The 263,963-nt window shown below is 42.4% G+C and overlaps 2 protein-coding genes across 8 annotated transcripts; one reads left to right on the top strand and one right to left on the bottom strand.

Annotated features, from left to right (window-relative positions):
• The first annotated feature begins 50,532 nt into the window (after positions 1 to 50,532).
• Positions 50,533 to 143,296, top strand: TMEM164 (transmembrane protein 164). Of its 7 annotated transcripts, none has more exons than XM_039488515.1 (7): positions 50,537 to 50,579; positions 58,416 to 58,956; positions 102,623 to 102,672; positions 111,434 to 111,500; positions 132,829 to 132,907; positions 136,990 to 137,090; positions 137,483 to 143,296. In XM_039488515.1, the coding sequence occupies exons 1-7, from the start codon at positions 50,539 to 50,541 to the stop codon at positions 137,684 to 137,686; spliced, it is 1,083 nt and encodes a 360-aa protein (XP_039344449.1). In that variant the 5' UTR covers positions 50,537 to 50,538; the 3' UTR covers positions 137,687 to 143,296. The 7 variants fall into 7 exon arrangements, with proteins under 7 accessions (XP_039344450.1, XP_039344449.1, XP_039344451.1 ...); XM_039488517.1 differs by lacking the exon at positions 50,537 to 50,579 and adding an exon at positions 53,703 to 53,840; XM_039488519.1 differs by lacking the exon at positions 50,537 to 50,579 and adding an exon at positions 53,741 to 53,786.
• A 5,814-nt stretch (positions 143,297 to 149,110) lies between these two features.
• Positions 149,111 to 262,920, bottom strand: AMMECR1 (AMMECR nuclear protein 1). The gene is made up of 6 exons (XM_039488655.1): positions 262,460 to 262,920; positions 221,669 to 221,779; positions 184,112 to 184,226; positions 172,498 to 172,588; positions 170,484 to 170,580; positions 149,111 to 151,350 (listed from the first exon to the last, which is right to left on the bottom strand). Exons 1-6 carry the CDS (start codon positions 262,918 to 262,920, stop codon positions 151,236 to 151,238), a joined length of 990 nt encoding a protein of 329 aa, XP_039344589.1. The 3' UTR covers positions 149,111 to 151,235.
• Between the last annotated feature and the right edge of the window lie 1,043 nt (positions 262,921 to 263,963).

The raw sequence follows: 263,963 nt of genomic DNA, 5'->3' as shown, positions 1-263,963 counted from the left end.
GCCTCAGAGCAGAAGGCAACTCATCACGTGATCTCTCCCTTCTTACAACCTGGAGGCCTGCAAGATGTAACAAAGGCCCCTGTGTTTTTTATCTGAAATATAAATAATGTGCCTCATAATCAACACTGGTGAGAGCCACTCAGATTATTCATGCAACAATCTGAGAACCAGAGCCTGCTACCCTCCCCATGATTCACCCCTAAATTTGCAGACTTTCCCACATTAAATGTGGAATTGTGGAGTCTGCAGCTTATGTGGAGAAGAGGTAGCACAAGATCAGTGTGGCACTGAGCTCTGAAGAAGGACTTGTGGTCAGTCAGACTTCCTCTTCCTTCTAACCTCCAATCCATGTGGAGGGGAAGAGAAAATGTTTTGTTCCTCTTTGAGGCTTGACCATGTGTTCCCTTCTCAAATGGAGGCATGGCCAAGTCATGAGTTTAATTTGTTTTTCACTTTTCTTATGTGAAATCTTACATGTGGGCTTTACTACTTTCACTTTGCTAGACTTTGTTGCAATCCTCTTTGCCTTGTTTATTGTCTCGTGGCCAGGATCATCACTAAAGAAAATGGCTGGCTTGCACAAGGCACCCCAGTGCACATTTTGTGAAGAATGTATCATTACCTAATCTGCCTAACATATGTTTAGGAATGGCTAGGTATGAACATAAATTTGCTATGGTATTTTAAATAAATAAAACATAGGCTACAGGAAGTATAAAACAAGTCAGAAAAGATTGCAAATTAGTACAACTTATGCCTTTCAATATTTTTTTTTAAGTGGCATATTAGCCTAAGGCTTCAAATTAGCTGATCTTGAATTTACAGGTGACATATTAGTAGACAAGGAAGCATGTCTTGTTATGCTTAATGACATAGTCAAGACTCTTTTTCATATAATTTTATTAAAAGATTATCTTTACAAAACTTGAATTATTGGGACATATTAAAGCTGACAGTTTTATGTTCATGAAGAGCAAAACACTTTTGAAAGAGTCACCACCATCAACCTGAAACTGAGTAAATTTTTAAAAAGTAGTTAAAAGTAGTTTCGGATACTAGACCTGGCCCTGAGTTCCCCTTGCTACTTTTTCTAGTTTACAACCATATTTTACTACTTTTATAACAAGGAAACAGATGATACGCAAAATTCTGTCATATGCACAAAGTTAACAAATTGGAAAAACAGATTTTTCTCCCCCCTCTTTCAGTTATAGACATCTTGTGTGTTACTTGTAATTAAAAACATTGAACTTTGATTTTTAAGTGGATTATGTCCATTTTAAGAGCTCACCCAAGACAATACACCCAGTAAACTGTTTTGAATTTTTTTTCTGCCTTCGAAGGATGAAGGGCTAAGTCGACACTGCCTGGATTAAAACTGTGATTTCAGGGAATCCTGACAGTGCTTCTCTGGTCAACACAAAATTCTAAACTGTCCCCTTCACTTTATATTAATGCTATTGATTCTTGACTTAAATGTATATAAGCCAAGAAAATCAAAGTTAAGATTCAAACTTGTTGAATCGCCTGTTCTATGAGGTTATGTAGGGAACACTACATGCTAATATAGGAAAACCATTCCAATAACTTGGCATTATATTCTCCAAGATCCAATCATACCTATTCTGGCTTTGGTTGATTAAAATGAGGCAACCCCTACAGTTATTTTTTCTGTATTTCTTCAAATAAGTTTGGAAGCGATTACTATTTATTTTCTGTAGAATGACAACAGTGCAGTATGTACTTTGAAGGCAAGTCTGAAAACAAGGACCCTGATTCTCCTACACTATAACTGCTTTAGGCCTTTCCAATAAAAGGGGGAAGAAACAGTTCTTGGGGAATACCATCAGTGTATGGAACCTCCCAGCCAGTATAATCATTCTGTGCCAGCTCCTTTCCTGGGCACTAGCATGAAGGGAATGCCAGAGGAGGGAGGGAGGGAGGAATGTTGAAGAGTGGGTGGAGCAGCCTAAGCTATACTGTATATTTATGCCTAAATCTGGGCAGCAGTGCTTAATTTGTAATGAAAGAGGTGACAGGGCTCAAGCAATTATGTGCCATGGCTCAAGCAATTTCTATACTTGCATAATTTCACATACTTTGATGTGGCAAGCCTAGAAGTGCCAGAAATTAACCACTGCTGGGCACACCCAAAATACCAGAAATTGCCAACTTTGTCTTGCTTTCTCTGTTTCTGCCCTCAACAAAGGAATTAATTAATGTTGCCCCTTTTTGACCCAAGTAGTATTTGGGATCTTGCAGGTTGATTCCCTTAGGAGCAGAAATTGATGATAGAATCAGGTATACTTTGATGCAGTCCTCTTTATTTACAAAGAATGTACAGTCCCATTTCCCTAAACACAGTGAGAATCAAACAATAGGAGACAGTTTCTTTGCTGACAGTTCCAAGCCCCTTTCCAGTTAGCACTCTTCCCAAAAACTCTCTCTTAGCTATTTCTTACGGTTACATTACAAGTGCTTCTCTGGCTGTTTCTTGTGTTTCCTTGAAGCCTTCTTTTTCTGATTCTGTCATTTTTCTAGTGCTTTTTTGACAACTATACACCTGTAACAAATGCAAAGCTCACCATCTCTGCTATGAATCTGCACCTAAATGAATTGAACTCATGTCTGTATGTATACTGATCTTTTAACCATACTTTCGCTCTTTTGTTTTTTTAATAAATTTTAATTTAGTTAATAAGAATTGGCTGTAGCATGTATTTGGGTAAGATCTGAAACATTCATTAACCTGGGAGGTAATGTGTCCGATCCTTTGGGATTGGTAGAACCTTTTCTTTTATACGATGAAATAAGATTTACCGAAATTTTCATCATATTTGATGTGGGTACCTCGATGGAGGCCTGAGTCTGGATCACTTTAAGGGAAATGTGGTGTTTGGACTTCTGAGTAACCAGTAAGGTAATAAAGAAGCTGTTTAATGCTGGCTTGGTAAATCTAAGTACTGGAATATCCACCAGCTTTATGGGGATTTGCAGTTCACCCTAATTGAGTGACCACAGCTGGCTCCCCAACTAGGACCCCGGTCACAGTGGCGTAGTCATGCTTGGATACACATTACCACAGATTAATGGGGTTTTGGGATCAGAACCACACGCTTGTCAACATTTCATTTTGATATTGCAGAGTTTAAGGGTTAAAATCAGTTACATTGAGTGACCCATGATCAAGATCCTGATAGAAAAAGCCTGGAAGACTTGTGCTTACAGAAGGGGTTGTCTTTTAAGAAAAAGGCCCCAGAGCAGGAACGGAAAAATCTGTTAATTGCCAGTGATTAGGAAGCAGACCCATGAAAATGCTTGTAGTAAGAAACCATCAGCTAGAACTTGAACAAAAGCAAAACATTGTTCATATGAAAGAAGAAGCTGCTGAAAGAGAATGCCTGTGTTATGAACATGAACAAAGAATGGCATATATTCAGTTACAGGAACTGGAGGCTAAGGCAGAAGTGGACTGACTTAAGCTCCAAGTCAAAAGAATAAAGGAACAACAGGAACTATATCATCCTGAAAAGCCAACAGAGATGAGGATAGAATCAATCCAGTTTGTAACAATGTTGGTATGTTGTTTGACTCTAAGCAGTTGTCTGTGTGTAACCAAGTTTACCCCAACACTGTCACCTTTTATGTAAATGATTTTACTGTGAGCTCAGGTGAAAGTAACCCCATAACTTGTGCAAAGAATGTAAAAGTCAATGGTAAAAGCTGTTTAGGGCAAATTACAGCTTCTAACATCACTCTTGTTAAAGCAGATCTTGTCAAAGAGGAAGCTTATTTACCAAATAAGAGTGTGTGTCATAAACAGATAGTTAAGGGTTAAGGTCTCTTTTACCTGTAAAGGGTTAACAAGCTCAGTAACCTGACGGACACCTGACCAGAGGACCAATCAAGGGACAAGATAATTTCAAATCTCTGTGGAGGGAAGCCTTTGTCTGTGTTCTTTGTTTTGGGGGTTGTTCTCTCTTTGGATTTAAGAGGGGCCAGACGTATATCCAGGCTCTCCAAGCTTCCTGAAGTATTTTCTTCTATTCAGTATAGTGAGTATTAGAAAGGCGGATTAGTCTTATAATTAATTTCTGTATTTGCAAATGTGTGTTTGCTGGAGAAATATCTTTTTCTGTTTGCTGTTACTTTTGATTATTCTGAGAAAGGGGGGGGGGGGGAGAGTCCCTCTAGGTTCATAAGCTAGACCCTGTAATATTTTCATCCTGGTGTTACAGAGATAGTGTTACTTTCTTTCTTTCTTTTTAATAAAATCTTTCCTTTTAAGGACCTGATTGATTTCTTCCCTTGTTTGGAACCTCAGGGGATGGGGGGGGCAGGGAAGGTGAATCCCTCTTTGTTTTGATTCAAGGAGTTTGAATCAAGGTGATCTCTCCCGACGGCTAAGGGAGGGGGAGCTGGGGGAATGGGCTATTTCCCTTTGTGTTAAGATCCAAGGAGTTTGGACCTTTCCCCGGGAAAGTTTTGGGGGAACAGGGAGTGTGCTAGACACTGGAATTTCTAGCTGGTGGCAGCATTACCAGATCTAAAGTAGGATTTAAGTTTAGAGGAGCCCATGCAGGTCCCCATCTTGTGGACGCTAAAGTTCCAAGTGGGGAATAAACCTATGACAGTGCAAATATTGTAATCCTCTATGCAGGGGCGGCTCTAGGCACCAGCAAAACAAGCTGGTGCCTAGGGCGGCAAAATGTAGGGGGCGTCCCCTGCAGCCGGGGAGGGCGGGAGGCTGGGCCGGCGGACCTGCCCCGCCGTTATGGCTGCGGCAGGTCGACCGGAGCCCGGGACGAGTGGACCTGCCGCAGGCATGACTGCGGAGGGGGCGCTCGTCCCGCGGCTCGGCTGGACCTCCCGCAGGCATGACTGCGGTAGGTCAACCGGAGCCGCGGGATCACGGCACCCGCCGCAGTCATGCCTGCGGCAGGTCCACTCGTCCCGGGCTCCGGTCGACCTGCCGCAGCGGGAGCTCAGCCGGAGCCGCGGGAAGAGGGGACCCGCCGCAGGACCGGGGAAGGGCGGCGCAGCGCACCGCGCTGCTTGGGGCAGCGTGATTTCTAGAGCCGCCCCTGCCTCTATGAGTTTACTGTAAGTATGCCTTTAGCCAGAATCCATCTTGAATGGAATAGTGTTAAACATGAAGTTATAGCTGGTGTAAGAAAGTTACTACCTAAAGATCTTTTTGATTTGGGATGATATTAAAGCTTTGTTCAGTCAGGTTGACATAAACCAGTAACTGGAAAGAAAAAACCCTGAACCTGTGTCTATTAGGGGCAAGGATTGGCCTATGGAGGGTTTCTCCAAATGTTTGTCTGAAGAAGATGGCTGTTTGTCTGTGCAAAGAAGCAGTGCATATGTTGAAAAAATTTCTGAGTGTCTGGTATCTCAGAAGTGAATCTGGCATTAGATAAGGCTCAGGAAGATGTTTCTCTAGAGCAAATTAAAATTGGTAATCAGGTTAAAGCCCTGACTAAGGAAGGAAGGGGCACATTCTTGGTGGGTGATAAATTGTTGTCTAGTAAAGCTTGGGAAAGTAAGCCTGACCCAGGTAAAAGTGAGGCACTTAAAGTAGCTCAGTGTAATAAGACACTATTTGTGGAAAACAGCAGTTTATCTGTTAAGGGCGGGGAAGGCAAAGAAAGTTTTAGATGAGCATTGGCAGCCTTCTCAGCTGATGGCTTTGTCTAATCAGCATTTTGGGAAGGCCAGGTTAGTGGAACATGAGTATCTTACCTGTTACAGTATGGAGAATTGTGACAGAGAAGGAAATGTTCCTGTGTCTGTTAGGGGTAATAACTTGCCTATGAAGGGAACTACCCCAGTCTCCAAGCAATTGTCCATGAACAGCCATGTGTGCTGGGACAAGGGAAATTATATCCCAAGCTGTTTGTCTGTTAAAGGGGAATGTTTCTCTGGTTCTTTTCTGTCTGTAGAGCAGAGAGAAGAAACTTGTTAGCCTATGATGGCTGAACATTTATCAGCTGACCCATAGCTGGTTCTGGATACAACTAAAGCCCAGGAAGGAAGTCTTCCTAAATTTCTGTCTGCTAGGTATGATGACATTGTAACTAGGTTGCATCCAGTTGATGTCATATATAGCTCCCAGAGACCAAGCGATTCTGGTGCTTCTATTTTGCTTATTGCTAATATGTTGCTGGGTAAAGATATGACAACCTTATCCGATCAAGGTGATATCATAGCCAGGGAACAAGGGAAGCATGAAGGGAATTTGACTATGTTACCTACTGGCAGTGTGGAAACTTGTAACAAGAAAGAGCTTCTAATCTTGTGACTATAATGTCTAGTAGTTTACCTGAAAGGGGATTTTGTGAAAATCCTCCTGATGGGGGCCAGTGGTGATTCTGGATGAATGTGAAATTCAGAAGGAGTTTGGTGATTTGTCTGTTGTGCCAAAGTTGGTTCTGAACATAAATAAAGCTCAGAAAGAACCTGTTGCAGTGCATGATATTGCAGAAGAAAGGGAATTTCTGGGTGAAGTCTTTGATGTCTGTGAAAAGGAATTGTTTCCATTGACTCTTAATGGGCCATTTTGATAGTAGACAGTTTCTCTTCTGAGGAAAGTGTGTGGGTGCCTAATGGCCAAAATCTTTCAAATGTGTATGAATCCACTGGCCTTGCTTCAGAAAGATTCAGTATGGATTGCTTTGAAAAGATTTCAGACTAAATAAAAATTGTTAGGGAGTTTAAACATCCCGATAAGCTTAGCCAGCTTGTTGAGGAGAAAATGTTGTTGGAATATGAATGTCTCGATGTTGATTCTTTAAGTAAGCAGTCTGTGACTCAGGTACTGAGGAAAGATCCGGTTACTGGTTTTTCAGAGCAGAACAGCCTTATAACTGAACTCACAAGGATTCAGGGGAGAGCAGGCAAACTCTCATCTCTAGATATTTTGGATATGACTTGTAGTCTCTTAATGGACTTGACATTTGATTCCATGTGGAAGCAGAGGTTGATAATGGAAAGACAAAAGAACCTTGAGTCTAACATGCTAGTGAAAATGGATGGTATCTCTTTAAGACAGAGTCCAGCCTTCGAATTGGTAAAGCTTGAGGATTTGAAAACTAGTAAACAAGCTTGTGCCTGTGTTGATGCAAATTATCTGATTGACTGTGGTAAGAAAGACTTGCCCATAGCCATTAGCAAAGAAGACGCACCCAGCCAGCCAATGGATTCTGTTACACAAAAGAGTTCAGATTTTGATCCTACTGGACAGGGAGGAAGGGAAGGTTTAAACCTTGCAAATAAAAGCCACAGGTTAACCCTAAAATACCAGAACCCCAAGTAAGTGGTTAAACTGAAAGCCTATGTTAAGGAAGACCCTGAAGTCAAGAAAAAGCTATGGAGTCAAAAGCATGTAGAACAAGCTGACCTAAAGAATGATTTGTCTAAACCAAAGGCTTGGCATGACAAAAATGATTGTAACTGTACACTTGTGATAAAACTGTTATTGCTAATGATTGTAACTAACTTGTTGATACCAAAAACTGTAAAAATGTACAATGTGCAGGGTTTTGTTGTTTTTTTTTTGAAAAACCCTTGAACATATTGGGAGTAATACATAAGACCTCATTATGTTGTAAACGCCTTCATGGTTATATTGTTTCACTACATGACAACACTTTATGTTAAAAGGCCTGGTGATACTAATATTTCACAGTTAAGCCTGTATCTAATCTTGAAACGGTACACAGCAGAAAAACCACTACAAGCTTGAACTGCTGTGCAAAAGAGGAAACTGAGGTACAACACTTCACAGCGTTCCTGGCTGAATGCCAGAGTAAGTGCTCTCTAACGAACATTGATGGCTATGTTAAGACCAAACCCTGGAATCACTAAAGTATTTCACAAAAAGAACAGGAGTACTTGTGGCACCTTAGAGACTAACAAATTTATTTCAGCATAAGCTTTCGTGAACTACAGCTCACTTCTTCGGATGCATAGAATGGAACACACAGACAGGAGATATTTATACATACAGAGAACATGAAAAGGTGGACGTATGCATACCAACAGGAAGAGTCTAATCAATTGAGATGAGCTATCATCAGCAGGAAAAAAAAAACTTTTGCAGTGATAATTAAGATGACTCATAGAAGGTGTGAGGAGAACTTAACATAGGGAAATAGATTCAATTAGTGTAATGACCCAACCATTCCCAGTCTCTCTTTAGGCCTGAGTTAATTGTGTCTAATTTGCATATTAAATTATTTCACAAAGTGTGGACTAAGTTTTTGGCTGGGGCCAAAGCCCTCAATAATTTGGCCTTACAAAGAATTCAGTGTAAACAAAGCTCATATCAATGTTGGAAGGTGGTACTTAAGATGTATCCAAGAGCTCTAATTTCGCACTTCCACATCAGTCTCACCTTGGGGGAGTGACGCATGGCTAGAAAGGGTTAAACATCCTGCAAAGTAATGTTTGTATATTTACACATGTATGAATAGAGTCCACAATGTAATCAATAGTCCCTGTCTATGCTGTATTCTGAGTTCATTTAAATGAATTGTAAACACGGGATATCTCGGTATTCATCTCTCTTTGAAATGTACTGTGAATGGTGGAAGAAAAAGCAAATGGCCTTATGTTAGTTCCTATAGCTAAGTTCCAGTGATGAACCTCCTTCGAAGCCATCCTAATTACCTTTTGTTCCCCAAGGAAATCCCAACTTGTAAAAAAGGACATGAAATTATATAAAAGATCCTAGGGTCCTGATTCTGTCATCTCAGATCTGCTTAAGCTTCTTCAGGGGAAGTTTGAGTCGCAAGATCGAGATCACAGTTATGCTGGTACGCCCTGAATGTGAAATTTGGATATTGGACTATAAACTATGAACTATTTCTGAAAAAACTCTTTGCAACCACAAAGCTCACCATCTCTGCTATGAATCTGCACCTAAATGAACTGAACTCATGTCTGTATGTATACTAATCTTTTAACCATACTTCCTCTTTTGTTCTTTAATAAATTTTAGTTTAGTTAATAAGAATTGGCTGTAGCGTGTATTTGGGTAAGATCTGAAACATTCATTAACCTGGGAGGTAATGTGTCCCATCCTTTGGGATTGGTAGAACCTTTTCTTTTATATGATGAAATAAGATTTACAGAAATTTTCATCATATTTGATGTGGGTACCTGGATGGAAGCCTGAGTCTGGATCACTTTAAGGGAAATGTGTTGTTTGGACTTCTGAGTAACCAGTAAGGTAATAAAGAAGCTGTTTAATGCTGGCTTGGTAAATCTAAGTATTGGAATATCCACCAGCTTTATGGGGATTGTCTGCCCCATTCTTTGCAGGTCACCCTAATTGAGTGACCACAGCTGGCTCCCCACTAGGACCCTGGTCACACCATGCCTCTACCCTCTCTTACTTTAAATCCCTCCATAAAACACACTTTAAAAATGTCATGTTTCCACCAAAGAACTGCTAACTAAACTAGTGAAGATTTTAAGTGACTAATGTGTGAAAATTGTTTACTCACGCTGCTAGCCTTGTCTAGACATTGTCTATTTAGAGTGTAAGTTTTTGGGGGCTGGGGGGGAAAGGGAGGAGGTTTGATTTCCTGATGCCTTATGTGAAGTGGCTACAATGTGGGTATAAAATGCTACCCAATCAAAATGGCAGAGGTGTAAAACACAAGTTTACTGTTATGCTGGGGGTTCAGTGAAACCCTACTAAAGCTGGTAGGCATAAATATAAGACAATATTAAGCTCCCTTAAGGAATAAAATAGATGAAGCAATAGGAGCCACTGCCCAAAACACAGTCCAGATTCTAGGCCAATCAAGAATCTGAGCTATATGGGCAAAGAGGTTTTGCATGCTAATGCAGGGGGCAGACATCCCCCCACACACACACACCTGAAGTTGATGGTGAGTATTTGCTTCAGGTTGGGGGGCTGTCTGTAAGCAAGGACTGGCGAAGCAAATACTCACCAGCAACTACACACCACACAACAAAAACACTAACCCAGGAACCAAACCCAGCAACAAACCCTGGTGCCAACTCTGTCTGCATATCTATTCAAGGGACACCATCATAGGACCTAACCACATCAGCCACACCATTAGGGGCTCATTCACCTGCACATCTACCAATGTGATATATGCCATCATGTGCCAGCAATGCCCCTCTGCCATGTACATTGGCCAAACTGGATACAAATCTGACATCTGGAATTATAACATTCAAAAACCAGTAGGAGAACACTTCAGTCTCCCTGGACACTCAATAACAGACTTTAAAAATGGCAATTCTTCAACAAAAAAAACTTCAAAAACAGACTCGAACGAGGAACTGCAGAACTGAAATTAATTTGCAAACTGGACACCATCAAATTAGGCCTGAATAAAGACTGGGAGTGGATGGGTCTCTACAAAAACTAATTTTCCCCCTGCTGATACTCAGACCTTCTTGTCAACTGTTTGAAATGGGCCACCTTGATTACTTTGAACTCATTGGCACTACAAAAGTGATTTTTCCTCCCTTGTCAACTGTTGAGACTAGCCCTCTTCCACCTTAATTTAATTGGCTCATTAGCACTGACCCCACACTTGGTAAGGCAACTCCCATCTTTTCATATGCTGTGTATTTATATCTTCCCTACTGTATTTTCCACTCCATGCATCTGATGAAGTGGATTTTAGCCCATGAAAGCTTATGCCCAAATAAATTTGTTAGGCCTTGGCTACACTTGCAAATTTGCAGTGCTGCAGCAGGGTGTGAAAACACACCCTCTCCAGCGCTGCAAATTGCGGTGCTGCAAAGTGCCAGTGTGGTCAAAGCCCCAGCGCTGGGAGCGTGGCTCCCAGCGCTGTACGTTATTCCCCACAGGGAGGTGGAGTACGGACAGCACTGGGAGAGCTCTCTCCCAGCGCTGGCGCTTTGACTACACTTAGTGCTTCAAAGTGTAGCCAAAGCCTTAGTCTCTAAGGTGCCACAAGGACTCCTCATTGTTTTTGCTGATACAAACTAACACGACTACCACTCTGAAACCTTTCAGAAATAGTTCATAGTTTATAGTCCAGTGTCCAAATATCACATTCAGGGCATACCAGCATAACGGGGAGCTCAATCTTGCGACTCAAACTTCCCTTGAAGAAGCTTAAGCAGATCTGAGATGACAGAATCAGGACCCCAGGATCTTTTATATAATTTCATGTCCTCTTTCACAAATTGGGATTTCCTTGGGGAACAAAAGGTAATTAGGATGGCTTTGAGGGAGGCTCATCACCCGTACTTAGCTATACGAATTAACATAAGGCCATTTGCTTTTTCCTTTACCATTCACAGCACATTTCAAAGAGAGATGAATACCAACATATCCTAGAATCATTGAATATCAGGGTTGGAAGGGACCTCAGGAGGTCATCTAGTCCACCCTCTGCTCAAAACAGGACCAATCCCCAACTAAATCATCCCAGCCAGAGCTTTGTCAAGCCTGACCTTAAAAACCTTTAAGGAAGGAGATTCCATCACCTCCCTAGGTAACCCATTCCAGTGCTTCACCACCCTCTTAGTGAAAAAGTTTTTCCTAATATCCAACCTAAACCTTCCTCACTGCAACTTGAGACCATTACTCCTTGTTCTGTCATCTGGTACCACTGAGAACAATCTAGATCCATCCTCTTTGGAACTCCGTTTCAGGTAGTTGAAACCAGCTATCAAATCCCCCCTCATTCTTCTCTTCTGCAGACTAAATCCCAGTTCCCTCAGCCTCTCCTCATAAGTCATGTGCTCCAGCATCCTAATCATTTTTGTTGCTGTTGCCCTCCGCTGGACTCTTTCCAATTTTTCCACATCCTTCTTGTAGTGTGGGGCCCAAAACTGGACACAGTACTCCAGATAAATGATATCAGAATACAGCATAGACAGGGACTGTTGATTACATTGTGAACCATACTCATACATATGTAAATACACAAAAACAAACATTATCTTCCCACATGTCTTTTGAGGGTTATTTATTTTGCAGGATGTTTAACCCTTTCTAGCCATGCCTCACACATGTCCTATTGAATTAGTGGAAGGGTTCCAAGAGTAGCAGCTCCTCTAAAAAATGTTTGTGTGCAAGAATTTTCCTTTCTTTTAGTAATTATTTGTTTAGCATGGTCCCAGTCTGTTCTTATGGTGGTAAGTGAAAACCATATTGGAAATCAATCCCTAACTCTTCCAGTAATGCTGGGCATGAAATAGCTGATTTAAATTATTTATAACAGGGAAGACAACTCCTTTATTACCTCCGGTCTCCATTGCCCATGGAGTTTATGCTTTTTTTTGAGGGAGGGGGCAGAGTTTCATAGATCTGCAGTACTGAGCAGCTGTACTAAATTCTGCTGTCCTGACCTACACAAATCACACTCCTCATTCTAATATGAGGCATTATGTGGCAATTTGTGCAGATATTTGCAATCACATAATATTACATAATAAAACTCATTATTAAGGCCCTATGTGGCTTGAGTTCTGTCTCATGCATACATACAGTCACACTCCTTAATTTTTACATACACACAGAAATAAGATTTGTAGTCAGTGAAAGCAGGGAAGCTTCTTTTTACCTGCTCATATCTCCAGTGAGTTTAAAGCTAGTTTTCTTCCTAAAAGGTTAGTGACCAACAGTAACCTTTTGCCTGGTGGACCCAGAAAGCCAGCAGTAGATATGATTCATTATGGCATTAATACTAAAGCATTCATTAGGCCCACATTCCATGTAAGCAGTGATTTACTGAGTGCAGCGGAGATAGCAGCTATAGTATGTTAACAAATTGTTTTAATGTATTTTCTCATCTTTCATCTAAGAAAATTCCTAGTTATTTAAAGGTAATGGATTAAATTCAATGCTGACTTACCTCTCTATGCAGTGTCATTGTAGTCAGTGTATTTAAACAGTATGTAAAGACAGTGGAGAATTTGGCCCTATTTATTATTATTTATTAGTTCTGGTCAAGCTGAAAAGCTCCAATCAGAATTAGGACTCAGTTGTATAATGTAAGGCACTGCACAAACATACAGATAGATATACAGTTCCTGGCCTGATAAGCTTACATTCTAAGAAGACAAGTGACATTTGCTACAACAGAGTTGTTACTCTGGATTTACTTTAGTGTAACTGAGGGCAGAATTTGGCCCATTGATTTTAATTGACTGTCAGAAACAGTCATGTATAGCTCATTGGCAGAGTATATATTATACTTCAATAAACTAATATTGAATTTAAAAAGTATCTACAAATGCTTTTCTTCACTGTGCATTCTTCTGCGATATTTGATGGGGGAAGAGTTCATCACAGCTGAGACTTTGACATCTCTATATAAAGGGTTTACAGTACTTCCCACCCAATGCAATATCCTGATGTTAGCCTGGAGACATTAAATAAAAAGAAAGTAAAATGCTAAATGAGAAGATTTGTCTCTTTTTTTTCTTTTTTTTTTTTTCTGTTTACAACATTTAAATTAACCAGACTGTCCAACCTTGATCAGCAGGAGTCACACAAAGGAGAGCTTACTATAAAGAGTTTAAGGTAAAGGGTTTTAGTTGGTAGGATAAGAGAGACACAGAGTTTGGTGCTATACAAATAAATACATTAATAATTAATTGGTCTATGCTCTTCAGGTTCACATTCCCTTTGGACCGGATCCCAGTGGATCAGTGGAGGTTCAGGCTGAAAGAGCAGTGCCCCATAGCCTTTTCTTAAGGATGCTCAATATGTAAAGTTTCAGAGTAGCAGCCGTGTTAGTCTGTATCAGTGATAGTGTCCCAATTCAATATAAAATCCTTTTTGGAGAGTCTTTAATCCCCACACAAAGGTTCAAATTCAGTGATGGCATTGACTTCAATGGGATTTGTGCCTATATAAGCTAGGGCTGAATTTTGTCCTGACAGTCAAGAGAATGCCTCTATAAAATGACATGTGAGCAATATAACAAACCCAGGCTCCTAAGTGAGGGTGTCTATTTCCATATTTGGGTTTTACATTTAGAACCTGCATATCTAAAATGGGTATTTCTGCACCTTAACTTGGTGCTCAAATTTGAGAGTTGGGCTCACATTTGATATAATGCAAATGGTAGCAATTAAAAAGTAAATCAAAACTTAGTTTTGTGTGTCTGTCAGCAGTCAGCCATGTAAATGAAATTTCAGAGGAATGTGCATTAGAGACGTATAAACCATACTTCCCACCCCCACCCTAGCAGCCTGTAGGAATGGGACTGTTAGAGATTGAATTTGCACACATTCCTTTGTAACTGTAAGGAGGAGTAGATAGTTATCAGGTCTATAAGACCTTAAATGTGCATGCTTCTCTTTCCCAAAGATTCACTGGGCCAAACTGACTCCGGTGAAGTTAGACCAAGCATAAATTTGATCCATTAGCTCCAGAATGTATTTTATCAAGTGAAAGAATCTATTATAACTATTTTAGTATAAGTAGGCTCCTATGCAGCTGCACAGCTATTACATACCCAGAGATTAAACAGTATTTTTCCTTTCAACAGTTTATCATTTCAGTTTTTAATGCAAAACAAGTCATCAATTTGAGGTCCTCTAGAGTAAACAAACATCAAGCTGATTTATATTTTACTGGTGTAAAACCACATTTTAAGAAAGGAATTTCTGAAAACCAACAGCACAAAAGGGGATCAGAGACATGATCCATATAATGAATTAGAACAAAACAAAGAAAATGGGTAGGGAGGAAATGAATGTGAAACACTCAGAAAATCAATTCAAACTGGTCTTTGTTTCAAGTTTCAGAGGCTCCTGTTTACAATGTGGGAGATTCTGGAGGTGCAGCACAAAACTTGCAGTGGCTTTGAGTCATCTCTGCATCTGCACAAAACTGGACTGCTCTGCTGACATTGTTTAAATTCTGGCAGCCTCCCAGGGCTTTCCTATGGGCCACAGGACTAACCAGAATCATCACAGCACTACAGCCTGCAACTTTATTCTGACATGCTATTCCTGCCTCTAGCCCTGCCCCATGTACCAGGGCTTACACAGAGGTCATGGGAAGGCAGACTTATAGTTGTGTTCTGCCTGGAGGAATTCTCCCCTGACCGGACACAGGCCTTTTAATGCCCTTTTACACCGCTCTGGCCCTAACAGTCATCATAAAGAGGCCAGATTGGGGGAGTGAATATCTCACCCAATCTTGTTAGATATGGCTGGAACTCTAGCTGCAGTTGCAACACCTCTGTAAATAGTTTTACTGGCTTAATAAATTGCCAGTTTAATTTTAGAAGCCTGGAGTCCTGTTATTACCCAGCACATGGTACATAAAACATGATGGCAGCAGTCTGTCTCGTCATGAGACCCACAGCAAGGAAGAGAGTGTGATTAACAAGCAAATAAAGTAGCACATAGAAACAGAGCAATCCGGCAGCATGGAAGGACCTTGAGCACCAAGAATGCTGACTTCCCAGACAAAAAAATCTTACACAAAACAGTGGGAGCAAGAAATTGAGTCTGTTTAAAGAGCTGGCCATCGGGATAAAAATGAGAAAATCAAAGTAAAGCCTTTTTACTACCTATTCTGATGAGAAAAATTACTACACGACCTCAGTGCCTTGTGTTACTCAGAATAGTTAGCATTTTAGTATAGCAGGGCCATATCTACAAAAAGTAGCCACTAAATATTTTAATTCACAATACAATCGAAAGAATCTTTATATCCAGCAGTAAAAAATAAAAATAAATATGCACTTAATGGGAGGGGTGAGCTTGTACTGATGAACACAACTCCCTGAAGTAGGGCTCTGTGTGGCTGAGGTAAATACAGAGGTCCTCTTCAACAGTGAGACAGACCCTGTATTTGTTTTTCAGTAAAGTCAGTGCTGAAAAATCAGCTTCCTACAAGTAGGTGGATGAAAATGGTCTGAGCGCTTTCAAAGCTGCAGATGACAGCTCTGGATATTCTTCTCTCACAGAAATTCAGAAGTTAGCAAGAGGTTGCTCAGAAAATCTCAGCCTCAATGTCTCATCACAGAAAAGGTCCATTAATGTTTCTTTCACTATAAGTGATATAACAGCACTTGCAGTCATTTCTGCATAAAATGGATTTCTAATCCATGCCTCTGTTTTCGGATCCTTTTCAGGGAAGTACTCACGAAACTGCAGTTTAAGGTTTTCCAGGTGGCTGATGATAATGGGTTGCAAGTCATGCTTTGGCAAGGCATTTTCATCCAAAGAGTCATCCAGTTAAAAAAAACAACTTCAAAACTGCCACTGGCTACATGAGCATACCACAAGGAACGTTTCTTGATCCAGCTTTTGATTTTGTCAGTGAGAGAAGAGACAGAAGCGTCTTGCCTTTGAAGTGAGGCATTTAACACGTTTAGTCGTTCAAAAATGACTGCCTGGTAAACTAGCAAGGAAAGCCACTTGGTATCTGCAAACTTTTTGGCCAGTGGGGAATCTTTGTTTGAAAGAAAAAGTCTCATTTCCTCTCTGAGTGAAAACCTTTCCCTGAGACAGCCACTGAATTTCTGTGTGGTGGAGAAACTGATGGTAGCTCAGCTCCCATCTCATCACACAAAAATCCAGACATACACTTGTTGAGCTACTCTTGATGAAGTTGACTGGGCGAACAGCTTCTCTGCTAACTTGTTTTCAAATGGGTAGAATTTTTTTTTGCATAATACGGTGAGACTCACAGGACTCATTGGTCTGATTCTCCTCTCACATCAGTCTTAATCAGGAGTAACTCATTGATAATCAGTAGAGCCACACCAATGGAAAAGTGATGGAAGTGAGAGGAGACCCAGACCCAGTGAGTATTAAACAGGCAGGATTTGACCCCATTTCTTTGTTATTAGGATCAGGGCTCCTTCCATCTTTTGTTTGTCTTGTCTATATATATTTTAACCCCTATGGGAGAGTAATTATTTCTCATTATTTCTGTGTTCAGTGCCTCACACAACAGGGGCTTCAATCTTGTTTGGGGCCGCTACTCCCTTCTGTAATACAAATAATAAATAATAGTAGGTTCAACCATACAAAAAGTTCCAAAACGTTTCTGTAGCAGTTAAGCATTGTTCATGCTGGTTTCATAAATAATAGTTACATAACACACATTTATTAGCTGGTATAAAATAACGAAATCCAAAATTGATAAATTTTTCACCCAATGCTTACTTAGACTGTGGAGCTCGTTGTCAAAGGATATTATTGACTGTCAGTACTTATGAAGATTTTCAAAATGGGACTGGACATTGATGTGGATAAAAAGAATATCCAGTGTTCTAGTTGTTGTTAATGCTAGCAACAAAATTGGAAGGGTTCAGGGTTTACACTAAGTGTTCAAGATTAGGATGAGACTTTCATGAGGGACAAAATATCTCACATCTGCACACTGCAGAGTTCCTTGCACCGTCTCTAAAGCTTCTGGTGATGGCCACTGTTGGAGACAGGTTACTTGACTAGATGGACCGCTGATACTGCACTAGTATAGCAGTTCTTATGTTCCTAGTGAAACTTTTCAGTCCAAATTGATAACATTTCCTTTGCTGTTGCGGAATGTCTTCATTGTAAATAGTTTTTTTCTGTCTAAACCAGGATTGATCTGTTTCAACACACTGCATATTTTTTGATGAATATTTCTCGTTTCACAGTTGGAACCTGCACAGAAGGTGCATACATTTAATTTTGTGCCTTCCCCTCGATTTGCTGAAAAAGGATAATTCAGTTCTTATTCTCCAATGGGAAGTAAATTTATTCTGATTCAGCACTCCCATCTCAGGTGCTTTTTCAGACTTTCACAGGAGTCCCAGATGGCCTTTAATCCATCAACAAAAGAAAGCCAACAAAGTTGTGATTGTCTTGAATTAATGTGACTGTGACATTAAACTTTCCTGTGCTTTTAAAATGAAAGGGAACTTCAAAAGCCTCATTGATGCAATCTGCCTCATGTCAATAGCTGAAATCCATGAACAAATACTGCCCTGGAGCTTGCATGTGATGATGTGGCATGAAACATTTAATTAAATTGAAACTCTGATGGAGCATTACATACATATATAGTAATGTGAATGGTTATACATTAATACATATTAGGCCTAGATATTTGGGGGGCTCTGTGTTTAATTTACTCATATGTCAAAACATGCAAAATGTTTAAAAAAAATATATTGTAATTGCAGTAGCAGTTACAGCAATAAGAGTATTGATAAAGTAAGAGTAAATGTTTCCAAGCACCCCAAACCTGGGGAGAAGTTTAGATCCAGATCTGAATCTGAACTCTGAAGTTCAGTCATTTCTCTAGTATTGAATTCCACTATATTAAAGTTAAAGCCACCTGAAAATAGACTCCATTATTTGTGGTGCTATCAGGTTCTGACCATCTGCTCAGGTATCAGTATTATATAACACCCGGAGAGTCCATGATAACTATTCATCAGTAGAGAAAGAAACTGTGTCACCGGCAGACCTTTTTTTTTTTTTTTTTTTTTTAAACTGGACAAGCAGTGGTACTTCAGATGATTCTGGATGAGTTTCAGCTGAAGCCCACGTTGAGTGTATATTAATGAAGAAGTTAATTCATCCAGCGGGAATGTCCTCAAACAGAGGAGATGGAAATATTTTTGGAAACAATCAGGAGGCACTGAAAAAAATTCTTAATGATAGTACAAGAAACATTTCGCTTCACTAAGAAAACAACTGCTTGAACCATGCCACCTCTTGCTTCTTGTATTTTTAATTAAGTATTAATCATCAATTGTTTAATCATAATAAGGTTCTTCAGGAGCAAAATCAGAGACTGATTTGTTTTATGAGCGGTGCAAATCAACACAAAGGATTGGATCTAAGCTGCACCTCTCAGGAAAGTCTTCTCGGGAAACAGGGTCGGGGCTTGACATCACCCTTCCTCCGCCTGATGTGTGCCCCCTGGAAGCAGCCCCCTATGGAGATGCTTTGCAGTAGTGCACAGCATATAACTAAATGCTGCTTCTCAGCAGCAGCGCTGGCAACTTCATGCCTGAACACAATGTGGGTATGTTCCTAATGAGTCTGTGTACATTTATAACATTTCCCTGCATACTATTTTAAGCCCTGAGTTTGCCCAGTGCCTGCCAGGAATATTCCTGGCTTTGGCTGGTGCCGCAAGTGCATTCCTCTTCTGAGCAACAATTTTACTCATCACTAGAAAGTAAATTCTACACGACGTAGACTCAGATAGGCAAGCAGAACACAACACACCGAGTTTAATTTCACTCACTATTCATTTCTCTGGTTTCTCTTCCCTCCTATAGTTTGCTTTTGTTTTACATTCATTTCATGCTCCAATAGAAACAAACAGTCACATTATCTGCTTTGAACACTTTTTCCTGTGAACCCAGGGCCCAGTCCTGCTCCCACTGAGGTCAATTACAAAACTCTCATTGCGTTAAACAGGAGCAGGATTAGGTGTGCTGTAGGGCGGCAAACATTTTTAACCAGTTCATTTTTGTCTTTTTCTTGTGCGGAGGAGAAGAGAGCCGAAGAGCAGCTACAGCATGGTTCAGTATACTAAGCGTGGGAATAGGAGCCAGGAACACTAGAATTCTGCCAGTGACTCCCAATCTGTAAAACAGACACAATAATACCTACCTACCAGGGTGTTGTGACAATTAAGTAGATAATGTTTGTAAAGCATTTTGAAGTGTTTATTAGAAGGGAGAAAGGGTAACATTTGCTATTGCAGATCCTTACTCTCCTTTTTTGTTTCAAAAGCAATTACACACTTGACCAGACAGCCTGCTTTCTCAGACATTCCTTACAGCTCAGATACAGAGGAAGCAGCTACTCAAATGCCATGGTGATCAGAGAACTATAGAAATGAGAAAGATTAGATTAAACTTGAAATGTTAAAGATTTGACTATGGAAGTGGGGTGGACTGCGGATGTATCTGAGTGCTATAGAACTGAAAGACCTGAAATTGCTGTCTCTATTTTCCATTATTAACTGGCAGATTAGCTGGGAAGTACTCAGCCTAGTTTAGGGGGGATTACAAAATTCTGGCCATTATAGTTTTATCACCCTTGCAACTGACTACATAAAATTCTCAATTTCTTTGTGGCAGGAATTTTCCATCAAGTGAATCTGAATGAAAGTCCCCTAAATTGTAATACATTAATAAGTCCAGTGATGAAGTCATACAGTAAGAGCAGGGTTCTCAAACTTCACTGCACCATGACCCCCTTCTGACAACAAAAATTATTACACAACCCCAGGAGGGGATCAAAGCCTGAGCCCACCTCAGTCCCGCCACTTCGGGTGTGGGGAGCCAAAGCCAAAGCCTGAGCCCTGCCGCCCTGGGCACCGGGGCCAAAGCCCAAGGGCTTCAGGCCCAGGTGAGGGGGCCTGGAACCGTAGCCCTGCCACCCAGGGCTGAAGCCCTCAGGCTTCGGCCCTAGGCTGTTGGGCTCGGGCTTCGGCCCCGGGCCCCAGCAAGTCTAATGCCAGCCCTGGCAACCCCATTAAAATGGGGTCATGCCCCACTTTGGGCTTCCACCCCATAGTTTGAGAATCTCTGAGTAAGAGCATAATCAAGAAGAAGGTGCAAGATATACAACATCTCAAATAATTAGCAAAAAAAACCAGGAGTACTTGTGGCACCTTTTGCGGATACAGACTAACACGGCTGCTACTCTGAAACAAATAATTAGATCTATGTTGCTGTTGCGCCACTCAAGTTTTCCCCTGTGAATGGCAAGGGGCAGCTGGTACAAATGCAAACTCCCATTTGTACAGAATGAGCTACCAAGGTGGGAGCAGCAATACTGAAACCTGAACATTCAGAGATCTGCGTCTGCACTTTGAGCCGTGATGTGATACTATCTGTCTGAAATCCCAGTTTGAGCAGTTGCCATAACATTGCATCCAAACATCCTTATTTAGGGCTGCAGTGACACCCACCTCCTTTCCCAGAAGCTGGCTGCCCACAGAAGGGAAACTTTATACACTGAACAATTGCACACGCATAAGAAGGTCAGTGTACGTGTTTACTGAAAGCATATACTACTCATTAATCAGATGAATTGCTACAGACAATAAGAATAGCATTCCCCTCTGTCTATGCACTCTGCGTGCCATGATATTCAAACTACACTACTAAGTCAAAATCTCTGGTCTAAAGGATTCATTAGGTTCCAATGGTTTAAACAACATGTATATGCAACTTAAATCTGTGCGTATCCAGGACTAACTAGGCCACTCAAAACTTCATTGGAGAAGTGGGGCTAGAGCTCAAATCCTCGTGCTCCAAAAGCAAAGTCCCCACTACCACAAGAACTGAAGGAGAATTCCTATTACCTATTAGTAATATAGGCCTATGACACAGAGATTAGCTGTTCTAGGGTATGATGTACACACACTAGCCAGTTTGTTACAATATGTGTAATAGGCTATCATAAATACCTGTTTACAAAAGAATCAATTATGTAAAATGGCCTGGCAGCCATAAACAATAGAAGGGAGAAATATCTTTGGTTATACAACACCTCTGGGATTAGAAATTCTGCTGCAAGCCAAACAGTCTGCAGACAAAAACAAAATTGTTGCCTGCAGAGCCAGCTGTACCCCTGGCAAATACGAGCCCAATAGAATTGAAGATATTAGATTCCAGTCCTACATGAGGAGAGATTCTTGGAGCTACATACATTCTTTCACAATAGCAAAGCCTCCAGGGGAGAGTGTTCTTTAAACTCTACACACCAGGGGAAGCTTTAAAAAGAAGATACTGAACCTAGTCACACAAAGTGCTGTTACACAAAGAAATCTGGCCCAGTGTAAGCAATTTACTTAGCCCGTGTTTTGTTTTTCGTTTAACCATTCTGGCTATTATTGTTTGGAAAGATGGTTCTTCCCTCACAACACAGCAGCTACTGCTTCTTGGTCATAAATTGAACTCACAGCTAGAGCTCTGCAAAACTCTTGTGGTTTTGTTTCAATGGGATTCATGTGAACTTTGTCTTTGGTTTTGATCAATGTGGATTTGCACCCATAAGTCTTGCTTAAGTTCCAGATTCACCAACATGAAAAATCAAGTGAAAGCACTGACCTTCATGTACATTTGCTTTTCCAAAAGGTGAACAACTCTCATTTAAAGTCAAATCTTGTAAGCAGCACAGATGGTTTCAGAAATAATGAACCCAAATGTTCTCCATCCCAACTGTAAAGGACTTGGGCATTATGGATTTGGGGGATTTCTTGGGACAATTCCTAGATGTAATGGGGTCATTTTATGTAAAACGTGAAGTTAGTCTTGCTACAAAATATCCTGTCTGTTGACTCTCAGAGCATGGTGCAAAGTCCATCTCTTACTCAGGCTGAGACTGGCATTTGTGGGTCAAGTAGGCTACAGTTTGATTTAATTTCTGGTTGGTTATTTTCTCTCTTTGTGGAAAGAGGACATTGCTGGCTTCGGGCTGGTCTGCACTGGCGAGGGGGAATCGATCTAAGATAAGCAACTTCAGCTACTGTATTCACGTAGCTGAAGTCGAAGTATCTTAGTTCGACTTACCTGGCTGTTCTCATGGTGGCAAGTCGAATGCCGCAGCTCCCCCGTCGACTCTGCTTACTCCTCCTGCCGAGGTGGAGTACGGGCGTCGATCCCGGATAGATTGATTACTACTTGCCGAGCCGGCGGGTAGTGTAGATGTGGCCTTTATGTCTTATGTCATCCAACTTTTAATTCTATTAAAAGCACTTAGAGACTGGGATTCTTTCTTATATTTAAATGAACAAACAACACTGTCTCTGTTTTTATGTTCTTGCTGGTTCTTGTCCTCAGACGCCCTTAACAAACGTACCTTGCTCTACTAATTCTGTTTTAAAACTCTCCACACACAAATCTGTTTTGGTTTGACGTAAAGGTGCAGGAAGCATTAAATTGCATTTGTACAGTTTTACAATTTACCACCGGATTATCAAATTAACAATTTAATTGTGCATTAATTTTTATCAGGTTAATGTGAGAGAGGAGAAGAGAACATGGTACTATAAATACTTGTGGTTTTGCTTTTCTTTTTTACCGTGCCTAGACCTGTCAGATACATACACAATAAAACAATTAACAATTAATCCCGTCTTGAAATGTTCTTTCAGGGGATTCCAATTGTGATCTGCAAGTAGAACCTAAAGCCAGTTTAGATACTACTTGAACTAAAAATCTGGCTGTTTAAGAGATACTGTTGTACTTTGTAAAGGAAACTTGACATTACAAAATAATTATTTACATAATTAAATGTTTATTAATGATATGTCACCTTGATATATTTGGTCATAATTTATTAGCAGTTGGATCAAATATTCTGACATTGCTTATTTAGGGGATGTCACAGGTTCACTCGAGCACCTCTCCCAGTACTCACCAGACAGCTGTGACAGGATCCAATCATTGAATCCCCCTGGGTGCTTTAAGCCCCCAGAGTCTGAATGGAGTCCAGGCACTGTTGCTATCTTAAGGCCGTGGGGCAAACGCTCAAGGTACAGATTGATCCAGCACTCCCTCCTGAGAGCTGCAATCATTTGATCTCCTGACCAGCCCCTGGAACATGTGTTAACCCCTCCCAGTAGCTTAAACACTCCCTTTCCCAGAACTCCACCCAAAGGTATGAGTCTTCTTGTTTACCTTCTCAAGGAGGCATGTGATAGGTTTAGATGCTTAATACACATAAAGACAGACTTTGCACAATATTCTCAACCACCATTCCTCCTTCTTTAATAGCATGAGAAAAATGCAGATCTGTGCAGAAATACTAAACCCTACATACGTTTCCCTGCCTTAAGTTCCTTGCCACTTGTGAGCATTCTCTGGGCTGAGGACAGGGTCATCTGGGGCTGTCCAGTGTCTTTCTGTTCACAGTGCCCTTCTCCCCACTGCTCGTCTCCTCTCACCTTGGCCGGTTTGTCCCCTTCCCCTCTCCTGACCAAATTTCCTGGGCGTTTACTGAGCCTTCCCCTACAAGTTATTTTATAACCTCCTGCTCTGTCGCCTCTGTCTCTTTGTCTGTGTGATGGGGAGTCTGCCCCATACTGGCCCATAAGAGGTAATAGAGCCTAGGGAGGCTGCGCAGGAGGCAGCCAATTAGAGAGGGTCTGCGAGGAGCAGCGAATCAGGGCTGGGCAGGCCCATATAAGGAAGGCTGCAGGGCAAAGCAGCTTCAGTTGCACCCTGGAGCTCAAGGAGGGAGGACTGGCTGCCTTGCAGGTGAAAGAAAGCCAGCACCCTGGACAAAGCAGTGCTGCTAGCAGGGACCAGGGGTGCTAGGGAAGAGACCCTGGCTGGTGACTGGGAGTTGCAGCCTGACACCCTAAGACAAGGGCAAAGAAGATGCTAGGGCTGCGGGGAAGTGGCCCAGAGAAATTGACTGAGAGGTTGAAAGGGATGCAGCATGTGACTGCCATCTACAGGGTCCCTGGGCCGGGACCTGGAGTAGTGGGTGGGCCCAGGTTCCCCCTCCCCTTGTCACTGAGGAAGGGGCTGGACCATTGGACTGCAGTACTGTCCCCTGGAAGGGGGGAAGCACAATGTGTGGCATAGCTAGAGGGCTGTGTCCTGAAGAGGACGCCACGGAGTGACACAGATCCAGAAGCAGAAGTGACGGCGGGTGAGACACCACCAAGAGTCAGCGTACTAACCTGTGGAGCTGATCTGCAAGATGACCAGCGGGAGGTGCTAGCGTGGTGAGTCGGACCCTGTCACAGTCCTGCTTGGGAAATATTCAGTCTCCAACCCTGACCCCAACCCCCCCCAGTCTCCTGTTGAGGGAAGCTGGAAAGAACTGTAGGGTGCAGTTACTCTTTTGTTCTCCCAGATAAGGCCAATTCAGGAGCTGATAATCCTTAGGGTAGGTCTATACTCACCGTCCGGGTCGACACGGTGAGTTCGACTTCTCGGAGTTCGAACTATCGCGTCTAATCAAGACGCGATAGTTCGAACTCCCCGCGCGCTCCGGAGTCGACCTTGGAGCCGCGGAGTTTGACCCTGCCGCGTCTGGACGGGTAAGTCAGTCGAACTAGGGTACTTTGAGTTCAGCTACGCTATTCGCGTAGCTGAACTTGCGTACCCTAGTTCGACACACCCCCCCCCTTAGTGTAGACCAGGCCTTAATGATTGGCTGTGATTTCTGGTCTGGGCAGTACATGCTTAAAAGTTTGCCACCATTGGTGGATACAGCGAGGCATTCATGATATAGCAATTTTCATAGCAACAACTGCAGAATAACGTCATAATATCAACCAGAATTTGTAAGTCATATATTAGTTCACCAAATCATCATAGAGAGGGTCTAGAGACAGATACACCTAAGCAAATGAGAATAGAAAGTCTGGAATAATTCCAAGGAAGTCAGATCAATTACTTTGGTTTAAACTAGTGTCCACAAGTTTGAAATCTGTCCCCATGTCTTCTCTTGATGTGAGCATAACGTCCACTAATAGGGTGACCAGACAGCAAATGTGAAAAATCAGGATGGGGGTGAGGGGTAATAGGAGCCTATATAAGAAAAAGACCCAAAAATTGGGACTGTCCCTATAAAATTGGTACTTCTGGTCACCCTACCCACTAATGTTCATAAGGGATATGTGTATTATTATTATTAATACAAATAAAAATCATTCGTGTACAATTAATTTGCACAGCACTTTACAAACTGTGATGATTTGGGCGCTCTGTTTGATATTGGGAAGGGAACTCTCTATGTATGATATATATGTATGAAGGGAACAATCTGTGTCAGACTGCAAACTCTATTTAGCATGTAGGGGTTGCTGTTTCTCTGTTTTCACCTCCAGGTGGGACTGAAATTCCCAGGGGAGGTGACACGGAGCTAACCATGGAGGGTCATTAAACCTTGATTTTTCTCTGCTCACATGGAAGCATCTTTAGACAAAGAGTTGTGTACCCACCTAGAAGAACCAGTCTGCCTATGTGGGCTGGTAACTAAGAATGGACTATCTGGTGAGGCTGATCAGGATCAGTGACAAATGGGACTGGAGTTTGTAAGAAAGAGTCTCTCATCAGCTGTTTTGAGGGAGAAGAGACCAGAAGCAGAAAGCTGGCTGCAGGAGTGAAAGAAGACTCCATGTTCTGGAGGGGAAGCTGTGTGCAGGAGGGCAGAGGGAGAGGAAGCCTCAGCTCAAAGAATGCTCAAGAGTGTTAGGAAGCTAAGGCAGGGAAATGCATGTAAGAGTTTTATTGTTTTGTCAGGATATATATATTTCTTGTACTATCCAAAGTAGAAGGTGTGACCCTGGAACCTCTTGATACTGATGGACAGAGGACACAGGGGGTACATAGAGATGTACAGGGATCCTTTGGGTCAGTTATAGGCATAATAATTGACTAAAGGATGGTATGCAAGGTCTTTACTGAAAACCAGTAACACACTGGTCATCATAATCACTGTGAAATATTTAATATTACAGATATTTAAAGATGTATGTACTTATATTGGAAATTATATTCCTAAAGTGTATGAGTTAAAGCAGGTCACCAGGAGCGAAAAACATGTTCCTTTCAGACAGGCAGTAGACATTTATTTGCCTAGTTATATGAAAATTTAGTATTGAGTAATTTACTATGGAAGCCTATTTGTATACTACTAAGCCACCAGCTAATCAAGATTGTGAAATCTACAGGAAGGACAGACAGCAGGAGTGAGTCCAGTTTATGGGTAAAGGTCAAGGGATTTGTTCTGACATATCTGGGGTTGCTAAAGGACAGCTTGGTGTCTTTCACCCAGAAGTGAGCTGATGGGGAGTTGCTTCATAAACAGAATTTCACAACCACACCTAGCTGTCGTATGCTGGAAGGATTTTGGCTTTTGCTCTAAATGTTATGTGTTAAGTGGAGCTGTGCTCTGCCGTGTAGCTGGGAACAGGGCCGGCTTTAGGCCGATTCCCCTGCACTTACTAAAGCTGGTCCTGGCTGGTTAGCTGTGGTATACTGTTCCTTTGGGAACAGAGCCTCTGGGAATTCTGTGATTGGATCAGGGCTGGGAATGCCAGGGAGATGCTTAAAGGACTCTGGGTTTGGAAGATGCCTAGTGTGTTAACCTGTGAAGAGAAAACGGGGCCTGCAGAGGCCTGGAAGGCCGTGCTTGTGTTGCCAGAGGCTGGTGGTGTTGGGGAACTACCCACAGCAGGCACACTTCAACTTCACTAAGGGCAGGTGGTAGCAAGGTGCCTCAGACCCCTGGGTATCCTGGAAGTGTCACAGTGAGTGTTTCAGAATCCATTTTGCAAAATCTGTATGTTATGTGCATCAACAATTACGTGTCCCTGGAGAGGTGAACTGTAACCAGAGTGCCTCCCATGGCTGGAGCTCTGGGAAAGGGTGTGGAATGTCTGGAATGTTTGGGGGGGGGGGTCTGTACGAGTCCTGGGGGCCTAGGTCAGTGGACTATGAGGTTAGGGTTGCCAACTTTCTATTGGCACAAAACCGAATACCCTAGCCCTTCCCTGTCCCGCCTCTTCCCGAGGCCCTCTCCACGCTCACTACATCCCCCTCCCTCAGTGGCTCACTCTCCCTCACCCCCACTCACTTTCACTGGGCTGGAGTAGGGGGTTGGGGTGCAGAAGGGGATGAGGGCTCTAAATGGGGGTGTGGGCTCCAGGGTGGGGCCAGAAATGAGGGTTTCAGGATGTAGGAGGGGGCTCCGGGTTGGGGCAGGGAATTGGGCTGTGGGAGGAGTGAGTGCTCTGACCTGGGGGTGCTGGCTCTGGGGTGCGGCCAGGGATGAGGGGTTTGGGATGTTGAAGGGTGCTCTGGGCTGGGGGGTGGGGATGAGTGATTCGGAGTGCAGGAGGGGGTGAGGGCTCTGGGGTGGGGCTGAGGATGAGGGGTTCAAGGTGTGGGAGGGGATTCTGGGCTGGGGCAGGGGGTTGAGTTGCAGGGGGGATGAGGGCTCTGGGCTAGGAGTGTGGGCTCTGGAGTGCAGGAGGGGGCTCTGGGTTTGGGGGGCTCAGGGCTGGGATTGGGGTGCAGGAGAGGGTACAGGATCTGGGCTGGGGGTGCAGGCTCTTTGCTGGGGATGAGAGGTTTGGGGTGCAGGAAGGGGCTGGGGGGCTCAGGGCGGGGGCAGCGGGTTGGGGCTTGGGGTTGGGGTGCAGGCTTACCTCGGGTGGCTCCTGGTCAGTGGCGTGGCAGGGCTAAGGCAGGCTGCTTGCCTGTCTGGGGACTACACTACGCCCCGGAAGCAGCCAGCAGGTCTAGCTCCTTGGCGGGGCAGGCAGGAGGCTCCGTGGTGCACACTTCTCTCGCCCACATGCATTGCCCCCCCAGGTCCCATTGGCCAGTTTCCAGCCAATGGGCGTGCGGACCTGGTGCTTGGGGCGGGAGCAGCACATGGAACCCCGTGGCCCCCCTGCCTAGGAACCGGACCTGCTGGACACTTCTGGGGCACAGCACAGTGCCCCAGGTCACGTAGGTTCTAGTCTGCCTTGCTCCGCAGCACTGCCGACCGGACCTTTAACAGCCCTGTCAGCAGTGATGACAGAGCTGCCAGGTTCCCTTTTCGACTGGGTGTTCTGGTCAAAAACCGGACACCTGGTCATCCTATGTGAGGTCCCTTTTCTGTGAAGGGGTAATAGACAGACTCTGTGCCCAGCAACTGTGCCAGAGAAGCCAAAGAAAAAGAATGCTGGAGCTTACCCAAACTTTGAAAGCTTAAAAACACACAGGCCTAGTGCTTGGGGCCCAAACAGAGCAGCCTGGTGAGTGTGCAGAAGGGGAGCTTTACCAGGGCTGTGATACAAACCAAGAGTAAGATATAGCCATGTCCCAAAAGCAAGGCATGGGACCACATTTCATCTATGGGAAGGTGTGGAGAGATCATTGTGAAAGAGAATGTGGTAGGAAGAATTCCTGTCAGAGTGGGGGGACCACAGAGGGGTGCTTAGCAGGCAGGATGTCGGAGGCTGTTCCAAGAATAGAGTGTATGAAGGAAGCCTCAGAACAAATGGATATAAACTGGACCCTAGGAAGTTTAGACTTGAAATTAGACCAGGGGTCGGCAACCTTTCAGTAGTGGTGTGCCGAGTCTTCATTTATTCACTCTAATTTAAGGTTTCGCGTGCCAGTAATACATTTTAACGTTTTTAGAAGGTCTCTTTCTATAAGTCTATAATATATAACTAAACTATTGTTGTATGTAAAGTAAATAAGGCTTTTAAAATGTTTAAGAAGCTTAATTTAAAATTAAATTAAAACGCAGAGCCCCCCGGACTGGTGGCCAGGACTTGGGCAGTGTGAGTGCCACTGAAAATCAGCTCGCGTGCTGCCTTTGGCACCCGTGCCATAGGTTGCCTACCCCTGAATTAGACGAAGGTTTCTAACCATTAGAGGAGTGAAGTTCTGGAACAGCCTTCCAAGGGGAGTAGTGGGGGCAAAAGACATATCTGGCTTCAAGTCTAAGTTTGATAAGTTTATGGAGGAGATGGCATGATGGGATAAATTAATTGCCAAAATTAGGCTATCTTTGATTATTAGCAGGTAAATATGCCCAGTGGTCTGTGATGGAATGTTAGATGGGGTGGGATCTGAGTTACTACAGAGAATTCTTTCCTTGGTGCTGGCTGGTGCGTTTTGCCCACATGCTCAGGGTTTAACTGATCGCCATATTTGGGGTCGGGAAGGAATTTTCCTCCAGGGCAGATTGGAAGAGGCCCTGGAGGTTTTTCGCCTTCCTCTGCAGCGTGGGGCATGGGTCACTTGAGGATTCTCTGCACCTTGAAGTCTTTAAACCACGATTTGAGGACTTCAGTAACTCAGACATATGTTAGGGGTTTGTTACAGGAGTGGGTGGGTGAGATTCTGTGCCCTGCATTGTGCAGGAGGTCAGACTAGATGATCATAATGGTCCCTTCTGACCTTAAAGTCTGTGAGTCTTGATGGTGAGAAGAAAGCAAGCAAATTTTAATAAGAAACAGGAAGCCAAGGAAGAGGTTGCTGTGGTTGTCGCAGCAGGCCAGGAAGTGGTGTTTTGAAGAGACTGTGATGGGAGACAGCCAGGAGAAGGTTGCAGTAACCTACCAAAGCACAGACAAGGGTTTAAGCCAGGGATGGGCAAACTACGTCCACGGGCCGCTTCCAGCTCATCAGGCCTTTTAATCCAGCTTCAAGCTCCTGCTGCGGAGTGAGGTCGGGGAATTTCTGTGTGGCTCCCGGAAGCAGTGGCACGTCTCCCCTCTGGCTCCAGCTCCTACACATAGGGGTAGCTGGGGAGGGGGCAGTCTGCCCTGCCCCAAGCCCTGCTCCCACAGCTCCCCTTGGTTGGCAAGTGTGGCCAATGGGAGCTGCAGGGGTGGCACCTGCAGACGGGGCAGTGTGCAAAGCTGCCTGGCCGCGCCTCCGCGTAGGAGCTGGAGGAGGGACATGCCGCTGTTTCTGGGAGCTGCTTGAGGTAAGCACCGCCTTGAGCCTGCACTGCTGACCACATCCCATGTCCCAGCCCCGTGCCCAACCCTGATCCCCCCTCTTGCCCTCCGAACCCCTCGATCCCATCCTGGAGCACCTTCCTACACCCGAAGCCCCTCATTCCCAGCCCCACCCCAGAGCCTGCACCTTCAGCCAGAGCCCTCCCCCCCCCCCCGGTACAAGCACAGAGCCCTCTCCCACACCCTGAACGCCTTATTTCTGCCCCCAACCCAGAGCCTGCACCTCTCGTCAGAGCCCTCACCCCCTCCCACACTCTAACCCCCAATTTCATGAGCATTTATGGCCCGCCATGCAATTTCTATACACAGATGTGGCCCTCAGGCCAAAAAGTTTGCCCACCCCTGGTTTAAGCAGTGGGGACAATGAGGATGGGGAATGGAATCTGGTGGTATTAAAGAGGGAGACGGGGGGTGAGTAGGAGGGATGGTCAGAAATTAGTTAGGAACTTGGCATGAAATGAGAAGGAGAGTCAGAGATGATACAAGTTGTGAATCTGGAATACTGGGCAGACGAAGTGGTCAGTGACGACAGAGAAGGAAATATATCCCTTAAGCAAGAGTAACCTGACTCCACCATTTCCACTATCTACCCTGAGTGTAGCATTATTACTTCCAGCTTATCTATTGTGAGGCTTTAACTCCTAGCGAAGTGTAAAATACTGACTATTAGTCCTTTGACCAAAAACAAGTGAAGAAGCATATTTTCCAGACAGCACTCTGGATGAATTTAAATTGGCAGCAGTTGTGTTTGTATGTTACTATAATTAATTTTGGTTGAAAGACTGGAAAAAAAACAAAAACCAAAAAGACAGGAATGGGGACCATTATTTCAAAATGGCTAGAAAAACAGGGGATGAGAGTGTTTCTTGCTTCAAAACAGCTGGTAATACACTTAGCAGTCAGGTTTTAGTTTCTCCCTATTTTGTTTTATTGCATTCAGTGTTTGTTATTTGACTTATAACACTGCCCACTTACGGTGCTAACATTAAGGACTATTCAAAATTTCCATTATATATCATTGTTGCTGCGCAACTGTGTGTATGGGTATCTATACCTGTCCGTCTGACCTGAAAATTGGAATTACAAAGGCATTTGTTTGAAAAAAACTAATTGGATTTAGTTGTTTTTAAACTTCTAAAAGTGTTTTAAAAGTGAGATGTGGTGTTGTCTGGTTAGTTATTACATAGTGTGCTGCAGCCTTGGCATACAATTTTTTAAAAAGCCAGTGGCTTTCCATGACTTATGGGGCCTGACTCAACTCCCATGCAAGTTAACTTCCATGGGAGTTAGATCAGGCCCCTCATGGGCCAAATACTCTCACCTTACTCCTGTGAGTAGCCCCAAATGTCCAGGGTAGGAGTTTCAAGAGAACAGTGAATGTAGCAGCAGGTTCCTTTTAGAGGTGCAAAGTTATTTACCAAAATAAGTCTGAAAAGTAAACAGCTCTATTTCTTCCCTTTCCTCGACTGCTCTCATCTCTTCACCATCTGACACCTTTTTGTGTTTTTCTACGACTCTTCCTTTTTTAACAATACTTTTTTTCTTTCTCTCTTTTTATTTTCTATTTTCTCCCTCAACACCACCTGGCCACTTTTCTCCTCCTAGGGAGGGGCGGGCTCAAAAACAAATTATCCCTCAATATACAATGGGCCAAGTCAATGGAAACTGCAAGTATTCAGCACCTCTTCGGATTTAACCCAATAAAAACTATATATAAAAGAAAAAGCAAGCAAACAAATTCAGAGGAAGGTGACATATGAAACAAAGAGAGAATGATCTACCGTGTCCCAGAAACCAGTGCTTATTAGATGCTTGATCCTTTTCCCACTGAAGACAATGACAGAACTCCTTTGCTTTCAGCAGTGCACGATCATACCCTAATTTCAGGATTATCAATAAAGATGAATTAATATATGAGGCCAAATTCATCCCAGCATGATTCCACTGATTTCTCCACTAGAGATTAATCTGGCCCATATGCTATAGAAGGTCTTGGCACCAGTGCAAGGGAACGTGTGATAAACAGAAGACTTACACAGTTTTAAATTGATTAGCCAGGTTTTCACTTCAGACTAATTATCGTTCCACAATGTAACTTACTGGCAATTCCTCTTAATACTGGATTAAAAAGTTGAATACAAGCAAGCCCTGTTCAGCACCATAGGAAGTCTAAAGTAATGCTAATTAAACCCGATAATCTCGTAAATCTATAGTTGTAAATAGTGCTCTTGGCTGTTAAGTGATACTTTAGCCACATACTGTAATTTCTGTAATGCAAGCTGTTTGGTTTAAAAAAAAAATGAATATTGAGGTTTATTGGGACAAGAATAAAGTGTCTGCCATTCCCAGGAAATAACAATAAAATAATTACACTTAGTACTGTACAACTTCAAAGTGCTGTACAAACATTAACTAATCTCACTGTATCTCCCAGTGCTATAAAAAAAACCCACTTCCACAAGGGGGTTAGCTGCAAGCGCTGGTGCACTGTCTACACTGCCACTGAAACTTGCAGCGCTCAAGGGTGTGTTTTTTCACACCCCTGAGCAAGAAAGTTGAAATGCTGTAAAGTGGCAGTGTAGACAAGGTCTTATTGAGAAAAAGCAAGAAAGGAGGAGCAGCAGGATGAGAACAGATGAAAGGGGAACCAGGAGGAGAGAGAAAAAAAACAGGGCCTGAAAGAAGGAAGAAGAATGTAACTGAAGTGCTTAACTACATGCTGCTACTTGGCCACGTTTCCTTGCACAGCCTGCCCTCAGCTTGTGCTTACATATGCAACACTGCACTTCTGTGTCAAATGTGGCCCAAATTGTTTCCTAGACGCGTTGTGAGCATTCTCCCTGTTTCCCTTCCCAGCCCACCCCAAGAAAAGAAATACTGGCATCTATGGCAGTGGCATGTTAACCATCAGCAATGGGGTGCTTCAGGCATTCTTTGCCAACCAGCCAAAAAGACACTTGTTTCAAAGAAAGCAAGGAGGACAGTTTTCTGATGGCATTAATTACACTACAGGGATTGAGAAAGAGTGTCATGTCCCACTTCCCTCTACACAGTCAAAACGGCAGAGTGGGCTGAAATTAAACAGCATCTGTGCTGCCACCTGCTGCAGGATTTTACATGTATTCGCTACAGCAGTTCTTGGCTTCCATTTTCAAAAAGCATGTTGGAGGAAAGAGGACAAAGGGGCATATTACAGAGAAGGTGGAGCTGGGTGCATAGTATAAATTTCCTTACAGAAAACCTTTTAAATTGGAGTTAAAGGTGAAATATCTATCAATCACTTAGGGGGAAAAAGAATCTTTAAGAGAGCAATATATCCCAAAAGCTCCGTTGTGTGTGTGCATATACAGAATCACAGTGATTTTGCTTGAAATCAACCAGGGAGAAGCCTCGGTGGTAAATTTGCCTGCATAGCTCCGGGGACTGCATTTATAATCATACTAACTGTGCATTTACAAGCCTGTAGATATGGGTTTGTGGTTTTCTCCACAAAATAAAAAAAAGTAGCCGGAAAAGTCCAAGTAACAGTGACATTTACATTTTAGGGAGTATGGACATGCCCAGTTAAAATGACTGAAACAGCCTTTGACTGCATAGATTCTGGTAGGATTTGGCTAGATATCAGTACTGCTAAACTGTACTCCACTCGCCTTAGGTAAATAAATATTATAGGCAGGTGACTGAGCTGTCCATAATCCCCGTGGCAAGAATGGGAGAGTAGATTTGATACTTTGGGTAGGAAGATTTCCTACAGTTTTGCAAGGCTGCCTAGTAGGTTTTCTTTAAGGTTGTCATGTAGTCCCACTATGAGAAAATTACTGTCTATATAGAATTTTCTAAGGTGCCTGCCACCAAGGTACAAAAGCATCTAGGGGCTAGAACAGAATATTGTGAGTCAGGAATGTTTGCAATGCTTTTTGAGACCAGCTGATGACAAGCCCTATATAGGTGCAACGTATTAATATTAATAGTATCCTGTCTCAGAGGTGGAGACAAACTGAAATAGCTACCTGCAGATAAGGCTTGATGCATGCTAGCAAGCCTGGGGCAGGCTCACCCTGCCTTTGGCCATGCTGATCCTTTTACATGGATAGAAGACTTGCTCTCAAGGGCCATCACCAGCATCACATTCACTACAAAAAGACTGTGGATATGTCTACTCTACCCACCGGATTGGTGGGCCTCGATCGATCCAGCGAGGATCGATTTATCGTATCTAGTCTAGACGCGATAAATCGACCCCCGAGTGCTCTCCCATCGACTCCTGTACTCCAGTGCCATGAAAAGCGCAGGCAGAGTCGACGGGGGAGCGGCAGCAGTCGACTCACCATGGTGAAGACACCACGGTAAGTTGATCTAAGTATGTTGACTTCAGTTATGTTATTTACGTAGCTGAAGTTGTGTAACTTAGATCGATTTCCCCCGCCCCCATTGTAGACCAGGAGTGTGAATTCTGTTGGGGGAGAAGGCTGGTAACACTGAAATAAATTTATACAAGCCCTAAATAATATACACAATGGACGTAAGGATTGTAGGAACTTTTGGACTGTTTCATAAGCACAAATTACCTGATTCTATTTACAAAGGACAGGGAATGCCCTAAGCCGTATTTAATATAAAGTGGAACAGCTTCACCAGGAGACATTAAGAGACCTGTCCAAAAATACCTTACAGCCTGGTGTCTAGAGCATTCACCAAAGAGATGAGAAACCTGGATTTAAGTCCCACCTCTGAAACAGGCAGAGTGAGGATTTTTAACCCAGGTCTCCCACTTTCTGGGTGAGTGCTCTAACCATTGTGATATAGGATGTAACAGTGTCACCGCTCCGTCGGACTCTGTTTTGTTCTGGGCCTGATTCAATAGGTGTGCTCAGAGACTGCCTTCCAGATTGTGCCCTACAAGAGAGATTGTTTGTGGATCCCACTGGGGCTTAGGCGAGAGTTGTTAGGTGCCATGCTGCTCGGAGGTGTCAGCCCTTAGGGGGCTTTCTCCATGCCTGCTGGCAGAAATATAGGTTTCATGGGGACTTTACTGGTGGAAACTTTGGTACCATGGGAATTCAGGCACTACAGGGTTAGGTGAAAGCTGAACAGGGGGTTTGAGGAACTAAATTTTAGACTTTGGCACCTAAAGTTGCAGTTAAGAACCTAAATCCTTTTGTGGAAATAGCCCTAAGTTTTGCAATATAAGAATTCTGAAAATTCTCGTTGGAAAAACAAAGCTCATGCAATATGCATCACCAGGCCTCTTTCATTCTTATAGAACAGAACAAGTTGACAGGAAAAATTGAAATGAAAGATGATCAGATTATACCAATGAAGTAAATGAGGGCTGGCATCTCTATCCATTTGAACAGCAGCAGCCTGAGATGATGATGTTGCAAATTTTTGGGGGTTTGGAGGAGGTGGATGAAAAAAAGTAGGAACTTTTGGGATACAGTAAAAAATTTCAGGAGAATGGACTGTTATTGAAAACATTCTGTCCAATTTACTAACATGAAATTAAACTGATACAGAGTATGAAGGGCAACCCCTTGTTTCAGATATCTCAGCCCAACACCAGTGCCCAGTTCCCAGGGAGAAAGAACTGACTCTAGTCAGAGACCAAACTCTTCTGCTGCTCACACAGCTCCCTGTTTAGGGACCACTGCCTGTGCACAGAACCTTGCATTACAAAATCTTGGACCAAAACAACGTCTCTTCCCAAGACTGTACATTTGCTCACATGCCAAGAAAAAGAACTTGCACGACTATATCTAACAGCCACACCTTGCGACACTTGCCATAATATCAAGTATAGACATACCATGCAGTCAGGTAGTAATTTCTTGTACAAAGCATTCACTCTGCTCTCACCTAAATAATTTCACCTTGGACTTCAATGGGAGCAGAGCCAAGGTCCCAATCATGCAAACCTTTACACCAAAGAGTAGCCCTTCCAGGAGTAGTTCCATGGATGTTGGGGAAGATGTGTGTGACTAAAGCTCTGCAGAGACCAAGCCCAAAGCCCTTAACTAGGTGCATGCATGTGTATGAAGTATACAATAGGCAAGAGTATTAGCTGGTGTGGGGCAGCTCCAATGAACTCAATGGAACTACAGCAATTTACACTAGTTAAGAATCTGACCCAGTGTTTTTAATGTTACCACCCAAGACTCAGGAGCAAAAGGTGGCATTTCATTTGACTACAGTTGCCTTTTACAGGCAATAATGCAGGGCTAGGCTGTATCCAGAAGAAAATAGTTATCCAGTTTCAATGATTCATGTCCAGTAATAGCAGAACTACTCTCAGTTGCAGGGACTGATCCCACTGACTTCAGTGAGACTACTTGTGTAAGCAAGCGCCACTCCAGTAAGTAAAGACTGCAAGATCAGGCCTCTAATTATAACCAATGATAATGCAACTTCTTGTAGTTGATGATAACCTAACTTGCATCCGACGAAGTGGGTATTCACCCACGAAAGCTCATGCTCCAATACGTTTGTTAGTCTATAAGGTGCAACAGAACTCTTTGCTAACCTAAAAGAATGGCTTAAAACTGAGATACTATGGTGGGTTGCATGCTAAAATACCTAATGCTAATATCTCATAGTTCAGTTGTGCTAGGGATTTCACATTAAGGTTATGCTGTGGATGATTTTATTTATTTATCAAAAATTAACAGTCAAAAGACAGAATACAATATACGGTACACTCTTAACAAGGCAGTGCTCTTGGAGTGGACCAGAAGAGGGGACAGAGGCTGCTAGCCCTGAACTGTGACATACCTCCTAAATCAAACCAGTGCAGGTTTCTTATTGAGACAACACTTTAATGTTTAGAAACCTCTGGGATAGTCATTTCCCAGGCACATTAGCCTGACTAACTGAAATCAAAGACAGGTAAGCCATCAAGAAATCACTGTACACTTTAAAAAAAAATCCTTTCACTTGCCACTGTATAAATTAAAACTATCAGCAAGCTCTTCCTGTGAAAGCATGAACAAGCAGAGGAGGCACTGACTGCAGGATTCATCCCAATTCTGAGATAGGGGAAACAGCCCCAGTCACTAAACATGCATGAGGGGATAGTCCCCTGTTTGTTTCAGACACTTCAAACTATACAGGTGTGCCTGAGTCAGACCCTTAGATTTGCGCCCCAACTTCCTCCAGCCACTGTCCCCTTCCCCCTACCAACCCCCCCAAAATCCTTTTGAGAAACTTAGACCCAAATCTAAACTTTGTCACTCAGATCTAATCCAGGGGCAGTTGCAGTCCAAAACTGGCTTTTCCCTGCTCCATCCCACCCCAGTAAACTACCACCAAACCTGCTTCCTTCTGCCAGCCCAGGAAAACAGGTAATTTCCTGTGCCCTCTTCCTTCCCACGCTTCTGATCTCTGCCTCCTTCACTTCTTTATTCCTTCTGCTACTCTAGTCTAGGCCCCTTCATGCGTGGCTTTGCTTCAGGGATTCAATCCAGCCACTCACTCCTACCATCCCCTATAGCCTGGGAGTAACTAGGGAAGTTACGTTAATGAGTCCAGTCTGGGCCTTCCCTTCCCAGCATGGCCAGTCATAGGCAGATCATTACAGTGCTCAGATGTGAAATGGGGCTTCTCCCTGGCTCCTGCTCTGAAGGGTCTTGAGAGAATTAGCTACTCACCTGCCTACGAAATACTCTGCCTGGGCTCTTGTCCTGCCATCAAACATTCCTGGCAGGGTCTGGGAGGGTTGGAGCAGTCAGTGTCAACTCAACCAGCTGCTCCAGCTTGGACCTGGGGAGAACGGACAGTAGACTCAAATTTAAAAAACAGAACAAAAGACTCTTTCCAGCTCTATCCACAGTATAAATAAAATCCTCTAATGGCTACCTGCACTGCTCTAAACCGACCCAAACAGTTTATTGATTCGCTGCCTTTTCATGGATGGCTGGATGTTAAAGCATGATCTGAAATGGCAAAGGCCATTGACTACCCCACTGAGTCATCACCAGGCTGATTTTCAGGAGACTCGCTCTCTCTTTTAGTTAGTAAAAACCGAACCACTGAGCTAAGCACCCTCCACTCCCACTGACTTCACTTTGTAGGATCAGGCCCACTTCTGGGGTTCACAGTGAAAAACTGTGGGAATCTGCATCTCCCCGCCCGCCAGCACTCACCACCATTAACTAAAAAGATAATTTCTGAGAAATGATAACATCTCCCAGAGTTAAAGGAGCAAGAATTGTATTGCTAATTAAAAAGAAAAAAAAGATTAATTTTTCTAGTGTAGTAGTGAGTCAAGAACAAGACATACATATTTTAAAAGGTGAATAACCACTAGGGGGCACCTTACTCCATAGAGTCCTTTTAATGAACTGGTTGAAGTAAGAATAGATAGCATTGTTTGAATGGAGAAACTGAACATGCACTCTATCCTGACTGTAATATTGATGTTGAGCCCCCAAGTATTTTACCACATGCCAAGACTTACGCGACAAGCTAGTGAATGTCCCTATTTTCCTCAATAATTGTCCTGTCAAAAACCCTAAAGCGATGACTGTTCTGTGTAATAATATAGACTCAAAGTGGATATTGCTGTGCCTTATCTTTGACGAATCAGCATAGAAAAACAAGAGCAACGCTGAAGGAAAGCTCACTGCCCAGAGGCATCACACAACACTAATGAGAAAGAGGGATTGATCAAGAGGAGTTTCATGGCCATTATTCTTAGCAGGTATATGATGTAGAGGAAGAGTCATTCTGTATTATACAGCACCTGGTCTCCTCACCATTAAATGAATACAAAAATATCTTTATGCAATTCTGTGGGAATTTTTGATGCTTGACTCTGTTTCCTCTACATTCAGCTAACTGACGTTAGGATCAGATACAGTATTAGGTATTTTATCTCTGTAAAAAGACTCTTGTTCAGTCTCTGTTATGTCAATAAATGGTAAGGGTAAGAGTTGTTACTTGCTTGAGCAAGGGTTGTGGGATTGGGGCTAATCCTGCAAACTGCTGAGTTCCCTCAACTGTAAAAGAAGTTGAAAGTACTAACTTGGCAAGATTGGGCCCAAAGTTAGTGCTTTGGTGCTTTGGCATTGAACTCTAGCTTTTCACTCTCCGATGCTATAGTTTTTTAAAAATAATAGGAAATGCTAGAAAGAAAGGAGTCTGTAAAATCCCTTTGGTTCTGAAAACTAAAAAACTCCAGTGCCTTGACAGTTTGCTGAAGTAAGCAACAGGAGAAACTGCACTTACCATAATCAGCTCAATTTCATAATTAGATGGAACTAATGTACTATGACAGGTATTAGGTAGCTGGGAAACTATTCTGCATGGTCTCCAAACAAAAAAACCTCATAAAACAAAACATCTACAAGTGTTACTTGAATGTTGCGTCTAGCACACACACACACATCACTACTCATCACCCAGCAAAAACAGCTACATTCATGTCTAAATGCAAACAACTACAAAAAGGGAGGAAATGTGGAAGTGAAAGTACAGTGCACAAATTAAACCCTGCCTCTTTCCACATGTGCATTACAGTATTACCAACCCCAAGCATTCAAAAATCATGGGTCAGGCCCACAAATCATGAGACTGGCTGACAAATCAAGAGATTTTAAAACATAATAAATATGAGGCTCTTTTTATTTGCCTTCTAAGTTGTGAGCCTGTAGGCTTAGCGTTTTCAAACTTTTCTTTGCAAACACTGAGGTAGAAACTTACTTTTTATGTTTTTATTTTATTTTTATCAATGAAAGCTGAGTTTCTGGTGTTTTCACATAACTCCAGGAGTTGGGGCTTTAAGAAAAATACTAAATATTACAAGACACATGATAAAATCAGAGAACACTGCACTCTGATTCAGTAATTATGTGACCACGTACTGCTTTTCAAATAATATAAAATAATAGAATTTTTCTACAACTGTAGTTAACCAGAGATCGAATTGTTAAATACTTTCTCTCTCCTACCTTTTGTCTTGTCTGTTTAGATTGTAAACTCTCTGGGGCAGGGACTGTCTCTTACTATGTACAGTGCCTTGCACAATGAGCCCCTGATTTCGACTGCTGCTTCTAGATGCTATTGCAATGTAAATAATAAAGACAATATTAGGTTCGTGTTATACACTAAGTACAATTTGCTTGCCATCAGTTTTACCTTGCTCATTTCAAACACAGAGCTCGATCCTGATCAGTGTAAGCAGTCACGACTCAACACTGAAGCTAATGGGAGTTGCAGGTGCTCGGCAACTCTCAGGATCAGGGCCTCAAAATTTACCTGTAATCTTTCAATTTTTAAATTTTTCCCAATGAACTCAGTCTTGAGGTTCAGATTTAAGAATCTTGGGCCAGATCTTCAGCTGGTGTAAATCAGTGTAGCTCTAGTGACTTCAGTGACACTATACACCAATTCATGCCAGCTGAAGATCCGAGTGTCCCCCTTCTCTCACACTGCTTTCCTCCTGGGCTAGCAGTTGTCCCCATCCTCGCAAATGAATTTCAAACTCATTATTTCCCATAATTTCCTGTTAGTCTCTGATTGTTCAAGTAACATCCATCCTCATCCTTCATTGTCATCTGCCCCAGGTAGGGTGACCAGATGTCCCATTTTTAAAGGGATAGTCCTGGTTTTTGGGACTTTTTCTTATATAAGCTCCTATCACTCCCCACCCCTTGTCCCATTTTTTCACAGTTGCAATCTGGTAACCCTAGTCCCAGGATACCTGTGTATTGCTACATTTCTCGCCTACTCACAGGTTTATTACTCAGCCACTTACCACCCACCACTTCTCATCCATAGCAATTTGAATTACCACTGAAATGACAAAACCAATACAAACACTCATTATGTGATTTAATTTGATAATGTGTGTTCACCTAACACATTATCTTTCCTAGTCATATTGAAAAGGCAGGTACTTGGCCTTACAATTTTTGTAACACATCCTCCTTATGCAATAAATACATCAAGTTTAGGGCCAACTTCCTGTATAACCTTGATTAATTTACACGGTCCAACTCAGTGCATTAAGAATACTGACGCACAAACCATAATTCCAGAACCTTTCATAAAATATTATCCAACCTGAAAGCAGCCATGAAGTCAAACTGAAAAAAATAAGAATGTTGATCCAAACTGAGGGACCCATCCTATCTGATCTGCCTAGCAAATTCCAAGCAAAGGTCAGAAATAGACAAAAGAAACACAATTCCGTCTAAACTTATTTTCCACTGGTGTTTATAAAATGTCTTTATTGTAACCTTTCTCGGGCAGGGACTGTGTTTTTGTTCTGTGCTCGTACACTGCTTAGGACAATGGGGTCTGGTCCATGACTACGGCTCCTAGATGCTAGTGCAATAGAAATAATAATAATTAATAGTAAACATTTATTTGTGAAACATACTCAGTAAAGAGTAATATGGGATTGATACAATATTGACACACGTGGAGCTGAATTCTCTGCTGGTGTAAATGAATGGAACTTCATTGAAGCCAGTAGAACTGTGCCCATTTATAGCAGCATAGAGCTTAGCTCCTAATGTAGTCTATTGAGTCCAACCAAGCTATCTGGTGATTCTAGCATTTATGCACCCTTGCTTTTGTTTCTATGATTTATTTGGCCAAATAATCCCTGGTGTGAATTCACTGATTTCAGTGGCATTGCATTGGGGATAACTGTGGCTCTGTCTTTAACACAACTTTAAATAACAACACAGAACTAGTGGGTTTTCTTTAAAGTTTTCCAGGTCAAAGTAGACCTAGTTGAAGTATTGCCAACTCTCTGGAGAGACACAGGATTTTGACTCGGGCTGGAGACTGGAGCCCAGTCTGGCAATGATGTGACAAGCTCCAGCCCTGCCTAGCAAATTTGAACCCTTGGATTGGCTGTCTGCCCCATTTGCCCATCTCAGGGCCTGGGGCAGAATACCAGTCAGATCTGCTGCAGGCAGAGCTCCCTCCCCGTAGAAACCTGAAGCCATTCTCAGAGGAGGGGGGAGCTGAAGAGCCCAGCAGCTCAAGGAGGTGCCTCCCCTCCTGTGAGCAAAGTGGAGAGGACAGTTCCTCCCCCTGCAGTGCCTGGCCTTGGAGGGGGTTGAAGACATCCTGGAGCTGCCCCCGCCCAGTCTGGAAGTGAGGAGGGGACCCTGCTCCAGCCCCCTCCACCAAGGCATAGGAGGGGGAAAGACCTGCAGGAGGAGCAGAGGTGAGGGTGGTGGTTGTGGCTGGTGGGCAGACCTGATGCAAGGCAGAACTGACTGGGTGGGGCAGAATTAATTGCTGGGGAGGGGATGGGCAGATGTGAGGGTGAGAGCTCCTTCAGTTAGGGTGAGAATCACCTTACCCAATACATTTTGGAGTATAGCCTACACTCATTTTCTCTCTTTTTCTCATACCCCTTTTTTGTAGAAACAATTTCAATATCTTCGTCCCTGCTCTATTTGAAATGTGTTCAAGTATCCTGAACTCTTTGTGATAAAGAGCCCAATGCTGTTCCCATTGAAGTCAATGAAGTCTTACCATTGATTTCAATGGAAGCAGGATCTGTCTCGAAGCCACAACAGGACTGATGACAGGGAGCACTTATCCTGATCTCTTGCAAGAATAAATGTTTCCAAGAGTCTTGTTATTGACATTCCAGAGGTTATAAGAGCACTTCCTACAGCTTGAACCCAGGAGACCCCTCAAATGTCTGTGTTTGATACAATCTGTAACAGCCCTTGGGCTGAAGAGCCTTGAACTAAGCCAGCCCTGATTACAAGATGAAACCCACCTGAGGGGAAGCAGGTGCTCTAATATAAAAGACAGCAGGAAGCTGGGGATGGGTAGCTTCAAGAGGAGCAGATGAGCGTAGCTCTGGATGCAGTGGAGGAACTAGAATGAAGTGGAATATGATTTTGGATTTTATGTTGAGGACTCATTGAGGATTGTTTGGATTACTTTGTGATGAAGGACTCTGATGTCTGTGTGGAACTTCATTTGATGTTAAACCAGACCCAGAAAGGGGTGCTGTGAGCCACAGCAGAAGCTAAAGGGCTACCCAGATGAAGCTACTGAGGGTAGGGTGCCTGTAAAGCAACCCCTGGTCAGATGCTCAGGAAGTGGCTACACCTCTATATAGTCAAATATCTCCTTGCTCTTTATTGCTGCTACCTGTCTTTTGGGCTGTAAGCTGTTCAAGGCAGGGTTTGGGTTTTCCTATATATCTGTATAGTGCCTGGTGTGCTTTGGTTCCAATGTCCTACAATTATGGTAATTGGCTTATCTATATCTGGAGTAAAATAAGCACTTTTACAAAACAGTTGCTAATTAGCCCCCATGAGCAGGAAAACTTGTGTGACCAGTTCAGACTAGCTTCATAGAACTCTCCCAGCAGTGTCAGCAAAATCCACTTAATGAAACACAAGATAGCTAATTGTCAGAATAAATTCTCATTGAGCAGCAGTCTCCAGGGTCACTTTTGCTTAGTAACTTGGAAGAGAGAATTTTATGCTCATCATGTGAAGCACAGTCCATTGTATGCCTACTGTATAAATCCCAAGTAGTTACTAACAAAAGAATGCCCTGTTTGATCAAATCACTTATGATCAAAATTTTGGGGGATGGTTTTTAAAGCCACTTTGGGATGCATAAGTGATACTAAGTAACCTTAAATGGCTGGAGAAGATGAAGCTGTCTCTGCTGGCAGAAAGCTCCTAGACCAGCCCAGGGTAAGGGCAGGGGGTGCCATTCGGGAGATGATGTGCCTCAGAACTCTGCCCAATTCTCATTTAGCCTAAGTTACAGCTGCTCCTGTGCAGGGCTAGTCAGAGCCAGTTTACAGCTTCTCTCATTCTTCAGTCATTAGCTTCCTATAGCGTCCCCCACTGCGCTGGAGCAATGGTTAAAGCTAGGGCAGGATGGCAAATCTTCCCCTAATGCTCATTCCTCTTTAATAGTGGGATGGGCATATTTGGAGCACAGTTAACTGGTTCCTTTTGTGGATTGCTCACAAAGATGCATCACTAGCTGTATCTTGTATTTGTGTCCCTTCAATAAGCAAATTAGTCAGGTGCAGTTATAAAGTAATTCTTTAGTAGACTATACAACTAAATAGGATAGGCCAATTTACAGGAGTTCCATCTCCTCTCAATTTACTCAGAGGCTCTTTGTCCAGCATGTTTCTCTTCTTCCTCAATAAAAGCTGGAAAAAACATTGTGAAATACTCCTCCATGTTATCTTAATCTAGGAAGGAAAAAGACACTTGCCCGTTACAAGAACTAGCAGTGATTTGCATTGCTGTAAACATTGGAAAGAATGGGATCATGGCAAAATGGTCCCCATCTAAACTACTTGCAAAGGCATTTAAGTGAGCAAGGAATTTCCTAGGGACTCCTTGAACCAGGAGTAGAGAGTTGCACAAATGTATTATCGACGTACAAAGGCAAAACAAAAAGACTTTATGGTAGACAAGATACATGCCAATAAAGTTGCACTGGTTTCCATTAGTAACCATCAGCTTTCTATTTGCTTTTGCAAGCAATTCAAAGTGTTGACTTTGATCTCTAAAGTCTTGTATGGTTTGGACCCTTGCTTCTTTACAGATCATGTCTCTCTGTGTAGCATAATAATAATAGTTGAGATCAGCTGGTATGGTCCCTAGGTATTAATGTCTGGGGTTTGTGACAGAGTGTTCAGAGAGGGAAACCCACTATGCCATAGAAATCAATTCACCCTGTTTGTTGACTCTCAGGACACAGTCTAAAGTTTTGCTGTGCATGTGCTGGCAGGCCCAAAGATGGGTGAATTTTATAAAGCTATAAATAAATAAACCCAGGAAAATCATTCAAGTTTGACCTTTATTCTGAATGAATCTACCATCCATGTCTTTAAAGTTTCATTTCTCTATTGTTTGCTATTCATGTAGTAATTCTTATAATCTGAGAGAGGAGAAAAAATACCTCTTCCATTTAATTCTCTGTTAATATACTGTTATGGAAAACTCAGTCTTTTGTATAAATGTCATATTAGATTTTTTTTATCCTTAAAATCCATCTATAATTTTCCTTTAACATTTAGCTTTTTGCTTTAGCATTTAATGACAAACCCCTGAAGCCACAGCTAAATGTCACAACAACAAAAAATTGGTGGTTGAGTTCTTCAAAAAAAGGAAATGAAGGAGAAAAACCCTTCCTTATGCTAATCACTGATATTATTCATTCTCCTCCTCTGATAGGCAAGTTTCATTGTTTTTAAACAGAGTGGCAATGATCTTCAATAAGGTCTCACTGAAAACAGTGAGCCCAGTAAGCAAGTAATAAAACAGAGCAAGAATTTCAAACGAAGTCAGATGCTGTTGTCTTCCCCCCCACCACCCGCCATGTAGTCATTGCATCACATACTAGGGGAAATAGGAGATGAATTTGATCTGTTGTGACCTATGTATAGCTGTTTCCAAAAGACTGCCTCTCACTGTGCACCATGCAGTAACAGCTCTGTTCAGAGCAGACATAGCAACAAACGGAGGAGCTTAAGTATGGATTCCAGAGGTGATTGTTCTCAGGGAAGGCGTTTTGGCTTAAAATGCACTGTTTCTGGAGTGAGGCTTGTCCCCCCTATGGAAAGATACAAAACTTGCCTTTTTAAAAAGGACAAAGACACATAGCAATTCCTACAGTGGATCAGAACCTAGTCAATCTAGTTCAGTATCTTGTCTCTGACAATGGCTAGTATCAGATGTTCCAAAGGAACAAACCTCCCAATAGCCAAGACTCTGATCCTGCAATACACACATGCTGAAGTGTATGAGTAGTCCAACTGAGGTCAATGGAACTACTCAAGCTAAGAGTTAAGCATGTTTGCAGGATTGAGGCTCAACTACAATAAATGGTTCTAATCCTAGTATGTGAGAGGAGCATAGAATCTTTATCATGTTTTTTGAGGTACTTAAATTCATGTAATGGGAGCTACATACTGTTGTGATGAGCACTTTAAAAATGTGTAATTTTTAAAGGAAGCGTAATTGTTCTCTTTTAACAGATTCAGTTCTCCATACTCATTTGAACTATAGTATTTTCCTGATATGCTCAAAGGATATTTAGTACAACTCTGAATCCTTTATCACATGGACCTACAAAGAAATGTCTTCAGAGGTGTCCTGGGAGTTGCATCAGTGTCATCGAGAAAACAATTTTGCCTGTTTGCTCTAATATGGGCAGAATGGCTAGGCTCCAGAGGAAATATTAACTAAGTTTTTCTGTGTCTCTTGTACATAAGATGTTTGTTTTTCCTTTCTCTTTTGCAGCTAATGTTTTTTGTTCCTATCAATGCTATTGTGTTTTTGTAGGGAGGAAAACTAAGGTAACCTCTGGAAACAAATGACATAAATGTTCCACTGAAAGCTGGTTCATACATTGTGATCTAAACAGATTCACTTGCTGCTTTATAACTAAACCTTGAGTCACCGATTTAAAAACATGAAGCTTTGACATGCCTTTTTTAAGCATCTATTTTGGATGCTTTGTGTTGACATTTAATTATTTTGATACTCCCTGGCATGTGTTCTTGCTACATTATCTGACAGAAATATAGATAAATGGAGCATCCTACTCACTTTTATCTTCCTAGAAGATGCATGCTAATGAGTCCACACTAGAGGAAATCAGCAAGTATGCTACTTTCTGGGCTTTTCAGTTGAGTAAACAAGCCTTTCTTTCAAATCATTAAACAAATGTACTTTGTCAATGACTTAATGTGCATAACATCAGAATGATTAATGAGAGAATCACTATGGAACTGGATTTATGATGGCCTGGGGAAGGTTGGACTGGGCTCACCCATTATGGCTTAGCCAGAAGGAATAGGAGATGACCTATAGGTTGTTCTGGTTGCAAAGGTAACCTTCCAAATGGGAACCAGACTTACAACAATGCAGCAATATTTGCCTGACTCTGTGGAAAGCTTGACATAATTGATAGGTGTAAGTAGTCCAAGTTTCTCAGCTAAGTGTTTACACTGGAGACTGTCGCAGTTCCAGGATTAACTGGACCTCTCTGGTCTCCCTAAGGGCACCCCCATGGGTCTCAGGCTGTCATCTCTCTGTGCATGAGCCTGCACTCCTCTCCCTCCAGACTGGAGTTCTAGGCTTGTAGTACCCCTTACCATTCACTGTGCTTATCCTAGCAGATCTGACCTTAATCTAGTGCCTGTAGTTCCCCTGTCTTCTAGAGGCTAGGACAGTTTTTACCAGTGACCAGCCAACCTTCACAAAGCCATGTACATCTGTTTGGGACAAAAGCAATAAAGAAGAAAACTTATTAAACAGTCTTCACTCATGCTAAGCTTACCATATGTTTTCCATCTTCCACATGCAGACCCTGGTAAGTTCCCAAATTCCTTCAAAACCTTCCAGCAGTGTGTTGTGCTCTTGATTAAAGTTGAAGATCCTTACTTGGATCAATGAGGGTGGTCAGATCAGACTGATACAGGTTTGGGTCCTTTGTTTCAGTAGGCCTCCTCAAACAGGTAAAACTAGTCAAGGACTGTGACCCTAGAGGCTGAAGCTTCAAAGGGTGGGTGTCTGCATAACTGGTATTGGGACTTTGCATTAATCACTCCCCAGTGATTCCAGCTTCCACAGGAAACCCACCCAGCAAACCAGGACCACAAAGACATAATACTCATTGATAGAAATATCTGACTATTCCATGTGCTCATAGAATCTGGCACATCTCAATATAATATTCTTTAAAGTTTTCCATGCTTCCAAGTTTTCCATGCTTTCATATCTGTCACATTAACACCAGTATGAACGCTAATGCTATTGACTATTTCATTGCTGATAATAGCATGCAAGAATGAAGAGGCATATTAAGATCTTTACAATCTGCTGGGAGTAGCATATCATTTTGGTACCACGAGTGGGTGGTACTTGTATGGGCAAAGCTAGGGAACGAACCACCACTAATTTTTTCCCCAATATGAGTCTGGCCCTGATAAGAAGATGGCTACCTAGGGACTAGAAGACTGAAGAAATTTAGCCTTAGATATGCACTTTAAGCCCAATATTTTGTTTGTGTCAAGAGAAAACACTGTAAAAATTAACATTGATAGGAATGTTCTCAGTTATTTAATCTTTTTTAAATGAAAACAGTTTTGAAGCTTAAACTTAAGTCTATTTACCAGCCTCACTGAAGTAACATGATAGTTTCACTTTAGGGTTCTCATGCACTGACTAGTCTATTTGCCTTACCCTCAATAAGTAAAATGCAAAGAGTAAACAATCAGTATAAATCATGGGTGCACAGTCTGCAGGCTGCCTGCAACCCATATGGCATTGTCTGCAGCCCCATTGCATTTGGATAGAGTCTCATGCCTTTGGCTGGAGACTCGGGCAGTTGGTGGGCAGGAGAAAGAGCAAAGAATTTACCAAGACTGGTTACATCTTTTGGTAGATCTTCAACTGGGGTACTACCTGGTCACCCCACAATAAAGCAACACAGAGAGTGCAGGGCTTGGCAAGTTGCAGTGAAGACAGTTCTCAAGCCTCATCTTTGATCAAATCAATTTAGAGCAGGGCCTCAATTTTCCTAATTTTGAAATGTACATTTTATCTGATGTCATTCCTATGCCCCCTAAATGGCAACCAAAAGTCTAGGCATGGAGTGAAAAGAGGTAGGGTGTCAGTAGAGAGGAAAGGCTCAAGGGTTTTGGTTTCCTATTCTACTCAGATACAAATCCCAGGATTTTCCAGATAATATAGGTGCTATTGCTTTTAGGAAGGACTACCAGTTTTCTATAGATGCACACAAGTTGAATACATTCATGTTCTGTAATGGCAGCATTGTAGCCAAAATCTCAGCATTGTAACTGTTTACAGGCACACTGCAGCCTGTGACACTATGCTAAGTACCACCCTTCAGAATAGAAACAATGAGCTAAAGGGATGCCTCAACCTAGCTTCCATTGGTGCAAGTTTTGTACATGTGGTCACTTGTACGTACAAGTGACATATTTTACATGTGCTACATTGGCTTGTGTGTTTAACAGAGGTTCTCACGTGTTAATACTATCATTTGATAGTGCATGTAATTTTTGTGCTTTTAGGACTTGATACAAAGGCTACTGAAGTCAGTGGGAGTCTATCTAGATCAGGGGTGGGCAAACTTTTTTGCCTGAGGGCCACATTGGGGTAGCAAAACTGTATGGAGGACCGGGTAGGGAAAGCTGTGCCTCCCCAAAGAGCCTGACCCCGCCCCCATCCACCTCTCCCACTTCCCGCCCCCTGACTGCCTCCCTCAGAATCCCCAACCCATCCAACGCCCCCCTGCTCCTTGTCCCCTGACCGCTCCCTCCTGGGACCCCCTGCCCCTAACCACCCCCAGGACCCCACCCCCATCCAACGCTCTCTGTCTCCTGACTGCCCTGACCCCATCCACACCCTTGCCCCTTGACAGGCCCCCTGGGACTCCCACGCCTATCCAACCCCCCCCTGCTCCCTGACTGCCCTGACCCCTATCCACACCTCTGTCCCCTGACTTCCCCCCAGGATCCCCCGCCTCTTATCCAACCCCCTGGCTCCGGCCCCCTTACCATGCAGCTCAGAGCAGCATGTCTGGCAGTTACACCACCCCGGCCGGAGGCTAGCCTCCCTGGTTGGGAGATCAAGGGCCAGACAGGACGGGCCCATGGGCCGTAGTTTGCCTGCCTCTGATCTAGATCATGCCTTTAGCACACATTCTCCCCATTCCTGCTGTTCTTCTCAGTCCAGCTCTTCCCCTAGCTAGCCACCAATTTCCCTCCTCCACCTGGCCACATCAGTGAGAGGCCCACTCCCCCCTGTTGTTAGTTGAGGCATACAAGAAACAAGGTACTACTTGTAGTTTTGAAGGCTGTCCCTTTAAGAGCTGAATTTTCCAGACAGAATCTGGGCAGGGCACTGAGAAACTCTTTGTGGTTATGCTCAGCTTATTGGAACCAGATGGTGAATACTGCAAATCTCCTGCAAGCTCCTTCAGGCCTCAGTGATCACTAAACACTACTCCAGCTAGCCACTTGAGGGAGAACTTTGTCTCATGCATGGCCAACCTTCAAGGCCTGCATCCTTCAAGAGATGTGGAATGGAGGTGGGAGAAGAATGGAGAGAAAGAGACAGGGAAGAGGAGAGGAAAACAAAAGGTAGGAACACTATGGAGAAGGATGGTCTGTTGTTAAGGAACTGGGCTGAATTCAGCTCCTGGCTCTGCTATAGACTTTGTGTGACCTTGGGCAAGTCAATAAATCTATCTGTACCTCAACTCACTTCTGTAAAATGGGGATAACCACACTTCCTTTCCCCTCCCAACTTTGGGGGATGGCTCAGTTTCAATATGGTGGGGTAGGACTATCTCCAATTATTTTTTAAATTGACAGTGCCCCTGTAACTAAATGGCTTAGAAAGCTTTACATTCAGAATCCATAACAGAATAGACTTTTATTTATTTTTAAAAAGCTATTTTTTATATATGGCATGAGGCATTAAAATTATTATGTATTTTGGCTTTCCCTCAGCTAAGGGATTCTACTAAACTGTTAATCACTAAACTTTATTTTATTGCTTTGTGTATAAACTTGTATACAATAGCCCAGGAGGTAGAAATACTCGGTTGCTTTGTGTCAAGGCAGGATAGCATTATAGATATCTATCTATCTATCTATAAAAAAACTCCTGGTGTAATTCCACTGTCAATAGTTACCCATTGGGCCAAATTCATCCATGGTGTACGTTTCATTCAGTTTCCCAAGAAACTGAACTTTTCGATAATTTACTGCTTAAAAATATTGCTAAAATTTTTTGGAAAAAATTTATACAAGACATAGGTAAAGCTTATCGTGAATGAAAGTGAAATGGAGTATCCATTGGGTTTAGCTAGATATGGAGGGATAGATTAGTGATCTTAAAGGACAAAGTAAAATTATGCCTCATCTAGGCCCTGACTGTGCAAAGCATTTAAGAATGATTAACTTCAGTGAGACTTAAGCAGATGCATAAAGTTAATCGTCCTTAAATACTTTGCTGAATATGCATGGACTTAGGCATGTGCTCAAATGCTTTGCTGAATTGGGATGCTAAAGAAGAGTTCCCTCAGTTTCCTGGTTTTTGTGTTTGAAGATCCCTGGTCAAATCCTGACAGTTGTTTGTTGTATTTATTGTGTGGCAATGTGTTCCAGATGTCAGACTTTGCCTCTGTTCCCACAGAGTCAATGGGAGACTTACAACTGACTTATTAGGAGCAGATAGGAACCTTTTTTATTTTTGGGAGGGAAGACATTGATATAAATTATCCTTTTAAATTCCTATATTTTGCATTTCCTCACAGATTAAGTTTAGATCTCCTTAAGGTAGGTGTCTAAGAAATACAATAAACTGAGCCACAGACAGGCAAGCAATCCTATGCCAGATATAGGAAGCACAAGCCTCAGTCACTGGGCAAACATCCCAGACAGCAATTTAGTGCCTTTAGGTGATCAATTCAACTATTGACATATGAGAGGTCTGTTTACAGTGGCTCTCAGGAAAGTGATAAGCTACCCAGTGAAAGGCAGAGAAGAAACAGCAAACAGGAAAGGCTTATCATTTTGCCAGTAAGAGGATTGTATTTGCATTAGACTGCAAACTCCACAGGGAAGGAACCATGTGTTCTGATTTATTAGAGCATCATGCACATCAGCAGTAGTATGGGCCTGATTCAAATTCCACTGAAGTCAGTGAGAGTTCGATAAAATGAGCCTGCTCTTTAGGAGCAGTGTTCTTGTTTTAAAATGTTCTTGTGCTTTCCAAGGTAGGTCATGTTTTATTAATCAATGGCCCTACTGCATTACAGGAGTACTTAGCAGTGAGAGCTCCCAGCTTATCTAACTGTAGGATTCATCTGAAGTCTGACTGGTCACTATGTATTCAGGTATAAGTAGTTTGCAGATGTGAGGATACAGTGGCAAACTCTTCTTGGAGCAGTACGTTCCATCTTGAAAAATAACAATTTTTAAGAAGTCTGTAATCCATTTCTTCTTAATAATGTGTAAAATGAGCCCTTAATAAATCCTGAGATTTATTCACATAACTAATTTCATCTGTTACAAAGATCCTCTTTGTTCATACTAATAAAAGTCAGGGCTTTGTCCGCTGCTACTGATTCCACTTGTTCAATTTAAATAGGGGGTTGTTATGGTCATCTTCATGATACATCTGTTAGCAGCCTTGCTTTCTCATTCTAATGGGCTTCTAATTAATTCAATACTAAGATTAAGATCTAAGCTATTCTATAAGAACTTTCCCTGAGACTTATGCCCAGCTATAATACTGACCTTACCTAAAAGGACAGGCTAATCAATCTGAAAAAGCAAGATTTAAGTGGATCAGTTTCAAACATCTGTGTTTCCCCTCTGGTTATGTACTGTAATTCTCACTGCTTTCACTTCCTCATCTTGTGCCTTTGGCTACAAATTGAATTCTTCATATCTCTCTCCAAAGAAGGTTCCCTATAACACAAGATTCTATTTTTAAAAATAAACCAAAACTCCTCACATAAGAAGCTCAATGCCAAGACCACTAGGCTGGCAGTTTTCTTCTCTACCCACTTTTCTCAAAGCAATAAGACCATAGTTTATGAACACTAGCACAGAGTATTCTGTCTCCTCAGGACTGCCTATAGAATGTTTCTTTGTTTATTTTGTTTTTTTTCCCCTGCCTGAACAATTCGAAACACATCCATCCTCTTCCACTGCCTTAGCCACATTCAATAAAACCCATCACTGTTGCTACAAACACCCAGATCTGCTTTATAGCAGAGACAGCAGCCCAATTCCCTGTTAGTATGTTTCTTCCAATCTTCTCATCTTTTGTAGTGTCTATACTCCATCTCAGGGACTTCTTTCCAAAATTCTTCTTTTGTGAAGAGAAACTGACCTACTAAGCTTATTAATACACTATTTTAAACTCACCTGTGTAGCATTTATCTTACAATACATATAAATGTGGAGCTGGAAGGGACCTTAAGAGGTCACCAAGTCTATCCCCCTGTGCTGGGGTGAGACCAAGGTGTTTGTCCAACCTGTTCTTAAAAGCCTCTAATAATGGGGATTCCACAACTTATCTTAGAAGCTGTAGTCTTATTGGAGAACCTGGGAGGTTGGCATGGGTTAAAAGCAGCCCTGGAGAGGGCTGTGGCTGGGAAAAGCAGTGAGGGCAGCTGAGTGAGTAGCTGACCACAGGTGTGGCAAACTCAATCAGGGCCCAGCTGGCCCTGATAAGAGGACTGTGGAGCAGGAGTTGTGAGGAAGTCTCACTCTAGTCCTGGAGTAAGGTACCTGAAGCAGAGCCATGCTGGGGAAGGGCAAAGGGAGCTGGTGAGCTCCAGCCTGGTAAACTCTCAGGCTGCAGGCCTTGTTTAAGGCCAAAAGGTACTGGGGTGCAGAGGGGTAGCCTGGGGATAGGCAAAGGCAGCAGGTTCAACCCCCTTGCTAGTGATGAGTGGCCATTACAGACTGCAGTTTGCCCCAGGGAAAGGGGGCTAAATGATGACTGGCAGTAGCCACTGAGGCAAGGTGGGCTTAAGGGGCTGGGGGTTCCCCTGGGTGGGGAGACCCAGAGTGTGGGAGTACTGCTGGGGCAGAACCCTGAGGTAAAGGGGCACCACTTTTTAAGCATTGTAAGGCTAAATTAAAGCATCCCTTTGGCTTCAAAAACAGATACAGAAATGTTCATCTTAGTATTTCAAGGAACAGGAGATGGATGGCATACTATCCCCCCACCCTTTTTATGCTGCTAAATTATGCAGTGCACCCAGTATTTCCAAAAGTATTCCATAAGTGGTAAGGTAAGGAAACCAAGAAAATAAATAGCACTAAAACCTTCCCTCTCCTCAAAGAATACTCATGGCAATAAAAACATATTTGCCTTTTGTTAAAGATAGAATTTGTTTTAATGGAAAATCAACTGCAACATTGTTTAAAACAAATCGTCAAACTTTCATACATTATAGTATAATTGTAATAATTTCACACTATACTGCTGCTTCACAATTCAATAACTTTCATTAACTGTACAAAGAAGGTCCATATTTTCCAGCCCTTATATTATAACTAAGAATAAATACTGCCCCAGAAATTAAGTGTTTACTTCTGTAATATGTTCTAATATTAATCTGTAAAAATCTTAATAGCACAGAGGTCAAGTTTCTATAACTTTGTAACACAGGGGATGACAAAACATCCTGATTTTGAAGAATAATTCTCTATCTGAGGACTGGTACGATACTCTACCACAATGTTTAAATTTGTAAAAAGACAGTTCCTTGACATGTCCTTAAATACTAAAATTTAAACTAATTTTTTTAGAATTATTATTTTACAAAAGTAAGTTTGAAATACCAGATTGTTACAAACAGATAGTAACAATACTTACATATTTTTCTAAATGCTAGGTGTGCCAAGTCTCTAGATCAGTGGTGGGAAGGGCAAACTGCAGCCACTGGGAGCTGTGGGCAGCTGTGCAAATATGAATAAACCTTCTGGCAGCCTGCCAGCGGATTACTCTGATGGGCCATGTGTGGCCCGCAGGTTGCTCACACTACTCTAGTTTTTAAACACAATTTTCCTGTTCTGCAACACAAGTTAAGAATATGAAAGACAGGATACTAAGGGGATATATAGAAAACACCCACATCATTAATAAACTTTACTCTTCCTCCTACCGCTTCCTTATGTAGAAGTCTGTCAATTACTAGATGCAAAATACCAACTAAATTCCTCTCTTTTTTTTGACCTTGCCTCAGCTCAAATCCATATTAATGTCTCAGTGCTTAATAATACTCAGCACCTTATAAGTTCAGGCCCTCTGGTACTGTCATCTTGTATGAATTTACTTAAGTCCCATGCCAGCCAGACTACTCTATAATTATAGGATGCAGGCTTTTTCTGCCCAACTGACTTCCTATCCATCTCGAAATTCAATTCAAATTGAAATGAAAACCTCCTGGTTTTCAAATTTACAGATTTACACAATTCTGTCTATATAACAATTCAGCATTTCTATACCACTTAACCAGTTCATCACCCACACCCCCATACAGATAACATCTTTATTTACTGATGAGAAAGTTCAGATAGAGGTGCTGGGGTAGGAGTTTCTGCCTCCCACTCCCATGCTGAGATCACTGGACAAAACTGGTCCGGTAATGTTAATATCCACCTATTTCCTCACCTTCTCATTCCACAACTCCAACCCTAAGAGAGTGGTTTTTGGGAAGTCTTGGTGGAAGGGAGTGGGTAAGGAAGAGCAGAAAGTATGTTCCATTCACTACTGTTATCTCATCCTATCTAGAGCTCTACAGCCATACGTTGTGCTGGTGGCTTCCTGGCTCCATGTGTCCTTCCCACCACTACATCTACATCATGTTTTCCTTTTTCACTCACACCTTCTTGAATACAAGTCTGGTGCTGCTGCTATGTCACACAGTGTGCGGGTTTATTTATAGAGCAACAGGAAAAAGTGTGTTGTTAAACAGAAAAAAACAACCATATACTTTTTTTTTTTAGGTCTGATGTGTGGCATCCATATCTTTAAATTCTCTTGCAATTTGCACTGTTCCATAGCCCTCACCTGCAAAGGCCAACTTTTTGAGGAATCTTTTTGACAAACAGAAATACAATAGTTGCTAAATAACATAAGAGAACCCTTGTACAAAATTCTTATCTTTATTGTCTCTCATTTTTTGTTCACAGTTGACTTAAATAATAAGCACATATTGTGTGGTTTTTCAACCAATAGTTGTCGCGTGGTTTAGGCAAATAACTTCCTCCCTATTTTAATGGAGGGAGGGGGGAGACTGAGGCAGAGAGAGAGTAAATAACTTGCCCAGGGTAGCATGGAGTCCATGGCAGAGCTGATGGGAGGTCCTAGCATAACTACAATGAAAGTGGTCTTATTTACAAGTCCTTATCGGTACTAGTTTGCCTTTGCAGTTATTTTGAAAATGGAATGTACCTGATGCTGACAATTAAAAAGATGATGAGGGGCCTTAACTGTTACACTAGAATACAGAACTGGCGCACACATGCTATAATGAGACAGACAGTACACGTTTGTTTGCAGTACAATATGCCTTAAGTAGTGACAGTGTTGTTATTTTTAAGTTGAGGTTGGCAGCAAGAATTGGTTCAGATCACCATACACCCTGGGTGGAACCTCTGAGAAAAGTTCTATCAGATGAGACAGTTGTCTAGATATGTTCACTTAAAGTCCTACCAAGTTTGACAGCATACCCTTAATCCCACAATTCTACTTTAGTACTTATCTTTCCTATGGCAGCAAAATTATATATACACATTTTAGAAGTACACTACACAGCTACGAGCCAGACATAGTTGGCTCTTGCCAGTTCTTAGGACCAAATTTGCAAAATGAGGGTTCAATTTGTGTGCATATAATTTTGCATCCACAGTGATTTGCAGTGCTAATGCACACACAAAATTCACTCTGTGTATATTGAGTATAAGTGGAGACCGAGTCAACTTCTGTTTGAGAACACAGCAATAAGTAAACAAAAGTTGCCCTTAATGGTTGTGAGCACTTTTAATATATGCAAATGAGGGTGGGGTGTGGTTGGAGCCCCTTTTGAAAATTTGGCCTTTAATGGTGCAGCAGGTGAAGTAGCAGGCTGCTACATCTACTATGACCTTTTGCTTTGGAGGCACTTGCAATAGGAGCTGATCCTTCTCATGGTAGTTGTGCTGTTTTTGTTGAATTGATTCACCAAGAACTACAATTATGGGCATGATGAAAACAACCTCATCCATGCCAGCATTTAATACAGGAAACAGCTCTATTAACTCCATTGCAGAAGCCCTGTGTGTTTGGTGGTTTTGTTTTTTTGGGTGGTTTGAAAACAGCAAGAGGGAATCCATCCATCTACCTTTTTTCACCCTCTCCCTGCTCCTGTGCCTCGGATTAAAACAAAACACGGGGGCATTTTAAAGATGTCTGAGTTAGTTGGGACATAAAGGTGGTGGTGGCAGAAGCAAGAAGTAGCAGGTTGGGCCAGTGGCATTGGAACAGTTTTTATAGTGGGGGTGCTGAAAACCATTGAACCAAACTGTAAAGCCTGTCTATGAGGAAACCACTTCAAGCCAGGGGGGTGTGAGCAAAAGAGGCAAGAAGTGGGGAGGAGAGTGAGGGCACAAAGAGGTGAGTGGTGAAGGACAGGGAGGAGGAAACTGGCAAAGGAGGGTGCAGGAGGTGAGTGAAGGAAGGTGAAGAGTTGAAGGTGGGTGGTGGTGAGTGCAGGAGGAGGAAGGGAGGTGCGGGGGGGGTGAGGGCTGAAGGAGGCAGCACGGTTGAAGGGGGGTGAGGGGAGGGAGGAGGAGGAAGGAGGGCACGGGGGGGGTGAGGGGAGAAGGAGGCAGCAGCGCTGAACGGGGGTGGGGGAGGAGAAGGAGGGCACGGGGGGGTGAGGGGAGAAGGAGGCAGCAGGGCTGAACGGGGGTGAGGGGGAGGAAGGCGGGCACGGGGGCGTGAGGGGAGAAGGAGGCAGCAGCGCTGAACGGGGCTGAGGGGAAGAGGAGGAAGGCGGGCGAAGGGGGAGGAGGCAACAGCAGGAGGGAGGAGAGAGCAGCCAGAGCGGGGGGGCGGGGCGGAGCGGGCGGCCCGGCGCAGCCAATCGGGCCCGGCTTACCCATGTCTCGGTGTGAGTCAGGCACGTCGGTGGGGTGATGTTGCTGCGCCGGGCAGGGGCCGGGAGAGCCGCCCGCGCCACAAGCGGGACGCGGCAGGGGCGGGCGCCCCCTGCTGCCTGCACCCGGCGCTGGCCCCGGGCCTGCCCGCTCCCGGCCCGCTGAGGTATCGGACCCGCCCCCGCCTGCGGGGCCCGGGCGGCGGCAGGGGGCGCGGGAGTGGACACCGACGGGAGGAAGGGGGCTGGGCCCGGGGGCGGGGCTGCCGGGTCCCCTCCCGCGCTGAGTGGTTCCCTCTCTCCGCAGACTCGCCGGGGGAGCTGGGCTCGGGGCTGCCCGGCTGGGTGCGGCTAGCTCCTGCCGGGGGTCCCCGCTTTTCATGCTCCGCCAGCCCGCCAGCATCCTGGCTTGGGTCCCGCCCTGGTCCGACCGGCTCCGGGGCAGCGAGGGCGAGCAGGAGAGGCAGCACCGCGCCATGGCCCGCTACAGCCTCGGCAACCTCCTGGACTGGCTCTACGGCGGGGTGGACCCCAGCTTTGCGGGCAACGGGGGGCCCGAGTGCGCCGCCTTCCTTACCCCGCAGCAGCGCCTGCTGGAGAGCCTGGTCTTCCTCGCCGTGGGCGTCCTGGAGATCCTGGTGTCCCTGCGGAAAATCAGGCGGCAGCTGCACTCCAGGGAGGAGGGAAACCATCTGGCTCAGCAACCCCAAGCCAAGCAGGAGAGCCTGGGCAAGAACCTGCTGCTGGTGGCCCTCTGTCTCACCTTTGGCCTGGAGGTGGGGTTCAAGTTTGCCACCAGGACGGTCATCTATCTGCTGAACCCCTGCCACGTGGTCACTATGTTGCAGGTAAGAGTTGTGTGTCACCTCTGTCCAGGCTGGGAAGTTGGAGTCAGCCCCCTTCTCAGCTCACTCACTTTATGCTTGAAGGAAGAGAAGCCAGCAAGAGGTGCCTTGACAAAACCCACCTGTTAGGATGTTTAAAAATCTCTCACTATTTCCTTAAAAACATCTTGAATAGATTAGGTATTAATTGAAAGTTTGAAATACTCTGATCGACTTTTTGCTCTTATATTGTCTTTGGCCCCGATGGAGCAAAGATTTAACCTGCCCACTTAACAGTATATACACTCAGAGCAGTTGTGTTGACTTCAATGGGGTTTGTTATACCCATACTTAACTTTATATATTGCAAGTTATTGTAGGAGCAGAGCCCTTGTTTTCATCTTGTATTTGTTCCTGCTGAGAAAATGAAAAGAAACTAGTCAGTTTCATTTCCTGTTTCTGGTACACTGGTCCAGGGCTGTAGTTAGGGTTGCAAACACAGTGTGTGAGAGAACTATTTTCACTGGATTTTTTTCAGTATCATGCAGATACTTCCTTTGGTTTTAGGCTTTATATATGTTCATCAATTTTTTTCATCACCACAAGATAAAATGATACAAATATCAGGAATTCAAGATCTCTAATGTTTAATAAGCAGTTATATCAGGGGAGGGCAAACTACGGTCCGCAGGCCTGATCCAGCCCATCAGGGCTTTCAGTCCAGCCTGCAGGATTGCCAGCCCCATGGCGCAGTGGGGCTAATGCAGGCTCCCTGCCTGCCCTGGCCCTGTGCCGTTCCCAGAACTGGCCAGCACCATGTCCCTGTGGCCCCTGGGGAGCGGGGCAGAGGGCTCTGTGTGCCACCGACGCCTGCAGTTCCCATTCGCTGGGGAATGGGGAACCGCGGCCAATGGGAGCTTTGTGGATGGCACCCGCAGGCAAGGGCAGCGTGTGGCAGAGTTACCCACCCTGCCTCACCCCAAGGAGCCATTGCTGGACATGCTGGCCACTTCTGGGAGCGGCACAGAGCCAGGGCAGACAGGGACCCTGCTGCATGCCGCTGCGACCCCAGAGCTGCTCAAGGTAAGCTGCGCTGGAGCCTGTACCCTGCATCCCTCCTGTACCCCGCTCTCCTGCCCTGAGCCCCCTCCTGCACCCCAACCCCTTGCCCTGAGCCCCTTCCTGCATACCACACTCTCTCCTGCACCTGAACCCCCTGCCCCAGATGTGCAGGTTAACAAATCCAGGCTTTGACAGACTAAGCAAATTCCAGGTAACACCAAGGGGACTCAAGCATCTGTTATTACAGTAATTGCTAGGAGGGAGAGTCAGTCTTTTAAGGGGTGGGACTGAACTGTTTCCAGGTTTGTAGACTAATACCAATACCTTGAATTCTGCCCGAAAACTAATTGGTAGCCCATGAAGATTCCATAACATTGATGTAACATGTGAGCTGTGTGTCACACCATTTAAAAACTTCTGCACTGGCTTTCTATAAGATGGTAATGATTCTTGGTGGAAGAGAGCAATATAGTTGCTTAATCCATCAGTCAACAGTGTTAATGTAATGAAAAGTGGAAATTCTGCAAGGGCTTCATAAATATTTAAGCAATGAAATACTATTGCTACACTTCTCAGAGCATTGAGTATGTTGCAAAGTAAAATCTTTTACTGGAGGAAAGCTTTCTCCTAGAAGCTGTGGAGAGACTATCTAATATCATTATGTCTTGAAGTATCTATTTAATGCCCTTGGGGGGAATGGCATTTTGCAATAATACAGTATTTCTTTATGTATTTAGAAAAGCTTGGCACCTAACAGCTCGTTAATTTAGCCAATGCCTTTTTTAGTAATGGTCTTTTTTTTCTTAATGAAAACAAAACATCCAACAGCTTTTTTACTCAGTCAGGTGCAAGTTCTTTTTAAAGCAATTTCCCCCCAAAACCTTGGGTTTCTGACCAATTATCAGGCCTTTTGTAAGTGATGAATAAGATCATGCTGGGTCACCCACAGTTGGAGTTCAAGTGGGACTCCTGTAATTTCAGCCTTTCACATTTTAAGGGCACAGGATTCCCATCTCAATATATGAAAACTCATAGAAGGAAAAAATCAGGTATAATATTTATATGGTGCCAAAAGTGCTTGAGGTACTTCACAGAATGTACGAATGATTTAGGTCTCTGCCCTTTAATTTGTGTGTGCTTTTGAAGTAGATGCTCTGTATTTAGAGGGTGCTATTATTTAGATCAAAACCTTTCTGGGTCCATGTTTTTGTAATCTTGTATGCTCTTAGAGAGAGATCTAATATTTTTTTTAATAATTAAAATTAGATCTAATGGATCCTTATAGAGAACAGTAAGTATTACTGCATCCCTGAGATATTTTTAGTCCAGGCCTCCGAGATGGCTGACAGAATGAAAACAATGAGCTTGGAACAAAAATTGGCTGGTGTATTTTATTTTCAACTGGTCATTTTCCTCTTTGTTTCCCAGCTTGCTTAACCTTTCCTTCCCTTATATTCCTTTCTAGTCTCTCTTGGTCTCTGCTTTCTTGTTCCTTTTCCCAAGTTTCTGGCTCTGTAATTGGTATGATCACTTTTCCAGGTGAAGTCAGGAAATGAAGATTTTTCTATTGTCTAATTCTACAGTGAAAGCAAAAGGAAGTCTTCCTGGTTCCTCATAACTCCCATTTGCTGGAGTCTTCTCCTCACTTGCTGGCTCAAGTCTTTCGGGGGTTAGCTCAGCCACAGCTTCAATCCCTCCAAGATGGCTATGTTGCACTACAACAGATCTTGCATTATATCCACGGCTAATGAACTGGTTAATGCAGAGATTGTTTCTACATAATCTCAATTGGTTCCCAATACCTTCCCTACTATTTCCACACCCCCCCCAACTCCACGTGGGGTTAAGAAGGAAAATCTAGACTCTTTTTTTTTTTTTAATTTTTTTTTTATTGCCTTCATACAGGTAAACCAGACTGCTTTTTTATGAGTTCCACTTAACTGAAACTCCAGGCTAGCCAAGAGGTTATGATGTTCCTGGGGGAGCTACAGTAACTGAAGTCCCCTAAGAGCTTACCTTCACTCCTGTTGATCTTTTAACTGTCACAGTACAGAAGCTGACCTGCAGAACTCCTTTGCAGACACCCGTCTTTGAGATTGACTCTCTGTGGAGTACTAACCCTTTGAATTTTCCTAAGATTTCTGATGATCTTTTGCAGAGCTTCATAAAACTAGGGTTAAATTAAAACTGATTAAATTAATCTTGTTAACAATCATGGGCAAGAGGTCAATATATTTTGGCTGACTGGAGGATTACATACTTTCAAAGGTCACTGAAGTATCTGAGAGAGACAAGGTGGGTGTGGTAATATCTTTTACTGCACTAGCTTCTGTTGGTGAGAGAAAGACTAACAGAAGTTGGTCCAATAAAAGATACTACTTCACCCACTTTGTGTCTCTAATATCCTGGGACCAACATGGCTACAATAACGCTGCATACAACAATTGAAGGACTCGGGCCTTTCTTTTGTAATAACCCTGGATTCATTTTCTTGCCTGCTCCATTCCAAATATTGTTAACTGTCTCTTATGTGGTGGTGTTTTTTTTTCCCCTGAAATTATATTTAAATTGTCTGGTCTCTGCCCTTCAGAGCTCTGGATTAATGCTGTAGTATTCTTACCGCCTGCACTCTCTTCCCACTTGCCTCTGACAAAGGCCAATCCAGTTGGCTTTATTTCTACAGTTTCCCCATTAAAATCATTGCTTCATGTTATTGACTCAGTAGTAACTAGGTGATAGTGCATCTTAAGCAGCAAGCACTCTGTTGTTCTCTAAACACTTGAAGGGTGCAGGTTCAGCTTTTAAGAAATATGTGATCTGTTTTAAAATGCCCTGAAATGTTTGGACAAAGAAGGAAGCATTTCATAATGAGAGATTATTTCAGGAGCTCTCAGTGAGGCTCATTTCATTTCTCTATGACTGTTGCCTTTTTTTGTGAGGATGGTTTTCTTTTAAGGCTATGCCAATCATGTTTCAGCTTCTATTTCACTGTTGCTGTTTTGCCTTTTAAAATGGTTAGAGGAGAGAGTGAATCTCTGCCTTGCAGACCCTTTTTTCCCATTTCCATCACAAAGAGACAGTTATTAGAACTGTGACAGAATTTATGCCCAGGGTATCCACTAACTTTCCATATCAGTCAGGAAATTATACTGCTGGATTTCAGTCCTGATTCTGCCTCAAGAAAGTGAGAGAGAAACTGGTGCTGTCTAGGTTTCAGAAGATTACTTCCATTTAAATACTGAATGTTGAGACTAGCATGAGACTACGTAGCCTTTCATTGCCTGTCAGATGAGGGCATGCTGGACACATCTGAGCTGTGGCACGAGCAGACGTTACTCCCTGTTGTATGGTTAGCCGTAGGATGTCAGGATGTCCCTGTCCACCACAGGCAGAGTGGCATAAGGGACATAGAGACAGACTTTTCTGACACCCAGATCAGTTCCCCCAATTAATGTAAATCCCAGGGTCAAATCCTGACTCCAATTAAGTCACTGGGAATGTTGCCATTGACTTCAATGGGCCAGGATTTTACCTCAGGAATTTATTTAGTCTGAGTAGTTAACATCTAAAGGTATCCAAGCAGGTGGGCCCCCTCCCTACCTGTATTCCCAACAGGTTTTACGTCCCAGGCTCATTTTCAGTCCAGTAGAGATCACTTCCCCCTCCTGAGGGAGAAAAGCCAACCTGCTTCCCTTTCTGATATGCTTTGCCAAACAAAGAGGGACAGCCAAAGCTTCCGTTTCCCACTGTGTTAGCCAAATGGCTTAGTCAGGTTTGCATAGCTTACTTCTGTCAGTGTACTGTAGCCAGAGTTTGCATTGTATCATGCATGAAGTTCATCCTTCAAGTAAGAGTAGAAAACTTTCCAGAGCCTGCTTTCTTGCCTTTTTTCCCTCCCTGGAGCCTACTCTCACCGCTCATCTGTCAGAGCTTCAGTGTTGCAGACCTAACAAAGCCAAAAATGGGGAGGACAAGTTTAGCTTGTTAAGCATTGATTTGATTCCCCCGGTCATAAACAGATAGTTAAGGGTTAATGTCCCTTTTACCTGTAAAGGGTTAAGAAGCTCAGTAAACCTGGCTGACACCTGACCAGAGGACCAATAAGGGGACAAGATACTTTCAAATCTTGGTGGAGGGAAGTCTTTTGTTTGTGCTCTTTGTTTTGGGGGTTGTTCGCTCTTGGGACTAGGAGGGACCAGACATCAATCCAGGCTCTCCAAATCTTTCTGAATCAGTCTCTCATGTTTCAAACTTGTAAGTAACAGCCAGGCAAGGCGTGTTAGTCTTATTTTTGTTTTCTCAACTTGTAAATGTTCCTTTTTGCTGAGAGGATTTTACCTCTGTTTGCTGTAAGTTTGAACCTAAGGCTAGAGGGGGTTCCTCTGGGCTACATGAATCTGATTACTCTAAAGTATTTTCCATCCTGATTTTACAGAGATAATTTTTACCTTTCTTTAATTAAAAGCTTTCTTTTTAAGAATCTGATTTTTTCCTTGTGTTAAGATCCAAGGGGTTGGATCAGTGTTCACCAGGAACTTGGTGAAAAAGCCTCTCAAGGCTGCCCAGGGAGGGGAAAGTTTTGGGGGGACAGAAAGTGATCCAGACACTGAAATTTCTGGATGGTGGCAGTGTTACCAGATCTAAGCTAGTAATTAAGCTTAGAAGTGTCCATGCAGGTCCCCACATCTGTACCCTAAAGTTCAGAGTGGGGGAGGAACCTTGACACCCCCCCCCCCCCAAACACTTCCTTAATCCCCAGTGGTAGCTCGCCATGTTCCACTCCCATTGCTGATAATAGGCATTTGTCTTGTGTACAGCAAAGTTGAACTTCGCCTAGTGTGTCTCACTTGCTTGTTGCTAGGTAGATTAGGTCATGTTTCTCTGGAGATCTCCCACTTCCCTTTCTTTTAGATTGAGGGTAAAATTTTCAAAATAATGTAGTCATCTAGGTGCTATTTTCAAAGTTACTTAGGTTCCTATACCCCTGTGACGTTCAGTAAACAAAAATCAGATGGGACTTAAGTGCTTTTTAAATTTTACCCCTAGCTGTTACTAGGGTTGCTGATTCAAGCTGTGATCTGTTTATAACGATAAACCCATATCAGTCTTCCTGGGAGCTTCTCTGTGCCTGCTACCTTCTTACTCCCTCACCAAAGGTTCTTAAGCAAAGTAAGCTGTCATGGGATAAGAGAGAAGGTCCTCTCATGGATTGATAACTGGTTAAAAGATAGGAAACAAAGGGTAGGAATAAATGGTCAGTTTTCAGAATGGAGAGAGTTAAATAGTAGTGTCCCCCAGGGTCTGTCCTGGGAGCAGTCCTATTCAACATACTCATAAATGCTCTGGAGAAAGGGGTAAACAGTGAGGTGGCAAAATTTGCAGATGATACAGAACTATTCAAGATAGTTAAGCTACAAAACTGGGTGACTGGGCGTCGAAATGGCAGATGAAATTCAATGTTGATAAATGCAAAGTAATGCACATCGGAAAACCTAATCCCAACCATACATAAAAATTATGGGGTCTAAATTATCTGTTACCGCTCAAGAAAGAGATCTTGGAGTCGTGTATAGTTCTCTGAAAACATCCACTCAATGTGCAGCGGCAGTCAAAAAAGCAAACAGAATGTTGGGAATAATTAAGAACAGGATAGAAAATAAGACCGAAAATATCATATTGCCTCTATATAAATCCATGGTAGGCCCACATCTTGAATACTGTGTGCAGATGTGGTCACCTCATCTCAAAAAAGATATATTGGAATTGGAAAAGGTTCAGAAAAGGGTAACAAAAATTAGTAGGGGTATGGAACGGCTTCCGAATGAGGAGATATTAATAAGACTGGAAATTTTCAGCTTGCAAAAGAGACGATTGTGGGATATAAGGTGGGTAGAAAGCTGGCTAGATTGTCGGGCTCAAGGGGTAGTGATCAATGGCTCCATGTCTAGTTGGCAGCCGGTATCAAGCAGAGTACCCCAAGGGTCCATCCTGGGGCCAGTTTGTTCAATATCTTCATTAATGATCTGGAGGATGGCGTGGACTGCACCCTCAGCAAGTTTGCAGATGACACTAAAATGGGAGGAGTGGTAGATATGTGGAGGGTACGGATACGATACAGAGGGACCTAGACAAATTAGAGGATTGGACCAAAAGAAATCTGATGATGTCCTGCACTTAGGATGGAAGAATCCCATGCACTGCTACAGACTAGGGACTGAATGACTAGGCAGCAGTTCTGCAGAAAAGGACCTAGGGGTTACAGTGGACAAGAAGCTGGATATGAGTCAACAGTGTGCCCTTGTTACCAAGAAGGCTAACGGCATTTTGGGCTGTATAAGTAGAAGCATTGCCAGCAGATCAAGGGATGTGATCATTCCCCTCTATTCGACATTGGTGAGGCCTCATCTGGAGTACTGTGTCCAGTTTTGGGCCTCACACTACAAAAAGACGTGGAAAAATTAGAAAGAGTCCAGCGGAGGGCAACAAAAATGATTAGGGGGCTGGAGCACATGACTTATGAGGAGAGGCTGAGGGAACTGGGATTGTTTAGTCTGCAGAAGAGAAGAATGAGGGGGGATTTGATAGCTGCTTTCAGCTACCTGAAAGGGGGTTCCAAAGAGGATGGATCTAGACTGTTCTCAGTGGTAACAGATGACAGAACAAGGAGTAATGGTCTCAAGTTGCAGTGAGGGAAGTTTAGGTTGGATATTAGGAAAAACTTTTTCACTAGGAGGGTGGCAAAGCACTGGAATGGGTTACCTAGGGAGGTGGTGGAATCTCCTCCCTTAGAGATTTTAAGGTCAGGCTTGACAAAGCCCTGGCTGGGATGATTTAGTTGGGGATTGGTTCTGCTTTGAGCAGGGGTTTGGACTAGATGACCTCCTGAGGTCCCTTCCAACCCTGATATTCTATGATATGATAGAGGTCTGTAAAATCATGACTGGTGTGGAGAAGGTAAATAAGGAAGGACTCTTTACTCCTTATCATAACACAAGAACTAGGGGTCACAAATTAAATTAACAATCAGCAGGTTTAAAACAAACAAAAGGAAGTATTTTTTCACACAATGCGGAACTCCTTGCCAGAGGATGTTGTGAAGCCAAGACTGTACCAGGTTCAGAAAAGAACTAGCCAGGATAGGCAGGGATGCAGGGCTTTGGAGCTGTGCTCCGGCTCCACTCCAGCTCAAGGCAAAAACCTGCAGCTCCACTGCTCCGGAGCTGGTCCGTGCTCCAGCTCCGGTCTCTACTCCAAAGCCCTGCAGGGATGGTGTCCCTAGCCTTTGTTTGCCAGAAGCTGGGAAAGGGTGACGTCGGATGGATCACTTGATGATTACCTGTTCTGTTCATTCCCTCTGGGGCACCTGGCATTTACCACTGTCGGAAGACAGGATACTGGGCTAGATGGACCTTTGGTCTGGCCCATTAGGGCCATTCTTATGTTCTAATGACTGTTTTCTCACTAGGTTCCATTTGACTTTTCCACATAGCATATTCTCCTGGCAGTGTTTGGTCTTTGGGAATGATCCATGTTGTGCTGGCAGGGAGTGGTAATAGAGGAACAGATTTATATTGCTCAAAAAGTAGGAAGCACCCTACTTCACTCATGGCAGCGCAGAGGAACTGCCAAAGGGAAGTTGCCCATTGCAATGGTTCCTCCTGTTTTTTTAGGAAACAGCAAGCGGGAGAGACTTTGTTAGAGTCTGTGGCTTCATTAAAGAAACTGGTGTATATCTGTGACTACGAAATCAACTAGCCCAGGGGTTGGCAACCTTTCAAAGAAGAGCCATTTTTTTGTTTTTGTCTTTGACCAAAATATTTTGAGAACCGCATCACACGCAAAGGTACTTGTAGAGTTAGAATTTATCAACTAATAATAATTGAACATATTAAAGTTATTACTACTCACCAATACTTTTAATGCAACTAGAATCTTAAGTGCTTCAGCGAGGATTGTACCAGACCACCCACAGCCTGGTTATGTAGCCGTGGTGTTAAACCATGCTGGGTCCATGCCGCTGCATCTTCACCGATATCTTTAGCCAGGGTAGCTAGATTAAAGCTAGCAGAGCTGCAGTCACGCTTCTGATTGCAATGTAGGCACAACCTCTACAACCTAGCACAATGGAGACCTGATCTCAGTTGGGGGGCCTACTGATGTTACTGACATACAAATAAATTTGGACCCATCTCTCCTGCAAATATTTGCATTCAGATTTGGGTTTGTTAAAATGCATTTGCTTCAGGGCCTGCAGTGACATGACAGTCCCTCAAGTGAGGCTCTGAATAAGGCCAGTATCCTGGCAGGGGGTCACAGTAATGCGATGTCACTGAACAATATGTGTGGTCCCTGGTGGCTGAGTGGTCTCTGCCCTTCTGAATCACAAGGTGCCAGGAGCATTGCATACCCGAGACGACACAATAACTACATCTGTGCTGCAGTTGATTATGTACTTATGAGAACTTCACCCTGGCTTTGTATCAGTTTCCGAATCCCTTGCATGCAAACCTCCCACCTCTTCTGTTGGGTGTGCGGGGTCTGTGAGAGAGTTTGGGTACAGGAGAGGGTTCTGACCTGGGGTTGGAGTGCGGGGTGTGTGTGTGTGCGAGGTGCAGGCTCTGGCCGGGAGGTGCTTACCGTGGGCGGCTCCCGTCTGGTGGCGCAGCAGGACTCAGCAGGCTGCCTGCCTGCTCTGGCCCCACGCCGCTCCCAGAAGCAGCTGTCTGTCTGTATGTCTCGGCCAATGGGAGCTGTGGGGGTGGTGCTTGCGGGCAGGGGCAGCGCACAGAGACCTGCTGTGTCCCCCTCTCCCCAAGGGGCGTGCGGAGATGTGCCAACAGCCAGCCCTTCCAGGAGCGGTGTGGGGCCAGGGCAGGCAGGCAGCCTGCTGCACCACCAGCTGGGAACCGCCTGTGGTAAGTGCCTCCTGGCCAGAGCCTCCACCTTGCACCCTGTCAAAAATCAGCTGCTTGCAGGGGGGCAGCCAAAGAGCCACCTGTGGCTCTGGAGCTGCAGGTTGCTGACCCCTGACCTAGCTAGAACAACTGACTGATCAGCTAGTATTGGGGATCCATGGCCAGAAATCTGTGTAGCAGACTTTTAAAATGATCTGTCAATTAATTCTCCTCAGAAATGGTGTTACAGGCCTGCTGTATATTTAGGTTTTCTGTTTTTTGGGATTTATGAATTTAATATTTCATGCTTATTTTTAAATAAATCTTGTTTTATGTAGATATCCAAAATTAGTTTTCTGTGGGTTTTTTTGGGAGGGGAGCTTTTTCTTTGTATCCACTATATGTATATTACCTACATTACTCATTACAGTAGTATATGTTGTAATTAGCCATCTTTTTGTATGGTCCCTAGTGTGCTTTAATAAAGTTTCATACAGAACTATGTTAAAATAAAATAGGGAACTTTTAGCGTGCACCAGCATGGTCTACATGGACCAATTAATGCACAACACATTAATGCAATTCAGAAATCACACCTGCATAGTCCTCATTACTGCTCCATATAGACAAGCCCTTAGATACAAGTAACCATTTTTGGTGTTTTTCCAGTGTCTAATGGATAAACACAGATTCCATTTTTTTAATGAGGATGTTTTATTGGTGTTTCAGGTAAAACTTAGACTCAGAAGCCCTACATATGTTCCACACAGCTCAAAAGGGTCTGGTGCTCCTGTGATCATGCTCAACAAGCATCCTCACAATATACAGAAGTCATGGCTGTTTATCTTCAACCAGCCAGAGATAGGAACAGGAAAGGGGATGGGCCCTGTGTAGTATGCAGAAATGGCTACAAAGCAACAGTCACCGAGACAAACAGGTGGAATCCCAATACTGCCAGTGTCGTTCCGTGGCAGAAAAATAACATTCATTAGTTTGAAATCTCCTCTGGTAGCTCTCTTCCTGTGCTGAGGGCAACAGGTGTTGGCAAGATGTATGTAAATGTTACGTTAGCCCTTTTCTCTGTTCTTATAATAGATTGCATGTAATCTTACTGCTGGGCCTAAATATTAGGAGACAAGATAAAGTAAAAAAAAAAAAAAAATCTGCTGCAACAGTTTAGATCACTCCAAGGGAAAATCAGCAATAGCTGTTTATAAAGGTCTCTTCCTCATGCAAATATATATATATTTTTTCCAATGAGAGTATTTCACTTCAGAACAGCAAAGGCCTTGGGCTGTGAGCCAAAAATACTTTCTGGAGGTGAAGTTTCTCTTCAAATTGTCTTTGCATAAGAACACAGATACTGTGTTTTTTGAAAAGACAGTGAAACTCCTTAATCACAATTGTAATAATGCTGTCTGATAACGAAGTCTCATACCTTACTGGATGCTGAATGCTGCAAATTAAAGTTTCTTTTGATCAGAAGTGCTGATGTCTGCATCTCTTTAAACTAAGTTGTGTTCAGATCAAAACCACATTGGCTTTTCGTACTGATGAGTTTCACAGAAAAGGCAATGTGGTGGTGAAGTTGAGGGGTGTTAAGTTACAGTTGACCTGATAGCAAATATGAACCATGGGAACTTTTATTAGAGATTCAGAGAAGTTAGTCATCCTGGATAGTTGAGTGACGTAGCAGTGGTGTCTTGGATGCCAGATCTGTGCCTAGATCCTGGTCGCTTCTTTTCTAGCCTGGCAGCCTGATTAGTTCTTGGAAGAGGAAGGGGGAGCCTCACATTACTCAACTGTGACTCCTCTGACAAAATGGCAGCCGTGTTTGTATCAGTAGTCCAATTCATTCTTTCCTTAGCCAGAATGGCAATTGTTGTGTGGGCTCTCCAGTCTTAGCCACCTATCACCATAGTATGAAGTGCTGAGACAAGGAGTCTGTCTGCGCAGCTGAGGAATTAAATGGGAGTGGGGAGGAGGCAGAGGAAGGCTGTTTCCATGGAAAGGGAGGATGTTGTTCATAGTTGAATCTGATTTTTGAATTTTCCTTTACATAAAAAAATGGGTTTACTCCAGCTGTTTCAAACCCCTCCTAGGACTGTACCTCTCAACAAGAAGACAGCCTTCTCCTGGTGATGACATTAAAATATCAGCATATAACTGCCTATAGGCTGTAAAACATGGAATGAACCAGTTCACTATGGAGGAACCACTGTAATGGCTCTACAGCTAGTATGTGTTGTAATTCTTTTTACCCTTGCCTGGTTGGAAAGGCTATTTTTAGCCATGGCATGTTTAGGGGAGAACAAATGCTATATTTTTAAACGTTTATGAATATATTAGCACCTACAAATTTGATGAAAAGATGTGAAGAAAAGCAGCTGACAAAAGCAGATTCCTCAGAGAAAGAGACAGACGGAGGGGTGGTAGTGTCAACAAACGCGGACAAGAGTGATCCAGTGGGTATCATGTATTTGGACTTTCAGAAAGCCTTTGAGAATGTTCCTTAGTAAAGGCTCTTAAGCAAAGTAAGCAGCCATGGGTTAAGAGGGAAGGTTATCTTGTGGATCAGTAACTGGTTAAAAGATGTGAAACAAAGGCCTGGTCTACACTGGGGGCGGGGGGGGCCCGATCTAAGTTACTCAGCTTCAGCTACATTATTCACGTAGCTGAAGTCGATGTACTTAGATCGACTTCAAGAGGATCGGGATATTCTCCAGGGAGATTTAGATGACCTTGCATAATCACTGCGCCTCTTGCGGCGGTGGAGTACAGGAGTCAATAAGAGAGCAATCAGGGATTGATTTATCGAGTCAGGTAGTGTAGACTTACCCAAATGGTCAGACTAAATGGCCAGTTTTCAGAATGGAGAGAGGCAAATAGCAGGGTCACCTGTGGATCTGTGTTTGGACCAGGGCTGTTCAACATATTCATAAATGATCTGAGGGGGAAAAAAAGGGGTGAACAGTGAGGTGGCAAAGTTTGCAGATGATACAAAATCGCTCAAGATAGTTAAGTCCAAAAGTAGACTGCAAAGAGTTACAAAGGGATCTCACAAAACTGAGTGACTGGGCAACAAAATTTTGGATCAAATTCAGTATTGATAAATGCGAAGTAATGCACAGTGGAGAACCTAATCCCAACTATACATACAAAATGATGGGGTCTAAATTAGCTGTTACCACTCAAGAAAGAGATTGCGGATAGTTCTCTGAAAACATCCGATAAATGTGCAGTAGCAGTCAAAAAAGCGAAGAGAATGTTAGTAACCATTAGGGAACGGATAGAAAATAAGACGGTACATGGCATAACACCACTATATAAATCCACAGTACACCCACACCTTCAATACTGCACGCTGTTCTGGTTGTTCCATCTCAAAAAAAAATATTAGAATTGGAAAAGGTACTGAGAAGGGCAACAGAAATGATATGGGGTATAGAACATCTTTCATATGAGGAGAGATTAAAAAGACGGGGACTTTTCAGCTTAGAGAAAAGACGACTAAAGGGATATAATAGAGGTCTATAAAATCATGAATGGTATGGAGAAGGTGAATAACAAAGTGCTCTTTACCCCTTCATGTAACACAAGAACTTGGGGTCTGTCACGGGTACCCCCTGGGGTGCCTCCTGTAACTGGGGTACAGCTAAGCCCTCTGTTTTACCAATCTGGGTTTCCACTCACATTGTGATGTTGTTGTAACAAGCTGCAAAACCCTCCAAGCTTGCACTCACACCAACATCCACAGGCAGGGACCACACCCAGCTGTGTTCATGAATGCTCTGACCAGCCACTCATGAACTAACAATAGAGAGACTACAGCCAAAATACCCCCGAACTCCCCAGCATAGGACCCTGGAGTTGTACCGTCCTGCCCTGGTTAAAAGCCTGACCAGAAAACATTATTACAATTACCTAGGCCACCCCTGCTCGGTGTGGAGAGGAATATGCACAAAACCTTTGTTAACTGAGCTGAGATTTTTCCCCAAACACTTCACTCAAACTGCACTATTTTTAGGTAAAAATGTATATAAAACAGTTTTACTAACTATAGAAAGATTTTAAGTGATAGCAAACAGATCAAAGAAGATTACTTAAGAAATAAACAAAAACGCAATCTGTCTTATACACTACACGGGATTTGAATCAAACAGTGTCTCATCCTGTTAGATAGTACAAGCAGTTTGTAGATGATTTATACACAGGCAGGTATCCTCTATTCCAGTCAGGAACCAGCACTTCCCCAGTTTAAAGTCTTTGTTCTTCCAGAGGTATTTCCATGTGTTGAGTTGTGGGGAAAGTGAGGTCCCTTGGTGATATCACTTATCCCTTGTATAGCTTATTCCATATGGTGGGACCCCTTTGTTCCAAGCCAAGTTCCTAGCCCAGTTTGTGGAAAAATACAGCTACCAAAATGGAGTTCAGTATCATGTGATTTAGTCACAAGACTTTGCATGCTCCGATGAGTCATGGCAGCCATTATCCATAGGCTGACTGAAGCATCCACAGGTGAGGACAAGCTCTTACATGGACCATTGTTTTTGTTGATAGGCCATTCAACTTGAATTGGCCATTCATAATGTGCTGTCTAGACTACATGTAAAGCTTTGTGGGTGTTACCTAAAGCAAGCATGTTTGAAATACAGCTGCATGCCAGCCCAGCGCAGCGCCCGCGCGGCATTTGCGGGTTTTGGCGGGGCGGCGGCGCGGCAGGGCGGCCGCCAGTCATGCCGCGGGCCTGCCTGAGCGGAGAGATGGAGCATGAGATGCGGGAGCTGGTCCTGCGGCTGGGGTGGACCTCCCGGGCATGCCATGCCCCTGAGGGGCGCCTGTCCTGGTGCTGGCGTGGGACTCCGCGCCCCTGCGGCCTGCGGAGGTGTCGGGTGCCAGCGGAGCAGCGGACCCGCATGCATGTCTGTCTGGTCCCCCCCCCCCGGGACCGCCGACCGGCCACGCGCCCGCCCCATGCATGCCGTGCTTGGGGCGGCCAAATTCCTAGAGCCGCCCCTGGCTGTATAGTCAACATTCATAACGCCAGATACAAAAATGATACATGCATACAAATAGAATAATCATATTCTGCAAATCATAACTTTTCCATTGATACCTTACATGACACATTTTGTACAAGGTGTATCATAATTATGTCATAATCATACCACTAGAGTGAATATAGGGTGCAGAGTGTCACAGGGTCATCTAATGAAATTAATAGATTGCAGGTTTAAAACAAACAAAACGAAGTACTTCACACAACACGTGGAACTTGTTGCAACGGGATGTTGTGAGGGCCAAAACTATAACTGGGTTAAAAAAAGAGCTAGATAAGTTCATGGAGGATAGTTCCATCACTGACTATTAGCCAAGAGGATTGGGATGCAACCCCATGCTCTGGGTTCCTTAAGTCTCTGACTGTCAGATGCTGGGACTGGACAACAGGGAATGGATCACTCGATAATTGCCCTGTTTTGTTCATTCCCTCTGAAGCATCTAGCATTGGCCACTGTTGGGAGACAAGATACTGGGCAAGATGGACCATTGGTCTGACCCAGTATGGCCATTCTTATGTTCTTAGATGCTGCTTCACCCAGTAACTAATACTCCAGAACTGAGTGAAGTGAAGGGAAAACAGCAATTTCAACACCTTAGAAAGTGAAAGCTAGTTTATTTAGCCTTGTTTGTCCTTTCCCTATGGTTTAGACTGTACATTTTTAGCATAATGACCTAAATAAACATTTATATCCATATTGAAATTCTTCAATCCAAGTTTAAAGGGACAGTTTGTAGACGAAATCCTCACACTGTTCGTAATGGCAATTTGTAATCTCTATACCAGTGGGTCTCAAAGTTTTTTACTGGCAACCCTTTTCACATCGCAAGCCTCTGAGTGCGACCCCCCTTATACATTAAAAACACTTCTTTATATATTTAACACCATTATAAATGCTGGAGGCAAGCGGGGTTTGGGGTGGAGGTTGACAGCTTGCGACCTCCCCCCCCCCACCCCATGTAATGACCTCGCAACCCCCTGAGGGGTCCCGACCCCCAGTTTGAGAACCCCTGCTCCATACACACCTTTCTTCGTAAAGCTGTATTCTGAATCACTGTATTCTGAATCACTGCAGCTAACCTCGAACCCCCAAGTATGTAAATCTTTAGCTCCTCTGGACAAGAAGTTACTGACACACTCCTCTGCTGGGAAGTCTACAAAAAACTTGACACAGATTAGGCTGACCAATATTGTCTCATTGTTTCCTTGTGCTCCTCCATTGGTCTGTCAGTATCCATCTTGTTTTAGAATGTAAGCTCTTTGGAGGCTGGGACTGTCTTGTGGTTTTGTGTTTGTACAACACTAAGAACAATGGGGTTCTGGTCCATCACTGGGACTTTGAGCGATGATAATACAAATAATAAATCCTAAGAAAATTAGATTTGTAGTACACAAATGCAACAATACGCAGGAGGAAAAGTAATCGGAAGGAGAAATTGAAAAGCAGGAATATGAGAGAGACCAGGGCATAATAGTGGAAAGTAAATTGGATGAGAGTTTGCAATGAAAGATGAAGGAATGAAGTGTGGGGAGACAGCAGGGAGCTAGTGTAAACTTTGGGCACAGAAGATTTATCACTTGGATTCTGGAGCTGACTGTCCCTTTCAGTTATGTAGATACAATTTGAGGACGTAGAGAAATATGATAGCTTTGAGATCTTGTTAAAAGGAAAGTGGCGGGAGCTGCATTGCACAAGACCTTTAAAAATAGATGGCACTGGGTACAGTGGGGCAGTTCCTTGGTTGGTGTAAATCGTCACAGCTCCCTTTACTTCACTTTATCTAGGCAGTCAAGTTGCATTCTTCTTACCTCTGAGTTCTAATACTAGGCTTTAGCATAACACTGGCTCTCTGACCACAGGGCTATGTACATGAGTGTTTCCTACGTGATACTTGCCTAGGGTCAGCAGATACAAATTGTCAAAGCTCTTTGATGGATCTGCCCCTAGAAAGTATCCCATGGGAAACACTCATGCATGGGCAAATGATTCCACTTCTAACTTCTATAATTCTAAAAGAGAACTGCAGGAGAGGGGTCTGCCCGAGTCCTTCATTTAAAAACAAACAAACCAGTCCTGTGATTTGGGAAAATCTGTCTCTTCATATAGTCTAATATTAGAGTTAATCTCTGAGATGAGTGATTTGATTGTATATCTAGATTGCTGCTAACTGCAACTGATGTGCCTTAGTGGTGTTGGTCACTGTGGAATATTCTGTTCCAATTAAGAATCTTGGTAAGATAGTGGAGTCCCTAGAAATGTCTCTGAGGGTTAATTGAAATCCTGATTGTCTTGTGAAGTTTTCCTCTGAGGCTTTTAACATTGTAGAGTCATTTTCTGCAAGTCATTTTGTTCTTCCTAGTTATTTCTGATCATAACAGTTTATTTTTGAGTAACAGGACTTTGCTATTGAGTTTAAAGGGACATCCTCAACTAGAAGATCACTTTTCTGTCTGAAAATATTAACCTCTTATAGTTATGAGTAAAACAGTTACTGAGTGGAAAGAAATTTATTTTCTTGGTACATTTATATATACGGTACATTTATATATACAGTACATTTATATATACAATCTTGCTAGTCAGTGTCACTGTTTTGCCTATTTTTATCAGATTCTCCTCTGCTGAAAAAACCCGATAAACAGAAGCAGGAGAGTGGAGAAATGTTTATTTTTTTTTTTAATTTCAGGATTACTGTTTCAACAGTGTTCTAATAGAAATCAAATTTAAATTTTTGTTTAAGTACATCAGAAGTAGGAAGCCTGCTAAACAACCAGTGGGACCCCTGGATGATTGAGATACAAAAGGAGCACTTAGACGATAAAGTCATTGCGGAGAAACTAAATGAATTCTTTGCTTCAGTCTTCATGGCTGAGGATGTTAGGGAGATTCCCAAACCTGAGCCATCCTTCGTAGGTGACAGATCTGAGGAATTGTCACAGATTGAAGTGTCACTAGAGGAGGTTTTGGGATTAATCGATAAACAAGTAAGCAGGACCAGATGGCATTCACTCAAGAGTTCTGAAAGAACTCAGATATGAAATTGAGGAACTATTAACTATGGTTTGTCCTTTAAATTGGCTTCTGTATCCAATGACTGGAAGATAGCTAATGTAACACCAATATTTAAAAAGGGCTCTAGAGGTGATCCCAGTAATTACAGACCAGTAAGTCTAATGTCAATACTGGGCAAATTAGTTGAAACAATAGTAAAGAATAAGATTGTCAGGCACATAGAAGAACATAACTTGTTGGGCAAAAGTCAACATGGTTTCTGTATAGGGAAATCTTGTCTTATTAATCTATTAGAGGTCTTTGAAGGGGTCAACAAACATGTGGACAAGGGGGATCTGGTGGACATAGTATACTTAGATTTCCAGAAAGCCTTTGACAAGGTCCCTCACCAAAGGCTCTTGCGTAAATTAAGTTGTCATGGGATAAGAGGGAAGATCCTTTCATGGATTGAGAACTGGTTAAAAGACAGGGAACAAAAGGTAGGAATAAATGGTAAATTTTCAGAATGGAGAGGGGTAACTAGTGGTGTTCCCAAAGGGTCAGTCCTAGGACCAGTCCTATTCAACTTATTCATAAATGATCTGGAGAAAGGGGTAAACAGTGAGGTGGCAAAGTTTGGAGAGGATACTAAACTACTCAAGATAGTTAAGACCAAAGAAGACTGTGAAGAACTTCAAAAAGATCTCACAAAACTAAGTGATTGGGCAACAAAATGACAAATGAAATTTAATGTGGATAAATGTAAAGTAATGCACATTGGAAAAAATAACCCCAGCTATACATACAATATGATGGGGGCTAATTTAGCTACAGCTAATCAGGAAAGAGATCTTGGCATCATCGTGAATAGTTCTCTGAAGACGTCCACGCAGTGTGCAGCGGCGTAAACATGATGTTAGGAATCATTAAACAAGGGATAGAGAATAAGATGGAGAATATCTTATTGCCCTTATATAAATCCATGGTATGCCCACATCTTGAATACTGTGTACAGATGTGGTGATCTCATCTCAAAAAAGATATACTGACATTAGAAAAAGTTCAGAAAAGGGCAACTAAAATGATTAGGGATTTGGAACGGGTCCCATATGAGGGAAGATTAAAGAAGCTAGGACTTTTCAGCTTGGAAAAGAGGAAACTAAAGGGGGATATGATAGAGAGGTATAAAATCATGAGTGATGTGGAGAAAGTGAATAAGGAAAAGTTATTGTTCCTATAATACAAGAACTAGGGGCCACCAAATGAAATTAATGGGCAGCAGGTTTAAAACAAATAAAAGGAAGTTCTTCTTCACACAGCACACAGTCAACCTGTGGAACTCCTTACCTGAGGAGGTTGTGAAGGCTAGGAGTATAACAGGGTTTAAAAGAGAACTAGATAAATTCATGGAGGTTAAGTCCATTAATGGCTATTAGCCAGGATGGGTAAGGAATGGTGTCCCTAGCCTCTGTTTGTCAGAGGGTGGAGATGGATGGCAGGAGAGAGATCACTTGATCATTGCCTGTTAGGTTCACTCCCTCTGGGGCACCTGGCATTGGTCACTGTCGGTAGACAGGATACTGGGCTGGATGGACCTTTGGTCTGACCCAGTATGGCTGTTCTTATGTTTAAAAGCAAGTAGTTGAGTGTCCCTTTAAAGCTGTGAATTGTAGAGTGAATGTAGTTTTTATATCTTCTGAGAGACTTCCGCTCAAGCCACATAACTTCAAAGACTTGTCTCAGCAGATTTGCGTGAGGCTGAAAATGTGCCTGTAGCATAGTTCAGCCAAGAGATTTTGGATCCCAGACTTTTCATGGGTAGCATGACATGCCACCATATGAGGAATTTGGGCTTGAAACTCTAACTTGGCCTTTCATTTCTCTGCTCTTAGGGCTTAGGAATGACTGACTACAGCAGGGGTGGGCAAACTTTTTGGCCTGAGGGCTGCATCTGGGTATGGAAATTGTATGGTGGGCTATGAATGCCCGGTGGGGGTGGGGTGTCGGACTCTATGGGATGTAGCATGGAGGGGGCTCTACAAGGGATGTTACTAAGGTGGGGAGAGGGGGGACTCCTAGGGTGTGCCACGGGGTTGGGGGCTCTATAGGGGCGGTACCGATGACTCCAACGGGCCCTGCAGGCAGTGACACCAAAGCAGCTGTACCAGGTACCGCCACGGGCGGAGGCACCCTAGCTGGTATGGGTGCAGCCCCTGGGGGGTTTCGAGGCTCTCAAGGGTGGGGCCATAGGCGATCAGGAGGGGATTGGGCGTTCAGCTGTGGGGGGGGAGGGAAGGGGTAGGAGGTACTGCTGTGGAGGGGTGGGGTTCTGATTCTGGAAACAGCATGGTGAAGTCGCACCTGCTCAGTGTGGCTCTGCGTGTCGGAAGATGGTGTTTATCAAAAGAATTGTGAGTCGGGGTCTGGGGAGTGCGGGTGGGTGATTTAGTTGAATAATTTAAGTGACTGGAAAAAATGTCGAAATCGTAGACATGTAGGCCTTGAAGAGACCTTGATAGGTGATATAGTCCAGTCCCCTGCACTGAGGCAGGACTATTATTTAGATCGGTGGTGTCCAATCTTATTACGCAGGAGGGCCATATAAACCTAAACACAACCTTCTTTTAACATATTTTAATAAGATGTAAAGTCACCTGTATTGATTTATATTTTAAGTTGTTTGTTTTCTATGTATTTAGATGTTGTTTCTATGTACCGTATTGTCTATTTAAAAACAAATAAAGAAATCGGTGCATAAAAAGTATATCAGAATTACAGAAAATAGGGGAAAAAACCAGTAAAGAACACACTACCCAGGGGTGATGGGGAATTGGTGAGGAGGCAGTGGGGGCCAGGGTGTTTTTCCCTAAGGCCGGCCCTGGAATTGGCCCTTGATTTTCCTCTTGCTTTTAATATATTTGTAAAATATTTTGTTACCCTTAATCTTGTTTTATGCCTTGGCCTTTCTAATTTTGTCCCTACAGTTTTATTTTAGTTTTGTTTTTTAATGTTCATCTTTTGTAATTTAACCTTGTTTCCACTTTTTATCTGACTTTTTTGAGTTTCAGGTTGTTGAAGATCTCGAGGTTAAACCAGGGTGGTCTCCTACCATACTTCCTGTCTTCCCTATGCACTGGAATAGTTTGCTCTTGTGCCCTTACTAATGTCTCCTTAAAAATCTGCCAGCTTTTCTGAACTCTCTTTTCCCTTAGTCTTGCTTCCCACAGCATCTTACCTACCAATTCTCTTAGTTTGCTGAAGTCCATTGTCTTTGGAATCATGAACGTGATCACTTTCACCCAAGCTGCTTTCCATCTTTAAATTCTCAACCAGTTCCTCCCTATTTGTCAGAATCAAATTTAGACCAGCCTCTCCCCTAGTTGCTTTCTCCACCTTCTGCAATAAAAATGAAATTGAATGAATTGTTCAAATAATATTTGACCAAATTTATTTAAATAAATAAATGGAGGCCTGAGACTTAGTTGAGAATCCTGAACAAAAAAAACAGAGCTTAAGCTCCACTCAACGTAAACTAAAGAATGCACTTCTAAAGGTGCTGCATGCTGTATTTGCATATTTTTGCCAGTGTTTATTAAGAAGGCTGGAGATTCCCACTAGAGTCCAAATCCACAAAGGTATTTAAATTCCTAACTCTCACTGAAGTCAGTGGTAGTTACGTGCCTAAATAATTCTGAGATTCTGGGCGTGGACACTATAGTGGTTTAGGCCAGGAAAGAGATGATAAAATTTAAGAGAACCAGACCTAGAAATAAAAGGCAATGGTATTGAAAGCAAAAGTCCAAGCCACGAATACATTCTGAAATACATTTTTCCCCTTCTGAGGATGGATTAAATAAATAGATCATGTCAGTGTAGTGTTAGTAGTCACCAGTGACGGCGAGAGAAATAAGTAAGGGCTAGATCCTCAGATGGCGTTAATTGGTGTAATTCCATTGACATCAGGGAAGCTATGCCAGTGTACACCAGCTGAGGCTCTGGCTTGGGTCTCTTTCCTCTCTAACTGCTGTAACCATAAGCCCATGTTTTATGACTGGAGCAACAGTTAGATTAGTATCTGTTCTGTCATGATGTTGCTACGAGAGAGGAAGAAACTAAAAACGTTGCATTATAAATGGGGCCGGTAGCACAACCATTTAAAGTTGCCCAACACATCCTGTTAAAGATCCTGTTTTCAATTGCTTCTAACTTTGCCAAACCATTTGAGCTGAAATCTTCCATGCCAGGTATATACTTCAGGTTGAATTTTGGAAAATTTCAGCCAAAAAAATTCAGATGTTTTTGAAAATGAGGCTAGGGAAAAATGTTGTTTTGCCAATGTTTTAAAAAAAAATCTGGTGACCTTTTCTGTGAAAACCTGTAGTGCCCCCATGCTTTGGAGCAGGAAGTTGAAATTTATTACATGTAATACATTTCATGTGCGTAGAGTGAACTAGAGTAAGAAGAAGCTAAGACACATTTTCTACTCCGTTTGAATTGCAGTAAGTGATTGTGTTTGAGATACAGGGTTCTGTTCTAAGCTGTTCTGTAGACTCATGCCATACAGACAACTTCTCTGAGATGGGCACTGGAGGCCTGCATACTGCTGTCTATGAAGCATGCAATACATAACTAGGTTGGGGAGGCCAAACACTCACCAGAAAATAAAGAGCAATTGTTTTCACTTCTGCTGCTGAATTGAGCTACTGTAAATCTTAAGAGCAATGTTAGACATCTAAAGAGAGATGGGTTAGGAGCAGTTGTAATAGAAAAGTGCTATTGAAATTGGCACAAGGACCACTGAGAATAAAGAACTGGGAAGCCAACACATTGAATGAAGACTTGGGTAAGAACAGCAGCAAATACTATGCAGACCCTTAATTTCACATTGCTGGGCTTTATCTGGGCTATTCAGACTCTGAAAGTCTCACATTATTTATTCAGTGATATTAGGTTACTATATATTAGTTCAACTCTTAAAAATCCATACTCGTGGATATCTCCATTGATGCCTGTAGCTCCCATTAACATTAATAGGACCTGGACACTCATTCAGGGTGGTATAAAATCATTCAGCTGTCTGCTAGTCTGTTTTTTAGTTTTCCGCCAACTGCAATAGTTTTGCCTCCCTTCTCTAAGTGCAAGATAGTCACTAAAGCATCTTCATTCTTGGCTGTGTCATAGTTTAAATACACCGCTACCCCGATATAACACTGTCCTCAGGAGCCAAAAAAATCTTACTGCGTTATAGGTGAAACCAAGTTATATCGCACTTGATTTGATCCACCGGAGCGTGCAGCCCGGCCCCCCAGAGCGCTGCTTTACCACGTTATATCTGAATTTGTCTTATATTGGGTGGCGTTATAATGGGGTAGAGGTGTATCTTGTTTGTTTAGAAAAGAGAGATTTCAGAAAACCCAGAACTATGCTCCTTCAGGATGCCAACCTCTCTGAATAATTTTCTTATTCCAATGTACTGAAAGGCAATGGGACTTCAGGTAAAATTTTCAAAAGTGTCTGAGTTCATACATAGGCACCTACATAAGTGGTGTGCTTGTTTGTTTTCAGAAATTAAATGACTGCTGAACACTACTATTTTATTTATTTATTTTTGAACATAAGGCACTTCTGTAAATATCTAACTGGGGGTTTAGGGTAACATTTTCGAAAGTGCCTAGGTCCCACACTGACTTTCAGTGAGACCTAGGTTCCGAAGTCATGTAAGCACTTTTGAAAAAATGATCTTTAGGGTCTTAATTTTAAACACACACTTCCGTAAAACTTGGCCTTGTCTTTATGTTCTGTTGGATACTAGACATAAGGCCTAAACGCAAATGCTACATCCAAACATTCTCAAACTGTGGCCAGTTCTGTTCTCTCACAGTGCCTACTTTATCACTAGAGACTTTTTTTTTTGAGGTTATACTGAGATTGACCCTAACTCAAATAGTCCATTAGTCACAGGAGAGAATAACCTGATTGATTTTAGCTGTAGTAAATTAATAGGTGATATGTTTCATGAATGTGGTGTGGATTATTTACATTATCCACCATTGTTTGCAGATGATGCAGTTTAGTCCATGAGTAAGGCTAAAGCCTTTGTCATGGGTATTTTTAGTAATAATCAGAGAGAGATCAAGAGCAATGAACAAAAATTCACAGAAATCTGCGACCTGTCCCTGACTTTTACTAAAAATACCCTTGGGGGGACAAACAGAATGCATCCTTGGCTTGCGGCTGCTCCAGCCCCAGGGAACTGACCCAACCCCAGCCGCTGTGGCCCCGGGGCTGGGCACCAGTCAACTGCTCTGACGGCCCTGGGGCTGGCTCCAGCCCTGCCCCAGAAGTCACAGAGGTCCCAAAAAGTCATGGATTCCGTGACCTCTGTGACAGAATCGTAGCCTTATTCATGATCAAGTAAACGTTACTCTCCTATGGGACAGCTCACATACCATTAATCGGCCACATGCAACATGATGGATCTACCACTCCCCCATATGGGTACTATGAGTATTAGTTAGTTAATGATGTAATGGGATGTACAAGTGGCAGTATATTTTAATAAATTAAAAAACAAAATAATGCTTAATGTATCTCTGGCTCGACTCATTTAGAGTAACTAAAATGCATGCTGGTTTTGCAGAGAAGAAAAACAGAAGAGTTGAACACATGCAAGTGTTTCCCCAAATGTAGCTTGGAGGTTAAGTTTAGTGGAGAAATGAACTCTTGTGCCTGTGGATCAATTTGCTCTCCTTGCAGCTCAAGCTCCATAAGGAGGTAGAGTAGCTTGATATGGCTTGGGTAATCTTTATTTTATAAGGGCTCCTTTTATAAGAGGCAAACAAGTTGCTTTTTAAACTATTGGAGAAAGTCGCCCGGCACTTTTTCAGTGGATAGTTATTCCTCCATAATCTCTTGCATTATTAACATTTGTTTAGTCAATGATTGATCTAGCACTGGAGAACTACATGTCTTTTATTAATACCATATAGTATGTTAACTTCAACTCCATTAAGCATTTGTTTCAGTACCAGCAGTATGCTTGCACTTTTTATGGCATGAATAAAGACACCATCTCTTGCTCCAGAGAGCTTGCATTCTGAAACAAAACCTGACAAGAAAGCATTGGGAAACCCCTAAATTGGGGAGAGGGTTGGATGATATTGATAGGAGTGAGTTAGTGGATCTTGCAGATGAAATGTTTGCAAGAGGGGTCCAAACAAAGACAGAGTGGGGCACTCATGTACTGGCAAAGGGTGTTGTAGGAGGGCAACCTGTGAGAAGCAAAGTAAAGGAGCATTGATGCTGATGTCATTACAGAGAGAAAGGGCTGCTGGTGGCTGGGATATGAGGAACTACAGAATTCCTCTTTCTCTGTCATTGTTCTTCCTTCCATTTCCTCTTCCCCAAAGTGGTCCATTGGCCTATTTTTTCTAAACGTTAATGTAAGCAACCTACAGTACTGTCAAACTGATGACTGTCAAATACAACCTGTATTCTTTTAAACTGGCTGATCTAGTCTGTTAAATAATACAAGTCCTATAAACTCTGAATTGCTACCTGTCTACATGTCAAGCTGTTTAGCTGACAATGTTGTTTGTCTCAAAATATGAACTAAAAAAAAAAACAAATTGAAAGGTAAAGGGGACATTGCTGAATCTGAACATGAATTTTAGCCTCCCTCCTAGGCTCTCTCTCTTCTAGCTGTTAGGAGAGTGGGGATTCCTTTCCCTCTTTGTGGCTCATGCAGGGGATATATGAGTAGATCTGTGCCCCATTGCCGCCTCCTTTTAATTATATCAGAGTTAAAAGTACATACTAGTTACTTAAATGGTTTGGTTTGTTAGTGCAATTCTAGAAGCGTGAAAATAGTCTTATCAATTTTTGTTCTACATTTGACAAACCCGTGTTTCTAGTGAAGCTGAATTTAAAAAGCATTTATCTTTTTATACATTTGTCAGTGATAATAGAATGTTAACTGCTGTAAATATGGAATAGAGGCCTCAGTAACTTATATTTTTATGGGTCATACTGAAATAATGTTTTTAAAAAAACCTCTAAGCATTTTGTGTGTGTTTTTAATTAAAACTTCATTGGAAAATACAAGTATTTCTGTTTGGGTGCAGACTTAAATTTTTGATCTTCATCTGTCATCTTTTTTGAGTTTTCTGTTTGATCTTTATTTAAACTATTCCTTTGTTGAATAAATTAGAATTGGCATTGGAGGTTAAATAGTAAGAAAAATTAATGACCACTTTAATTATTGAATGAATGTAATACCTAACTATAAAATCCTTCCAAACCAAGCTAAGTTTTTAAATTATTTTTCTCCTAGTGTGGTTATAAGTCAGTTTTATTAAACAGAAGTGTCATGTTGATAAAAGTACTCCATGGAATATTCTTGTTGACTCATGCTCTAGGTTATGGGATATTCTTTGCAAAAATCTCCCACCTCCCAGAATGCCCATGGCTGAGAGTCCTTCAGGTGTGGATGAATCTTGTGGAAAATGAGTACGAGCAGGTTGAGTTGGATTTGAAGTGAGATTTCTATTACTTGAGGGGAGTGGACTAAATGGCCAAAGAGTTCCTTTCTGTGTCTTACACATAAAATAAATTCCATAGCCGATTTATTCAGTAACTGTCAAAACCTGGAACGATTCAATGATGTGTCAAGAGGGTCCAGTTTTTCTTGTTTCAGGCAAGGCTGCTTTTTAGATCTGATTATGCACCCAACAAACATGATGAGTTTTGAGAATGACTTTGTACTGTATTATATTGTATTGTAACCTCAATAAAAGATCAGGGTCCTGTTGGGCTGGGTGTCATATGGACAGGTAGCCAAGAAGACAGGGTTGGGAGACATGGAAAGAGGAGGTAGCAAAACAAACTATTTAATGGAAAAATAGGCATGTGTCTAGTGGAGACCACTAACCAGTGCCAGATGAGAGTGACTTGCAGGCATTGTAGATGAGGTTGGTTTTAAGGGGGGATTTAATTGAGGATAAGGTGGCATCAATTTGGGGTTCAAATTTGAATGAACTGCCCCTAGAATGGGAGTACTTGTGGTATCTTAGAGACTAACAAATTTATTTGAGCAAAAGCTTTCGTGGGCTACAGCCCACTTCATCGGATGCATAGAATGGAACATATAGTGAGGAGATATGTATACATACAGAGAACATGAAAAGGTGGGAGTTCCCCTACCAACTCTGAGGCTAATTAAGATGAGCTATTGTCAGCAGGAGGAAAAAAAACTTTTGTAGTGATAATCAAGATAGCCCATTTAAGACAGTTTGACAAGAAGGTATGAGGATACTTAACATGGGGAAATAGATTCAATGTATGTAATGGCTCTCACATTGACGGCTGTGACTCTGAAACCTGCCCCTAGAATGGTTCTCTCTCCCTCTGCTATCATGGTGTGTGTAGAACATGCATTATCAAGCCAGTCTCTCTCTCTCAAAATCATTCCACTCGTAACATGGGTAAAAAAAGAAAAGCAACAATCCTCAACATTTTCTTTTCATACCATTCCACCAAGATTGTAACTTGCCTTATGTGACTGCAGCGGCGTATGGAGGTATCAGATGCCTTCCCCTGTTTCCCTGCACGGCTTACCTGGACTGCTGCTCTGTGTGCAGGTTTTGGAGAGGGAGAGCAGGCTCCCAGGACCATTTTCAACTGCTGCTGTACACATGTATTTGGAGAGGAGAAGTGGGCAGTTTTTGTCCCACCTTCCCCAACACATTAGTCAGCAAAGCTTACCTAACACTGGGGAAGAAGTAATCTATTAGTGGTGGAGAGTTTGTGCAGATTATTTTCACCTTGGAGCAAGGGAATGTAATGTGACTCTTAAATGACAATCCTTCCCTGGACTGTTCCTGAGGTGCCAGAGCTACATGCTGCCCTGACACAGGAGGAGACTTGTAGATCTTTATGATTAATGTCATTACAGGAATGATCAAGGAAATGAGTCTCTCCCTTAGGGCTAAGTGAGGGAGAGATGGTAAAACAGATTACTCTAGTAAAAGCCAGTACAAGACAAGCTGACACTGGAATGTCCCCAAAGCATGTTTTTATTCTCAACACCTTTGGTTTTCCTGCACAATTAGAGGATAGACGTTGTCAGCCTTGCCACAGTTCTCCCTATCCCTAGAGTCTGCAAATCTGTGGATATCCACGTTATAGCTGCGAATGCGAATATCCACAGACCATTTTTGCAAATCACGGATCGGATACTGATACAAATTTTATATCCACGCAGGGCTCTCCCTATCCCCAAGTACAAGCTTGATGAGTTATGTCACTCTTTCCAACCTCACTCTTGCAAAGTCTACATTTATGTATCACAAGAACTACTTTTTTTGTTGAAATGCTTTATTAAGGCAAAATGGTAACATGCTACATCATATGTTACTTATTCAGGGTCAGATTTAAAGATTCTGGCTTGCTGGCTGGGCAGCCCTCCTCCTCTGAGTACATTATATCCTCTTTTTGGTGCTTTTCTTGTGTACTTGGTGTGAAAGCTTTTCATTACGAGGATAGTTCATATTTTACTATACCACAATTCCCTAAGGGGGCGGGGGTCACATATTTCCAGTTATATACAATACAAAGTCTGGCTGCTAACAATAACAGAAATTAATGTGCTGTTTTTTAAAATGTAGATCCTCTACGGGAGCATTAGTAAGCAAGTCTGGGGATCTTCAATCTTACGATAAAATGCTGGCTTCCTAATCTCTTTAATTTCTTTCATAAACCATCTAATTCCTGGACACAACTACCACATGTGCAAGTATGTCTCCGTTTTGCTGGAACCCTTCCATCAGAGCACTTCCTTAGTAGCAAATATATGGATCTAAACTGGAGTCAAATAACGTGTATAAATTGCTGTATAAATGGCTTCTTTGAGCTACACAAACTGAAGACGTAGATCTCCTTTCCCATATAAAGACCTATTCATATAAGTCACTTTTTGTCTAAATCAGTGGCCCCTCTTCAAAATTTGGTCGCTACCCAATTACTGTTTTCGTAAAGTGACTGATGTCCTATGATATTTGCAAACTAGTGAGTGTCCTTAAAGGTGTGTAAGCATCAGACTGACATTTCTAATATGAGAAGGCAATGGCAGATGGCCATTAAAGCAAACAAACCAAAAAAACTCCTCCAAAGGCCTGTTGAACTGACTGTTCTTTATTCTGTTCCAGAGGGTACTTAGATATGGCTCATTTGGGCTAATTGAAATATAATTATATTTTATATTATTCTGTTACATGGTATATCTGTCACATTAATAGCATATTAATAAGTGTGAAAAGCCTGATAAGTTTAAATCTATGCTGTATGTGTTGAAGCTTGAAAGTTTGTCCCTTTCACCAATAGAAGTTGGTCCATTACAAGTTGAGAGAGGTAATCTCTTTTGTGTGTAAGTAAATATACCATAATTTAGTAAATTTTATCCTCATTGGGAAACTTTTACTTTCTGATGTTTTTCTTGCTATGTGACCTTGGCCTAAGCTCCTTTATAGTATATAAAACACTTTGAGGCCTCAAAAGAGGCAAATTATTAGTCAAGTCGCTTTGCTTTATATTCATTCTCTTATGACTCCTGGGTTTTCATACCCTCATCTGCACTCACAATATTAAAACAAAATTTTAAACTCAAAGTCTCAGCAGATGTTTAACAATTAAAACACTCTGTTTAAAATTCCATCACATACTTCATAATCGTCTTGATTTATAGCCTGGTCATGTACATGTGCATACAGATGGCTTACATACAGGCTGCTATCCCATTTAGGGTCATTTAAACTTTCTTTTCTGTAGTTTACCTGTGTGAAATGTAACAACTTGCCTATAGTTTGCTCAGCAAACTCTTCTGCCGGCGGCACCTTGTGTTTCAGTGCTATAAATATTCCCATCTATGTTCTGTGCCAGTTGTTAGACATTAAATTCTGAATGTGGCTAAAGCTGTGTGGATTACCCCTCTCTTCCATTCTTTTTTTGCCTTTTTGTATATTTTTTTAACTTGTTTTCTTTACCTTTCTTTTTTTGTTTGTTTTTGATCACACAGTGTCTCCTATTTGTATTATGCATGTTATCTTGGTTATCACTGTGATGTTTGACTCCATATTCTTTATGAAAATATGCTTATGATAAGAATATGACATAACTGATTTATGCAAGATGGGTCTTGTAAGATATCATTAGAAAGGTTATGATTTACTGAATGTGATTATCCAATTTGTATGGCTGTATAATTTCTGTATCTGAAGTTAGGAATATTGACTGTCTGTATTTCAGTTATGCTACTTTGGGTGATGCCCACTGCTAAAACTTCAGGTACAACAATAGAAAATCCAGACAGGGCTGATGACCCATCAGTGAGGACAATGGACTGTGAAAAGACTTGGCCTTCCTGTGGACTCCTCATACTGCCACTGACTCATGTATGCTGTGACACTACTGCAGGGGTAGGCAACGGGTGCCGAAGGTGGCACGCGAGCTGATTTTCAGTGGCACTCTCACTGCCCGGGTCCTGGCCACCAGTCCGGGGGGCTCTGCATTTTAATTTAATTTTAAATGAAGCTTCTTAAACATTTTAAAAATCTTATTTACTTTACATACAACAATAGTTTAGTTACATATTATAGACTTATAGAAAGAGACCTTCTAAAAACATTAAAATATATTATTGGCATGCGAAACCTTACATTAGAGTGAATAAATGAAGACTCGGCACATCACTTCCGAAAGGTTGCTGACCCCTGCACTACAGAGTCAGGTGGTCTTGTCACTTGATACTAAACATTACTTGGGACTTCTTGTAACCTTCTGCTGGAGTCCAGTGTGAAAAGGCATACAACTGGAACTCTGAACTACAGAAACTTTGCAGCCTGCCTAAAATAACATTTATGGTGAGAATTTACATTTTGTAATCTGTTTCTTAAGTAAATTGAGCTTAGCTTGCGTATTTTGCTTTATTTGGTCAGTAATCTGCTTTGTTCTGTCTGTTATTTCTTATAGTCACTTAAAATTTTCCTTTTGTAATTAATAAACTTATTTCTTGTTTATAATTTAACCTAGTTTATGTAATTTCTAATGGGGGGGGGCACAAAGTTGTGCATATCTCCCTCCACATTGAGGGAGGGGTCGAATTTCATAAAACCTTTTGGGTTTGTACCTCTTAAAGGGCGTGGGCACCAGGGTGTTGGGGCGAGCCCCTAAGGGTGAATCTTCCCAGAGCGGATCTGTCTCTCTGTGCAGCTGGGTGTGACCCTGCCTGTGTGCTTGACTGGAAGAGGCTTGTGAGCCTAACCCAGCAAGGCCAGGTAAAGGGGACCCAGGCTGGCAGAATAGGCTGATTCAGTGGCACCCCAGAACATCAGGTGGCACCCCAAAGGGCCCAAACACATCACAATCACCCCCTCAGCCGTTGAGAAAGGAAAGTGTTGCATAAATCTGAAGCCTGCCTCTCTGCTGATAGATCGGAAAGGGAGTGTAATCTAGTACTGTAGTTAAGAGTAGAGGAGTGAGAGTCAGGGCTTCTGGGCTGTACTCTTATTCTGCCATTCACTCACTGTGACTTCACCATGTCACTTAATCTCTCTCACTGAATTTAACCACCTGTAAAATGGAGATAATAAGAAACTTCATCTTAGGAGAGCTGTGAAGCTCTTTCTGGTTCTTGGAAGAAAAATATCCTGAAAACTAAATTAAGCGCCAAAATGTGAAACTACTTATAACTGGCAGTTCAGCCAAATAATAATAATAATAAAAAAAAAAATCACTGGATTTCCCCCATCTAGTATAGATACTCTCTAATAGATGTGGTAACATTGTTAATAGACAGAATCCAGGTCTAAATGTCTGAAAAAAGGCAACTGGCAAAAATTACCTTTAATTTAGATATAGTAATACTGTTGTACTCTTTGGTGTGTGTATATATATTTTTCAGAAGAAGCATTGCATCCCTTTGGAGAATAGCAACAGGGAGCTTCAGAACTACGAGTTGCTGGAGGATTTTTGAAATGCAGAACAGTCAGGATGTGGTTGAATAGAGATCTGAGCAGAAAAAATATAGATCTATCAAATCTCAGAGGAACTAGGAAAACCCAGTCAAGAACTCTTAAGTCTTGTATAATGAGCTCTTGTATTTAAGTGGAAGCCAATGGAGAAACTTTCTGAGCTGCTGTTTTTAGAAATTCTCTTGCACCAACACTATCTGTCACCAGAGTAGGGCTGTCAAGCAATTAAAAAAAATTGTTATTAATGGCGTGATTAATTGCACTGTTAAATGATAATAAATACCATATATTTAAATATTTTTAGATGTTTTCTACATTTTCAAATATATTGATTTCAATTACAACACAGAATACAAAGTGTACTTTATATTTTTTATTAAGAATATTTGCACTGTAAAAAACAAAAGAAATAGTATATTTCAATTCACCTAATACAAATACTGTAGTGTATCCTCTTTATAATGAAAGTTGAACTTACAAATGTGGAATGGTCTTAGCAGTTGGCTGAAGAAGAAGTAGGACCAAGTGGACTTGTAGGTTCTAAAGTTTTACATTGTTTTGTTTTTGTGTGCAGTTATGTAACAAAAATAACCTACATCCAAAATATTTAATAAATTTCAATTGGAATACTATTGTTTAATAGTGCAACTATTTTTTTAATCACAGTTAATTTTTTTGAGTTAATCACGTGAGTTAACTGCAATTAATGGACAGCCCCACACCAGAATTTTTTATGACCTGTAACATATATAGAAGGACTAGTCCGCTAGACCAGAGTTGTCTTAGTCCAGGCTCCAGCACATTCCCCAGCCTCTTGCTATCTACATTCAACAGCATAGTTTTAAATCTAGCAACACTCCTAAAATAGACAATTGGAAAACTTAAGTAATAGCCTGGTAATAAGTTGGAGACAAGTTTCCAAATGCAATGCCTCATGCAGTTGCTCCTCTAAATTCCCCATATGTGGAGGTTATAATACTGCCACTTTAGTAAAAAGGCCAGTTTACATAGTAAACTTGGCCTCCTCCCCAACGAAAAATACCTGTAAAATGTGAAAACAAAATGCATTAAAGAGGCACTGTTAGGTTTTCCTACTACCTTAAATGTGACATTAAATGTTAGATTTCAATTTTTTTTCCATTTTAATTGACTGTTCAGTCCTCTGTTTACTTTTTCCATCTCTCAGCCTGGTTAATGAGAGTAGATTAGTCAATTTCACTTCTGTTTAAAAGTCTCTAGTCAACTTCATTTTTAAGATTTTGTGCCACTGGCCCATTGCTGCAATGCTTTATTTGCAAACACTGCAGGAGACACTTATTTAAATAACTGTTTCTGTTTGGACTGGAGAAACAAATAATGAAAACATTTCTGTTTTGCTAAATTTGACCTGACAATCAAAGCACAAAGTGCTGTAAAGAGCAAACAGTGAGAAAATGGTGTAAAGGGGCTTGAATCTCAGAAAGACAAGGAAATCAGAGCAAATACTAAAATGCTGGGCTGTTAGCCGAAGAGGTGGATGAATACTGCAATCATTTCCTATTATATATTATTTCAAAACAATGAATAAATTTACTTTTACTACATTTGCTTTTAATAAAATTTGTGGGAAAATATGAAGAAACAATATTCAAAAATAAATAACAAAGAATAAATAAAAATATAAATAATAAACAATTCAAACATTGAAACCAAAAAATAATATGTATGTAATTTTTAAATTTTATGAACCAAATTCAAATTTTGCAACAACATATGACGCATTTGATGATTTTAGATTTGACTAACAAAATGAAACAAACCAAGACTTATTTGAATATTTTTGAAAAACTTTTTGAATTTTGAAAAGAACATGTTTGGCTTTTTGAATATTCTGAAAGAAAATTCTGAGAAGAAATTTTTGAGTGAGTAAGAAATTGATGATTCAAAAGCTCTTTTTCTTTTCTTTTCTTTATTCATGGTTTAAATTTATGATCTGCCATTTTTTATCTTTTCTTTTTCTTAAATTTTTTAGAGGTTTTTTTACAGAAGAGAGTATTATTATACTGCATTTTCTTGCTTTTCTTTTTTTTTTTTTGGTTTTTTGGTTTTGTTTAACTCCTTTTTTTGTTTTTGATGACCTTTTTTTTTCCTTGTTTTGTTGTTGCTTCCTACCTCCACTCTCTCCTTGTCTTTTTCTCTCTTCTTTTCCCTATTGTTTTCCTTTTTTTCTCTTCTTTCTGTGCTGGTTTTGCCTCCCAGTTTTTGCTAGCTTGTTTCCTGCATCATCTTTAGCTTGTACTGCTATGCTTGCTGCTCTGACACCCTGAAATATGCTTGCTTTCCCTATACACCTAGGCTACCTCTGCACTTAAAAGTCTGTTATTAAGCTGTTATTTTTTTTAGCTATAAACATTTTTACAAAGTTTAAAGCTTTTCTTTAAGTTTTCTTTTCTTCTCCTTCTTTCCTTTCTCCTTTTTTTTCATTTTTTTTTTTTTAATCTTTTTCCTTCCTATTATCAAAATCTTTTTTTTCCATCCCTAATCCATCTCCTTATTCCTCCTAATTTCCAATATTAGCTTAATTTATATTTTTTTTTAAATAATTTTTTTGTTCTTTGATTTTTTTTAAAAGGAATTTTTTTTTAAACACATTATTTTAAATGCAACATTTTTTAAACATTCTCTTCTACCCCTACCCCATCTCCCTACCCAGGTAAGTCACTAAGGCCAAAAAATAGTTTTTAAAAAATGGTATGTTAACATTTTGACCAATGGTTTTTTTAACATTGTCATTTTTGCCTTTTATGTGATGGATGCCAATCCCCCTTGGTTGAAATGCCTCAGCAAGCCTTCCTCCTTTGCCTGCTTCCTCCATATCTCTCTGGAATTGCTGCCCTTACTTGGCTGCTGAATGGAGGCTGATTAAACTGAAATGAGCTGAATATGAATGTGTAATGTTACTAATAATCAAAGCCTTAAATGAAAAATCCAATTTCTTTTCCTGTCCTGTCTTCACTGACTAGGATCCAATGGGTCTCTGTCTTGAATTGTGCATCTCCTTTCAAATGGATCTTGGGAAATCTGATGGGAAGATGCATAGGAGACAGGGACACTGCACACCAGGGATGCTGGCAAGCTGGACAACTGTAAGTTAGCTGCACCAGCACACTAAGTTTAGTGGTTTGTTGTTTGAGGGTGTGTTGGTGGTGGTAGTGGTGTGTTAAGGAAAGCTTGTTTAAGTATGTTGGTGATGTGTGTGTGATGCTAATTGATATTTTATGTGCATTGTATGCAGTAACAATGTGGGATACATAGCTATATTTGCTTAAAGGGAATTAGATATTAGGGGTGGCATTAGTGCATTGTTTGAAAATATGTTTGGAGTAATTGCATTGAATTGATTGTTTAATGTGTAATCATTGATTAAAGTATGTGGGTCTGGGATGAGCCTAAACGATAATTTACACAGATTATGATGTGTTACCTTGTCTAATTTTGTCTGCACCAGGCATGCTACTGAGCTGCTAGCTGTCACACTAGCACCCCCTATCTTGACAGGCTTCTAGTGGTTACTGACAGAATGTTTGATTGGATGTGTTGTTTCCACTGTTTGGTGTCATTCTACTGTGCAAGTCATTTAAGTCATGATTCTCAGTAGTCAGTTGTGTTATGTGTCATACTGCTGAGCTATGTGCTGGAAGGCTGTTGCCTGCTGTACTGCTAATATGAGTGGTATGTAGGACTAACTAGGTGCTGGTGGTATGAGGTATGCTATGCTAGATTATAGTTTATATAGTGAATATTTAGTATAAGATATAGAGGATAGTGGATAGATATCAGTTAACAGAAGTAACAGCGGATAAAGTTAGGAGGCAAAATTACGATAACTTACTTCCTACTTGTTACAATTGACATACCTTTCTTTGATACCTATGTGCTTATACACTGTGGTGTCTCACTACTTACTCTCTACTCTGTTAGGTTTTGTGAACTCTATAAGTATAAGATTTTGGTGTAAGATTCTTGTATAGTATCAGTTTCAGTTCAAAAAAACAACTAGTCTGTGTACTTGTTAAAAAACAAAAGTGGCACCTAAAGATTATGAAATAAATTGTGCTGTGAGCTTGCTTTCTTGAGAGCTCACTTCTTAAGCTCATAACAAGTGCTACAACAACTGTTAGTCAACAGCTTGTTCTCCTTTTATTATATATATATTATATATAAAATAATATATATAATATAATGTTATAAATGATAAATGTTTTAATTTGTATGTATTTTTTTTTTATAATAATTTCCCCAATCCCTCCCCCCCCCCCCCAAAATTCCCAATGCAAAATACATATACAAAGTCAAAAAAGTCAAAAACAAAAAAAAACTAAAAAAAAAATAAAAGAAAAATAAATAATAAAGCCCTGCAGCCTCTGTCTCCTGAAGAGCCTGAAAAAAAACTACTGAAACAGAGATTCAATTCTCTCTTTCTCTCTTTCAAATCTCTCTTCTCTACTCTCTTACTTACTTTTATTTTATGTATTTTGTAGATCTATCTATCCCAGGCTGATGGGAGATCAATCTTGCTAGAAGATTTGTTAGAAGAATTGTAGATTTGCCATTCTTTGTTCTTCTCTCTTGGAGTTTGGCATCCTACAGAGAGCTAGTCCTACACGTTTCTTATTACTTTTTTTAAAGTAATTGGATCTTTAGTGTGTGTGTGCCACAGTAGGAAATAGCTGGTCCAGTTTGGTGGCCTGTTTTCTTTTTTTTTTTGTTTTAGACAACACAAGTGCAACCACTTATATATTATATATTATTATATTTTATTGTTTGTTTTTTGTTTGTTTTTTTTTTTTTAAAGAAAAAAAAAAACAAGAGACAAAATGGAAGTTCAAAAGAGAAAGTCAAAAATAAATTCATGGAGGTCCATTCATGTAGGTCCATCAATGATGGAGGGATGGGATCCCATGAATCTCCTAGCCAGAAGCCTCTGGAAGGAAGGGGAGGGGGTGGGATGGGATGGGATTGATGATGATGTTCTGTTCTGTTCCTTTCCTGCACCTGGCACTGGCCTGGCTCAGAAGACAGGATACTGAGACTGGGCTAGATGGATTGTTGCCAATAGGGCCATTCTTATTATCTTATGTCTGTTGTCTGTGCTTGTTGCTAAAATGGCTCTTCAAAAGACACAAACTACACATGTGTACCTCTGATACATCCCTCTTAAGTAAACAGTGATTACTAGCTCAGTGATTATATAGTGTGCTGCTGCAAGACACTACTACTCACAAACTTGCAACAAACGTAATTCTATTGGCTTTGCTTGTGCTTTCAGGGTCAGGGGTCTTGTCTATATGGTATAGTATTTGGTTTATTTATGCTTTAAATTAAAATTAAAATACAATAACTAACTAATCAAAAAAAAATTAGCAATTGAAGTGTGACCATTTTTTGACCTCACATAGATAACATGCATATAAAAGAAGTTTAATATTTGTACATATTCCTATCTAAATTTTGCTGTCCTTCCCCTTTCTCTGATGTTTTCTCTAACCTTTCATGAATGATTGGGCTTCTACTGTTTTAACCAACCATATTAAACTGTTAATGTGTGAACTGTATGGCTGTGACAACACTAATCAGCACAGAATACTGAGTGCTTCTTTAAAATAACAAAATAAGAAATACTCTCTGCAAGCTTTGGAATATCTTGTGGGTGACGGTTAAACTCACAAGGCTGTACCATCCGATCGGTCAGAGAATCTGTCCTTGGCTAGTAGTTGTTGACAAAATGTTCTTTAGAGCAGTGTTTCCCAATGTGGTGCCCGCGGGTGCCGTGACGCCCGCCGGGGCATTTATGTGCGCCTGCCTAGTGCCCAGCAGGGGAGAGAAGCTGCAGCCCAGCACTTGACGGGGACAGAGAACTCAGGCTGCGGGCACGGTGTTCTCCGTTCCTGGCAGGCACGGGGCCCGCCTAGTGCCCAGCAGGGGAGACAAGCCGCTGCCTCATGCCTGCCGGGGACAGAGAACTCCGGGGCTGCAGGCTGTGGGCGCCGGTGTTCTCTGTCCTTGCAGCTTCTCTCCGTCTTCTCTCTTCTCTCTGGATTCATATATTATGTTATATTAAATATGATGTTTTTTGTATTATTTAATGTACAAATACAAAATAAGCCTTGAAAATTGTTGTTGCCTGCCACACTCTTCTGAAAACATGAATGTGCTACTGGCCACAGACAGGTTGGGGACCACTGCTTTAGAGGATTGTTAGCTTCTGTCATTTGGGAAGTTATCCCAGGGGTCAAAACATCAATTCACTATCCCCATTAGGTGAGACCTGCATGTAAATTAAACGTGTCTTTTATTTAACAGGCTTCTTATGAGGCTGGAGAAAGACCATTCGCTATAAGGTGATGAGTACCCTCAAGTCTCACTGAAGTCAGCAATATTGCCAACCCCAAACATTAAAAAAATCATATTAACATTTCACCAGTGAGTTGATACCTTTGAAGAAATGTCACTTTTTAAACACGTATGAGTTAGTGTGAGAACAAGCAAAATATACATCCTATAATATTGGAAATAACTGCTATCTGCATACCAAACACAGTGTGTAATTTAATACTAGTAGTTTGATTAACTGGAACCTTGGCAAGTGAAGGAAAAAATACCCACACTGGTAAAAATGTAAAGATCATCCATCCATTCATACTAGGATATAAGGATCATGCATAGAATATTCAAGTATGTCCTTTGGGTATCTTTGCATTATACCTTGCATAACTGATCCTTGCATCATCCCTGCTTGATTCTGGCATATTGATAATATGGATGGGATAGAACTACCTTATTTCAGTGGCTGCTCCCACTCTGTCACCCTGGCCCTGGAGCTTTTTGGAGATTTGTTTGATGTAGGTCAGATTTGCTCTCAGTTCTTTGTGGTGGTGATAGTGGCGGTGTCTGTCTTTCTCACCTGCAGAAGGGGAAGACACTAATTGGGTGCTGAGGTAACTGGCTTGGCACAAACTCAATATTTTTTCAAGTTGACAGATTTTCAGACTAGAGCCTTTTATTTCTCTGAGGCATTTTCTTGGTTTTGTTAGGGGCACATTCTTACAAGGTGCAAAGTGGTTAGCTGCTCAAGAGGGATTGAGGTTAAATCCATCCTCCAATCCCCCTACCACAAATCCAATTCCTTGGCAGGTGCTCAGGCTCTAACCTAGTGCCTTTGCCATGTTCCACCATATTGATTTTAATATGCTCGAGAGATATGTTAGAAAATGTCTGCTGCATAATTTAATAGCTTATTTTTGTGTTCTAACAAGTTTGAACTAAATGGAAGAACCTTAACTGTGTATTTATTTCAATGCTGGGGAAAAGTCCTGGGGCAGGTCTAGATACTGTACCGATGCAGAGAAAACACCATTTGTGGAGTGGTCACGGCAAGCTTCTCTTCTCCACTGCCTCATCAAAGTCTCACTGCTAGGGTTCAGGTAACATAGTCTAGTTTCTATTGCCAATTCATTTTGTGGCCTCTGCTGAACTACTGAAGTCTCATTCCTGGCTGAGAGTGCCAACAAAGCTGTTATAGTGCCTAGATATTCTTTGAAAACAGTGCATGATAGAGCCCACTTACATTAAATGAATTTCTTTGTTTAAAAAGAGAAAAGTTTGTTACATATAAGCTTAAATGTTACATTAAAAGACGGCTCCTATTGCAGTATGATAAAATCAAGCCTTTCCCCCAAAGCCTTTGGGTCCAGGGCTTTTGGTTTTACGCTCTTCTCTAATCATACTCAAAGTGCAAGATTCAGATTTGGATCCAGACTTTAAACACCCCAAAGTTTCTGTGTACTGCACTGTTTTTGTATGTGTATAATGTTGCTCCCTACTGTGTGGTCAACAGAGAGACAGGATAAAAGACCTACAACTGCTGTCTGCTGAGAGAGTGCTCCTTTAGCTCAAGTGATAGAGATCTTTGCTTTTGGTGTTGAAACCCCAGAGTTTCAGCCTCCGCTGATCCCAGATATAATATGCCAGGATTGTCACTCTGTCAGTGTCACTTTGAAACCTAGAATGTCTGAGTCGGTGTGAAGCAATGGAAATAGCAGCAAGCATGGCTGAGAGCTCTTTTTGTTTAGAGTATCACCAGGCTCAGTCATCACATTTGAGGTGTGCCACCTGGGCAGAATGATTGACCAAGTTACCACACTTGTGCAACAGCATGGCTTTTAGCTACTACAGTAAAAGCTGTGTTATCCGGCACTTTACAATTCAGAAAGCTCTATAAACTGGCATTTCTGATCTTCATTGAAAGTCTGATTTATAGCCTGGTTGGTGCGGGGCCGGAAGGCTCCCTACCTGACTACGCGTGGCTCCCCAGAAGCAGTGACATGTCCTGGCTGCTCCTAGGCGGAGGCATGGCAGCTCTGCGCACTGCCCCTCCCCCGCTCTGTGCGCTGGCTCTTTAAGGTTTTGGGTTTTTTTAAATGTCTTGGGATAAATTTTAAAATGTGTCTAACTGCTGTGCTCAAGAACTCTCTTCTGTCTGTGTCACTTTGTATAACATGTCAAGATTGCTGGGGTAAAATACGATAAAAGGCAACGGAGCTAGTTTTTAGTATTTTAATGTTTCCCTTGTGCAATGTGAGTATCTTTGCAGTACAGACAATAGGTTAATGCAGCCACTAAACCCATTTTGAAAAGCTTAATTCAAAGCAGAATCTGCCTAATCCTTCATGGGTATTTGTGTGAGAGTGTGTGTCCTACAGGGGCTATATGCTATGCAACTGATATGCGGGAATATATCTAAGAAGTATGCTCCTTTTTTCGCCTCTGCACACAAAGCATCAGTTATTGGACTATTCCTATGCAGGCGTTGGATTAACTTGCTCATTAAGCTAATGGAGTGAAATGATTTGCTTTTTGAATGCAAGAAATCCTGATTTGGTTTTGAGGTCTCTTGGTAAGTAAATGTCTTGAGGCCCTTTCAGTTAAATTTAATTGATACCTTTTTTGTACTTTGAAACCACAAACATTCTGTCTGCTGACTAGGATGAGATTTTTAATGCTTCAAACAGTAACTGGGACAGTTTCACTTGATCGAATGAATGAAGCAAATAACTTGGGTGAGTGAATAATCCAATGTATGTTACCCTGTTAAAAACCTGCATTGGAATCCAAATATTCACTGTATCAATAGCTGTCTGGTTAAACTTTCAGACTCTAATGCTACAGTTCACAGTATTGTGTTACTTAACCTTCCCACTGTTGCTGTTGCTTGGACATGGTCTGGTAGTAATTAAATTGAACATCTGCCAAGTGCATATACCAGGCATGTCCTGCAGCACTGGAGAGAGGTATGTTTGCTGAATATACCTGATATTTCACTTTGAGTTCTTGCATAGAGTAATTTGATATTTGGAGTACTAGCCTGGCAACGGAATAATTCATTGAAACCTCCTTTTAACCAAATATAAGATATTTTATACTGATGCTCTCTATTCACAAGGGCAAAGTAATGAAGCTGAATTGTTTTTCAGTCCAAATTATATCTAGAACTTTCTTGACTAGTTTGGTGATTGTGTGTGTTGCACCAGAAGGCAATAGGCGATAAAATACGATTCTTCTTTCCACTAGTGGTATTAATCACTTTGTATCCTGGTTAAGATTTGCTGATGCAAAATATTTGATTAATTGGATTTGAATTCCAGCACCAAGGGATGACGACTTTAGAACTAGTAGATGTCATCCTCTCATACCTAGTTTTTATTCATAGATTGGAACAGAGAGAAAACAATCTTTCCTGCTTTTTTCAACTCCCAATTGTTTTTTATTAATAGACTGAACTGAATTAATTCTCAGAATAAACTGAGATGAAAATATTGTTACTACACCTGCAGAATAGGCTACTTCTGTCAAAAGCTGGTTTAGAGCCTCAGATCCTAGGTGACTTGTCACTGACTTCTGTTGTCAGATGTCACCGGTGTGGTGCTCTGCTCTGTTCAATGTTGATAAGTTGGCTGTGTGCGTGTGTATGTTCTCCCTGTGTGCTGTCCCAACTCTGTGCAGATAGCTGGCACAGCAGATCTCGAGCAAACCGCCCAATGACCACAGACTCCGATAAGGTACGAAGGCACCCGGCCAGCTTTATTGCCAAATGAAACAGTCTCTAGCTCCCCAGATCGGATGTCTACAGTTCTGCTAGTACGTATGTGCTCCCTGACAATGGACCAGCTCAGTCAGTGGCGGGATTCTCCACTGCCCCCTAGGCCAGACAAAGGCATCCACTCAGGGATCCATTCTTATACATGGGTACAAACAAGTTTCACGTCACTCCTGACGTATCGAGGTACAACCCCTCTGCGTATTGGGGTGCTGCCTCTCTCCTACTACATGTTGGTTCGAACAAACAAGTCTATCCATCGTATTATCCTTCTGACCCTGTCTTTTAGGATGGGTCAGCCTGTTCCTCATTATTTCTGTGGAATGTGTTTGTCCCGGACAGTTCTTGTGCCATCCTGGTCCATGTTTATCCTGTTAGTGCTTGATACCCTTTAGATATGTGTATACATCTAATTAGCAACCTTCTTCTTGCCAACTTTTGGCAGCAGGACCTGCCTCTGGCTCACAGCTTAACTTTGCTTTATGTTAACGAAGTCTTGACCATTCCTTTGGTTCAGGTCTCATACCAGGCCTCTGATAACAAGGGTTTATGTTTCAGGGCCTCATCTTACTACAACTTCCACCAGTTGAGTAATTTGACTTTCTTTAAAACTTGGCAGAAAATACGTTCTACTTAATGTCACATTTTTATTTAATTTAAATCATATTAATATATTATAAGAAGGCTAGGCCTTAACATAGGTTTTCAATTTAAAATTTAATTTTAAATTACATTAATTTGATTTTCTTTATTAAAAAAAACCTATTGTTAATTTAAACTAAAAAATCCAATTTTTTTTTTGCTTTTAAAAATAATCATTTTTTCCCCACCTTGCCCGCTGTTCCATTATCATTGCATTATCCCTGGTCTCAGGAAATGTATATCCATTTACTGCTGCAGTTCATACCAGTGCTTTGGAAAGACAGTGGTCACTTTTAGACATGTCCGTGCCTTAGGTAACTAACTTCAGTATTTGCCACCGCTTCCCTCAGTTCCCATTGGCCGGGAATGGTGAACTGCGGCCACTGGGTGCTGTGAGCGGCCAGACCTTCGGACGCTCAGGTAAACAAAGCGTCTTGCGGCCCGCCAGGGGGTTACCCTGAACGAGCCACGAACCAGGTTTGGGAACCCCTGACTTAGCACAACAGGGCCTTGCTGCTGATTGGAGCCCTGGCAGCTTTCACAGTAGAAATATAGTTTGCTCTTGTACAGCAACAGTATTTGAGGAGCTCTTGTAATGGGGAGCACTAGAGATGGACTGGACATCAGACTTGAGCACTTTGCATTTGGGGAAATGAAGTTTTAGATGTCACTCTTGCTGCTCAGATCTGTCTGCAGGTGGCGTGGAATCTTTAGCTTGCTAATGCTTTTAAACCCTTTCCCGGTACAAAGGCCTGCTGTAGCTGGAACAGTCCATCCAGTCGGAAGCTATATGTGACATGTGGGAGAAGGAGAGAAATGTTGAGGAAGTTAATTTTAAAAAAATCATACCAATAACCAGCTTTTTTTTGTTTAATGTTTCAGATTTTTCTCCTCGCCTGTCCCCCATGTCGTGGTGCAATGGTTCTGTTCAGGTAACATCTGTTCTCTCTCTTACTGCTTTCCTATCTATTTGCATAATGTATTTAGGTTGTAATGCTTTATGACCTCAGCCATGTTTTAAAATTATATATCTGGGTTGTGTGTGTGATGTACTGTAGCCTGGAGCTGGCTGGAATGAAAAGTAGAAGACTGTCTGTCTGAAAGTGTACATGACTTAAATCAGGGCTTGTTGCCATGCTTAAACTTGTTTCCATATTTTGAGGGTGTTTGATCTCTCTAACAGTAGGCAATGGCTCAGCAAACTCAATGATGGATGCAGGTGTTCTTGCACTGATTAGATTCTGGACTTGTGTAATCTATATCGCATCACTTATGCCCTTTGATTATCTCCCCCTACCATTTTTTAAAATATGTTAATTCCTCTACGTCATTCTGCTGGCTCTATAGGATTAACACATCATTCTAAATGCCATAAAGATAGAGTTAAACATTAAATAGCTGCACCAAAATTCTTACCAGTTGCTCAAACAGATTGACAAATATTTAAAGCTTTATTTCTTTTTTTTTTAAATATTTAAAGCTTTATTTTTTTCTAAAAAAACCCATGACTTACTGGTGCTAATTTGAAAAGTGATAATAGTACCTGAGGCAGTTTTTGCCGTTGCACTCAGTTTCCAATAAGGAACTCAGTGTGACCCAGTGGATGTAGAGCTCTGGACTGGGCTTTGAGAGACCTATGTTCTAGTCCCAGCTTTGCCTCTGGTTTGATGAGTAACGTGGGAATGTCACTTCAGTTCAGTTCACTGTGCCTAAGTTTCCCTATCTGTAAAGTAATGTAAATTACCTCCATTTGTGAAGTGCTTTGAGATCTGTGGATCAAAAGCACCGTATGTGAGCTATGGATTGTTGTTGTTGTTGTTACTTAAGATGGAAGCAGTAAGTTACCGAAATGCAAGACAATGACATTCTCGCGATGATTAACATCACCAAATTTAAATCCCAATAAGTATTGATCTCAAAGTCCAGGTGTGCAGAGTCCTGCCCCTATAAAATTCCTTCTTTTTTTTCAGAGGGGGGCCCTTTGTAATTTTTTATGTATTAAAGGAGTTCACCGTTCATTGGAACTCACCCTGCAGGGCAAGAGGAATTTGAAAGGGCTGGGATTCTGTGGGTGTGTCTACACTGCAATTAAAAACCGGTGACTGGTCCATGTCAGCTGACTCAGGCTTGTGGGGCTATTTAAATACACAGTGTAGACATCCACGTTTGGGCTGGAGCCTGGCCTCTAAGACCCTGCGAGATGGGAGGATCCCAGAGCTTGGACTGCAGCTTGAGTCTGAACATCTACACTGCAATTAAACAGTCCTGCATCCTGAGCCTCATGAACCTGAGTCAGCTGCTACAGGCCAGCCACAGGTATCTAATTGCAGTGTAGACATAACTTATAGCAGTTGAAAGGCAATGAACCCGATTCGTTGTTGCTCCATGCAGCCAGCCTAATGAAGCCACAAAGATACTGTAAGGTATCCCTGGGAATTTCACAGGGGAGTCTACAGCAGGCATAGAGTTGCTGTGGGATTTCACACCTCCTTCTGAGGGAGGGAGCATGTTCAGAGCTGTATCTTACTGAGGCAGCGGCCCATCTGTTCTGTGGGCAGCTGGGTGCAAATTAGAGAAGCCGACAGGCTATGCTATCCTGTGCTAGGGGCCACATCAACATCTGGCAGCTCCAGCATAGGAAAAGTGAAAAGTCACTTTTGCTCCTCTCCTTCTCCGCCATTAGGGCCAAGCTCAGCTAGGACTGTGGGATTAATTTGGCTTCATGTTTTCTCTAGCATTGTATTTTTCAAAGTACAGATGGAGAGTGATGTAATGCCCATATGTCATAAACAGATAGTTAAGGGTTAAGGTCTCTTTTACCTGTAAAGGGTTAACAAGCTCAGTAACCTGACGGACACCTGACCCAGAGGACCAATCAAGGGAGAAGATAATTTCAAATCTGTGTGGAGGGAAGTCTTTGTCTGTGTTGTTTGTTGGGTCTTTGTTCTCTCTTTGGATCTAAGAGGGGTCAGACGTATATCCAGGCTCTCCAAGTTTCCTGAAGTATTCTCTTCTATTCAGTATAGTGAGTATTAGAAAGGCGGATTAGTCTTCTAATTAATTTCTGTATTTGCAAATGTGTGTTTGCTGGAACCCTATTTTATTTTATTTTTTGGTTGCTGTATTTGTCCTGATGCTAGCTCTCTAGTTTCATAAGTTATACCCTGTAACCTTTCCATCCTGGTGTTACAGAGATAGTGTACTTTCTTTCTTTCTTTCTTTTAATAAAATCCTTTTCTTTTTAGAACCTGATTGATTTCTTCCCTTGTTTGGATTTTCAGGGGAAGGGGAGGGGAGAAAAGTGAATCCCTCTTTGTTTTGATTCAAGGAGTTTGAATCAAGGTGATCTCTCCCAATGACTAGGGGAGGGTGGAGGAGGTGGGGGAATGGTTTATTTCCCTTTGTGTTAAGATCCAAGGAAGTTGGGATCTATGTTCCCCAGGGAAAGTTTGGGGGAACAGGGAGTGTGCTAGATACTGGAATTTCTAGCTGGTGGCAGCTTTACCAGATCTAAACTAGGATTTAAGTTTAGAGGAGCCTATGCAGGTCCCCATCTTGTGAACGCTAAAGTTCAAAGTGGGGAATAAACCTATGACACCATACTCTCAACTAACTGTTTTTATTGGGGGAAGGCAGAGGAGGGGAGGAGAGTAATGGGAGGAATTATTTTTGCCTATTTTCTTCACTCAGTGGAATAATTTAACTCTTTGAAGGAAATCAGCGCCACTGCCATAGATAATGTCTCTTCAGAGGCTTTCTGATTTGTGCTGATTTTCTATTGCTACATGAAGAGAAAAATAAAACTTTCTCTTACCAGTGTCCGTAAAACGGTTACAAGCCTATTTTGAGTCTAATCTGGTGTGAGGCTACGTTATAAACTCATGGAGCACGGCTTGGATATACATAAGGAGCTTTTAAGTATTTCTGTTGGTTAACAATAATACTTAGCATTAGTGGTGTACAGTGCCTCCCACTGGAGGATCTCAAAGGACTACCAGCATTCATCTGAGCCAGGCTTGGCAAATATTCTCAAAGCTCTTTACAGAGCTGGGTAAATAACTTTCTCTTCATTTCACAGATGGGGAGACTGTGGCACAAGAGAGGCTAAGTGACTTACCGACGGTGGCATGGAGAGTTGGTGGTGGAACCAAGCTTTCAAAATGAAGTGGTAGTTCTTAGTCATCCTCCTTACATGGGACGTTCCAGCACAATAGTGGGATAGTGGAAAGAGTTAATAAAGTGATTTTTCTGCCCCAACTAGTAATCTTTTCTGTTTCTCAGCACCCAGTACTTTAGTATTGCTAATTATTGTGCAAGTGCCTGCACAAAAAATGCTCACCGTGAGAGTCATTGGACACTGTACTTTCAATAAATGGGAATAGGCTTTCTAAATGCCATATTGACTCTAAGGGAATCTTGTATGTGGATAACTTGCAGCAAATTCAAAAACAAAATGCAGTCAAGAGAAGGAGGTGAACGCTGTATGGATTCTATTGTGTGGTCTTGGGTGTACTATATTAGGCAAAAGCTACAGCCTCTTGTTTCAGATATGCGAAATACATGTCCTCTGCCAACAATCAGCTCTATAACTGACGCCTGAGATTCTGTTTCCTCTTGCAATCTCCATCTTGATGTGTCCTGACCGCAGTAAAACCCTGCCTCCTGAGAGAGAGGAAAAATTAGAATTTTAATTTCACAGGTTGTGTGTCAGTTTGGAAGAAGTGGGGACTCTGAAAATTAAGTGGTACGAGCAGAAGGAATTTTTAAAAGAGGAATGTGGGTGGTCTACTCTTTGGAGGGCTGTCTGTGCTCTAATGTCCAGATGTCAGGCTGCTTTATTGAATTTAGGATTATCTTTTAATATTATAATAGAATCTGCTTACACTTGTGCATGGACTGTCTCTTTTCCTTTTGGCATATGAACATGTAGACTTTCTTAAGGGGACACTGGCTTTGGCTCTTGGATTGCTGAATACAGTGCAAAGTCTCATTTAAAAAAACCTTTTGATTTCCTCCAGTTTCAATCAAAACTGTTTTTTCTTTTTTAAAAATGAAAACCACCCTTTTTCCTGGGTCTGGTAATAGCTGTTCCTGCACCCTGATGTGCCTGGTATGGTGTGGTTTTTGAAATCACAGTAACTGATTTATGGAGCGCTTTGCAAAGACATTTTTATTTTAATTGAACATTGTCCCTACGGAGTCCAAAGGGAAAGAATATGTGCAATTAGATTATCCCTTACAATATGTCACTCGAGAGAACCTATAGTGATAAATTACAGTTTCTATGTTCTTTAGTCAAGGTTATTAGAACTGTTAGCATGAATCCTTGTGAAATTTCCATATTCGTTTGATTGATAAAATAGCATGTCTTTGAACCCTTGCTATATAAGCCTAAATACTGCAGTTTGTACTCCTTGACTTCAACAGGAGTTCTGCCTGAGTAAGGATGGCAGGATATTGCCTGCAGAGATAAAAGGTAAAGTGTTTATAATAAAGCGACTGGATATGTTAAAAGTGGACAGACCAAATAGCCCAGATAGGATTTTAAATGAGTTTGTCCAGGGGACTGTGTGACTTGAGATTTGTAAGGGGATACAAATCCTTGTACTCCATGGTCATTGTTTCTGCTCCAGCTCAGTTTGGGTAGGGACTGTAAAACCTCACTTTCTGACGGCTGTGCTGGCCTGTGTGAAATGAAGTCTAAGTTTTCTTAGTCCAGTTGAAGTATTTTGAAATGTAAGAACAAGAAGTTATTGCATTTCCATGTGGCTCATTAGTGCATTAATTGACTACAGCCTCAATCTCCGCAGTACCTATATAAAACAATTGGCTGAGAACTCTTAGATGCTTTTAGCCAATGTGATAATGAGCAGAAACTCCAGCCTGTGCGTGGCAGCCCACCTTAGAGTAAAAATATAGTACCGCTTCCAGATGGCTGAAATTTTGTTTTGGTTTCCAATGATACATACGTTCCTGCTATTGAAGCCACAGATGTGAGCTCAAAAATGATCCTACCTTTTGGTCATTCACCACCATGTCAGCTCTAGCTTGTATGGATGTCCTTATTTGAGAATCCAGGATTCTTCTTGTAATGAGATTTTAGCATTAGCATTTTCAGCAATGAGGCTTGCGGGCTTATCTCCTCTGCCCCTTCTTGCTCACAGGTCGAGATAAGCTTGTTGGTGTGAATGTTTGTCCTGTTCCTGAAATTTAATTATGTATGTTACAGTAGCATTAGAGTTGCTAACCATAACTGGGCCCACACTGCGGTAGACATATAGTGTAAACACAGTAAAGGACGGCCACTGTCCCCAAAAGCTTACTATCTAAATAGCCAGGGCATGAGGGGTGATTGTGGTGAAGTGACCTGGCTCTGCCAATGGTGCCTCAAGAGTATAATCAGGTCTCGTGAGTCCCATTCCAATGCCCTGTGCATCCAAAGAACTTTCTCATAAATTTTAGGTCAATATATCTTTCTATTTAGTAACTTAACTGTTTGCTCAGAGGGAGAATGGCAAGAAATGGGCCAGGCAAGTAATGGCTTAGGAAAGAACGCTAACAGATAAAGTTTGACTAAAACATCAACCGAGGAGCAAACCACAGAAATTAGATTCTCTTTCATGTGCTGGTTATAGCATCAGACTTATTCCATCTTGTGTCTTGTCTGTTGTACTCTAAAGCAGTGGCTCTCAAACTTTTGTACTGGTGACCCCTTTCACGTACCAAGCCTCTGAGTGCGACCCCCCGCCCTTATAAATGAAAAACACTTTTAAATATATTTAACACCGTTATAAATGCTGGAGGCAAAGCGGAGTTTGGGGTGGAGGCTGGCAGTGCGCGACCCCCCCCTCCATGTAATAACCTTGCGACCCCCTCAGGGGTCCTGACCCCCAGTTTGAGAACTTCTTCTCTAAAGTATGTTTTCAATTTTTTGAAGCAGTCAGTGTCTTTTCTGGGGCAGTGTGTTTTAATATACAAGTGTTAGAGCCTGAAATCCCTTCCGCAAGTATCTAGAATGATACAAACAGGTGTTCCAGATATTGTACCAATTACTCCTTGTAGGTTAAAAGGACTGAAATTTAGGCTCTTTCTACCCTATTAGTGGCTGGCTTGCTATCATAGGTACTTAAATGACCCCTTATCATGATATCGGACAGTTTTTAATGCATTTATCCTCACAACAATCCTGTGAGGAACTTTTATTTATTTCCAATTTACAGAGGGGACCTGAGGCACAGAGAGACTAAGTGACTTGCCCAGAAAATCCATGGACGGAGCAGGGAATTGAACCCAGGATTCACGATTCCCAGGCTAACACCCTAACTACTAGTTCGTCTTTCCCTGCGTAGCTCATAACGGACACTGTGTTTTAAAGTGCTTAAACTTTCTTCTGTATTTGCTGGACAGGGATTATGTCTCATTTTTGTTGTGTTTTAATACATGCTAAATAAGATAACTGTAAATTTTAGTGTAGATGCTAGAAGCCAGTGGTTAAACATGACAAGGAACAGACACATACCCTGGCACAAAGTTTGTGTAGTGTCTACTCTAGAATTTAGTCATGTTAATTAACAAGTGTTAAAACACAACTAAAAATTAAAGTGTAGATATATCATGTATGTCTGCGCTGCATTTTAAAACCCGTGGCAGCGAGTCTGGGTCTACAGACTCAGGCTTGCAGGACTCATGCTATGGCACAAAAAACAGCAGTGTAAACACTGCAGCTCAGGCTCTGAAGACCAGGGATGGGGGTGGGCTCATGCACAGGGGTGAACTAATCTCTAAATGTGGAATCAGGGAGGAATTTTCCCCCGTGGTTCATTGACAGGATCTCTCTTGTAGTTGAACAAGGACCCTTTGCCTGGATTAGGTGGGCTTCTCTTACTTGGTGATCACTTCTGCAGTTTCCCACAACAGGCACTGGTGGACCTTCTATCCTTCCCATTTCTCTTTGTTAGCCAAGTTGCAGGGTTCCTAGTCTCATTTCTCCTGCTTCCTGTTCCTTCTCACCAAGTGCACCATTGCCCAAGAGTCCTGGAATCCAGCCTGGGCAGCTACAGTGCTCTGCTTCACTTCAGACCTGTGGTTCCTATTGTTGTCTTTGAAGAAGTTTTGGGTGAGGAGAAAATAAACACAGACTCTGCATTCATTCTAGAGGTGGTTTGTCAGGTGGGCTTGAATTCAGTTGTAATTAAAACAGTCTAAAGATGTAGTGAATTTGTAAGCAAACATAAGTGACTTTCCAAAGATTTATTGGTGCCTGGTTTTAACTTTATATTTCTGCAGGACAGTCATCCCTTGATACTTAACTTTTGTTTCCATGCATAGGAATGTCAGATTGCCTCTTTTTAAATTTTGGATTGAGCTGGCATCCTGCATGACCGAGGAGAGCACACTGTGCTTTCAGTCAGCATTCATATTCTCTTGAGTTTTAGTTGGATATACAAGAGGACTGTTGAGGACTAACCCTGGATGAACTGAGATTTTTGAGAGAACAGAACTATGTACTCCTTTTGTGAGTGAAATGCATACTAAGCTCAAGGATCTGCTCATTTCTGTGTCACAATACAATTTTACAGCAATGCATGCTTAGATTCAGAGGAATGCGTTGGCTGTGTTAGCCTTTTTGCCACTAGCTTGTCCATTTCAGCATGTTAATATCATGATTACCAGGTAGGAATGAGTTGTTAGGCTTGACTCCCCTTGCAGCTCACATCCTGCAGGGTTCAGGATGCACAAACAGTTGAACTGCTGGTGTAGCTCCTTGGTTTTTGTCTTGGGATTGGAGAACAGGGAAAAATAACTTGCAAATAAAATGTTCCCCAAATGATGGGGAAAATGTATTTCACAAATACCATTCAACCCTTTGTAGAGTGGAACAGCAGAGATTACTCCTGTGAATAATTATTTTGGGAAGGGGAGAATGCAATCATTCGTAACTAGTGTTACTCTGAACAGATTCTTTGGCCAGCTCTGCTCATCATATGGAGCTTTATATGCACTGTATCTCTTCTGTAATGCAGACTTAAACAGGACTGATTGCACTTATTATGTGAGATGAGATGGTAGTTTAAGGTGAGATCAGTTATAGGAAATACAGCATGTTAATTGCAATAGTGTTTTCCCTATATGTCCCCTTCTCAAGATTTGCCTTGTTGGCTTGAATGCAGAATGCATGAATCTTTCTTATATTTTAAACGTAGACACCACTCATAAAAACAGTGCTGCTGCTTAACTTTTTGAAGCCTTAATTTGACATCATGCATTTTTTATTGTTGAGTAGGAATAAAGGCATTAAGTGAAATACCTATTTTAAGCCCCCAAATAAAAACCCTCCAGCAGCCCCTGGCATGACCATATTACAGACCAGCAGTCCAAACCACTTAGGAATCCAAAGCTCATTATAGAAAGCATTCTTACTATAGGAAATTATTTAAATGTTTATTTATTAAGGAGGTTTTATCCGGTTTACGACAGTTAACAGTGGGTTTTAGCCCACGAAAGCTTATGCCTAGATAAATTTAGTCTCTGAGGTGCCACAAGGACTCCTAATGGCTTTATGCAAATTCAAGCCAGCAGAGCTTTTGCTACGTTATGGAAAATCATTCTACAGTACATAAAATATTTTGAAAGTACACATTTGATACTTAATTTTCAGGCCGTGAAAATAACATTGCCCCTCTTTCTTCTAAGGTTACAGATGCATATGTTAAATGGGGCCCTCTTGGCATTGCTGTTTCCTGTGGTTAATACACGCCTGGTGAGTAAACCATGCCTTGTTTTCTCCTCTGACTTTTTATTCTGTAGTCCTGGAGTTTACTTTTATGTCTTTTTTCTAAAATGCTGTTTCCCTGGGAAGAGGTTTGACCTTTGCAACAAGGTCAAAGCAATATGGAGATTTCTTGAGCATCTCTTAAGCAGTTACCAAACTATGCAGATATGGCAGAGCACCCAACCTCCCAAATGCAATGGAAAGTTTGACCTTTTATAGTTCCTCACTGCTTGTAAATTGATGATCACAGAAAGCTCCTTTAATCCCATAGCTTTGTTTGAACAAGGATTTCCTCCCTGCAAAGCCAGTTGTGTGCACACCATTTGCATAATGAATTTGTGTGTACTACAGTTGTATTCATAGCTTTGTATTTTGCCAAGTTATCTGAGATGTTGAGAAAGTGCCGGCCTGAGAGAGTCTCTCACAGAATGGATGGAAATTGGTCCTGTTCCTGAGAGATCTTGCTGAAACACACAAATAGCATGTTTAAGTGGTTTGTTTTTCAAAGAATTGGAACGCAGAACTTGCCATATTCACTCAGATAATGGGTCTATCAAGTTGGATGTCCTGTCTTAAGCAGTGGCTAATGTCTTACTGCACTTGGAACCTTGTGGCAAAGCTGCCTGTTGTAAATAGGGATTCTTTCCTGATTGCTGCCACAAACAGCTGTCCCTCTAAATCACTCCACATTTTTGTTCTTAAATGTTTGTTTTTAATTGAATTTGTTTAAGAGAGCTGCATTGTATTGTTCTAACATGGATAGCAGGCTCTATATGCAGTTATTGAGTATGCCTCAAACTACAAAAACTTGTTGCACTAGCATTGTTCTACAGACATACACCCAAAGAGAGGAATTCACATTGAAGGGGAAAACAAATATGAACTGAAACAAAATCCACCAAATTGAGACAGGTAATATCTCCCTGAACTGTGACGTGGAGGGGTAGGATACAACATGACGAGTTAAAGATTTGAGGCCTGATACTACACTCCCTTACACTTAGGTCATCTTGTCTTTACTAGAAAAAATGTGTATTCTTAACTTGACACAAAATCCTAGTGAAGGCAGGATAGTCTGTACTTTGCACACAAATTAGCAGATGAAGTTAAGGCCTTGGCTCTCCTTTATTCTTCATCTGAACGTACTAACAGATGTGAGAATGCAAACTGTCTTGTCTTTGCTAGGCTTTTACCTCATGTTTATTAACTCAACTTAGCAAAATTGAGCTAACCCACATTTTTTTTTCCAGTGAGAGTAGAGCCCTAGTGTCATCTCCATGGCACCTATTCTGATTCAGGAATGTTCTGTGCTCACTCTACACAGGTGTCAATGATCATTCAAGGTGCAAGGCCATGCAGAATCAGGTCCAGAGTGCCCACCTGGAATTTCTTCTCTCTGAAATTACTTGCTTGTGTGGGTTCATATCAAACACTAACATCACATATCAGAGGGGTAGCCGTGTTAGTCTGGATCTGTAAAAGCAGCAGAGTCCTGTGGCACCTTACAGACTAACAGATGTATTGGAGCATAAGCTTTCATGGGTGAATCCGACAAAGTGGGTATTCACCCATGAAAGCTCATGCTCTAGTACGTCTGTTAGTCTGTAAGGTGCCACAGGACTCTTTGCTGCACTAACATCACAGGGAATTAATGTGATGGCATTCGCAATGTCAGCCAGATGGAAGCAAACTGTTTTATTCAGGCAATCAGTTCCATCCTGGTCTTTCAACCAAGGGAAGGGTTCATAGCTTTCAAAAGATACTTCACAGTGCAGAAGGCGGCCCAGAAAGGGCTTTCAAGATGCTGTGAGGGCTAGACATAAATGGCTATATTTTCAGCTTGAGGCATGGACACGCATTTGGGCATGCCTAATCTCTGATGTGCATGAACATGTGGCCAGCTAGGCCTGTTACGCTTGTAAATGCATAGAATGGGCATGTAACAGAGTATTTATATGCATAAATCAGGCATAGCAGTTGTATGCACCCTGTGTCTTGATCCAGAGTTTTCAAATCTGGCACAAACTTAGATGCTCAGAAGGAAGTGATAGCTTAATTTATTGGGGTCTGGAATAATAATAATAAATTAATTTATTTTCCAACTCTGAACAGTTTGTAAATGGTATTGAGGGTCAATGGTAAGACAGACTGACTCGCTGACTCTGAGCCTCATTAAAAATGCCAGTAGATTTAAGAGACATCTATATTCTTGTGCATATAGTATGTACATACAGTGCTTGTTCACTGAAATACCCTTCAAGGGCACTGAGATTATGGAGTGTAGGTAAATTTCATTCTGTTTAATGACTGATTTTCCATGTTGATGGAAAATATGGTACTAGGTTACAGAAATTTTGTAATAGTTGCACTTATAATAGGTATCATTTATCAGGTATGTGTGTGGGGGAGAGCTCTTAAATTTATTTGCTTAATGAAATAATCCTGTAACTCACCAGCTGACTAATCTATGAAGGGGATAATGATATTCATTAGCAAGATTACTGTGTGCTTCAGCTGAGTGAAGTTGAGGTGGTAAGTATCATCATAAAGCCAGATACTGGTTGTTCATTTGCAAATCCTGACAGTCTTACTAGCATTGATCTGCATAAAATCAAATTAGTCTCATTTGTATTGAATTTTATTAATCCTCCTACATGGTTTTGGTCGATCACTTTGGTATCTAGAACATGTGGAGGTCCATCAACCTAGGCATATAAGCATTTTTTCTAAAAATCCAAAACATTTTATTGAGAGACCATAGCATTTCCAGAACAAGTGTATTAACAGCATTCACCTGCAGGATTACACTTTATAAATAAACATGAAAAATAGTTTCTTGTGGTATTTAAGGTAGAAAAATGTAAGGTTAAAGATGAAAAATCAGTGTTCCCCCCCCTTTAATGCTGTGAGTCCCTCTCTGTAATTTAGTATGAGGCTCTGCCATAATTGATATAAAACCCAAAAGACCAACTACCCCCAGATGTGAAGAAGGTACAATGGAGGGCAAATAGAATGATTTTGAGTGAGAGGAACTCTGAGAGTTCTTTGGAAAGATGAGCCACTGAACTTACTTTCTGAATGGAATAAATAGATTATATTCGTGTTTCTCAACTGATGGATTGTGAGCCTTTGAAAATGTTGTTACAACCTAAAGCAAAGAAAATCTTGTTCCTTCTCCTTGCACGCTCTTATCCTTCCAGGCAAAATATTCTGTCTACTCCTTGAAACATGCACACATATATTCTATAGGTTTATCATTATCACCGATCCATTTATTATTCTTATTTTTATAGTAAATATAAGGGGTTATGAAACTTTTTGACTTTGACTAAGTGGTCACCAACCTGAAGAGGCTGAGAATCACAGGATTAGGTGATGCAAAATCAGATTGAGTCACTGTTAAGTGTAAGAAAAAATGAGGGATGAGTATAAGAGAAGTAAGCAGCTGAGGAACACTAATGCTGAACTGCTTTGCATATAACTATGCGCATTAATTTCTACAGTGGAGCTGTTCTGCTTGAAGCTGGCAATTGGGGTTTGCCAAATAAATGTAATGGGATTACTCATGTGCTTAAATATAGAAGTGTGCTTATTTTACCGATTCAGAGATCATAGTTAACATGAGCATCTAGGACAGTGTAAAGTGTTTCTGAAGTTAAGGTTTCTGTCTTGAAATGAATAATGTTAAATATATTTTTTTAGAGCAGGATTGTTTAAAGATGCTGCATATGATGCTGCTGCTGCTAAAAGAATAATTTTAAATTTAAATGCTGGATTTGACACACTCAGTTTGAAATTCATCCCTATGTAGAGTGCCGGAAAATGGCCTAAACACCACTTAAATCTCACTTAAGCCTTCAAAATAAGAGTTTTACCTGAGTAAGAAGATCTGCACATTTAAATCCTGGTATTGTCAGCGTGGAGCAGATCCCCTTTGAGACCCAGTAATTCCAGAATATAGACCATGGCGCATAGGCCAAGCAATGCATGAGCAATTGAAAATTTGACAAATAGTCATAGCTTCTGGGCATTAGCCTGTAAACTACTGTGGTAGTAACTTTTAACTATATTCTGTGTGGTTTTTTTCTGTGCTACTGAGCAAAACTCTTATTGCCATCTGATAAATGTTTTTGTGTTGTCCTGCAGGAGGGGTCCTGCACCTTCTAAATTGTTTGTGTCTACTTTTTGAAATAGAACAAGAAGTTCATAACGATGAATTATTTTCAAGGTGTAGAGCAGCAAAAGGTTGAGTGGTGATGATAATTTAAATGGGAGCTAATTGGGAAAACTGAGGAGGGAAATACTGGCAAAATTTTTCATTTCTATGTTGCGTCAAAATTTTGTGTGATTTTGAAATTTTGCAGCTGGCTGACACATAGTTATTTAATAAGTCCTCAGAAAACTGATTAAGTAGAATGCATAGTGTGGGTATTTGCTTGAGTTGTTAGTTGTATGTTCCCTCTCCTATTCATCCCCTACCCCTTCTCTCCTTGATTCTTTTATTTCAAAGGTACCAGGGATCTAGCTTCTAGTAACAGAAGATGGCTCTCCCTCCTGCACTAAGACCTGGGCTTTGCTCAGGGGCTCCCATATGTGTGGGGAGAGGAATGTGGAGCAGCAGCAGAATCATTTCACACCAGTTAGTGGTGGTGTTTTCATCGGAGTCCTCATTGTTAAAATCTTTTATGTTTTGAGTCTTTAGTTCTGTAATAAAGATTCTCTGTAAATGTGTCCACGTTCTGCCATCTCTTTCTGCTCCCCTCCATCCCATGATGTCTCAGATGTATTCTGAGCAGCCTGTTAGAGTTGTGAAATGTTTCACTCCTGTTAAACAGCTGTTTTTTAAAATGCTCTTGCTTATGACTCCTGGTGTAAATAATAGGTGTTATGGTGATAATTATAATAGCTGCTAACACACAACACCATAGATTATGAAAATTTAATTACTGTTCATGATAGCTTGTGAGGCATTAATTGCTGCATATGGACTCCACTATCAGTATAAGCATGTCTTTTAGCTCTGGATGTTTGTGCTCATTACAGGCTGAATACACTGAATTTCTTCAGGATTTGTGTCTTTCTTTCTAATCGGGATAACTACCTATACCAAATCCTACAGTGGAGCAGTTCTGCATGCAGCTGGCAATTATAATGTTTGATAAGTAAGAAATATGTCTGCTGCTAAAGAGAAAAATAATCAAATGTACATTTAAATCTATAAATATGTGCTTAAATGTGCGAAGGCTGGACTAGACTGCTATCCGTAATTTAGATCTAAATACAACCTATGATTTCAAGTAGAATTTACACTCAATTTATTTGGTGCTACTGAGTTCACTGGGGCCAAGATTTCATCCCTTGTTTAGAAGTTACCAGTGCAGTGTCAGGAACCTCTTAGTGGGTGAGAACCAGGGAGTGAAATTGACCAGTCTCATCCTACATGAGTAAAGTATCAACATAGTGAAAACTAAAAATGAAATTCTCTGGTTTTGGTGGTGTGTCAGTAATGTGGGTAGAGAGGCTTTAAAATGTGACCCATTCTGAAGTGTAAAAAATCTGCCTACTCACAATTTTCCACCTAAAAAGACAATAGTTCCAAGTTGAGGGGTGTTAGCAGGTGTTACTAAGTCATACTGGCATACTCAGGGTAGAATCCAGTTTGATACAACGTATGTTGTAGCTGATCTGTCCAAATGGAGTTAAATCTGCATCATTGCTTGTCTGTTCTTCCATTTGTTCTTAGTTCTGTGCAGTTGCATTGTAACATGGAATCATGAGAAATTGAATTCCTGCAAGGATTTTCTAACACCAAGAGTAAGTTAATATAAAATGTGTTGTTCCTACAAGAAATTTTTTTAAAAAGTGCCCCAGTGTTGAACAGCTGCTACAAATTTAGACATAGACACCTCCTAATTGAAAAACTTGCAAGATTAGATACTTGGTACCAGACTCTTCTAATCTAAGGTTCACCTCACTTTCAGTGTATTGGTGGATAGTGGGGATACATATTACTTGTTTGGGGGCACTGGAGATTCTCCAAGGAATATTCAGATGCTTTCAACTTCACGTGAAATTCTGCGACTAATTATGTTTGGAGGATCCCAAGACCTTTTGTCCTGTATCATGTACCTTTGAAGTAAGCCTAAAACACATTTATGGTTTAGCACAGGAGTCAGCAACCTATGGCACGCGTGCCAAAGACGGCACGCGAGCCAATTTTTAATGGCACACCGGAGCCTGTCCGGACTCCAGCATGCCATTAAAAATCCTGCCCAGCCTCGCCCGCTCTCCTCTGCCCTCTGCTCCCCCCGCGGGAGCAGAAGCGTAGCCGTGCGCACGGGGTGGGCAAATGGCCCCACTCTCCCGGCACGGCAAGCCGCGGGGTCCGCGCTCCGGGGCCGGAGCGCCGGCCGAGTGCAGCAAGCTGCCGGCCCCTCCCCTGGAGCCCTGCCGCCGCGTGCAGCGCTCTGGGGGGTTGGGGCAGCGCGCTCCCGCGGGGCAGCGTTTGGCTCCGCGGGGAGGCAGACACGCTCCCTGCTCAACTGGAGCTCTGCCGCCGCCGTGCGCAGCGCTCGGGGGGTCAGGGCTGTGCTCTCCGGCTGGGTAGCGTGTCTGGCTCTGCGTGGAGCCTCAAGGTAAAGGGCCCAGGGCTGGGGGGGTTGGATAAGGGGTGGGGGAAGTCAAGGGACAGGGATCAGGGTGGGTTGGATGGGGAGGTGGGGCCCAGGGGTTAGGGGCGAGTTTCTGGCGGGGGCTGTCAGGGTGCAGCCGGGGTTGGTTGGGGCATGGGAGTCCTGGGGTTTGTGAGGGGGCAGGGGGTGGATAGGGGTCAGGGCAGTCAGGGGACCAGGAGCAAGGAGGCTCCTGGGGGGGACAGTTAGGGTGGAGGGTCTCTGGAGGGGGTGGTCAGGGGACAAGGAGCTAGAGGGTTGTATGAGTTGGGAGTTCTGGGGGTCCTGTCAGGAGGTAGGGGTGTGGAGAGGGGTTGGCGCAGGCAGGGAGTCGGGGGGGGGTTGGATGGGTCGGGAGTTTTGGGGGTCCTGTCAGGGGCGGGGAGTGGTTGGATAGGCATGGGAGTCCCGGGGGTCTGGCTGGGGACTGGGGTGTGGATAAGGGTCGGGGCAGTCGGGACAGGTAGGGGATAGGGTCCAGTCCGAGGACAAGGAACAGGGAGGCTTAGATAGGAGGTGGGGTCCTGAGGGGCAGTTGGGGGCAGGGGTCCCAGGACGGGGTAGTCAGGGGACAAGGAGCAGCGGGGTTCGGAGTTCTTAGGGGGGCAATCACCCAGCCCTCTCTCCTGAGCCCTGCCCCCCACACATACACCACACCCTCTGCCCTGAGCCCTGCACACCCCTCAGGCCCCTGTCCTGAGCCCTGTACCTCCCTCATACACACCCAGCCCTCTGCTTGACTCCTTCATCCCCCCCACTCCAGCCCTAGCCCTGACACTGGCACCCCCACCCATACCCAGGCCCCCCTCTGCCCTGACACCTACACCCCCCCACATACCCAGCCTCCAGCCCTCTGCCCCCAGCCCTCTGGGTCTCGGCCCCGCACAGCCTGCTGCTGGTCTTGGGTTCTGGCTGACGGACCCTTGCCAGCCGGGGTCCCAGCCACAGGCCTCGCTCAGCCCGCTGCCGGCCTAGGTGAACAGAAACCCAGACCAGCAGTGGGCTGAGCGGGCCGGCAGCGTAAGATCAACGTTTTAATTTCATTTTAAATGAAGCTTCTTAAACATTTTGAAAACCTTGTTTATTTTACAATACAACACTAGTTTAGTTATATCATGTATAGACTTAGAGAGAGAGACCTTCTAAAAAACATTAAAATGTATTACCGGCACCCGAAACCATAAATTAGATTGAATAAATGAAGACTCGGCACACCGCTTCTGAAATGTTGCCGACCCCTGGTTTAGCATCTTGCACGGTGTAGCGCTGGTCTCTATTTTTTATCCTTCTCTGGTGTAGGACTATATGGGTGCTGTTTTGCGGGTCTGCTACAGTGGCCCAAATTCTCTGCTGATCTAAAAGAAGGCAGCACCGTAAATTTAAATGGCATTTCACTCATTTACACTAGCAGAGAATTTGGATCATTGACCTAAAGGTACTCAAGAAGTTCCCTTCAAGTTTAATAGAATTACAATAAATTAGAATTCACACAAAGACTTTGTCCCTTTTTTGTCTCCTATGTGACCCTTTCTTGAAAGAATTTGACTGTTGGGAATGGAGTTTGATTCAGGTGTTGCTTAGACATATGTGCTACGTGGTGTATATGTGGTCGTCCTGTGACCAGGTGGACTTCCTCCCTCCACTACAAATTTGTTCTCCTGTTTTTCATTTTTGCCATCTGGTTAGCAAAACAACTCCCCAGCTTAACTGAATCTCTTGCCCGCAATCCCAGCTGCCTGTTCAACTCACTCATCAAACCTTCCCCTCTTTTGGCCTCCATTTCTCTGCACAGGAGTGTGCCAATTTCTTACAAAATATGATATAACCATTTCCCTTCCCATCCTACAACTTTCACCTCCTCCTTCCTTGTCACACTTGCAGAATTTTCCTATCTACTCTACGCTTGCCTGAGCGACCCCATCTTATCTCCTGATCTCCCTTGCGCCCACCCTCATCCTTTTCCTTATTCTTCTTAACCTCAATTTCATCTGGAACTTTCCCCTCACAATACAATCATGCTTTAGTAGCGCCCATCTTAACAGAAAAAACCCAACCCTCCCCCCAACCTCACTTGCCTCTCCAACTACCACAGCATCTCCCTTCTACCTTTCCTCTCTAAGCTCATTGAATGTCTGCAATTGTCTGGATTTTCTCTCCACCAGCTCCATCCTTAGAATCTGGCGTGCCCCTTTCATTCCAGTGCAGTCTCCTTTGCCAAAGTCTCAAATGAATTCGTCCTAGCGACCTAGCCAAAGATCAGAACCAGAACTCCAGTCTCATCCTCCTTGACTTTTCAGCCACCTTTGACACCATCAAGCATGTTCTTCTACTTGAAATCTTGTCCTCCCTTGGTTTCCGTGACTCTTCTCTGTTGGTTCTCCTCCTACCACTCTAATCACATTAGAGCAGAGGTGGGCAAACTACGGCCTGGGAGCTGCATCCGGCCCTCCAGATGTTCTCCCTGCTGGAGAGCGGGGTCCGGGGCTTGCCCTGCTCCAGCCGGGGAGTGGGGTCGGGAGCTTGCCCCACTCTGCGCGGCTCCTGGAAGCAGCGGCATGTCCCCCCTCCTGCTCCTACACATAGGGGCAGCCAGGGGGCTCCACATGTTGCCCCCGCCCCAAGCGCTGCCCCCATAGCTCCCATTGGCCAGGAACTGTGGCCAATGGGAGCTGCAGGAGCGGCACCTGTGGACGGGGCAGCGCCTCTGCGTAGGAGCTAGATGGGGGACATGCTGCTGCTTCTGGGAGCTGCTTGAGGTAAGCGCTGCCCGGCGCATGCCTGACCTCCTCCCCAGCCCCGATCCCCCTCCTGCCCTCGAACCCCTCGGTCCCAGCCCAGAGCCCCCTTCTGCACCCCTAACCCCTCATCCCCAGCCTCATCCCAGAGCTTGCTCATCCAGCTAGAGCCCTCACCCCCTCCTGCACTCCAACCCCCAATTTTATGAGCATTCATGGCCCGCCAGACAATTTCCATACCCAGATGTGGCCCTTGGGCCAAAAAGTTTGCCCACCCCTGCTCTAGAGGATCCTCATCATCACCTGTCCAGCTTTATGTGGGTTCCATGGGGCTTTCTCCTTGGTCCACATCCTCTGCAGGTTATTGCTAGGTAGTCTCATCACAAACACAAATTCAACTGCAGTTCTGCTCTGTGCTGATTACTCATAGCTTTAACTCTCTACTCCAGACTTCTCTGTGTGTCCAAGCTAAAATATTTGCCTGTTCCTCCGACATCTCTTCATGGATATCTAGCTGTCAGCTCAAGTTTAACATGGCTAAAACGGAACCCTTAATCCCCCACCACCTTTCTTGATCACTCTGGACAACACACTATCCTGCCAGTTTCTCAGGCCCATAAAATGGGCATCATCTTTGACCTGGACCCCTTAGGTCCTCACATCCAGGCTATGTTTAAATCTTAGATTCTTTCTGCATAACATCTCTAAGGCAAGGCCTTTCCTATCCATCCATATAGTTAAATCTCTCATCCAGGCTCTCACCTCATTTCCGTAATGTCCTTCTCTCTGGCCTTGACAAATGCAGTCTTACCTCACTCGTGTCCTTTCAGAGAATGTAGCTGAAAATACCATTTTGCTAGCCAGTAGCTATGACCATGGCACCCCCCCCCCCTTTGACTCCCTCTGCTCCTCCTCCTCTATCGCATCAAACATAAACTACTTGTCCTCACTTTTAAGGGCCCTAACAGCCTATTCCCACCCTACCTATATCTCTCATTCACTGTTGAAATGTTGACTTTTGCCTCTAATCAGTCCCTGGTGCCACCTTCCATTGGCCATTTTTGTTAAATTTTCAAACAAGCAGTGCTTTCTCCCATGCTGCCCTTCGCACTTGTGAGGAACTCCATCTAAATATCTGCAAAGCCACTTCCTTGTTCTCCTTAAAACTCTCCTTTGCTATGATGCCTGTAGGAAAAACTTGAGTTAGGCCATGGGTGTGCTGAGAACACTGTTTATCATGTTGACTAATATTGTTTCCTTGTACTCCCTATCTGTCTGTATTTAGTCTTACAAACAGAGCATACAATCTAAGTGTATAGCACCCAGTACATTAGGTTCCTAGGCACAAGTGGTTCCTAGGCACTATGACAATATAAATAATTAATGATATACAGCTGTGAAATGTATCAGACATCTCATAGGCAACAGATGTTTAATGCTGAGCTAAAGTCCTCTTTTGAACAGCCTGCTAATTTATCAGCAATTTCAGCAGCCTGCCCAGCCAGACATGGGATGCAGCAGAAAATGACAGGTGTACTACAGTGCTGTGTCCACTCCAGGGTACTGACAACAGCAAGTGGTAAACCATGTGGGGTGAAAGATAAATATTATTCTACAGACTAGTGAGTGTGTGCCAAGGAGTTAGCAGCGGATGGCAGGATTCAAGATGACAATATCCCGTAATGTTTTATATATTCAGGCTACTGCTTGAATGGCTCAGTTGGTGAATTTTCTATTTTAAGAATTAGCAGTATTGCACTGGAGGTGGGAAAGGAAATGTAAATAATTTGGGAACATATAAGAACATAAGAATGGCCATGCTGGGTCAGACCAAAGGTCCATTTAGCCCAGTATCCTGACTTCGACAGTGGCCAATGCCAGGTGCCCCAGAGGGAATGGACAACATGTAATCATCATGTGATCCGTTCCCTGTCACCCATTCCCAGCTTCTGGCAAACAGAGGCTAGGGACACCATCCCTGCCTATCCTGGCTAATAGCCATTGATGGACCTATTCTCCATGAACTTATCGAGTTCTTCTTTGAACCCTGTTATACTCTTGGCCTTCACAACATCCTCTGGCAAGGAGTTCCACAGGTTGACTCTGCGTTGTGTGAAAAAATACTTCCTTTTGTTTGTTTTAAACCTACTGCCTATTAGTTTCATTTGTTGACCCCTAGTTCTTGTGTTATAGCTATGGACATAATGTATGCAGCATGATACATAAGAGCTAGAGACTGGGAATCTAGAGATGTGTTCTATTGTAGTTTTTGCCACTGATCTGTTGCGTGAGAATTGGCCAGCTTAGTTTGTATTGCAGAGAATTGGCTGTTGGGTGACTAAACTAAGGATGGCTATTCCAGTGAGGGCTGGGTATTAGATAACCGGGCCCTCAAATTTAAGGTAATCTCTCCCTTCCTTAAATGTAACTTTTTTTTTTCCCCAGAGGAAAAAGACCATCCTAGAAAAAACTTCTTTTTACTAATATATGCGAGAGTGTGTGCTTTTTTTTTCTTTTCTTTTTTTGTTAAGGAATATATCAGTCTGTAAATGTTCTCTCTCAAAAAAAAAAATCTGCTAAATACATCCTACAAAGGGTGAGAAAGACACAGCACCTCTGATATTGCACTTTTTTTTTTTTTTTTTTTTTTGCACAAAGCTAAAGTTACTAAATGAACCAATGGCACTCTTCTTCCAAATGTAATCTGTTTAAAGTTCTGAGCTTCCCTTTATGCCCACAATAGTCTGTTTGGATACCAATTTAATGAATGACATTTAAGCTACACAAAAAGCATTCAAAGGCATTGTAAGTATTTCTGTGAGAGGTATATTGTAGTTTAATCCTAAACCAGCAAATGAACAAACATTCTTCTGAAAAGGAAATTTTTATGGATCTCTGGATCAGTGTCAGATCTTTGTGGTATTTCTGTCAGAACTCTTCCTTAAAATAAAATCCCAGTATTTTCATAGCTATGCCGATTTGTCTGGCTACTGCTAATGGAAATAGTAAAGAGTTGAGATGTTCGTTGACGTTCCAATTGAAAGCTTTCTCAATTGGTAAATGCTAACCTTTCAGTGACTCTATTCAGTAAAAATTTCTGACTGCAATGGGTACCTAGGATGATGATGTGAAAAAGTACAACTTTAACTATCAGGTCTGTTTCTGCAAGTGAATTAAAACAAACAAACATACGTTTACCTACCTTGGCAGATAACCTCTCCACATGGTATATAATTGCCAACACTGACTAGCCTTGGTAAAAGACGTATCAATTTATGTTGTTTCTTTACTAGCTAAATATTCCTGTGAGCATTTGTAACGCTATTTACTGAGCATGTGCAGCCGGAAGTCAGTCTCATAATGCATCAAAATATTTGTTGGACAGAGACAAAACAGTTGAGTTTTTCTTCAAAGTGAATGTTCATCAGAACACTTGTTTTCTTTCCAGGAAGTAGGGGATACTTTTGTTCTTATTTAAGATATGATTCATTCTCTAAGACAGTGGTCTCCAAACTTTTTTGATTGCGCACCCCTATCAGTGTAAAATTTTTGAGCACACACCCCCTGCCGCCCCAAACACGCAAAAAAAAAAAAAAAAAAAAGGGAGGGGGCACTCAGACTCCTGCCCGAACTGCTGAAGCAAAAAAAAGGGCGCTCGGACTCTTGCCTGAACTGCTGAAGCGCCGCTCCTCCTGCTGCGCAGCCCAAAGGATTCTCTTGCGCACCCCACTTTGGAGACCACTGCTCTAAGATATTAACATTCCTTGCTTATTTTAAACAATCTGTAAGAAAGTAAGGTGAATTAAAAGATCTGTGTGATGGGGAGAGAAGGAAGGAAATGAAGGAAATTCACAGACTTTCATGTACCAATGTGTGGTCTCAGCAGGGTGAGAGAAGAAATATGAGAGCCCAAGATGCTTTGTGTTTTATGACAGTGGCTCTGAACCTTTCCGGGCTACTATATCCCTTTTAGGAGTCTGATTTGTCTTGTGTACCCCCAAGTTTTACCTCACTTAAAAACTACTTGCTTACAAAATCAGACATAAAAATACAATAGTCTCACAGCACACTATTACTGAACATTTGCTTATGTTGTCGTATTTACCATAGAATTATAAAATACATCAATTGGCATATAAATATTGTACTTACATTTCAGTGTATAGTGTAGTCTATAGAGCAGTATCAACAAGTCATTGTCTGTATGACATTTCAGTTTGTACTGACTTCACTAGTGCTTTTTATTGTGCATTTAGTGCCTGTTGTAAAACTAGCAAATTACTAGATGAATTGATGTACCCCTCAGAAGATCTGTGTCCCCCAGGGGTATGTGTACCCCTGGTTGAGAACCGCTGTTCTATGATATGGGAAAAAAAGGGCACAGGTTAGTCCTTGATCGTGTAAGCCACTCCACAGTTACAGATGTATGGAACTCTGTTTGTTAGTAGGGTGCCAGATGGGTGCAGAGGTTCACCTACGCAGATCAGTTTGCAGTATTGCAGCCATAGTGAGTAGACTCCAGTGTAGCTGTCACAAAGACTGAAAGTACTTGGGCAGTAATTGGTTTTGCGTGACCCTTCGTATTGCATTAACAAGACTAGAGAAAATCTCTCTGCTGGGTTTAAAGCTTTATGTTTTGTCAGCTGGTGTCCTGAAAATGTTGTTGTGGATGAAATTAAAAATAGGACAAGTCTGGAGGTGGTGGGTTCGCTGTCTTTGCTGAGCCTGCTGGGATGGATGGCGCAGTTATGGCACTCCCAGAAGCTATTGTACTGTTTGGATCCAGAGATGTGTGCATTTTAAATATGTAACAGAGTCAAACTTGGATCAGTATTTACTGTGAAGCTGTCCATGGGACCACAATTATATTTGCCATATTATGAGTGTCCTAGATTTTCTATTTAGTTGACCTTTATTTAGTGAGGTATGAACTACTTTTGTATTCTAAAGGATTTGTCCAAAACATCATAATATTGTAGAGGTGTTTTTGTGGTTTTTTTTAGTGATGCCTCAAGGGGAAAAAACACTTATTCTGCAGATTGAAGGACAATTTACTGCATTTACCATCTCGGGCTCTGTCCCATAAACACTTAAGCACATGCTGAACTTTTTCCCATGTGAAATGACTCACATAGGCAAAGTTAAGTATGTGGTTAAGTGTTGTTGCATTTGTCATAGAATATCAGAGTTGGAAGGGACCTCAGGAGGTCATCTAGTCCAACCCCCTGCTCATAGCAGGACCAATCCCCAACTAAATCATCCCAGCCAGGGCTTTGTCAAGCCTGACCTTAAAAACCTCTAAAGAAGGAGATTCCACCACCTCTCTAGGTAACCCATTCCAGTGCTTCACCACCCTCCTAGTGAAAAAGTTTTTCCTAATAGCCAATGTAAACCTCCCCCACTGCAACTTGAGACCATTACTCCTTGTTCTGTCATCTGGTACCACTGAGAACAGTCTTTTGTTGTGTCTCGGGTAACACCAATCACTGGTGCAGGTCAAGTATTTAAAATAATAATAGAGATTAAAAAAAGAACCCCTACAGTTGACACTGTTGGGATCAACCTTGCCTAGCATTTCTAGTTAGACAGCAAAACTAGCTTGAGCTTTTTGGTCAATTTCACTTTTCTGGTAGTGATGGGCTAAGACCAAATCCTCTTGGATGTTTCCAAAATTTGGGCAGAATCTGAATTCTGGGGCTATGACCTATCTTGACTTTTCTGGGTTTTGTTCACTAGCAAAAATACTTTTTTGGTTATCCAGTGTGATGGGGGCTGCTCCCATTCTTCTGTTACCTGAATCCCCCCAGATTTTTCTTTTCTACAGTACGTTCACAAATACATGTTCATTTTTTTGCTCCCTAGTCTGTGCTCATGCATACTAGGACTTCACTTTGGTAGCAGGTGCAGCTCTTGGTCTCCACCACTCTGGCCCTTGCTAACTGAAAGTGTGAGTTGGATGAAACTGCTGAATAAATCCTAATTTAAAACGTTGATACTGTACTTCTCTCTACCAAAATAAGATGGTTTGTGCAGCAGAATAGCCCTGAGGACAACTGTTGGTGGAGATGCCTGGATGAAACTGAGATTGTCGTCAGGGTTCATCAGCATTTACGTAAATTAGTTCAGAATATCTAGGAGTGTGGCAGGAAATTTGAATAAAACAGTTTGCCTGTAAAATATCAGAAAAAGAATTGGTGTAAAGAAACGTTAAATGAATGTGCTGCTTCAGAATCTAGTACAAATGTCCTTGTGCAGCTGGCACCATTCTACACCCTTGATGCTCTTTATTTTAAAGGGTCCTGCTGTCTACAGACTTTAATGCTAGCAATATTTTAACAGTTTTTGTTTTTCTCTTCTCTCCTCCCCCCTCGCCCCCCTGCATTAAAATATGGGAAATACCCTTGCTGATCCATGCTAGGTTGCCTGCCAGGTGTCCAAGCCAGAGAGTTGTGCAGATCCTGTGGAAATAACTGGTATCATATGTCAGTTTCTTGGCAAATCATCTGTTTTGGCTTCTTGGAGAATTCCAACTCCTGGCAGGACTCAGTTAAGCTGTATTTATAGTATACTTGCTACTATCCAAATGCACTCATCAAATAACTTCTTTAGTTTGCAGGTGTCTGGCCTACACTGCAAAAAACCAAACAAACCCCCCTCCAAAACCTTGTGGCAGAAAGTCTCAGAGCCCAGGTCTGCAGACTCAGGCTTGTGCCACAGGGCTAAAAATAGCAGCGTAGATGTTCTTACTCAAGCTGGAGCTTGGGCTCTATAGCCCAGCAAGGGGGGTGAGTCTCGGAGCCCAATCTCCAGCTCGCGTGGGAACATCTACATTGCTATTTTTAGCCCCATAGCACAAGCCCGAGTCTGTAGACATGCGCTCTGAGACTTGCTGCCTGTGGTTTGTTTTGTTTTTGCAGTGTAAATGTACTTTATAAGGCGGTTATCCTGAATATTTGACAACTGTTTCCTCACTGTAGAAAAAGCCATTTATAGCCATCACTAGACCAATAGATAGATGCTCAGCTGTCCAAGGTTCCTGCAGTAAGGGCTGGTTCCAAAGCCTAATGTAGTTAATAGAAAGACTTCATCAAGTTATTCATTAGGGCTATAGCCAGCCTGCTTAAGGGCCACAAGAACTTGTGTGCACAGAAGACTGCCCTCCATGCCAGTGAATCCTCTTTTTGCTATACCACTGTGTAAATCTGATGGGAATCTTAGATGAGAGGCCATCCTTCAAAATTCCATGCATCACACGCTGCCTCTCCTTTCCAAGCAGTAACAAGGCTGCCATGCGTTCAGATGAAGTAGAAAATTCACTAGTCGTCCATAGCCTGCCCTTTTTTGGGATGAGAGCGGCAAGACTTCTTGTAATGTGCTCTCTGTTCTTGGAAGCTATCCAATAAACCCTTTAGCATGTGTCCTGGGGAGGGCTACATTGAATCTGCATCATGCTGGGCTAGTGTTAGGGACAAGCCGCAGATGTGGCATTATGAGTTATGCTCTTTGCTGAAAAAACAATATGCCAAATATGTTCTAAAGCAAATTTTAATAGAAAATGTAATACTTGAATAGTTTGAGAGTAAATTTTCCAAAGCTTCACATCAGCATATTTTGATCATGGGCTAGTTTGATGCAGAGGGTTTGTGTGTGTCTGTGTGTGTGGCAATTTGTTATAAAACAAACAATGCATAATTTGCTATCCATGTTAAAAATTCTATGAGTAGACAGTAAATTTCCCAAGAAATTTCTGAACTCCACAACATCCATATGTTTTCATATTGAAACCACAAGCAACAAAGCCAGTAATCTTCAAAAGGAGAGACATTTTATTGGTTATTTGAGTAATGTGGGCTGTGATTTGCTTTCATTTTAACAACTATGGGGACCTGGAATAGATGGTTAGAGAGGGATGAAATATCTGCTAGTAGAAGAAGGTGACAGTTCATCCATCTATACCTGTCTTGGACCTTTGCTTGTTTGAGTGTTCTGAGAAAAGGAATCAAGTTTGAAGAGTCTCTTCCCAATGCCATTTAAAGTATGTTAGTTTTTCCATGGCTAGTGGGTCCTGTCTCCTGGTGACTCAAGGCTTTTTACATCAAGTTGTTCTGTCTCTCTGAGCTGCTATAGTACATTGTACAACAACCAGCATCTGGGAACTCTGTTCACCTCCTCTGACATCGTGTGTACCTCTCACATGGTAATCCTAGGAGAGCCACTTTTACATTCAGAAGCTAAAAATGTCTGATGTTCTGTCCTATTTTCAGAAATGGCATTAACTGTGATGCATCAGTGCTAAAAGGGTGTCAAAAGAGGTAAATGCCAAGTCACAGTGCAGGAGCACACCAGAGAATAGAAGTTAGATGGAGAAGACCTACTCGTCATCCAGTCCATCTCCCTGTCAATTCAGGATTGCTCCCTATAGTATTCTGTCTAATGTCTTGCCCAGTTTAGTTTTAACTTTCCCAGGCAGTTGGGTTTCTGCTGCTTTCTCAGGAGCCTGCTCTGAAGACTTTACTGTTTGGGAAAGATTTCTTGACGTGGAGGCTAGCTATCCCTTTTTTAATATTGCCCCTGGGAGGCAGGGGGAGCGATGTTGGTGGTAACCTGCAAGGAAAGGGGAGTTTGGGACTGGCAGCCAGAACATAATGCCCAGCCTGCCTTAGTCACCAGAGAGTGTGAAGCTCCCAGGGGCTGGGAGGTGGATATGAGGCCAGGGACAGTGGCCTGGGCCTCTCCTTTGCCCATTGCTGGGGATGTCTTTGCTCCTTGAAGTTAACACCATCCTCAGGAGGTCTGTCTTTGGTCCTCTCAGTGAGAGGAGAAACCCACAGGGGCCTGGCACCCTTAGAGGTGCTCCCCAGGGCTGCCTGGGGAGGGGCAATTTGCCCTGGGCCCCACAGGGACCGCCACGAGAATATAGTATTCTGTAGTATTGCAACTTTTTTTTATGGAAGGGGCCCCTGAAATTGCTTTGCCCCTGAATCCACTGGGCAGCCCTGGTGGTCCCCTTTCAGCTTGTTAGGTCTGGGTTTAGGGACCTTGTACCTTTTGGCTTGCAGTTGCTTACCATGCTTTATGTTCATGTTCACATTTCAGCGCCAAATCAACTCAAGCAAAGAGTGTTCATCACCCGTCTCATCTTGTGTGCTGTGGGCAGGATGCCTCCGCAGTGCTGCCTTCCCTTTGACTTATAAAATGGGCATGGTAAAACTGTTGTGAATAGAGGTTACCTGCAGAATTCCTTAAATTCTGGATTGGCAGGATTGGATTGCTCTCTTCACTTGCTATGCACCACTAAGTGTGTCACCATCTTAGTTCTTGGTGCAAGCATGTTTCATGGAGCAAGCAACACACCCAAAGCGAACACTTGCTAAATCCTAACAGTGAGGTGAATCAGTTGTTCTGTACAGCTTTACAATTCCTCTCATGTTTGTTTTGTTCTTTCTCTTTGTTGTAGCCTAGCTGTACAGTGTGAGTCTGTTTTTTGGCATTTAGATGCCTTACTGTGTAGAAAGGAAGTCTGTGTTGTCTACTCCACACCAGGAAATGCTCTTGCATAATTAGTCAGACCTCAGAACAAACAATCTTTCATGGCATGAAAATGTTGTTTTGTTTAATTCAGTAAAAACTGTAAACACTGTTGCAACAAAACAAACTGTCCTCTGTTCTCAAGTGTGTCCTGAGTGTGGAGTTTGTATAACTGACCCTCACATTGCCTCAACTAGTGCAAAAGCCCTTATGAAACCACAGACAATGGATGGAGAAGGCTTCTCAGCAGGAGCAAATGTTGCATGTTTATATCTGGAGCTATTATTTCTGATTCTCAGGCTGTCCAAGTGGCAGACCTACAAATCCTTTTCCATTTGCTAAAGCCATTTTAAGCTCCTTTCAAGTTGATTGATCTCTGATTCGCTCCCTTATGCCCAAGTGTCTTTCAGGAAATAACCCGGAAGAGAGAAGAAAGGGTTAGGATGCAGAAAACTTCCAAGGGTTCTTGCAGTGCTTTGTCTTTGCAGAATATTGCTCTATTGTTTAATATTTTTATTACAGAATATTTGAACAATCTCTTTAAAAAGAGAGAATTTGTATGGAATGTTTATATTCACTTCCCTAACAGTTGCATGAACATCTTGGAGTTTGCAGTCAGGACCCTGGCAGTGCTGAGCATAGTCAGCCATTGTGAATCAGGGCTAGCAGAGTTGCCTGTTTAAGGAGATTCTTACACTGGAGTGTGATTAAAAGAAAATATTTTGTGCAAATAAGATTTTTGCCAATAAATTCCTATCCTGTCTCTCTGGTGCTATTAAATCTTATTTGAAACAGTTTCATTCTCAGTCCATCCTCTCTCTTCACTTATCCCTCTTCAGTGAATCCATAACTCTGTTTAATCATTGGCACCTGATGACTTAGAAGTTGTTATGCTGCTGCCAGTTAACATCATGACGTCGTTACAAGCACAATGCCATGTCAGAGCGAGCTGTGCTTCAGGGAAGGCTTCCCCTTTCTACCAATAATCAAAGAATCATAACTCTGATTACTAATACAGATGGGCCCACAACAGCAGTGTTTGGATCTGGATTAGCATCAGGTTACGGTTTGGGTCTGAGATTGAACCAAGGCCAATGATTGGGTTTGGGTTGGATGGTATAAATTTTGCTGAGCTGTTCTTATGAGATTTCAGCCTAAAATGATGGTAAATATTGTCCAATTTTCACACCTGAACTAGATCAGAAAAACAGGTATATCTGACCTTGGAAGTGAACCAGAACTGAAACTATGGAGGCTGTTATGGATTCTGGTATTTGAATCCAACTCCTCTCTGTCTTCCTCCCCCAAATTTCGAATTTGATGTTCTGGGAATTTCCTTTCCATGTCTCTCAAGCAACGTTAAAATCCAGACTTGTGCTTCTCCCTGTGAATTTTGTTGATTTAAGAGCAGGCTGGCACAATTACGCACTAATGTATAGTTGCTGTATTTTACCAAATCGGGTGGTTTGACGTTTACAAGTAAGGTGGCTCTCTAGGAGGGTACAGTTTTATTTTTTCTATGTATTCTAAAGAATCTTGTCTACAAAGTGGGCCTTTCCTTCACTTTTTTTGCACAGACTTGCAATTTGGTTGTGGGCTTTCTTTGTATGTGCTTCGTCATCCCTTGCAGTGAGTTATACTTCCTTCTCTCTTTGAATAGCATCGAGGTTTTGTGCCTTACGCCGCTGGTAATTGGACAGAAGCAATGTATTGAGGAAGAGCAGAGAACTGGCTCAGCGAGTTCCTCTTTTGTCTTTCTCCTGGGCTGTCTGTTGTCAGGGTTGCCTGCTTGCAAGTATTACACTGTTTTGTTTTTGAATTTGCTATTGGAAAATCTAGACGGCCAGTGCCAAGGGTTAATACATTTGCCACCCCTTCATTAACACATGTAGGTGGCAAAACAGTGTAATTGCAGGGAATTGCAGTGTGGCTTTTGAGGATGTGATGGCTGAATTTGTCCAGAAATACCACATAATGATTTAGCTCAGGTAGGGATGGTTGATTTTTTAACATCAGTTAAAAAGTTTCTGAGTTAGTGTTGAACCACTGTCTCAGGTTGATGAGATACAAAGTAAATAATGGTGGTGGTTTATTTATTACAGAGACTTCCAACACAGATAATTGCATTGTCTTCCTAACTTTCCCCACGGTTTCAATGGGAAAAAGTGTTCTTCCCTTCCGAACCTAACCTGCTAAGTAGTGATGTTACTCTTGTTATCATTGCTTTTGCCTTCTAGCCTGCAAGTGTCTGCATTTTGGTGGAGCCAGAAGAGAAATGATCCCTATGCTGTGTATGGATAGTTATGCAACATACTTTGCGCTCACAAGAGATGCTTTGTTAATCATAAAAAATGCTTATTCATGTTTTCCTTGTTTCCTCAGCTTCCCTTCGAGGTGGAAATTTATTACATCCAGCATGTGATGCTCTATGTTGTGCCCATCTATCTGCTGCGGAAAGGAGGTAGGTCTGCAATCAGTTTGAGCCATATTACCCTACTGATATCTGATAGGTTGGAGTTAACTAACTAAGCACAACCTGTTTCATTATGTCTCCAGTTCTTCTAAGGCAACACTTTGCTTTACCTGCCATTAGCACACCGGGATTGTTGCTGTTTATTATTTGTTTTGAGGCAGCGCCTAGAAGCCCTTGCTATGGCCCAGCACCCCATTGTGCTAGGTGCTGTACCACCACAGAACCAAAAGACATTTCATGCCTCAAAGAGCTTACAAGTATGCATCGGCCAAACAGGTTCTCTTCCTGCCACCTTGTGACTTCAAAGACACTTGATTATGTTTTCTTGTCTTTTTGACCAAGGTTTGTGGTAAAAATACACTTGATTGCAGGAGTTTTTAATTTTTGTTAGTTTTGTATTCAAGTTTTCAAATTTGATGTGAACTTCGGCCCATGAATATAGTCGTCTTGGATGCCTCCAAGCATGGAGTACCCGGGGAGAACCCCTGTTCTTAATGAACGGGGAGGGTCTCTCTTGCAGCACTAGCTCCCCAGGTGAATATGAATCAGTCAGTGTAAAGCACTTTAACTGTGAAGCTTTGAGGAAATCTAAGTGCGAGGTATTGGTGAATCAGGGCTAGCTCCTTCATTGCCCCCTCCTAACAAAGTACTTTAGTTCTTCTTCGAGTAGCATCCCTATGGGTGCTCTCCTTCTGGTGCTCATATGCCTTTGATCAGAGATTTTCGGCAGCAGTACTCATTCAGCCCACACATGCACCCTACGTGCCCTGTATCAAGGCTACATAGGGCTGCGTGGGCAAATCTCCTCAGTTCCTTGTCAACTGCCTGGGCTCGAGACTGAGAATTCAATGTGTCCGCTTCAGTTGGCCAAGCTTGCACTGTCTAGTTTGTTAGCTGGCAGTTTTTTTTCTCCCTAAACCACAGCAGAGCAGGAGGAATGCGAGTTTACACACACACACAGTGTCAGGAGGGCATTAGCCTTCTATCGGGATTAGGAGGTCTCCCACATCATTCGCGTCAATTGCTGACAGATCTAAAAGGTATACGATCTCCACCCGGAGACGCTCTAGCTGGATTTCTGAATGTATCATTTCCTGTTATCAATCTCCCGATATACAACCTCGGAACCTCCATTCCACAAGATCTCTTTCTACCTCTGTGATGCTGTTCAAGAAGAAGAGGTTACTCACCCTGTGCAATAACTGGAGTTCTTCAAGATGTGTCCCCTTCATGGGTGCTCCACTACCAATCCTCCTTCCTCTCTGCTTCGGGGTTTCCTCTCTGGGATTTTGTGGTGGAGAAGGAAGTGTAGGGCACATGTGTGGGCCGAATGGGCACTGCTAACAAAAATTGCTGATTGAAGGTGCATGTGATGCATGCACATCTGAAGTGGAGCACCCACAGGGACGTAAATCTTGAACTCCAGTTACTGCACAGGATTAACCATTCATTTATGTTAATGTCTCAATGAGTAGTAAAGTTGGGAATGTTACAGACTTCTAATTAGTGCACTAGAGAATGGAAAACACCTTGTTTTCTTAGCATATATTCTACATTGTACATAAGAAGCTAAACCAAACTATGCTGTACTCCCATCCTGGGACCTGAGATATTTCCAAGTTTTCTGCTGTTTCCCTCTTCTGGTTTGATCTCACTGGAGATCTTGTAGCCTTATCATATATACTTTAGCCCATGTAATTCCATATTTGTTTTGCTTGGAAGCATTGTCTAAGAGTGTCTCTTGGAGGCTCTCTTTTAGTGCTTGATTTCTGGAGTATTTTGTATGGGTTTGTCCTCCCATCTGTGTCTGGCTCAGTGTAGTAAGTCTTCTCCACCTCTACCCTACCTGTGGCATTGTTCTGGCTCCCGCTCTTTATCAGTTTACAGCTATCTGCTGCCATCTAATGTTGACGTGAGAGCAGTGAACTTCCAGGCTGACACGTTCTGCTGGCTAACAGACATCTTTTGCAGTCACCCTTGGCTGAGGCTATGAAGCCAGTTGGTTCCAGCTTGTTTTACAGTTGGACCCTGTGGTAGCACCCTTCTTACCTGATCGATTAATATCTCGTTAACACAGGACATTGAACTATTGTACAGTGTTTGTGTCCTCAGAGACTGGTTCTTGCCAAATCCATATTATGTGTATTCTCGGGAAAACGTGAATTCTTGACAAACTTGGTGAGGTCCAGCACAGGTAGAACAGCTACAAGAATGATCTAATGTCTGTAGAACCGATGCTAGAAAATTATTTCCTCTGCCCGTCTCACTAGCAGACCTGGTTGAAACACTTTTTGACTCAATCACAGATTGCCTTCTGCTGTAACAATATCCCATGTGGCTTGATCTGTGATCACTGACCTTCAGCAACATGCAGTAATCGGCCTATAATCTATCTGTAAACCTTGGGCAGAAATTTGTATCAGATTATGATTATGTGGATTATGACCTGGGGAAATAGGTTACCTGTGCAGCGAAATAATAGTTCATTGGACTTGGGAGCATATTAGAATGGTGCAGAAGTTTGATAACAGGGACAGTGAGCCTTTCACTTCAACGTCATCGGTTTTCAGTCTAGCCCATTACCTAGTGGCTGTTTAGTTTATGTGAACTGAGTTGGTTGTAGTCCAGTTCCTGGTTGATGCATCAAAAAGGGACAGTCTGAATTTGTTAGTGTCTAAGGTGCCACAAGTACTCCTGTTCTTTTAGTCTGAAGTATTGTGGCATTGACTGACGCTGGCAGCCTCATCCCAGGGCCATGGCTCGGAGAGACAACTGCCTGTCAAAGTGGTCTTTCAGAACAGGAAAATTAATGGCATGGCATAGAGAGAGGTTACGCAGGTTCAGCCCAAGCAGCTGCAGTGTGTGAGAGACCGTAAATGTAGAATTCCAGTTCCACTTTACTAGCACCAGGATATTTTTAAAAATACACCATTCTAGTGATGTAGAAATTTTGTGCGTGTGTGTGTGTGTCTTCATATTTTGTTCACTCTCACTGTGATCCCATTCACTGTGGCAGGCAAGGCAAGGTCACATAACACTGCCAACCTTGCAGCTTCTGCTTTGTGTCTGTCCTGAATGGTGCTGGAGCTCTGCCTTGCTCAGGTTTGGTTGAAAGGCTAGTGTGATGCTGACTGCTCACACTCCAGTGTTGCACAGTAAGCAGGATGAGCTGCCTTGTCCTGACTGGGAGCTGTGCTGATTAACTTCGGCCTTCTAGGGAAATGAGATGTTTTCCTCCCCCTCCCTCCTGCCCTTAGCTTCCCCCCCCCCCCCTGCTTTGGACATTCTGGCACATCATAGATTTCCTTTCCCCCTCTTCCTGTTTGTTTAATTTTCTCCTCAAATACATACACCAGTTCTGGACACACAACATGTTCCCTTCCCTCCCCAAGTGATTGAACATCGTCCCCAGAACAGAGGCTTGAGAGAGGTCACACACCAAGGGCCAAATCCTTGACCCCCTCTGTTGTGACTCTGATGGTGCAAAGAAGATGTAATGCTGGTTTAACTGGCCAGCAGCTTGGGGGATGGAGTTCCCCATTATCTTCAACCAGCTTAAAGTAGTGCAATAGAACCTCACTAATTCACACAGATAATGCAGTAACATCCACACACATTGCAGCGTAATTGCATTGCAGTGATTTAACACGTCCTGTTGTGGTAACTGTTATTTGTTTAGTTCTGTTCAATCTGTAGAATGAGCTGGGCAAAGTGATAACACCTGCTTCCGATAGGTGTAATACTTGAATACCTTGCCTGAAGCACCTCTGAAAATCAGACTGTATATTTATGGAGTAAAATTAACATTCCCTGTTTGCTTCTGTGGCCAAGAGTAATCCTGTTTCAGTGGAAAACAAGCAGGATTAGTGAGAGTTAATGTCTTGTATAGTGTTTAGTGATCAAATTAAAAGACATCTAGCCCTCAACGCTGGATCAGAAAGAGTGAAAAGATAATGAGTATATTTCAGGTGAAAAACAAGGGTCTCTCAAGTATTCACTATCCTGAAAGTTAGTTACTAGGTGGAATCACAGTAATTCAGTTAAATATTAATACTTTTTTTTTCTTAAAGGTATCTACACTGCAGAGCCACTTAGCAATTTCTGGTGGGCTCTGTTATCCACGGGCCTGATGTTTGTCTATCATTTTAGCATCTTACAGATTCTGGGACTGGTAAGTGACTACTCATAAAGTAAACATTTGGGCCAAAGTGTTTAGGTGCAAATGGGTGCCTAATTTGCTGGGGCAATTATGTGCTCAAATTGGACAATTGCACGTGCTAATGGCTACTTGTGGTCATTTGCATGTAAGTCACCCCATTCACACAAACACATTTTACCATGCACAAATTAGACATGCGGTTGCATACGCACTGAGTGCACAACTGCTTGCCTTACTTCTGAAAATCTGACTGTGTGCTGAATAAATAGGTAAGTGAGAATTGCAAACATACTAACTTGATTACTTTGATTTTTAGGGGAGTTAGGAAATCTCCATTTTAGGTTTGAGTCAATACAGCACAGTATAAGATTGATTTATAAACTTGTTATTGTCCCTTTCCACAGGTCACGGAAGTGAATTTGAACAACATGTTATGCCCAGCCATCTCGGATCCTTTCTATGGGCCCTGGTATCGAATCTGGGCATCTGGACATCAGACTATCATGACCATGGCTCATGGAAAACTTGTGATATTGTTCTACAGTGCTGTCCCTGTCTTTAAATATGGTGTGGATTTGCTTAGACTCCCATCTAAGAAAATAGACTGAAATTTCTCCCTGAGAAGTAGCACTTACAGGAAGCGGCGGTACCTGTATTCATATTGGAGAAGAAAGACCCAAAGGAGAATGAAAAGACAGTGTGTTAGTGTGTCATGTCTGCTTCCCCTCCCTCCCCCCTCACTATTTCTTGCCTCAAAAGATCTCTACAATAGAGTGAGGATTTTCTTCTTTCAACTGCTGTTTTTCACTGCCCGTAGTCAATGGCAAAATTAGTGGCCTTATTCTGGGAGAAGTTGGTGTTTTACATATTTTATGCAGATTACAATGGAACCTCCCTAACCCACACTATATAATTACCCCAGAAAATGGCAGGCGCTGTCTGTATCCCAGCAAAGAGAGTGGCAGTACAGTCCCCTTCTCAAGACTTTTTGCTGTGTATCCTTCAGTACATTTACTGATTACATTATAAGTATAAGAAAAAGCTGAATTACTACTCTAACCGAAAGTGAACCAAGCCCAATTCATAATGAATCATCCTGGCTTAACTTTCATTATTTGAATTTTGCTAGTTGGTGAGTAAGTGAAGCAATATGCTGTGGGTCTCCCAGTTATTTGTGTGAATTAGTGAGGTTCTATTGCACTACTTTAAGCTGGTTGAAAATAATGGGGAACAAAAGAATCATTCAAAATATATTTAACATTTATTTTTTAAATTGGATTATTTCTTTCTCAGCTGCTATGGATCTTCACCTGTTTGGTTTGAGCCCAGCATAGTAACACCTTCTGAGGATGCTTTGACTTGAATGCATGAAAAACCATCAGGTTGAAATAATTGTTTTAAAAAATCAATAAGGGTGTAAATTGTGATGGGTGGCATTTCATCTAGTCCTTCAAGTTGCCCCGGAACAGAAAGAAATATGAATTAAAGGGACACTGTCAACCTGGTTTAGACTGGGAAAACAAATTACAAAACCCCATGTGAAGAGTTTTAAACTTTATTTCATGCTTTAAAAAAATTTCTGCCCTGTGTTCTGTATTGAACAGATGAAGAGAAACTGCTATTCTGGTTTCTCTCGCTAAGCGTCTACACACCGTATGCAGTGATTTAAACTAAATCAGTGTAACTCTAGTCTGGTGGCAGTTATATCAGAGTAAAGGTGTATATATACCAGCATAGCTTGTTTCATTTGCTACTATAACAAGCTTTACTGCTAGAAGCACCTTTATACTGGTATACCTCCCTCCACATAGGACACAGCACTGATTTAACTAACCTTATTGCAAAAACTGCATGCAGAGATGCAGAAAGAACAAGTATAACTGGGGAAAAGCAAATTCAATGTATCCATTTACTTCAGTTTTAACAATGTTCAGTATTAAGATGTTATACTGTACAGGCAAGTGGAAAGGGGGGGGATCTTGACAGTGTTCCTTTTAATTTTTGAAATCTGAGTTCATGTTGGTTGTATTTCAGAGCTGCATCTCAAGAATTTGCTGCAAAAAGTGATTTTTAGCTTGCTTGTGTTGCATTGCCATAGGTGTAATGGTATACAGAGCCACCATACCTCTCCCTTTGGCTGAGTCGCCCTGCGATCGTGTTCTGAAGTTAAGGTACAGCCATTTATACCTCAAGGAGAGAGCTCATTGCCTAGAAAAATTATTAAAGTTACAAACTTGCATTTTTTTTTTAAAACTTTTACAAAGGCAGATTTTGATAGGGGAGAGGGAACACAAATGACTTCTTTAAATAGTTTCATTCCATTTATTTAAATATATTTACAACTGCATTCAGGAGTATCCTGTCAATCTGTATTCTGATTTGTAAACCCTTGTCTGGACACACTCTGTGCTTGGTGGCATATATTAAATATGATGAATAACCTATGCTGCCATAATTAGATTAAAAAAGCAGATTAACTCATTGAACAGTTGTGATAAATTTAAATTCCCGTTACCCAGACCAACAAAATGCATGTTCCTGTTCCCTATCTTCAGTCTCCAGCAGGAGTTCGCCTTTGAGAGCTAAGCCCCTGATACTCGCAATGAATATCTGTTTACAGTGTGGCTCTCAGGCCCTGATCCTGCAAGCACTTAAGCAGGTTTAACTTCACTCATCAGAACAGCCTCGCTCCTACTCCTGTATGTAAAATAAGCACATCTTGCGGAAGCATTTGCCGGAGTGGAGGGAAAGCATCAGTGTTAACAAAGGCGTGATCCTTCAAAGGCAGAGCACTCAACTCCCATTGAAGTCAGTGGGACTGCAGGAGGTGATGTCCTGGCCCCAGTGAAACCAATGGAGTTTTTTGGCCATTGATTTTAATGGGGCCAGGATTTCATCCAGGGTACTCGGCATATTGCAGGGTCAGGCCCTAATGTTCATATTGATAGATATTGAGCAGTGTCCCCTACTTGAATATCCGTTATCTCATAGGAACAGCTGAGCTAAATCATACAGCACTTCCTCCCATCACCTAAGCTTGTCTGAAGTTTATTTAGGTTTGTTTATCTAGCTAGCAGTCCCTTAGCAAAATGCCTTGGGCCAGACACCCCTGCTGTAACTACAGTGAAGTGTTTAGAAAGAGACCATTGGTGTTACCACAGAGATGCAGTTGGCCCATCCTTTCAACACGGGCACTATTGCTTGGATTTAAGTTTTTTTGATTCTTGCCTTTTTCTAACCCTTTTTTTTTTTTAAATGACGGATTTTGACAGCTACATTCAGAACAGCAGCAGCCTCCCAGGTTTAAAGCCACTTAGTATTTTTGAAAATACAGCACTTCCTGCCTCCAGCTGTGTGCTTCAGGGCATTCTAATAAGTACAGCCACAGCTCCTTTAGGCCACCACTAGCCTCTTATGATCAAATAATGAGGCTAATGGGGAATTTCAAATGTGTAGCTCAAAGGGTGCCACCTCCATGGCAGGGTATTTACTTGAAGTACTGAATTTCTAGCTCTTTTGGCTGGTTTAAAAATGTAGGAGCAGGCATGGCAATTTTGAGACGATTAAAGTCGGGGAAGCCTCTAAAGCAGTAGGTCTGTTCCTAAAATCTGACTCTCATTCCTCAGCTGATCTCTTGCAATAGACACAGTCTGTAAGGTGCAGCAGAAAGGTGGGGATTGTTCAGTTCATAGGATGTTGCTTTGGATGATGGTGGGCTACTCAGAAGCTGGGCAACTTATTAAAATATCCCACGGGAGGGTTACGTCACTTCTATGGTGGAAGATTTATTTTTCTCCTATTGAATGGGTGGGTTTTACAAGCACTTATAATAGAGATGATGATCCTTGGTTGGCTTCTGTTTATACTGGAAATGAAGAGGTGAAGCCAGGTGGCCAGGAAGTGTGAAAGGGAGAGGAAGCACAAGGTGAGTGACCAGTCAGTGTGAAAGGGATAGCTTGCCTCTGGCCAGCTGAGCTGCCTGAGACAGATCACTTTGTCTTCCACTAGTTCATGTGTGACAAGTCATCCTCACTACCAGGGAAAAATCACTCATGGTGCTGAAAGCTAACATTCCACCCTGAGAAGGTTATTCTCCATAGTATTCAGACCTCCAGTGACAGGAAAACGATTTGTGGTCTTTAATATTATTGTTTTGCTGTGTTTAAGCAGATGACTTGTCAGGTGGGAGCCTGAATATTGTGATTTTTTTTTTTTTAAATAAACTAAGAGGAAGGGGAAAAATAAAAAGCCTAGAAAGGAGAGACAGACTCATAGAAGTGTGGGCCTGGAAGGGACCTCCATAAGTCATTTAATCCAGTCCCCCGCACTGAGGTAGGGCTAGTATTATCTAGACAGATGTGACTGGCTAGTCTTTTTGTGCCTGTGGAATCAATCCCAAACTAAACCTAACTTTGTTTATCAAGTGCATCCTTGTTTTGGGGGTGTCTCCCCCTCAATGGAGAACTTTGTATATGTTGAGGGTAAAATTGTGTCTTTAAAAGCAAGCTCCAACTATTTAGCAACATGGTGCTCTGACTAATGGAGTTGGCCTTTCTGAGCACACCAAACTCTGCCCTTGTCTCCTCTCTACGCTACAGGAGGAGCCGTTAGTAGCTACAATTAAATTTGTTTACTGATCACAGAGTTTGTTTATGCTCAGGCTGAGAAGCATGAACTAAAGATGGTAACTCTTCTGCCCCCATGTAATGTTGGGCAGCAGCCGGTGCATGGTAATGGATTCTGGTGCCAAGGCTTTCAGTAGTCTAAGACACAGCTAGTGCTATTTTTTCAAAGGTTCAGACACACCTCTGCGGTGTTTTACCATTAATCTGTTTTTGTCCATCTTCCACTTAACTGCATTGGACTTCAAACACCAAAGATGAATTTGCATCGTGTTTCTCTCATAGGCTGGAGATTAACAGCTCTTAGTCATGTTCAGAAATAAATAATATATATATATAAAAATGGATGTAAGGCCATAGCCCCCAAATACACCCCTAGACGTGGTATTAGTTTGACTTCTTAGTGCTTGACAAATGCTGCTTGTAGGCAAAGCGCTTTGCTGAAGCTGGGAGACATAAGCAGTCAGTTCAGTTGTGCACTTTAAGGTTTTAGAGTACCTCAGTGCAGATGTATTCCCCTCTGTCTGTAGCCGCAATCAGGGTTTTGATATTTCTGTATATTTGATAACTGAATGTTTTGTAAAAACCTAAGTGTCTTTCCCTTTCAGAAATGGCTATTTGCAGTTGTTTAAGTACTTGATTCTGTGTCCCAAGTCTTGTCTATAAATCACAGGCATTGGTTTCCTAGGTATTTGTAACTACATGAGGGAAAAAATATAGATGTGCAGTTTTTCTTATTGCAGTTATTTCCAGTGGCATTTATTGTTTTACTAGGTGAACTTTTCATAATTTTATTTTAAAAGCAGGGGGATAAAGGGATGCTGCAGCATACAGATGTGACACTGAGAAGTTAGTCGTCCTAGTTTTAACAAAGTAGAAAATTCAAAGGGGCATCTGGTATTAGTTCATAAGTGGAAATGCTGCAGGTATGTTTGTAAAGACAAAGACAACTACTTTTTGTAATTGGAATAAAACACATGACGCGATCCATAACAGTTCTTTTGTGACCTCGTGCTCAAGGTGATATTGCTGTAACTCTGTTTTTTCTGCTTAGTGTTGTTTAGTTAAAGCTGAGCTGTTTTTAAAATCGCTGTATTTTTCTTGAGGGTCAATTTTATACCTTTTTTTATTTTTGCATTTATTCTGAGTCATAGTTCTCTCAATGCGGCATATAGAGTGGTGAGTGCACCCACAACGCTGTTAACAGCCATGCTCTGCTAGGAAGCTGGAATTGCTACATGCACTGAGCTGAGGCACAAAGCTGTCTTTGGAAACTTGGCAGTTCCAAGTACCCTGCCCTTGGTTCCAACCACCATATTATCCAGGCACAGGCTGGAACTGCAGGGGCAGGGACTAATGTGGGTACTCAACTGCCACCTCTGCTGTTGGTTCAAAGTAATTTGTAAAAGTGTTCTAAATTTTGTAACCTTTTTAATGTGCTAAAACTTGGTTATCAGGTAACATTTGCAGATAAAGGGTATATTTGTGTACTTGGTTTTTTGTATTTTGGTCTGTTTTTGTTGGTCCCTATCTGAGATCCTGCTCATTGGGCAATTAGTTGTTTAAATCTTTAATTAAAGGAATAAATACCTTCTACTGTGTGTGGGAGCAGTTTTGTCATCATTTTAGCTATGCCGGGTCCTGAGCCTACCTGAACAATCCTGCCTGATTATAACTAATCATAGGTAAGAAAATTGAACATCTTCCACTACATCCCTTCGTACATTACAGCACAAAGGAGAGAGATGAGACCACACACCTGTACTCTTTCCTCTCTATTCACTGTTTAAACCTCCCCTACCCACAAGTGGTGGGTAGAAGGTACAGGTGGCAGCAGATACTTTCAAACCTTCACCCTTGAAGAAAATGCTTTTTAAAACTTTATACATGTCTTGTTAGTTACATTCTACCTACCTCAACACCCTCTCCATTGAAGTGGTACAGCATTCTTCCTAATTTTCTGTACTGTCACACCAATATTTCACAGTAGTCATAGAAGAATTACCAGAACAGAATATGCACAGGTTTCAACATAAAACAATCTTTTGGACATTTTATTCTGCAATATTTGCACATTTTGTCTCAGCTGCAGTAGAGAGGTAAGTCCTAACTTTTAGTTTGTCATTAAAGATGACATTGAGCCCTAATTAGCAGGTTTTTAAAAAAAAAACAAAAACTCCTCACACTTCATGAGTGGTATGATCGCAAAAACGCCAAATCACGCACATATATATAGAGGCCATCATGGGCTGTGGGTTTCATCCAGTCAAGGAGCAGAATCAATACTATGTCTTGAGATGACCAGTCACAATGTGTGAAGACTGAAACCATTGGCACTAATAACTTGAATGCATAGCTCAAGCCATCAGAGTAGATTTCAACCTATGTGAATGAGAGGCAAACTAATTTACTAAGCTGGAAGTTTGAATAATTTGGACAAGGGCCTAAATTAATCAAATTGTTCCCTACCAATAGGTGATGCAGCTATAATTGTCAATCAATTGTATTGTTTATATTTGTTTTAATAGCAAATGTTTGTCAATTTTAATGTCACCAAAGAACCATAGCCTTAGCTCACAGGACCACAGATTTTTTAATAAGCAAGTTGCTTCGTAGACTGGAGCAGTGATCAAGGGGTGGCGATTTTTTTCATTGGTAGGTATAGCCACCCATGGGTCCATCACACTTTGGGAGTGTACCATGCACCATCTGGGAATATTACCATGGGGAAAAGGAGAGTGGCGCTCTACTTGAATACTGCAGGATACAAAAGCATACATATGTCACTAATACTACTTTGTAAACATGCCTTTATACAGGTGAAAAAATCTGGTAAATGCCAAGATGAACGCTTTAGTCAGGTATAAAAAGCAAGCGAGTCCTGTGGCGCCTTATAGACTAATAGATGTACTGGAGCAGTATTTCGTCAGTATTCACCCACGAAAGCTTATGCTCTAATACATCTGTTAGTCTATAAGGTGCCACAGGACTTTTTGTTGCTTTTTACAGATCCAGACTAACACGGCTACCCCTCTGATACTTAGTCAGGTATGTTAAGGATGGGGTTGATTGCCAGAGCATTACCCATGTATATGGGAGGAAGAACGAGGGGAAAATACTTAGTATCCTGCATGCATTGAGTGATTTTTTTTTTTTTTTTTACTTTAGCAACAGCAATCAAAACAAGTCAATGCCTGTGTATTAGTGATGAAGTGAATGTTTGTATAAAGGCTTTTTCACCAATCTAATGACTACTTTCCCCAAACTGTCCTGTGCCCAGATCACGATCACTGTTACTTCCCCAAGACACATCCATGCCCCCCGTCAGAGATGGTATTTCTATTGAACTGTTCTCCCTCCCAGCCAAAGCCTTCCTGCAGAATGTCAAGATGTAAAACTGCTAGGAGTTGGGGAAGGATTATTAAACAGTTTTAAGGTACAGTTCAGACTAGATTAATCCTTCATAGAAACAAAGTATTTAACAGATTTGCTGCTAGATGCTATTAGTCACAATTTTGAAAGTACTACGGTGATGTCAAAAAAGGTAAAATGTACTTACTCCTCTAATTTTTCATTCTCTGACATTGGCACCTGATGATCTGTGATCCATTACAACTGGGTTATTTCTCCTAGTCTTCCAAGTGCAGAAGCGTCTTTGTTTTAAAACTCTCTAGCTGTACAATGTACAGCCAACAGGTGGAGCTATTCAGAGAACTAACTCCCCAGCGAACTGCCCTAACTTAAGACAAACTATACATTCTGATTATTAAACATAAAATATTAGTATTTCCAGGCAGGAGACTGTCTCTACTTACTTTTTTAGACAAAAAGTGGAAATCAAGACTTATGGCACAGTCAAATCCCCATTTGAGGGAATCCCCAGATTTGTCCCTCTCTGAAGGAATACTCCAGGAGGGGAAAAAAGGAAGGATCAAGAGTTCCTCTCCACCTGAAATTTAATGCAAAATTGGACACGTCGGAGGCGGTCTCATGGAGCCCACTTAAGAGAAGGAAAAATGACAGAATATGTAAATTTTACTTTTCTGCCTTGTGGGCAGCTGGTGCTTTATGAGCAATACAATTGGGAAGAAGCCAATCTCCAAATATGGGGAGAAACCTTAAACCATCAAGGAAACTGAATCCCACAACATGTGGAGTACAGCAAAGGGAACAACCTCTGGGGTATTAGTGGGGATGTCTAGCCCGATAGCTTGTCTTTACAAAGCCACCCACTGACGCATGCAAAAGCTACACGAACAAACCCAAATTTTCACATTTGGGCACCTAAATCCAAAGACGACACCCCAATAAGAGTGTCTGATTGGCAAGGGTTCTGAGCACACTGCTCTTAATGGATTTGGTTCCTAATTTTAGTCACCCAAGTTCAGAAATTTGGGGTCAAGATTTCTGGGGAAAGAAATGCGTAGTCTCCCCAGAATCGCCTAATCCCATCTGATCCATAGGAGAGGCTGCATCATTTTTACATGAACTGTATAAATGAAAGGAATTAAAATTCCAGCAACCCTGTAAATTTAAGTATTCACAACTGCATCACTCACCCTTGCTGTAGAACGTGGTCAAAGTTGTACTTTATACTAGCACAATGTGAAACAAACCATTTGAGGAATTAAGCAAGACTAGTAACACTGCAAGTAGTCTATTTTGAAATGATACATGCTAAAGTAGTAGTGTGGGAAAAGAAAATGAATTAACATTGATCACTATCTAGACCCTCTGGGATGGTGTAGATAATATTTAGTCTTGCCATGAGTGCAGGGGACTGGACTAGATGATCTATTGCTGTCCCTTCCAGTCCTACGATTCTACTTTAGGTGGGATTTATGATGATTGTTACATACTCAATACTGTATGTGTTCATTTACTGAGTTCTACACTGTTTTGTCACATCTCCCAAAGATGTACTAATATGACTGGTTTTGCAACAAGAAGGCTATGTATAAAAGACCAGATCCCTCCTGTATACTGGGGATTTGATTTAAAACTGACTGAAATCAATGGAAGTGGCACACACTCAGTAAATCGAGCTCTGAAGGAACTGAAGTGTTACATGTTAAGCAGGGCGACATCACTTCTGAGTTAAATTGTCAATTTCTCTTTGCCATAGAAATACCAAGTGGTTCATGCCCAATTTATTCCTCTAGCTGGGAAAATTAACAGACCGACTTCATTTAGAACAAAATGTACCCCAAATGCATAATTAAAATCCAAATTCCCTTTCGGAATTCTCTAATGTTCAAAAAAGTAACTGAGCAGGCCCCACAATTTAGCAAAGAAACATGAAAACAGGAAATGGTGATTCTTTTTCCTTATTTTATTGGGTAAATGATTTAAAAGGTAAGAATAGTGTTAAAACTACTACAATATCTTTCCACAGCCATATCTCACAGACCCACAGATAACCTTCTATATATTTTTTTTGCTTTTTCCTCATTTTTACCTTTTTAAGCCATACTCATAGTAAAATGCCCACTTCAACAGTTTCTTCACACTAATAGCAATTAAATGTTGGAAGGGAGGATCTAGTTATAAAGGAAGGGGGTTCAGGTAATCTGTGATATTATTGTAATCAATAATCAAGTTACTAATAAGGAAGGAAAAAATAGGGGCCCTATAAGCTACTCCAGGTAGCTCAAAGCCCATTACATCTGTCACCATTGCATTCCAGATAACTCATTATGCGGTGAACAATTCAAAGTAATTTTTCATAACATATAAAACACTAAAATAACTTAGAAACTAGATCCAAATATTTTGAAAAGAATCAACTTTGATATACAAAAACAGTCATAAGTTGTTACAAAAGTTTCAAACAAAAGTTTGTCTTCTCAGTGCGTTTATGTACCAGCGCAGTTACTGGATCCAGAGCAAAGAAAGAGGTTTTTATTTTTTTCTTTAACAGTAATAAAAAACAAGGAAAACATATCTTTGTATATAAAGAATCATTGCTGGTTTTAAGAATAAATGTAACCAGAAACCCTTAAATCTGAGAGGCACACTTTGGGTTTCTATATTTATTTTTAACATAAAAGGAAAGTCACCAGTTTATTTAAATGAAGGAGGTACTCAGACTCCTCAAATAAACTTAATTCAATTAACATCACTAGCAAAAATCAGTTAGAAACTGTACAAAAATAAAAAAGTTAACATTTAATCCTGCAGGGATTTTGTAAGGACTGGAAGGCAGGCTTTAGGAGCAGCATTTGTGCATGGCTGGAGGCTTCTTTGGTTCGATCTAACACACACAAGAGATGTAACCTACTCCAGACAACAGTTTCAAAAAACCGCACATTTGAAGACAAGTAAAGAGGTCAATATACAAATGCCAGGGTGTGCCACATCAATTGCCTTGATTAAATTCATACACCAGGTCAAAACTCACTACTGTGCCCTCCACCTGCTGTGTCTAGCACTGAGGTGGGAGAAGTCAGTGGGGCAGAAAGGTCACTTGAAGCATGACTGAGCAACACTTATGTGTGAGTTAGAGGGGCTCACTGTCTAACTCAGCTAATACCACATGGATCTGAGGAAGAGGCTTCAAAGTGACAATTCAAGCCTTTTAAAATGGAATAAAGCAAACTGATTAGTGTTTCTCTAAAGCTAAAATGTTAACTTAAAAAAAATCCAGTGAAAGTACCCAACATAAAAATACTTCCACTGAACTATATCTAAAAGGCTATTAGTGTAGTTAAATAAGAACATTCGTGAAACTGATTTCACACACTATTCTTGATCAGGTTTAGAAAAACAGACCTATTTTGTCCCAGGGCACGTCTGAATAAAATACATGTATGTTTATTCAAATATACCCATAAGTATATAAGAAACATAATCAACAGCATTCTCGGCACTTACATATCGAGGAGATAGGTGCCCCTGAAACATAGTAGATAGATTTGATTATTCTAAGCATGAAAAAAAACGGTGTATTTCTGTGTATCTCATAGAGAACTGATTGATTGACCCATATATCTGTAACAGTTTTTAAAGACACTGGTCCGGAGGGACCTGGGCATTAATTGATTTTCAAGCACACCTTTACAATTTGTATAACACTCTTTGAACTATTCTTTTTAAGCAACAGCTACTGAAAGATAGACAAAAATTCATTGTGCATTATGCTGTGTACAAAAAGGAGACAAAACTATCCTTTTTTCCCCCCCAAGCCATGATGGGAAGTATTGCTGACCTTGTCCTTCAAAACCTGCAGGATTGTTTATTTCATCAGTATATCATCATTATTACACTGGTAAGAAATTCTGTATAACATCTGCATATATTGAGGATTTTTAAAAAATCTGATATGATTTTAGAGTCCGCATGACCAGTCACGTGACCTGCTCAAGGTTGATTAGCACCTTTAAATACATATATATTTTTATATATAATAGATTTTTTTTAAAAAACTTCTAACAATGAGCTCATACAGAAGCATGAGCCTGCTGTAACGAGATGATGGGTAAAGATGGGGTGAGTGACTTTTTTTTTTTTTTTTTGCAGCAGACAATATTATTCAGCTTGTGCTCAGTTTCCCTATAAGGGCAAGAAAAAAAACTTTCAATCAAGTAGCCACTTGTTTACAGTTTCCACTTAAAAGCTAATCCACTTTCAAATGTTCCCAAAGTAGAAACAAGACAATAGTATCATCCAAAATATCCTCTATATAAACATCTATTGATTTTTGCAGTGTCCGCTTGGCATATCTCTTGGCTACTGAATTTTCAGGCCCTTTTGTTTGCTTATAAATTAAGGCATCACAACTGAAAGTGTTAACATTTGGACATCAAATGCTGTGGATGAAGGAATACCAAAGACCACCTATCTTAAAACTAACCCAGCAAAACTTGCCTCATATTACAGGTGAGCAGTAACAATTTACCCAATTATCTTTTAAAATATAAAATTTTAGAATTATCAACTAGCAGTCTGCCATTTGCTACAGCAAAAGTATTATTAGCGCCATTTTTTCCCTCTTATCTGTTTAGAATATGTATTTTGTTTTATACACACACATCCATTATTTGAAATATCTGGGGATTTCAGCTTTACTCACCTGTATGTAGGGGGTCTTTTTCTATGATGCATGAGGTATATCATTCCCTTGAATATGCGGTAAACTACTACTGGTGCTAGTGAGAGTTCTACAGCTGCAAGAAGAGGCTAGGCCCCAAAATGTTCAGGTCTTGTTACTCTACCACACAAACCTTTTTATAAATCCCATCTCCATTACTACAGCTGGAACAAAACAAAAAATTCTGATAATACAGTAAAATGATTTCTACCTCTTCTTAGTGCAGAAAAGTTACCAGAACTATTTCACAGTACTTACAACACTCCAGGACTGTTCCTGTAATAGATGAAGACATCTGAAATCAGGGCATATTTGTCCTGTGCTCTTTCTGCAACACTCACACTGTTTCTTAAAACAGCAGTTAATTGTTATCTAGTTAATCATGACATCATAAAACTTAGGAAACTAAAAAGAAAGAATAAGATGGGGAGAGAAGAGAAAATCTTTCACAATTTGCTTGCTCAAAAGAATCCCAGTTTAAAAAGTAATTTACACCAGATCAGTAGAGAGCTGTCCAGTGCTTTTAATATTCTTCCTATGATTTTTATGTAACTATATTTATGTCCTAGTCAAAAGGCACAAAAATCTAAATCCATTTTCTTCCTAATATAACACTGCCTATTCACCAACCATTATTAAAACAAAAGTGACTCCTATTTTGAGAACGTCAGAAAATAGTCTCTTCTCTGCATTACAAACACTGTTTTGGTGTCTGATCCTGAGAGGGACAGAATACCCTCAATTCCCATATAATGGAATGAGAGTTGAGGGCACTTAGTACCCTGCTGGATCTGGCACTTTAAGTCTGTAATCAATTAGACCAACTGATCCTGAAATACTTCCTATCATCATTGCCTCTTATGCTAGGTGCAACAGCTTCTCTTCATCTGGAATATCACCCTTCAAATTCTGTCTGTAAATACTGAATCTGAAGCTCATGTATTTAACTACATGAAATAAAGAGCCTTTACTACAATGGTGGGGAATGTATGCTTAATACCTGAATCTCTGATATGTTTCATTCCCTGTTACAACTATTAATGCAACAGCAACAAATGTCTTACTCAAAAAAAGGATATCCCTAATTGTAACCCTTAAACACTAAAGTCTTCCTTCCATCCACAGTCACAGAAAACCTTGATTGATATAATTCAGTGTTAATGTAGTATAAATTTCAAATTTTATAAAAAAAACACAAGGGTTATATATGCTGCAAAAAAACCCCGCAGTGACTCAATAAAAAAGAATTATGGGAGCTTTGTAATAATGCAGTTTTCTCACCCGTTGCCACAATGAACTTGACCAACCAAGGAGAAGCGTCAACGTGGCAACGGAAACTATCATCATAAAATGGTACAGTAATAGAGATAGCTAGACCAGGAAGGGGCGGGGTCTCCTGGGAAGAGGTCTGCAGAGAGGTCCAGTGACTGGTCATGTGGCTCAGTGTCAGGAATAATGGTTGTATGGCGGAAGGGGGTGCCCAATGCCATTTTGGAAGTGATGGTGCTGACGATGGGCAAGGTACTCTGTGTAGCTCATGGTCATCTTCTCACTACGGTACCTAAAAATGGGCGAAGAAAAAAGTCTCAAAGGATTTTTAAAGGAAACCATTAGAAACACTGTCGTTGGAAGGATTAGATTTCATCGGTAAACATCAACTTCACTGCATACACACAAACCAACAAAAAAAATATTTCCATTGATTAAAAGCTAAAATGTACAGAGTGGCAATGTAAGAAAAACGCTGCTTGAGAACTTAGAGTTTGATTTAAGGATATTACTTTATATATTTTGACATGTGATGTTGACAATCTGTGTTAATAAAAAAAGCTTTACTTTTTGAATCTGTCATTAAATAATTGTCTGCACTACCCACATAATCCCACTACCATTATCCCACTACTGTGAAAATTTAAAGAGATAAAAATAGAAAAAATGCTTAAAAATAAACATGGATATTATCCACCAAAATTACAAACAGTAAAATAAAAATCCAATTCTGCCAGTACTAACTGAGGTTATGGTACTAGTCATGTGCTTTCCAAAAATAGAGAGTCCATTATTTTGCTACTAGGGAGTCAGACTCTAACCTCAGTTTCAGTGATGCAAACCCAGAGGAACTCCATGGATTTCACTGGGGTCACTTGGATTACTTTTTCAATTTCTTTAAAGCACCTAGCTGGGTGATTTTTTACAACGGAATATATACAAAAAGTATAAATGTCTTCAGAAGGTGTTGTCCAAGGAGGTGGTAATAAAGCAACATCAGTTTGTACCAGAGTTACTCCATATCCGTAACCAACTCTCCCCACGAAGATGCAAGAACCACACATGGCCCAAAATCCATGTGGCCTCCTTTCACATAATATCTTTAGTTGTAAATGCCCAGACTGGAACAAATTATGCTTCTATACAGGTGCCAATGCAGAATAACTCCACTGAAGTCAAAACGGAGTTATTCACCTTTTTTTACCAAAGCCTGGTATACACCTAAAAGTTAGGTTGACATAGCCTGTCTGGCAAGGATGTGAAAAATTCCCACCCCTCAGTGCTGTAGCTCTGCCAACGTAATCCCTAGACACAGCTAGGTTGACAGAAGAATGCTTCCATTGACTGAGCTACCATTCCTCAGGGATGGCATTCCTGCAGTGATAGAAAAACCCCTTCTGTCACTGCCGGAGGCATCTGCTTTATCGCACTATTGTGACACAGCTGTGGTGCTGAACCTGTGCCACTATAGCACCCATAGTGTGGACATGGCCCAAGTATAACAAAGAAGAATCTGGCCCCTGGTAGTTTCTTTTTAAACTCTCTTTATAACAAAAATTAATAAAGTTTACTAACAAAATTGCAAATTGCTGCCAGATTTATACTTCTGCTGTACTGTAAAATTGGGAATTGTGTATTTATGTTGAGACTATACCTCGTGCTCTATTGCCACAAACTGTGATTCGAAAGACCAAAAATATAAGGGAAGCACAAGTGTACTTGACACGATAGTGTTTGTTAGTGATGTATTAATTCATTAAATGGCTTCCGGCCTTGGCTGAAAGATGAGTCGTGCGTCTCCTCAGTTTGATGTGAATGAAGTGTGGCACTTACTATGCTACCCCTTCCACTCGGAAAATAAACCATCAACTTGGCAGCTAATGAAGTTACCTGAATGTGTGTCAAAGCAGGCCAAGGGCAGTCTGTCTGAAACTAGAATCACATCTGCTTGTTTAACCAGATGGAAAAACAAAATCCTCCTGCTATCCTTATCCTGCTTCCTAAACCACTTTTTAGACATTCTCTGTTAGAGAAGAGAGAATTAAAGTTGATGCCAATACTGGAACTCAGAGGACAGCTGGAACTACTGCCATCACTCTGAAGTGGCTGTATTTCAAAGAAACCTTATTGAGGTTGCAGGAACAAACCATCCCGATGTGTAGGAAGAAAAGTAAATATGGCAGGCGACCAGCTTGGCTTAACAGTGAAATCCTTGCTCGTCTTAAACACAAAAGAACAGCTTACAAGAAGTGGAAGATTGGACAAATAACCAGGGAGGAGTATAAAAGTATTGTTCAGGCATGCAGGTGTGAAATCAGGAAGGCCAAATCACACTTGGAGTTGCAGCTAGCCGGAGATGTTAGGAGTAACCAGAAGGGTTTCTTTAGGTATGTTAGCAACAGGAAGAAAGTCAAGGAAAGTGTGGGCCCCTTGCTGAATGAGGGAGGGAACCTAGTGACAGAGGATGTGGAGAAAGCTAGTGTACTCAATGCTTTTTTTGCCTCTGTCTTCACAGACAAGGTCAGCTCCCAGACAGCTGCACTCTGCAGCACGGTATGGGGAGGAGGTGACCAGCTCTCTGTGGAGAAAGAAGTAGTTCGGGGCTATTTAGGAAAGCTGGACGAGCACAAGTCCATGGGGCCGGATGCGCTGCATCCGAGGGTGCTAAAGGAGTTGGCCGATGAGATTGCAGAGCCATTGGCCATTATCTTTGAAAATCATGGCGATCGGGGAGGTCCCAGATGACTGGAAAAAAGCTAATGTAGTGCCCATTTTTAAAAAGGGAAGAAGGAAGATCCAGGGAACTACAGGCCAGTCAGTCTCACCTCAGTCCCTGGAAAATCATGGAACAGGTCCTCAAGGAATCAATCCTGAACCACTTAAAGGAGGGGAAAGAGATCAGGAACAGTCAGCATGGATTCACCAAGGACAAGTCATGCCTGACTAACCTAATTGCCTTCTATGACGAGATAACCGGCTCTGTGGATGAGGGGAAAGCAGTGGATGTACTATTTCTGGAATTTAGCAAAGCTTTTGATACAGTCTCCCACAGTATTCTTGCCAGCAAGTTAAAGAAGTCTGGGCTGGATGAATGGACGGTAAGGTGGATAGAAAACTGGCTAGATGGTCGGGCTCAACAGGTAGTGATCAATGGTTCCATGTCTAGTTGGCAGCCGGTATCAAGTGGAGTGCCCCAAGGGTCGGTGCTGGGGCCGGTTTTGTTCAATATCTTCATTAACGATCTGGAGGATGGTGTGGACTGCACCCTTAGCAAGTTTGCAGATGACACTAAACTGGGAGGAGTGGTTGATACGTTGGAGGGTAGGGATAGGATACAGAGGGCCCTAGACAAATCAGAGGATTGGGCCAAAAGAAATATGATGAGGTTCAACAAGGACAAGTGCAGAGTCCTGCACTTAGGACGGAAGAATCCCATGCATTGCTACAGACTAGGGACCGAATGGCTGGGTAGCAGTTCTGCAGAAAAGAACCTAGGGGTTACGGTGGACGAAAAGCTGAATATGAGTCAACAGTGTGCCCTTGTTGCCAAGAAGGCTAATGGCATTTTGGGTTGTATAAGTAGGGGCATTTCCAGCAGATCAAGGGATGTGATCATTCCCCTCTACTCAGCACTGGTGAGGCCTCATTTGGAGTACTGTGTCCAGTTTTGGGCCCCACAGTACAAGAAGGATGTGGATAAATTGGAGAGAGTCCAGCGGAGGGCAACAAAAATGATTAGGGGGCTGGAGCACATGACTTATGAGGGAACTGGGATTGTTTAGTCTGCAGAAGAGAAGAATGAGGGGGGATTTGATAGCTGCTTTCAACTACCTGAAAGGGGGTTCCAAAGAGGATGGATCTAGACTGTTCTCAGTGGTAGAAGATGACAGAACAAGGAGTAATGGTCTCAAGTTGCAGAGGGGGAGGCTTAGGTTGGATATTAGGAAAAACTTTTTCACTAGTAGGGTGGTGAAGAACTGGAATGGGTTACCTAGGGAGGTAGTGGAATCTCCTTCCTTAGAGGTTTTTAAGGTCAGGCTTGACAAAGCCCTGGCTGGGATGATTTAGTTGGGTTTGGTCCTGCTTTGAGCAGGGGGTTGGACTAGATGACCTTCTGAGGTCCCTTCCAACCCTGAGATTCTATGATTCTAAGTGGGGATCATGAGCAATGGACCAGGTTTGGTCTATTTCAAAGGTTCTCAAACTTCATTGCACCATGACCCCCTTCTATCTACAAAATTACTACACAATCCTAGGAGTGGGGAGCCAAAGCCTAGCCCCACCGCCCTAAGTGGGGGGAGGGAAAAGAGGGGGAAAGCCAAATTCCAAGGGCTTCAGCCCCAGGCATGGGCCTTGTAACCTGAGCCCTGCCACCCAGGGCTGAAACTCTTGGGCTTTGGCCCCAGGCGGTGTGGCTCGGGCCTCGGCTTTGACCCCGGGGTCCCAGCAAGGCTAATGCCAGCTCTGGTGACCGCATTAGAACAGGGTGGCGACCCACAGTTTGAGAACTGCTGGTCTATTTAAAATTTTTTTCACCCCTAACTTCTTGAGTAGAGAGAGAGAGAAGTTATGCCTCCTGCCCGAATTCTCTCAATAGTCTAGGAGGGAAAGGGGGCAGTAGAAGCTGCATGACAACACAATTATTTCAATGCAAAAAGCAACTGGAGCTGTGTTTCAAGATATCTTATCTGACGAGAAGTGTTTAGCGTTTCACTGTTACCCTATATCCCAGATGTCAGTAGGAGTTAGTTTAACAATTCAAATAACGCAACTACTGAAAGAAAGGAACAGTCCTCTAAATACATATTTTTGACTACTTCACTGATGAGGGCCAATAATTCTTCACTGGTTTGGGTGCTGTAGATATAAAGAAAGACTATGCTGGAGCTGGAGGTGTTATTTACAGCTCAGGTAGATGTATGTGTGCTAGGTGTAATCAAGCTAACACACTTCTATTTTTAGTGTATCTGCAGTGGCAAGGGCAGTGAGATAGGTTAGCCACCTTAAGTACAATCATTTCCCTGTAAGTCTTATTCTCTGAAAACTGTAGGAGATTAGTATTCCTAGGTTCTTGTGACTTGCGGAAACTCATATCAAAGCTCTAATACCATTGGCTCTAGCAGCAGGAGCCTCTCCTACCATCTCCAATTAGTTCCTTTCTAAGCAAAAGGTAAAGTTACAGAATTGAAAAAATTACGTTTTCTATACTTGGAAACTGAGTTTGGTTCTGTAAAGACTAGCTCCTCCCCTTGAGCCTCAGGACTGTATAATTTTCTCTATTTGTATTCTTCACAATGATCAAGTTGACCAGGAGAATTCTGGATCGTGAGTTGTCAGTGAGCCACAAACACTGTATTTTTCAATGACAATGTCCTCACTCACACCCAAAACACTTATTTTCACAGATGACAATATCATTCTGCCTTCCTCCTCTCTGAATCTAAAACACAGTAGCCTAACTTGGTGGGCTACAGCACTGAGTATTTATCTTAAAGAGAACCCAACTTTTAGAAAATCTCAGTCTTTGTTTTTCTCCATGTTAAGAAGGCAGCTTCTATATAGCTAGGAGATTAAGGTATACATTTCAGAAACATATCTCCTCCACCAGAAGCTGGCGCTCACTCGAAGTTGGTGGTTATCTTGGAATGGACAAATCTCATTCATTCTATGATAAGATCTGCAAGACCACAGTGGTGTTGTTCCCCACTCATATTTTCATCAGACAGATACCCACTCTCTGTATATGGAGATGGCTTTTGGGCCCCATGGTTGGTACCACATCAGTAATTTAGTGCCTTATCCAAATTTACTGTTTAAATGAAATGATTCTCAGTGATTTCCCCCTGCCCTGGGCGTGATGATCAGGGAAACTCTCTAATACAAGTTATGAATTCTGGTTGATTTGTGGAGTTATTATGAAATGTTACGATGAAAACTGCTGTGATCATGAATACCTGTATATGTATATGTGTGGATCCTCCGCTGCAGACAGAACCTGCAGGGGGTACACACCAGACAAGAGACAATGGGGCATACTTAATGTTAATGATCATGCTTTAATCACACAAAAGTTATGCTAAAGAATGGATGCATCCTAGGGGAAAATCAGCTTTACCCATCCTCTAAGGGTGCAGGGTTGTGGGGGGGGGGGAAGTTACCAATCACTGAACAAACAGCAACAGCGAGAGACAGACAGGAAGAGGGAGCATTGGACAGAAGAAAGCAAAGTCGCAAGCTGGGGGAAGGAAACTTCATGAGAGAAAAGCTACCCTATATGTAACAGCACGCCCAAAGCAGGGAAACCCTGGCTGCCTTCCTGGATACAGATGGCCTCCAAGGACTCCCAAGAGACAGGTGATCTAACAATGTGCATTGTGTTTTGGATGTTAGTTATGGTCTATAGGATCTGTACTCTCTTGTGCTTTATATGATTAAGTAAAAGAGGATTATATGTTAGACTTGTGAAGCATTTAGCACAGACGCTTTGCACAAAAAACGGTGGTTAACTTTCCATAACTGTAGTTCTTCATGTGCTGCACATGTCCATTCCACTCTAGGTCTGCATGCACCCTGAGCATAGTCGCTGGAAATTTTTCCCTCAGTGGTACCCGAAGTGTGTCACATGCCTTAGTACTGGTATAAAGCGTCCAATTGACCCCTCAGTTCCTTCCAGAAAACTCTGATGTACAGGGGCAGAAGGGCAGGTCATGAAATGGAGACACAAAACCTCTCGAAGAACAACAGCTACAGAAGGTTAGTAACAGTTTTCTCTTCTGTGTGATTGCACGTGCATTCCACTCTAGGTGACTCCCAAACAGTTGAACAGGTGGAGGAATCGGAGTTCAGGGACACACTGACTGCAGAACAATTTGCCCAAATTTGGCATAATCTCTGGCCTGTTGAGTGATGGCGTAATGAGAGGAGAACGTGTGCACTGATGACCAGTTCACTGCTTTACAAATATCCTGAACAGGGATCTGCGCTAGGAAAGGCAGATATGTCATTTGAAAAAATGGATCGGTTATCCACCCAGGGTTGGAAAGCTGATATTGCTGCAAGGTGAACCTTGACAGAGGAGAGAGCTAAGCCTTGCTGCTTCAGGTGCAATAGATATTCAACTATTTCTTATAAGGATGACTGCATGGGCGAGACTCCACGTTGCAACGCCCACACAAAGCACCGCTTGCACTTTGAAATGTAAGTAGTCCTGATGGAGGACTTTGTACTATCTAATAGGATCTGACAAACTTACTCTGTGCAAGCCTGCTCTCTGGGATTTAGCCATGAAGCTTCCAGGTTAATAGGTGAAGGAAGCTCAGGTTTGAGTGGAATAGCTGACTGTGGTCCTGAGAGATCAGGTCCGGGGGTAACGGAAGAAGGATTGGTGTGACCACTGAGAGGCTTAGAAGAGTGGAGAATCAATGTTGGCGGGACCATGCTGGGTCTATCAGAATGACCTGATCTTGGTCCCGCTTGATCTTTAGCAGTGCATGAGCAGGACAGGGCGAAAAGCATAGTAAAGATGTCCCATCCACAGTAGCAGAAAGGTTTCTGTGATAGAATCTGGAGTGTGGCCTTGTAGGGAGCAGAACTGGGGACACTTTCTGTTGTACTTGATTGCAAATAGGTCTATGTGGGAAGTCCTCCACTGCTGGAAAATGTCCCTCACCACATCTGGGTGAAGGGACCACCCTTGGTGACTGGAGAAAGACCTGCTGAGGCAATCTGCCATCTCATTTTCTGTTCCTGGACAAAAGAGGCAGGAGGAAGCTCCTCCTTGCCTGCTGAGATAAAACATGGCTGCAGTGTTGTCCATGAGAACAAACAACTTTCTGCCCATAATGTGGGGCACGAAGGTCTGACAGGCCACATGAACTGCTCTGAGTTCCCTGACGTTGATGTGGAGTGAAAGTTCCTCCGGAGACCAAAGGCCTCGAGTTCTGAAGGGCCATAGCTGAGCTCCCCACGGTAGCTTGAGGTGCAGCCTTGAATGTTGTACCACGTAAATACATGAGGCCATGTGATCTAAGTCTCATACAATTTTGGGCTGTTGTGATTGGATGACCTCTGAGGTGTGTTATCAGGGATGTAGGCCCTGACTTGAGTAGAGTTGAACACTGCTCCAATGAACTCTATCCTTTGTGCCAGAGTGAGGGTAGACTGTTCTACATTTATCAGAAGGCCTAGGGACTTGAACACTACCTGAGCCCTGGACCAGCTCTTGTCTTGTCAGTCATCTAGATAAGAGTAACCTGCACCCCTACACTTCCTCAGGAAGACTCCCACTATCACCATACATTTTGTGAACACCCACGGAGCTGCAGACAGGCTAAATGGGAGGACCGTGAATTGGTAGTACAAGTGGTTCACTACGAATCTGAGGAACCTTGTGTCTCCTTGGAGTATTGATATATGAATAGGCGTCTCTTTAATGGAGGATAGTGTACCAATCCCTGGGATCCTGAAAGGGAATAATTGTTGAGCTGACGCAGATCTAAAATCGGTCTGAGACCTCCCTTGGCCTTTTGGATTAGAAAATAATGGGAATAGAACCCCTTCTCTCAAATTCTGCAGAACCCCATCCACAGCTCCCACCCGAAGCAGAGATTGAACCTCCCGGCCAGAAGTTCTTTGTGAGACGGGTTGCTAAAGAGGGGAAGGAAGGGAGAGAGAGTGGGAAAGAGGGGTAGAAATAAGCTGGTGGGTGTATCCCACTTCCACTGTGCTAAACACCCAAAGGTCCATGGTGATACAGGACCACACGCTGAGCAAGTGGGAAAGGCTAAAGGGAGTTTGTGAACAAAGGAGAAACAGGGTCTGGCTTAGAAGTGTAGGACAGAAAGGGACCTTGAGAAGTCTTCTGGTCCAGTCCCGTGCACTCAGAGCAGGACTAAGTATTATCTAGACCATCCCTGACAGGTGTTTGTCTAACCTGCTCTTAAAAATCCCCAATGATGGAGATTCCATAACTTCCCTAGGCAATTTATTCCAATGTTTAACCACCCTGACAGTTAGGAAGCTTTTCCTAATGTCCAACCTAAACTGCCCTTGCTGCAATTTAAGCACAGTACTGGGTGGGCTGTTGGGGCCTATAGTGCTTCCTTGAAGGTGCTGATGTATATAGTCCAAGGGACTTAAGCATTCCGCTGGAGTCTTTTAATCCATGAAGCTTCAAAAAGTACATCCTGCAGGGTTTGCTAGACCTCCTGTGGGAGTCCCAAGGACAGTAGTCATGAATTCCTGCACATGTCCACTGCCAAAGCCATGGACCTGGCTACCGAGCCAGCCACATCCAAAGCGGCTTGTAACGAGGCACTTGCCACTAATTTTCCCTTTTTCACCAGCGAGGAGTACTCTTGCCTAACCTCTTGTGGGACCAAGCCCTTGAACTTCCACATGGGGTCTTACGTGTTAAATTCATACCTGCCCAGCAGCGCCTGCTGGTTTGCAGTTCTGAGTTATAACCCCCCCTAGTAGAATAAACTTTCCTACCAAACAAATCCAGTTTTTTGAGTCCTTTGATTTTGGGGTTGCACCCTGATAGGGTGACCAGATAGAAAGTGTGAAAAATTGGGATGCGGGGAGGGGAGGTAATAGGCACCTATATAGTGGGGCTGTCCCTATAAAATTGGGACATCTGATCACTGATGATCCTGTCTTACTCCTTCATTGGCAGCGGATACCAACAGGGATCCCGTGGTGGAAGGGAGGGGAAGATGGGTGTACAAGTGCTCATAACCCTGGGAAGGAACAAAGTATTTTTGCTCAGCCCTTTTTGACATGGGGGGAAGTGATGCAGGGGTCCATAATGGCCTCACTGAGAGGCAGGGCTAATTTTGATGGGCCTGGCGCAGCTAAAATGTCAAGTAGGCTATGGGAGGACTCCTTCACTACCTTCACCTGTATGTCCAAATTTAAGGCCACCCTCTTCAACAAGTCTTGGTGAGCCTTATAGTCATCAGGGGAGCTGACACGCCTGTTCCTAAGACTGCCTTGTCAGCGGAGGAGGAGGCCAGCATCAGCTGTGGATACTCTTTTGGCTCGGCAGGATCTTGTTAAGCTAGCTCCTGTAGTTTGGTACTGACCTCGGTACGGGAGTCAAGACTGGGTGCTGCCAGATGAGATGGTGGTGCCCTCCAGCATGGTTGGTACCCATATAGTGTTGGTACTGCACTGTGTTGCAGATGTAAATGGCTCATCCGGTACTGGAACTGAAGGTGCCTGCGTAAGTGCCAGAGTCAACAGTGCTGACTTCTGCAGTACTGAGCCAGAGGAGTGGCCTGGTTTAGATCTAACTCTACTCTGGTCCCCATGCCTGGCCATCCTCGTTGGTGATTGGTGCCAGGACTCAGGTATGGCAGGAGAAGCACTCTTTACCAACACCGAGGCATTCAGTGCTGAGACTCACCAACCTGGCTCAGATGGCGGTCTCAGTGTGGCTCCATGAGCAAAAACTTCAGCCTGGCCTCCCGATCCTTCTTTGTGTGAGGTTTAAAGTCTCTGCAGATCTGGCAACAGTCCCCAACGTGAACTTCTCCTAGGCACTTGCAGCTTGAGTGTAGGTAGGTCAGGAGCATAGCCTTGTTGCAAGAGGCACAGGGCTCAAAGCCTGGTGACTGAGACATGCCTCAGCACCAGAGAACGGACCAAAACTCTGCTAAATCACCAAATTACAGAACTTAACTAAAACTAATTACAACTAACTATACAAATATAAGAAAAAGAAGACCACTGAGACAGCTTGCCAAAAAGAAGGTCACCGGAACTGCTATCCATCATGGGCGGTAAGAAGGAATTGAAGGGATGTGGGGTCAGCTGGGTGAATTATATTGGAACTATAGGTGCATGGCATCAGAGGGCACTTGAACTGCCCTGATGGGTACTACTGAGGGAAAAATTTCTGGTGACTGTGCTCGGGGCGCTTACAGACTTACGGTGCAATGCATATGTGCAATCACTCAAACAGGAACTACAGTTCTTCGAGAACTAAACTGTAATCAGAAACTTCACTCCTTTAGGGTGAAGTTCTACGAGAGGGTGTGTTTAAGCACAGGAGAGTCTGAAGGGTTAGCACAGCGCTCAGAGGCTAGGTAGCTTGACAGCGGGTTCCTGCTTTCAGAAGAGGGTGCCAGAAAAAAGGTTAGCATCTCAACAGTATACCTAGGGAGCTGAGGACTGGAGCAGTGGCTAGACTTCATTCAGGCTCCAGAGGCTTAAAACACACAGGGATGCAGAGACACAACAGTCCAATGGGTAGCCAGCAAAGGGGCACATGGCCAGATCTGAGATACTGAGATCTTACTTCTACTTTGGATTGTCACACATGAAAATAAAGGACAGACATTTTGTCCTGCCTGTTAGTTTCTTTTCTCCTAGTTTCAGTACTTGGGGTGATATACATGGGACAAGTATTCCTACATCTCTTTCTCTCTCATATTGCTATACTGAAATAAATGAAAAAAAGTGTCTGTCTACAAAAAGATGAGGGAAGTAATTCTATATTTAGCAGTCACTGTACTGGTATCACTGTTGGAGTAATGACATCTGGAACTTTCTACAGAGGACTCGCTTTTGTTATGAATCTGAGTGACAAGTCTGGTTCTGCCCCTACCTGCATTCAGAAGGGAGAATCCAAATAGGAATGAGACACACAAACTATGAGAAAAGAGAATTAAAACCCGCCCAAACCTGTCTTTCCTTTTAAAGTGTCCAAGATACTTCATAACAAATTTGTAATCTATGGGGACAGTCCAAAAATAAATTAAGCGTTCAGTAGGAGGCAGGAAATTTCATGCAGTTTTAGTAGAGAAACAGGTTCTGTAACACAGATAGACCAAATTTGACTTTTGCTCAAAGACTGAGCCCAAGCGATAATGCTTTGTATAATATATTGGTCTAGTGTGGGTAATCATGACTTTCTATAGTGGCTGTTCTCAGAAACCATGCTGCCTGACACTTAATTCAGTGCTACAGCATCCTTTGGTGCTGAAGATCCTACGTTCTGTTCCTTCTAATATATATACCACGTGGCTACCCTGAAAATTTCAGACAGAAAGGGATCAGTGGCTTGCTAAGGATGCATATCTTACTCTTGTTGTGCCTTAACAGGATCTTTAAGTTTTAGTTCTGCAAAGGAGTAGTAATGAGAGATTCTTCTCCATGGTTCTTTTGGGAACAACATGTCCTGGGGTATTAGTGCCAAATGAAGCAAAATATGCCAAATGAACTTTAGAAGACCTTATTTTACTATAGCCTCATGGCCCGTTGATGATGAACTTATAGAGAAAGGTCTTATTTGAATAGACATAATGGCTTGAGAAGAGTATTGACAGCATGATGGTTGACTGAGGTAGAACGTCACTACCACCTTTGGAAAGAATTTAGGGCAAGTGTGTAGCACCACCTTATCCTTAAACCGGTTTGTATAAGTGGGCCCAGTCACTGAGGCTTGAAGGGAATTAAGTGTCTAAAATGAAGTAATTGTCACCAAGGAAAAATCTTTCTAGAGTGTTCCCATATCCAGGAATGGTTAACTATTACCAATGGTACCTTTGGAGAAGTGAAAATGACTTACTTTTAATTCTTTTTTCTCTGACTCTTAGTAGATAATCTGCAATCTCTCAATTTTGTAATTTATTTATTTTTCAAGTTGATAACAACGTACCTCTCTAGGTGCATGCAGAACTGCCCCTATAAAACCACATTTCTACATCATCCAGTTGACAGTGTGTCCTCTACAAATGAGAAGATAATCTCAAAGCACTAAAAATCAACAAACACTGCCTGGTTTGTGTGGAGGGAGTGACATCCCCAGCCCAACAACATAGGGACTGTCAGCCTGATTAACCCAGCTGTAGGGGTAATGTTATGTAATGTATCACCTTTCTTTCAGAAAGGTTGGGAGGGTAATGTAGTTTCCTAGCAGGGACATATGAAGCACCTGCACAAGCTGAACTTTAGAATTTGAATGGTGAGAGTTCCTAATCTCTCTCGAACCCTAGAGGGGATATCTGTTACACCCAGTGCACTAACTTTGGAAAGTAAGAGCTACCACACCCTTATCATTTTTCCAAGTTGCAATCTTTAAGCAGCAGCATGAAAAAACGGTTACTTACCTTTGTAACTGTTGTTCTTAGAGATGTGTTGCTCATATCCATTCCAGTTAGGTGTGCGCGCGCCGCGTGCACGTTCGTCGGAAGATTTTTACCCTAGCAACCCCAGTGGGTCGGCTGAGCGCCCCCTGGAGTGGCGCCATAACGGCACTGCATATATACCTCAGCCGACCCACCCGACCCTCAGTTCCTTCTTGCCGGCTACTCCGACAGTGGGGAAGGAGGGTGGGTGTGGAATGGATATGAGCAACACATCTCGAAGAACAACAGTTACAAAGGTAAGTAACCGTTTTTTCTTCTTCGATTGATTGCTCATATCCATTCCAGTTAGGTGACTCCCAAGCCTTACCTAGGCGGTGGGGTCGGAGTGAGACGTGGCGGAATGCAGGACCGCAGAGCCAAAGGCTGCGTCATCTCTCGACTGTTGGACCAGGGCATAGTGCGAGGCGAAAGTATGAACGGACGACCAGGTCGCCGCTCGGCATATCTCTTGTATCGGTACTTGCGCCAGAAAGGCAGCGGAGGACGCCTGGGCCCTGGTAGAGTGGGCGGTGAGATGGCCCAAAGGGACATTGGCCAAGCTATAACAGGTGCATATGCACTCTGTGAGCCAGGAGGAGATTCGCTGCGACGAGACAGGAAGACCTCGCATCCGGTCTGCAATTGCCACAAACAGTTGCGGGGATTTGCGGAACGGTCTTGTCCGATCAACATAGAAAGCCAACGCCCTACGAACATCAAGGGAGTGAAGTCGTTGCTCTCGCGAGGATGCGTGAGGCTTTGGAAAGAAAACTGGAAGGAAGATGTCCTGGTTATTGTGGAACGCGGACACTACCTTCGGGAGAAATGCCAGATGTGGACGTAGTTGCACCTTGTCCTTATGAAAAACGGTATACGGTGGGTCCACCATGAGCGCTTTGAGCTCGGAGACCCGTCTGGCTGATGTGATAGCCACTAGAAAAACCGTCTTCCATGACAGGTACAGCAAGGAACAGGTGGCCAGCGGCTCAAAGGGTGGGGACATGACCCTGCTGAGGACGAGATTGAGGTCCCAGGTGGGAATCGGGTGGCGCACCTGGGGGCAGAGACGGTCAAGGCCCTTTCTAAAACGGGTAGTCAGCGGATGAGAGAACAGCGTGTATCCTCCCTCACCGGGGTGGAAAGCGGAGATGGCCGCTAAGTGCACCTTTATAGAGGACAGTGCAAGGCCTTGCTGTTTTAGCGACCAGAGATAGTCAAGGACCATTGGAAGCGGAAGCTCGGAAGGAATAGCGTCGCGCGCTTGAGCCCAGCAAGCGAAGCGCTTCCACTTGGCCAGGTAGGTAGAACGAGTGGAAGGCTTTCTGCTGCTCAATAAAACGTGCTGCACGGGGGCAGAGCAGCGCAATTCCGACTGGTCTAGCCACGCAGGAGCCACGCCGTGAGGTGGAGGGCCGTCAGGTCTGGGTGACGGAGAGTGCCGTGATCTTGTGTTATAAGATCCGGGTGAAGCGGCAGAGGAATTGGGCCAGCTACCGACAGATGGAGCAGCGTGGTGAACCAGTGTTGCCTGGGCCACGCTGGCGCAATTAAGATGAGACGTGTCTTGTCCCGTCGGAGTTTCAGCAGGACTCTGTGTATGAGGGGGAACGGAGGAAAGGCGTAGAACAGATGACGAGTCCATGGAAGGAGAAACGCGTCTGACAGAGAGCCCGGTGACAGGCCTTGAAAGGAGCAAAACTCCTGGCATTTGCGGTTCAATCGGGATGCAAACAGGTCTACATGGGGAAATCCCCACTGCTGGAAAATGGCATGAGCGATGTCTGCTCTCAGCGACCACTCGTGGCAGAGAAAGGACCTGCTCAGGCGAGCCGCGATGGTGTTCTTGACGCCGGGAAGGAAAGACGCCACCAGATGTATCGAGTGGGCTATGCAGAATTCCCAGAGTAGTATTGCCTTGTGGCAGAGGGGGGAAGAGCGGGTCCCGCCTTGCTTGTTGATATAGTACATGGCCGTTGTGTTGTCCGTAAAGACTGAGACACAACGGCCGTAGAGGTGAGTTCGGAACGCCTGGCATGCCAGGCGCACTGCCCGGAGCTCCCTGACGTTGATGTGCATATTCAATTCCTGCACCGACCAAAGGCCTTGAGTACGAAGATCGCCAAGATGGGCTCCCCATCCGAGGGACAAGGCGTCCGTTGTCAGGGAAAGGGAAGGTTGAGGAGCATGGAATGGGACCCCCGCGCATACGTGGGAAGGGGTCAGCCACCAATCCAGGGATTGAAGGACACCCGCTGGAATGGTGAGTAGGGTATCCAGAGGGTCCCTGTGCGGACGGTATCTGGAGTGGAGCCACAGCTGGAGTGGGCGGAGGCGGAGCCTGGTAAATGGAGTTACGTGTGTGCAAGCTGCCATATGACCGAGGAGGCGGAGACAAGCACGGGCCGAGGTCATACGAGAGGCCTGAAGGGCGTGGATTAGCTGTGTAAGGGCCTGGAACCGTAGCTGAGGAAGGTAGGCTCTGGCCAGAGATGAGTCCAGGGTCGCGCCAATAAAGTCTTTGATTACTGTGACTTGTTGCTGGACCGAGGCCTGCGATTCCCCCCTGATGAGCCAGTCGTCCAGGTAGGGAAAAACGCAGATGCCACGCCGACGGAGGTGGGTGGCGACAACGGCCATGCACTTCATGAACACCCTTGGAGCCGTGGATAGGCCGAAGGGGAGGACTGCAAACTGGAAGTGAAGGTGAGCGATCGTGAAGCGGAGGAAGCGTCTGTGCGGTGGAAAGATGGCGATATGAAAATAAGCGTCCTTCATATCGAGGGCGGCATACCAGTCTCCTGGATCCAAAGTAGGGATAATCGTCCCGAGGGATACCATGCGGAACTTCAACTTCAGCATGTATGTGTTGAGGTCCCGCAGGTCGAGGATGGGTCGGAGGCCCCCTTTGGACTTGGGGATCAAAAAATAACGGGAGTAAAACCCCTTGCCCCTCTCCCTCTCCGGAACCTTCTCGACCGCTCCGATGGCCAGGAGCGAATGCACCTCTTGTAAGAGGAGTTGCTCGTGAGAGGGGTCCCTGAAGAGGGACTGGGAAGGAGGGTGGGAAGGTGGGGATGAAACGAATTGTAGCTGGTAACCACATTCCACGGTGCGCAGGACCCAGGCATCGGTGGTCAGCCGGGCCCACGCCGGGAGGAAATAGGAAAGGCGGTTGGAAAAAGGCAGGGAAGGATCTGGAGAAAGATCTGGTATGCCATCCCCGGGCGTATCTTCAAAAGGATGTTTTAGGCCCTGGTGGTTTAGAGGGGGTTCGCCCCTGGGACGGTTGGTTGCCAGGCTGTCGTCTACGTCCCCCGCGACCCCGTCGCCGACCAGAGTCCTGCCTGTAGCGAGGCATATAGTAAGGGCGGTTAAACTGGGGGCGGAACGGACGCCTCTGGGTAGCAGGGGTATGCATCCCTAAAGTACGGATGATGACCCTGTTGTCTTTTAGGTTCTGGAGTCAGGAGTCCGTCTTTTCGGAGAAGAGAGCCTTGGAATCAAAAGGAAGGTCCTGAATGGTGTACTGAACTTCAGGAGGGAGCGTCGAACTCTGGAGCCAAGAGATCCGGCGCATGGTAACGCCCGAGGCTATAGTACGTGCCCCCGAGTCAGCTGCGTCGAAGGAGGCTTGTAACGAGGTGCGCGCTACCTTTTTACCTTCCTCTACAAAGGCCGCGAACTCCTGTCGGGAATCCTGAGGTAGGAGCTCTTTGTACTTCTCTACCTCAGCCCAAGTGTCATGCCCGTAACGGCTTAGCAAGGCCTGCTGGTTAGCCACTCGGATCTGCAGGGCATCAGCAGAGTAGACCTTGCGACCAATCAAGTCCATTCGTCTGGCGTCCTTTGATTTAGGAGCCGGGCCTTGCTGGCCGTGACGCTCTTTATTGTTGACAGACTGCACCACCAACGACGAGGGGATAGGGTGTACATACAGATATTCATATCCCTTGGAAGGGACCATGTACTTGCGTTCCACACCCCTTGCTGTGGGCGCAATAGAGGACGGAGTCTGCCATAGGTTTTCAGCAGTCGCCTGGATAGTCTTAATGAAGGGCAGGGCTATGCGGGTAGGGGCGTCTGCTGACAAAATGGTCACCATCGGATCGTCCACTTCCGATACCTCCTCCGCCTGCAGGTCCATTCGCAGTGCCACCCTGCGAAGGAGCTCTTGGTGTGCCCGTAAGTCAATTGGTGGGGGACCTGCAGACGACGACCCCGCCACCGCCTCATCCGGGGAAGAGGAAGAAGAAGAAATCCTGGGCATGATGGTGTCCCGGTCAGCGTTTGGGACCTGGGAAGGTTCCTCTTCCAGAGGTTCCTGGGCAGGCTGATTACCTTCCTCCGCACACGATGGTACCTCAGTGTCAACTGAGGGGCGGCTTATTGTAGCCTCCGGGATGCGGGACTCGTGTGGTACGGTGCGCGTGGTAGGCACAGGAGCACCTTGGGCTTGGTGGTAGGCCCAAGGGGTCCAATAACCCCAGTGATGAGGGTCCTGGTACGCATAATGGGACTGCTGAAAAACTCCCGAAGGGACCTGAGGGTCATGTTCGTCGACGTAGTAACTGTCGGCGTGTGAAGAGCCCGAGGCGTGCCGGGAGGGCCAGGGCAGAGCAGATAACCCTTGTGCCAAAGTGCCCACGGATCGCATTTCCCGCCTCTGCGGCGACCAGTGCTGGGAGGCATCCCGATAGCAAGAGCGGGAGCGAGAACGGGACCTGCGACCGGCACGGTGCCGGGAGGTCGACCGGGATCTCCATGTTCGGTGCCGGGAGCGGCTTCGCGAATAGCGGTGGCCGTAGCAGTACCGAGATCCTGAACGGTGCCGGGAATGACGAGTTGGAGAGCGGGAGAATGACCGGTGCCGGGACTGTGAGCGGCGTTGCGATCGGCGCCCAGATCGAGATCGGCGTCGAGAGCGTGAGCGCTGGCGAGAACGGGAACGGTGCCGGTCGGATTCGGTGCCGGCAGGCGGCTTGAGCATCGACGGCTTGCCCATGGAACGGGGCGCCCGCACCGGCGGCACTGGGGGTGGCGGCACAGCCGGGTCTGTCAATGCGATGAGGTCCCGCGCCGCCTCGAAGGTCTCCGGAGTCGACGGCAGTGGCATCTCTACCGCGGCCGGAGCCGGGGAGGTCACAGGTGCCGGGCTCGACGGCCTCTGAGGGGCCGGAGTCGCCGGTGCTGGCAGAAGCGTCTGCGGCGGAGGAACCAGTGCCGCGGCAGGTTTCGGTGCCGGGCGGTCCGCACTCTGGTGCTTCGGAGCAGGCAGTGCCGAAGAGGCAGCGGCCTTCCCCTTCTTCGCCTTTAGCGAGAGAGAGCGTCTCTGGGCAGGTTTCGGTGCTGATGGCACCTTCGGTTGCACGGTAGAGTGGCCCGGCGCCGTGGCGGCGCTGCGAGAGTCCAGAGGGACAGCGGGCGGTGCCGCTGCCAGAGGGGTTAAAGCTGCCTCCATGAGGAGTTGTCTCTTTCCCTCTTTGTGCGAGGCTTGAAAGCCTTGCAAATTGGGCACTTAGAAGACAAGTGCGACTCTCCCAGGCACTTCAAACAGGAGCTATGAGGATCCCCTGTAGGCATAGGCCTGCGGCAGGCCGAACACGGCTTGAAACCCGGGGAGCCGGGCATACGCTCTGGTCCCGGGTGCAGGTGGGGGCTAATCCCCGAACCCGCTAACTATCTAACAGTAAACTGATTAAACTATCAAAACCAAGAAAACCTACAACGAAGATATCAACTATGTACAATTTCTTAGAGAGAAGAACTATGAGGAAGCTAGGGAAGCGGAGGACAGGCAAGCTGCACTCCACTGTTCCAACGACCGACACGGGCGGTAAGAAGGAACTGAGGGTCGGGTGGGTCGGCTGAGGTATATATGCAGTGCCGTTATGGCGCCACTCCAGGGGGTGCTCAGCCGACCCACTGGGGTTGCTAGGGTAAAAATCTTCCGACGAACGTGCACGCGGCGCGCGCACACCTAACTGGAATGGATATGAGCAATCACTCGAAGAAGAAACAAAATATACAGAGGACCCTTGGAAAGATATACATTAAACAGCAGCTCATTCTTCCCTTGCTGAGTGTTGTGAACTCCTGTGACTATTAATGGAAGTTACAGACACACACCAAAAGAAGAAAGGACCGCTGTTGCAGAAGGAAAGATATTGTTACATCTGTTACTATGAAGGAAGACTTTACCATCAATATTTTAGCAGATGTCTGCAGAAAATAAACAAACTGGGGAAATATTGAAATAACAAAACGTATCTGTAATGTAGCCCCTAATACATACCTGGTCAGTTTTATGGTTTTCCTGAACTCATTAGTAATTGGAGCTTTGTAGCCTCCTTTCCTCAATAAGGAATCTATGGTCTGAATGTGGTCCCATCCTGTTGAGTTTTATCAGAATAAATATCAGCAAAGAGCATGTAATTAAACAGACTTTACATTAAAATATTACTTCACGTTATATTTTTGCATCTACTCTGCTAAAGTCCATTATAAAGATTCCCATAGATCTATAACATGTAAATTCCTGTGTTCCTAAGAACAGCCTCCTGCAGGAAGTACTATATACAGGATTATTCCTACATCAAAGTAAGTTTATTGTGCAAGGCAAAGATCTTGCACATAGTTTAAAAGTAGATCCAATACAGCCATGCTTTCTGGATATGGAGAAACAAAAATTATATCCTTCCAAAATCTAAAGGCTGTAAAAGAAAACGAGGACTTCATCCTACTATGGCAACGTCACGTATCACAGTAACCCTTTAAATCATATTGAAATAAAATACATAGAACCACTTGAAAATCAAGTTTCTATTGGAAATATTGCATGTAAGCAATTTTAACTGGCTCAAAGTGTGCTTTAAGGGGCGCAGGTAGAGGACAGAAAAATCCCATGCCTCATCACCTAACGGTATAGGATCTCACAGATCTTTCTGTAAGTGCCACTGTTAAAGTTAACAGCGATTCTTCCATTTTCAGAATTACAACATTAAACAATTTGCTGGTGGTTGGCTTATATATTTTTGGAGTATTAATCCACAAATAGCTTAGGTTAATTATGGTTCTCCAACAAGTCTTTTACACTATTTTTAAGAAATATATAAAGATCAAATTTTGAATACATGGTATCTCAATAATATGTAGAAAATTATAATTTTATTGATAAAACTGTTTGATGTATTTCAGAAGTACACAATTGCTTAGATTATTCAGAAAGGTGTCTAACAAGACTAAATATATAATTTTGCTTTTTTCTGTTTAATAAACCACATGTATAAAAACCAGTTTTTTCAAAGAACCCAAAATTATATATATACAAATTTTGACTAAAGAAGTTCACATAACAATTACACTTTATAAATATAGTATGAGCTGTCTTAAGTGACCATGTAAGGGCTCAGCAAAAAACACTTTTTCCTGAAAGATGCAGATCTATAAGTACAGAACAAACAAAATTGTACTAGGAATCTTAGGGATAATTTTAAGTGGTCACTTGTAGTCAGGGAGTTGTATATTCAAGGTGATCCTTAGTGCAGGTTTTTCTTTATCTCTTAACACAACAAATCCAAACATAAGGAGGCAAAAACAATGCAAAAATGAAAAAAAAAACAAAAACCCTGAGTCACGGCTAGAAGAGAAAACATTAGTAAGTAGTTAGCGGATCAGCACCACATACTGGTATTAAACAGAACTAGTGTATTTTGTTCTTCCAAATGATGAACTTATAAGTCTGTGCCTCTTTTAAAAGGGACACACTTTCATTTACAAAAGTATTTTGGGACATTCAGTATGAAACCAACTCCCTTCTACCCACCCAAGAAACAATGGGAAGCCAAAGCTCTTAAAGAGGATTAAGTGACGGCAGTGAGAGCCTAACAAGAGGAAAAACTTCAGTATTGCAGGTTGAGAAATAACTCCACTGTTAAGATCCATGAGCAGTCATCCCATCACTAAGTTAAACGGGTTTTGCATTTCACTGATTGTAGCAAGTTGGGTGTATGAAAAATGGCAGCTTTTAATTAGCACTGTACCACCCCCAACATCTTGTATTTTGCATATTGCTGCTACTTTACTCTTTATTTCTGACTTTCTTAACAAACTGCTACAATTTATTGAAATCTTCCCAATAAAGGGATTGATTTTATACAGGCATGTAAGTGGCATTTATAAGAGTCATTCCTTACAGTTAAGTATTGCTCCATCATCTGACATCAGTGCAAGGTCAAATATTGCATTTTAGATTTATATGTATATTTAAATTCTTCACCAGATCATATGAAATAAAGTGCAACAATGACCTTGCTCCTTTGCAACCTCCGGTAAGTAGGTGGCGGTGCGTTTTGATCCTTTTTCATTGATGAATTCTATTCTAATGCCATGTACACCCACCTGAAAGAAATTGGCAGTTTTATTAGTACATTTAAAAATAATACAAGAAATTTCTAACGTGAAAAATCCCAAGATGTGAGCATTTTAAAGAAAGGTTTACCCAATTTTAGATTTAAAAAAAAAAAAAAACATTTTCAAGGTAATTCTGAAGTGAATTTAGCCCTTTTTAATGGCGTCCAACTGACAGCCTGGCCAGGGCAGTGGCAGTGCAAGCATGCCCTACAATGCCCCACTGAAGTACTTCATCTCTGACCTGAAGGGAACACTGTTTGAGGTGAGAGTAGTTTGGTCTCCATGCCCATTCAGTGCTTAACCTCTCTTTTGATCCTGCCAACGGGGGTGTTATTAATGGGATGTGAACACCTGTCCACCAGAGGGTGAACCAAGATCACCAGTTCTATTTCACAGGCAACCAGCTGGTCCAATGACCTGTGGCCATTAACAACCGGGATCTTGTCTGAACTGGCAACCTAATGGTGAAAGGTTTGAGCTATTACCAATCCCTTGAGCCTTCCAGTTCATGAAATTTCCACTAATGTATGAAGAAGGGTACAGGAAGGAAAGGTATTTCAAAGCTTTGGGAAGCTCATCAACTTCAAATTCATATTTCCATATATAGCAAGACTGTTTTCTAGTGTAAGGTCTACTGCCTACAATGAAGAAACCAACATTGCTGACAGAAAGGAGTGACATGCAACTTTCATGAGATGTTCCAAATTCCTAGAAGAAGTAGGCTGGTGCCCTTTCGAGGCATTGTTTGCAAAAGTAATGCGTGTGTACACAGCACTTCCCTATTTTCAAGGGTACAATAATTCTGCTGTAAACACATGCTCTTGATCAGTTTGTCGTAAGAGGCCTCCAGCTGGGAGTGAAATTTCTTACCAAAATTTAATCAACAGTTTTCAGTTACACAAATGTAAACATAAAATGTTAGTAGCCTCAGATTTTTATTCCTGTGCTCCTTAAATTTGGAAGTTCTCAGGTGCAGGTGGAAACAGGAGTATTGTGTGTTTAAAAGCTTATAGTGTTATTTGGTTTGGATACCTGTTTTTTGGCACAAACTAATTTGATTTCAACAAAAAGAAGAGAAAGATTTTTAGAATGAAGACTTACTCTAGAACCATGGCAACCAAATTCAAAACCAAGGATTAATATAATGGAGCACACAGGCTTCCCAGGGCCAACTGTCCAATTAACACACAGATATTTCAAGGTAAATATTATACAAAGTTATTTTTGCTCTAGCATCTTGATGTGGCTATGAGTGTGGGGTGAGGGGAGGGAGATTACTCTGGTGATCTTGACTTGCAAATCCTCCTCCTCTTTATCAACGCACAATGTCTTAAATATGATGAAACTTTTCTGATTTGATTCACATCTTCATTCAGAAAAGTTTCATCTCTAATCTCCTTCATATCAATTGGTCTCAATTAATCTCTCTTACATTTCTGAACCTAAACTATCAAGTAAGCAGGTGTAACTTTGTTTTAGAAGCCAAATATGTACTCTTTGAAGGTGTAATTCTGAACCAGACAGTTCTATTATGGCAAATGGAAATTTGGGAATGAAAAGTTTAAGCAGATATTGCCTAATATATTCTAGGGTCAAGGAAACCAACTAGTAACTTTATGCAAACTGTAAAACCACATCTGAATGATGGGAAACTTCACACTAATACAAAGTGATGCACATCAACATGGTCCATCCATGTGAAGCTCAGGTGCCCCCTTTTATTAGCGTAGCAATTTGCCTCTTTTTCAGAGCAAATTTGCAAGACAAATTGATTAGAGCAGAAAAGTAATTACAGATTGACTAATTGCCAAGATAAAACCCAAAATGTATCCTGACCAAAACATTTATGTTTACATACAAACACTACCAGTTTAAAATTTTCCTACATACCAGAAACTGAAAAAACATCTATCAGTCCTAAAACACAACAACTGCAACTCCTTTGAAATCTCTTTTTATTACAGCATGTAGATCGGGATTGGGGTCCCATTGTTCTAGACAACATGCAAATCCAGTACGGTTTGTTGACTGCCATGAACAGCTTACAATCCAATTTAAGAAAAGGCTCAACAAGAGGGTTTAGCAAGCAATTGGAGGTAGAAAGGGGAGGACAGACAAGTGTAACTACATGAGCCTGTCGAAGTTATGTAGCCTAAGGCACATAGAACATGACCATGGATTCCATTTTAAACTGTAACTTTGTTTTAACTTTTCCTATTTCCAATTTGTACAAAAATATTGTATTTAGCCTCTGTGTGTGGTAATTTTTAGGCTATTATTATTAATCTACCTATTTCCATGCAGCTTCTATTAGGCAACTTACAGAGCAGTCACCCAGGGTATTGGTTGTGCTGTGATAACATATATGCACCCTCATCACTCTTCTTGCCTGCTTTATAATAGTAAGTTAGAAGCAGGGGCGGCTCTAGACATTTCGCCGCCCCAAGCAGGGCAGCATGCTGCGGGGGGCGCTCTGCCGGTCGCTGGTCCAGCGGCTCCGGTGGACCTCCCACAGGCGTGCCTGCGGATGCTCCACCGAAGCCGCGGGACCAGCAGACCCTCCGCAGGCACACCTGTGGGAGGTCCACCGGAGCCCTGCCTGCCGCCCTTCCGGCGACCGGCAGAGCGCCCCCCGCGGCATTCCGCCCCAAGCACACGCTTGGCGTGCTGGGGCCTGGAGCCACCCCTGATTAGAAGGCTATTGACATTCTCCTTGTTTTAATTCATAAATGACAATACCTTTATGGATCCTAAGAACAGATAAGGAGAGCAGTGGGATTAGAATCTAGATGAACAGAAATAGTATTTATGTTGGTACACCTCTACCCCGATATAGTGCTGTCCTCGGGAGCCAAAAAATCTTCCCGCGTTATAGGTAAAACCGTGTTATATTGAACTTGCTTTGATCTGCCGGAGTGCACAGCTCTGCCCCCGCAGAGCGCTGCTTTACCGCATTATATCCAAATTCGTGTTATATCAGGGTAGAGGTGTATATATTCAATTACTCAAGGTATTTTGTAAAATATGTTTTATTTTTAGCATGTCTTCAAAATCAAATTTTAAAATTTTGTGGAATATATAAAAGGTCCACCTTCCTGTGATGATATCCAAATCCACTGCTATCTACATACTACACAGACCACAGTGAGAGATTATGCCATACTCTATCAAAGAAACTGAGGAACCACCTGATCAGCCTCCTATACAGCAAACAGGAAAACATCAAAAAAGAGCTCTCCAACCTGGAGACTCTCATAAATAACCAAACTTCCATACAAACGGACTTCACTAAAATAAGACACGAATCTACATTACTCACTTCACCTCTCTACAAAGGAGAAAGGACTGTAAGCTGTCTAAACTCCTACCTGACACATAGGGCCACAACCGTGGTACCCCTAACCCACCCAGCAATATCGTCAATCTATCCAACCACACACTCAGCCCAGAAGAAAAGCCTGTCCTATCTCGGGGACTCTCCTTCTGCCCTGCCACCCCCACTAACATGATACAGTTCTGCGGCGATCTAGAAGCCTACTTTCGCCGTCTCCGACTCAAAGAATACTTTCAGGATAACACTGAACAGCTCACTGATACACAGTTACCCTCCCTCCAACAGCACAAGAAGAAAAACTCCACATGGACTCCTCCTGAGGGTCGAAATGACAGTCTGGACCTATACATTGAATGCTTCCGCTAACATGCACAGGCAGAAATTGTGGAAAAACAACATCGCTTGCCTCATAACCTAAGTCGTGCAGAACGCAATGCCATCCACAGCCTCAGAAACCATCCTGACATTATAATCAAAGAGGCTGATAAAGGAGGTGCTGTTGTTGTCATGAACAGATCTGACTACCAAAAGGAGGCCGCCAGACAACTCTCCAATACCAAATTCTACAGGCCACTTCCCTCAAATCCCACTGAGGAATACACTAAGAAACTGCACCATCTACTCAGGACACTCCCTACACTAACACCGGAACAAACCAACATACCCTTAGAGCCCCAACCACGGTTATTCTATCTACTACCCAAGATCCACAAACCTGGAAATCCTGGACACCCCATCATCTCGGGCACTCTCACTGAAGGACTGTCTGGATATGTGGACTCTCTACTCAGACCCTATGCCACCAGCACTCCCAGCTATCTCCGTGACACTACTGATTTCCTGAGGAAACTACAATGCATTGGTGACCTTCCAGAAAACACCATCCTAGCCACCATGGATGTAGAGGCTCTCTACACAAACATCCCACACACAGATGGAATATAAGCTGTCAGGAACAGTATCCCTGATGATGCCACAGCACAACTGGTTGCTGAGCTCTGTGCCTTTATCCTCACACATACCTATCTCAAATTTGATGACAATATATATCTCCAGATCAGTGGCACCGCTATGGGCACCCGCATGGCCCCACAATATGCCAACATTTTTATGGCTGACCTGGAACAACGCTTCCTCAGCTCTTGTCCACTCACACCCCTTCTCTACCTACGCTACATTGATGACATCTTCATCATCTGGACCCATGGGAAGGAGACTCTGGAAAAATTCCACCATGATTTCAACAGCTTCCACCCCTCCATCAACCTCAGCCTGAACCAATCTACACGGGAGGTCCACTTCCTAGACACCACGGTGCAAATAAGTGATGGTCACATCACCACCACCCTATACCGAAAACCTACCGACCGCTATGCCTACCTTCATGCCTCCAGCTTCCATCCCGGGCACACCACATGATCCATTGTCTACAGCCAAACACGGAGGTACAACCGCATCTGCTCTAACCCCTCAGACAGAGACCAACACCTACAAAATCTCCACCAAGCATTCTCAAAACTACAATACCCACACGAGGAAATAAGGAAACAGATCAACAGAGCCAGACGTGTACCCAGAAGCCTCCTACTGCAAGACAAACCCAAGAAAGAAACCAACAGGACTCCACTGGCTACCACATACAGTCCCCAGCTTAAACCCCTCCAACGCATCATCAGGGATCTACAAACCATCCTGGACAATGATCCCACACTTTCACAGGCCTTGGGTGGCAGGCCAGTCCTCGCCCACAGACAACCTGCCAACCTGAAGCATATTCTCACCAGTAACTGCACACTGCACCATAATAACTCTAACTTAGGAACCAATCCATGCAACAAACCTCGATGCCAACTCTGCCCACATATCTACACCAGCGAGACCATCACAGGACCTAACCAGATCAGCCACACCATCACCGGTTTATCACCTGCACGTCCACCAATGTAATATACACCATCATATGCCAGCAATGCCCCTCTGCTATGTACATCAGCCAAACTGGACAGTCTCTACGGAAAAGGATAAATGGACACAAATCAGACATTAGGAATGGCAATATACAAAAACCTGTAGGAGAACACTTCAACCTCCCTGGCCACACAATAGCAGATCTTAAGGTGGCCATCCTGCAGCAAAAAAACTTCAGGACCAGACTCCAAAGAGAAACTGCTGAGCTTCAGTTCATCTGCAAATTTGACACCATCAGCTCAGGATTAAACAAAGACCGTGAATGGCTTGCCAACTACAAAATCAGTTTCTCCTCCCTTGGTTTTCACACCTCAACTGCTAGAAGAGGGCCTCATCCTCCCTGATTGAACTAACCTCGTTATCTCTAGCCTGCTTTTTGCTTGCATATATATACCTGCCCCTGGAAATTTCCACTACATGCATCCGATGAAGTGGATATTCACCCACGAAAGCTCATGCTCCAAAACGTCTGTTAGTCTATAAGGTGCCACAGGACTCTTTGCTGCCTGTGCAACAGAGGTGATCATGAAAACTTATAGTTTACAATATTCATGAGGAATTAACCAGAAATACAGTCAAAGCTTTGTTATCTGGCATGTTGGGAGAATGGTGGGTGCCGGTTAATCAAATATTCTGGTTAACTGAGAGTTATATATTTTTTTTACCAATGGAATACCAAATTTTCAAAGAATTAGAATATAATAAAATGAATAAAGTATAAAATACAGTAGTGCAGTACAGAGATATTCACCAATCCAGTCATAGTACTGCACTGCAGAGCGGTTGGTTTCTTGAAGCACTTAGGTGTATGCAGGTAACCTACTGTATAGGAAACTTTTATCTTATGACACTACATATCACTATTGGCACTGTATGGTGTACACACAGATCACTAAAATACACTTAACACTAAAACTATACTGAACATAATTTAAAATTTCTTTGGTGATTCAGAAGGCACTTCAAGGCTCTTGCAGTGCCTCAGGGTCATCGTTATCAACATCAATTATCATTGTACATGTGGAAGGTGTAGTAGATTGGGCTGAATCTGTAATAGCCCTATGACGCATCCTGGAAACTGCTTTTTTGAATAAATCCCTGATAACAGCTTGCTTGCTTGTCTTCTGCCTCTTTTGCATAAAAGTAGAGTGCAAAATGTGCAATTGCATAACGTCCTGGGCAGTATACTATTCCCCGTTACTAGATTGAAGATTTGTATTGGGAGATATCAGAAATGCCGGATAATAGAGCTTTCCGGTTGATAAAGTGCCGGATAACACAGCCTTTATTATACTGATGATGTGCTGAATATGAGTCAATACCCAACCAACAAATAACTGCACTCCAACAGAGAGTAAACATAATTCTCATTGATGCATAGATTGTGTGTCATAACCAATTCAACGGACTGACAGAGTTCATGGAAATGTCTTGCTCTAATTATGGTGTCCAACACACTCCTGACATACTACTAACCCTGCCCACAACTACACAAGAAATTGCGTTAGTATAACCTAACATGTGAATTTAAACCACTATAGCTAACAACTGAAAACCTCTGCGTGGACATTCTTCTTCTGGTGTAAGTGTGGGGTTGTGTTTTGTTTTTTCCTTCAGTTTAGCTTAAGTTGACTGAAACAGGCTTAAATTTTGGGTGGTTGTTTTTTTAAAACTGTTTCCTGGGTGCACCTGTTCACCAGAAATTCTAAAATTACTATCTAATTTCGTACAGACTGATGAAAAGCTATCTCTGTCATTACTATTCACTTTCATCTCATCATCAAACCCCACAGCCACAGTCTCAAGAGTCTTCTACAGATTGGTAGCATTTCATCGAAGGACAACAAATTCAGGATAAAAGACCATTTCACATTATTTTAGGAACCAGAAGCTGACAAAATACTGGCCATTAAGTAGCCTGAATTTGTATGACGGTATGCTTAACGTGGAACTACTGAAGAAACTTGGCTAATTTTCTGTGCTGTCTGAATCCTGACTTTTCTTGATGTCAGGAAGCCTTGTTTCAATATCCCAAAGCTTTCTCAAGGAATCTGAATCACTTTGTGGTGAGAAGACACAGATTATCTTAACAGGAGAAAAAAAAGACAAAGGAAAAAGTACTGGGGAAACCCATCTGTGATTGGGTGTGAGTGACTGAGAAATGATAGCATAGCTTTTGCTTCCTTCTGTATTTTCGTAAAAGAGAAATGCAGAAAACGTATACATTAGTTTGTCTTTCACACATTAACAAGGTATCTACTCCCAAATAGCCAGAGTCTGTAGTACCAAAGCTTGCCTCATGAAACATTTAAGCATATTTCATACTTGTCCTATCCATTTTGCAGGATTTAATTTTTTCCTCCCAGGGGCTCCTGATACAGCATCCTGAACCTCTCTCATGGGGTAAGGGATTCAGTAGCCTGAGATGCAGAATGGATAGGAATCTCTTCTTTTAGTTAGGATCTAAGCAAACCAAAGAATTCCCTTTAAAAAAAAGGATTCTGAAACCCACTGTATTGTTTAGTAACCTAGCAGAACATTTTTTTGTGTTTGATTTCCTCTGTGGAACATTGTATTGTAAGGAAATGTCTCGCTAAATAGTTTAAAGATTCCAACTCTGACATGAATAAAGGAATTCAAGAGCAAAAAAGCAACGAGCAAAAAAATTAATAATTTTGGAGAAGAGGGAATTGAAGTCTGGGCAGGGCGGGGATGACCTTAGTGGAAGGGGAGAGAAATTAGGAAGGTGATTGTAAGAAGGGTAAAGGGAGGAATAAAACTGAGTTTGCTTTGGGGATGGATGCTGCAAGGGGAAATGGAATGGGAGAAAGTCCCATCAGATACACTGGTGGATGTGAAAGGGTGCAGATCTTACTGCCTCCATGTCAGTAGCATTAAACAGTATTTTACCTCCATGAGCTGCTTCCCCACTTGCCCTCTGGTGTTTACGTTCTCTACTAAAGTATTATCATTCAAAAACATATCCCAGAATTCATGACACTGCCTGTCTCAGACCTTTTCTTGATGGAAAGGCTGTGACACTACACACAAGTAGTCACTGGACAGGGGTAGTGGAGAGATGTCTCGTGGGAGGAAGACTCTGTTTAGAGAAATGAGGAGACAATGCATATCTGCCCAGCATCCATTTCAAACCACCACGTGTGTGAACTACTGATGCACAGTGCAATCATATACAGTCATGCGTGAATGGAAACCTTGTGTATTTTATGAAGTGTCTTCATGAACCACTGTACTGAAGTGATCCTTTGACAGTAAATAGAAAAAGGTGCAAACCTTTATAAGAGGTGAAAATGGTGGCAATTTGAAAAATCATATGGGAGCTAATGGCAGTCAATTCACTCATGTCTCCTGTTTACTCGCCTGAAGTCTCTGCTGCAAAGAGGATCTCTCACTGCTTGCTGCAACTGAAAAACTGATCTCTTCAGTTTGAGAAAACAATTCATTAATCAGTGGAAGGAAGATCTATCAGTCTGTTTCAGGGTATAGGAGGCACTCCTGTCCTGAACCACGTCTTCAAATGATCTTGTCTCTAAACCACCACAGCACTGCAAGCTGACTGGATCTGCAATTTTGAAATATTTTGACTTCTGTCAGCAAATTGCTGAATTAGCTCCCACAAGATCTCAATAGCATACCTACAGAAGTAAGGTCTCCTAACCAGGCTGATGATTTTTCAGGATGATCTGGAAATGAGCAGTTATACCAGATGGAAGACCCAGAATCTCTCTTTAGGTCATATTCTAGCCATCTTGAAATGTCTTTTTGCCACTGACATTGCATAACTGCAGTTCCCTTAAAAGAAACATGGATGACATAAGCTGTCTCACTGCAAGGGGCATGTACAGTGACACATCATTCTTTTAAGGACTAACATTTCAGTATAAACTTCTTACTTTATATGGAATGCCTGTACGTCATTTATAGTTATATATAACACCATCACTTGAAAAGCATGGCAGAAAGAACTACAGGATTTTGCCATGTTTCAGGAGATTCATTATATTATGGCCACTTCTTGATTCCCTTACCACGTTAGAGGCTTTAAAAGTATAATATTAAAATATTTGACAATACTCTTGCCTTTCCCACCCTTCCAAAAAAGGCTAATGGTTTCCCTTATTGAAGTGTCTTAAGAAATTTCATAGCGAATATTTTTCTACAGAATTTTTAAACCAATGTATAGAATTCTACAACTGGGATACAGTTCTCTATTTAATTCTATAGGGAGGATTACAAATTCTATCAAAAGGAATTTATATTTTATTACTATCCAAAGTCATTTCTGTCAAACCCTATTTTTTCTTCTGTTATTAAATTCTATAGGACTTTGCAATAAAATACAGAAAGTGAAATTTGGTTTTAAGTCCCTCTCTCGAACAAATATGTATTCTGGTCATTTTTAAGCAATATGCTTATTTGATAGAACATAATGGCTCCTTTGAAACAGTTTGTCATTATGTAAAAATATTTATCTGGAAACTTGAAATGCATATTTCAACTTGGGAAGATAATGATCGTTACATTATACTGTACTAGATGATAGCATGAAGCCAATACAATATTAGAGTGCATTTAAAACATTATGAAAAACAGTTTCTGAACATGCTAAACTGTAGCAAGCAGACTAGACAAAATCTCAACCAGTTTAAATTATTTACTAAATTGATTTAATTATTGGCCTGTAAAGTTTCATTTAAAAAAGCCACTGTAGTTATTAATGCTTGAAAAATTGTGGTCCAAACATATATTGTACTTCTGTAGCTCAGAGACCAACAATTGGGTTATCTAAAAAAAACTGTTCCTGGTTTAGGACAAAGCTTCAGCTCAGAGTAAATTTTTGACAGATGAGAGATAAATCATGAAAAATGGTGTTTATGGTGAAAATACTGATAGTTCCTCAAAGAAAACTTGCACCCATTTTGCTCAGCTGTAGAGAAGACATGAAGCTGTTGTCACTACCAATTAACTGTGAAATGCATTATATTTAAGTTTTCAATTACTATACAATTGGCACTTCTGAGGCTAATGCTGGAGACAGTTACCCCGATGAAAATGAGGTCACTTATGACCTTTACCAGTGAGAGCACCCAATTATGGAGACTATACACCAGTTTTCAACCTGTACATACAGCCGGTAGAAAAGCATTACTGTTTTTAAAAAACGAACTCTAAGCATTAGAGCTCTTATGTGTGTTAAACCATTATTAACACAAGACAGTGGAATCTGTTTTCTTTTGTAGTGGACTAGAACATGCCGATGATTTTCATAAGTGACAAATTTTCAGTAAAACTGTCACACTCAGAAATATATAGTTAAAAAAAAGAAATTTAAACATAACAGCAATTGCTTCTTAACCTGTGACTTTTTATGCTGCTGTGCCAAGACAATGTGTGCAGTTTCCCTTTAACCATAACAAGTAAAGTGGATGCAGCTCTTCGCAGGATAAGTATTAAACTGAAAAAATAAATGGTATATTTGGTTCTCGTTGTTTTCAAGGGATTAGTGGGGACAGGTTCTAAGTGTCCGGCTTGCACCCTTTTCACTAGATAAAGTGTTATTTGGCTTCAGCCACCCATGCTTATTCCTATATCTAAATGAGGCAGCTGTGTGGGGCCTTTTTTTTTTTTTTTGCAATGAGTGCACTATGTGATTCCAGCAGCTTAAGGTCAAATGTAGTATCAGTATATATTGCCTGGTACAGCCTCTTTCTAGAGACTTATCTTGTTCTAGCAGAGCGATGGACTATGAATGTCTAGGTCTCCTCTATAACGACTATATTACAGAAAGTTTTGATCCAAAAAACTAAGGATGTATTTTGGACGATGTTTATTTTAATATTGCAGAATTTAATCTTAAAAAAACAAAAACAAAAAAAAACAACCACCAGACATCAATAGTTTCTTGTTCATGTCTCTTTTAAGAACACAGGTTTACTGTGATCAGCCAGTGGGCATGAAAATGGCTCAGTTCCACTTTATGGTTTCCATACCTGAGAACTTGCATAGTAACACCACATCTCCCAGGAGACACCAGAGATGCCTCATCTTATGTGTATAAAAGACAGCTAAGACAATAGGAGAACTACACTAAATATTCCCAAATTTCAATTTTCTTCTTCTTAGGTTGGGAAGAACTAGAGTATACTGGTATCAAGGTAACTTTCTTTAAAAAGATCTGGAATCCTTACCTCCCAGTCCAAGTAATCACATACATCTTCAAAATTAGTGAGTAGAGACACTGAGCAGAAAAGCCGTGGCAGCTCATCCCTCGTCATTGGGGGGAAACGGCTATCTTTAAGGGCACTGTTGAAAACAAAACAAAAATTTTAAAGCACTTTTTTTTTTTTTTTTTGCCTAAGTTGAACTACCTAATGAACCAACTGGAAAAGAAAAAGGTAAGAGACAGCAAAAATAAAAGCTGATGGAATGATGACTACTCTGACAATTAATTCTTAACAGTGCAGTACACCAGTACTGCAAATCCTTTTCTCTTAGACAAATGGTTTCCAGATTTCATGGCAGGACAAGTTATATGGTCACACCAATTGACTAGATTTCCTGGGAGGTCACTCCTTGCTGAGTTGGTTTTGCTACTGGGACAGTTTTAAGGAGGAACAAATTTTGGGGGAAAATATATAAAAACAGATCAACTACAAATCTGACATAATTTTGGGTAGGGGAAGACAGTTATGCTGGAAAAAACATATTTTGACATCTTGAAAATAATCAGAATGATAACTCTATAAAGAACTATTGTGTTTAACATATCAACGTAGACAATCTGAATGAGCAAAATATCCATGCAAATTAAGAAATGTCAACGTAAAATACTTATAATGGTACCATCAAATGGACTCAAATTTGTGAAACTATAGGACTTGAAACTATTCTACAAAACAGATGCATGATAAGTAATAGAGCAGATAATGAACATCTAAGCTAATCTGCTGATAACGTAAGGTCCTGTGGGCAGGTGTGCAATGTAGCAGTGCCACATCAAAGGGAAAGTGGTACCAGCTACATTCATCTCAGTAACATCTGCATTACAAAAACAGGAGAGAGTGGTTAACCAGAGATGTAGGAAACAAATGTCCAGGATAAGAGCAGTATATTGTGCAAGATTTGGTACAAGGAGAACTGGGCAAATCAGGGGGGGAAAATGGGTAAAATGAGTGCAGTATACTTGCGTTTATTATTTTCTAAGCTTGGGATAGGAGATACTTGTATACAAACGTGCCTATGTTTAACAAGAAAAAGAACTGATCTGGCCAATTGCTTGTTTCAGCAAAGGAGGAAAATCTAACAGTGCAGAAGCCTAGTCTAAGGAGTTACCTAGTCCTCAACTGTCTTCATTTCCCATCCATTTAATGTAGGATACAGTCACTAGTTCTATGAACCCTATTTGGAAAATGACTAGAGATGATAACTCTTGGATCTGATACACAACTATGTTTCTAAAGGTGCGCAGGGTTCACTGAAATCATGGGTCAAATTCAGCCAGTGTGTAGTCCTATCAATAGCATAATTTGGTTCCATATAGCTAAATTTAGCTTGGATGGCATTGTAGTGCAGAGTGCAGTAGACTCAAAAAACTGAAACAGGGAAATTATAGTGTGTATACTTGACCCACAGTTAATATTCCATTACCAACTAATGGTAAAAAGTGAATTCGTTCTTATGAAACAGCCTTTTAAAAAGAATCAGTATATTTTATTGTGGTGTAATGCTTGAAAACATTCAACGAAAAGCTATTGGAACTACGGAGGTGGTGAGAATTACTACAGGCCCCTTTTCAAACATTGGTAGTTTTACACAAAAAGATGAGGAGAAAATCCAATTTTATTTTTGGATGGAGTTAAATGTAGTTCATTGTATAGGTTGACACAGGATGAGGGGGTTGCTCTACCAAGCATTAAGGAGTATTTTAGGATGCCCAGCTTCAAACCATGGCCGATAGAGATTAGAGAGACAGGAAAACATGGTACAGCAAATAGAAAAGCTAAGTATCTTTTGATGAATGAGGAATATACTTATTAGGAAGGAAAGATCGAAGCATTCTGTGCCTCAGCTTTCCCACTGGGAAAATGCGGATGATACCAATCTATGTAAAGCCTCGAGAAACTCTGTATGAAACCATACTACATACATCTCAACTAAGATTATCTTTGGCAGGATTATGGAAGTACATTTTTATGTGATTGCCTTCGTTAGTTCATCTCTGAAGGTGATTGATATTCTCCAAGACCCCATAAAGTTATTTGCAAAACCACTGCTGCAAATTGAAAAATCAGACCCCGGTTCCTCTCCCTCCCTTGTCTCCATGACATGGAGCAATATCAGAAAACAAAATCTATTTTAGACATGATGAAATAGTGATAATGAGAGGGTACGAGGTCACGTTCACCCTTTATAGCTCTCCATGTGCCATTCTTCCTGGGATTGAGTGAGGCACTGCACAACATCATGACAACTAGCACAAATGCCAGTGGAAACAAATAGCAGTTTAGGAATAGACAAGTAGATGACAAAAATATGAGTAGAGCTAGACTTCTTCACACCGGTGGAATTAGAATTGACATAGCCACAAATACTGCTTACATTGTAACCTCTGTATAATTATGTATTCTTCATCTATGGTTGAGCACCACTGCAATAACATGTGTTTAACCTGATGTTGGTTATAAATTACTACTTCAAGGCTTAAACTGCTATTTTTCAGTGTCACTTAACAGAACAATTCTCAACAGCAATAAGTTAATGAAAGATTTTTGTTGATCAAATAAAACTTTGCATTACTTACTGCTGTGCCTTTCCATCTCTAGAAGGGCAATGTTGTAATTATAAGTGTGATAATTACTGAATAATAAAGAAATATGCCAAGCGAACATATATACAATCCAGACACTTTCCTGCACCTCTTAAAAATCATACAGTAAGAAAAATTATGTTCTGCACATCTCAGTTTGATATTACTGATTTCTAATTTTAAAAATCAAGATGGCAGGCCACATAAATCTATTGCCAACCTAAACCTGGCCTATGTTAAAAATCATAGTTCAGTTTGTTTGACATATGCAGGTTTGTGATTTATTACTAACCAAACAATGCTTATGTTATTCTCACCACTTTAACATTCCCTTTTCTCCCCCCTCACACACTGTGCCAGTGGTGCAAAAATACACTGGTCGAATACACTGTCACCTGTAAGTCTGAGAGACGTAAGTCATCCTGGTGTTTTGGGTCAGGTAAATGATTACGTCCAATTTTTTTTTAAATTAAATTGATAGTCTTGTTTTTTCCTTTAGTCAGAAAGTTTATGTTTAATTAACATTCTTTGTTACTTTTGTGAATATGCTTTGATTATTATATTCCATTAATATGTTTGGAACTGTTCACTTTTTTATTTTTAAAGTTCATTGATGAATTTCACTGCATAGTATTTTTGGGACATTTCCCCCATCCCACAGGAAAAGATTGCTAAAGATTATGGCAATTCATTATTAGACTTCTAGTTTCTCAGTAACATAATGTGCCTGTACAGTATTAATAGCTTATCGAGTTCTACTGATGAAAAGAGGTGGGTATTATTAAATCTAAACCAAAAATTCCAATTCTCTCAGTACAGACCTGTACAGACAACTGTTATTAGAAAACAATCTTCTAGGTACTGTGTATGCTCCGATCCACCTTTCTTAATTTGTGCAGTAATTTTGTCATGTAAAACGCATTCCATACCAGCTGAATTTGATACCTTCAGGAACCAATAAGTTGTGCAAGAGAACCTATGTAATCACATGGTCTTATTTTTGTAATCTTCACTCTCCCTCTCCTTTTCCTCCTTTTATTTCATCCATCATATTTGCTTGTTATATCTTGCTTCAAATTAAAGACTAAACTCATTGGGGCAAGGAATATCTCACTATATGTGAAATCATGGACGCAGTGAAGTTAGTGGCCAAAGTCCCAGGTATAAATTCTTAGCTGGTGCAGACTGTCAAAGTTCCACTGACTTCAACAATTTTACACTAGTTGAGGATCTGTCCCTTTGACTTTAATGAGGCCATTTGCAAGGAAGCTAAAACATCCGGGATCTGTGCTCTGCTCCTCATGCTCATTAATATGGTATTAATTACAAATAAGTAGTGCTTGTTTGGATCATGATGATTAACTTTGTTTTCATATCTGAAAAGAAAAGCACCAACCCAAACTGCCATATTTAGCAGCTCCAAAGTAACATAGCCACTTGGGTAAAAATGGGGGACAGGAGAATAGACGTCAAATTCCCTTTCTGAGCATGCTTTGTGTAGATACAAGTGATATGAAACTAACTACCCACTTGTGCCCCACACCTGTAATAATTTACACCTAGGTGCAAAAAGATAAATCAGACTTTAAAAATCTGACCACTTGTGTCAACACATAGCTCGTGTGCTCCCATATGTGTAAGTGAACAGTTCAATTCAAAATGCTGATGTTCTGCTTTCTATAGAACAACCTACATACATTTTAAATCACAATTTATAATATTTTATATCATAAGCTGTTATGATGTCATGAAATGCGAAAAACCTATTCTACTGTAACGTCTTCACAAGTTGCTCTGCCTGTGCTGGAAAGAAGGCAAAGTACCACAAGAAATCAGAGAGGCCAACATTATCACGCTCTGTAAAAACAAGGTTGACAGGAGCAACTGTAACAAATATCATGGCATTTCCCTTCTTAGTATTATGGGAAGAGTCTTTGCCTGAGTTGTCCTGAACAGACTTCAGACCCTTGCGGACAGAATCTATCCAGAATCACAGTGCAGCTTCAGAGTTGAAAGGTCTACCATCGACATGATCTTCTCGCTGAGACAACAACAAGAGAAATGCAGAGAACAAAAAAAAGCCCCATTTACATAGCCTTCGTCGATCTCAGAAAGGCTTCTGACCTTGTCAGCAGAAGTGGACTATTTGCGCTTCTAGAAAAGATTGAATGTCTCCCCCCGAACTCTTAAGCATGATTTGATCCTTCCATGAAAACACGTATGTCCCAGTTCAATATGATGGCTCAGTCTCTGAGGCTTTCCAGATTCGTAGCGGAGTTAAGCCAGGCTGTGTACTTGGCCCAACTCTGATTGGGATCTTCTTCTCCCTGCTGCTGAAACAAGCTTTTGGTTCCTCAACTGAGGGAATCTACTTGCACACAAGAGCTGATGGAAAGCTGTTCAATCTTGTAAGATTCAGGAGGCCCTTATCCAATACCTCCTCTTCGCTGACGATGCATACAGAACCCATACAGAAGCCTATCTACAAAACCTCCTGGACAGTTTTTCCAAAGCCTGCCAAGACTTCGGCTTACTATACGCCTAAAAAAGATGAAGCACCCTCCATCAAGACCTACAACTATGAACTTGAAGTGGTTAACGAGTTTGCATACCTGGGATCCTCTATCACAGTCAACCTCTCACTTGAAACAGAACTCAACATCTGCATTGAAAAAACTGCCATAACAATATCTAGACTGAGCAAGAAGGTATGGCAAAACAACAAACTGACAGAACACACAAAGATCTGAGTGTATTGTGCATGTGTTATCAGCATACTTTTGTATGGGAGCGAGCCATGGACCTTATATTCTCATCAGGAAAAGAGGCTCATATGCGTTGCCTTTGCCGAATCTTTGGTCAAAATATAACTTTCTCCCATTCAAGTTACAGTTCAATCCTAGAGATATAGCGCACATGAAAATTGCAACTGACATGAAGTTGCACATTACACAAACTTGCTTCTTGAAGGGCGAGAGTAGGTTTAACAAACAACTTTTACAACTTTTCTGTTAAATTTAAATTAATGACAACTTGACTAGAGGTAGTGAGGAAAATATCGAGTTGGAAAAACAAGGTGGAATACAAAGGAACTACTGAGAAAAGAAAAACTGATTAAAAAAAAATTTGTCAATCAACCGCTCCTTACTTCTTCTTCAATCCCCAGAGCTCATTCACATCCATTACTGCTGACCAAGAAAAGCCATGCTGTACCAAATAGCTGAGAAGTAGTAATGCCAAGCAAGGGGGCTTCAAGTTGCTCAAACTCACTTAAGAGATGGCAATGTTTCAGCATGAAGTCTGCTGCTCTTGAAATTAAAAGTTTTAATGGAATACATAAGCAATACCAAATAACAGTGCAGGGTGATGAATGCATAATTTATGGAGCAAAAAAATATACTTAAAGCACATTTATGCAAGCTTGGGTGTCCTACTGAGGGTAGATCAAGTTACTGTCAATTAAGAAAAAACAAAGCATTACGGTCAGTTTTCCTTCACACAAGGCATGCTACACAAGTCTCAGCTTTTCACAAATAAAATTCAAAATGGTCTAAAAGTTCTCTAATGCACTTTTCTGACTTTGGTTTATACTAGATTCTGGAGCACACTTCACATTTGGAATATGGAGAGGCCCAGCAAACATAACTGTTGACAGAAGCTGAAGGGTACTCAAAGGGAGGAGGAGAGGGAATGAAAAAAAATTCATAGAAATGGGAAAGAGAAAAAGGACTTGTTTAGGGTAGTCCAAGAAAAACTAATAGGATGAAATTTAGCAAAGAAAAATTAAGCTGATATCAGTAATATTTCTTAATACTGAGTATTATTGAATTGTAAAATCTCCCCCAAGGAAAGCTGCTGTACCACTTGGATAATTTGTCAGACGGATAAAGCAAACTGCAATACTAAAGTATTTTCCATCTGTAATTTCTATGGTAAGATTGGTATGACTTTATGAAGGAACACAAACTAGAATATAGAATTGCTAAATACATCATTTACCTGACTGCAATCAAAACTTCAGTCTTCCACATGATAGCGCCTAACCCTGGAATCCAAACTCTAAGCTACAACTCATGAGTCTCAAGGCAAAAATCATTCAAATAAGGTTTTTTGGTGGATGTGCTTGCTTTGGAATAATGGATATGTCCAGTTGTAACTGGATTGCAATTTTGTTAATGACAAATATTTATTCAGGCACAAGTGACAGGCAGTGCATTTCTGGTTAGTTAGTGCATGTTTTGTGAGGTGTTCTGAGATACGAGGCTGAACGGCACATGGAGATAAACAGTACAATACACACAATAAATGCACAATTTGGAGTGTGTTATTGATAGTTGGAAAGATTAAAATGAAGGAATTGCTGATAAAGGGGAAAGCCCACTGCTGTAATGACAAATCAAGGTTAAGTGACTTCCCAAAGCACACCACTGGGCAGTGGTAGAGGAAGGAACAGAACCCAGGTGCACAGATTCCCAGTGCTCTACAAGACTCTCTCCTGGACTAGACTGCCTACGATTGCTAGCCCTCTAACACGAGACATTCTATAAAAGATACAATTGTAGCTGCCATAAAAAGGCTAACTTGGTGGTAGGGAGTGAAAAATAAGATCTTTGACAGCAACCAAGATTTTATCTTAAATTATCTAAAATAAGTTCCCTCTCACCTCCCAACACAGTAAAACTCAACGTAATAACTTCAATTCTTATTGTCAAGGAGCCTTAGTCAGATTTGGCTTCACAAATTTGTTTAAATTAGTTTGTTTGCAGCTTACTACAAAAGCATTTCTAAAGTAGTGTGTTTTAAGCTATTGTTAGTGAGAAGGAAAGTAATCGTAACAACTTGAGCGAAAAATAAATGGGATTTAGACTAGGCAGCTAATTAGAGTGTCTTCTTTCAATTTATGAAATAAAACTTTAAATGGATTATGATGTCATGGTTTTCATAATTGTTGATAGTAACGGGAATCACAAATTCAGGTTTTGCCAGTAAATCTTGATAGTAAAACCAATCTTTCCTAGGGTTTAATGGATTCAGGAAACAGAAACAAGAAAAAACCCTGAGAGTGAGATCCCAGTATACAGGATCTTTGGTTATGTCTACACAGCAAATAACCAAAAACCCCAACAACCCAGAGAATCTCAGAGCCTAGGTCTACAGATTCAGCATGTGGGGCCTGTGCTACAGTGCTAAAAATAGCTGTGTAGACGCTCAGGCTCTGAAGCCTGGGGAGCAGGGCGGGTCTATTTTCAGCACTGTGGCACAAGTCTGGGTCTTGCTGCTGCGAGAGTGTTTTTTTCCTGCCATGTAAACCTACCCTTAAAGAACATCCAAGTAAGATCATCTATATGTACAGCGCTGCATCAGCACAGCTGTACCGATACCATGAGCCGCTGCAGAGCATCTGGTGAAGATGCTCTATGCCTTGCAACAGGAGAGCTCTTCCACTGGCATAAAAAAACCACCTCAGTGAGCGGCAGAAGCTATGTCGGGGGAGGAACTTCTCCCGCCGACATAGCACTATGCACACGCGCACTTATGTCAGTATAACTTATATTGCTCGGGGGTGGAATATTCACATCCCTGAGTGACAAGTTTTGCCAGCATACGCGGTAGTGTGGATATAGCCCAAGTCAGATACTGAGAGAAGTATTCAAATTACTTAATAACAAACAAGGCAATTATATGATCCTAAGGTTTGTATGCGTTACATTCAGTTGACATTAGGTCAAAAAAATATTTGCTCATTCACTAAAACCTTTCTGCAGAAGGTTGAAACAACCACCCATTATAGAAAATTAATGTCTGTTACAAGAATTGGAATCCAACAACATTAGCAGGAAACTGTATCTTCTTATTGAAATAGAATTCATTTGGAAAGGTTTTCTCTACATCTGTATTTATCGCATTTTAATGTCAGCATTACTAACTGAAAGTAAACAATTTTTAAAGGCAAACAATGAAGAAAAAAAGAATTCGGATACTTCATACAGCAATATTTGAATATGGATCATAAGTACATGCAAATGCCGAGCATGGAGAACGTCTTTCACTTCAGTACAAATATGCCTACGACAGTTCACACTTCCACGCCCCATATGCCATTATTTACATATGAATGGATGCCATTACATGCAAAACATCTGAAGTTCTGTACAAGCTGCTAGAGTAAAGATCACTTGAACAACTAATTTGCTGCTAATACAACTAAAGTGTTCTACTTTTATTGGCGCTTTCGAAACACATTGTGCTTTTTATGCTTCAGGCTCATTTCCCCCTTCTCCCTCACAACCAAAAGTGGGATCAGAGAAATTAAAAAAAAAAAAAAGCAGATTCTCCTCTCAGTTACACATGGGCAGTGGGTGAACCCCAGGCTTGGGGAAGCTAGCCCCACCCCTTCCGCCCAAGGCCTCTCCTCTTCTGTGCCCACCAGAGCCCAGCCCCCACTGTGGCCGCTGGCCCCTGCCCAGAGCTCCTAACCCCCCTCCCCGTGGCCACTGGCCCTGCCCCAGGCTAGCACCCCTCTCCCTCTGCCCCCATCCCCCAGCCTGCCAGGCAGCACAGGCCCTGGAGTGCCAAAGAGCAACCTGGGAAAGGATACACCGCAATGTTGCCAATCTGGCATTTTTGCAACCACTAGAAGTTTACTAAAACTGCTGACTGGTATCTAAACCAAATACGTCCTTCAGAACACACCTGCAACGTGTATGGATGAACTTGATATTACCTAATGTTCCATTAATTTCAACAGGATATCAATAAAGGAGTAGGAAGAGGAAAAGTTTTTTTAAAGAAGCTGATTATTCTAAACACTACCATCAGTGTTCAGGTCAGGAAAGCAGACACGGGATGCTGATGGCAAAACAAACGAGGCACTACGAACGAGGCAAGAAAACCACTGATACCAAAAGACTGTATGAAGGTGAGACCTCAGGACACAAAAAAGCATGGGATGAACCAGCTAATATGGTCAGTTAAGCCAGGTATCAGAAGTGTGTAAGATGACACGACACATTTTGTGTGTCACTGATCTTACTAAATTATATTTACATAGTTTTTAAAAAACTGTTAACTAGAAGCATTAAAGAAATCCTGTTTCTCCCCTTTTCTCATAATTAAATTTACATACAGTAGTACTTTCAAAGCAAGTTAAAACATTAAGTTTCAGCAGCACTATTGAGTAGACATTATATTTTCAGCACCCAAAAGCATGCTCTCAGCATTTCATAGTACAAAGATTGACACAGTACCTATCCCAAACATTTACAACAGAACTTTAGATGTCATAAGTAGGGGTAACAAACATATGAGAATTACAGCAATGAGATCACATATTACTCAGTTGTAGGCATATGAATATCCTGGTGATTCAATTAAAAGGCTTCTTTTAAAAAGACATATTGATGACTCACTTGTGAGCATCAATGAAACACCAAATATTAAGGCGGAATCTGAACAAGGATAGGGAAGGCATTCAGTATTTATACGTGGCATAGATAAAGGCATGAGGTTTGTAGGAGAATTGTACAAACTGGACATTGAGGCTAGCATCTCTAGAAGATATTTAAATAGGTTAGGTAGCCATGAGTAGAGAATTATGTAGGTTACTGGAAATTAGGTCAAGAAATTTAAATATAATTCAGTGGAGGGAGAGGCAGTGGAGACATTCAAAGATGAGGGACAATACAAGTATTATTCTACTTTTACAGATAAGATAAATGAAGCACAGAGAGGTTAGTGACTCATGCAATTTAAGTGGCTTGTATACAATGAGTCAGTGATAGAATCAAGGATAGAACTCACCTCAGGACTTCCAATACCTATTCTTTAATTCTATTACACCCATTCTTTTACACTGTATTACTCCGGAGAGAATTCTGAGCCAAAAAAATAAAAATTCTGCACACACAAAAAAATTCTCCATATTTTATTTATCAATAAATAAATACAGAGGCTCCAGCATGGTAGTGGGGACCACAGGCCACTAGTTGCACAGAGATGGGAGATTGCCCTGAGTCCTTTCCCCCCTCCAGACACAGACTTGGTGATGAGGCTGCACCCAACCCTGACACAGTGCAAGGGCCAGGCCTGTTTCAGAAACACCCCAAGGCCGTGCCCCTCCTGCCACGCATGCCCAGCCCCAGCCCCCCGATCCAGGTATGGGTCAGGCAGGCTCAGTCAGGAAGGATTAAAGTGTGGAAGGGCTTAGTGAGGGGTGAGAGGGTTCTGCATAGGGCAATCTGGGTGAAGGTGGCTCACTGGGGGGGTTCCAGGGCTAGGGGGAATGGGGCTCTGCAGGGGGGGTCTTGGTGAGGTTGGTTGGGGCTCAATGGAGTGGGGGTACTGAGGGCTCATCGGGGGGTCCAGTTACAGAGGAGGTGGGACTTGTTGGGGTGGGGGTCTAGCACAGAGGGCTCAGTGTAGGGTGATCTGACTGCAGGGTCAGAGAGATGGGCAGACAGGGGAGCTGCTCTCCATACAGTGACCCTCCCCCCCCACAGCTGAGGAGTGATGGGGGGCAGGAAGCAGGAGAGGGGGGTGCAGATCTTCCTGCAGCCGGGGGAGGTTTCTAGGGTGGGTCTCACTTGGCCCCAGCCCCGTCAGCATCTTGCAGGGGAAGAGGAAGTCCCATCCTCCCCTGCCCCGAGCCGAGTAAGGACTAGCAATTGAACCTGGCACAGGGTAGGAGCCACAAGCCAGGGCATCCCTAGCCCTACTCCCACCCCAAAATGACACATCCGCACTTCTGGGGAGGTGTGCATGACTGCTTTTGCAGCTGCCCTTTGCTTCCCCGTCAAAGGCATTTTTCTGAGGGGAAGCAAAAAAATCTGTAGGGGACATGAATTCTTCCCCCCAGGAGTAACTGTACTTACACTTTTACTGCTGTGCAGAACATAACAGTATGGCTCCCAAAGAATTAATCAAAACAAGACTAATTAATTCAAATGCGATTAATCCAATTTCAGAAAAGGAATTTTCTATAAATTGGTGCCACTTTTTAAAAACAAACTGCAGTAATTGATTTTGCTACAATAAGCAGTGTTTTCTATATTTGGAATAAGAAATATGGCAAATATAGTACATTTACGACCAATTATGGTAGCTGTTTTGACACTCACTGTAACCAGCAACTCATATATACCCAAGAGTGGCTATGAAATATTTGTTAAAGACCCAGCTTGGCAAGATAGTTCCCCTTTTCACAAAGAAGGTACATTAGACATTTATTGTAAAGGCTCTTTGAAATCCCAGTGGTTTCATATCTCTCTGAAAGATATTCTCTGTGCATACCACCAGATTAAGATGAATGTTGTTCAGAGCTATGCCCCAACCAATGATAGCGAAGACGAGGACAAAGATCACTTTTACAATAGACTTCAGAAAATATTAGAGACTCTCCCAGACAAAGATATCACCATTTTTATGGGAGACTTCAATGCCAAAATTGGACCCGACAATACAGGATATGAACAAGTCATGGGGACCCACGCTCTGGGAGAGACGAGTGAGAATGGAGAGAGATTTGTGGATCTGTGTGCATTTAACAACCTGGTCATAGGAGGCAGCATCTTTCCTCACAAGCGGATCCACAAGAGTACTTGGGTATTGCCAGCAGGCACGACAGAAAACCAGATCGACCATGTCTGCATTAGCAAGAAGTTCAGAAGATCTTTACAGGACGTTAGAGTTAGAAGACTTGCATCTGAAGAAGTGGGTATTCACCCACGAAAGCTCATGCTGCAGAACGTCTGTTAGTCTATAAGGTGCCACAGGATTCTTTGTTGCTTTTACAGAGTTAGAAGAGGAGCAGACACAGCGTCCGACCATCACTTAGTGGTGGCCAGATTGAAGCCGAAGCTGAAGAAGAACTGGATAGACGCATCAGATAGAAGAAAGAAGTATAACGTCAGCCTTCTGAAGGACCACAAGATCAAGGAAGACTTTGGACTGACGCTAAAGAATAAGTTTTCAGTACTACAGGATCGGTCTGAGGAAGAGGAAGACAGTGTACTCAGATGGCAGAAAGTGAGAGAGACACTTAGGTTAGCATGCCAGGAAGTGCTTGGAATTAAGAAATACCAGCAGAAAGAGTGGATTACAGCAGAGACCTTGACTAAGATAGAAGACAGAAAGAAGAAGAAGGCAGCAGTTAACAACAGCAGGACTAGAGCAGCAAAGGCCAAAGCTCAAAAAGAGTATGCTGAAGCTCACAGAGTAGTGAAGAAGAGTATTAGGAAGGATAAGAGAGATTATGTGGATGGACTGGCAGCAGAAGTGGAGCAGGCAGCATACAGCGGCAACATGAAACAGCTGTATGACACTACCAAACGACTGTCTGGAAAGTTCAGCAAGCCAGAACGTCCCGTTAAAGACAACCAGGGAAAGTCTATAACAGGAATAGAACAACAGATGAATAGATGGGCGGAGCACTTTGAGGAACTCCTGAATAGACCAGCACCACCAAATCCACCAGACATTGACCCAGCCAACGAGGACCTTCCAATCAATTGCGACAAACCAACCAGAGACGAGATCAGAAAAGCCATCACCATGATGAAGAATAGGAAGGCGACTGGACCTGACGATATTCCAGCAGAGGCCCTGAAAGTAGATCTGGATGCTTCAGTGGAAATGCTGTACCCCCTTTTTGAGAAGATATGGGAAGAAGAAGCGATTCTGGTAGACTGGAAAGAGGGATACCTCATCAAAATCCCTAAGAAAGGAGACCTTAGCAACTGTGCCAACTACAGAGGAATCACACTTCTGTCGATGCCTGGGAAGGTCTTCAATCGAGTCCTCTTAGAGAGAATGAAAGATGTAGTCGATCCACAGCTACGAGATGAGCAGGCAGGCTTCCGGCAGAATAGATCATGCACGGACCAGATAGCAACGCTCCGCATCATAGTCGAGCAGTCTATGGAGTGGAACTCCTCGTTGTATATCAACTTTGTTGACTATGAGAAAGCGTTCGATAGCGTGGATCGAGAGACCCTCTGGAAGCTCCTTCGGCATTATGGCATCCCAGCAAAGGTGGTCAACTTGATTAAGAACTCATATGACGGCATACACTGTAGAGTGATCCATGGAGGGCAGCTCACAAACAGCTTCCAGGTATGAAGCTGAGTCAGACAAGGATGTTGGTTGTCACCATTTCTCTTTCTCCTCGTCATTGACTGGATTATGAAGACATCCACTTACGAGGGTTGGAACAGAATTCAGTGGACGTTGTGGACCCAGCTTGATGACCTGGACTTTGCCGACGACCTTGCACTCCTTTCACACAGCAAACAGCAGATGCAAGAGAAGATCAACGTAGTGGCAGCCAGGTCATCACAGGTCGGCCTCAACTTCCACAAGGACAAGACCAAGATCCTCAAGATTAACTCCATCAGCAATGACCCAGTCACACTGAATGGAAGCCCCCTGGAAGAAGTGCAGTCCTTCACCTACCTAGGCAGCAGCATCGACCAGCAGGGTGGCACAGATGCAGACATCAAAGCAAGGATTGGTAAGGCAAGAGCAGCCTTCCTACAGCTCAAGAACATCTGGAGCTCCAGAGAGCTATCTTTGGCAATAAAGATTCGACTGTTCAATTCCAACGTGAAACCAGTTCTACTGTATGGAGCTGAAACCTGGAGGACAACTAAAACAACCACTAGGAAGATCCAGACCTTCATTAATAGCTGCCTTAGAAGGATTCTTCAGATCCGCTGGCCAGACACCATCAGTAACATTCACCTCTTGGAGAGGACTCGTCAACCTCCAGCAGAGGAAGAAATTAGAAGAAGAAGGTGGGGCTGGATAGGACACACACTACGCAAGCAGCCAACCAACATCACCAGACAGGCATTGCGGTGGAACCCCCAAGGCAAGCGGAAAAGAGGCCGTCCAAGAAACACCTGGCGACGCGACCTTCAGGCTGATTGCACAAAAATGGGCTACACCTGGAACCAGTTAGAACAAATGGCCCAGGATAGAGGACTCTGGAGATCTGTTGTTGGCGGCCCATACCCCGATTGGGGGTGACGGGCATGAATGAATGAATGACCACCAGAGTTGCATTTAGGAGAAATACTCTAGCAGAAGACACCTTGATGTAAAAGAAAGGGGACTGCTGGAAAGATATGTTGCTTAACGACCCCTGGACTTTGTGCACCAGTTGGTCCAAAACACCCCGAGAATTACTGACCTGTAAGGCACACTGCAAAGCTCACCTGTTCTTTTTGGCTTTTGGAGTCTGGGGAGATGCGTGAAGGTAAAGAGTGACAACATGTGTCATGAGTTTCACAGGTGTGTATTAAGGTTTATTGTTTTTTTCCCATTGTTGGTTGATGTTAAAAGTATTGGGGTGGGGGATTAACAGAGAGGGAATTAGGACATTCTTGTCACACACGTCATCAATATCTTCTTAATGAACCACCTCCCAGCAGATATCAGCATAATTCAGCGTGGCAAAGCTAGACAGAGAAGCAGCTTCCACCACGTAACACAATGCTGCTAATTTTTAAATTAGAAGACCCAGTGCAAAGAGTGCAGCACTCTAGAGAACAAGCATATTACCTTTAAGAGTCTCCTACCTTTCTCTGCGTAGGAAAGCAGCCTGATGATTAACATAGCACACATTAAATTGATTAAAAACTGGCAAACTGATAAGTGTCAAAATGTAAATGTAAACAGGAAATTATTATTAAGCGGTTGTATTTCTAATGGGGTCCAGCAGGGACTGGTTCTTGGCCCTACACTGTTTAAATTTTTTATTAATGACCTGGACAAAATCATAAAATCATCACAAAATTTGCAGATTGTATGATGTCCATCCGTTTGCATTTGGAAAGGAAGATGATGTCTGTCTGTATTTGTGCAAGTTCTGCGGCGATCTGGAAGCCTACTTTCGCCGTCTCCGACTCAAAGAATACTTTCAGGACAACACTGAACAGCGCACTGATACACAGTTACCCTCCCACCAACAGCACAAAAAGAAGAACTCCACATGGACTCCTCCTGAGGGTCGAAATGACAGTCTGGACCTATACATTGAATGCTTCCGCCGACGTGCACAGGCAGAAATTGTGGAAAAACAACATCGCTTGCCTCATAACCTAAGTCGTGCAGAACGCAATGCCATCCACAGCCTCAGAAACCATCCTGACATTATAATCAAAGAGGCTGATAAAGGAGGTGCTGTTGTCATCATGAACAGGTCTGACTACCAAAAGGAGGCCGCCAGACAACTCTCCAACACCAAATTCTACAGGCCACTTCCCTCAGATCCCACTGAGGAATACACTAAGAAACTGAACCAATGCTGCAAAACGTCTGTTAGTCTATAAGGTGCCACAGGATTCTTTGTTGCTTTTACAGATCCAGACTAACACGGCTACCCCTCTGATACTTGTTTTAATATGGTTAAATGTAAACGTATACATCTAGGAACAAAGAATGTCGGTCATACTTACAAGATGGGACGCTCAATCCTGGGAAGCAACATCTCTGGAAAAACATGTCGGGGTCCTGGTGGACAATCAGGTGAACATGATCTTCCAGTGCAATGCTATGGCTAAAAGGACTAATGTGATTCTTGGATACATAAACAGGGAATCTCAAGTAGGTGTAGCGAGATTCCTTTATCTCTGTATTTGGCACTGGTCTGACCTCTGCTGGAATATTTGGCAATTTTATAATCAAGATTGAATTAAAAAGAAAAGAAATATTCCAGTTCAAAAGAAAATACTTTGAGAAATCAATATGGCCTGTGTTATACAGGAGGTGAAACGAGATCACCATATGTTCCGGCTTTGAAATCTATGCATCTACCAATCTTACATTTGACAATTCTCTCACAATCTTGATTTATTGCCAGTAGAAATTTGCCAACATAAATATGAACTGCAAAGAGTTATTCAGATGTATCATCAAATCACTTGAATGCAAGGAAAAGAATTTGTTTACATTGTCTTACTTTTTGGGCAGACTGCAAAATTTCCAGGAAACAAAATAGCTGTGAATGACGTTTCACTTCCTGAACCCTCCCTTGCAGTTGTGAGGCAGACAGGGAAAGAACAACACTCGTGTTTCCTGAATGTTGTGTCGTTAACTGGCAGGCACAGTGGTAATTTTTTAGAATACTCTTGTTGCAATTTGGTTCAGAGATCATGCTGTTAGTGCTAAACCTTCCTGAATTAGTGCAATGTCAACTTCTAGTGTCAGGTGATGGAGACAAAACATTAATTTGGCATTTTTGCTTTTTTAACCAATTTCTCAAAATTTCATAAATTAGAAGCATGCCAGAATGTTTGCTCCAAATCTCAATCACTTGCATAGAAACCCATGTCCTCCTTCTTCTGGTAGTTTGAATTCAGCCAACTCATCTTAAATGTCATATTCTTGGTTTCTAGTCAAGCAGATTAATGAACTTGACAATATGAAAAAACTATTAATGCAAGCAGGTTTGTATCCTATTTAAAATTTTTGCAACAACAAATATGATGGAAGTGATAGTCCCCAGCAATTTGGAAAGGATAAATTGTTCATCTCCTATTGGAATTAATAATTTATAGTATTATATTTTATATAATTAATTAATAATTATTCCAAATGGGAGTAACATAACATAGTTCCCTTAAAAACCCATATCCCTCTCTTCAGATTTATCAAGAGGAGACAAGCTCTTTTACATATTGCTCTATTTCTCTTATATGCTTCAAAATGGCTTGTTGTAACATTTACCTTTGAAAGAGAAAAAATGTATATTAATCTTAAACAACTAGGAGTGAATGACCTATTAGTCCCCAGTTAAATATACCTTAAATGTTCACTTAATGTTAAATATACCATATACCTTTAATGTTCCCTTAAACAGAATTATTTTAAAAAGCAAAAATTCCAGTTAGATTTGAAAGACTAAATTAAATTTTAATTAAAAAGATAAAAAATAAGTAATCAAAAATCCAGAAGACAGGAATTCTTTAATATTTAAAAGTCCTTATGGCCTCTTTGCAAGTGATCACAATTTCTTCAAGTTCAGTAACTTTAAATATTGCATCTAATTGTTCATTCATCTTTTTAATCAAGTTATATAAAGTTAGCAAAGTAAATTCTCTATCTCTGGATGGGATGAAAACATCCATGGTGTGAGGATGATGCTGGTGTGAAAGGGATGCTGAAAGCCCAGTGGGCACATCCGAATCCAGGCCTCCATTCCAAAATTGATCCCACTCTTAAAACTTTACCATATGGCTTTTGTTGGCTATATTAGGGTTGCCAACTTTCTAATCGCACAAAATGAACAACCTAGCCCCACCCCTTCTCTGAGGCCCTGCCCCTTCCCTGAGGCCCCAACCCACCACATTCCCCCTCCCTCGGTGGGTCGCTCTCCCCTACCCTCACTCACTTTCACTGGGCTGCGGCAGAGGCTCTGGCTGAGGGTGCAGGCTCTGGGGTGGGGCTGGGGATGAGGGGTTTGGGGTGGAGGAGGGGGATCCAAGTTTGGCAGGGGCTGAGGGCTGCAGCAGGAGGTTGGAGCTCGGGGTTGGAGCTCGCATGGCTCCTGATCAGCCGGGGAGAGGGAGGCTGGCTAAGGCAGGCTCCCTGCCTGTCCTGACACTGCGTTGCAGCGCTAGTAGGTGGGGCATGGGGGGACAGGAGGCTCCGCACATGCTGCTCTCGCCCATAGGCACCACCCCCCACAGCTCCCATTGGCTGGGAACTGGTCAAAGGAGTGTGCAGCTACCAGAAACTGTGCATGCAAAATGAGTAACTGTACATACAAAAAAAAAAAGGGGCTGTGAAATGGGACCACCACCGTTTCTAACTAAATATTTAATCAGCCCCATTGCAATGTTTGTCACTATGGAAATTCTGCTGTAGATCTAGCGGACAAGTAAGTTCCCGACTTTGTAGGCCTGGTTTGACAATCAAGCAAATAAGTATAATCGGGTGTTCTTCACTGACTGAGTTTGACACCAATGGCCCTACACCAAAGGAGAGGAACTGAAAAAAATCAAAATAAAAGAATGTCTGTAGAACATATTTTACAGCAGTCCTCTCTACCAATTTTAAAACAATCCTAGATACAACTGTTACATTGATCTATTTCTATGGGTTTCTCTCTTCCACCTGCAATTTGCAATGCTTGTAGTTTAGTTAATCTATGAAAGCAACAAAAGGTGCCTTGTTAACCACTTACACCCTTGATGAATTACTTGGTAAGGATGTGTTGGAATCTAAGCAGCACATCTTTTCTGAATTAAAGCTATCACAAACTTAATATTGTGTCTTCAGTAGCATACAAATTAGATTGTGAAATCCACTTATAAAAATGACTATGTACAGTACTGTCCCTCTAATAAGAGCTATTATGCTTTGTAGTACTAACAAATATAATTTTTTCAGTTAAAACGATGCTATACTGCACTCTTTAAATTGTACATTAATCATAATTTGCTTGACAATTCAAAAAGCAGAGAAGAATATTGGTTCTTTTATAAATTCACCATCATCCTACAATTTAAAACATACAGAGAAGGTTATAGGTTTTGTTGGTGTCATTTACAGAGTTTTAGAATTTAGGCTGTCATGTGCAAGGGGAAAGACCATGCACCAAACATTGATCTTACTGGCTGTGCTCAAAGGGGGCAAAAACAACGAGGAGTCCTTGTGGCACTTTAGAGACTAACAAATTTATTTGGGCATAAGCTTTTGTGGGATATAACCCACTTCATAAGATGCATAAAGTGGAATACACAATAAGCAGGTATAAATATACAGCATATGAAAAGATGGAAGTTGCCTTACCCAAGTGTGTGTGTGTGGGGGGGGGGGGGTCAGTGCTAAAGAGGCCAATTCAATTAGGCTGGATGAGGGAGCAAATTAATACCAACTCATGCTGCCTGAAACACAAGTGAAACCAAAATTTTAATACATGGTGCAATCCTGTTCTCACTAAATTCAGTAGTAGTTTTATCTTGGACTTCAGCAGAAGTAGGTTAATGCCCCAAGGAAGCCTCTCTGTGATTGGCTATATACCCCACAGTAGAACTAAAAAGGTTAACTGGAGATGGAGAGCTCAATCAAAGCACCTGAAGGCTGGGGCAGGCCCAAACGAAGATAAGGCCCAGCTGTGGAAGGAGCTGGGTGGTGAGCATAAACGGAGGAAAACCCAGGTGAGAAAGACCCTGCAGGCCAAGAAGGGAAGAACTTCATGGACCTTCTGTAGTTATTAGAGTGCAAAAGACCAGCCTTGAGGCAGCAGATGCACAATCCAGGGAGATACTTTCTGGCAAGGGTCTGAAGGAAGGCCAAGGTAGGAAGTGGTCCATGGAGATAGCAGAGAGTTCAAGTGAGCAGACCCCTTAGCTGCTTGCCACAGGGTTCCTGGACTGGAAGCCAGAGAAGAGGCAGGGACTGAGTTCCTCTACTGGTCCACTTGAAAAGATGGCATACAAACACTGATACAAGAAGGACACTCTGGGAGCTGTTACTCTGCACAAGAGTGAAAGGACAACACTGCAGAACCAGGGAAGGGATGAAGAGACTGCAGAACAGTGAGCATGGTTTGGGGTGATTATCTGAATTTAGTTTATTGGACTTTATTTACCCTGGAAGGGGTGGGATTAACAGTGACCTGGCTGGAGAGCTGAATCATCAGAAGAGAGACCACTACAATGCTGGAACAGCTGCCAGCAGGGCATGTTAGAGGAGCAGAGCCTGAATACATTCCCAGCCACGAAAGGGTGTGCCAATGGTGAGTTCACTCTTCTACACACACTTTGGAGTTGGTTACCTATGTTTCTTGAATGTAAAATGTCTTTTCGCCACTAGATGCTACTGTTACAGAAAAGCTTTCTGCAAGGTTATAACCATTGCATATGGCTTCCACTTTCTGGAAGCCCAACAGCCATTAGTAGGGTGCAATGAGTTAGTATGAATTAAATGTGATGATACAGAAGTGGGTGGGCCAGGTAAAATTCAGAAAGTGCCAATTTGAAACACAAAACAATTGAAAGTTGGTTTACAGCTAGGAGGACCGAGTTAACATTTTTCACAATATTATATTTTTTCAGCTTATAAAGGTTCTGCTAGTGTTAGAATTAAATTACATCCACACCTGTTTTAGGAGTTTGGGTATTTTCTTCATCACATACCACAAAATAATAATTATGGCTTATTATCTATGCTCTGCAGAAGCAAAGTGAAGGCAGGAAAGGGAAGAAGGTAACAAAAACAAGAGAGATGTACAGTTAAATAGTATTTGGTGGATATACAATTCATGAAATGTCATGGTTATGCTTCAAATTGCATATTTAACAAATGTATTTGATTAAACTAAGTAGATTATATGGCATAATGGCTTCAATTAGAGTTGTAAACCTTCATTTTCTGGCTTTTCTGCATAAGAGACACATTTATCTGTCTGCATATGGAATCAATGTGGAGGAAGCTCTCTGACAGCCTTGCTGAACATGTGAGAGTTAGAGGTTTTTTTTTATAATAATCACTCTAGAACCTTTCATGACCATTTACATTACTTAACACTTAATACATTTCTTCCTTAAGAAAATTTCAACAATTTTTAGTAGATTAGCTGCTTCTTTCATTTAAGACTAATCGTTCTGATAATTGATGGTTGGGCTTGGCAGAATATTTATCTAATTATAAAAAAAGTTCCAAATTTCATTATAAGACCTGAATTCCACACCATACCACAGATGAGACATCAATTTATACTTTGCTAAAGAGAGAACATCTATCACACTGTAGTTATTTACTTCTGCCTTGAGTAATAACAAAAAAGTGTATTACTCTGTGACTGATATGGCAATTTCCTGCAATATCTTTGGGAGATCTTGTTGTTAAGTTTGTGTATCATTGTGGGCTAGGGACTGTATGTAATTCCATAGGGGAGGATGTCCACAGCTCCTCCAGAAATTAACAGTGTAATGCGATTAGGCAAATTCACACAGGTTGCAACACCTCTGGAGAGGTACTACCACCTGGAGAGGCTTGCATATACTGGTTCCAACTGGATTCTTCAGAGGCCAACAGACACAGAAAAAACTTTTGGATAAATAGCCTGAGTTTAAACCAACTCAGGACCGACCTTCTGATCCAGCAAACAGATGATAGGACCTTCTGTCCTAGCAAATGTTGGAAGGGTTTTGGCATACTGAGAGTCCATACGACTGATGGGTGACCTCTGAAACTTATCAGCATTCATACAGTATATTATTTTTAATATTTTTTCCATAATGCTTTCACCTTAAGAACAAACACCCTTGCTTATAAGGAACTATGTGGTAACTTAACTTCTGGCAATCACACTGCTTTCTCTTCAAAGGATATGAACAAAGCGCAGACAGTTGGCATGCTTAGGCAGTCTGGCTTGGTGGGAATATCACAGTGTAAGCAAGGAAGTGTGCCGCCTAGGGGGAAAAAACTCCACTTGAGGGGGAGAGACACAGGTCTCTGCCAAAGAAAGGTGACTGCTGAGGCGCCTGGAGCCTAGAATGAGCGTCCGGGAGACCATGGAGAGGAAATAAAGGTGCAGATGCCCTGAACTGTAGCACTCTTCTTTTAGGGAAATTTCTCCTTTCCTCTCACTGCTCTTATAAGAGTTTGTCCCTCTTCTGTGAGTGTCATGGGAACTGCTTCAAATTTAATTGCTTTCTTCTTGGAAGTTAACATCAAGGAAAAATTAGTTACTCTTCATATCTTATTACTCATTATTTGTAAAGATTAGGTAACAATATCTACAACAAAGATTAGATACTATTGTCAGTGGAACTGTCTTAATTTATATCAGTTTGTTTATATAAAAATAACATCTTCATTTGATGTTTCTTAACTAGGTTTCAATATGAAAGAAAACAGTAAAATGAAAATCAGGATTTATGATAAGGGACAACTGTCTTACTCCAGCTTCACTGCAGTAACTGTGGCACATATGGGAAATACTCAATTGCATCTCTTAATGTGAGACTTTAGAGCCATAACTCAGGCTACGTCTACACTGGCAATTGAACAACACAACTTTTGTCTTTCAGAGGTGTTAAACCCCCTCCCCCCCCGAAAGACAAAATTTTGCCGTGACAAGTGCCAGTGTGAGCAGCAAACACCACTCATTGGGGGTGGAGGTTTTTTATCGGCTCTCCTGCTGACAAACAGCGGCGACACTGCACGACTTTTAGCAGCATGGCTGTAGCAACGCAGCCATGTCGCTAAAAGCTGTGTTGTGTAAACACAGCCTTAGATCTAGGCTGCCATTATCATATCAAGATAACAATACAATGTTAATCTCTTACATGCTAGGGCTGTTCACCGTGTTTGCACTGGACATGTAAATCTGCATGTGGGCATATTGGTTTGAATTTGAGTCTATGGCATCTCAGTTCCTTACAAAGTATATGCAAAAAATGAAACAGGATAAGATCAAACAATCCCTATGGAATAGCACATGTGATACAAACTGAGGACAAGGCACAGTCAGCCCTCAACTCATGGGACTCTATCCCAGTTCACTCCTGCTGAGTCTCATACATGGTCAAGGATACCTTAATGCACTGTGAAAGTTACTATGTTATGGCTCAAATTGAGCCTCCACTTCATATTTCCTTAAGACCAGTAATAGGGACAATCAATCTTCATCAATTTGTTTCTATGTATGGAGTCAAGGCCAATGTTTGCCAAAACTCATTACAGATTAAGCTGTGATTAGCTAGTACCTGTGCCAACAAACCTGCATAGTATATTTAAACTAGGGAATCCCACACTTTGTTACCTCTGTAGGCAAGCACATCTTTGCATTCCTTCATTTCTACCCCTCCAAGCTCCCTATGTTAATGGCTAGCATTAACCTGATCTTTGATCTATTGACAGTTAGAGGTAAACAGGCGGTAGATCGGGGTGAGCAAAATTGTACGGAAGGCGCGTTAGGGGAGGCTGTGCCTCCCCAAACAGCCAAGCATGGCCCAGCCCCCACCCCATCCAACCCCCCTGCTTCTCACCCCTTGACGGCACTCCTGGGACTCCTGCCCCATCCAAACCCCCCCACCCCGACTGCCCCCTGCTGCCCCATCCAACCCCTCCTCTCATTCCTGACTGCCCCCCTGGAACCCCTGCCCCATCCAATCACCCCTTCTCCCTGACTGGCCCCAGAACCCTTGTCCCTGACTGCCCCCCACTGCCCCATCCAACCCCCCTCCTTCCTGACTGCCCCCCTGAGACCCCTGGTCCCCCACCCTCTGACCACCCCCACCCCTATCCACACCCCCACCCTCTGACCACCCCAACCCCTATCCAAACCCCCACCCCCTGATGACCACCCTGAACTACCCTGGCCTCTATCCAACCACCCCTGCTCCCTGCCCCCTTCCTGCGCTGCCTGGAGCACCGGTGGCTGGCGATGCTACAGGCGCGCCGCCCAGAGCACCAGGACAGGCAGCTGCGCCGCCCGGCTGGAGCCAGTCACACCACCGTGCAGCACAGAGCACCGGGTCAGGCTGTGGCTCTGCAGCTGCGCTGCCCGGCAAGAGCTCGCAGCCCCGATGCCCAGAGCATTGCAGTGGTGGTGCAGTGAGCTGAGGCTGCAGTGGAGGCGGAACAGTGGGGGAGGGGCCAGGGGTAGCCTCCCGGGCCAGGAGCTCAGGGGACAGGCAGGAGGGTCCCATGGGCCAGATGTGGCCTATAGGCTGTAGTTTACCTAACTCTGTGGTAGATGGTGCTAGCTAGATAGCAGGGGCTCCATGTGTCCCCCATTTCCTTGTCCTGGTTTTCCAACTGTCACCAAAATCAGTATGTTTCTGCCCACTGATGCATAACACATTCCCTGAAATTTTGGAATTATGGTGTTCAAAAGTTATATTACACCCAAACAGAAAAATGCCATCAAGTTGAGTTTAAGCCTCACAAGATCTGCCAAATGTAAATTTCCGCTACAATCCTGTCAATTACAGTTCCTCATATTTTTACATTCCCTATCCCAAATAAGTCTGTTAGTAACAGCTAAAAATATTCATGTGAAAACAAGAGGCAGTTTTAAAAAGCAGCACAGGCAAAAGCTTAGGTTGGACAACATTGTCTCATTGCCTCAATTCTATAACTTAAGTATTCAAACAGTACATATTTAACCCACCTGAATACCAGTGAACTTGAAAATTCACTCACTCAGAGTAAAGATTACTACAGAACATAAAAGTGGAGGGAGAATATGCATGGCCAGGAGACTGAATGGAAAGCTTGTGCATACTAATAAAACATTTTATAGAATATGTTCTTCCCATTAAAAAATTAAAGGCCAGATTCATCTCCCTTCGAAGTTAATGGGAGTTTTTGCCATTGACTTCAATTGAGCATGACTGAGCCCTAAAATATGAAGTGATTTATGAAGGGTCTGGTCAGTTCTTACAGTAACTTATCTTTCAACTACTACACAAATTGTGACACGTACAATTAAAATTTTCTAGCTCAGGAGGTTATACGTCAGGAAACTTTTAGTTAACTTCTCTCAAATCGACGCACTAAATCTGAGCACTAAAATTTTGATACTTGTTAAGCAGCTATAAATATTCTGTTTACAGATGATCCGAGATATTTAAAATATAGATGTAATATCCATTATCTCTCATTCCATAATTCCACCTGCTTTGAAACTCTGTATTTTAAACAACAAATAGGTTTCAGCCACTTTCTAAAAAGCAGAACTCCAAAGGGTCTCCCCCTGAATGTCAGAAATTCATCCCTACAACAACGGGTTTTGTGAAACTGTGCAACAGTCCTTGGTAACCTACATGTTTTCAAAATGTATTTTCACACCTTTGTAAACTTTCATACGCCTGGTAAGAGTTTATGGATGAGAAAACAAGTCACTGCATCAGTAATGAGAAAGCAGAACACAAACAGAGGGGTTGCCCTAACTAATGAGGCAGCATGCAGAGCAGAGACCTCCACAGACAAAGCACAGCTGCTGCTCTTTGCAGTAAAAGATTAGCAGTCTAGGTCAAAGGAAAAAAGCCTCTTTGTGGAGAAGGGAGCTGAACTGCAGAATGCATCCTCAGTGCAGAGGAGAAAGGGAAGTCTACTGAGCTTGAAAACTGTGCAGGAACTTCTGGGGAGGAATAACTGACAGCACCAATTCTTTAAGAGAACGTGTTCAAATAAATTGTCTAAAATAGCAATCACAACCTTTTAGAGGATTGAGAATGTCACATCCTTTCCAAATAGTTGTCATATGAAAAGGCTGTCCCCTCTTTTTCCTGTTTTGTAAAGATGAAATGTATTAGATTTTTGCACCAGCATCAAACCATCCAAGTTGCTGTGAAAATGTTGGCAATATGCTGCTCTAGGAACAGGAGAATACTTTTTATTGTCTCCTGTAAGAATTGAAACTATTTGAAAATTTTTTTAACATAGTGAACTTAAAAAAAAAAAATTCAGACCTCTAAATCCCCAGATATGAACTAATTTAAACTACCTGTCTCTTTAAAGTTGCTAAATCAGACAAATAACCAGTCACAGTCAGACCACATTTCTTCCGTTTTTGGCTATTATTTGAACTGAAAATAAGCCAATGATCTGAGGGAAAAAGTCATATCCAAAATTAGAGTTATCTACAAAATATACTTCACATTCTAAACCATTCACTCTAACAGTGCTGGTTGTTGAGAAAGAAAAGTTGTTTTTTTTCCCCCTGTCTTTAAATAACTTGCATCTTTCCATGTACAATGTGTTTCTAATCTAGCTTTTAATTACAGAACACTGCAAACACTACTTAGATATCAATTAGACTAGTATTTGAATTGAGGGACAACTTGTAAATTATTAGTGGCTTGGGATCTATTTCACCCTGCAATATTATAGAAGTACATGAAGTTAAATATTGTGCATATTAAAAGTTGTGCTCTTTATAGAAGTGCCTTTTTTCTTCTCCTCCCGCTAAATCAAACCAGATCCAGAACAAAATCTCTCCACTCAACTGAAAAAGAATAAAATGTAAGAAAAAACTTTAATATTGTTAATTTGAATTAAGTCTGAGTTCCACCCTGATAAGAAAAGCCTGGTTTTAAATCTAGTTTCAGACACTGAATTACAGGATATGTTAGTAATTACTGTTTTCACAAAGCTGGTAACCAAACCAGTGAAGCTGGTACTACAGTGTATGACAGATGGATAAGCTCCCTGGAGCAATTAGTTGTGCTCATGATTGTCAAAGTGCTCTTTAACAACTGTCAGAGTTACAGAAGTTCTTGTGGGAGTTATTTACATCTAGTACCTCTCAACCTGCCAGAATAAGTATGGGACCACAGACTCTTTTGCTATTAGTAAATTGTAGTAAAAATAAAGTACTATACCAGCACCATAGGATAGACTTGAATTTAAACGATTGGGAAAGCCCAATCTGGGTTAGTTGAAAAGCAAGTTTAAAAAATGTATTTTATAATGCTGGAGTGTAGCCATTTTTTTTCTCAATGTATTTCTTTAAAGGCTAGAATGTAAACAACTAGTCACAGTGTAGATGGAATTAATAAATATATCTAAAAGACTACACTTGGATCATAAACAGTTAACCTTTAAATACCTTTTCTAAATTTTGAAGTGTAACAGAGAAACAAAACGTTCACACACAACCACCATTCAAAAGTTGAAAACTGCATTGTAAAAATAGATTCTGATGTGTTTCTGAGAAATTGGAAACAAGATATTACAGGTTTTCTAAATTGTACCAGTGGAATGTCATTTATGATTCAAAAGTATCAAAGACATTAAACTGCTGTTTATAAAATAGATCAACAGGATTTTTTTAATAGTCAATACTATATGTAAGTGCCACCAAAAGTTTCTTTTGTCAATGTCAGCAAATATACACCCTTTAGGAAGGTTTCAGAGTAGCAGCCGTGCTAGTCTGTATCCGCAAAGTGAACAGGAGTACTTGTAGCACCTTAGAGACTAAAATTTATTTCAGCATGTTTCGTGAGCTCACTTCTTCTTCCTTTAGGAAGATTGTTCAAGGGTGAAGGAGAAGAGTGCTTTAACAAACTTGACTGACAAGTGACCATTCTGAGCGTAACTAAATGGTTCAATTTAAAATATTTAGAAAAGGTTTGAAAACTTGTATACATTTCTGCCACAAAAGTAGCCCAATTTTAAAACTTACAAACTTAAGAGTCCATGACTCAAACAACTTCAGCTCAGATAGCCCCTGCTGAAATGTGAATGTGATCTCTGAACTCCCAGTCTATGAAAGGCTCACAATAACTGCCGATGCTTTGTATGGTAAGGAGGGCAGGGACATAAGCCTGTGGAATTAAGTTTTCGGACTGCTCATTCTGAATTTATTCATGCTTTAAACACTTTGATACAGTTCTTAACATTTTGAGGGCTGCTTGAGCTCCCCCACAGCTGGGCATGCCATTTCCCCTTTCAAGAGCTCTTTGGTTAACTCAATGTGTAGCTCTATAAAAGAAGCCAACTTTTTAAGTGGATGTAGCTTTGCCATTCATGGTCTCAACATGAATAGCTTTTAGAAACCGCTTACATCTGTTTAGCACAGTATAAAATCTAGCAAAGTTATGAGCATGTGTATTTTAATTCTCATTATTCTGACTGGAGCATAGCCAGTTTCACAGGCTACAAGGTCCTACTGAACAGTGAGAACACTGGCCTTTGGATCCTGGTCCATCACACCCAGTTTGTGACATTTCCTCTGCATACAACCTCAAGTGCCAGGGAGAAGCAGAATCTAAATGGAGGAGGTGCTTACAGACAGAAAAATTTAAGAGGCCCCCATCCCATGGTCACTTCTACACAAAGCAGCAACATTTAACACTATTAACAGCTTGCACGGAATTTTCAGAGCCCTTTTTTTATCCTCTTGCACTTGCATTCCTGGTAAGTTATGGAAGAACTGCATAGTTCAAATAAAACACCCCACTAAAGTAAATCAAGCCTTTTAGTTTATTACTGAGTTGGGTCTCCCAGCACATAACCACTGCTCCTGAATCTCCACCAGCCCAGTCTGTCTTAAAAATCCAAATATAAATTAAATTGCAACAACCAAGAGACTATCCTCATATTCAGCACATATAAGTACTGTTTAGTTGGTGCAATCCATTCTTTTTCCACCTGGCATCTAAGCTGAGGGGAAACCCCTCCTCTTGTACATCTAAAGAGACAGGCATTTAATCACTGAGAACAAGCTGAAAAACAGGCATAAATACACCCAGGAGAAGCAGCAAATAACTTCCATGTCACTCTGGTGTCACAGCCAGACTAAACCAGTGTCCCAACATACACCAAACCCCCCTGTCTCATTCAAAAAATCCTTTACACTCAGCTGCTTTGAGACCAGTTCCATTTATGCCACTAGATTCATAAGCCAATGTACAGTAATGTCTTGTACTTTCCAGCCTGTGCCCTTAGACTATGATGGGACTGGGAACTTCTCTGGCACAGTTCTATTGTACAACACCAAACACATTCACAGTGCTTTATAAATCAACAAGCCATGAAAACTCTGCGTTGAAAGCAACTCCCATTCCAAAAGATCTGAGGAAATTAAGTGGCACAAAACTCAAGTGAGTTATTTGAGAAAAATATGGATTACCAACAGCGATCCAGTTTGGCAACTGAAGGGAGATAGTTATTGTAATGAAGTTTAGTGCTTTAGCCATCTCTGGGGGGAAAACAACAACTTGGAAACCAGTAATTCCAGTTTCAACATCTCTTCCTCCCATCCCTCCAAAATCTTAGGTTATGAATGAAGTCAGTTGGATGTCTGACAGGGCCAAAAGATTGTCCCAACTCAATTGGAATTCTGGCTTGGACCCAAGTAGGTATGCACTAGCTTCCTACGGTGGTGGAAGGAAACTGTGTAGAAAGCACTTAAAATGCCATGAAAACATCATGGGAAAGGACTGGAGTCCCAACCTCAACAGCTCCTCCCGGACACCACTCTGGAAAGACTGAGTGATCACTGGATGTCCCAAGTTACCCATGAACACACATTCAATGGAGAACTCCCAACACCATCTAGTACCCACCGTTCAGCACAAATAAGAATCAATCAGCACTAAGTACTTTTTTGTAAGCATGCATTCTATAATAAGCATACATGGTTCCAATACTTGTTTTTCATACATGTTATATTTCAGCTATCATTCTTAAAGTCAGAGTAAAACTTCTTAATCCCCCTAATATTGATAATATTGTCTTAGTTATACAGAATTACACCAGATGAGAGAGATTAACAGTTATGCTGAGCTGCATCTGAAAAGAGATGGTTTTGACTGTCCTGATGTGTGTATTTAGTGAAGAGAAAACACGAGTAGAAATCTTTGTTGGGCCACACATTGAACTAAGCCACTTCTACAATAACTTATATCAACTGCAAAAATCCACTTTTCTAGATATTTGAAATATTTAAACTCTCCAAATAAAATTTGCCACATAGGTCAGTAATTAGCCTTTACATACCTATATGCATAAGTATTCTGGTTCTCTGTATGGATGGTAGAATGGTGATTTGTTTTCTCAAAAACCTTAAGGTTTTATACTTTCCTTTTCCAGTAAAATTCAAAATAATTTAAACATTATCCTTTTTATTTGGAATGTTTTTCTTTGATTTATTGCAGGAAGTGCTGCTAAGGAAATAAACTTTCATCCACTGTTTAGAACTTGGGTCTAGCCAGGCTTCCTCAGGATGAACAAACCAACCTTAGTCTATACTGTCTTATGCCTTAGTCCTCTTTTTAAAATTAAGAGCTCTTAATTGATTTTTAAAACAAGTTTTCTGTTTCTCTATGGAAATGTTTTACTTTTTCTTTATTTAAAAAGTAAAATATTTTTTAAAAAGATACAGGAAAGCCTTCACAAAGCACGGTTAACTTTACCTACCCACAATTCTCTCTAACTTCAAGGCACTCAAGAAGTGCAAGAATCCTTAGCTCCCAGTGAAAGGAATGCTACAGCTCTTTCAGGGGATGAAAAAGGTATTCCTTATTCAAACAAGGTATTAATTCAAATACTAATGTCTGCCACTAAGGCAAAATTGCTGCAAAAAATATTATAAAAGACCCTCAACTCAATTATTTGATGTGCCACACCCAATGCATTGTTTGCTCTCTAATGACACACAACAAAAGATTTCACTTACGTTATTTTAGAAACTTTGTTGATAGACAAGCATTTAATTCAATACTTAAGAAAAGTCATTTTACTTTTATTAAAGACAGTTTATTCTTTAATTCTGCCTTCTGAGGAAATATATAACAGGATGATGTAATGCGAGCAATAATTTTTTTGGAAATGGTGGCATGCACACTATTCCATAGTAATAAGACAATCATATTGAATAGACTGAGTCATATGCAATAACTAGGCTCAGTTGGATAAGTTAAGGTTTCTATGCCTTATTTAAATCTAAATTATTTGTTCTGTTGGTTTATATCACAATCCAATTTATTACTAAAGTGAATTCAAGCTACATATGGTAGGCCTAAACTTTTGTCTTGAAGTGGTCCTATTTATCAAGTTCATATCTAAAATATTTTGGTTCAAAGAAGATTTTAGAAACATGAGTTATTGTCAAGTCTCAGTAAAGTCAGCCTTGCACACAGATCAGCATGTCTGTTATTACACAGCACCTATGGACTTTTTAGGTGTATTAAAAAAAAAAACTCTGCTAATCTGACTGCTTCACTTCACACTTTAGTGTAAGTGGTGAGACCCAATTAATTATGTTTTTTGTAAGGAAGCAAATGGTATCCTACTTCGCCAATAAAAGCTCTCTGGAGGTGTTCACTGATGTTTCTAATGTCTTCCACCTTGTAAAGCAAGCCCTGCTGCCTCAAATATGCTTACACTCTGGCTTCATTTTCTTTGAATAGTTTAAGTGATGTATTGACCATTCTGTACCATCAGTAGCAATTCTTAGCAAGACATTAATAGGACATGATACATTTTGTAACATCTACTTAATGACGGTAAATACTAATTCAAAATGTTGAACAAAAACTGGCAGCCCCTCTCATACGCAGATCTCACATGCACAAAGTAGTTTAACTTGAAGATAATTAAGAGTAGGGAACACAAAATAAATTTGGAGGAACAAGCAAGAACGAATGTAATATCAGATTATATAAAGTACACTGCTTTCAATAACTTATGAAGAAAACATCAACAGATATTTACATTTAAAGACTACATGACTATTAACATAACCAACATGAAAGGAAAAAGCTGGGCTACAGTATATACTGTGAACCTAAACAAATTTCTATTGAACTCAAAATTTGCTTGCCTATGGAAGACTATTTTGGAAACAAACTGTCAGAACTGCTTACGTCCCGAATTTAAGAGCCCCATTATATATAAATCGCATTCCTTACTATGCTTGACAAAGTAACCTGTAGTACTCTCCCATTTATTCACTTTTATTCAAATATAATCCTTACATTCAAAACTCAGATTTCATTTCATGAACTGGCAGGATCTAGAATATGCAGAGATGATGCACTCTAGTTTGTGCAGGAAAAAATCAACCCCATGGAGCTCAAACTGCTCAGGAGTAACAAAAGTTGACTCTGAATGAAACTAATTTCAACTCTGAAGTCAGAGTCTCAGCTACCTTGGCTATCCTTTGTGTGTTAATCGTTTCATCAGTTATGTTGTGGACTAGTAGATCCCTGAACCTAGCATGGGACTTAGGTGTGGTGAAAGAGAATAAAGATGTATAAAGTCATAGGGGATAATACCTGAAAATGGTTGTGTGGAGTTAGTGTGAAGAAGGGTGGTCCAAGAACTGAAGAGATGTAATGGAAGTTGTACGTTAATCTATATATTGACCTTAAATATGAACAAAAACAAAAAATGCTAAAGTTCAACTGAAGGGGGGGAAAAAGCAGAACACAAATATACATCTATGAAACTTACTAGATAACTTGAATCCCCTTTTACTGTGATCAATCATTCAAGTGTTTGTAATATGAAAAAAAATAGCTCATACACTCATGTTTAGTTTCCTGTCAGTAGAGTGGGAGAAGAGAACTGATATTTTTTTCATGGGGGTGGAGGAGAATATAAGAACTTAGTGATTTTTTTTTTTAAATTATCAATTAAACTGTTGGGAGATGTATGCCAATTGACAGTACTGGTGTTCTAAAACTCAAATATATCTACCTCTAAAATTAAGTTTTAAGGGGAGAAAATTGTGTAGGACTTCCCCCTTCCTTGGATTTTGTAGCTAGAATCCCAACTCCCTCCTTTTATTCCTGTCCTCCCACAGACAACATTACAGGGAGGAATATTGAACATGCCTCCCTCTAGACCCAGCAGATACGTTCTCTACTAATCATCTCCAGCTGAGAGTAGTAAGATACACCTTTCATTCAGAGAACAAGTGCACTGTGTGCACTCCCAGGTCCCTGCTGGTATAAGGCATAAAAACTACAATGTGGATGTGCAGATTGTAGCCCATCAGGCCAGTCCACTTCAGGTTTGTGGGCTTCCAATATCAACTTATTTTTTTTACTGCTCTTCTCTCTCCCCTTCTGTCACAGAATCAACCTTCTTCTGTCTGCCTCTCCTCACTAGTTGCCTCCCCAGGAATATACACCAGTTATGGTACAAGTTGGAGGAACAGCAGTGTGAAACTGATGTAATTATAGTTTTATGCCACTGCTCTTGCTAGATCAAGAAGAAATTGTTTTGTACTCTGCTAGCTTAACCTGCCTTTCAGCTATGGTATGACCCAAGTGGGAAATATACAGTGAATTATAACCTAGTTAACAGATAACTAAAGGATTACTAGCAAATAAAAACAATTTTATTTTATTGAGCACCTCAACTGTAAGTCTTCACTGCCAAAACCTAAGTCTTACTGCTGAACAGAATACATGAAAAAGTTTGTCAACCTGTTCTGAAATGTTGTAGTAACCTGCTTCCAAGTTCAGTGTATTTTCTTGATGAAGCTGCAAAACACAAGGTAATTTTTCATAATCTGGATTGATTTATTTTATACGTTCAGGTGGATTACTCAGTTCATACAATCAGTCTGAAGGACTGTTTTTCCATGGTATAGTTCTTAAATCCTACAATATTAAATATTACAATGCCTTTGAAAAAGGTTAGATTTATTTTTACCCAGTTAGCCTTTTGCTAAACTCATGTCAATCACTACATTCAAACTTCTACTCAGACTCAAAAGCCAGAAGGGACCATCGTGATCATTTAGTACAGTGGTTCTCAACCTGCGGCCCATGGGCTGCTTGCGGCTCAATCAGCACAGAGTTGTGGCACGTGACATTTTCAGGGCCACGCTGCTAGGATTGGATGCACCTCACAACGCACTGCAGGATGCATATGCAGCCCACAATGGTAAATAGGTTGAGAACAGCAGATCTAGTCTGACCTCCTGCACATTGCAGGCCACAGAACTTCGCCCACTCACTCCTTTCATGAAATCCTGCAATAATTCACTTCCTTCCCCCTCCCACAGTTTTATGTATCTGTAAAGTAAATCTTGTAGAATTCAATTTTATTAGAAATACATTACTAACTTTTTAAACTATGGGTATTCTCATCCCTTCCTCACGACCTGGGCAGATGCATCCAATTAATTATGAGTCATTCAACATCAGAAATTTCCTGTTCAGAGCATGCTGGCAATACCACTAATAACCTACATTGCTCAAAATGCAGAACTCATTTTCTATCACATTACTACCTTTTTTGGTCTAAGACTGTAAAAGGCAGTTGCCAGACTTGTGGGCTTGGCTTCCAAAAAGGGTAGGGTGGGAGAGAAAGCTACTCATTTTGGATTGACAGATCCACTATCCTTTCTTTATTTAAAAGAAATTAAATTACTGTGTACTGTGAAGAGTGGAGGGAATTAGAGATCACCTGCAGAACTAATGAAGTCTGATATCCTGATGTGCCAAATGTTAGTGACATCTTTATCTCATCCCAATATGAAGGAAGTCTAGTATACCTTGATTAGCACAAGGTGTTCTAACTCACTCCTTGAAACCACAGCCAACTGACATACTAGAAAAGTTAGCCTCTTAGTATGGTGAGTACCTTGAAATTCCTAATTCCAAGTTTTGAAAATGAAAGTCTAGTTTAAGAGGATTTCAATCATCCGATGAGAGTGCTTCCTTAGTCTTTAGTCGGCAAGGTCTGTGGATGCTGAAGGGCTCTGAAAAATCCATCTCAATCCACAGTCTGGAAGTTACTAAAAGGCTTAGAATGAATCAAGAAGGCATCTTTTGCAAGAACTTCCTTTTTTCTAAAACAGCTGAATAAGATGTCTTGAAGGCAACATGTGATCAAAGTAAGGAGGAGCTTAGCCTGCAACTTTGTTCGTTGACTATTATGATCAAGTTCTATTCTCAGGTGCTGATGGCCCGTTCATGAGCAGTCTGCCCTCTGGATTAGTTTGCCTCCAAAGCATTTTCAATAATTTTTCTTTGCTTTTGGGAACTATTTTTACCTTCCTCAAGAATGTCATAGCTCACATACCGTTTAACCAATTAGAACATCCTAGTTTCGGGTCTCTCCTAGTGGGGCTTGTGAAGCCTCAAGTCATGAAAGCTGATGGCCATTTGAGGGTCTCTTCTGCTCTGGTTCTCCAAGTTTCTTTCTGGAAAGTTCCTTTGTTTAAAGGCTGAGAGCTCCTTCCCTGATAATTTCACTCTTTCCTTCACTTTTTGGAGATAAAGGAAACTTGTCTGGGAAATGCAGATAATGCACTCAAAGTTTTTTTTTTTTTCTTCTTTCTAAACATCTGCTGCACAGAAAGTCGCTGCCACCACCACCACAATCTCATGCTAGCCAATGCAAATCAATAGTCTCTCTGCATATATGTGCCATCAAATTCCAGAAACCTTGTAACTTACTCAGAATCCCAGTGCTCACATCTAGAATGTTTCTATCATACTGAAAGCTGTTAAAAAAACAACACAAGTTTGAGAGATTTCCTGTAAAAATAATGGGGGATTCCAGTAGAACCAGTCAAGATTTTCAAACAAGTAGTGAAAATTAAGTATGCTCACTGTATTACAAAGAGCCCTATTTCACAAATTAGGTTGGCTTTTAGTTCTTAAGGTATAAGGTTTCCCTTCATGTGGGAAAAATACTGAGCTGTAATCACATTCTCCTGTGCTCAAGCATGATAGCATCTTCCTATTAAAACCTCTTTCTGGATAGCTTAGTGTAATTTTCCATATTAGTTGTCCATTTAAATAGTGTATTTAAGCTATTTTGATGCCATTATGTTAGGTGCCACTTTTAATATTTTTGTTACCCTTTCCAACTTCTGAATTTGGAATGTAATGATAAGTGTCTTCCAAGCATCTTCTAAATCACATAAGAGTACCGTGCCATGCAACTCCTGGACAATGAAAGACTATGACTGACACTGCAGTTAACTTGCATGTTTTAAACGCTCTTCCATGGATTCCCTCAAGATTAGGTAATCTGTCCTCTTCACATCAATTTCCACAGGTTTACCAATTCTATAGTATTTACGGTATTCCAAGTGTCTCCTTATATTTTCTTTCTTTGTTTTATTGTTTGCCATTAGACTTCACTTCTGTGTTCTGACTTCTTTCTCCTAGCCTCTGATGGAGGTTTTCTGCACAAACCTGCAATACCTGACCCAAAACAGCAGAATATACTTTTAGACTTTAAGCTCTTTGGAAGTATTTTACTGTCTGTACAGTTCCTAGTATGATGGGTCCTTAACTTCCTTTAAAACTCTAGGCACAATGTTATACAAATACTACTACTAATAATGTATAATATATTTTACAAGTCTTGTTTTACTGATCATTTTTGATTGCAGAGTCTTAACAAAGCATAGCCAGAGATGTTCCAGGTATTATAACTAATACAATGAAGACAGCTAGGTTTTCTCCAAGTTTGAGGCACCCAAGCAAATGAATAGTTGAGTTGCTTCCTGAATTTGCCAGCTAAGCCTGAAGTAGTCTCAGGATTTTATTAGCTTAATCATTCACAGAGAGAGAGAGACATGACTATACTCCATTATGTCAACAGTTAATATTAGCAGTGTGGGATTTTAACAATAGAGGAAGATCCAGCACTAGAACCAAGTCTCCAAACGCAAGTGGTCTAGAAATTCCAAGTACTTAGAGTAATAGAGATGGGATGGTAACCATCCTAGAAGTCTACATGCACCAGAATATATTTTCCATTTTGAAGGGCTACAAAGCTGTACATTGCTGTTAAAATTTCTTTTACAGTTCAATCCCACCCACACTTTAGAGAACCTAAAATCACAAATAATCAAAGGAAACCAAGTACAATCCCTACTTATAGCTCTAGTGATGTATTTATTTTTCACCCTATGCAAAAGGAAAAGAAACACTAAAGTGAATGATTTTGGGTGTGGCTCAAAAATAAAGGATTATGCTGTCAGGGAAGTGAGGATTATCACTTACCTCCCTAGTCCAGAAGTTTCCCACTCAGGGGCTGGGATGTATCTGAAGAGTACATGTAATGGAAATTTGTAGGATTAAATTAACTGCAGCTGATTGGAAGCACCTGATGGAGAAGAGGTGAGAATACCTGCTGTTTTAGACTTGTGAATATGATAATCCCCAAAACTGACTTTCTGGTATTCTTCCCTCAAATTAACTATTAAGATCAAAAGTTGTCTATCCACTGGGGAAAAAAACTACTATGAGTCAGTTATAGTAAGTTTCTGGAAAACAGTATTTTAGACAAAGAAAAAGAATCCAGCTATGTGTTTAACTGAAGCTATTAACACCACAGTACCAGTGATCACATAGTAGGGAAATTTAGATGGTGTCAAAGGAGTTAAAAATTTTGGCTGAAATTCAGAAACAAAGAAATCACAAAATTCAGATTCTGTTTTGATTCCCCTATTAAAATATTTAAATGCAGAAGTTGAAACAACAAAACCAGATCTTACCTAGTAAGTGTGTACTCCCTGAGTCCTGAATGCAGGTTCATGGCTGAAAAAGTACCTATGCATCCACGCAATCGTTTATCTCGACCAATCTTCCACGTTACAAACAGCGGGCTGTTTTAGGGAGGAAGAAAAGGCATGTGTGACTGCAGAATTCTTACAAGTATTACAGTATTGATAGTCAAAGTGGTATTTCAATAACATATTTCTCTGTAGCAAAACTAAACAAACCCTACAAATTAGCTGCTTCTGCACTGGCCACAGTATTCGGAAGCCTATTTTACTATTTCTGCTTTGTCTACTGTAGAAAGGCCCATGTCATTCAGATACAAATGCTGGAAACCAGACTAGTCTCTAGCTACAATACTCAATAGCCAGAGAAGCAAATCTCTTGCTAGCTGACATGATGCATTTTGTATGTTTGCTTATCTTCCCTTAGACTCTCTCCCCAGAAGCCAAGAAATCTTCCCTCAGACATCTCTTTGCTATAGAAAGACAGTTCTTACGAGACCACCACAGAACAAAGGATAATATCCCATTCATACTAGTCATACAGAAAATCCTTGCTCTTTTTAATTTTGAGCTGAGCACTAACAGAATCCCCCGTAAGGCAGGCAAAAGGCATTTAAGGACAGATGCTATCTAGATTTTAAAATATAAGCCTGTACAAAGGAAATTTTCTCCACGATGGCCAAGTCTCTCTTGGCGACAAGCCCATCTTCGGAAAGATGATAATCAGTAGTGCAAAGGCCAAAGTGGTATCTTCTCTGTAAACAGTCCAATTCAGCAGCCAGAACTCATTTTTCTGAGCTCAACATAAATCTTAATCTGTGCATGTGTAACAATTTTGCTAATTCATCCCCGCTTTGACTCCTCCCGCCCCCCCCCCCAAGTGAGCAGTAAGATTTTGTAAGGTTGGTTTAAACCTCTATCAGTCCCACTTTCACCACTCAAACTTCAAAGAATACCAGGAACACTTAAGCTTCAATTTTTTTTTTTTTAAAAGCAAGCCTCACTAAGGGGCGATATGGATTACTGACTCCTACCAATAACACTGAACCACTTTAGTGGTGACCCATGCATACACTCATGTGTGTGCAGTCCATTTGAAGTCAATGGAAGTACTCGGACGTTCACAAAGTTAAGCACAAGTGCCTATAGGACTGGGGCCTTGGTCTTACCCAACTCAATTTGTGGGGACATGGGACAGATTATATTAAGTTCACATGTAACAATGAACTCGGCTTCTTAAACATTAACATTTAGATAATCTGATTTAACAGGATAATGTCAGATAGTTTAGGGCCAAAACATACATTCGTTTTGTTAAACAAAGATCAACAGAATTTTTTTATTTAATGAAAAAAAAAATTTGGATCTAAACTTTCCCCTACAGTGGATGTAGTCCCAAACATTACAGCATTGTGCCAGTGCATGAGAACCAGAAAATTACACTGACTTGGTATTTTCTAATCCAGTGGTTCTCAAACTGTAGGTAAGGACCCCAAAGGGGGTCAGAACCCCATTATAATGGGGTCACCAGGGCCAGCATTAGACTTGCTGGGATGCAGGGCTGATGCCTGAACTCCACTCGCACCCAGGGCAGTGGGGCTCTGGCTCCACCCCCTCCCCAAGAGTCATGTAGTAATTTTGTTGTCAGAAGGGGATCGTGGTGCAATGAAGTTTGTGAACCGCTGTTCTAGTCTACTCATAGCCAAGATGAAACATGGCAGTCAAATGCAAAAAAGGACAAACGATTAAAAAGTTTTTAAAAAAATGTATTTTAAGACATTGAAGGTATTAATGCAGGTAAGGCAAGTTTTAATGAAAAACTGAACCTAGTTCATCTTTGAGCAAAATAACTTACATATCAAAATCTAAATATTTTTGCAATTCTTTCTGCTGCCACAAGCTAGAGCATTACATTCATATGGCCTAGAGCGAACACATCTCAGACTGTAGTCTATTGCTTGAGACATCACCTGGTTCTCCTATATTTATCACTTGTTCTATCCTCCCTGCTTTCACCAAGGGGACAGGGCTTGAAGAAGGGGCCAGGGAAGCAGACAGCTTGACTCAAGTTGGTAGGTTGAACCTGGGGGAGTGTCAGCGTTTGGAGCAAGGATAAAGTGGGGGGTGGCGAAAGGGAGATAAGGAATACCAAAGTTAGGCAAGGGATTTTAGCAGGCAAGCAAACAGAGAAGCAGGAAGTGCATGATGGGTGGGATGGGAGGAGCAAGGAAGTATATCAGGGAGAGGGCATGGGCACTGAACAAATTGGCAAGTTGGGACAGAAGAAAGTAGTCTCTCTCTGGGGCAGTAGGTAGTGTGTCTGGATGGGGGAAGGAGTCTGCACACTAGCAGAGGTAAGCCCTGGGGAGCAAGAGCAGGTGGAGTTGTAGGCAGAGGGAGAAGAAAGTTCATGTAGTTCCTGGATCCCCAGTCCCCTGAAATATGCAGGGTTGAAATTCAAGTCCTACAGAGTTCTTGAGATGAACAGCCTTAGATGGGAGTTCCAGAATGCAGGAAAAGGGCAGTGGGGGTCTGCAGAGGAGATAGGGGTGGGAGAGAAAAGAAAAAGAAAAGCAGGAGGAGTCTACTGCATTTTCTATTAAAAGCAAACAATTACTTAGTAGTGAAATACAAATAAGAAGGTATAAATATCAGTCCTTCAGACATGTCCTTGTTTTAGTCTTTCCTATAAGCAATTTGTCACATGTATGACTGATCACAATGGGGTCATAACTAGGAGGGGAGATATACATAAGACACTCTTTATTAAGAAAAGTTGCGTACCTCTGGTCTAGACTGATTGTTCATCTCAAGTAAAATCTGGCTTCACGTTTCAGGGAAAGTCTCTGTTCACAGACAATTGTGACAAAAGATGTGTGCCATACTTGGTATCAAGACTTTGAAATCATTGTATAAAATCTGTTACAGTAAGGCATGCATTTATCTCTTTCTACATCTGTCTAGAGCTCAGTTAGCAGGCAGGCATTATGGCGCCATGACCTTCATCCAGTCTAACAATATCCTGGAGAAATAAATCCTCTGAATAAATACATCTAACCCAGCTGCTACTGCCTCATGAATGCTGCACTGATTTTTCTACTCAAAATGTCCTTTGATCATGTCGTCCCCCCCACTCCCCAGGGATACCAAGGTTAGTTTGGCACAAGCCACCACTGCCAAGGCTACCTGGTTTTCCACTGATATTTTTTCAATCAAAAATATCTTGAGGTGGTCATTGCCTTCTAAGATGGGAGGAATATCTCACATTAGATTAATCTACTGGGTTTGAGACTCAGGAGATTACAAGGTGAATGCACCAGCTATTGTGTTTCTCTAAAAAAAGAAGCAAAATTAATAAAGCTTATATGGGTACAGGAACAGCCCTGAAATGGCTGCATCAAAAGAGATGTCAAAACAGATTTGGTATTGCTATCAGCTGAGCATGAAGCTAGATGATAACCCTGGGAATACTGCACCACAAACTTTTCATTATGAGCTTTGAAAACCTTCTTGCACTCTCACTTTCCATAACAAACTCTTTGAGGGACTAGTCAGACGACAACCCAGAAGCTTCTTCTCTTTTGCAAGACAGTCACCTCTCCCTTGCCACCTTTCCTCTCCAAGCCCTACAATATTTAAAAAACCACAAGGTATTTCAATTCTGAAGCAGTCTAAGAACCAACCATTAGAGGGCCTTTTCTTATGGTATGAAGATCATAGTTCATGAGACCACGGAAATATACAAAGTGCCTTTGAAGATGCAAGACCACCATGTGATTGTAGAATGGCAGGTGGCAGCAATGGTCCTATTTAATATCACCAGTTTAGATGGTGGCAGAGTCTGCCATTAGTGTCCCTGCAATCACATGGCAAACTCTGAGGAGAGAGCATAGAATTAATCCCTTACTTTCAGAGATGAGTGAGTTATTGTAGCAATTTTTGGAAAATAATTTAGTTACAATGTTCTTGTGTGTCTGGGGCCACATCAAGTCTTTCTCTTCCCCCCCTTCCCAATATATAAAAATAATTCAGTCACTGCAAAGCTGAATGGGCCCTGAAACTTTACATGCAGAAGACTTTCAGAGCACTAAACAAGGTGATCTTCCCGTAGTGGAATCTTGTGAGACTCTCCTTTATTAGACTGGAAGAGCTCACCTTCTTCTATTGATGACGAACTGAGGAGGCAGTTTAAGACGTCTCTTACTTTGTATTTTATTTTTCTTTTTGATGAACCTGAAAAGGAGGTAGACAGATCTTTTGCTTTTTTTTGCTCTTTTCATAGATTTTTTTTTTTTTTTAAGACCAGAGGAACCATTGGGGTCATCTAGTCTGACCTCCTTTCTAACACAAGACATAGTATTTCACCCAATTACCACTGTACTGAGACCAATAACCTGTCTGACTATAGCATACCGTCCAGAAAGGCATCTAGCCTTGATTTGAAGAGATCAAGGGAATTGTTCAATTGTTTTGAGCACCCGTCACTATCTCCCTTTGCTCAGATAAATCTGAAATAATATTCTAGTTGGAGCTCAACACTGTTTTCTTACCCTTTTTGTCTAAGGTTAGAGATTTATTAGCTGTATTATACTAAGGTATAATGTATGGAAGTTAGAATTCAGACACACACATATACCGGTTTACGCAAATACTTTGTTCTGAGTTATCTTTTTCAGGCCAAGTGGGGATCCCTGCTAGAATTAACGGATATGTCTACTTTAAAGGGCATGGGGAAGTCTGTAAATAAACTACTGCTGAATGCCAGAGGGGTTAATAGACCCCTGCAGGGTCACTGACAGAAGTACATATAGATAGGCAGGGTTCAAGATACATTCATACTACGAGGAAAGTTCAAATTTGAATCTGGATGCATAGCTACATTCTAGTTCCACCACAAATTGTCAAGTTAAATGGGAGAATCATTGGTTAAAGTTTCATAGGCCATCTAATTGCCATCCTGGCCTTAATCTCTGAATCTATTTAGTCCTTGCCTGATACTAAGACCCCAAAAAGCAAACAGATTATACAGAAAAACTAATGTAAACTAAACAAATGTAAACTAGGAAAATGATACCAGCTTCATTACTCTCTACAACAGGGATTAGCAACCTTTGGCCCGCGGCCCGCCAGGGTAAGCACTCTGGCGGGTCAGGCTAGTTTGCCTGCTGCGTCCGCAGGTTCAGCCAATCGCGGCTCCTACTGGCTGCGGTTCACCGCTCCAGGCCAATGGGGGCTGCGGGAAGTGGCGGCCAGCACATACCTCGGCCTGTGCCACTTCCCGCAGCCCCCATTGGCCAGGAGCAGCAAATCATGGCCAGTGGGAGCCGCGATCAGCCGAACCTGCAGACGCGGCAAATAAACAAACCAGCCCAGCCTGCCAGGGTGCTTACCCTGGCAGGCCGCGTGCCAAAGGTTGCCGATCCCTGCTCTACAACATCCATCTGCTTTTTACCTGTTAAATTGTATATTCAGTTTCCCCTTGTTTGCATGACTCTCTTGAAAACTGCAACTGGTTTTAAGGTGCCTTGAAATCAGAGCCGCTACTAAACTTGCAAAGTGATACCAGCCAGTAGCTATCACAGGTTCTCACAGTGCGCTGCCTAGCTCGAAGCACAAGCATAAAGCACAAGACTGGCAGAATTATCTACTGCAGAAGTTGTAAGCCCATGGTCCGTAGATAGCTGGCTGATCACTTATTGCTGGCTCTTCTCATTTCCGGTTGTCAAATGTCTAAAATACACTAAACGTTTAACTGATATTACTTCTCCATGTAGGCAACTGTTGCAGTTGCCATAGGATGTTAGGTGATTGTGAATGGGAGGGAAAGTTGTCCCCAGAACAGCGTCTACTAACACGTGGTCCACCCTAAGAGTTTGAGACCCCATTGTAACTACTGCATTTTTGATTAACTAAACATTTGCCTGTGGCTGAAATACAAGCCTGGGAGTCAGTAAATCAAGGTTCTAACCACGGCTGTGCCAATAAATTGGCTGTATGACCAGAGACAATTTATTCCTTCCTCCTTACCCAATATTTTCACTAATGAAGTAAACAAAGCACAAAGAAATATCATCTTACTCCACAGGGGAGTTCTGAAGCTTGATTTCTTAGAACTTGAGAGAGCTTTGGGTCAAGGGTGCTATCTTAAGAATAGACTGATTATATATATAATGTTGAAAGAAAACTTGGAAAGCAGTCTTGTCACACCAAAAGTTCCAGATGTTCCCATAATTCTGCCATGACACACTGTGGTACAATTTCTGTGTCAGTTAATAGTAACACCCAAGTATTCTTATTAAAATTTTACAGCTGACATCACCTAAAATTTACCTGTGATCTACTTTCTATGCAATGTTACTGAAAGCATTTAGTCTGAAAGCAAAAAATAGTTCAAGATATTTCAGTAATCAGTCAGCTATCACTGCAAGAATGAATGAGCCAAGGACTTGTCATACTTCCACCATCCAGTGTTTACATTTAGAAATCCGTATTTTCAGTACAAAGGAAACAACTCATGCAAGTTGCCATTCTATTACGTGCACTTGCATATTTACGGTGTTTACACTTTTGTACATGTTTACAGTATATTTAGGTTCTGCAGAGTTTGATTTTTATAATTTTGACTATCAATTTTTTTAAAATTTAGGTTTTTTATTCATTTAAATGTTCAGTTAGGGGAAATTAAGAGGGAAGCAGACAATAATTTAATTGCAGATACTGAAATAATAAAAAAAGCCTTATAAACTTAACACCAGTTGCCGATATCACCCAAATTACAAAATAAACACAGTAAATATACTTGAATAGTAAAAATTCATTGATTCATTTGTTAGTCCACTTCTAGCAAGCCTGATTCAAAAGTCTAAATCATTGGATTTTGACACTAAGTTCACACGCAGCATTTTTCTTACTTTGCCTACCTGTAAATTTTAGTTATCAATGGAAATATTTGTCATGGGTTTGTGTGCAATTTACCGTAAATATCTAATCTTTCCAATCCCATATATAAATGCATTGTTGCCAATGAATGGGATTACTTTGGTGTATATCAGTATAAATACCCAATTTAGACACTTTCAGATATTATTCCATTTTTCATTGTTCTGGAATGTCTATAAATGTTTCCCTTTAATTTCATGGCCAGTCAAGCTGTTTTTTGTTGTATGAATTGTTTCTGTTTGGCGTGTGTGCTCAATCGATATTCTAGTACTGTGAAAGATCTCTGGCTCGCTGATTTTTATCTTGGGTGGAAACTAGGCTTTTGTCTTCACTAGAGAACTCTTGAGGATATTTTTCTCCTCTACTCCCTCTCCCACAAATAAGCTTCCCAAAACAGAGCATACTCCAAAATACTTATCAGGATTTCATTCTAATACAACTGTAAATTAAGCAAAGCCAACGTGTACTCACATTTAGGGTAGGCCTACACTTAAGGCGGCATGTACAGCACATACACTACACTCCCAGCTAGCACAGGTACAAATAGCAGTGCAGACAGTGAGGCACTGCCTTGGCAAGTAGAGCAGAGACAGGCTAGAACCCCAGGATATATACCCTACACACCCAAGAAGAGTGTCTCCTATTCCTATACTGTTTTTTACTGTCCTGCTGCCTCAGCCTTTCCTGCCATAGTGAATGACTCTAGCATGAGAAAAAGGCTCTAGAGGGGGAGAGACAGGGGGACATAAGAACATAAGAATGGCCATACTGGGTCAGACCAAAGGTCCATCCAGCCCAGTATCTTGTCTGCTGACAGTGACCAATGCCAGGTGCCCCAGAGGGAGTGAACCTAACAGGCAATGATCAAGTGATCTCTCTCCTGCCATCCATCACCACCCCCTGACAAACAGAGGCCAGGGACACCATTCCTTACATTCCTGGAGGTTAAGTCCATTTATGGCTATTAGCCAGGATGAGTATCTAGTTCTCTTTTAAACCCTGTTATAGTCCTAGCTTTCACAACCTCCTCAAGCAAGGAGTTCCACAGGTTGACTGTGCGCTGTGTGAAGAAGAACTTCCTTTTGTTTGTTTTAAACCTGCTGCCCATTAACTTCATTTGGTGGCTCCTAGTTCTTATATTATGGGAACAAGTAAATAACTTTTCCTTATTCATTTTCTCCACACCATTCATGATTTTATATACCTCTATCATATTCCCCCTTAGTCTCCTCTTTTCCAAGCTGAAAAGTCCTAGCCTCTTTAATCTCTCCTCACTGGGCTCCCCTCTGTCATAGCCCCACTGCTTCCCCTTTGCCATACTGCAGTGAAAGGCTCCAGCAGTTGGGAACTGTCAGAGCCTTCCCCACTGCCTGCCCATCAAAATCTTTTTACTACTTTGTGTAGCTACACACTGCAGTGTGAATGCAGCCTGTCTTTCACTCCAGTGTAGCTACACATATCCTACAGGCTGCCGCAAGTGCAGACGAGGCAGTACATGCAGCAGCGAGAGCCACAATGGAGAATACTAACGAGTTCTGTATAAAACTGCCAGAACCTATGGTACCTGAAGAGGCAATGTCGGATAGAGATTACAGCCCAGCATTAGGTGCCATGAACTCTTGAGTATAGCTCCATGAGCTCTGATACTAACTCACTGTTGTAATTTGGGCAAGTACAGTATCATAGAATCAAAGAACTGGAAGGGACCTTGAGACGTCATCTCGTCCAGTCCCCTACACTCATGTCAGGAGTAAGTATTACCTAAACCATCCCTGACAGGTGTATCTATGCCTCCATTTATAAAGACATCTTCATTTACAAAAATGAATTTAACTAGTATCAGGAAAAATTACAGAGAGATTGTACATGAAATAGATCTTAAAGTGTTTTTCTACTAAACATTATGTACTACCATAGTAAGCATTCCTCCTCCCCAATTCCATATCATTCTGATTCTACCCACCCCTTTCCACAAACAAGTGTGCTCATGGGGCATGGTATTCAGATTTTGAGCCATAGGGAATCTGGACTGTATCAGTGCCAGTATGAATTCCACATTTTTCCTTTTGTATATTTTTAAGCTTTTCAAAATATAAAAGGGGGGGGGGGGCTGCAGTGTTTAATAACATCACAATTCCATTAAGTTCAGTAATGCTATACAAGCCATTTAAATAAATCTCAGAGGGGGGCATTAAGAGATGGCCTTAAACTGCAGAACAGCCATTCAAAGAAATAAGAGGAAAAACAAGAACTAAAAGAACAGGGGTTCAACTAGCAACGGTGCACTCGGGCACAAATGAAAAACTCATAGCATACAACTTCAGGCTCTGGCTTCTGCAGGGCTTTATAGCACTAAATAAAGGTGCACCTCTATTGCAACAACTGTCATGATTCACTAATACACAATGACTAGGACATGCAAGTGAATGACTAATGGCCACATGAGATGGGTTTAAATAGGAGGCCACAACTTTATTCACTGTATCGGGGAGTGAGGGGGGACGGGACGACTACACTGAGAGCTGGGGCAGGCACATATCAGGCATTTAATTAGTTCCAGTGTGGGTTACAGGGCTTTTACCATAAACAAAACACCAACTCAAGGCTGACACTCCTCAGTCTGCCCCGCAGGCTCAATTCTGTTGTGAAAACTCCCCCTCGATCCCCCCCAAGTACCCCAATGTAAGGGGAGGGTGGAGTGACAGGGGCCACAAGGCTGAGTTGGGGGAACCGCAGTTGGCAAAGCTGTCAAGCTCCTCCCCTAGGAGCACAAGGTCCAACTTGGCAATCCCAGTCTTATTTACCTCCGAGAGCTCGCCCTTCTAGCCTCTTCTCGCACTGGGTATAAGCCACAAATTGCAACGAGTCAGTAATCATAACAGCATTATAGCAACCTCAAATCCTATTGCTTCTAACCCAACTGTGCTATGGGGAGACTACGAGAAAGGTGAAGAAAAACCCACCGAGCTATGTGCCCATTTGGCCCAATTCCTTACTGACATCTAAAAACAGATGATCGGTTAGACCCGCAGTATCACAAGTGGCACAGCTCCTAATCGATGACTAAGGGGACGAAGGGCAGGACAGCTAACTGGAAAGCAAGAGACTTTTGCAAAGCCTGGGCTTAGCTCAAACATGCAAGGCCACACAGCAGCCAATCAACTGGCCCCATCCCCCTTTACTCAGACAATGACTAATCAGAGAACCAATGAGGGAGGGATTGGGGAGGAGGGGCAAGGAGGACAGCCCCACCCCGCTATACCTGTGTTTGGATTTCTCTCATTCCCTGCTGTCCAGTCAAAGTACCACACTCACCAAAGGTGGTAATATTTGCTTTACTGCAACGGATATTAGTTTTTATAGCTCACTAAGCAGTTAATAAAAGGTGGAACTTTGCTATCTAAGTTGCAGTTGTCTCAAAGAGCTACACTGCATAACTTGATTTTTTCCCCGTGTGTGTGTAATGAGAAATTTAATGAAATACACAATTGATTATATCTAGAAATAACTAAAGTTTAAGTTTTGCAGACTACCATATGAAGAGAGAAGTAGCAAGCTTTTTTTCTTACAGGGCCATGCTTTTGTATCCATACAATGTATTTTTTAATGCAACGCTAATGCAAGACAAGTTTTAAAAACTGTAAAATGTTCTAACTACAAACCACCCTAAAAATGGAGATGCTACAATCTAAAAATGGAACCCAGTACACCCACAGTCACCGTTAAGAGGACAGTGTGACGACATAAGTATATTTACTCCCTGCTTTTCTGGCAAGACTAAAAGCTTTAAACTATTCCAAAATTCCAGTAACAAACAGTAAAGAAAAGGGAGAAGTAAACACTTAACTTAGCACTGCATTTATATGGGCTAAGCAACTCTCTATCTCCCCCCCCAGCCTTCCCCACATTCTTTTTCACATCCCTGCCAGAACACTGAGCATACCCTCATTTCCTCACAACTTATAGCCAGTTTCAAAGAGTATCATGATAGTCCTTCTGGACAATAATTTTTTGGGGGTCAAAGACACTTGTTGAAAAATGTCACTGATTGGCTTTAACTCCTTTTTTAATACCATCTGCAGCAAAACAACCCTTTTTGTTTTTTCAAAATATGATGACAGTTTTACAGCACTTAAATACTCTCCTAGATCAGTGGTATTCAACCTTTTTTCATTTGTGGACCCCTAAAAAATTTCAAATGGAGGTGTGGACCCCTTTGGAAATCTTAATCTGCAGACCCCAAGGGGTCCATGGACCACTGGTTGTAAACCACAGATCTAGATATCAATGTTCTTTTGGAAAGTGAACAGCTTTGACCTCAGTTACTTGACACTAATGACAGCCCATTATGTGACACTGAGAATGGAATGAAGGTACCAGGTAGTTGTCGTCTTTCTAATACTCAGGGAATATCGATGGACAATGAACATACAATGCAAACCTTATGGTGATCATAGCCTCCATTAGTGCCATCTTTGGTGGGAATTCCCCTATTACAAGGTAAAATAACTGAGTACATATACACAAAAAAAGTCATTCATTTAAGGAATAAGCACTAAAGAATCAGACAAAAGGAGCCAAAAATAAACCTTTGTCCCCCTCGTTCCTAGCCACTATTTTTAAGGTAGACCTACACCATCCCTGAAAATTTAGGTCACTGTTGGTTTAACCATTAAAAAATATTACACAATTTACAATTCTGCAAAACTTCTCATTTCCAATTATTTCTAAAGGGAAAAAAACTGATTCAGTCATCCTTTGCATTGATTCAAGATGGCAATGCCTCTGAATGTTGTTCTTGTATGTCATACATACATTTAGGGATTTTCTTCTTTACTCAAACAGCATTTAGAATCATTATACTGGAGTTTTCCTTTAAATCATTACGTACCTCAGTTAATCAACAGATTAAAAGTGATCTGTTTATATATTTACTTGTTCGCCAGTTCTGCTTATCTTAGCAGCTAACCTTAAAGGGTCAGAAAACGGCTATTATCTTAAAACCTAGTTTAAACAGGCCTATAACTACGGCCAATGAGAAATTGTGGAATCAAATCCTTCCTGTACTATCTCCTTCCTGACTGAGTACACAATACTTTTATTAAGAAGCTGGTTTAAGAATCTGTTGGCACCTATTTCAGTCAGCTAGCCACCAAGTAACAGCAGAGTTGCACAAGAGGGCTGTCTGTACTTAGCAGCTGGGCTAGGGAGCATAATGAGGTTATGTGAAGATTTGAGGAGTGGCCATGAAGAGAATAGGTGAAAGTTCTGAATCCTTATTACTATGCCCCAGACATCCCTTGATTGGGCAATTTCACACACTGATATCAGACACTGTCTGAAAATGTCCCCTCGCTGCATTTCCTCTTCCCACCTCTTACAAAAAGTCTAGCCAGTTTTGCATCAATGATTTATGAGCCTCTATTGCATATGGTCTTGCTAACCTTTACAGTTCACTTTTTAAAAATATACATCCTACATAATGACAAAAATCCAATAACTTAGAAGTGATTTTACTCCAAGTTATGTATGTCAATTTAGTACTTTAAAAAGGTATATGACATTCCAGGAGGTTTAAAGTTAGGTTCTGCTCTGAAAAGTGACTAAATATTGCACTCTTATTTAACAGATGTTCCTTGGGCGTACTCAGGCACATCTGCTGACTAGTGATGAAGATTTTACTATGTCTTGCCCTTAGTATAGCACAACCAACACAACTATAGAAGAAAATGGATTCTATTCCTTGTGAATCAGCAGTATTGTTTAATTTAAATTTACTAGTCATAAGGCAAGGCACTTGGACAATCCTCCCACTGAGGACAAAAAGGTTACACAAGGGTAACTGAGCACCGAACTTGGCTTGTAGAACCTGTTCCTAATGAGAATGCAGGAGAAAAACCTATCTTAATGGCCAGATCCCAGGTTGAGTGTGCAGGACTGGCAATTAAAAAAATGTTTTATGTGTAAACTAAGCATATTTATTTATTGTCTTAAGGGTCATCAAACAAAAGAAACCCACAATGACACTTGTGCAGAATCGCTTTTCAGAGCAGAACCAGACTTGAGCCTTGTCTATATTTAAGTCAGTTTTGATGTTGCTAGCACACACGTGAGCTTTTAATTGAGTTCAAGGGTTTCTAGCACCACTGGAACTGCACTTGCTCAAAGCAAGGCTTATAACCATTGCATGTTCTACAGAGACATTCTGAAGCATTGATGTTTAAGTTTATATGAGTTATTTTAGTATATGGCACCTTACAAGCAATCTTAAGGCTTTCCTTGTAAAGAATTTCATGCAATACTGATACTATTTATGTATGTTGTAATACTCTTTAAACTCTGAAAAAAGCACCTCTCCAACTGTATTTGGAACCATAACATAAGTACAGAATATAGTGATACTGCAACAATTTTGAACAAGTTTACACGATCCAGGATGGTTTGTTGATTAGTGAGAATGTTTCAAATTACAGTAGTTCAACTGAATTGCAACAGTGCATTACTCAAGTATCCAGATTCCATTGAAGCCTTGGCTTCTCTGCTGAGACTGTCCACAGGCAAGCTGTTTTTATAGTAATTACATGGACACGACCACTAGAAACTCCAAGATAATCAAACAATTTTACACGTCCAACAGCTGTCATACTAATCGTTTTGGATGGTAGCTAATTATGGAGTCAAACTAGAGACTCATAAATAAGAAAGCGTCATATCTATCAATCCTTAAAGTTATCCAGTCTCAACAAAACCTTAATTAAAAATATTTTTTAAAGTTTAATTCCCAAGACACTAATGGAAGGTGGGAGAGGGTTCTAAATAAATATAAGGCTGAATACCTAAGAGGGAAAAGTTATAGTCAAGCTGGAAAAATTCACTTACCACTAGCACTTGGGCAAGGTTCGCCTGGCAGATGAAGGGCCTAAGCTTTCTCTGAGAGCCAGGTTCTCTGATTTTCAATAAAAAGCTTTAAAACACTTCTAGCCCACATGGCTGCAAAGGTAATTTTTTAAGTGTGAACTGCATGCAAGCCAATGGAGTATCATTGGAAACTGCAGAGGCTGCTTCACAACTTTTGCTGATGAGCTTAGCAGCAGCACGAAATTAAAACTCTTGTCAATTTCAGTTTCACTGTTCAGAATCATGGGTGCAACAGGGAAACTATTACTCATTTCAGTTTCATATTGCCTCTTGAGAAAGCTATGAGCAATGGTAGGCCTCCCTCACCCACACAGAAGTGAAGAGGAGGGAGGTACAGAGTAACAAAGATATGAGAGAAGAGACTGGGGTAGAATCAAACTGAAGAGCCTGCCTTCCCTTTGTAGCAGCCAGGAAGCTGTGGAATGGGGAAGGAGAAAAGAAATGTTCTTCCTTCCAGCATCTAGAGGAGGACAAATCACCACATTCATCAGATCTGCTAGCCTATGACTGAGTCAAAAGACTGAATCCCTACACAGGGTCAAGGAACAGTAACCTGGTTTAAATCATAGCATTAGGACATCTGGGCTTCTCACCAAGGCATTACCTTAATACCTCCTTGGTTCCTCACTCTTTTTTCGTATCTATTTCTGGTTGGTTAGGCTGATTCCTCTTTCTTGTAAATGTGTGTAATTTTATTCAAGCCCTGGCTACACTTCTGGCTGCAGCCTGTTGTTCATAATTAGAAACAGTCCAAAACCATAAAAGCATGAAAACCCTACAAGCAACCAGAATGCAGGTCTGCCCGGAGGGGGGGGAAGTGGGGCAATTTGCCCCAAGCCCCAGGCCCTGCAGGGCCCCCCAAGAGAATATAGTATTCTATAGTATTGCAACTTTTTTTTTTATGGAAGGGGCCCCAAAATTGCTTTTCCCCAGACCCCCTGAATCCTCTGGGCAGCCCTGCCAGAATATCATCTTTTAAAAAGACCTTCCCATTGGTGCCTTACGCATGCTCATACTCTATGACCTTAGTATTCACAACAAGTAAAGACAATTCAACAAGTTTGTTATATGCACTCAGTTTAAGGTATGTACCAAAAGAAAGTTGGCACCAATATCATAAGCAGCCAAGAATGGGTACCAATGGCAGCATCTCTTAGGTTATTAAACTACCACAGCGTATAACATTAATACAATTACATAACTATGTATGTTTATACTATACAACTATTCAAATTTATACTGACCTATCATTTAAGCAAACTACTTTTCCCCCATTGCACAATTATGAAGCAGAACAGAAACATCCAAATTTTATAATTTGTGGAAGTTAATGGATCAATTCAGTGTCATTTTAAGTTTTCACATCATTTCTCAGAGTATGCCACTCCCGTAAAGAAAGATTCACCACTCATTTTGTCATGCTCAGATATACCTTAGAAAAATAATCCTGCTTCCTCAAATTAATTTGTCATTTCAGTTATTAAAATAGTGTTACATGTATTCGTTTGACACATGCAGGTCATTAAAATGAAATCTGTATTATGATTTTTAAAAGTTGAAAATTTGACAGAGAACTATTCACAAACTGCAAAGTTATTAAAATAAGGCCTAGTATGTGTATGCAAAAGAATAATAGGCTTAGCTGCCACAAAAATTAGAAACTGCAGTTTTCCTTTAATAGCAGCTAGGGCCCTACCAAATTCGTAGTCCATTTTGGTCAATTTCACAGTCATAGGAATTTAAAAATCATAAATGTAATGATTTCAGCTATTTAAATCTGAAATTTCAGGTGTTGTAATTGTAGGGGTCCTTACCCAAAAAGGAGTTGTGGGGTGAGGGGCCACCAGGTTATTGTAGGGGTACTGCTCCCCTTACTTCTGTGCCGCTGGGCAGCTGGAGAGCGGCAACTGCTAGTCAGGAGCCCAGCTCTGAAGGCAGAGCCGCCGCCAGCAGAAGTAAGGATGACATAGCATAGTATTGCCTCCAGTGTTCCCTCTGATTTTTCCCACCCATGTGCGGAATGAATTGTGTTATGTGCACCAATATGGAGGTGATGTGTGACACATCTCCATATTGGTGCACGTAACAAAATTCATGTGGCAGGGGTGGGGCGGAGGGTTGGGGTGCGTGGGGTGAAAGCTCTGGCTGGGGATGTGGACTCTGGGGTGGGGCTGGGGATAAGGGGATCACGGCTGGGGCAGAGGGCTGGAGAGCAGGGGGGAAAGGAGGGAGGGCTCCAGCTGGGGGTGCGGGCTCTGAGGTGGGGATGAGGATGAGGGGTTTGGGGTGCAGCCTGCCCCGGGGCTACAGCGAGGAGAGAGGACTCCCCTGCCAGCTCTCTCTCCCCGCAGCAGCACCTAGGCTGGGGTGGAGAGGGGTGCCTCTCTCCGCCGCGGCAGATCCAGGGGCCACAGGTGCCTCTGCTACAGCAGGTCTGGTTTTACATTGGGGGGTCAGCTGTCAGCCTCCACCCCAAACCCCGCTTTGCTTCCAGTGTTTATAATGGTGTTAAATATATAAACAAGTGTTTTCAATTTACAAGGGGGGGTTGCACGCAGAGGCTTGGTATGTGAAAGGGGTCATCAGTACAATAGTTTGAGAACCATTTGGCTTAGAGGGAATTTAGATTGCCACCCAGCTCTGCGCTGCTGCTGGCGGGCTGCTGCCTTCAGAGCTGGCTACTGATTAGCAGCCATGGCTCTCCAGCCGCCCAGCTCTGAAGGTAGCACAGAAGTAAGGGAGGCAATACCGCAGCCCCCTAAAATAACCTTGTGACCCCCCCCCGAAACTCCCTTTTTTGGTCAGGACCCCCAATTTGAGAAATGTTGTTCTCCCCTGTGAAATCTCTATGGTATAGTGTAAAAGACCAGATTTCACGGTCCGTGACGCCTTTTTCATGGCTGTGAATTTGGTAGGGTCCTAATAATAGCAATCTGTGCACAGTACCAAGAGGCAAGAACTGCTGATCCTCTCCCCAGCTCTGAACTCATTCAACATGTGGCTTTGATCAAGTTACTAAAAAGGGTACATCTACACAGCCAAAAAAAAAAGAGCAATGGCAGCGAGTCTCCCCGGTGGGGCTTGCACTACAGCAGGGGTCGGCAATCTTTCAGAAGTGGTGTGCCGAGTCTTCATTTATTCACTCTAATTTAAGGTTTCGCGTGCCAGTAATACATTTTAACATTTTTAGAAGGTCTCTCTCTATAAGTCTATAATATATAACTAAATTATTGTTGTATGTAAAGTAAATAAGGTTTTTAAAAAGTTTAAAAAGCTTCATTTAAAATTAAATTAAAATGCAGAGCCCCCCAGCCCAGTGACCAGGACCCGGGCAGCATGAATGCCACTGAAAATCAGCTTGTGTGCCGCCTTCGGCACACGTGCCATAGGTTGCCTACCCCTGCACTACACGGTTAAAAATAGTGGTGCAGACATTCCTGCTCAGGAGGAGCCTGAGCTCTGAGATCCTCCCCTCCAAACTGGTTTCAGAGAGCCCAAGTCAGTTGACCTGGGCTCTGTGACTCACTGCTGAGGGGTTTTTTTGTTTTGAAGTGTGGACATACCCAAAGACACCAGGATCACAGATAAGTGAACGCCTTGCAAGTCACACAATTAAAGCATTCCGCTGACATGCGTAGATCTATGAATGAGATATGGTCATTCCCAATTACAAACCACAGAACTAGAGTGAGTATTCTCAATAAAGGGCAAGGTATTCAATCAAGAAGTTTGACAATATAATGCCTCAACTTCAAAGTTAAAGGTCAGGAAGGTAATATATGCCCCAATAAGTAATTTCCCCCCAAAAGCATGTCCTTTCCTAGTCTGTAATTACAGTAAGGTACTTGTGGACTGAAGAAAATGATCAGCACATTTAGGCACCTCCCTGGAATCTTATTTGTTAATTTTTGAATACACATTTTAAAACAGGTTTGACTGGAAACAGCTAGCTTTAGTTAGGAACATTACCAGCTATGGTTGAGGAAGACTTTGCCCTCCAAAAACCTTGCAGAATATAAAGTAATTCGAATATAAAGTAATTCAAATATAGCAGCTCTCATAACCACCTCGGTGTAAAACAAAAGAATGGAGGTCCTTTCACCACAAAGAGTTGCACAAACATCTATTTGCTACAGCCTTAAAATTAATTTCCCTCCCCAGCACCACTGAAAGTCTCATTGTCATCTGTTTTTAAGAATTCAAAGGCAAATTTTGAAGATATGACAGTTTTGACAACTTAGGGCTACACATCAGTATTGTCTTTGATAAAAGAAAGCAAATGATTTCAGAGACAATTTAGAGCTTGCTTGACAAGACTGTATGCTCAGTGCATATTAACTCTTAAACTAGGTTCACAAGGAACATGGCTTTTTGTAAAGACTTTCAATTGGAGCTTAATGAACTAATATTTATTACTCCCACCTTTAAAAAGATTCCCTACACGTTTTCCCTTAAAGGAAAATCTACACTTACTGTGAAAACAAAACACATTTTTTCTTTCAATTAGTTGGTATTTCTGCCCTAATTACCAATAACCACGTGGAAAGCGGAAAGCCAGTATTTTAGCAGAAGAGTTTATTGGAACCTATTTATTATCAGAAACAGCCGACCAAGACATCAATGAAGACAGGTGGTAGAGCCAATCCTTAAAGGTCAAAGTTGTACCAGAAATCTTGAAGACGTGTTAGTTGCAGAGGGTATGGCTACATTGCAACGTAAGCCCAGGGTTCAAACTCAGGCTCAAGCCAAGCCAAACCACCCCACCCTTCTCCCCCCCCCCCCCCCCCACGTTAACCCAGGACTCAGACCCAGGGTCCCAGAACCCCCTGGGGGTGGAGAGTCCGAGCCTGAGTCAAGGGATCAAGCCCTATTGCTTTGCAGTGTAGATGCAGCCCCACCAGATTTGTGTTCTGGGAATCCACCAAAAGTATCCCACAGGGCAACTTTCTTAGATAGTCAAGTTTGGCAGGCAGTCAAGTTTTCCAACATTACACCATAAACAAATAGTGAGAGCGGACACATTTTGGGGAGGTGGTTGAACTCGGGCTTGCATAATGCAGTGAAGATGCTGGCGTCCCAGATTGGGACTCAGGGTTCAACAATTCCTAATCTGAGTTTACAAAAGAATGTAAATGCACAAACCCAAGGTTAACAAACCCAGGGTCTGCTAATTCGAGATGTACTAGCCCTGGGTTTACTTTGTCTTATATACCCTTATAGGGCTTCCTTACTGTAGATGACCAACCATGCACATTTCATGTGGGGCTATGAGAGGAACAGCTTTCCTTTCAAACTTTGAGTGCTAGATTGAGCAAAGCAGGCAAAGTTGTTTAATTTATGTAGTCTTGTTTCAGGGGGAAAAAAAAGCAAATTGTACCTCATTAAGAACCATGCATTTTGGAGACAGTTAACCACATATAGGAACTCTGTCCATCTGTTCATTTAAAATGCTGCAATATGTGCAGAAAACACCAAGGCACTTAACATATATAACTATGCAAAAAGAAAAACTGTGCCAGTAATCATGGCAATTAGTCAAACTCACAAAATTTTAGCAAGTTTCAGATTAACTTTCTGCTTAAGTGGCATTGTAACTTAATTCACATTAATCTGAAATATTTACAGCAACCCGAGGGAGGTTTGGAGCTACTCAGGCTTAATTGTATTACTAATGTGTCCACCTGCCAGCCATTAGAACGCCAAGCTACAGCTCAGCTACACCCACTGTACTTTTCTTTCAGAACACCTACCTGCGTACTTTTCATGTTAACTTAAATATGCTAACTTCCTCAGATTTATAAATTCTACAACGTAATATGAGATCAAAAGAACCCCGATTCTACAATATTAGACCAAAGTAGAACATTTTAGTGTGTGATTTTCAAAATGTTTTTAAAAATAGGATCAGAGGGATTTTAAAATCATACTAAATAATGACGCAAAACTAAACTTAAAAAACCTCCTCAGTAGACCTTGTAATTTCTCACAAGAATGACAATTCACTCATTCCAGCCTTGGAGTAAATTAATTTTATGGATCATAAAAAATAATGTTAATGTGATCTAGGTCGTACCATTCTTATAATGGTAGTAGGAAATATAAAGCATCCACTGGGGCAATAATTCAGTGGCATACAGACAGAGCATAAATGCTAAAGTTACATTAAGTCAATTGGAATTAACAAGCATAATATTACTTCTACAGATCAGGTTTCATCTTTCAGTATGCCCTCTCTGAGTCAAACCTAAAAAGTTCCTGATGGTCCATTCTAGCGTTTTTAAAACCACAATATTTTCACACATGTTGTCAGTCAATGCCAAACATAGTCTAGGATATGTGTTTATTGAACCGATAAATGATTGGTAAAGTTATAGAAGCACTGAATGCACCAGAGATTATAAAAATGTAAGAAATAGCATGTTCAAAGCAGTTTTTGCTTAGAAAATGCAATTCTTTACCGCTATAGATTTGAATAGTGACAAGTTTAGGATCAAATCCCTTACTTTGAGGGAACTAGCCTAGGAAGTGAAAAAGTATCCTCTTTGACCACCAGCACAAATACTCAATATGTCAACAACCCTTACTCCTGTGAACAGTCCTGCTCATTTCCACAGGACTACTACTCATGAGGTTGCAGAATAGGGTACCATTCAACATTGTGTGATTTTTGTCAAATAATTCTCCAAATACATAGCACTGACCTTAGTCAAAAAGACCTGAGTTTCCATAACAAAGCTTGAAACATTGCTTCTAAACTAAACTAGACACTCTCAAACTCCACAAACAGTGACAAATACAAAAGCCAACACTTCACTGCTATAATTATGAATATAAAATCTTCAATAAGAACACTTTAAATTACTGAATTTGACAAATCCATTAACCTGGAAACACAGGAAAATACCAGTCTGCATATTAAGCTTCATGCACTACCACTGATGTGGTTTGTAGGTGACAGTTCTGGTCTTTTCTGTGCAGCTAGTGAGCAGCATAATAACTAATAGGAATAAAGAACTTTATTCTGAATATTAATCATACAATATTTTAAGTGATCCATTTAAACTACTTCAATTACACTGTGTAGAAGATATACATCTCCTCAGACTAATGTGCAGTTTTTTCAATACGTAGTATACTGCAGCAGGTCTGTCACAAAACTTTAATAAAACTAGCAATTTCACAAGAGTGTAAATGTAGGCTTTTGTTACACTATTCTGTAATAAACCTCAGAATTCATAAGCAAATCCTAAACAAATCCCAAGTCAATTGTTACACTGGAGAGCAGCTCCAAAACAAAGCTTAGCCTGAGGAACAAACCACTGACACAGAGGGCAATATTACTTTGCCAGTGTTTCATTTGTGCATCAATTAATCAAAGTTTCTAAAGGCCAAACCTCTAGTTAAATCTTTATCCCACTGCACTGGAGAGTCGGCAATCTCCACCATCTATTTGCTTTTCACTCTGAAGTAAAATAAACTGCAATAGTGACCTGCTTTTAATGGATTACGAAAATAATCTATATAAACTCCTTGATGAAGAGGTTGTCATAACTACAGGGCTATCTGCACTTCTGTCTCTTTTCTTGCGCATCTCCTCAGGTGCCAGGCCTCTTGCATATACCTATCCTAAGGCATACAGTACAGACCCGTTTACGCATGGATGTCGGGAGTCAAGCCGTCACGACCGCGTGTTGAGGGCCATACTGAAATATCTTAAGATATCTATATATACACACATGTATAATTATCTAGGATTACATGTGTATTCACAGCGTCCCAAATACTGCAGGCCTATCTATTAACAGGGCTTTGCAAGAATATAAATTCAAATGTGTAATCTATTAAAAACATTACTACTACTACTACACAGGGGTGAAAGTAACTCAGGACACTTACCGGTATGGGGCAGGGGTGGCTCTGGCCCTCAGAAGGGGCAGGGCCTCGAGCAGAAGGGCGGGGCTAGGAGTCAGCATCCCCCAGCCAGCCCTTCCAGGCCACCTGGTCCGTGCCACCCGGGGTTCCCATGGCCATTTAAAGGGCCCGGGGCTCCGGATGCTGCCGCTGTGGTAGTGGCGTCTGGAGCCCCGGGCCCTTTTAAATCGCTGGCCCTGGGTCAGCTGTTCCCTTTGCCCCCCCCGGCCTATCGGCGGCAAAAGGGGGGCAAAAGGGGCAGGGACCTAAGTGCTGCAGGGTCCTTTGCCGCGGCAGCGCTTTAACGTTGCTGCCCCTCTTTCCCCCTCCTCTCCCCCCCGTCAGCTGTAAAGATGTACAATACGTTTCTGCTCCGCACTTCCTGTCGATTTCTATGTCAGTGAGTTAGTGAGCAAATCTGTAGTGCTACATAGCAAGTTCCTGTACCGTGTGTTAACGAGTCTCGCGTGTTAAATAGGTAGCACTGAGAGACATGGTGCTACTGCGCATTAAGCGGATTCGCACATAAACAAGTCTGTACTGTAATTCTCCCACAGTTACACAAGGTACTGTAGCACAGGGCTTGGTTAATTAACTGTGCTTCTCTTCGGGAATTTGACCAGTGGCATAGATAGTGACCGAACAGCCTTCTTAAAACCAAAGTATTGTTTGTTTTAATATAGGAACAAAGCATTTAGAGAAAAGGGTTTAAAACAAAGTCCACGTGCATGTCTATCTACCTTATGTCTTCCCATCCCCGATGGAAAACTACTCAGGTATAACGTCTTCAGACACCCCCAAATGCTGTCACTCTGGCTCCCCCAAACAACTGTCTCTTTTCTTGAGACCTTTTTTTAAAAAACTGCCAGACTTCCTTTGTTCTTGTGAATGCCTGGGTTCTGACCTTGCTCACCAAAACCAGTTTTGTAAGTTGGCTGGAGCGAGAAGGTATAATCTTGAAAACCAGTAGGTAAGGCATTGTCTCTTAACCCTCAGGGGTATGTCTACACTGTAGCTAGGAGCATGCTTCCCAGCGCTGGTAGACAGATGCACATTTGCTCTGAGCTAGCATGCTAAAAATAGCTGTGTAGCCAGAGGAACCAAACTAGACACCCAACCACACACTCAGGTGGTCCAAGTGGGTTTGCACTCAAGTGGCTAGCGTGAGCTGACATCCATGCTACCCCTTCTTCCCACACTGCTATTTTTAGCATCCTACCTCAAGCAGAGAGAGCACGTTTATTACCAGCACTGCATTCAGTAGTCATAAATTACTGAGCAACTTCAATTCTGCCAGTTTACTTACATAAATTACACTTGTTTTCTAAACACATTGCCTCTGCAGAAACACACATTTCCCTCAGTTCCCCTCTGCCTCCAGGATTTTATAAATCTAACTCCAAAGCAGAGGATAGGTGGGATTGTCAGGGTTGCTCTGCCAAAGCAAACATATGGAAAACAAAATGATTTTAGTAAATAACCTCTTTCTTCTTGACAGCCCTTATTGTTAAGTTGCACTGTAGGAGACCAGCTAGAAACAACCATCTTCAGAAAGTGGGTTAATGAGAGCTGCTAGCGGGAGAACGCAGTGCAGCTCTTCCAAACAAAGCATCTGATTTTGTTGCAACAAACAAGCATAGAGAGAGAGAGAAAGATTCATGAAGGTATGACCAAACTATGCTTTATCCAATATCAGGAGGACCATTTCTTTCCACTAGGAAACTAATTTGGATCTACGAGTAGCTATCACAACTCCTCCTGGTTGCCCTCCTTTTTCCCTAAAATCTCATCAGTTTTACAACATAAGAGATTCATTCCCATTTGAAGAATCAGACAATAATAATCTAAGCTTTTACTGAGAAGATCTAAAGTTCTTAGCCAGAAATTTCTACGGACAATTACTGATATGGCTAAGGACCAAACATCTATATCATTTGTTATGGGACTGTATATGGGAATGTTTGGATAACTCTTCTACCTTCCTAGTTAACTCCAAAAATCCTCAGATTTTTAATGACAGAAATATATTCTATTTTGGAGCCTGAAAGGGCTGGAATGGGGGTGTGTGTGTGTGTGACCCAATATTAAATTAATCTGACTTTTTGACACCACAGCAACACATTTTCTTAAATGTCTCCCAAAGGCCCTCACTGATATGGAAGGCCACCTTATCTTTCTCATTCAGCTACAAAACAGTTTGAGTGGCTTTTAGGGAACTGAGGTCAAAGGGGATGTCCAGAGCAGAGCTATTTTGAAAGCATCACTAAGAGCAGTGGTCTCCAAAGTGGGGTGCGCAAGAGGATCCTTGGGGGTGTGCGGCAGGAGGAGTGTTTATTTTATTTATTTATTTATTTATTTTTTGTCCGGCAGTTCGGGCGGGAGTCCGAGCAGCTTTTTTTTTTGCTTTGGCAAAAATAGTAGAGCTGGCGCGGCAGGAGGTGCGTGCTCAAAAATTTTGTACTGATAGGAGCGTGCGATCAAAAAAGTTTGGAGACCACTGACTTAGAGAATAGCTTCATCATGTAATTAATAGGATGTTAGAAACTCTGAAGACTGGGGCCCTTCTTGCTGCAAGACCAAACACGCTGGGAAATCTAGATTAGACACTTGATTTCTTGGAAGGTTCTGCCTTGGTTTCAACTGGCAGACTTAAGACCTTCTCAATGAGTCTCCAGAATGGGTTCCTTCTTTGATAGGCCCAAAAACAGGTGAAGGAGGACATCATGCTCAATAATACCCAGAGGGAGGCAAGTAAATGGTAAACACCTTAAAATTCCTCCAGAAAAATTGGTAGCAGCCAGCAAACATCATGGAGCACTGATTTCATGAGCTCCCAGTAATACACTTAGCAACTGGACAGCTGCTTTCTGCACCGGCTCAAGTTTCCATGTTGGTAATTCAGTCTTGAGGTGACTGAAGAATGGCTCACAATAATCAAGTGCCTACTAAATGTTTAAAACCTATTTTTTTAATCCTGCTGAGCTATTAGCATCAATGAAATCTAGTGCCAACAAGTCCCATAAATTAAAGGTGTATTTTTCCACGCATACTACTTTACACGTGTATCTGCAGTAATTTTAAATTTCTTACAATTTTTACTGAATGCCTCCTTGGTTTTCTAGTATGAAAGGATAAATAGAATGCAATTTATCTTATCTATAACCTTTTGTTCTTTTGTATATATCTTTGCTTTTACCGGTCTTCTATCTATACTAAATAGTCCCAATCTTTTCATCCTCTCCGCACAGGAAGACTTTACATTTAATTCAGCTATTATGGTAATGGGTAGGTTAAGTACCTAGCTTTGGCACTTCCATTTCTGCTACATCTTTGAGATGGGGTGACCAGAAACAAACACGGTATTGCATGTAGGGGTGACATGCCCAGATTATGGTGCTATTTCTTATGAAATTGTGATCCTACCCAGTAAAAGCTGTAGGTCTCTGTCACCCTGTTAGAGACAATTTATTTTTAATAAATTATATTCTCCACTCAGATTAGTCAGTCCATGGCCCACTAATTGTAAAGATAAGCTGGCTGGGAGGATGCTATACTGAAAAACAGCCTGTCTGCCCTAGGCCTGCCATCTTTTTTTTAGCTGGCAAAAAGCTACCGTGGCTTTCCCCCTAAGACACATCCTTTCACAGCTACAGACATCCTTTCAGGCACTGCATCATCTTCTGGGAAGAACACTTTTTACTTCCCTTTGAAAGCATTAGACAATTTATTATTTCAGAAGGTGGAGAAAGCAACTAGGGGAGAGGCTATTCTAGATTTGATTTTGAAAAATAGGAAGGAACTGGTTGAGAATTTTAAAATGGAAGGCAGTTTGGGTGAAAGTGATCATGAAATGACAGAGTTCATCATTCTATGGAATGGTAGGAGGGAAAACAGAATAAAGATAATGTATTTCAAGAAGGCAGACTTTAGCAAACTCAAAGTTGGTAGATAAGATCCCATGGAAGCAAGTCTAAGGGGAAAGAGAGTTCAAGAGAGTTGGCAGTTTTCCAAAGAGACATTATTAAGGACGCAAGAGCAAACTATCCTTCTGTGTAGGAAAGACAGGAAGTATGGCAAGAGACCACCCTGGCATAACCAGGAGATCTTCAATGAGCTGAAACTCAAAAAAAGTCCTACAAAACATAGAAACTAGGTCAAATTACAAAGAATGAATATAAATATACACAAGCATATAGGGACAAAATTAGAAAGGCCAAGGCACAAAACAAGATTAAACTATCTGTAGACATAAAGGCTAACAAGAAAACATTCTACAAATACATTAGAAGCAAGAGGAAGACCAAGTACAGGGTAGGCCCATTACTCAATGAAGGGGGAAAGACAATAAAAGAAAACATGGAAATGGCAGAAGTGCTAAATTATGTTTTTGCTTCCGTTTCACCAAAAAGGTTAGTAGCAGCTGGACATAGAACCTAATCAATACCAGCGAAAATTAGGTAGGAGCAGAGGCTAAAATAGGGAAAGAACAAGTTTAAAAATTACTTAGACATGTTAGAAGTCTTCAAGTCACCAGGGCCTGATGAAGTACATTCTAAAATACTCAAGGAGCTGACTGAGGTGATATCCATGGCTATTATGTTAGCTATTATCTTTGAAAAGTCATGGAAGATGGGAGAGATTCCAGAGGCCTGGAAGAAGGCAAATTCAATGCCAATCAATAAAAGGGGGAATAAGGACAACCTGGGGAATTACAGACTATCATCTTAACTTCAGCACCAGGAAAGATCATGGAACAAATAATTAGGCAATCACTTTCCAAACACCTGGAAGATAATAAGGTGATAAGTAATAGTCAACATGGATTTTTCAAGAACAAATCATGTAAAATCAACCTAGTAGCTTTGTTTGATACAGTACCAAGCCTTGTGGATAAGGGGGAAGCAGTAGATGTAGTATTGCTGCAAGCCCCACGCCAGGGCCTGGCAGCTACGCCACAACGCCGTCCAGGACCGTCTGGTAAAGGCCATCGCCCCGCACCTGGGAAAGATCACCGTCAACCGCACCATCCCCAACACCGACAGCCTGCTGCGCCCGGACATCGTCATCACAGACGAGGATCGGAAAAAGATCATCCTCGTCGACGTGACGATCCCGTTCGAAAACAGGACCCCAGCCCGCAAGCTTGAAAAATACGCCCCCTTGGCGGACACCCTGCGGTCAAAGGGCTACGAGGTCTGCACCGACGCCCTGATCGTGGGGGCCCTGGGCGCCTGGGACCCTTGCAATGAACGTGTGCTTCGGACCTGTGGGGTGGGCCGTCGCTACGCACAGCTCATGAGACGCCTAATGGTCTCGGACACTATTCGCTGGTCCAGAGACATTTACACGGAGCACATCACCGGCCACCGCCAATACCAGGAGTGAGCGGGCGTGACTCTGCGCACCCGCAGGGGGGACGAGACCTGTGGACCCCCCCGTCGGACTCTATCCCCTAAGCCCTGAACCCACCAAACCGTACTCCACCGTGTGAGGGTCATCCTAGCCCCATTATTCAGTCCGCTTATTCATGCCCATGACTATCTGTAACCTGTTTGTATGAGTGATGTACCCTCACCGTTTGCTGGCTGTACCTTGAACTCACCCACCGTATACCCCGCATTGGGGACATGACAGACTGTGTATATGTATATGCTGCCTAACACCAAAACGCTAACATCCCCCCACAACCTGTATGTTACCCCCAATGACACAATAACTGACGCTTCAAACACTTTGTATCGTTTATCTTAAATATCCTCTAATAAAATTTAAATCTGTTCTCTTGACTTTAGTAAGGCTTTTGACACTGTCTCACATGTCCTCAAACAAACTAAGGAAATATAGCCTAGATGGAGCTACTATAAGGCAGGTGCATAACTGGTAGGAAAACCATTCTCAGAGAGAAGTTATCAGTGGTTCACAGTCAAGCTACAAGAGCATATCAAACTGGATCCTGCAAGGATTGGTCCTGGTTCTGTTCAATATCTTCATCAAGGATTTAGATAATGGCATAGAGAATACTTATAAAGTTATGGACAATTCCAAGCGAGGAGGGGTTGCAAGTGTTTTGGAGGATAAGATGAAAATTCAAAATGATCTGGATAAACTGGAGAAATAGTCTGAAATAAATAGGATGAAATTCAATAAGGACAAATGCAAAGTACTCCATTTAGGAAGGGACAATCAGTTAGTTACACCCATACAAAATGGGAAATGACTGCCTAGAAAGGGATCGTGTAAGGCTGCCTACATGAGACGTAATTCTTCCACTCCACTCCGCGCTAAGGCCTCAACTGAAGTATTGTCCAGTTCTGGACGCCACATTTCAGGATTGATGTTGACAAACTGGAGAAGTCTAGAGGAGAAGAACAAAAATGATTAAAAGACATGACCTATGAGGAAAGACTGAAAAAAAAACTGGGTCTGTTTGGTCTGGAAAAGAAAAGACTGAGGGGAGGGGGCACATGATAACAGTTTTCAAGTACATAAAAGGTTGTTACAAGGAGGAGGATGAAAATTTTTTCTCATTAAACTCTGAGGATAGGACTAGAAGCAATGGGCTTAAATTGCAGCAACGGAGGTTTAGGTTGGACATCAGGGTACTTGAGCACTGGAACAAATTGCCTAGGGAGGTTGTGGAATCTCCATCACTGGGGGTTAAACCACGTTAGAAAAACACCTGTCAGGAATAGTCTAGTTATTTAGTCCTGCCTTGAGTGCAGGGGACTGGATTAGATGACCTATTGAGGTCTCCTTTTGTCCTATGTTTCTATGATTCTCTTCTGACTACGGGTCTCTGCTATTCCCACGGGGCAGCCCTCTAGTTTCGTCCACTGTCTCTCCTCCTCAATTTCTGATACTGCCCAATATAGAAGCTCTACTTATGCAATGCTGATCCTCTTCTTCTGACTGGCACTCAGCTCACACTGTCTGATACTATGGTAGTCAAAGAAAGGTGCTATGGAGGGAGATCACTTTGTTAAAGTTTAAAAAAAGAAAAAGTACTGAACTGAAGGCTCCAAAAGTGGGTAAAAAGGACAGTCAGAAGCTACACTTTTTCTCTCTCAATTCACAAGCTTCAATCTACATAGTCAGGTGCTGAATGGAAATGGTATCCCTTTACACCTGTCCCAAAAACTACATAAGTCCTGACAACTTTCCAAATGCCTTAGTCCTGTAAACTCAAAAATCTCTTGGCACTTAGGACCTTGCACCTAGTTCTGGAAACACCACCAGCAAATTAGCTCAATTCCAGTATAACTCAAGACGGGACTTTTTGTACACATTTGGGGTGAGGAGCCAGGGCAACCTTGTCCATGTGGAAAATGGTCAAAGGAGAATCAGCCATTGAAGACAAACTCACTCTTCCTGCAGATGAAATTATTTAAAATGTCTTTAAATAGAAAACTCTCTGAAGAACTGAAATGGTGATCCTAATAACCTGTTTCTGTTATAACTGAAGTATTGTAAGCCACCCACAGCACACATTTAGACACCATATACCCCTCAGTCACCAGTTGCTTTGCTCTTTTCCCACATGGATACCCAAAATACCCAAAGAAGACTTTCTTCCCCCCAAAGTCACTCTTTTTGGCATCTTTATCCAAATGGGAAGGTCAGACCAGCCTTGCAACTTCTTTGGCAGCTAACCCCAAACAATGAGTCAGCAGGACATTTTAGGAAATACTGGAAACCTTTTTGTGGCACTTGATAAAGGTGATCCTTTAGGGAGGCTGGTGCCAATCCTATTTTCTTAGATAGAGCAAATTCCCATTAATGATGAGTTACTGGACCTTTTTCCTTGGACTTTAGGAAGTGCAACAGCCAATGAGCCTTGGATAGCTAAACCTTCCAATACCAGAGTCTCTACCACACAACCTAGAAACTTTTGTCCAAAATGTCAAGTGGCAAAGAGAGACATGGAGGTGACCCATCCTCCGAAAAAGCTGAGGAGGAGAAAAATTCTTCTTGCTGGTGAAAAGAAGGTTATTGCAAATACCCTACCCCTTCTTCCTCCTCTGAATCAGACAAGTGGTCAGAAGTACTGTCCAACAGAGAAGACAATGCTGCAGTTAGGTTGGCAGAGTAAATGAGACAGAAAACACATTAGTTGTGAGAAGACTGAGTAGCAGCAGTGTATTTTATGTCTCATATGTTATGATCCCCAGATTCCTAAAGAGGACCCTGCAAGCAAGGCCACATAATTCATGAGTTAAGAGGAAAGAAGGGAAGGTGACATGAAATGAGCTGCGCCAAGGGGCCAGAGAAGCTGAGAGAGAGCGCGCCTCATAACCCAAAGGAGAACAAAAACCCCAGGATATAAATGCATCTCTGCATTGACAGCTGTCCCCATAAGCCTATGATCCCAGGCTGATCAGCATAACTCACCGAACCAAGAACAATCCAGGAACTAGATCTTTAATAATCTTGGCTCCATATATTTGGTGCTGTAAGAGGGCACCCATGCAGCATCAACAAGAACTGCTTTCCAGAAAGTTACCAAAGCTGAACATTGCCACGGGTGTTAGGGCATATCCTTTAATCACACAAAGTGGGAGTATGCCTGGGTCACCTCAAAGTACAAGTAGCATGGGGTGAGCAGGCAGCAGCAACAAAAAGAAGGTGCTACCTCATCAGAGATTGAATACTGACAGCCAAGGAGAGAACCTTTTCCTTTCAAAAATAGATCTAAGGAGATCACTATGCAGGAACAGAGAGTTTTTAGAATATCTTTGTGAAAGAATAAGTTTAGTTAAATTTTTGCTCATTGCTATATGTCCTCATTGCTAGACCTAGTTTTACTTCTGTTCCTCACAAGGCTGGTCCTCTATATAGGACTGTACATTGCAGTGCTGCAACTCACTGAACTTCATGCATGTGAAAAAATATTCCCTATAATTTCAAGCTTTGAGTTTTGGGCACATGCAGGCTGAGTATGAGATGAAGAGATGTTTTTCACATGAGCTGAAAGGTTGCTGAAAGACGCAAAACCCCTATTTAACACTTGTAAATAGCTCCCTATAGTACTCCTGTTAGCCTGTGTTTCTGTTAAATATGATACAGAAACCTCTGAAAACCAGCTATCAACCTAGTATAGAGAAAAGGTCTTCTGCTTTTGTTAACTATGCCAGCCTGAAAGGCAATGTAGCTCTGTTTGACTGGGCAGCATAAACTGTAGCACTGACAAGTGCCACCCTATAATAGACAATCCACCATTCTAGGTTTAAATAACTGACTTTATGGTTGAAATTAGCACTGTGCTTGTAACTTCATCAGCAAAACTTCACTGATACAACAAACCACACCGTGTAGATATTCCATTTCCAAACGTACTTTTGTTTTTAGTAACCACCTTCTGATAACCATGACCGAACATCAGTTGCCATCAAGTTTTCTTAGCTGGTAGTCCTAGAAATCTGCAGCTAAAAGAACCACACAGATTTAAAGCTGAAAAGTTCTGCAAACTTACAGTCTGCTATCAGCTGGGAATGTAATTCCCAACTTGAGGAGACAGACCTGCACTAGCTCTCACTAAGCAAGTGCACTAGAAACAGAGAATGGTCATAGTGACGGGTAGGGCAAGTCATCCTGAGTACACACCTGTTTGAGATGCTAAGTATGTATTTGGGGTAGCTAACCCCCATCTCGCCACGGCTACACACTATTTTTATGGCAATAGTTCAGTTTTCACAGCTAGCGTGAGTATGTCTCCTCAAGTTGGGAATTACAGCCCCAGGTTAAAGGGTACATATACCCTTAGAGAGAAACTACTGAGATTCTTAAAAAGAGAATATAGATCAGCAAATCTAAACAGCAGTAAAGCTTATATATGTCACTGTTAAATGATGCTGCATAGCATCCAAATTGTGAAGGCCTAATATATAACACAAAGGACAGATTTAATAAGACTGCTCAAGAAAAAACACTTTTATAAGCGCATCACTACCAAAAGGAGGTATTTGAATACTGTTAAATTCTTAACAATTCAGAGATTTGTAGAGAGCAAAACATTAGACTACTACTCTTCAGAAAGGGATTTGCACAAATGAAATATTCAATTTTAGGTCCCAATATGTCCTTTTTCAAAGGCAAATAGGTTGAGGTGAAAGCACCTAACATACAGTGTCACAAAAAGACACCGCCAAAATTACATTCAACAAAATCCACACACATATAGGATTTTTCACATTTTCAGTATTTTATGTAGTCTATGATCTTAATGAAATCATGATTAATACAGGGTCTTAGGTATAAGATAACATTAAGACATTATATAGTGAATATCTCTAGCTGGAAACCTCCAAGGGGCGGGGGAGAAGACAATGGGACTAACAAAAGATATGGATACATTAGCCAAAATAGAAGATGAAACAAGGAAGTACATCTAGATAGGCAATGGGAGAACAAAGGAAAAGTGGTTTCTCCACATACACATCCTTTAGGGTGGAAGGGAACAGCCGGTCTCTCCAAAGCTAGTATGGTGACTGACCACAGATGACATATGAGCAGTACCAAACTCTACAGTGAATGCTTCCAGCTGAAAGAATGAAATCTTGGGTCCTTTCCCAAGAGCATCTACATCTCCGATTTCCTGTACTCCAAACTCCTGGCAGATTCCATCCCATTTGCACTTAAGAAATTCACTCAAATCAGAAGCACGTGCAGCTGATAGAGCTCACAAAACACCCCTCTCAACACTAGAAGCCTTACTATAATCTGTTGACCATCTGCCTTATGCTGTACTGCAGTTTGCCCACTTCCTGTGTCCTGCTGAATACTAGAATTCCTATCTAGTACCCATTTTCAACTAAAACTGAAAAGGGTCACTAATACCTGTAAACTATTACGGGGTATTTAGAGCTTTTATCATCTCAACACTTTCTCTGTTTTACAAGAACATTAGGAGTTAAACCTATTGGCAAAGGTATATTCTTTCTGTAGCCTCTTACAGTTTTCTGGTACTCTACCATTTTTCCTCTGCCACAGTACCAAGGCATAGTCATCAATCTTACTTCTGAACACGCTGGGAATTCCCTGCAGAACACTGCTACTGGCAGCCAACATACCCTGAACCTCTTTCTGTACTGCATTTTTTTTTTAAATCTACAAGATGCTACTTTAAGAGTCTCTGCTTCACATTCAAATGTTTAGTGTTCAATGGCAGAAGGGAAGAGAGCAATTGCAACTGCATAAAAGTTTTGAAGTTTATAAGAAAAACAAAATATGACAAATAGCAGAACAGCTTGGATGCAGTCACAGACAGAAACAGGACCTACCGACTGGGAATCTTGAACACCACAGAACCCATTCACTTCAGTATAAAGTGAGATGTCATATTGTGATACAACTTCAGTATAAAGTGACTTGTCTTATTGTGAAGACTAAGGTAATACTTATAGATGACTTCTAACATTAGTTTGTCACACAAAGGATAATTTTTTTATTATACATAGTGTGACTGTGGAGCCTTTGCTAAGTGTTCTAGAAGAACAGTTTAATCTTCTGACATTAAAGATATTCGTTTAACTTTTGTGAAAGCAAAGTGAACATATATAACATGCTCAGTTCTTTAGACAATCAATACAGGGCTGGCCAGATTGAGAGTTTCTCTTAGATCACATGGAAGTTTTGTACTTTGATCACATTTACAAACATTTTAATGTAATTGTTCCTGGAAAGAAAAGTTGACTGATGAAGGCAATAGTGTTGAGTATAAAGCCAGTGAATGTATGTGTTTAAAAAAAATAAAAAAAAAATTGGTAGAGAATAAATGCCCCAGAAATAGTACAGGCGACTGTAAGCACAGGTGAAAAACCAGAACACACACACAAGATACATATAGCCCTTTGGATTTGCCAGCCATAAGTAAACATAAAGAATATCCAGCTATATATATTTATTATTGTCTCTACTAAAATCCAGTGCCAGTCTTAAAAAAAAAGCATATTACAGTAGTTTTAAAGTTTCAGAGAAACCAGTCTTGGGATTGTAGGTGGAAGAGTAAAGGGTTTTTTCACCCATCTAATGTATGATCAAATATGAAATTGTAGCTAAGACAAAAGAGCTGCAGCTGGAGGGAATGCATACAAGCAGCTTCCTCCAGAACCTTTTCTATCTTACACTCAACCTGGACTAAATCACAATTTTTTCCAAACCCTGAAAATCGACAGACACCAGGGATCCCAGTTCATGTAACTTATTTTAATGTTGTTATAGTTACAAGTCACTGGAATTATCTGGGAAGAGGCTGCTGAACAAAACTTCATTAAAGAGAGAGGGGTTTTGGGTACAGTATTTTCTTAATGGTCCTTCATTTGGTTGTCTCTCGTTTCTTCCCACTTTAATAACAGTAAAATATTAGAATAGAAAGGAAAGGATTAAATTCATAATTCTACCTGTGTATTTAAAATAACCACCACTGTTATCTCCAAGTTCCTAGCCTCCAAATCAGTTATTCAGGTCATTTGTTTATTTGCTTGCTTAAAAAACATATCAGCAAAGGGGAAAACACATTTAAAAGCCCAAAATCTTTGGTAACCCAGTTAAGGTTGCCCAGTTGTGCTCTGTGCTATTCCAGAATGCAAAGAGTGGCTAAATTTAAACCTCTCAAAAACCAAAAAATACAAAGTTAAGGTACATACGCCGCCACGAGGAAACAGCCATTGGGAACAGTTCAGTAAGGGTGCTGCAAACATTAAACTATAAAGGGAAGTGGTGGGTTATTGATCTATGGATGTCTCTAAATCAAGACTGGATGTCTTTCTGGAAAATGCCTTAGTTAAACAAGTTATAAAGCTCGATACAGGAGTAACTTGACGAAATTCACTGTCCTATGTTATACAGAAGGTCAGACCAGATTATCTAATGGTCCCTTCTGGCCTTAATATCCATGAATCTATAATGAGCAGATAGGAGGAAGGACTAAGAACAGGCTACTATTTGTGCTGTATATTCCACAGACTGGAATGCCAGCATTTAACTGCATTCACGCCTGCTGCATTCTTTCTGTTATATGTAGCTATATTGAATGGCGATGTGGATTAATGGGAGCAGCATGACAGAGCTATCAATGTGATATGGGGAGAGGTGCATGTGTACCTTCAGAGATCAAGTTTGCCTCCTTTCAGCTCCGAATCCTGTAGATTGAGTCACCAGAGATACACAGGGATCTTTTATTCAACCATGGGGATTATCAGAAGTCTGGTGACATACATGCAGTGGTCTCCAGAGCCTACTGAGAAGAATCCTTAGCAAATCTGGAGTGGTTTATGTGGAGTACGCTCTCTGTTAGCATAAGCAACTTCTGTTTGCTATGCCTGACATAAATCTGAGTTTTGCCTTAGCAAAGAGGTATTACACTTTGTTTTGCAGTGTCATGTGCTCTGTTCCTGAAGTGTTCTGTAGTATCTGTAAGAGTTGAGAGCTAGTATATGCTGTTGGAACATTGGGCCTTTGCTCAAAGGGAGCAGAGTTACAGTTAGGTTGCAGAGTGGCGTGTACCTTAACTTTGTATGTCTTGGCTTTAGAGGTTTAAGTTTAACCACTCTGCACATTCGGGAAAGGCATGAGGCACCACTGCGAAATCTTAACTCTCCATTAACAACATTTTGGGACATTTAATTTCTTAGGTTTTTAACAAAAATTGCTCAGCATCTCCATGTACAGCCCAGCTCTTCTCTTCCCCTGCTCCTAGCCACAGAATGCACTGACAGCATGTTAGTCCTTTACTGATCCAGCGTCATCTCCTGTCTGTCTGACCAACACAACCTGGTTCTCCCTCCTCCCCATGGAGAGGTGGGAGCAATCATGGGAGCCACAGGTTGAAGAGCAAGGGAAAAGATGCTGGAATACTAGCCTGGAGTCAGTGGGGACACTTTTTGCAGGGGGACAGATGAAGCCCCAAATAACCCTCACTGCACTGCTCTGACCCCTTCCCTTCCACCCCACATTCTCCTGCACTGCTCTGACTTCCCCATTCCCATTAGAAGCAACATTAGCATGGGGAAGACTGAGCCTGGAGCCCCTTCCCCACAGCTGGAGGCAGGAAGAGGAAGGTGAGAAGTGCTGAATTCCTTCCTCTGATGAGGGAGCAGCCAAGTCCTGGAACAGCCATGGGGAGGAACTGTGGGGAATAGAGGGATATTTGTAGGGGATGGAGGAAAGTGAGGGCACAGATGGCTACGCTTCCCTTTTTACCAAACATCACCGAAGGGAAAATTGCCCAACATTCCCCCTCACATATCTGCTCTGTCAGCACTTCTGATCTCCCAAGAGAGCAAAGGTCCCTTTGAGGACGATCCTTTATTTGAGGGACTGTAAAAAAACCAAACTACTTGTTTGGAAAGTCAGTTCATCAGAACAGTATTCATCCAACTGGGTTTGCCGCAGCTGGGCTTGTACTATTTGTTCTTCCCACAGTCAGAGGAAATCCAGGACCAGTAAGCAGCATGCGCAGTAACTGGAGTTTTTATGCAGAGGTATACCTGTGTGCTTTCAAAAGTGGGCTAGCCGGGAAAGGGTCGTTTCAAAAACATGCTGGAGATTTTAAAGTGGGGGAGGGAGGAAGTGTCTCCTTCCAGCCACAGTGCAATAGAGTTCAAATTTGTGACCAGAGAGGTCACAGTTGCTGAAGTACTATTTTTAGTAGTACATGTAATGTAGCATCCATACATGTTTTACCGGTGGAACAGTGCTGGTAGAGGACCCGTGTCATTCAGGGAAGTAGTTTTCAGTTACTGTCACTCAGGGTTTTACTGACAGATCTTAAAATTGAATGTGGATGCATACAAAGATGTGCTGAAATAAGGAAGGGTTACTGGTAAAATTTTGTAGTGTAGACCAGGCGTAGTAGAGAGAAATCCTGAGTGGCTGAGATCAGTTTAGGGAGGATTAGAGCTATAGTTTGAGCCTAGGTGTTCATTAAAAAAAAAAAGTTACAGGAACCAGTTGATGTTGTAAACATTTTTTTAAAGGGGGGGGGGGGGAGTTAGAAGTGTATTTTAGGAACCCCTTTGTCAAATGACACTAAGTTTGACCACTAATCCTAACCTGAACAACCATGAGTCACAGCAAATTTCAAGACAATCCAACTAATTTGGATTTTAGAGCACTTAAAATAGTTGACCTTTAGACAGAAAGTGACACTCAACCTTAACTAGCAGAGCTGGTGAAATGCTTACTGGAGAGAGTTCAAGTTATTTATTCTTTATCAATCTAGCGCAAATAAACTGTGGGCAGAACTCAGTTTTCCCCATCAATGAAACCACAGAGCGACAGCTGTAGAAAAATGAGGCTGGTTATCTATGTAGGACTGGGATGGAGAACAGATAGAAGGGAAGTGGATCCCACACACAAGATGATAGCTACTTAGTACAAATCAGGAGAAACAAGAGTTCCTAAGAAACTGGTATCTATAAGGGGGAGGACACAGGATGTAGAGAGGAAGGGGTAATGTAAAGAAACTCACAGCTGAGCCCCTCACATTGGTACAAAGAAGTTATGAAGGGAGTACTTGCTGGGGTTGTAGGTGAAGCAGGAGATCTATGGCAGCTGATTGTCATGATGGCAACTACAGGTATACATCTCCTACACAGAGTACTCACTAGGGGTCAGCGTAATGAGGGTTCCATTAAGGTTATTAATCATGTGCCGGATATAACTAGAACACAGAGGACACTCATTAAGTGTCACTGGTGAAGCAAGGGCTGTGTGGTAGCGGGCAGCACTACTGAGGGCCCATGGAGGTACAGGAGATGGGGAGAAGAATTTGTTAGCAGATGTTGGTGGGGCGGGGGTCTCCCAAGGATGGTGGTCATGCAGCAAGTAGGAAGTGTACCATGGCTCTGCAGGTGCTAATAGCTACACACGGGAAGACAGCAGGGCAGATGAGGTCACTTGTGAAGCCAGGGCTCTGCATGGAATAGTAGTAGTACAAGAGCACTGACGGATACTTACTAGGGGTCATTGGTGAAGCCGGAGCTCACTGGGGCTGGAAGCCCCATAGGGGAACTCAGAGGGCATCATGACGGGGTATGGATGTCTGATGTGAAGTATTCACTAGGGGCTCCATAGTCTATGAGGTGGTATAAGGGTATGGTGCCTGAAATGGAAAACTCACTAGGGTCACTGAGGAAACTAGGACTCCACAGGGGCTGGGAACCATATATATATAAGGGATGGGGATACAAAAAGCAATGCAGGCAACGTGTGGGATACTCACTAGAAATCACTGGTGAACTAGAGGCTGATAGGTGGGGGCAGGATAGGAGTATAGTGCTCTGTGTCAGGTACTCACTAGGGGTCTCTGAAGTGGGGCAGCTCCTCAGATGCTGTCAGATATATGGTGTGGGTCCATGGAGGTGATATAGGGTTTTGACGGCTGGTAGCCATACCGGGTGGAAGAGCATGGGATGCAAAGGGATAGTATGGACCACTCACTAGGGGTCATTGATGAAGCAGGGTCTCTGCTGGGACTGGCGGGCTGTATGTGGTGAGGTGTAGGGAGTAAATGGGGCAAAGTGCTCAGTAGGGGGTATTCACTAGTGGTCAAGAGAGGGCTGGTAGCTGTATGGAGGGGTACAGAGAATATGGGGCATGGTGCCTGGCATGGAGTCCACAGCAGAGGTCACTGATGAAAAGGGGTATGTGGCAGCTGGGAAAGAGAGGGTGCACTGGGACATGGTGCCTGGGGAGGGTATATGGGGCAGGGTGTGGGGTACTCACTATGGGTCACTGGTAAGGGGTGGATGGGTGTCCTGGGATGCATGGAACAGGGTGCCTGGGGGTACTCACTAGGGGTCACTGGGGAAAGGGGGCAGGGTGCCTGGGAATATTCAGGGCACAGAGAGGAGCACTCAGTATGTGGTCACTGAAGCAGGAGCAGGGTGCATGGTGTACAGTATGGGGTATTCACGAGGGGGGTTCTGGTGAGATGGGGGCAGGGTGCCTGGGGTTACATGGAGAAGGTGCCTGGGGGTACTCACTAGTGGTCTTGAGTGGGCGAGCGGGAATAGTGTCTAGGGCTGCATCGAGAGGGCAGGGTGCCCAGGGTACAAACTAGGTCACTGGTGAGAGGGTGCATAGTGCCGGGGGACACAAGACGTGGCATGAGGCATGGCATGAGGGGTCGCTGGTAACAGGGCCCGGATGCCCAGGGTGATAGGCGCCCAGAGGACCCAGGGCAGGGCATGAGGTCCTGACTAGGAGTCATTGATAAGGAGGGAGTAAGGTGCCCTGAGGTACTCATGAGGGGATGCTAGTGAGGGAGGCCACTATGCCCAGGGGGACATGGGGCAGGGTACCCGGGGTACTCATTAGAGGTCACTGGTAAGAGATGCCCGGGAGAACATTAAGCATGGTGTGGGGTACTCATTAGGGTTCACTGCTGAGATAGGGCAGGGTGAAACAGGGCATGGGGTGGGGTACTCATGAGGGGTAAGGGGGCGGGAATGATGCCTCGCGGGGCACAAGGCACAGCATGGAGTATTCAGTAAGGATTGTTGAAGAAGGGGCTGGGAGACCGGGGGAAACGGAGCATGGTATGAGGTACTCACTAGGCATCGCTGGTGAGGTGGGGGTTGGGCACCCAGGTGGACATGAGCCAGGGTACACACTAGGGGTTGCTGGTGAGAGGTGGATGGGGTGCTGGGGGGGGGGGGGGGGACGGGGGGAGGGGGACATGCAAGGCAAGGCATGGGGTACTCAGGGGGTCACTGGTATAGGGGAGGCAAGTACTCACTAGGGGGTCACGGGGCAGGGTGCATGGGGTACACATTGTGGTTCACCGGTGGGGGGGGGGGCAGAGGGACACTCACTAAGAGTCACTGGTAATGGGGGACAGGGTGACCCGAGGGGACAGGGGCACAGCATGAGGTACTCACTAGGGTTCACTAGTGGGAGAGGATAGGGGGCCCAGGGAAGCAAGGGCATGTTATAGGGTACTTGCTAAGGATCACTGGTAAGGGCAGCAGGATAGCCAGCAGGGTGCCTGGGTACTCAATAGGGATCACTGGCGAGGAGGCTAGGTCCCCAGGGGTGTGGGCATAGAGGCCCAATACTCACTAGGGATTGCTAAAGAGGGGAGCAGGGTGCTGAGATGCATGGAGTAGGAGCCTGGGTTCTCACTAGGGACTGCTTGTGAGGGGAGCAGAGTACCCGGGTACAACTTAGGGGTCACGGGAGAGTGGGGAAGGGAGCACAGGGTAGGAGCCCAGGTTCTCACTAGGGAGAGCTGGCGCAGGAGAAGGTGCCTGGGGGTGAGGCCAGGTATTCATTAAGAGGCGCAGGGGGATGCCCAAGGCAGAAACCCAGGGTGCAGGACAGAAGCCAAGGTACTCATTAGGGGGCACTGTGTAGGGAGGTGCCCAGGGGGCAGGAGAAGTGTACTCACTAGGGGGCGCTGGCAGGGGGAGGTGCCTGTGGGCAGGAGCCCATGGCCAGAGCTTGGCACTCACTAGGGAGCGCTGTGGGGGCCGGAGCCGGGCGCTCACTAGGGCGGGCCAGGGGGGCGAGGCGGGGGGGCAGGGGGGGGGAGGGGGGCGAGGAGGGCGCCACTGGGGGGGGCGGGGCCAGAGGAGGCCTGAGGGTAGGGGGCAGGGGCGGGCCTCACTGGGGGGCGCAGCCAGGCATGAGGGCGAGGGGCGGGGGCAGAGGCTGGGGCAGGGGGGGGGGCGGGGGGGGGGCCGGGGGGGGGCCCGGGGCAGGGGGCGGGGGGGGGGGGGGCGGGGGCTGAGGGGGGGGCCAGGGGGGGGCGGGGGGGGTGCAGGGGGGGGCGGGGGGGCGTTGAGGGGCGCCCGGGGCAGGGGCCGGAGCCTGGTGCTCACTAGGGGGCGCTGAGGGGCCACATCCCGGGGGTAGGGGCTGGAGCCAGGCTTTCACTAGGGGGTGCTGAGGGGCCAGAGCCGGGCACTCACTAGGGGGCGCTGAGGGGCCGCAGCCCGGGGGCAGGGGCCGGAGTCGGGCGCTCACTCGGGGGCACTGCGGGGCCGCGGGCGGGGGCCGGAGCCGGGTACTCACTAGGGGTCGTTGGTGAAGCGGGGGCTCCGCGGGGGCTGGTAGCCGTACAGGTGACAGTAGAGCACATCGAAGCAGAAGCAGCACATCTCGGCCGACACCACCATCTTCCTGCAGCCGGGCCCACCGGAGCCGGCCCCGGGGGAGGCGAGCAGCGAGGCGGCCGGGGGGGAGAGGCCGCCGGGGCCCCCGCCGCAGTTGGGCGGCAGCGGCGGGGACAGGACGCAGCCGGCGGCGCCCCCCGCCAGCCCCCCCAGGCCGTTGAGGCGGGCGATCCCCGGCGGGGGTAGCGCCCCCGGCTCGCCGCCCGCTGCCGCCGCCCCTCCGCAGTGGGAGCTGCCGCCGCCGCCCCCCGGGCCGGCCGAGCCCGAGGGAGGGGAACTGGAGAGTTTCTGCTTCTTCACCCCGCAGCAACCCGCCGCCATCTTGGAGCCGTCTCCCCCCACGCAGCGCTTCCGACCCATAGCGGGGGGGCCGGCCGGCCGGCCGGGGGACGTGCGGCCGCCTGCTCCGCCTCCTCCCGGGCCCGCTCCGCCTGCAACGGGGAGGGGGCAGGGAGGGATGAATGGGGAGAAAGAGAGAGCGGAGTTAGAGCCGCCCCGGCGTGCCAGGCGCCGCGCCTCGCAGGGCGCAGCCACCTTCGCTGGCCCCTGCCCGGCAGCGCCTCGTCCCCCCCAGCTCCCCGCCGGGGAAGGGCCCGAAACCCTCCCGCCTGCCGAAGAGCCGCGCCCCGGCCGCGCGAGCCCGAGGAGGCGGCTGACAATGCCAGACTTGCACAGTGCAAATGACCTCGGCTGGCTTTTGCTTCGGAGGGGGGAAGGAGAAGCGAGGGGTGTGTGTGAGCCAGCCAGCGGGAGCATCAACTGCTGCACCCACAAACCCGGCGGGCCTGTGATGGCTGGCAGCGGGGACGGGTTTCAGTTAAGACTTTGCTGAGGCCAGCAGCCAAGGGGGCAACTGGGTGTGACCCTGGTGGACTAGTCTAGTGCTTCCCTTCTTTAATCTATAGTTCCTAAAGGTGAGATCTGCCCCACGGGAACTGATGGAACATGGAAGTGCCTTTGCTTGAGACAGTTAAAACTGCACTGGCTAAAACACTGACGAATAATAGTTTACGTTTGTACCTTACATCTCAAAGGAGCATCAAGCATACTAGAGCCTCACCCATCACTAAAATGCAGCTATCACTGACGTGGAAACTGGCAGCTTTTTAATATAGAATAGCAATGCTACCAAACTATTTAGGCAGGGAGTGAAGAATATTATATGTAGTTGAAAAAACCAGGGATATTTATATAGGCAGAAAATCATTATCCAAATTAGAATACAGCCTCAGAAAATCTCAAGGGTACTTTTAGGGCCACAACTGGTCAGGAGCTCAGTTTTACATCTTATATTGAAAACAGCATCACAGCAATGTCCTACCACAATCCTGGGCATTGATTCATTGTGGATTTAAAGGGAAGAGGTTTCAGAGTGGTAGCCCTGTTAGTCTGTATCATCAAAA

The sequence above is a fragment of the Mauremys reevesii genome, linkage group 9 (genome assembly GCF_016161935.1).
Source record: "Mauremys reevesii isolate NIE-2019 linkage group 9, ASM1616193v1, whole genome shotgun sequence".
Classification (NCBI taxonomy): domain Eukaryota; kingdom Metazoa; phylum Chordata; order Testudines; family Geoemydidae; genus Mauremys; species Mauremys reevesii.
The sequence above is the reverse complement of the archived record's forward strand: the minus strand, read 5'-3'. Positions and strand labels throughout refer to the sequence as shown.

Coding starts and splice junctions, on each gene's coding strand:
- AMMECR1 (XM_039488655.1), bottom strand. CDS start 262,920: ATGGGTCGGAAGCGCTGCGTGGGGGGAGACGGCTCCAAGATGGCGGCG. Junction 170,581..172,497: donor GGAGGTTGCAAAGGAGCAAG/GTCATTGTTGCA, acceptor AAAACTCAACAG/GATGGGACCACATTCAGACC. Junction 151,351..170,483: donor AAAACCATAAAACTGACCAG/GTATGTATTAGG, acceptor GCCCATTTTTAG/GTACCGTAGTGAGAAGATGA.
- TMEM164 (XM_039488515.1), top strand. CDS start 50,539: ATGGAGAGAAAGAGACAGGGAAGAGGAGAGGAAAACAAAAG. Junction 50,580..58,415: donor AGAGGAGAGGAAAACAAAAG/GTAGGAACACTA, acceptor CTCTCTCCGCAG/ACTCGCCGGGGGAGCTGGGC. Junction 137,091..137,482: donor TCTTACAGATTCTGGGACTG/GTAAGTGACTAC, acceptor CCCTTTCCACAG/GTCACGGAAGTGAATTTGAA.